Genomic DNA, 228825 nt, shown 5'->3' on the forward strand with positions numbered 1-228825 from the left:
AAAGAATAAGCTTTCCTTGAAGATACAAAAATTTGCAGATATTTCAAAAAATTGGTATACGTAAAAAAGTTCTTAAATTGCCACATATGCGAAACTGAAAATGTTATATATGAAATAGTTCAGAAATATAAATATTTTCACTATTTTTTAACTATAATTCACTGTATTTGTTATATATAATCACAGTTTAAGGTAGCAGTGCTTTTCTCACTGTGATTTCTCATGTACTTTGATTCATAAATCCACGTACATAAATCCACGTATTTTGATTTCTCTTTTGAGACCGAATAAAAAATTAATTAAACATTCTCATTGACATTGAGAGTTGAATAAAAGCTCACCTCAAAATAAAATGAATTAATAAATTTATGGAAAATTTTACATTGCATATATTGAGCAGAAAAAGTAAACTGAATATACTTAATGGAGTTAATAATTGGTAAAGTTGATAGCAGATTAAAATGCCTTAATTGCATGGTAAACAGTAGATCTTTTGAAGTTTTTCTATGTTGCGTAAAATGCAGATTTAAATTTTTGATATTGATTGTCATATAAATGGCAATTACTATTTTATTTTGCTCTGAAATGAATGTAATAAAATTCTGGATGAGACAACCTTTAACATGCGCTAGAATTTACAAAGTTTAATTTGGTGCTGATTTCAACGGGTAAATTTCATTTTACTGAATTTTGCATAAAATAATACTAATGAACCATTGCAAATTATTTTCAGAACTTTTTTTTTTAATCTAAAAGGGCTATTAGTTTTGAAATGTGACTTCATATCGTCAGTCGTAAACTTGTTTCGCTTTTCATTCAAGTCTTGCCATTTGGCAAAATTTAACATATTTATTTACCTTTAAAATCTAATATATTATTGACTAACAAGCCAAGCTAATTAAAAGCATTACACACAGTTCTTAACAATGCTTTTTTTAATTTTTAATCTGATTGATTTAAAATGCATTTAATTCATGATATATCTAATTGAAAACATTTTAATATTTCTACATAATTACATGATATATTTCTTCACTTTTCAAATATATAGAAGATATATAACTTTCTGGTGTCAGTATCTTATAAAATGTTTTGCTATTTCCACTGCCCCATCTGTATTGATAATCTATGCATTCATAAACTTTTAGCCTCTTTGAGTGACTGCTAAAATCTGAGGCCTTTCATATTTTTTTTTTTTTAATTGTGTGAGCAGAAAGATAGAATTTTAGAAGAGCTTCTTGAGTTACCTTTTGAATGATATAAAGAATTGTTAACATAATGTCAAATTTTTACAACTAAATATTAAATATATAAAAAAGCCTGCAGCATTCTCATGTTACGAAAACATATTTATTTATTCTGAGGCTAGGAATTGATTTAGTTTTAAAAATACAATTTATTCCTTTTAACAATTTCCCAACAGTGTCATCAAAACTATAAATTCCTTACATGTTTTAAAGAAAGATGATTCATTTATGTAAAGATTATTAAATGGGTAATTTTATTATTCAATTTTTAATACAAATTAACTGAAATTAGAAACTGATTTTGTAAAATAATTTAATTTGGGGGCTATTGGATGTTTAAAAATGATCAAAAGATTTCTAATATCTTAAAAATAAAAGCAAAATTTTCAGTTTTAATATTTTGTATTAATAATTCATTTTAATTTCCTTGCTCAGTTTTAATATATTCACAAATTCAGATTTAAAAACAAAATAAGTTGTATAAATATTTTCAACATTTCTGATTTTTCCATAGTAACCATAGGAGAACGATTTGAGACTATCTGTGTAAAAAAAAGTAGGTTTTAGATCATCACACCTTCACATACTACTTTCACTGGAATTTTCCTCTGTATATATACTGGGATGTGACACTAAACAGTTGAGAATATGTATTTAAGAGGTTAAAGGGATATTGTAACTAGTGTTTCAAATCCTGATAACATCCCGTACGCTGTCGGTGGGACGTAGATAGAATGTCCTAAGGATATACTGGGATGTGACATTAAGCGCTCAGGAGGATGAGTTTAGGAGGAAATTGGGATATTACGGGATGTCCTGAGGATGTAGTAAGTAGGACTTTAAATCCTAATAACATCCCATATGCTGTCGATGGGACATAGATAGGATGTTTTTAGGATATAATGGGATGTGCTTAGGAGGTTCGCGGGATATTGCGAGATGTCCTGAGGATGTAGTAAGTAGGAGTTCATATCCTAATAACATCCCGCACGCTGTCGATGGGACTTGGTTATTATGTCCTGAGGATATCCCGGGATGTGACATTAAGCACTCGGGAGGAGGTGTTTAGGAGGTTCGCGGGATATTCCGGGATGTGCGCATATCCCGCGAGCAACATCCTTGGGATATCCCAAGGATGTTTTTGTGCTATGTGGGGATGTTGCTGCTGACCATGTCATCAGTTTGGTTCCTGAACATGTAAGTTTTTTTTTTTTTTTTTTTTTTTTTTTTTTTTTATTTTGGGAAAATTACTTTAGGGTGGATCACCCTTTTAAGACTTTTTATGTGAGGGAATTTTTTTTAATGTAAAATATAAAATTAAATATTACTCATAGAGTTTTTCAGTATTTTGCTGGGAATACTAAATGTTTCATATGAATTACATAATGAATTTTTAGTATCGGTATATGTTTTGAGCGTTTGAATTTTTAGTGTCGGTGTATGTTTTGAGTGTCTATTAGGAAAGTTTAAACTAAACGTAATTTTAAAATGTTTCATACATTTTTGCATTTAAAATGTTTCAGGCATAAATTTGATAATTTTAAAGCTTGAGTGTATATGTGAGGGAAAAATTTTTAAATGTAAAGTACAAAATTAACTATTACTCATAAAGTTTTTCAGTATTTTGTTAGACATGTTTTAGGTATATTTCATATATAAAGTCGGTGTTTAACATTTGTTTAGTAAAGTTTGAGTGTTTGAATTTTTAGAATCTGTTAGGAAAGTTTAAACTTAGAACATCAATTCTTTATATTAAAGCGAGAATGTAAATTTTACTTAGGTAACGCTGAACTTAATAGGTTAAATTTATATTTTGAATATTATTGAATATGTGTTAAATGTCAAAGGATTAAACTGTGTAAAAGTAACTTATTTCGTTACTGATATTTAGTTACATTTGTATAGTTGTTATTTTTACATATAAAGTCATTGCGTTTCAAAAAAGGTAACGGTACGGTATCAGAAAATGTTAACGATAAAAATCGCGATAAGCCTTCTCCGTTTAACGTAGGAGAATTCACAGTTGACCTTTGATAGCTAGTTAAAAGCTATGAGGCTAGTTTTATAAGCATACAATAGCTTACCCCCCTCTTTGTTTCTTTCTCAGGTGTGTCCCACTAGTGGTAAAGGGTTTACGGTAAAACGGAGCTTGATTCGTCAACTTAAAACTCACTCAGGGGAAAAATCCTTTCTTTGTGATATGTGTGAAAGTCATTCACTCGCGGCAGTGATTTAGATCGGCATAAGAAAACCCATGAAATTGCTTCTTTGAATTGTGCAACCTGTTCGATGAAATTTACGCGAGCTGATAATTTGAGACGTCACGAATTGTCTCATTTGAGATCTTTTGCATGTGCAGAGTGCTCTCAAATATTTAAAAGACATAGCGATCTGTTACACCACATTCGTGTAGAACACAGTGTTACACGAACCTATGAAAAACGCCGTAATACGGATCCTTCTGCCAGCGCTTCGAAACGGGTCAAAACGACCCGTGTTCGAGATATTTTCTTGACAGAAACCATATTCTCCAACGCAGAACACAGTCAAGATGTAGATGTATTTTTCGGACATTTGAGACCTCTGTTAAATGAAACATTGCAACAAAATTTAAGTGCCCATCGCAGCTTAAAATGGTACGGGGTCATCAATTTTTTGATGAGTCGTGATAATGGGGATGGTGAGAAAGAATATGCTAGCCCCTATTTCCGAAGTAAATGTGCCCGCCTCTTAAATACACACGATGTCGAGCCTCAAGTCGAAGAGGCCTTTGAAAAAATAAAAAATAACTTTGAAAAACGGATCAGGGTGGGTCTTGGAGAAAATTAACAAATTTGAATTAAATGTGGCTCGTTATGAGGTCTTTCCGGGTAGCAGTTACATCCCTCTGCCTAAGAAACTGGCCGATAAAAAGGCCATCTTAAATATCCAAAATTATGAGGATGACAAATGTTTTGTGTGGTGTTTAATCGCCCACAAAATGAATATTTCACGAGAAAATACTACTCACCGCCTTTCTCACTACAAGCCTCACGAATCGTGTGTTCCTCTGCATAAAATTGTGTATTTAGAAAAGCTAAATAATTTATGTATTAACGTCTTCGGCTATGAAGACGAAGTGTTCCCCCTGTACGTATCTAAACATACGAATGAGGACTGTATTAATTTGCTCCTGATCAGCGAAGAAGATAAGCAGCATTACTGCCTGATTCGGAACATCTCGCGTCTTCTAGGAGACGTCAGTAAACATAATGGTTCTTATCATATCTGCTACCGTTGCCTCTACCGCTTTCATAAGGAAGAGACGTTAAAGGAGCTTTTAAAATATTGCGCCGAGCATTCTGTTCAACACGTGAAAATGTCGGAAGAAGGAGAAAATATACTTTCCTTCACAAACATTCAGTTTCAACATCGCGTCCCCTTTATTGTGTATGCGGACTTTGAATCTATAATTGTGCCGATGGACAGTGCGCAGCAGTGTGAAAGTGTTTCCTTTACCAACAAAATTGCACAACACCAGCCGTGCGGCTATGCTTATGTACTGATTGGCCCTGACAGCACCGTTTTGAAACCAGCGAATGTATACCGAGGTGAAAATGCCGCGGAACATTTTGTGCAATCCCTCATTCAAGTGAAAAAAGAACTGGTCGGGCAGCTGACGCATGTCGCTTCCATGATTTTCAATGAAAAAGACAAACAAAACTTTCTCTCAACGACTCATTGTTACATTTGCAAAAACGCGTTGGGGAAAGATAGAGTGAGAGATCACTGCCATATTACTGGGCAATATTACTGGCAAGCTAACTGCACTCCAACTGCAATTTACAATACCAATTGAAAAAGTGCATCCCTGTGATTTTTCATAATTTGAAGAATTACGATGCCCATCATATCCTTCAAGGGCTAAAAAACGTGAAAGATCACAAAGTAAAAGTAATCGCAACAAGTATGGAAAAATATATTTCCTTCTCGTTAGCCAATAGTGAGGATAAAGTAAGTCTACAGTTTGTAGATAGTTTCCAATTTTTAAATACCTCCTTGCAAAAGCTGGTGAACAACATGAAGGACGAAAATTTTCATATTTTAACAAAACATTTTGAAAAGGAAGAATGTGAACTGCTACGCCGCAAGGGCGTGTATCCTTATGAGTATATGTCATCCTTCAAAAAATTTGAAGAAACATGTTTACCACCGAAAGAGGAATTTTACAGTGTTCTCGGGGAGGAACACATTTCTGATGAAGATTACTCCCATGCATTAAATGTATGGGAGACTTTTAAACTCCGTACTTTAGGAGACTATCACAATTTGTATGTTAAATCGGATGTTCTTCTTTTAGCAGATGTGTTTGAAAACTTTCGAAATTTATGTATGAAAAATTATGAGGTGGACTGTGCTCACGTTATGACGTCACCGGGGCTGGCGTGGCAGGCGTGTTTAAAAATGACTAGAATTCAATTAGAGCTGACAGATCTGGACATGCACCTGTTCATCGAAAGAGGTATTCGTGGAGGTATTTCCATGATATCTCACCGATGAGCAGAAGCTAACAATAAATATTTACCCCATTGTGATCCAGGCAAACCATCCAGTTACATTATATATCTGGATGCAAATAATTTATATGGATGGGCTATGTCTCAACCCCTGCCTTATGGAGGATTTCAATGGATCTCACCCTCTGCCATTGATATAGAAGCCATTTTATCATCCCCTGAAGATGGAGCTGTCGGCTATGTTTTAGAAGTGGATATGGCATACCCTCAGGAACTGCATGACTTACACAATGATTATCCTTTAGCTCCGGAGAAGTGCTGTATAACCACTGAAGAGTTATCCCCCTATTCAGTCTCTTTATTGCAGAAGGATGGTCGAAAAAACCCAGGAAAAATACAGAAATTAGTGACTAATTTGAAAAAGAAGCAAAATTATGTGCTTCATTATAGAAATTTGAAATATTATTTGGAAAAAGTTTAAAATTAACCAAAGTGCATAAAATCTTAAAATTTTTACAGAAGCCTTGGTTATCGCAATATATTGAATTTAATACCGAAGAAAGAAAAAAGTGAATATCACATTTGAAAAAATTTTTTCAAATTGATGAATAATTCAGTGTATGGCAAAACAATGGAAAACGAACGAAATAAGGTGGATATCCAAATTGTTAATAATGTAAGAAAGGCACAAAGACTCGTCGCGGCTCCATCTTTCAAGGAATTTAGAATCTTTGATGATGACTTAGTAGGCGTTCAACGTATGAAAAATGGCATTACATTGAATCGGCCTATTTATGTGGGTTTTGCTATTTTGGAACTGAGCAAGCTGCACATGTATAAGTGTCATTACGAACACATGAAGCAAAACTACGGATCGAAAGCTCAACTCCTTTTCACTGGCACAGATTCATTGACTTATTATGTGCAAACAGAGGACATTTATAAGGATATGAGTCGACATTTAAATTTGTATGATACGTCCGAGTATCCGAAGGAGCACTCCCTCTACAGCGAGAAGAATAAAAAGAGAATTGGCTGCTTTCAAGACGAATTGAATGGAGCACCTGTTTACGAGTTCGTCGGACTAAAAGCTAAAATGTATTCTTTGCTGACTCCCTGTGGAGAGAAGAAAACGACGAAAGGGGTGAGCAGAACGGTGTTAAGAAAGCATATTAAGCATATAAACTACAAAGAATGTCTGTTCAATGAGACACGATCGCGAGATATGCAGAATCTAATTGGTAGTGAGAGTCATAGACTATTCACTATGGAAGTCAACAAAGTGACTTTGACGCCCTATGACGATAAGCGCTATCTATTAGATAGTGTGAACAGATATGCTTATGGGCATTATGCTATTTAATTTTTTTATGTATTTAATCTATTACATTTAATTTTCTTCTTCGTAATTTGAGATTATTTAGCTAGTTCATGTAAAGTTTAATGATATTTGGCATAGTTAACTTGTATATATTAAATTTAAGGTAATTTAATGATTTTTAATTTTTACTTTTGTATGTATCTAATTATCTTTCATATTTAATGCAATTTATATATTCAGTTTTAACGTATTTATTCATTTAGTTTTCATAATTTTTTACATTTCATGGAGTTCTGTGCATATAATCTTTTTTAATTTAATGCTTAATGATATTAAGTACATTTAGTTTATAAATATTTTTTTTCTTTAATTTTAAGTTTTCATAACACTATAAATATTTTAGCATAGTGTTACATTTCGGCCTCTTGAAAAACTTATGGAAAGCTTGCATAAAGTTATGCATAAGTTTTTCTGTTCTAAATTTTTGGGATTGTCGAGGTGCAATTAACTGCACCGGGTGGGGGGGCAATCCTAAAAAAATATAATTTATTTTTAATCTTTTTCTTGCCAATAAGCGACTAGAGATCATGGGGTAGTGCTCTAAAGCAATCAATCATAGTACTACCCTGCGAACTCCTTTTGTTACAGGTTCGAATCCCGGTTTTATCCCCTAAATCAAGAATCCCGAAACGTTCCTACTTATCTGCTGCTCCTCCGCTTGCACCGCCTCTGAATTTGCACCGCGCACCGCCTCCTGTCGCTGAACTCTCCGTTTCCCACTACTTAGTTAGGTCTAAGTTTCGGTTTAGGTTTCAAATTAGTTACATCATCAGCGTTGCTAAGTCGTATGGATGGATTGATCTAGAAATGATACAGTCGAGAGAAATTTTGATGCATTGCAGATAGTAGGAGGGGGACGTATAAAAATTTAAAGAAAACATTTAAAGAGCTATTGGTAATTAAGTTAGCAATTTATTAGATATTTATTTTCTTATTTTATATTTTACGTAGGCACAAGTAGTGTGCCAAGTTGATTGTAGCCACAACATATTTACTGAAATAAAAATTAAGATTTAATCTGCCACGGCTGATAGTTTCCTCTTCGATATAGATCAACATTTTAACATTCTAACGCCATAAATAATACTCTTGCAAGACGTTTTCATTACAGTGTTGTTCTGCATAATTACGTCTAAGAGATTGCTTTCGATGCATTAAAAAAGAAGATTTTATTCATTGGATCTTATAGAATTCGTCATCTAGAAAACACTGGCGAGACTTGAATATCAGTACGTAGCCAATTCGTTACATTATTTGCGTGAATTAAAAATGAAAATACTTCTAGTTTAAGGAATTTTTTCTGTAGTTAATAGTTTCTGAGTCTAAAGTAGTAATGCTTTATGACAGTACGAATAACATACTTTTCAAGCATTTGAAAACTTTGCATTTAAAAACTTGAAATGGCATTTGAAAACTTGAAAATTATTTGTTTGAAAATTTTTTCGGTATATCAGACTAACAAAATTATAAATAAAGACACTGGTTAATCGCAAAAGAATATCATTGAATGGCCTTTAAAGGAAAGGGTATTGAATGAATCTCGAATTATTCCAATTTATTTATATCACTATATATTATAAACAATCACCAAAGTTTTGAAATTAAATATCTCGGTCAATTTTTAATTTTTAATCTTTATAATGAGCATAAAGTTTTCTTAAACCTAGATGTAGAGACTAGGAACCAAGCAAAAATGTTAAGATTTTATATTTTTTTTTTTAATTAAAAATGCAAAAACATGAATATTTACTTCCTTTAAAAGATTTTTGTAGTTGGGAGTGTATGTTTACGACCAACGGCTAGATAAAAAGTAAAAGCTAGATAATACGTATGCAGACTTAATATATACAAAGATAAATAATGTAGATTATTTACATAACAGATACTGATAATATAAATTAATATTTCAGAATAAATGACGATAAGAATATAATGCAAGACTGATTTCAATAGAATGCATGCATGTGGTAAACATGCAGCGATGTGGTAAAAACGTTGTATACTAAACGCGCCTAATGGTGAAATTGTCTACAAAAACTATGGGTTAAATAGATATGTAGTTAAACCTCAACTATAACGAGCCCAGGTTATAATTACAAATAATACTATATCCGGAGTTATAATATATTATTATATTTTACCCATGTATAAAACGAACGAACCTTTTGATCCCGTCGAGTTTTCTACACACTTAATATTATTTTCCTCTGCTATAGCGAACCTCCTACAATGTGAAAATCGGATATAACGGATTGTATATAAATCTTTGATCGAAACTGTTTCGTACATTTCATATCCGTCGCTGATGTTTAGTGGACTATATTCTGTTGACTTGCTGTTGTACACCTTCAGTAGAACTTTAAAAAATCACAGATTCGTAATCTTGACTGAAACTCGTTTATTTCCTTCTTAAAACGTTACCTTTGCTGAAGAACGGCGACTCGCCAAACACGGCGAAACCTCGAATTTTACTTTACTATCTGAAAGCACACCTCAAAGGAACATCTACTTCGTTTTGGAACTCCAGTAACTACTTCTGAAGCTTAAAACGCTTAAAAACCCTAATTTGCATTTGTACTGCTCCCAGCTCAGTGACTAAAAATAAGATTTGCATAAGATCAAAATATTTCTTCCAAAATTTTTGCAAGTTTTAACGAAAAAATTACTAACTGTTATAAGAAATGAGGATTCACAGTCCATCTATGTACCACGTTCCATCCATAAAGGAAAACACCTTTATGCTGGTTTTTATCTTCACCTCCATTTTTCTCTATGTTTTTAAATCAAGGGTTTCCAACGGGGTCAGAGTGAAATTTTTCATCGACCGTGAGGGTTGATGACATTTAAAGGGATCAGTTATGATCAAGGGTTCAATAGTCAAATATACGCCACTAACTGATAGCCATAAACAAGATCCGATTGATTACAAAAATATTAATTAAATTGATGACTCGAAAAGAATCCAGTATTTTTATAACTTAATGCGTTTGACCGTTATCGAAAAGGGCTATATTTCCTCAGAAGATATACTCTTATATTGTTTGCCATTTGCAAAATTTAGAAGATTTTAATGTTCGCGTTCCAAGACATTGAATATTTGAATGTGCCACTATGGCTCACAAAACGGCTGAACTGCGATATACGTTACCTTGATATTATGATGCAAGAAGAATTGATTGCACTGAGGGAGAATGCTCAACAAGTCTTAATCGAAACACAAGAATGCGCTAAGTTTTGGAATTTAAAATTCATTCGGGAGAAATTTCCCAAAATGAAAGATGTTCCCGAACCAACATTATTAACTTTTCCCTATTTTTACTTTTGTGTAAGCTATTTATGAACAAATTATTTGTATTATCATTATGCTGTATGTTGTAAGGAAAAATGTAACGGAGTCATGAAGAAAACAATTCTTTTAAAAGGGTTTAATATAAGAAAAAGGGTTGGGAATCTTTTCTAATCAAAAAAATATGTGCGAAACAGATCTGACATCCAACGTTAGGAGAACGAGGATACAGTAAGCATATGTTAGATTACCATATTGTTACGAATTTCGGAAATAGATAGATGAAAATATGTGAAATTATTATATTTTTCTGTCTAATGCAGGATAAGAAAAATATAAAAGGGACAAGCTATGCCGGAAAAGTAAGAATACAGGAACAAGTGCGTTTAACATTGAGTAAAACGGGTATCTCGGTAATTTGGCGAGATATCATCAAGCTGACAACGCCAAATTTGGTGAGAAAAAGCCAAAAGTCGCTAAACCTGACAAACATTTGGCGGCATTTTGGTCCGGTCCCTGTATCACCGCAATCCCCCTCCCCCGCTCCTGGGAAGTACTCATGGAGGTAGGAAGTAAGATGGAGTCGCCCTAAACAAGTTTCTCCCGTACCCTGCTCTGAAGCACCGGCGATCCCTACGTGGTGACCAAAACATTGGGTCATTTACCATTGAGTTCTATGGGATTTGACGCGTTCGGATGTAAATATTTTGTAATTACGTCGTAAATATACATATAAATGTATATATTTTCTTTTTCTACAACACTTCAGAGTCCTAAGTATGTGAAAACAACATATTTTTAAACAACATTTCATTCTGAACGGAATTAAATGCTATACTTTTCACAGGGCAGTTTTCTCAGAATGGTTTAATTTGAATGAAATATTTTCACAAGTTTTCGTTAATTACATTAGGAAAAAAATTAAGGTAATTCGATTTTACTCGGTTAAGGTACAAAAATTAAGATCAAAGTTTATTGTATTATTAATATTAAAATTATGCATTATTTCTTTTCTATTTATAGAGCTTCTTCCTAAAATACTTTCTTAAATATGACATGATTTTTTGGCTTCTTTTAAATCGAAAAATGTAAGTCAATTTATAATTAATGCTCTATTCGGTTCATTTTAAATTAGAGAATTATTAGGAATTAGCGAAATACTTTAAATAAGTATTTCGCTAATTCCTAATAATTAAATAGGTATTAAATAGTACTTGACTTTCTCTGAACATTTCTGAAAGGGATTAAAATAAGTTTTTTTTTTTCTTAAGTATTATTTAAAACTTGTAACTGAGTTATTATAAAATGTAAGGGGAATAATTCTTTTAATTATACTTATCAGATTTTTTTTTTTTTTTTTACCCTTCATTTCAACAATTCATATTCCAAAACTCTTTATTACGTTCTTAAGTGCGCATCTCATAGCATTTGCTTTACAATACCTTTTAACAGATTGCTGTCCAATACGAACAATTCTTGCTTAAATAGTTTTATAATGTATTTGTCAACAGGATTTCAATTTATGTTTACAATTCAATATTAAGGTTATTATATATTTAGATAACATTTATAATCATTATAAATTAGATACATTTAATAATTAGATTTCTTCACAGTTGTTTATAATTGAATAAATCCTTCATTTCAAATATATTTATAAATAATTTAATGAATATTTAAGTATTTTGTCAAAGGCAGATACATGCTTTTTGCAAGCACATGCATAAATACCCATACATATTTCCTGTTTTTCATTTCCGGCATGTGCAAATCTTTAATTTCTGTGCATTCACTATATTTTTCGTGTAAAGTAATTTACACTAATTTAGCATACACCCGAAAGTTTTACATAAAAAATATATATGAATATAATTTGAATGAAAATTATAAGTATTATTTTTAATACCCACTCAAAGGTCAGTTTTTCTTCAAAATTCCTCCACGATGGCATCCTTCTCTTTAGGCATATAGCCCTTGCATGCGTTACTCTATTTAATAAAAACTTAATCTGACCTATGTGCCTAATTACAAATATTTTAACATATATAATTTTATATTTATAAAACGTGTAAGCCCAAAGTGATTATTTTTCAGATATATAAAATTAAAACGATGGGTTTAAAATGAGCAGCAGTAAAGCATCTCCTCTAAAAAATTTTAAAAGGTACATGTTACAATAATATATGGATGTGAAAAAAATTTGTTTTATTTAAAACATTTTGACATTTGGAAAATAAAATAAAAGTAGCGAATACTCTATCAAGACGTATTACGTATACAATTTTAAATGTACCGTAAGGTATTTTTCATTCTTTAAGCATAACATTTTTCTTAAAATCTATATTTTTGTAGTGTAACAGCTTATAATTTTAAAAAACAAATTCATAATCAAAATCGCTGTTGTTAGTTATCGAAAAATAACCAAGATGTGATTTTTGCGTAAATGTCACTAAACTATACAAATTGCTATTATCCATCACACTATGAATGTTTCTTTCATGCGAAAGTGTCCGTTTTTCGATTTCTATGGAACTGTCGTGTGTCGAAATACTATCAGAATCTTGTCAAGCGAGCTTCTGAATGTAAACAAAGAACACCCCATCTGGTGACCCAAGCTTCAAAGCAGTGCTTCACTTTTAGCGCGGGTTGGCCCCTCCTCCCTTTCCTACATCCATGGAAGTACTGGTTAGAATCTGTATCTAGGCAGTGTCAATCACGGGGGTATATAATTTGTCTTCACAGGACTAAAGCCCAAGTATTGTACTCAGGTTGATTCAGGCTTGGCAGGGACCGTACTGGTACTGTCGTGTCTTCCTCTGGCTGTGGTGGAGCTATATCGTACGTAGATTTGACCTTTTCGACGGGGGTTTGGCCCTCAGAGTCCCAGTGACGGGGACTGACAGAGTAAGGCAAGGCACCGAGAACGAATCAACGAATCTATTCGATGCTGAGGAAGTGGTGCCCCAAGGCAAAGATGATTAACCCTTTCCGGCGCGCTACCTCTTAAAGTCGGAGTTTTGATTTAAAAAAAAAAAAAAAAAAAAAAGGTAGGCAGTCTAATTAGGCCTAGAGGAGTACACAAGTAAAATTTTGTGAAGATAGCATTATCTTTTTAATTCTGTGGGTGTGTCCAAAGTGGGCACACTGACTGAATAGAGCTTCGAAAAGAGTACTACTGAAACAAGCATTGTTGTCAATGAACTGACCGATGAGATGCGGAGAAACAAAGAATACAGACTCTCAGTTGTCCTAGATTATCGGTGAGCCCGGTCTGGGCACACTTAGGGTTTGCCGTTTGATTTTAGGCAAGATTTCAAGGGAAAAATTTAAAACTAATATAGAATAAGGAAATTAGCATACAGCCAAAAATATACATAGAAATTTCTTTTCAAACAATTCTTTTAATACCCTAAAAAAATCTGGACGATTTCTTTGAAAAATGAGGGTCTTAAGAAACTAAACACGGCTAAAATATATGGACTGGTTTGTGTTGAGCTGCCGTCTACTATAAATAAAGAAGGCTGAGAGTAACCTATAAATCCTTTTTCATTCAATTTTTTCTGTGCGTGCAGAAGGAAATTTTTAGGTGTGTCCAGGCCGGACACACTGTGCCGCAAAGGGTTAAGCGACCCCTTTTTTGTATTATGTTTCAACGCTTTCGTCCTTGCTGAGGCTATGTATAAAGCCGGGCAGGGGCTGTGGGATCTGCGCCGCCGTTGAGGGGTGTCTGGAGTTTGTATATCTCAACCCCGATAAGGCTAGTACCAGGACGAGAATCCTTCTCTAGCGTCTTGTATCACCGTAATAGGTATTGTAACTGAATAAATGTAGCTGACCACTGTGTTAACTGTAACCGTAATTTGACTCTCATATTGCTTTCAAAAATTTCGAGAAGCAGAAAGTACTAGAAATATCTCGGCGATTGGTTGAAACCTATATAAGGTCGGGGAGAGAGCACCTGTTCTCACTTCATACACAGAACTAGGACATTCAGCTTGAGATGAATTTGCATTTAGAAACCCCTGTTTCAATCTATTGGGCCTATGCTCGCGCTTTAGAATTGAATAAAGAACTCAAATGTTAGAGCTGTTCTTGCCGATAATCCTACTGAAAAACTTAATGAAAACTCACTTAATCGTGAACTTACAGAAGTAAAGCAAATTATTTTACAACCTGTTCAGGAAGCTTGCGCTCGACAAGTAGCAGAACTTGGAAAATGTTATGTTAAATCTTCAGTTGCGGATAAAGATGACTTACGGAAAGTAGGCCCGTGCAGTAAGAAATCATATAAAAGAGCCAATTCGTAGGATGATATCCCTCCCATTGAATCCAGCACCAAATTCCAAGAGCTAGACTCTGAAGGAAGCCTAGATGACCAAAATATGGAAGAACAGGCAACAACTTGCGGAAATGCGTCTTACGTTATGCCTAACCGTCTCCGGGAAGATCTCACTCATTGTTATTACCAAACCTGACATAAATTGGAAAATTCTTCGAAAAGAGATTAAGAAGTTCTCGAAGTACAGAAATTAGAAGAGGAAAACCTTAAAATTAAATTATTTAGCATGGAAGACTTTAGAAAGGTTCAAGCAAAACTTGAATCAATACCCTTTCCTACTTTTCTCATGAATTCAGAGAAATGCTTACGCAAGTCCTTACAGTTGATGTTACTCCTGCTGAATTCAAAGAAGAAACTGAAAAGTTTAAAGTACCTGTTTTGAAATACAGGCAATTACAAAGAATGAGGGTAGGAGTGGCGGTATTCTTACCCATCTAAATTATCTCGAAGTACCTAGAACAGAAGAAATATTTTTGATACTGATAATATTAAAGTATCTTGGGGTTACTATACACAGCAGATTAAAGTTTAAAGATCACATAACAGACAAACTTAACAGATTTAGCAGAGCATTTACGGCCTTATATAATCTTATCAGGAGGAAATCAAAACTCAGTTTTAATGTGAAAAGATATCTCACACTTATTCGACCAGTTCTTCTATGTTGCCCCGGCGTGGGCCACAGCCTTAAAAACAGAACGAAAGGAAACTGAAATTCTACAGAACAAGAATTCTACGTGCCATGGCAAATGCGCCTTAGTACGTTCGCAACACTATTATTCACGCAGACTTAAAAATTCGTCCAATTCCGGAGCAAATACTTATGGATTCACATAATTTTTTTGAAAAAATTAAAAATTTCTCATATCCTCACTTACGTGAAATAATTAATTACGATCCTACTGCTGAGAGTGTAGTGAAGCGACATAGGTCTGTTCACCATAATATTAATTGGTGATTGTATATATGTATTATAATTTCACTATTGTTTCATTCATTAATTATTTTAATCTACTTACTGAGAAAGATTATGAACTTTTTGGCTTGGTAGAGCCAAATATGGACTCTGCTAAATTTTTTTTTTAAACATGTGTTATATCATATAAACGTAACTTTGAGATATGAATACTTGCAAAGATATGGATTTTGTGCCTGATCGAGCAGGTTATGGATTCTGCTAATAATTTTTATATTATTCTTATCATGCTTATTATCATTATTATATTAAAAGTATTTTGTGTGTAACTGCCTGTAACAGTAGGAATTCTCTAAGTTAACCCACATGTGCTCAAAACTCGACCTGAAATTCTCTCAGTTACAAATTAAATCAGCATTTACAAGAATTTCGCCATAAACTTCAATTATTCAAGAATTTTCAAATTTCAATGGTTCATGACATTTACATTATTACTACTCAACGTACTATATTGCATTCCATGTGCAATTCATATTATTTATGAATTTCAACTAGTAAGATATTATGCACGCTCGTTCTCCTCATGCAATTTAATTGTTTTCACGAAACCTTGACTCCCCTTTTCATGGCTGCAGTATCTTCGCCTTCGGGTGGGTGCGTTCGCATCTCGATTTATTTACATACGCAATTTAATGACGCTGTTCAGTTTCTCTTAACATAGTGTTTGCTCTTCAATGTCATTAATAACTTGTAGGGTTTATATTTATTTTAACTAACATTTATTTTAAGTTTAAACTATCTTTCCTGTCAAGCCTTACTTTCCCCTGGAACTGCCAATGCCAGAATATGTAAATTTGAGTAGAACGCGCAAGCATTCAAATTATCAGCGGAAGTATTCTGATTTAAATAGAAGGAAACAAGTTCGGTATGAGAGATTCTTACTTAGCGAGCGCGGAGGTAGTTAGCGAGAATTGAAGAACCCCGCGTTGCGGCCTATGTGCTTGGCGGGAAGTAGTGGTAATTGTTCCAGTGAGCTTCAAGTCTGCTGAATTAGCAGCGGTATTGTAAAACGCGGTGAGTTAGTTATTTTAGAGAACCTCGTAGTTAGAATCTTGTCTTTACTTTCTTTTCAGGTTATTATTTTTATTTGACTGCCAAGTTGGCACCGTCTGTAAGCGTCAAGAGGACGCAATTGTAATGTATTACGTTGAATAAAAAGGGACTTAAACCCTTTACAAGACTCTATCTTTTATACAAGTTTTCACAGTCACCTCTTGGTTGCGTGCAAGTTGGAGGCGCGCAACGTTATAAACTTAATGTATTCATTTCTAACGATATTTATTCTTCCGTTATTTGCAATGTATTATTTTTGTTTTGAAGACTGAACTCAACTGGATGAGTTTATTCTCCATATTTAACTAATCGAAAAATACAGGTAAACTGGTCGTAGTGTTTTTGTGGTAATAATAATATGATTTATTTCTTTTTCCTGTAAAAATAACTTTCTAAAAGTGGCAACATCAGACTCTGTTATTGCTTGTAGTCTATCGAAGTATGAATGGCCTTTTATTAGCTCTTTCTGTTAATGCCTTTATCAATACTATCCATAATCTAGAGAAGAATCTCTGCGGATTATAAATAAATAGGTGTCTACTATAGTTCAGGCAGTACGTAAGTTTATGCCATCAGTCACAAGAATCTTTTTAATCACTCTCGGATTAAACGTGACTTTGAGATATCCGATGCTCATTAGATAGCATGTTTTCCAAGTTAGATTATTCCATGGAAAAAAAAATTAAACGGGGGGAGGGTAAAATAAGCCATTAGTGCTAAAATCATGAACCTGAAAACAGTTCTAATGTAAAGAAGAAAGATTGTCCTTGAGATATGGAATTCCACCAATTTCGTTTTCCTTTTAATGGTGTGGAATGAGGAAACGATCCTGAAATTGGTGAGAGTGACAGGAAAGTCTTTAAATATATTTATATAGATGACGTAACAATAGCATATGTAGAACTAATGCAGAAGAAACAATTGCAGTTGTGAATTAACATATCGGAGAACGATTTGTAAATTGACAGATAATTATTACCAAAAAAACACTGACGTCAGCAATGCATTTCTTTTTTTCCCTTCCTTGTTAAATTCTGAAAAACCTGTTGATCAAAATAATCTGTTAAATAGAATTTTTCCGCTGCTAAAGAAACTTAAGAAAGGAACTAAAGGAACTTAAGAAGCTTGAAATATTATTGCACATGGTCTGATTTAACGAACTTGTGCCCCCAGCCTGACCTTTCAAAGGAGCCCTTGAATACTTTTATAAATTCAAAATACAGCAAATTTTATGGAGTTTTGTGTAATTCTAGAATTTAAAACTATAAAATAGAAGTAAGATAGAAATTTTAAATTTCGTATTTTAGTTTTTTGTGTCCTTTGAGAGTTTTCTTTTTGGTGCAAAGATGGGGGGGGGGAGGAAGCAGAAAGAATTGAACAAGGAGTAGGATCGCTAGAATCAACTCAATCAAAACGCTCACTTTCTGGACTGATTTTTTCAACTATTCTTTTAAGATTCCGTAGGAAAAAAAAAAAAAAAAAAAAAAAAAAAAACTTTTCTACGTAGAACAACAATAAAATTCTGGAATAAAAAAGTGCTAAAATCTAATTTGACAAAATGATACCAAATATCGCTCAAGGTTCTTCTATTCGTTAGGGTGCATATTTTGTTCTGCAATCTTGAAAAAATACATTGGATGGAAACATTTATGCTTATAAATATATACTAATTCTAAAGAAAATTGAAGACAAATTCACAGCTCTTTATTACAAGACGTTAGTAAAATAAGTAAGTAAATAAAAACATAATTTATTATTTTACATAAATATTACAGTAATGTTGCATAAAAAGGTGGTACCTAATATGCATAGCTATACACAATACACAATATTCAAAGAATCGAAATGAAACTCAAAGGAACAGCTCCGAAGAAACAAAAAGAGCAAATAATCAAGACTCCGTGGGAGTCATATTTGCGGCTAGAACAAGAGCGATGAATGAGGGAATAATCACAAGTTCGAAGAACCCAGATCTGCGACTAGCACCGAGTAGCTGACAGCTGGGAATCTGGGGAACTAGTTCCTATAATCTATACACTTTAAACAGATCCTCGCACTGCCAGATGGGAAAGAAACTCCATACATTTGCAAACAGGGGTGGTCAGTTTTGCTGAGATGCGCCGGTTTATTTAATGTTTTGTTTTTTTAAATACTAGATGGAACACAAGTAAACCAAAAGCATACATATTTACATACATAGCACACATACACACATAAAAAATAGGTCAGAGACGTTTCCGGTAAGTAATAAATGAAAGAATGCTAGTTTTTACATTAAGAGGAATCCAATTTTTTTTCATGCTTCCCAACAACAGTTGTCGGTGAACTGTTAAAGAATTCCGTTCCGTTTTCGCCGGATCATTCGTCCAGTAAAGTGAATCGGTCTTGGAGCGGATCGTCCATAGGCGCGAAAAGCGCGGGGGGGGGGAAGAAAGAAACAAAAAGCGCTTTCCGCATGCATCAATTCGCATCACGGCAGAAACTTTCCCTTTAAGTTTTCATACGCGCCGAGTAAAATGGCTCTTCATATTGGAATCTCGAGGGAAATCGTGTATTTTTGTGCGGTATTTTAGCTTGCTATGGTTGTATTTTCTTTTATTAAAATGGATCAGATTTCTGCTATATCAAAACTTATTTTAAACTTTTTTCTTTACGTACAAAAAGAAGCAGAAGGGGATGAGTTATATTAACATGTCAGAGATAACTAACTACAGCAACGATATTCAAATAATTTTAATGCGAAGATGCGCTTGAAGAACACAGAAATTTTTTAAAATTATTTTCGCACGACGCCTCATCAACTGGAACACTAATTTTCAACAGAATATCTCAGAAAAGCATCCTTTGAAAGATAGAAAAAGGATATCCCCAAAAAGAATGGTTTTATATATATCTAATTTATTTTGCTGAATGATAAAATAAAAGAAATTCTTAATTGCATCTTCTGATTTCGGATAGTGAGTTTGGCATGGAAGAAATGGGTGTACACCTACTGCGCGAATGAAAATCCCCCCCCCCTCGTCCTGGTTATAGTCCAACTGCGCCAATCAAAATTTCTTACCCCCGTTGCCTACAGGATTATAATTTTACTTTTCGAAGCCAATAGTAGCCAAGAGGAAAATAAAAATAAAGAAATAGAATTACATATCACAATCACAATCACAAGAACAAGTAAAGAATATTTAACAAGCAGGCTAATTACTTGAATAACAGTAATAAATGCGAGAGCTAACAAAGAAAATAAAAGGAATAAAAGGTATTAGTAAACATACATATTAGCATTACAAACATCTTTCATTAATTACAATATTACAGCAAGGAATATTATAATAATATCATAAATTAAATAATTATAAAGCATACCAATTGTATTTTTTATAAATGACATCAATAATAGTCATGATGTCTGAACTAGATTGGGAAATTTAGTATAGCTCACTGGCGTTCAAAAGATTATCCTATATCAAAGTGTGCTAGAAATATTTTTTGTTATTTAAAGTCATGTAAATGTTTTCAGAAATTAATAGTTAAATTAAAAAAAAAAAAGCTTAGCATGAAATCTATTATAACAACATTAGTATGCGTTTAGAAGTCTGACGTATAAATTGTAAATCAATTTTAATTATTATGATAACATACATATGAAACTTGAATACAGTGCAACAATATGTGAAAAAGGAATGGATTGAAAGGGAACTGAAAATCCCAAGATATGAATATAAAGGAGTTCGTTCTTTTTTTTTTTCCTTTTTTTGTTAATTATGAAAATTCTGTAGACGTTCATAATTATCAATTTATTAATTAAATGTGCATTAGAAATTAAATGTATGCCAAAGCACTTCAGGTAGAGTAACTGGAAAACAGAATAAATATTTAAACGTTTCTAGTATTAAAACATGGAATTTGTAAGAAAGTTAAATAAACTTAAAATAGCCATAAATAATAAAACCATAAATAGTTAAATAACTTATCAATAACTAAAAATGAAAAGCTTAATACGCCAATATATTGCAATACTATTAGTGTTAATTTAGAACCACTTAAGAAATCCAATTTTTAGATTTAATAAAGATAATTGCTTACATTAAATTAGAACTATTTACCTAAAATGGTAAATTTGATAGTTAAAATCATTCTGCTGTCTAAGATGATTTGTTAATATTTATTTAGAGAAGAAACTTATTTAAGGTGCGCTACAAATCCGATATTTGATAGGTTGATTATGTGTCAGTTTTGTGTATATCATTAATCTTTCAATTTTATTATTCAAAACTGATATATATATCAGCGACTAAAATCTACAACTTGGAAAGTTTTTAATTCTTACAGAGAATAAAAAAGATCAGGCTCATCATTCTTTTAAGCTTCATAAAACTTTAAAATGAGTGTAAAAGAAATTCTTTTTTACTTTAGCACACGCCAGATTTTAAATTAGTATTTGTTTTGTATGCCCAATTTTTGCAATATTGATAAACGAAAATAGAGGTTTGCACTTTCAATAAAATGACAAGCGTCTAGGTACAGCATGCGCAATATGATCTGCGACCAATATGAGGGGTTGTAACAGTTTGGCGATGATTTTTGTTCATCACCACCGAAGTCACAAAGCGATGTGTTGGCGTGATTTTCGCGTATATCGTAGCAAACGAATAAACTTAACACATTTAACGTTAAAAGTAAATTGGAGTCAAAGCAAGACAATTCCTCAACAATATTAATTATTGCTTGTAAAGGGAACCTAAACAATTCAAAATAAAAATGATCATAGTCGTACAAACTCGAAAAATAAACATGCAAAAAAGGAAAATATATACAAGATAATAAAAATATAAAAATTAATCTCCCTTTATTAAAACTCCAATTCAGAACTCATCAGGGGAAAAATGAATTAAAGCTTCATGAAAGTTGATTAATATGCTTTGAAAACATGTTTCGTTTTCCCGATAAATTTGAGATCAAAAGCCGAAAAAAGAAACAAATTTAGTTTACATAAAAACTCATATAAAACCGAAAATCATGAATCTAAAAGTGTACCAGGATTTTCCCTACACACCTTCGAAACACTTGAAAAAAAATAATAAAACATACATTGTTTCAAATTGGCTACAAAAAAAAAAACGAAAACTTTACAATACCGTAAAAATAGTAACGGACAGATGTTCTTTGTCATAGCGCAGTCACAAAAGCGGTATATTCAAACTCGCAAAGTAGTGTGCAGCGTTTTAACATGGATACAAGTGAAAATAAATTCGTGTGTCAATTTATTCCCACAATAGAACATTACGTCAATATTTAAGGAAATGCCATCCAGCAGAATTTATGTCAGAGACGGCAAATAAAATATATAATTTCAAATGTGATGATTGTGGCAAAATTTTAGTAAATTGAAGCATTTCAATTATCACAAACGTCATCAACATGCCGAAATTGAACTGCTTCGCAAAATAACTGTAAAATGTCCATTATGTAATGATGAAGTGGAAAAAAAAGGACTTTTCATTGCACTGCCAATCTACGCATGCTGTAAACATCAGTTCTCAAAATTTAATATTTAAAACGCAGGAGGATTTCTACCGATGGAAGCATGATATTGAATTAAATACGAATTCAACATATGTTTTAGAAAGAGGCACACAAAAAGATAAATCAGGTATCCAGAAACGTTATTTCCATTGCCACCGTTCAGGAAATTTTAACAGCAAAAGTAAAGGGCTGAGACACCTGAAAATTCAAGGAAGTAATAAAATAAATGCATACTGTCCCTCTTCTATAACTGTTACAGAAACAGAAAATGGTTTGCATGAGGTTGATTTTTTACAAACGCATATTGGTCATTCTAATGACATTGAACATTTAAACCTTTCACAGAATGATCGAGACAAAATAGCTGCAAAAGTTAGATGAACTCAGAGATTCAGTATCAGAGTCAAATCTTCAAAGAATTCATCTTTTAACAAAAAATGATTTACATAATATTGAAAAGAGTTTTAATTAAAATGCTACTGCAGTTCGACATCAAAATGATGGGATTAGCGTGGAGGCATGGATTAATGAAATGCAGCCAAATGAAAATTCTTGTGTTTTGCTATATAAATCTCAAGCCACTATTTTAAAAGGTCAAAAGTTATTAAGAAAAGATGATTTTGTTTTAATCATCATGAATGAGGCACAGTGTGACATGCTTAAAAAGTTTGGATCAGACTGTATTTGTGTAGATAGCACTCACGGGTTAAATAGCTATTCATTTGAACTTACATCATTGGTTGTAATTGACGACATGAGGCAGGGTTTTCCCTGTGCATTTCTAATCTCAAATCGAACTGACCAGCATGTTATATCATTATTTTTCTCAACAATAAAAAGAAAAACTGGAAAAATAACACCACGCATTTTTATGTCAGATATGGCAGAAGCATTTTATAATGCTTGGGTAGCAACTATGGGCTCACCCAAAATGCGTCTATTTTGCTCTTGGCATGTTGATCATGCATGGAGGAAAAATTTTAAAAAAATAAAGCCCCACCTCAAGCAAGGAGAGGTATATAAAAGTCTTCGAACTTTGCTCGAGGAGCGAGATGAGCAGGCTTTTTATAAAATGTTAGAAAATGTCATTATATATTTGGAAAATGATCCAGAAATTTCAGAATTTTCATCATACTATTTTAAAACGTACTATACAAAATATGTAACTGCCATAATATTGCCATAGAATGCACAGTGGCGTAAACACAAATATGCATATTGCACGCATGCATCGTACTATTAAATATATTTATTTACAAGAAAAGACTGTGAAAAGGCTTGATAAAGCTATTCATGCCATCATGCTTTTCGTACGGGATAAACTTTTTGACAGACTGCTAATTCTAAATAAAGGAAAGCTAACACGTAAATTAAAGGACATAAGAAAACGTCACAAAGAAAGTCTCTCTTTTAAATCACCAGTTGTGCAAAATGAAAATAGCTGGAGTGTGCAATCTTCAAGAGGTTTTGAGATTTATGAAATTAATGAAAACATTACTGAATGTAAATGCCAGTTAATATGCAGTTATTGCAATATTTGTATACACCGATTATCTTGCACATGTGCAAACATATTCTTTATATTTCTAATTAAATCAATCAAACAACAGGAAGTGATAACAGCAGTTATACTAATGAAGAAAGTATTTTAAGTATTGTTGAAACTGATGAGACAAATATGATATTAGAAAAATTACATCAAAATAGTTCTTTTAATAATGATATAGTTGATATTGAAAAAAATAAATTAAAAGAGAAAATTAATAATTTAGTTGACAGTGTCACTACTATGGAGAAAATAGAAAGCTTAAAAAATATTTGTCCCTGCAGAGCCAACATTAAAAGCTATCCGTGCTACATCAGCAATAAATGCCATTTCAAGTGATGTAGTAGTGCAGAATATACCAGCAAATGAAAATATTGAGCACCAAAGAAGATTATTTTGTACAAGAAAACTTAAAAGGTCAAAAACTTCCATCAGAAGACCTACTGTTGAAGAAGCAAAAGATATTAATCTAAACCTGATGTTAGGAGAAAAAACTACTCTCAGTAGGCAAACTATTGAACTGCTGATTAGAATGTCTACTGCAAACTATAATGTAGATCAGATTTCTCAACAGTTATGTATATTTATTTAAGTCTTGTAACCTTTTTGTACAGTTGAAGCCAGACAATTTCAACTATGTGTCAATTTTTTCGGATATTAATATAAATTTGTCTTTCTCCTAATTTGATTTCTTTAGATTTTATTTTTGAAAAAAAAAAAAATAAAAATATTGTGTTATTTTATAAGAAAAGTAGCACAAGAGTTGCTTTTCTCCTATGTTAATTAAAAAGATTTATTTTCAGCTGCTGCTTCATGTATAATTTCTTCTCTAATCCATTTTACTGCATATTTTTGTACTTTTAATTAATAGTATTCTTTACATTGCTTAATATTTATATATTGAGCTAACTTTAGATGTTATGTTCTGCAAGTATCATAAACCTCTTTACTCATGTGACTTAAGACGTGAAAGTTTCCTCAGTTTTGATGTGTATAAAAACAATTTAAAATGAAACAAATTCTTTTGAAAATAGTAAATAATATTAAAAGGTAGAACATTAGGAATGGTTTTGTATTTGAGGTAAAGCATGGATAACTGTAGTAGTATCTTTGTAAAATTAGAGCACATAAAATCAAAAGTTTTCTCAAGAGCTTTGCGATAATACACAGGAAGCTGTATCTGAATTGATCATTATGAATTACATACATGTGAGTTAAAAATAATGTATATTACAGTTATATATTTCTTAAAATGATTTTGAATTATTTACTGTTTCCTATATTTAAACATGTAAATCATAATTATAAATATAATATATAATCATATGTGCATCATTTATAAAAATGTAAAATCACACGAGGGAAAAAAATCCTTAAGTGTGCTAAAGCTACATTGGTAGGGGTTCAATATAAAAGCTGATTATGTACTACATGTATTCATTTTAAGTATATTCCTCACTTATTAATTATCTACACATCAATGATATGTAAAATATTAATAAGTATATTTTGTTGATCACATAGTTTTAGCTTTAAAAAAAAAAAAACTTTATTATTGTAATAGACATTTGTAAAGTTACCTTCCTTCACTCTAATTTCAAAAGATTTGTGTAACTCTAATAAAGTTGATTTGTTCCATTTCAATGTATCATTCCTATTTTTTAATTGCAACTTTTTTTATATGATTGTTTGCAGATTATGTGATAATTTTAAAAGTTATATTCATTTAGAAGTAGGACTGGATTATTTGAATTAGGCAAAGCACAAAAATGCTGTTCACCTAAATCAAGCCGATAAGAGATCCTCAAGTGACAGAAAAACCTCTTAGCTTACATAACTCAAAGAAAAGGGATTGAATTTCAAATATTTTCTTAAATTTATGTAAAACACTTATCTGGAAATTTCAGGTATTTTTAGAATGCAGAATATTGGACTTGATTGTGCACTTTGGTTAAAACATGTATATTTATGATATTTGTCGGTGTCTCTGCAGGATGACAGCAACTACAATTTGTTGATACAGAAGTTAATTTGAAAGCTTCTTTGCAGAAGAGGAATATAAGACTCTTATTCTGTTTCCTAGGCTATTTTCAGTAAACATTTGGATGTATATCCTCTAGGAGAATCTTGATCAAACTAGGAAGTATGCTTTACTTTAATTAAATAACCCAATTCATTCTAATTTCTGGCCATACAGATGTTTAGCTGTATGTTTGGATTTTTTTATTTGTATGGACAAAATCTGTTTTTCATAAAGCTTATTTTCTGTATACTGATTATTTTAAATAACATTTATTCTGTTGTTATAAAAAATGTTAAAAAGATTTTAAGATGTTAAAAATATAATCATGGAAGTAATGATTACATTCTTGTTTCCAGGTACAGATAATAAGGATCTCAGACTTAACCATTTTTATCATGACTGCTTTGGATAACAAAATTCTCTATCATGTGGAAAATTAGAAAGTTTTGTGAATATAATCATTGCATTTAGTACCTAATTTACTTTATAAAATATTCATTTTAAACATTTCTGAATAAAATCATTCAAAAGGTTTTCAGTAGCTACAAAGATCAAAACTTCTAAATACAACAATCCCCAGTAGCTGTAAAAATATAGTGCATATATTTAGCAAGGGCTGTTCAATGGCCAAATAGTCTAATGTGTCATTGCTGTACCATTATCGATGTTAGTAATAATTTCAATGTTCTTTGCCTTCAGGATTATAGTGGTGATATTTTAACAGGATGTTACATGAAGTGCCATTTTTATTAAGTTACTCAGATTATAATTTTGATTTTAAAAACTGATACTTCTAAAATGAATTTTTGTCATTGAATTATGGAAAAGTACACACTGATAAGGTTATCATTTCATCTCAGCTCCCTCCGCCCTGAAAATTGTTTGCATATGCTTATGTTTGGGACAGTTATGGTGTATGAAGGAATAAAAAAGAAGTATACAAAAAGAACAAAATATTAAAGACACTGAAAAGTGGATTGCATATGTTTAGCAACATGTCTGCTCTGAAGAGGATGCGGATGGCTGGGGTTCTTATTTCTGGACCTGCTTTTGCATATTTTCCATTAGGTAATAATATTGACAAAAACTTCTTTTTAATGTTCATAAAAGTCCTTAGATGAATATTCAGAATTCATTTTTCAAGTTTAAAAGTTTCTTTACTATTGACAGCTGTAATCAATGTCTTTCTGGACAATAATATTTATTGTTCATTATTGAAAAAAAAATCTTTCTATTGAAGCAGATGCATTTAATGGCAAAACTGATTAACTAGACAAGCAGACACTTTCATAAAAAATAGTGAACATTTTGCAGTCCTTAGACACAGTCCAAGTAGAATTACAAATTTTGAATCATTTTGGCTAATCCCCAATGTCTGGTAAACCTACATAGTGGCTATCTCCTTAAGAGAAATTGTACCACATTGATAGTATACATAGTGAAATCCACAAGAATTCCATTCAGCTGTTAAAGTTGGTTTATTTGATTATAGTAAAGCATTCGAGGGCTATTTGCTCGAGGAGTGCTTTTGCGGAGGACTTTTAAAGGGAAACTGGCTGATACACTTATTACACATGGGAAAAACAACACAAAAGTGCCCATGGAGGCAGCCTGCCATCTTAACATCATGGGCACTTCATTAACTAGATGGGTATTTCTCCTAAAAATTATCTTTTGTGACGAGATGTAGTTTGGATATGGAGATTTAGACCTTCAACTGTCTGCCATGTGTTTTGGTTTTTCAAAGGAAATTGATGCATGCATACAGGCTACTGTAAATACAAATTTTACTATAACATGTTGCATTCATAACAAAATTTTATGAATATTATGAATTATTCATTTATGCATTTAAAAAAAATATTGGTATTCTTCTGTTATCGGGACCAGATTAAAAAATGTATGCATGTGTTTCTCTATGTGCATATACATACAAACACAGACACATGTACATACAGAAATACATATATGCATGCATACCTGAACACATACATCCATACATTTCTGAATCCAGTTTCGATAACAGAAGAGTACCAAAATTTTATAAGCTGTATAGAAAGATAAACACTAACTGGAATTATGATTTCATTCAAAACTGAGAGGTACCGAGTTCTGGTGGGCTCTAATTTTAAATCTTATATAGTCCTATACACAGCACAGTTCTGTTAATGCAAATGAATACCATAATGTGAAAAATGATACTGCAATCTTCAGTAAGTTACATGGATATTATTGGATCACCCATAAGATGACAAACTGTAAATTACAGTTCATATCCTAACACCAGTTTAAACAGAATTTTTTGTTCTTATTCAGAAAATACAGTTAAATAAACTGTATGTGAAGATAAAATTATTGTGAGATTTATTGCTGAATGATTTTAAACAAATAAAGAAATTCAACAGTCAGCCCAATTTCACTGCAGTTTTCTATTGTTGTTGAAAGTTCCATTGCTATTATTAGCAATAACAACAGTTATGTCATATAGGTGGAATATGTTGTGACAAAAGTTTGCTTAACAAAAAATGACAATACATTAAACAGCTTTACAGCGGCTCTGAACATGAGTATTTCGTAATTTCTAAATCGGTAAATGTAAAAGTTTGAAGTGCCCATATGAGGTTATGATGGAATATGAGGTTTTCCCCAATTTATATTTTTTACACTAACTCCATAATCAGTTTCTATTTGTAACGAATATCCATGAAAATTAATAATGTTACATAATGAAATTGCATTAAGTATATTTTATTGTTATCATTCATATGAGTTCTATGAGTAGCACTACAATTATGAAGTTAAACGGGCATCCTATGTAGTCATTTTTAATATTAAACTGTTAACAGAAATAAACAGGTTATGCATTTTGATCATCGCCGACATTTTGATACCATGACGTAATTTTTTGGGGCAAAGACATTGACTGATTTATACAATCATTTGAAATAAAAATCCCTAGTTACAAACCCATGTTATAATTTATATAACACCAAGTTTTCCTTCAACACAAATTTTTAAGGCAAAGCATATTTATTTGCATTTTATCTGATTATATACAATATCCTATATATATAGATATCACATTATTATCTTAGTACATCTTTTTTTAATATTTATACTAATTCAATATCTTTCACTCATTATGCATGCAGAATGTACCAGATACAAAGGTGCATTTTGTCTTTCGAATGCTTTTCTTTTCTCAACAGCGATATTCGAAATATGATTTGGTTTAGAATAGGCAGATTTATGGACGACAAAGAGTCAGTCATCACCATTAAACACTGAACGTGCTAATTAAAAGTTTCACTTTCAGTCGGATGACCTCAAAACTAAACTTGATCAGCACAATGCCAAATTGGCGAAAAACGTTGCCAGTCTGGAGTAATTCCAGTAGCAGGGACAGACGGCGGTCATAGAAGCGGCGGATCATACTGCGCATGCTCGCCACATCGTGACCTGCTGGCCGTAGACGCTTGTAATAAAATGTCCTATTAATGGCGATAAATGACTTTTTGTAGCACTCAATATTCTTGGTAAAGAAAGAGGGGACAGAAAACGTCGCACAGTTCATGGATTAGATAAGGGGGCGATCTTCGATGAAATTTCGTGCATTTCGTACCCTACCAAAGAAACACTATAAAATTTGCTGCATGATTATTTAGTACTTTCCTTAATAAAATTGGTTTAATTAATGTAGTTAAAGATAATCTTTTGTTATAATGTATGTATGATTTATAGGGTTACTAAATATCATACTTGAAAAAAACAAAGCAGGTTCTTAAAAAAATGAAATAAATATAATAATAACATGAAGAAAAATTTAAAAAAAAAAAAAAAAAAAAAAAACTTCTTAAAACATATTCCGTATTGTAACCAAAGGGACTTCTCAAAAGGTTAAAGGCACTTTCTCCTCGAGATAAAAGGTCAGCAGGGTTTTCACTCCCACTGCAGTGAAACCAGCATTCAGGATCCGTGAGTGACTGAATCTCAGAAACTCTGTTTGATAGAAAAGGTTTCCTGTTTCTTGCACATCCCTTTATCCAATAGATAGTTATTTGGCTATCACTCTAAAGAAACTTTTGATGACACTTCGGGAAACAGCTTTGTCAAATACACAGACAACTCCAAACGAGGTAGAGTCATAATCTTGAGTGGAGCTACGCGACCCTTCGCTGCGATGAAACTGGTGCAAATGTTATTTTTTAAATCAAGGTATCTAAAGTATGCTACTGCGCCGTACGCTTTAGGGCTAGCGTCAGCAAATACATGAAGGCTAACATTAGATTTTTCATTACTACCAAAATATTTTCTCGGAAGAGAAAAATCCTCCAATACCTTTAATTCAGCTTGCCAGAGACCTCCAGTCCTTAGTTATTTCTAATGGAAGGGTATCATCCCAGTACACACCTAATGTCCAAATTTTTTGTAATAGAATTTTCATTTTCATCAGAAAGGGTTGAAACACACCAATTGGATCACAAACTTTGGCCACCATATGGAGAATAGTCCTTTTTGTGGCCTCAGCACTGTCATGGGATAAATTTTCCTAAAAATTCGCAATTCAACTTGATCTTATCTGCTTCAGAGTTCCAGATCATGCCCAAAAATTTTGACTCTTTAGCTGGTTCTATGTTATAACCTTTTCTAATCCACCAGGAATTAAGTTCCTTGGAATTTGACCTTAATTTTCTCAAATTCATCTCAGCGTCTTTGAAAATCTTAACCGCATCGGAGGATAATCGAAATGCATCTTCAATAGTACCTGCACCGTAGTATAAATCGTCTACATATAACGAGGAATCTAATTATGGATGAGGAATCTAAGTTTTTATGGAAAACTAAAGTAAGAAAAATTGTTAGAATTTTTTAAAATTATATGGTCCAATTACTATAAACCGGATTTGATACTTTCATTAGAATTCTATTAGTTCATTCTATGAAAATCACATAAGATTCTATATGTGAAACCTATAGAAATCAAGCAAATTTTTTATAGAATTTCTACAGAAAACTTTTAAAAAACTATATTTATTTTTAAAAGAATTCTATAGTAAATTCTTTACTTAGTTTATAAAAATTTAGGCAATAATTCTAAAGAATTCTTAAAAACTTAAACATCGGAATTGTTTTTTTTTACAGAATTTTATTACACATTTATATGAGGAATGTGATAGAACTATTTCAGGTATGAGTTGATTAGAATACTCGGGGCAAGAAAAACAAAGATTACAGTTACTTCTTATTCTAGAGGAAATCTTTATTCATATGCTTTTATAGAAAATTTGAACTTTTCTTTAATTGAAAAGTTAGATCTGTACATATGTTTTAACCTTCATGCCTACACGGAAAAGATTCTAGACGTTTACTGATTTTTTTTTTTTTTTTGAAAAACAAAAAAAAAACTTTACCTTTCCTTAATATTTCCTGACTAATTTTCCTTTCCTTTCTATGTGAATGCAACCCTGGCGTAAAACAAAAACATCGGATATTTTATGTATAATTATTACTTCCTTGTACGAAGTAAAAAGGAAGTATTGTAATCGCAAAAAGTTTCAGGCATCATATTTCAACATAAATATCCATTTTCACCGCTATCAAATGCAATTTAATGATGTTTTTGCATGACATCTGTATGTAAGGACAGGATAAAGGACTATTTTCTCCTCAAAAAATTATAAAACTAATTTAAAATGAATTCTGAAGAGAATTTTTCGTAGTATCTGTGCTTATGTACATATCTCACATAACTCAAAAATGAGTAACCTCAGAACGTTGCAATTTTGTATATAGGACTGCTATAACATGTAGATGTGCACCTCGTATTTTGGTTGCAATCGGCCACACCAAAAGTATATACACATATGTATATATATATCGACTCTGTTACTCAGCTCAGTGATCTCAGTTTCTTTATGCTGTTCTTATATTCCGGTTAAGGTTTTCATGCCTTTAGTAAATCTGTATGCAATATTTTTAGAATTATCAACAATTTAAAAGTTGTTTAAGTGCTGCTAAGCCTAATAATTTTTTCAATGGCACCATTGCTTGTTTATATTTGAAACAGCAGAACAGTAGATTTGTTGCCAATTTAGAGAATGTAACAAATAATGCAATAACAAAGATAACATCTTCTTTTATTATTGCAAATGAAATCATGCTTAATCCATTCTGGAATTTATTTGAGGAAATAAGTGTTTAAGATTTATTTCATAATTTTCAATAATACAGACATCTTGAGTTTTAATGTATTTTTGCCTGGTCGCATAGGAGAACTGAATTAATTGAATCAGAAATACCGAATCATCTGTGAAAAACTGTTTCTTTGTTGTTGTTCTTTGCTTAATTTCTTTTATACATCATTTTAGATTTATTATAGTATTTGAATAGAACATGTGGCAATGATTAGATAATTCTTAAGATGATATAAATTTTGTGCATTGTGAGTTAAAAAATGAACGAAATGTAACGCTGTTAATTGAACCTAGGTCCAGAGTGTCGCTATGGTAAACAAATATAGTGAATTTTAAAGAGTGCATTTATTCTATTGTGGTTTATGCGACATCGACAAAGTAGATTTAATTCAATCCAATAAGTTTAAATGAAATGCAAGAAAAAATGGGCATAATTTAATATTCCGTACAAGGAAGTCATATAGTGCACACATCAGATTTTTATTGGAAGTTACGCATCATATAAACTTGACGTACAAGTTAATCCCTGGGTGCCATATGAGCTGACTCATGGAGACAAGGACGTACTCGGGCCTGCACTAATCTGCTCGAATATCAATGCAAGGACAAAATTCAGGACCGGATCATCACTTGTGATGAAAAATGTATTGACTTCAACAACACAGACCAAAAAGGGGGGTGCCTGGTAAGGCCATCAGCAGCGTCGCAAAGCACAATTTCACTCACAGAAAGATCATGCTTTGTATCTGATAGGATTGCCGTGGTATTATCCACAAAGGGTATTTGGAAAAATGATAAAACCCTCAACAGTAAGGTGTAGAGCGAGATGATAGTTTGTGTTGATGCTGCTATCAAGGGAAAACGATGAATTGAGTTCTAGTGCAAAAAGTTCCACGAAGATAATGAATGACAACATGTGTCTGCATTCACCAGTTGGACTCTGTATCAACTCAAATGGGATCTTTTGCCACACTCACCACATAGCTCAACACTGCTCCTTTGAACATCTACCATTTATCATACTTGCAGCTACATCTTGTTGGAGCTTTCTTTCATTTTGTGAAGGATGTCCGAAATGTGGTTGATCTGTTTGGACTCACGAAGTTTCTGGGCCAAAGGCTTTGAAAAACTACCAAAATGTTGGCAGAAAACCGTAGATTTGGGTGGTTATTACTATCTGCACTAAAGGTACTGCTTTCATGTTTGTTTTTCTAATTTTTTTCAGAAATTTTTTTGTTGGAAAACTTTTATCACAACTTTATGCAACTGAACTTAATGCATTTTGCTAGAAATATTTATTAAAATTTAATTTACTTTCTACATTTTTAAAATGACAGCTCACATTTAAAGAATAAACTAATTTGACAGCTCAAAATAATTTGGATTTTAAAATATTTATTACCCAGTGTTTTGCTATGCCTTCAAATAAATAAGATTTGATAAAGAAAGAATAATTGTAAAACAATACTTGAATTTCTTTACCCAAAGGTTTACAGCGTTGTGAATAAAACCCGCCTTTTAGAAAAAAGTGTTTTTGTAAATAAAAGTTGCAGTTAATTAAAGCAAAAGGGGAAAGGTGATGTTTTTCTTTCTTTATTTATTACTGCAATAATAAAGTTTTAAGTATTTCTTTAGAAAATATAAACTTCAGAAAGCATCATACCAAGTTTTCTTTAGAAAGTATCATACCAATATAATAAACATATATTAATATGCTAATAATAACACACATACATATGTAATGAAAGTAAAATGGAAGTCAAAATAAAAATAAATATAATACACCTGATTTTCATATACTCATAAAGCTATAGTATTATAAAATAGTTAATAAAGATTTAAACTTGCTTACTCAAGTTAAAAGGAAATATTTAATAATGCGAGTTTCCTAAATCAGAGGCAGCTAGTGTGCAGCAAATGTGTAAACACAAAACAGCAAAAATGCAAGACCCATAATAAAAGTAAAATACAACAAAGGGGGGGGGGAGTTTTTTAAAAAAATACCAGACAAATGGAATACAGTGAGAAAGAAAAAACGTGAATTAAAAAAAGTTGTCTTGCTTTAAATTTTACATTGCTGTCCTACTCTTTCAGCTGAAAACCTTGACTGCTGCAGCAAACATTGATAACACACAAAGAGCAAATTCACAAACATCCTTTACTTTAAAAGCATAGAAAATCTGTGAATCTTTGGGTATTTTACATTTAAAATTTTCCATTTTATCATGCATTTTACGTTTTTATTTTTGCATTAGACACAATTTTGTTATTTATTTACACTATACTTCTCTCCATATAATATATTTAAATTATTATAATAGGAGGAATGTAGATTTCTTACATTAAATTCAAATGAATACATTTTTAACAAGTTTTTATTTTTAAACAATAATATAATCACCCTCATTATCAACAGCCTTTTGCCATCTAGTGTGCAGATTCTCAATTCTGGACTGTTAAAAATCAATTGGTTTTTGAGCAAAATATCTCGAGATAACGTTTTGGACATCATCAAAATTTTATGCCACTAAGAAAATGTTGTAGGGATTGGAATAAATGGAAATCCAGAAATCCAAGGGTGCGATATCGGGCGAGTATGGTGGATAAGGCAGTACCTCCAACCCCAATTCATTACCGTATTTGATGGCATATAAGACGCACCCTTATTTAGACGGCCACACACAAGGAAAAAAAGTCAATAGCGTGGTTTCTTTTAGTTCTCACGTTTCGTAAAAGCCAAATAAACAATTATTAAATGCAATTACCTTCACATATCAGACTGTGTCCTTCACGTATAAGATGCAGGTAACTTTTTTGAGACCAAATTTAGGGAAAAAAGTGCGTCTTATATGCCGTCAAATACGGTAATTTTTTCCTGTATTCGTCTTGCACAGTGGGGTCTTGCATTGACGTATTGCAGAATGACGCGTTTTCCGTTGACAATTGCCGGATATTTTTCGATTAAAGATCGGTTCACTCGATCCAATTGTTCACAATAAAGGTCTGCATTAACAGTTTGTTCAGGTTTCAGCAATTCAAATGAACAATTCCATGAATAATCCACCAAACACACAAAGACGCCTTTTTGGGATGTAAACCCTATTAAAACTGCCTTTTGTGTTTTGGATTATCATATAGGACCCATTTTTCGTCTCCAGTAAACAAAGGATCAGAAAACAGTTCTGTATGATGCCATTGAAGCGATACGTTGCATATGATGGATCGGTTGGCTGTGTTCTGTTCGGACAGATTATGGGGAACCCAAACACCTGCTATACTTATTTTTTCAATCTGTTTTAAATGTTCTTGGATGGTCGACCAAGATTGGTTAAGAATGTTTGACAGTTCCTCTTTTGCTTGACATGGATTTGCATCCACTTCTGCCCTTAGCACATCGTTTTCTAATGTTGTTGGTCTTCCTGATTGATAAGAGTCAGAGAGATCAAAATTTTACCGGATTTGAATTGGAAAACCATCTTTGGCATTTACAAATGTCTAATGCACGTGGATAAACATCGCAAATGTTTTTGGTCACAACTGTTGCATTACTACCCTTGCAAAACTCAAAAAGCATACAATGCCAGATATGCTCTTCTGGTATTTGGTTCGCCATTTCACCCCAAACTGAAAGGAAAAAAAAAGGGGGGGGGAGAGAGTTTAATATTGAGTATTCAGAAGTGAGAAAGTCACAATAACCTTAAAATGACTTCGGCACGCTTTCGAGATACACACTGAGCTGACAAATGACAATCAAATATCGAAATGCGCAGAAACGACATTACTTTCCGGTCCCCCTGTTTATATATACACACGTATATTTTATAAAAAATTAAAAATTTATATTATATATTTAATTATTTATAAAATTATTATATATATATATATATACACATAATGCATACATGTGTGTGTGTATAAAAAATGTAAATGATGTAAAAAATGCAATGAAAGAAAAATGTATTATAGAATATTATTTGCTATCATTATTATCACAAAGTGAATTTGGAGGTAATAAATATTCAGTCCCCTCCCTTAACTGAACAGCTGTGCTTGTCTATGCCTTAGTGGACTGGCAGGTCTTACAGTGGTAGTGATGAGGGCAGTATATAAAATGTAATATGTGCAAAATGAAATTTTGAAATGCTCACAAAAGATAACATAATACAGAACTTATTCAATATTGCAACATTTTCTTTTATTGTTTTTAGATAAAGATAGCTATGGGTCTTTTAAAAGGTTGGTTCCATTTATCTAATTACAGAAACGCAAGTGAAGGCTATCTGCCTAAAGAAAGGGATGCCTTAGAGGAAGACTTCCTCAGGGAAACTTGCTCATAACCATGTTATACAACTCTGCAAAAATAAACCATGCATCTAGCTTGTTTGCCTGGAATCAAAGCCAGGTCAAATTACCAGTGTTCCAACAACTTGCTTGTGGACTATAGTCCTTTAAAAGGATATTTATGGCATTTATAAATGCTATTAAATATACCTGAAGACAACAGACTTTTTACAGCATCTAAATATACATTTAACTTAAAAAGAACGTTAAACTATATTGATTTTAAGTTCTAAGAATAGAAAATGTAAATTTCTAAGTATGAGGTAGTACAAGAATAATTCCTAAATACAACAATCGGGTAATGCAATATCCTATAGCAACACCCACAAAAATGGCAGCCCTTCTATCCCTTGTCACGTGTTAGGTGAAATGCTAAATACATTTGTGAAATTTGAAGAAAAAAATAAAAAGTATAATATAGAAGAGATAATTATGTTATAAATTTTTTTAAAAAGCAGAGCCTATGAAGCAGATGTATATTGAAATTTTATTTGAAAGAACTCCTAATATTGGCAATAATAATGATTTCAAAGCAAAAATCAATTAAAATATGTTTGACTTATTTATGAAGAATTACTGTATGTAATTTTTTCATTTCATAATACATTCAATAATATAAAAAATATTTTATGGCCATTGGAACTATTTCAGTGTGATAATTCAGCATCACTACAGTCCTTAATGTGCAGGATCATCAGACTTGCTGTGTGTGTTAAGTGTAATGCAGGAATATACTTCTTATATTCAGACTGTTTTATATTACTTCTATTTTCAAATACTTTATAGTCAAATTTGACCATAATTCTAATTTAAAAGAACCTATATTGCAAAATCATATTTTTAATTTTAATAAATATGTCTAAATACACATAACTTGCATAATAAGGTCACTTTACATATAAAAATATATAATTTTCACTTGAATAAAATTTGAAAGACAATGCATTTCTTGATTGTATAATAAAAAGATTAACTATTAGTTGTCACAACTCTTGTGATGGCTCGCAAAACATACGGCAAAGATGTGGAATCTCTATGCAACCTGCAAATAAAAATGATACTCATATATACAAAAATATAACCAGTAAGTTCATTCAGCTGTTCCATCATAATTATGATGACTTACCTTCCATACTCCAACTGTTTAGGTGGACTCAGCACGATAGCAGCAACACTAAAATACGGGAAAGAATATTCTGTATTAGAGATTAAATTATAAAAGGCATTTTTTTCTAATCAGAGTAGCTTTAATGCTATTACATTTGTGATATAATAATAATTTAATAATAATAATCATAATAATTTATAATAACCAATACAAGTAGGGCTCCCATTAACATTCAATTTTTAATTGCCTTGACCATCTCTGATTTTCCGTAACCAAATAAAAGTCATCCAGGCAAACTTAATGAACTAGAGTGAACTTTTGAATCACAAATGCCTCTCATTATAAACAAATTATGTGAGCAAAAACATCATGGGTGAAAATAGTGTTTTGTGTTATAACTGTGTCAAATCAATTAACAAATGGTTTTTCAAAAGTGCTTCGAGATGTAGATCTAATATTCAAGGATCTCTTCAAATGCCATTTTAGTATTTCCCATTCTTAACTTTCATTACAAAAACCTAGCGACTTACAGGATTATAAGTTCTTAACTGCATTCTTTATTATTGAAAGGCAATTATACTTCCAAACAGGAATAAAATAGAACAGTTTAATTTGTAAAAAAAGCAACTCATTAACAAATGTAGAAGAGAGTTGTGGGTTATTAAAATTACATTAAAATATGAGGTGGGTGGTTAAATTACTTTCTGCACAAGAAATGAAGATTACAGTAACTCTTCATTTGCTTTCTTTTTATTCGAGAGGACTGATCTGAATTTTTAACTTCCATTACTTAAAAAAAAAAAAAAAAAAAAAAAAAAAGAGGAGGTACAATCTTTTCTGACCCTTTTATTAAAATTCCACTTTGGTTTCCCATGAGTGAACCTCGAACCAGCTGTCAAACTTGAAGTATGGAAAAACATGAATTTCTGAACTTTAAACCAGCATCATTTTAAAAGAGCACAAAACTCACTTAAATTTGCTTTATAATGCCCAATTCAGTTAATAACTCTATGTAAAATATGAATATTTAATGGGATAGTTTAAACCTTCTATACTTAATTTAATGATTAATTTTCTCATACTTTTATGTTGAAAATCCTGTGTAAGAAAAAAAAATTTTAATTTACAAAGCACTTTTAAATAGTACAATGAAAATAAAATACATAATTAATGTACATGCTACTGTGGCCATAAACTCAGATATTATAAACTATCACATATTGATGCAAAATAAACTTAAACACAGTAAAAATTTCTATGAATATCTGAAGTATGTTAAAACAATTGAAATAAAATAAAATAAGAAAAATTATGTTAAAAAGCATTAAAAGTGGAAATAGAATTTGCAGATTTTAAGTTCCACTGATTCAATAAATGTACTTTCTTGCTAAGAAACATTTTCCTTAGTAAAGCCTAAAAATGGGAGGGGGGGAAAGAGGATGTGGTAAAATAATGGAAGTCTCCTTGTTAAACCCAGGTACTTGATAGCTATGAAATGTAATGAAACAAATTTAAAAAGAATAAATGAACTCTTTTATGCATTTATTACAAAATACAATGAAATGATTAGGAACATCATAAAAATTTCATTTATCTTATTTATCATAGTGGTGGAAATGATAGAAATATATAAGGAAACATGAATTTGAACCATTCAAATGAAAAAATAAGTAGAAATTTAAAAAGCCACATTGAGTTCTGTGTAAAAAACCTTTCATTTGCAAAAGAAGTTTATAAAACACTACACCGTTTATAATAAACATTATTCACATGTTGCCTCAAAATAAAACTGAAGAGCAAAGACTTACACTGGTAAGAAAGGATGTGTTTAACTAACATACTATCTATTACAATGACATATGTTGAATGTTTTGTAACAGTTCATACAATGTCTCAGCAAGATGACTTAGCTGAATCGGCAGATTGAAGGGCCATCAGTTGTTTAGAGACAAGACAAATGCTATCCATTGTAGTAGAAGTGTTAGGTGTTTCTCAAAGTATCATTTTTAGACTACAGAACTGGTTTAGGGAAACTCGAAAATGTTTGACAATGACTTAGACCAGGTCATATGCCTGCAACAATACAAAATGAGGCTCAGTATTTAGCACTAACAACCAGAAGAAATCACATTATGACCACCACTTTCTTGCAAAAGCACTTTCAGAGGGCTCTGGTACCAGAGGGTTTCGACTCAAATTGTTTGAAACGACTCCACCATATGGGTTTGTAAGCTTGTAGACCTATGGTTTGTGTTTCATTGACACAAGACCATCATGTTACCCACAGAAGGTGGTCACAATAGCATCTCAGATAAGAATGAGATAAGTGGAGCTATGTGCTCTTCATGGACAAACACACTTTAGCATATGGCCTAAGAATAGACGAATTCTCATCTAGAGAGAACCTGCTATACGGAATATCCATGCATTTTAGCATGAAATTGTCTGATCTAACAGACGTACAGTGATGGTCTGGGCCAGTATTTATATCAATAGCCACACTGATCTTCACATTACCACGAATGGAACACTAATGGCTCAGTGATATATGGATGAAATCCTCACACCTATTGTGGTCCTTTTTGCTTCATTAATCGGGGTTGAATTCATTCTCATAGATGATAATGTCAGGCCACATTGTCCTCAGCTAGTGGACAATTTCCTTTTCGATGAAGGAATCCTAATGGATTGGTCATCATATTCCGCAGATACGAACCCAACAGAATATGTTTAGGACATTCTAGGGAGAAAAGTTGCTAGTCACTTATTATCCCCAAAAACAATTCAGCATTTTAAAAACTCTCTTCTACAGGAGTGCGAAAGCATACCCCAGTCGCTCTTGTTTCCATGCCTCATAGGCATGCTACATTGCTTCTGGTCAGGGAAAATCATATGCCTTATTAAAGCTCATTTGTATCTGAGAAATTACATCTTTAGCTTGTTTGTATAATATGCACAAATTGTGCATTTTTTATTTACTAACAAAAACCCTTAATAAAATTTAATTTTTTCTTCTTTGTTGCTTCTTGTACTTTTCTCATAATTTACAATACCTGTACATCACATATCAGCCACCAAAACATTTCCTTATCCATACTTTATATCCAAAATCAAATTATCTCCTAATTATTTGGAGCAGTGTATATTTTGACTGACTTTTCCTAATGTTCCAGGATTTCCCAGGTACGGGAAAACTTTGAATAATAATAACTTTGAAATGAAACTTTGAATAAGCAATGATTTCCTAGCCTGACCACAGATGCTATCCTGATGCAATGAAAATTCAGTACAGATTCCATGTACAGAAGATCTACTCAAAATGAAACAATCTGGTTTTCAATTATTCATGGTTGCCAACTTCAAAATATGAAAAACAAGGAATTTTGAGTTTTCATGCTACACAATGACGCTATTTTTGAAAGAATGTTAAATTGATTTAAATTCACTTTATTATGCATAATTCAGGTCATTGAACTACAGTCAAAAGTCGTTAATCCGGACTCGTCGGGACTTTGGCGATTCCGGATTATCGATTTTTCCAGATTATAGATCATCAGTTTAAATCTGGTAAGATGGCATGCAGAAGTTATAAAATTAAAAATATGAAACCGTAATTTATGAAATAAAGAACAATTATGATCTAAAGGGTATCAAAATTTACAAAAAAAAAGCTTAATATTTATTTATTTACTTTATTAAACATTTCTTTCAATGTAAGTTGTTTAAGTTGCTTCGTTTTTTATGTGATAATACATTCTTTTTAATTCTATAAACAGACATAATTTCTTCTTCAGTTACGAAGTTCCGCTGTTCAAGTCTTATAATTGCTGTGTCGAGAATACCAACTAATTTGTCAATCGGAGTTTTTTCGTTTTCAATAACCTCTGTCACTTTCTTCGCTATCGGAAGCGAATTAAAATGACGAGGAATTTGATTTAAATCATATCAAAGACGGAGTACATCGGGATGAAATACTACAGTTAGTAAGGAATTATAAGCCAAATAAAATAAAAACATCTGCCCTGGAGATAAGGATAGTGCTGACAGATCAACTTCCAATTTATTGCGCGCCGCCGCAGCGTTAAAGATAAACAAACATTAAAGTTTAGATAAACAAAGGATATGCCTTTATCCATTTTTTCAGCAATTCCACTTTGTTTAATGGACTTCTAAACATACTTTCGCTTTGTAGATCCTTTACATATTAGTAAATATATATCAGAAATTCTATTTGACATAATCGAAAGTTCAAGCTTACTTTTATAAAATTGCTCTAACAGTCTTCAAAAAATAATAAGCCGGATCCAATTCAAAGATTAAGGAACACCACAATCTGCAACATTAACTGAAATAGATAATTAGATAATTTTAGCTTAGCCTATACCGTCCATTATACATTAAACGTGCACTTGTAAACGTATTTTGCGCACGTGCACACACATATTCGCAGCCGTAAAGGTCTTACAATGCGACGCATGCGCAGAAAGTTTGTAGCTTTGAGGTCCGGATTATAGGTGTCCGAATTAACGACTTTTGACTGTATTTATAATTTTCATCTAATGTAAAAGTGTTTAATTAGATATTAAAAACTGGATGATGTTAGGCTAATTCAATTTTATAATATTCTTACATTTTTTAAGTGAGAAAATATCAAGTGAGGAAGATAAGCTTTTATTTATTACCTGTAATTATAGTAAAATTAATAATTAATGAACATACAGAGGAGAAAAATTCCGATAAAAGATTAAAAAAAGAAAATGTTTTGAATAAAAATTTCTAACAGCAGATCATTTGAAATGAGAAATATTGTCAGCTACCTTTAAATTTATTCTTCTTTCAAAATGTCACATGTAAAATTTATAAGTGCAAAATAAGCAACATTATTAACTGGAAACGAAGTTATTTTCATCAATCATCATTTCTATGTGGAAAGAAGGCTCCAAACAAATACCCAGAAAAGATACGTACTGTTTAATTTAAATCATGGTAACAAGAGAAAATTCTCCAATGCAGAAATCAATTTCAGAGTCTTTAAATACATCTGTAGCAACAATAAATAAAATAATGAACCGAGATTTAGAACTTAAGATAAAAACATAATGCTTACCAGCTTTTATTGAGGCATGTTGCTCATTGCAGAATAATTTGTAGAACCCTGTATGAAAACTGTTAGTATGAAATGAACAGAAATACATTATGCCTTTGATGAAGCATGCGTTAGCTAAATGACTGCAACAAAAAAGTCTATTTATTATTGGAAAAAAAAAAGAGGAAAAAAAGTACAAACCTGGTTCCGTTGATGCAAAGACAGTTTCAGCAAGGGGTTTATAACTTTCAGAGGTTTCTCTTGCAATAGTAAATTAAAAATAAAAAGAATGGGATAAGATGTTAAAATCAACTCAACGTACTATCAAGAAAAAGTTTTACGTCCAATATTTGTAGAATAAATTCTATTTCTTTACCCCAATGACTTTCATGGAGTGAAACTTCATCAAGATAAAACAAGTCATACTTCAAAAAGTACCACTACATCCTTGGAAAAATTAAGACTGGTACAGGTATTGCGAACATACTTTTCCCATGTATTCCACAAAGTCCTCTGATGTTTCTTCTTTGAACTATTGTGCCTCTAGTCTATCGAAAAGAGTTCTTTCTATGCGCAAACCCACCATGAATGATGGACTCTAGAAAGTAGCAGAAGGGGAATGGAAATCAATACACCTGGAAATTTTATGAAAAGTCCTTCTTTCATGGAATAATGAAGCAGACTTATAGTCCAGAAAAAAAGTCTATTAGATCGAACATTTAAAAAATACTCTTTACTTTTTAAACATTCATGAAATGGCCCCAAAATTGCTCTAAAAATGTGTAAACACCCTCTGTACTACTGTGTGACTAAATCTAGTAATCTACCATTTATTGATGTAACATATAAATGTCAACCGATTAAAATTTGGTTGAATCTCAATAAGTCTTACAAAAGTCTAGAATAAATTAAGACAATTCAGATCAAATAAAATCTAATAAGAAAATAAGCTGAAAATCACTAGAGATAAGGGAATAGAATTTGCACAATTTAAGTTTCAACACTGCAATAAATTTCATCTACTGCTGGGGAACATTATCTTTAAAAGAAGTTAGAATTTAAAAAGTGGAGCATTCAGTGGTTTTTTAGGAGATGCAATGGAAAACTAGTAGTCTTCAAGTAAAACCAGTAGAATTCAGCTATGTATTATTTTGTGTGGAAGCTGTGTTGCATTGATAGAATTTTAAAAACTCACTTTGGTGAATTTAAGATAGACAGTAGTTCTAAGACACGTTCCATGACAATCTTCCAGTTCTTTTTATAATCATTTCCAAATGATGAAAGCTGTTGATGAGCTTTACTCAGGCACAATACAGCTCGTGGAACCTGATCTTGGTTTCTAGCAGCCAACTTAAAATAAAAGAAATTTGGGTATTCAGATTTTATTTACATATACAAAATGAAGAGAAAAAAATTAGTAATATATATTAAAAGCTACTTCACTAGCATATTAAAAGTATAGTTATTTTTTACTAAACTTGTGACATATATGATACGTTTGAGTGGGGGGCTGGATAAATTATGAGATTGAAATATAGGGGGGGGAATCTATAAGACACCGTTAAATTATAAGATGCTTATCAGCATCATAACTACTTGAAGAGACCTCAGTCCATAGATTCACTAACAGAAATAAGGAAGACAGCTTTGATGAAAGGATTACATTAATTCATTCATGAACATTCTTAAAACCACATCATTATACACCCCATAGTTTTCGTATATAGCAATTTACATCTTGACAATGAACGAAGCAGAGCACTATAAAGCACATTTGCTAGCAACAAGCGAAGTACAGAAAAAAAGGAAAGCACAGTTAGGAGCAGTGGTACTTATAATGAAAATTTATTTAACCTGATTGGCTGAGATTTCATTGCATTTCAGGCATGATTACATAAATCAGAATAATTTTCAGATGATGAACTTTAGATTCAAAGACAGGAAGGAGATGAAATCAAATTAAAAATAAGAACTGAAAGGACTATTGCTAAAGTTAGTAGTTTTATTACTAATTACTAATTTTCTTTCATATTTTCTTATGGTGAATTTAAGATAAGTAATAATTCTAGGATATGTTCCATAACAATCTTCCAGTTCTTAAAAAAAAATAGAAAATTAAAATTTTATTTACATACATTAAATGAAGGAAAATATCTAGTATTATACAGTCAAAAGTTGTTAATTCGGACACCTATAATCCGGACCTCAAAGCTACAAACTTTCTGCGCATGCGTCGCATTGTAAGACCTTTACGGCTGCGAATATGTGTGTGCACGTGTGCAAAATACGTTTACGAATGTGCGTTTAATGTATAATGGACAGTATAAGCTAAGCTAAAATTATCTAATTATCTATTTCAGTTAATGTTGCAGATTGTGTTGTTCCTTAATCTTTGAATTGGATCCGGCTTATTATTTTTTGCAGACTGTTAGAGCAATTTTATAAAAGTAAGTTTGAACTTTCGATTATGTCAAATAGAATTTCTGATATATATTTACTAATATGTAAAGGATCTACAAAGCGAAAGTATGTTTAACAGTCCATTAAATTAAGTCCATTAAACAAAGTGGAATTGCTGCAAAAAATGGATAAAGGCATATCCCTTGTTTATCTAAACTTTAATGTTTGTTTATCTTTAACGCTGCGGCGCGCAATAAATTGGAAGTTGATCTGTCAGCACTATCCTTATCTCCAGGGCAGATGTTTTTATTTTATTTGGCTTATAATTCCTTACTAAATGTAGTATTTCATCTCGATGTACTCCGTCTTTGATATGATTTAAATCAAATTCCTCATCATTATAATTTGCTTCCGATAGCGAAGAAAACGACAGAGGTTATTGAAAATTAAAAAATTTCGTTTGACAAATTAGTCGGTATTCTCGACACAGCAATTATAGGACTTGAACAGCGGAACTTTGTAACTGAACAAGAAATTATGTCTGTTTATAGAATTAAAGAGAATGTATTATCACATAAAAAAACGAAACAACTTACATTGAAAGAAATGTTTAATAAAGTAAACAAATAAATATTAAGCTTTTTTTTTTTTTTTTTTTTTTTTTTTTTGTAAATTTTGATACCCTTTAGATCATTGTTCTTTATTTCATAAATTACGGTTTCATATTTTTAATTTTATAATTTCTGCATGCCATCTTACCAGATTTAAACTGATGATCTATAATCCGGAAAAATCGATAATCCGTAATCGCCGAAGTCCCGACGAGTCCGGATTAACGACTTTTGACTGTATATTAAATACAATAATAAGCAACTTCACAAGTATATTAGAATAATACTTATTTTTAATAAACTTCTGACATATATGATACTTTTGAGTGGAAGACTGTATAAATTACGGGATTGCAATGTCGAAATCTACAAGATAGCCATTAAATGATGAGATGCTTATCAGCATCATAACTACTTGAAGAGACCCCCCAGTGCATAGATTCACTAAACAAAATAAGGGAGACAGCTTTGATGATAGGAATATATAAATTTATTTGTGAATATTCTTGTAATTCACATCATTCTTGGGCACGTAATGCATTCCACAATTTTTGTATACAGCAATTTACATCTTGACAATGAACAAAGCAGAGCACTGCGAAGCACATGTTTGCTAGCAACAAGCAATGCAAAGAAGAAAAAAGGGAAAGCATAGTTAGTAGAAGTGGTATTTATAATATGATAAAAAATAATTTAATCTTATTGGCTGAGATTTTATTGCATATCAGTCATGATTACACAGACAGATTAATTTTCAGATGATGAACTTTAGATTCAAAGAAAGGAAGGAGATGAAACCAAATTAAAAATAGGAATTAAAAGGACTACTGCTAAAGTTATTTGTTTTGTTAATACTTTTCTTGCATATATTCTTACATATATTCTATGTTAATCTACAATTAACCAAAAATTTTAACATTATTTAACATAATTTCAAACTACTTATCTATCATCTCTCTCTCTATATTTGTTTTGTTAATACTTTTCTTGCATATATTCTTACATATATTCTATGTTAATCTACAATTAACCAAAAATTTTAACATTATTTAACATAATTTCAAACTACTTATCTATCATCTCTCTCTCTATATATATAGAGAGAGAGAGACGAGGGTTACTTTGAAATTTTTCAGATATGCATACGTTTTTTAAACTTATATTAACAAAATTTAAGAAATGTTTGAAGTAGTCTCCATCAGCATCAATGCACTTCTGTAAACGAATTTTCCAAAGATTAAATACCCTAAGCCATTCATTGCTTGGAATTGATAAAAAAATGCATTTATAGCTTCATCAATGTCATCTTGGAAATGAAAATGACGTCCATGTAAGTTCTTTTTTAGATTAAACTATTGCCAAAAGTCATATATAGCTAAACTGAGTGAATAAGGTGGATGTTCTATCACTTTCAAAGCTTTTGTTCAAGAAACTCATTCTTGGGCACACGAGTCCTCTAACATTCACTTATTGAAGAATTTCTGGAAGACAATGATGTAGGAGTTGGTTGTGACTGTCTTCTGTCCTTCCAACTTGATGGCTTTGACCAGTCCTGTACTTCTGAAGAAAACAGCATGCATTACTTTTTTCATGGTGTGTTGTCTTTTCACCACTGTGGACATGGGATCATCTTCAGAGACCCATACTTTACTTTCTTGATGTGATGAATGTCAAAAAATGTTACGTATTTTTCATCACTAGTTACTATTTTAGAAATAATGTGATGGCCATCATCTACAAGTAATTTAACGCTTCCTTTACTGATTCTGACATGCTCTTTTTGGAGCTTAGTTAATTATGAAGAGCCTAACCACTAACTAGTTTTTTCATATACAATTCTTCATGAATAATTATAAATATGGCAGCAGATCCAAAGTTAACTTTTTTTTTCCACTTCTGAATAATTTGGTAGGTGAAGTGATTATCATCGATTAACATTTTATACAGACACATTATCTGGGATTACTGCTGACAACGGCCTTCCAGTGTGTTCTTTATCCTGAAGAGAGTTGCAACCTCTGTGAAATTCTGTAAATCTTCTGAATACTGTAGCACGAGATCAACTTTCATTTCCAAATGCTAATTGCATACATTGAGCACATTTTTATTGATTTAATCCCAATTTAAAATCATAGTAAATCATAGTGCGATAATGTTCTCGCATCAACTCCATTTTTCCTTCTGCCTAAAATTTAATCTACACTAAACTACTTGCAACTGGCCAACAAAAAAATCATCTACTAGGCTAAAACAGTTTATATTTTGAAATCGAACCGTTAACTTTTTTTTTCCACTTATTGTCTAATATCTCAAAAATTTCAGAATGGCTTGTGTATATACACACACACACACCTTTTACTTTTAATTATCTTACTCATAATCGTTTATCATAATTATTCAGTTTCTTACTAATACTTTTTATTCAATACCACTATTCAAATATCAAACATTTAATATTTGCTACATTAATACTCAAAAACAAAATTTTACATTGATTTTTCTGTATCAATTTTTCACAATTACCTCATTTATTTTTTAGATTTAGCTCATTCTTAAAATAATTATTAAATTCTTACAAGTCGAATTTTTTAATAATAATCTCATTTTTTATATAATTCCTAAATTAAAAAAAATTCTTAATTTTTAAGCAATAATTTAAAAGTACTGATACAGTAAATTTTAATAACCTTCCTCAAATAAAACAATTATAAATCTTTTAAATTTATTAATTAATTTTACCAAACATAATTATGAAAAATTATGTTTTCATAAACCCAAAAGTTTAATGATTTTCATCATATAGTTCCAGCTGCCCTAATTAAAACCTTACTTTATTTATAAAACAATTGATATAAAATTTTAAAATCCATAGCACAAAACCCAAAAATCAAAAGTAGATGAACAAATCACATAAAAATCAATTGCATTTTTCAACTAAGATTAGAAGAGGAAATAAATTTTGAATTTCCTTTTAATGAAGAACATGACTTACACATAATTTATACAACAGAATAGCCACAATAATAATTCACACAAAGATTAATGACCATCAAAAACACTGGACTGCATAGTTGAAATCATTCAGAACATTTGTAGATTCATTAAATCACTTTCACAATGCTGGATTAATTTTTGAAGCATTGATTTCTTTTTACTTTATAAAACACCATAAACCAATTTGATAGTTCACTTCTTCTTATACTTGCCTTGAATTTATCACATGAGCGATGATTTGAAAAGCTGGAAAATATGCAAGATAAAAAATCTGTAACTATAAATTATACTTTAAACTAGCAATAGCCCCTTAATTCCTCTTTTAATGTAGGATTCTGCTTGCACATGCATGGACACATGCGAGTGGAAAGATCATCTGGTAGACAGTCAGTGTGTTTAGGTGGTGTTTGCTGTATAGTCAAAAGTCTTTAATCCGGACGTCCATAATCCGGGCCTCAAAGCTACAAACTTTCTGTGCATGCACATGTGCATTTACGCATGTGCATAATACGTTTACGAATGCGCGTTTAATGTATAACGGACGGTATAAGCTAAGCTAAAATTATCTAATTATCTATTTCAGTTAATGTTGCAGATTGCGTTGTTCCTTAATCTTCTAATTGGATCCAGCTTATTATTTTTTTCAGACTATTAGAGCAATTTTATAAAAGTAAGCTTGAACTTTCGATTATGTCTAAAAGAATTTCAATTCTGGAGCTGCCAAAGGATGGGGGGAAGAGACCTCGTGGTGCGCAATGAACTGGAAGTTGATCTCTCAGCACTATCCTTATCTTCAGAGCAGATGTTTTTATTTTAATTGGCTTATAATTCCTTACTAAATGTAGTATTTCATCTCGATGTACTCCGTCTTTGATATGATTTAAATCAAATTTCTCGTCATTATAAATATCACAAATACAAATCAAATAGTTTTCTGGTTGCAATTTTCTAATTTCGGCTATGCGTAAGGTATGCTTTACGCATGCGCACGTTGAAGGAAATGTTTAATAAAGTAAACAAATAAATATAAAGCCCCCCCTTTTTTTGTAAATTTTGATACCCTTTATATCATAATTGCTCTTTATTTCATAAATTACGGTTTCATATTTTTAATTTTATAATTTCTGCATGCCATCTTACCACATTTAAATTGATGATCTATAATCCTGAATCGCCAAAGTCCTGACGAGTCCGGATTAAAGACTTCTGACTGTATTTTATTTCTCCAAGTGGCAAGTCTAGTAGAGAATCATGTGTAGACTAATAATAGTAGTTGAGCATAGACTAAAAAGAAAATATATGTATGTGTAAAATTTTCTGTTTGTTTTAATTGTTTTATAATATCCTCACATTTTCCTTAGTAATCCAACACATTAAAATACTAACAACTCTTTAAACTAAAAGAGAGAGAGTCTACCATCAGTTTTTATTTTGGGGTACTTCCCCTTTTTATTTTAAATATAGTAATACCTTTTTCTAAAGTGTCTTTCAAAATTAATTTGTTTATGTAATCACTGCAGCTATCAGCCAACCAGATCAAAGAATTGGCCTAAGCAAATCAGACTAAAGAAAATGTTTACTATTAATACCATTGTTACTAACTGTACACCACCTTTTTCCTGCTTCACCTTGCTTCTGCTAGCTATATATGGTTTTCCCTGCCCTGCTATCACTCTTTGTCTGAAAAAGATGCAATCTTTCAAAATTGTTCAGCGCATGTAGCACCCACAATGGTGATATTTGAACCTGTTTCAATTACAAAAATAAAACTGTATATGAATCAATGCCACTTCAGCTAAGGTTTTTCTTTTTCTGCTCCTTTATCAAGAAATGCATGAAGTGTTCTTGATGACTGCGATTATCTTTATGCATCAACATCTAAATCAGCACACATACATATATATACATACAGAAGGGAGCAGAGTGTAGAGAATTGGCCTAAGCAAATCAGACTAAAGAAAATGTTTACTATTAATACCATTGTTACTAACTGTACACCACCTTTTTCCTGCTTCACCTTGCTTCTGCTAGCTACATATGGTTTTCCCTGCCCTGCTATCACTCTTTGTCTGAAAAAGATGCAAGCTTTCAAAATTGTTCAGCGCATGTAGCACCCACAATGGTGATATTTGAACCTGTTTCAATTACAAAAATAAAACTGTATATGAATCAATGCCACTTCAGCTACGGTTTTTCTTTTTCTGCTCCTTTATCAAGAAATGCATGAAGTGTTCTTGATGACTGCGATTATCTTTATGCATCAACATCTAAATCAGCACACATACATATATGTGGGAGTCATCAACGTCCAATGCTGAATTAGAATACCAGGATTATGACGTCATCAGTATAGCATCACCCAGCGCAGTAAGAATCATCCCAGACAGCGCTGAGACCTGGTCGAGAGCGGAGGGCAGAAGTGAGCAGACGGCTCACACGTCTTTAAGAGTTTATGAACTTAGATTGTGCTTTTGATGTTATGCCATTAGGTGTAAAAGGACTTCATCTTAAGTTAATCCTGCATACCGTTAACTTCATCTTTATATACTTTTCTTAATTACTTTTATTTCTTTCTATTAAATAAACCATTTAAATATTACTTCGTGCTCTCATGCTGTGAATTAAGTCAAATTCTACAAAAAAATATGGCGCCCAACGTGGCGCCTCGAATTCCAAAATGTGCGAGTAGTAGAACTGTCCTTTGAACTACTGAGTGAAAGTTATTCGATTTATTGGATTACTCGTATAAAGTGTGGATTACCCAATTGACGACGATCATCTGTCGGGTGAGTACAAAACTTTCTTCCCAATATGAAGTAAGTAGAAATTCCAGAATTGGAAGCAGCTTTAAAGAACAGTAAAAGTTTTGAAATCAAAAGTTTGCATAAGCTTATTTTTAATACTGATGGAGACCGAAATAACCGGAAAAGATTACGTGAATTTTCTGGATTTACATTTAAACCAGATTCTGAAGAATTTAATAAGAAAATAGATACAGTGCAGAATAGTTTTACTTTGAATGAGTTAATTAAAGTTTGCAATGTATTATGCATAAATTCAGAAGGTTTGAAATCGGAAGTAGTAACCCGAATTGTCTCTTTCCTATGTGATTTATCTGTATTATTTGAAAATATTTTGCATGAAGAAAATAGTGATATTGAAGATGAAACTATTAATAAAATTTCTGAAGTAATGCTTGATGATAATCAAAGAGACAATCCTGGTTTTAATGAGTCTCAAGTAAACAACAGTATGCAGCTTCCAATTCAAGATAATTTTAAACCTCATCTTAGTTTTTCTGATATTGAAAGTATTGTTAATCCTTTTTCTGGTAATGCATATGAAAATGTTGATAAATGGATTGATGAATTTGAAGACGTTATAAATTCTTTGAAATTAAGTGATTTGCATAAATTAGTTTTTGCTAAAAGATCATTAAAAGGTAAAGCGAAACTATTTATTCAGAGTGAACCTAAAGTTAATGATTGGTGTAAGTTAAAAAATCTTTTGAAATCTGAATATGGTAAAGCTTTTAATTCTGCTGAGTTGCATGAAATGTTATGTAAACGTAAATTAATGCCTAATGAATCTTTAGATGAGTATTTTTTGAAAATGAAAGAAATGTGTTCGCGAGGTAACATTGAAGATGCTTCATTAATTAAATATGTTATTGATGGTATTCCCAATTCTGTGGTTAGGAAAACTATACTATATGGTTGCGAAACAATATCTGAATTTAAACAAAGGCTTAAAATTTATGATAAAATGAGATCAGACAATGATAAGTTTAAAAATCCGAAACCGAAAGTAGACACTCAAGTTAAAGATAGAAGTAAGCTTTCGTCATCAAACTGAAATCAATCTAACATTAATAAGGTCAAATGTTTTAATTGCCAGGAATTTGGGCATTATTCAAAACATTGTGTAAACAAATCAAAGGGTGTAAAATGTATAAAATGTAAAAACTATGGGCATTATTCAACTGACTGTCCAGAGCAGACCCCCGAGAAACAAGCAGCTTTAATTCAACGAATTTGTGACAAGGATAGAATTATGAAGACTGTAGAAATAACTAATCATTTAGTTGATAGTTTAGTTCACACTGGTTCAGATGTAACGATATGCAGCATAGAGTTACACAAGCAGATTGGTTCTCCTAATTTAAATTGTAGCGATATCACATTAAACGGAATTGAATCAAAGCAAACGTACCCTATCGGCTTTTTCATTTCTGATATTTTAATTGATAGTTTTTCACTGCGTACTAAAATTTATGTTGTTAAGTCATTATGTAATCAAATTGTATTAGGTTTGGATGTATTGAATCAGTTTAACTTCTCTTTTACCGAGAATGGCCTTCAAATAATTTCTCATCCGAGTAAAAGTAATGTAAACTTGATAACTGCTGAGTCATCTCGAAATTCTAACATTCGTTGCATTATGGGAAATTTGAATATTGCCATGTCATTGAAGAATGTTTATGATCCTTCGCAATCGTCTGGCGTCTCTGTTAATGTAAACAAAAGTCCCGAAAGCGGAAGTAGCGCAACGTTTAATTACCTTTCACATCTGGTGAATGCTATTTCTGTCAACGAGATTGATTTATCGCATATTTCGAATGCAGAACATAAAGAAAGACTGTGTAATTTAATTAATTCGTACCAGCCTCGGAAAAACAGACAATCTGACTTCAAGATGCAAATAAATTTATGTGATGATATCCTGTCTGTCAAAATAGAAGATACATGTCTTTCGCGGAACAAAAAGTTGTTGACGATCAAATTAAGGAATGGTTAAAAGAGGGCATAATAAAGCCTAGCAATTTTAATTATTCGGCGCCTATTGTTTTGTGTAACAAGCGTGATAATTCGAAACGTTTATGCGTTGACTATCGGAAATTAAATAAGAAGATTATTAAAGACAAATTTCCACTGCCTTTAATTCTGGAAGTACTTGATCGCTTAGAACAGTCAAAAGTCTTCACGACACTAGATTTGAAAAATGGCTTTTTCCATGTAGACATAGACGAAAATTGCACCAAATATACCGCTTTTGTAACACATAATGGTATTTACGAATTTCTTAAAGCTCCTTTTGGTTTATGTATTAGTCCAAATGTTTTTCAGAGGTATATTTATTCAGTATTTCGTGATTTGTTAAATGAAGGTGTACTAATTATTTATATGGATGATATAGTCATACTGGCTAATGATGAAGTTGAATGTTTAGACAAATTAGAAAGAGTATTCAAAACTGCTTCGGAATACGGATTACAAATAAATTTCAAAAAGTGCCAATTCTTAAAACGTAAAATTGAATTTTTGGAACATGTAATTGAAAACGGAACTATTCGACCATCACCTTCCAAAACTGTTGCTGCTCGAAACTTTCCACAACCGCGTAACTGTAAACAACTACAAAGCTTTTTAGGACTAACGGGATATTTTCGTAAATTCATTCCTCAGTATGCTAAAATAGCTAAACCTCTTAGTGAGTTGCTTAGAAAAGGTATTGGTTTTAAGTTCGATTCCGAACAACAGGAAGCTTTTTGCAGATTAAAAGAAATTCTCTCTCAGGCACCTGTTCTACACATATTTAGGCAAGGATATCCATTAGAACTTCATACTGATGCTAATAGTCAAGGCTTTGGTGCGGTATTACTCCAATTGTCTGATGATGGTAATTATCACCCAATCCAGTATATGAATAAGAAGACTTCACCGCAGCAAGAGAAACTCTGTAGTTACGAATTAGAAGCCCTTGCAGTAATAGAAGCTCTGAAGAAATTTCGAAACTATTTGTTAGGGACTAAATTCAAAATTGTAACTGATTGTAGTGCTTTTCAGAAAACTTTAGATAAAAAAGATTTAACTCCTAAAATTACAAGATGGGCAATGTTTATTGAAGAATTTGATTATGAAATTGTACATCGTTCAGGAAGCCAAATGAAACATGTTGATGCTTTAAGTAGAAATGCTCTAATTTTAACATCATACACATCCGATGTAACTGAAAAGATTTGGTTAGTACAACAACAGAATGAAGATGAACAAGTGAAATTGATAAAGAATTTAGTTGAGAAGGGAGAAGAAAATGGATTCTTCATGAGAAATGATATTTTGTACAAATTTGAAAATGGTAAAGATCTTCTAGTAGTGCCAGAATCCTTACAGAATGAAAGCATACAGAAGGTACATAAAAAAGGTCACTTTGCTGTAGATAAAACTGTTAATGCTGTAGAGCAAGAATTCTATATTCCCAGACTGAAATGTAAAGTTGAAAAAGTAATTGCTAACTGTATAGAATGTATACTGTACAACAAGAAGCAAGGAAAAGCAGAAGGATTTCTTCATCCTGTACCGAAAGAAAACGTTCCCTTGAGTACGTATCATATCGACTTTATTGGACCTCTTCCATCAACGAACAAGAGATACCAACACATTTTAACTGTTGTCGACGCTTTTACGAAATTTACTTGGTTCTATCCAGTGAAATCACCAACTACGCAAGAAGTTATTTCAAAATTGAAGCAACAACAGACTGTATTTGGAAATCCAGCCAGAATCATTTCAGATCGAGGTAGTGCCTTTACATCGAAAGAATTTTCAGCTTATTGTACTGAAGAAGGAATAGAACATGTCAAAATTACTACCGGTATTCCAAGAGGTAACGGACAAATTGAGCGAATTCATAGAATTTTGATTCCTGTTTTGTCAAAATTATCACATGAAGATTCAACGAAATGGTTTAAGTATGTTCCAGATGTTCAGAGAATCATCAACAGTACGACTACGAGAAGTGCAAAATATTCACCGTTTGAGCTTCTCATAGGCACGAAAATGAAGAACAAAGAAGATTTGAGAATTAGTGAGATATTGAATGAAGAATATCTAAAACAATTGATGCAAGAACGTGATGAAATGAGAGAAGATGCGAAAAACAACATTTTGAAGATACAAGAAGAGAACCGTAAACAATTCAACAAAAAACGTAAGAAACCTAAACTATACAAGATTGGCGACTTGGTAGCCATTCAGAGAACTCAATATGGGACTGGTTTGAAACTACGACCTAAGTTTCATGGACCGTATAAAATCATAGCTGTTCGACCAAATGACAGATATGAAGTCGAGAAAGTAGGATGCCATGAAGGACCGAATTTGACATCTACTGCGGCTGACCATATGAAGCCATGGTCAAATTGATTTAATGCTTGTCCTTAGTTCAGGTCCTTAGCTCAAAACCTAAGGACCTGATACTTTCTTTTTTCCTTTTTTTTTTTTTTTTTTTATTATCTTTGCAGGTACACGATAGTGATGTCCATTCAACAGACATCGAGGACGATGCCTCTTCAGGCTGGCCGAAGCTGTGGGAGTCATCAACGTCCAATGCTGAATTAGAATACCAGGATTATGACGTCATCAGTATAGCATCACCCAGCGCAGTAAGAATCATCCCAGACAGCGCTGAGACCTGGTCAAGAGCGGAGGGCAGAAGTGAGTAGACGGCTCACACGTCTTCAAGAGTTTATGAACTTAGATTGTGCTTTTGATGTTATGCCTTTAGGTGTAAAAGGACTTCATCTTAAGTTAATCCTGCATACCGTTAACTTCATCTTTATATACTTTTCTTAATTACTTTTATTTCTTTCTATTAAATAAACCATTTAAATATTACTTCGTGCTCTCATGCTGTGAATTAAGTCACATTCTACATATATATACATACAGAAGGGAGCAGAGTGTCTCTAAATGTTTTAAAAATTGAGAAAATATTTTCACAGAAATTCAAAAAACAATTTTCTTGAAAAAAATTAGAAATTGTTTCTGTCTGCAGCAACAGATACTGTCATTCTAAACTTCATATGATATTCTGCGGAAGAAAACGTGCTTAAATGCTGTACAGGTATTTCATTACACAGCTTTTCACACCATCTAATGCTCAATGTGTCTAAGATAGGAAATCACATCCTGCAAGACTGTGATCACATCATTCACAGATGAAAAAATTCCAATCAGAATTTTATGATAATGTTAGATTAAGCTCCAATGAAACTGCGATCAGTGATATTTTTCTTTATTTGTGCTAATTATTACACTGAATGCTTTAAATTTTTTACTACTGTTAATTATATTTACTTTGGATTTGTCACTTATTCCACTTTGTATTCTCAAATACAAATGGTGGTGTGTATGGTGTATTTAATTATGGCAAAGCACACTAGGGCTATCTGCCTAAGGGGAGGGATGCCTTTCGTGGAGGACTTTCTAAGGGCAACTGGCTCGTATACACGTTACACATGGGGAAAACCACGAAAACACCCATGCAGCCAGCCCGTTCGCGGGATTCGAACCTCGGACCGAACTACCAGTGTTCAGCGACTTTACCACTCGGCCGCTGGTGGGCTCTCAAATACAAAAGTGAAATACATGACTACATATTGTACAGAGAGCCACAGAATTTCTACATTCATAAAATTCATACTTTCACAAAAACAGTAATGATATTTAAGATAATTACACAACTAATTATGAAGAATGATAAAATCAAAGAAAGTAGCATGATCAATTCAATAATAATAAAGAAATAACCTTTTCTAATTTTATAAATAGAGAAAAAATGTAAATATACATTAATATGTAAATCATATTCTTTAGTCATGAAAACTTCGGTTAGTTACATATTAAATATTCTCCCCTGTTTGCACAGTGGTACGGGAACTGCCTATCATAGTCGTGGCCTGGGTTCAAATCCTAGAAAAGGCATGGATGTTAATGCCTTTATAGCATGATGGCAGTTAAAATACTGTCAAGCCAAAAGTTTCTCAAGAAGTTGTAGAATGGGGGGGGGGAGGAGTGGGAAACCCTCATATTTAACCCCCAGGGGTATGTCCAGTTTTTAAGAAGAACCCAAGGGGTTCATTATCGAAATTAAGATGCAGCTGGGCAGTGTCACTTATAAGGCACCTAGGCCAACAACAGGTACAATTTTGCCCTTGGCTACAATAAAATTGGTAAATTTGATCTGATGTTACTATCAGACAAGTGACATAAGTCACAACAGCAATATATTCAATGTATGGTACAATGCAGGAAATCTTACTAATTGTGGGAAGACATGATATGATACATTGAACAAAAGAATTTATTATATATAATGTATGCTATCTTAAAACTAAAAGTTTTTAATCCATCAGTGGCTGTTTAGGTATGTTCAGTCAAGAAGAAGAATATTATGTGTTGAATATATTGCTGAAAAATATAGTAAAAGCTATAAGATATTATTACAGTGAAGGTCTGATGACTATTCGTCCAATAGTAGTGTTATTGATGAGGTCACAAGAAAATTATTCTGATGTAATCTGTAGCATAAGCATCAACTCTGGGACAACATCATTATAGCTCAAAGCTATGGACCAAAATTCTGTTGAAGAGAGAAAAAATATTCAACTCAATCCAAAGTTCTCCTTCATACAATTCTCTAGTTACACTTTATAAAGACTAATTGTGGTGAAAGGATTAAGGAAGTCAAAGATGAACTATTTGTGGGACACTAGACTAGTATGAAAAGAAGTAATAAACAATAACTGTATAAGACTTTAAACTGAATTAACTCAGTAATCTTAATATTTTGGATTTACTATCACTTCTACTTTTGTCAATTATCACCAGAATGCAAATTAGATAAAGTATAAGCAAGTTTTTACTTTCCAGGTTTTTTTGGAAGAGAAGAGAGCTTGGCACCACAGACTGAGCATAGGCTATGTGTTCTGTCTCTTTCTGCTGTTGAAATTTAAATTGTTGGCTTAAGTGTCTGCTAGCCATGATTTGTTTTCATTCAGCAAGGGGAATCCAAAGTTCAATTAGCCATGTTAATTATGTATTCTACAATTCTACATTTGATTCACTTTGAACATGTATTTTGGTTACAAGCAAGCTAACAGAATTGAGCTTCTGCTACACTTTCATTTCAGATAAACCCAGGTTGAAGTTCTAATGAATACTTTTATTTTAAACTTTTACTTTAACTGCGATCTTTTGTAGTTAAAAGGCAAACAGGTGGCAAAGTCATCTGACAGCATCTCATGATTACTCAGAAATGAACTGGTATTTTAAAATAGTAGCATAACTGTAAAATAACAAAGTGTGCCTAGCTGAATCTAAACCGATTTTTCATACAATTCCTTAACAGCATTTTCTAAAAACAAAATCAGATCAATGAATTAAGAAAGGCAAAGATGAGTTATTTGTGGAAAATTAAACTACTATTAAAAGAAACACAGAATGAAAAGGAAGAAAGTTTAATTGATATTACTTGTTGAAAGGCTACTGAAGCATTAAATATATATGTAAAATTTGCATAGCATAACAACTGTAAAACAATACAGAAGTAATGAATCTTCATACTCTACTCAACAGTGTTTTGATGAAAAGATGGACATTGAAACTATGAAAAGTCATCATAGAACAGCTGTATGGTAGTTTCCAAAACATAAATTGATTAAGAATAATAAATAAATTATACACAGATTTCAGTTTATCTTTTAATATTCAATCATTAAGTTCATTTATGAGTTAATATTATGCACAGCTTCATTTAAAATACAGCGTTTTTACAGCAGTTTAAATTATGTTTACAAAATTGTTTTTACTGAATTATGTTCTAAGGTCCAATAATCCAACACATCTAACAATTAAGCATTATCAAACCTGGAACTTGCCATACTACCAAACTTTTACTGTAATTTTTAATAACTTTATACATCTAACTAATAATAAAAAAAATCTTTTAAGCAAGGACTTTTAACAGGATCACCTTTGAAAGAGTGGTTAAAGCAATGCTGAGAAGTTTCAGGAACATATCATCTGATGATTCTTGAAGATAAGACAATGCTTCATATGTGGTACTTTCTAAACTTTCAAAAAATATAGCAATGACTTCTGGTCTACACAGTTTGCTGTATGAGACAGATATATATTCTCCAATAATCCAAATCTGAGAGAGGGGGAAAAAAAAAGAATGTTTTCAAAACATTTAAAAAACAATTTTAAAAAAACAACAAACAAAAATGTGATTTAAGCAAAATTATCAACAAGTCCATTAAAAAATATTAGTACCACCCTGATTGGTGGTATGAAGGTTGATTGTCAGCAGTGGGCTCCAGTTTGAATCATGGAGAAGATATGGATGTTGTGATGTAAAGTGTCTCTTTGGCAAGAGATGCTTAAAATCCTGTTCAGCTGAAAACTCTCATCAAGCAACTGCTAAGTGAGAAGAGCAGGGGATTCGTAGAACCTGAGATATTCTACATAAAAACTGGGATAGAGCTTAATAAGTCAAATTATGACTTACAAGGTGCCCAAGGACCTTGGCCAATGACAGATGTTTTCTGCCTCTTTTCTTTCTACCTATAAATTCATGGATCAGCCCAAGATCCTTTCATATTAGAAGAATAACTAACAAAAGTAACGTTAGTGTATCAAAAAGCTTTCCATAGGAACAACAAAAGTTGGTAAATATAAAAAACTTCAGTGATGCACAATCCTTTTACAAATAAAGGGCTACATAAAATTTTTCTTTTACAGTAGAGAGCTGTAATTCAGTAATACTAAATTACTTCAAACTTAAGCCGTCCTTGAATGCAAATTGCAGTAGGATTTAAAACTGGGAAATTGAAAAAAATAATAAAAAGAAAATGATTTATTCCCAGGTATTGAAAAATAAGAAACTTTTTTATTTACTGAAGATCTTCAGACATACTATCACTTTCCACAACTTCACTATCGGAACTTGAATTATCTTCACCACTGCACCAGAGCATATCACCTTCAGTGCTATTTAAATTATTAATAATGCAACAATTTAATACAGATTTTTTGATAATTTTATCAATGATATCTTTTCAAACCTGCAAAAGACACTGAGCTATCAAGACCTAATCAATGAGGAGTGGGAGATTGGCAGAAAAAAGATGTTAAAATAATCACTATTGAATAGCTGCACTCTAATTTCACATCTTAAAAATCTGAATAAAAAGTATGGCTTAAATTTGAAGTAATTCATGAAATAATAACTTAAGAAATGAAATTTTTTAAATAATTTTTAAAGCTTTTATCTTTTGTGCTTAGCTATCAGAATATAAGCTATCAACAGTAAGTTAATATATAAAGGTGGCTATTTATATTTCTGGCCTTGGCAAAAGTATGTGTTGCTAGGTGACCATACAAGATTCCAATAAAAAATTTGTTATTTTTAACCATAACTTCTAGAGAACATTTTGCCATTTTAGTGTGATTTGTATTGTTTACAGTAAACTGAACAATTCTTATCTTCGGCAAAAAAATGGAATTGACTTGGGAACATTTTCGTGCGATTAATTTTCATAATTTTTGTCTTGGATTATCAAATCAAGAGTGTTTTGATGAACTTAATTCTTAGTACAGTGATAAAGTACCATCCTACAGCATTGTAAAAATCTGGTATAACGAATTTAATCGTGCTCGACGTTCGTTCCCATAAAGGCTATCCAAAATTGGTTGTTGTGCCAGGAAATATCGATGCTGCACATGAATTGATAAAGTGAGATAATCATGTGACATATCAAGAGATTGATGCATCTTTGGGTATTAGTATAACAAGAAAAAAGATTTGTTTGTGTTGGATCCTGCATAATTTGTAAACGCTCAAAAGAAGGCTTGTGTCGAATGGTGCAAGGAAATGTTAGAAAAATATGTTCCGAGGTGCATCAAAGACTATGTATAACATCTACATAGGTGTCGAATCATGGATCTATGCATATGAGCTTGAAATACAACAGCAATTGCCTGTATGGTTCTTTTAAGATAAGCCAAATCTATCAAAAGTTGTTTGCTAAAGAAGAACATCGACGCAGATCGTTGCCCATCTCTTCGGCACTACTGGTCATGTGGTAACAGAGATGTTAAAGCAATGCAGGGACAGTCAATTTCAAATGGTACATGACCATTTGTTTGCCAGAAGTTATTGAGGAAATTAAAAAAAAAAAAAAAAAGGGGGGGGGGCAGAAGAAGAGGCGAATCATTCTTCAACATGACAAAGCAAGCTCTCACACATCGGCTCAAACAAAGGAATTTTTTACAACCTAATTTGGCACCCAATGACTTTTTTATTCTTGCACATCAAAAACAAATTATGTGGTCAGCGATATGCAAAACCCGAAGAAGCGGTTGATGCATTCAAAACACATGTTTTGGAGTTACCTCAATCGGAGTGGAAAAAGTGATTCGAAAATCGGTTCAAAAGCATGCAAAAATTGCATTAATCTTCATGGAGAATATTTTGAATACCAATAAAACCAATTCCAATCATAAACATTTGTTTTTCATTATTACACCAGAAATAGATATAGCAACCCTTGTAGTAGATTATACTGCTATAAAATGCAACAATTAGAAACAATTAAAATCTAATAATAAGCAAAAGTAACTATTAAAAAAATTAAGAGTTTGTCAAACACAGTAGACTTGAAAATTAGTAATAAGGATAAAGTAGTGAGAATGCTGGGCTTGAATATCTCATACCAGTTGGCTGCACAAGAATTGTTTGTAAATATGGTGCAAATTTTATGAGATGGCACCATAATTCATTAACACCACAAATGATGTCATTTTTAACCGCTTCCCTAACAAATGTTTTTGAAAAAAAATTGCAAAAAATCATCACATTTTTTTATTAAATACAACAAAACGAAACAAATCAAAATATGTAGGTTTTAAGTTGAATTTTTAATTTTTGAAGGTGTAAAAGCATTTATTTTTAATATTAGTTTACTATCCCGAGTTATCTCGGGCAAATAGAAAAAAGTTAAATATTAATCTTTGTATGATAGTTTTTGAAACAAGGAACAACACAGAGTGATGCCCGACATTCTACACTGGTATCTGGTCTCTTTTCTTACTGGCTTACCACTGGAATCTCTTTCACGGAAGCACAGAGTACACTGTCTCGTTGGATTTGATTTTTTTTCCCACCTCTTCATAATTATTATCTGAAAAATCATCGCTTTCGCTATCTTGCATCATCGCCATCATTTTATTTTTTTTCAACGCATGCATCCTTCTTTATACATTACTAATCCACAAGCCAACGTATACAATACAATAGGGAAACACGTGACCAGTTCCTCCAAAAGAATCGCGCAACCAACAAAATTTGGCAAATTGCCAATCATTCCTTTCATTTTCTCCAGACCGAATAAAACCGTGATAAAAGAAATCGTACTAACAAATTCTGCTTTGCCCGAGTTTTCACAGGATAATAATTAACTGCAATATATACGAACCCGAGATAACTCGGGATAATCAGGCAAGCAGTTAAGCTAACTTAGGGCAACTTTCAACCAGCACTGTGTTAATGCTCACATCTTACAAACTTTTTCAATAAGAATTAAAGGAATTAAAACAATAATGGCAAAGAAATTACCTCAGAGCCTGATTTAAGCAAGGGCAAACAAGGCATTTGCCTCAGATCTTCACTGCCCACCAGCGGCCGAGCGGTAAAGTCGCTGAACACTGGTAGTTCGGTCCGAGGTTCGAATCCCGCGAACGGGCTGGCTGCATGGGTGTTTTCGTGGTTTTCCCCATGTGTAACGTGTATACGAGCCAGTTTCCCTTAGAAAGTTCTCCACGAAGGCATCCCTCCCCTTAGGCAGATAGCCCTAGTGTGCTTTGCCGTAATTAAATACACACCAGATCTTCACTTTTAGGTAGCCTTCCAAATTTTTCTATAATATTTAAACTATTTAAATGATTCTTTTTAGCTCTAGGTTTAAAAAATATAAACGTAAAATCTGCATTTGAGTTTTTTATGTCTTTTTTTAGCAATCAGACACTGGATCATTGTCTTGATCTCTTAATGGTGACTAATATCATTTAGAAAAGCTACGATTTCTAATCTTACACTCTAACTATTACTCTGTTGTCTAACCACATATGAAGCTTATAATGTAATGTGAATATGATATTTTTAATTATTGGTGATATGGTCATACATCTTATTATTAAATTAATACACATTATTTAAACATTGATAAAAGTTGCATTGTTTAGGATTTTATCTCTGTAATTTAATAAATCAAAGTTTGTAGTGAAATCAATAAGAATTTTTTTAGTTTCTTCCCTTTATACCAACTTTTTTCTACACAAAAAGATAAGACCTTGATTTAAAATGATTGTTCTACACGATTATACGATTATACATGATTAACCACTATACAACATGTAATAAACGGAAACCATAAAAACAAAACATACATAAATGGGAAATGACATTTTTTTATTTAAATAACTTTAACGGAAAAATAGTAAATTATACCACTATTTCACAAAATACATTATATAATTCACATCAGTGATATCTATTGTATTCGAAAAAGTTAGAAAAAAATGGGCTTCCAGTTTTATAACCCAGACCGAAATTCCACACAACTAAAAATTTCTTATTAAAAAAGCAGATGGTAACCCATATCAGAGTTGAAGTTACTGGGATTCTGCACTAATACTGATGATTATATCTGTATTAATAAGTTTAAATGTGCTTGAACATGCACTAAAATTAAATACATTCCAGGGGCCCAGCTGAAACCACCAAAATTAATGTCACTGAAAAGGATCATGATATTGTTGTAAAAGATGAGTAAACAAAAGCACACAAGACTACAGAGAGCATATGCCCCTCCTCAGTGTACAGCATTACACAAAATTCTATTTGCAAAGCACATTATATTCTCCCGAAAATATTACAGATAAAAAAGCTATGTGCATAATAGCAGTCCAAACACTAGGATTCAAGAGAACCCTGACAAAGAAAAGCCAATCTACCGAGTCATCTCATTAAGTAATGCTGTTTTTCAGACATGATTTGTTACAAAATGTTCTAAAGTGTTTAAATAAATGAATTTTTACAGATATATAAATATCACTCAGAAGAGACAACTTCATTCAGGTAACACTGCTACGAAGTTACTGCTTTAATAATTCCTCAAGCAAATGCCAGTCACACACACACCAGATCATTTAGAGCAGTGGTTCTTAACCGGGGCTGCGGGAATGCATTTTGGGGGGTGCGGGACAAGCCCCTACATAGCCATAAAAATTATTAAATAACATTTATTAAATTTCTTATAATAAAATATTTGAGATCTATAATAGTGTCCACAATATTGAAGCTCATAAAAATTGGTAGCACCTAGCTCACTTATCGGCAAAAGAACACAGGAAAGAGCCGATGCCGATGGGTATATACACTACGCTACGAAAAGGCATAAAACGCTACAAACGAATGCGAACAGGCAGCTAGGTGATGGGGAAAAGAAAAAAACTTTGTGAGAATACAAGCAGAGAACGTTATCCCAGCTTGCGCATGCGCTGAGTCCAATATGTGCTACTCCAATAGAATCTACGAATTCACAGATTTGTATCTGGATCTACTGCGGCTGTGTTAGGTTGAGTCAGTTGAGTCAACTATTGTGTCTGCGACATGTGTATTGTGTATTCTGACTTGTCCAGAAACCTCTTGAGACTAATACATTCTTAATTGCCCGTTCAAGCCGAATAGTATTCAGTGATATTACAAACGTAAAAGCATTATATATATTATATTACATTATTTCTAAATAATTAAATCGATTATAGTGAACCCCACTATGTCAAAAAACAACAATGGAACGATAAGTATGCCTGTTATGGATTTACTGCACAACCGAAAAAGATGTCACACAACGAACGCAATGCATCTTGTGTTTCAAAATATTTTCAAACAGTAATCTCAAACCATCAAAGTTATTACAACATTTCAACAATCTGCATGGTGGCGAAAAAGCGCATAGCATGAACAGTTTGGAATCAAAGAAGGCTGGGTTTGATACCAGTGGAACTATCCTAAAATTGCGCGGACCAGCAATTCAAAAACCTTTATTAGAAGCGTCATATCACGTGGCATATTTATGTGAAAAAAAAAAAAAAAAAGAAAGAAAGAAACCTCACACGATCGCTGAAGAGTTGATAAAACCTTCTGCTTTAATTATTGCTAAAACAGTTTTAGATTCGGAAGCACATAAAAAATTCCAACAAATTCCATTATCGAATTATATTATACGATCGCGAATACAAGATCTCAGTGAAGATATTTTAATGCAAGTAATTGAAGACATAAAAATCAGTCCACTAAAAATAAGCATGCAACTGGATGAGTCAACTGATGTTGATAATTGTAGCCAACTTTTGGTATTTGTCAGGTATGTGAAGGAAAAAGAGGTGATAGAAGAATATCTATTTTGTGAGCTATTGGAGGTGAATACGAGAGGAATTGATGCTTTCAATCGCATCAAAGATTGTTTTACTAAATATCAATTACCAATGAATGTGATTGGCTCAATATGTACTGATGGAGCCCCAGCAATGTTCGGCAAAAATTCAGGATTTTTTTCACACATGAAGAGAGAATTACCGGAAGTTATAATAACGCATTCCATGTTGCATTGTTATGCATTTGCGTCGAAAGCATTACCAGAAAGTTTAAAACAACATATAACTACAGCAGTAAATGTAGTAAAATACATCCAAGGGCGAGTGCTTAATCATCGCATTTTTCGTGCATTTGCGAAGAAATTGGTGCTGATCATACCGTGCTCCCATATCACACCGAAATACGATGGTTATCTAAGGGTCGCATGCTTAACAGAGTTTTTGAATTGTGTGAGGAAATTATTCAATTACTGAGTAGTCAAAACTGTTATTTAGTAAAAGATTTTGAGAGTAATAATGCTATGCTGAGGCTGGCCTACTTAGCAGACATATTTAGCCATTTAACTGAATTGAATCTATCAATGCAAGGATTTGGTATAAATATAATAATATCTAGTGAAAAATTATCTCCATTTATCGCAAAATTAGAAATTTGGATACGTCGAGTAGAAAAGGGAATTTTTGCAAACTTTCCCTTGCTTGATTCTGTTATTGCGAAAAATGAAAAGAATACAATTATACCCGACATTGTAATACATTTGAGACGATTGAGTGAATCATTCAATGGATATTTTTCTACTGGAAATATTACCAAAACTCAGAGATGGATACTGGATCCATTTCTATTTGACTTAAATTTGATGGATGATAGTGATCTGAAAAATGAGCAACTTATTGAAATGCGAGCAAGTGGACATGTTCAAATGGAATTCGAACAATTAGAATTGCAACAATTCTGGTGTTCACAGTTACAACGTTATCCAGAGTTGGCGAACAGAGCACTGCAGTTCCTCTTACCCTTTGCTACCACCTACTTGTGCGAAATGGGATTTTCATCGCTTTTGCATATAAAAACTAAAGCGAGAAATCGCTTAAATGCAAGTGATGACTTACGCGTATGTCTTTCAAAAAAAGGAACCTCGCTTCGCCAGTATTGAATAATGAACAAACAACAACAGACCCGGATTGAATAATGAACAAACAACAATAGACTAGTCATTAAGAAAAATAATATTGTTTTGTATTTATATAAAATGTACAATGTTTTTCAATAAACAATAAGTTTCGCAAAAAATGTATTTTTCTAGACTAAAAAAATTAAAACACATTTTTCAATGGGGTGTGGAGATATATTTTCAGATTCAATGGGGTGCGACTCGCTAGAAAGGTTAAGAAACACTGATTTAGAGGAAGTAAAAGTCGTACAAGTAAAAGTAAAAGGTTTCCGTAGGTGAACCTGCGGAAGGATCATTACCGATGGTCAGATTCGTCTGGCAAAAACATTGGTTAAACTCAGGGAGGAGGGTTCGCCTTCCTTCCCTGTGCTGCGCGCCACAAAGCGGCGTGGAAGCACAGAAAAAAAAAAAAAAAAAAAAAAGCACATTAAACCCATCATGCTTTACTAAGATATATATATAAAAAAAAGCTATAGTGCAGTAAACAGTAAATGCCATAAAAATGTCAAGGAAATGTATAATAGAGATGTTTTGAATATCATAAGATCCAAAGATGGTTCTCTAAATTTTGGCAAAATGACTGTGGCTTGGAAGATGCCATGTGCTGTGGGTACCATGTTAGCATCTTTACAAATCTTCTTGGAGTGCTTTCTGTCTTAATATTAGTAATCCACAGTATTCGTGAATAAGTGAGCCATGTATGAAACTTGTTTCGTACACACAATAATAATACATTTATTTGAGACGTGCAATTATTATTCCTGTCATTACAGGCCAGTAACTTCTTTGGCACTAATAAAAACACAACCAAACATTCTCAAAATATCTCATTATTTTTAAGATAGCACCATTTATCTTAAAAAATTCTGTACAAACCATGCCTTTTTACATAATGATGTGCTGAAATAGATCCATATGTATCTCTCCGAAAATTGACAGAAGAGATTAATTCTTTATCATCAACTGTCCACAATGCAATTTGAAAGAACTTGGAATTGTGTTCTAAGCCTAGCAATTGAGTTCTACATGTACTGACTGACACTAATTGAAGAGAACATGTGAACATCTTCACTGCTCTTGATTCGTGTAAAAAAATTTCTCCTTATTTGTACCGTTTTGCAGCTGGTGGTTTGCAGCTCACAAAAGTTCACTGATGCAGAAGACATTTCATAAGGTCTTGAAACATAGATCCAATAATTTTGCTTTTTTTAAGAAATTCTTATCAAAAAATCTGATGTGGACACCATATGATTTCCTTCTATGCTAGTTAAATGATACACATTTTTTGCTGCACTTCATTTAAACTCATTTCCTCAGATTAATGTAAGTTAATTAACCAATCTCTTGAGACAAGTTGAAAATGACATCAGAAATTGGAAATTTTGAAATTAAATATCCTAGTTTATTTTTGTCATATGGGAGTCAAATTTCTTGTATTTTTTTTTTTTTTTAACACAAATAAAAATACAAGAAATTTGACAAAATTTTCTCAAATATAAGTATAGGAACCATGGGACTGTATTTAAAGTTAGATTTAATTTATTTGTCCAAAATTATTATTATCATTTTGAAATTTGAAACTGCCAAAATATGAATATTTTCCTCATTTAAAACACTTTTGTAACTGAAAGTATATGTCTATAACCAACAATAGTAAAAATAAAGGCTGGGTAAGGACTTTTAAGCCAGGTAACGGGGTATAAATGTTTATGTATATATTTGCAAAAATAAAGGCCGGGTATGGACTTTTAAGCCAGGTAACAGGGTATAAATGTATATATTACTAGAAAACTTTTTCATATACCATCGCCAAGGAACATAAATTCAATTAAAATCATGAGTTATTATAAGAAAAAAAATTAGTCAGTACTTTAATTAGTATTTTCTAGACCTCTATGGCCATAAAAACCATAAAAATCTGAATCCCCAAAATCAAAAGTAAGAATTTTAAGTATTGAAAAAGTAGTTATTGCCACTGACTGCAGATTAATTAACTTGTCAAGGGGAACAAACCAATCGACTATCAATCAAGAACAACTAAATTAAGTGAGAGTATTTTTGCCTTTTTTCCAAGTAAGGACCAAATTATTATTCTGATAGAGCCAGATCATAAGTCATGAACAATACTTAATCAATATAAAGACATTAATCTATTTAAGGCAAAAGAACCTTTACAAAAAAAAATCATTACTAAGATAATCTTTTAAATTTAAATTGCTCATGAAGTACATAACTAAATGAGATCCTCACTTTAGAAGAACTATTCCATGACACTCACATTTTCAAACTCAAATTCAAAAGTAAAAACAGGCCCACCAGCGGCCGAGCGGTAAAGTAGCTGAACACTGGTAGTTCGGTCTGAGTTTCGAATCCCGCGAACGGGTTGGCTGCATGGGTGTTTTCGTGGTTTTCCCCATGTGTAATGTGTATATGAGGCAGTTTTCCTTAGAAAGTTCTCTACAAAGGCATCCCTCTCCTTAGGCAAATAGCCCTAGTGTGCTTTGCCATAATTAAATACACCACCAATAACACCACACCACACCAAAAGTAAAAACAAAAGTTATACATTTTTTTTAATATTAAAAAGTTAAATTCAAAATCAAAAGAAGATCAAAATTTACATAATCTTTTTTTAAATTAAAATTTAATAAAAGTAGTTAATTAGATATTTAATGATCAAACTCAGGAAGGAAATTAAAATTAACTTACTTGTCTGCAAAAATTTAAAACAAAATGGCTGGAAATGTAAATGTATTCAGTGATGGAATGTAAGAAAGAGGGTTCTCATAAAAAGTGCTGTTCTCTATTTTAGATAGTTTGGCCTTAACTTGGTGAGAAAACGTTAAAAGTTTGTAGGGTTTATATTTATTTTAACTAACATTTATTTTAAGCTATCTTTCCTGTCAAGCCTTTACTTTCCCCTAGAATTGCCAATGCAAGAGTATGTAAATCATAGTAGAACGCGCAGAGTATTCAAATTTTAGCAGAAGTAATTGACTTTAAATAGAAGGAAAGCGAGATTTTAAGTGTGCTTCTTGAATCACAAGTGTGAAGGTTGCTTGGTAGAAAGTTTAAGAAACATGCGTTTCGGCCTGTGTGCCTATTTCGACAGTTCGTTGAATCTTTCAAATTCTTAATCAGAAAGTTTACTGAATCTCGCTGTATCTTAGAACGCGGTTAGGTTAGTCAAGATTATAGAGCCTTGTAGGTAGTGACCTCGTTTTTTATTCATCCTGTCATTTATTTTTAGTTGTACTTTTCTATTTTTGTTACACCGCAGAGTCGGCATAGTTTGTGAGCGTCAACTGAATGCAACTGTGACTTCTAAAGTGAAATAAAAAGGGAGTTAAACCCTTCTTAAGAGTCTGTGTAATTTCCTGTTCATAGCAGTCACTACTACTGTTGCTGACAAGTTGGGGCCTCCCAACATCGCATTGGCGCCCAAACACTTTACGAACTGAAACGGCCGAAAACTGGATGGAAGCTCCTGTACAACTCCAACAACAAGAAATGGCGAACCAATTAGAAGGATTTGGATACTTGGTCCAGACGATGAGAGCATCAATCAAGCCAAACGTCAATTTCGAGGGAAAAAATTCGGTGGCGATATTCTTAGAAGGCCTTGAAAATCATTTCCAGCTATACCCTGTGCCTGAAAGACAAAAAGTTGCCATTGCCACGTCTGCACTAAGAGGACAGGCCTCACTATGGTGGAAGAATATAGGGAAATTTTTATTAGGGGAATTTGCAGGCCAAACATATACCTTTGAAAATTTCAAAATATCATTATTAAAGGCTTTTCCCATAATGAAAGACCGAGCAAAGCTAGAAGCTGAACTGTATAGTTTTTACCAACTTAATATAGAAGATTTGACGGACTTCATTCTGCGAAAAGTTAAGCCGATAAACATGCTGTATGGGAAGAAACCCGACGCAGAGATTATTGAAATAATCTTACCAAGATTACTACCTGCTGTCCAAGATTACTTAGAAATCCAAAACCCAAGCACCTTGCAGGAACTCTTCGAGTTGGCGGTCAAGTTCCAAAACCGCAGAATAGCGGACAAAGCTAGAGGGGCATCGTATTCTTGAGGTCACCGAAGGCAATCCTCAAATCAACAGACCGGAAATACAAATCGCTCTTATGGGGAAAAGAGCTATCAAGCCAACTCATCGAAGCTTAAAGGTCAAGGCCCAAAAAGGAAATTTGAAAACAACCGTCTGCGTACCCAGAAGACAGAAGTTGAAAGGAAAGCTTTAAACGAGTGGAGGGGCCTGTAAAAGCGAGGGTCCAGACCCCGGAAGTTTCAAAAAAAACCCTCAAGAAGATACCTAAATACGGTCGTGGTAAAGAACTCACAATTACCGATTATACAAGTCCTGGTTGGCGATGCACCAGTAGAAGCCCTCATTGATACAGGGGCAGAAGGTAATTTTATGAGTGATACATTTTTTAAGAAGAATTTTAATAGGTTACGATTATTTAAAAATAAAAACACAGAAATTATAGCGGCGCAGCAAAAAACCTGTCAATGCATTGGGAAATTATCATTACAAATACAGGTAAAAGATGAAAGCCTCAAAGTATTAATATTTGTGGTCAAAAATTTGCAGAGTCCAGTCATTTTAGGCATGGAGTTTTTAAAGGCCGTGAAGGCCAAACTGAATTTTCAGGAAAATTTGATTATGCTGGAAATGGATCGGAGGGTGGTGGAGCCAGTGAAACAACCGCAAGTGGACCTTAGCCATTTGAATGACCATGAAAGCCAAGCCATCCAGCAAGTGGTGAGTACTTTTTTGAACTTGTTTTCAGAACGGCCTGGTAATTGTCATATTGTTACGCATGATATACAATTAACTGCCGACAAACCCCGTGGGACTAAACCTTACCGGTATGATAAACAGAAAGAACAAATAACTGAAGAACACATTCAGGAAATGTTGAAGAACCAGATAATAACGCCCATAAATAGTGAGTACGCGAGTCCAGTCGTACTATGTAGGAAAAAGAATGATTTCCCTCCTTCGGATAAAAGGGCTTGGAGGTTTGCTATCGATTAGAGAAAGCTTAATAGTGTTACTAAGTTCCCAGTTTACCCTTTGCCGGTTATAGAGGAAATTATTAGAAAGATTAAGTCTACGAGATACATGACTACGTTGGACTTAATGTCTGACTATTATCAAATAGCTATGTGACCCGAAGACATACATAAAACCACGTTTATCACAAAATCGGGCACTTATGCATTTTTACGCATGCCCTTTGGGTTGTGTGGGGTCCCATCAACATTCCAGAGAGCAATGGACATTGTTCTAAAGTCTGTCCTAGGAAAATCGACTTTAATCTATCTAGATGATATAATTATAACGAGTAGTACGTTGGAACAACATATTAAAGATTTAGAAGAGGTTTTTAAATTATTAAAAGAGGCCGGTCTTACAATTAACGCATCAAAATGCAAGTTCGCGACTAAAGAACTTAAATATCTGAGTTATAAAATTTCACAAAAGGGTATAGAAACTCAGGATTCAAAAATAAAAGCCATCAAGAATTTCCCACCTCCCAACACCGCCAAGAAAGTTTCTTCTTTCCTTGGGTTATGTTCTTATTATCGATCGTTCATAAAAGATTTTGCGAACATTGTTGAACCATTGTTAGTAATTAAAAGAAAGAAAAGTAAGTTTACGTGGACAGCAGAGGCAAATACTGCATTTGAAAGGTTAAAAGAAGCACTCATCAATGCCCCTGTTACAGCTACAGAGAGAGAAACATTAGCCGTATTAATGGCTATACACAAATTTCGAGTTTATTTCGGCAAAGCGCCAGTAACAGTCTTTTCAGATCATGCGGCTGTTGGTAGACTTTACTCAGGGAAAAACCTAACGCCCAGGTTAATAAGATGGGCTTTAAAACTTCAAGAGTATAATCTAATAATTAAATATAAAACGGGTAAGGAAAACAATGTTGCTGATGCACTATCTCGTATAAAACTCGATGAGGAAGGCAATGAACTCAAATGAGCTGTGTTGACTTCAAAAATTTTAGATTCTAGAGAAACAATTATTGCTGAATTGAAAACTGATCCTGAATTTGGAAGTATCTATGCGTATTTGAAAGACCCCGAAAGCTTTGAACACACAGATATCGATGCAATAAGAAGTAGAGCAGAAAACTATGAAATAATAGATAATTTATTGTTTTATACAAAAGCAACAAACGAAAATTTCGAATATAAACCAGTCATCCCGGCCTCACTTCGATTAAGCATTTTGAAGGAATTACACGACACGAAAACAGCGGGTCATTTAGGGGTCAGAAAGACTTTAAAAAGGGTACATGAGGCAGTATATTTCCCGCAATTATACAAAATAGTAACTGCGTATGTCAGGTCCTGCAATCAATGTCAATTAATAAATGATATTAATTACAGCCCGGCCGGGTACTTAAATAGCATTCGCGCTACATTTCCGAATGAAATTTTAGGCATATATCTTCTTGGTCCTTTCCCCCAGAGTGAGTTAAATAAAAATCGTTTTCTTTTAGTAATTGTAGATCATTTTTCAAAATGGACAGAAATTGTTCCACTTAAACGCACGTCAGCCAAAACAATCGCAGATGCATTCTTACACAGATACATTTTCAAATACGGAGCACCGATAAAAGTCATTAGCGATATCGGTAAACAATTCGTTAGCCAAATTTTTGAAAACATTTGCACTGGACTTGGCGTACGCCATATCAAAATGGTTCTGTATAGACCACAGGCAAACATCGCAGAAAGAGTTAATAAAAATATTGTAAAAATAATTTGAAGTTATGTTAGCACACATCACAAGCGCTGGGATGGCTACATAAATGAGTTAGCTTATGCTTTAAGAACAGCAAATCATGATACTACGCAAAAAACTCCAGCAGAATTATTTTTTGGATGGAAGTTAATTACGCCACTAGATTAATTATTCTTTGTGCAACAAAGAGAGGAAGAATTCAAACAAAAAGATACACAGAAACTCATTGATCAGGCGGTTAAAAGTTCGGATATGGCAAGAAATAGACAGAAACTGTACTATGATCGAAAACGCTGTGAAGCAGATTTTAAAGTTGGAAATAAAGTGTTAAAGCGTAAATTTTCTTTATCAAGTGCCCCAGACAATTTCACTGCAAAATTTACTCCAAAATTTGAAGGCCCCTATGTAATTCAAGAAATCAAGGGAGTCGTATTGTACCTTAAGAACGAGAGAGGGGAAATCTGTAAAGCAAGTCCAGACCAGGTGAAAAAATATTATAATCAAAATGATTTTGAAATCCTTAAAAGTTTCTTGCAGGACTCAAGCGCAAAAGAAGTGGAAGGCCAGAAGTAACGTCACCCGCTCCACCACCCAAGAAGCAGAGAACAGAAGAGGAACTTGCCCTTCTACAAGTCATTCTAGGGTCCCGAAAAGAAGGAAGGAAAATGGTCAGACTCCAGCATTCAAGAAGTGCAGGAAATCAACGCCGCTGCGTAAAGAATCCTTGGTAAATAGGAAATGACCAGTTACAATGTCCCGCAGTAGAAAATCTGAGTCAAGGAAACCACTTCCAAGGCCAGATAGTCAGGAGCAAACAAGGCCGCCATTCACGAGAAAAAAAAAGACAGAAGGAGGAACGAAAAGATTGCCACCAACAGAAGAAATTCAAGCAAGATTCCAGACCGGAGGCCGCCAAGACCAGCCATCCAGGGGCAAAACGGAAAAGACGGGAACCTGAAGACTACCACCCCAAGAGGCCGGCGTACAGAGGGCGAAAAAGAAAAGTCACCATGGAGGAAACTCGAAGAACCCTAAAGCAGAGATTGCCGTCCATGAATTCCATAACTTGGGATCAATTTTGCGAGAAGAGGATGTCGGAGTTCCCAGCATCGAAAAGTCAAAGATACGTTAAAATCTTCTACAAATTTTTTCTTTTGTTCCGAAATGTTATGCGTAAATACGAAGTTCTATGTTTTGACGGAAGTCAATTTGTCTCAGTTGAGACTTATTTTTGTTTTACTTTATTTAGCTAAGGCAAAAGTATTATTTTCTTTAAGTGTAAAATCTAGCAGCAAGCAGTTCCTGTTGGTCGAAAGACTGGTTCTGTTATGTTAAGCCAGAATTTGGCTGAAAGTAAAATAACTTCGTATTCTTGTATTAATGAAAAATTTAGTTTCAGTGCCACTAGCTTGGCGAAGAAAGCGTGAAGTAAAACTTTATTTTTATCTTATTCATTTTATGGTAAATTGTAAAAATCATATGTATTAGAATTTTGTAAATATAGGTAAATACTTGAAAGTTATGTAAAAGTAGAATTTAGTCTAGAAGCATAAAATTTTAGATGCTAAAAGTAAATACTCAAAAGAAACGAATTCAAATCTAAGTATTAAACAGTAGATAAAATCATGCTTTAGAGCAAAAGCCTGCATGTCTAAAGATGAATGAGGGGGAATTAGAATGAATGTGTTTTGTAGGGTTCTCCACCGACACTAGAATTTTTAAGAATATTAAACATAGCTCATGGAGTTTCAGTATGTCGATTAAGGTGTGTCTATTTGGTCGTTGAATTCTAACAAATCATTGTTGTTAGGAGAAGTGTTGTAATACAAAAAACACGAATATTCCCATTTGACACCACACATGGTGGAGAACCAGGGTAAAGTTAAATTCATGTTTGAATACTTGAATGAATGTGAATTAAGCAGTTAATTAAGGAAAATAAAGGATCGAAAACTTTATCCAGTGTTAAGAAAGTGTAAATCATAATGTATTTAGAAGATACTGATACTTATTCCTTCCAGATACTGGAAGGAAGAGAAAAGATTGATTGCTGAAGACCAGAAAGGATCCTGTAAGAAGAGATGGTAAATTGATGCATCTACAGAAATTATAGTAAATTTTGAGGAAACAGTTTATTTTATGTAAACGGAGCTCTTGAGTTTTAGATCAGAAAGTGGAAACATTTTCAACAGGTTGTTTCTAGGACCTGCTTCCAAGTTTACCAAATTCTGACAGCGGCAAATGTAGGGTTTATATTTATTTTAACTAACATTTATTTTAAGCTAACTTTCCTGTAGAATTGCCAATGCCAGAGTATGTAAATCGTAGTAGAATGCGCAGAGTAATCAAATTTTAGCAGAAGTAATTGACTTTAAATAGAAGGAAAGCGAGATTTTAAGTGTGCTTCTTGAATCACGAGTGTGAAGGTTGCTTGGTAGAAAGTTTAAAAAACGCACGTTTCGGCCTGTGTGCCTATTTCGACAGTTCGTTGAATCTTTCAAATTCTTAATCAGAAAATTTGCTGAATCTCAGCTGTATCTTAGAACGCGGTTAAGTTAATCAAGATTATAGAGCCTCGTAGGTAGTGACCTTGTTATTTATTCATCCTGTTATTTATTTTTAGTTGTACTTTTCTATTTTTGTTACACCGCAGAGTCGGCGTAGTTTGTGAGCGTCAAGTGAATGCAACTGTGAGTTCTAAAGTGAAATAAAAAGGGAGTTAAACCCTTCTTAAGAGTCTGTGTAATTTCCAGTTCATAACAGTCACTACTACTGTTGCTGACAAGTTGGGGCCTACCAACATCACAAGTTTCTTGGAGATAATATATTGAGAGTAGGCTGATACTAAAATAGCGCTTAAAGCTGCTATATATATATAATACACATGCATACAGTGATGCATTTATTAAGTTACTTAACACGTTACACATGGCGAAGGTCCCTGGGAACTGGCAGTGAGCTTTCCGTGTGGCCGGCGTCGGTCCCCTGGAATTTTCGTTCATCTGGCTTCGGTCCACAGGATTAAGAGTAGGCTGATACTAAAATAGCGCTTAAAGCTGCTATATATATATAATACACATGCATACAGTGATGCATTTATTAAGTTACTTAACACGTTGAGTATAGCGCCGGTCCCTGGGGACCGGCAATGAACTTTCAGTGTGGCCGGCGTCGGTCCTCTGGAATTTTTGTTTGGCTGGCGTCGGTCCACAGGACCGACAGTATTAAAGTTAAAAAATAAATATAGTCTCAATGAAATGTGATCAAATTTAGTTTTAATGAAATGTATTGAAACATTCTAAACAAAAATACGGCTTAGCTCGCTGCCGGCTGAACGGAAAGAAAAGCAAATTCGGCGCACTGCTCAATGTGTTAAAGCTACTTAAAGGCTTGAATCCTTTGTTTCAATCCTGCACAGTAACTCAGAAAGAGCTTTCGCATTGCAGAGAAATGAAAATGGCACAATATGTGCCCTTGAAGATGGGATGTACTTCATTAAAATTAATATTTTAAAAGGCCAATTGAGTTAGAAATTTGTTCTAATTAATCTGTTAAAAAATTTTCTTCATATTTTTGTAATGGATATTATATATATATATATATAGTACTCCCGATTGCAATAAGAAAGGGAGTTGCAAAACTAGATGTTATAACAGTCCCATATACAAAATTTCAATATTCTAACACCTAAGCATTTTTGAGTTATGCGAAATGCATACCTACAGACATCATAAAAATTTCCATTTTGAATCCATTTCACAATCCATTCTGGAATAAAGAGTTCTTTATTCTGTCTGTACACACAGACATCACATAAAAAAAATAGTCAAAATGAATATTTCTGTTAAATCTGAAACCTGAAATTTTTCACAACTGCAATACTTCCATTACTTCCTACAAAGAAGTAAAAATAAGCCTACTGATTTCTTCAGGAACAGTATTAAATAAGCAATGGAAGCAATGGAAAAGTGTTATTGATTGAGAAATAGAATATATAGCTCACTAAAGAAATATCATTCTTTTTTTTTTCTCTATTTCTTCAAAACCTTCTAGGAAAAACCATTACTTATGGGATGACCTCTAATACAGAATACAGTCAAAAGTCTTTAATCCGGACTTCGTTGGGACTTCAGCAATTCCGGATTATCGGTTTTTCTGGATTATAGATCATCAGTTTAAATCTGGTAAGATGGCTTGCAGAAATTATAAAATTAAAAATATAAAATGTAATTTATGAAATAAAGAGCAATTATGATCCTAAAGGGTATTAAAAAAACTTAATATTTATTTGTTTACTTTATTAAACATTTTTTTCAACGTGTGCACAGTTGAAATTAGAAAATTGCAACCAGAAAACCACTTGATGTGTATTCGTGATATTTATAATGATGAGGAATTTGATTTAAATCATATCAAAGACGGAGTACATCGAGAGGAAATACTACATTTAGGAAGGAATTATAAGCCGAATAAAATAAAAACATCTGCTCTGAAGATAAGGATAGTGCTGACAGATCAACTTCCACTTCATTGTGCCCCCCCCCCCTGTTGACGCAGAGCAGCGTGAAATTGATAAACAGATTTCAGAATGGTTAGAGAAACAAAGGATATGCCTTTATCCATTTTTTGCAGCAATTCCACTTTTTGTTTGATAGACATCAAAACATGCTTTCACTTTGTAGATCCTTTGGTAGCTCCAGAATCGAAAACTCTTTTTGACATAATTGAAAGTTCAAGCTTACTTTTAGAAAATTGCTTTCACAGTCTGCAAAAAATAATAAGCAGGATCCAATTAGAAGATTAAGGAACAACGCAGTCTGCAACATTAACTGAAATAGATAATAAATATTTTAGCTTAGCTTATACCATCCGTTATACATTAAACGCGCATGCGTAATTGCATATGCGCATGCATAAAGGTATTATGCACATGTGTTAACGCATTATGTGTTGACGCATGCACAGAAAGTTTGTAGCTTTGAGGTCCGAATTATAGATCATTCCGGATTATGGACGTCCGGATTAAAGACTTTTGACTGTATTTCTCCTTTTGTACGTATACAAAACACATTTAAAAAAACATGAGCTACAAAAACTTTAAACATTTACATACCATATTCATGAAATTCTGCCAAGCAATAAAATAATTTTTGAAGTAATTAATGTATGTCATAACAGTTTTCTGACAATGAAATATAGTTTCAGGATGGAGTTCAAATAACTGTACAACAGCACCTGAAAGAACACTACAAAAATAGAAATAATGAAAAATAAGATATAAAAAAATGCATGCAAAAATAATTCTCAAGCCGTACAAAACAATAAATACAAAAGCTACAATAATTTATTTGTAAAATAATCTAGAACAGGCTTTCCATTGAAATTCAACTTTTGGTTTTCCTAACATTTCCTGATTTTCCATGACTAAACAAATGATTCCCTGACAAACCAGTCATTAAATTAAGAACAGTAAGTGTACAAATTTATGCATTTACAATGAAACCTCAATTCATTCCTGAATAACACTCATCAACCAATGTTCATAAACCGAAACAATTTTCCCTGTATGATGAATGAAAAATGGATTAATTTATTCCTGGAACACAGATGACTGCTTATTTAGACGTTAAATCAGTACTTTCCTCTTAAACGCATAACAAAAAAATCAACAAAAATCAGTAAATATAAAAAAAAAAAAAGAAAATAACAATATTAAATAGATAAAAAAATGCAAAAATTAATTTTACTGTACTTGTATGAAGAAAAGTAGATAACATAAAAGGAAAAAGATAACAAAGAGCTTATTGTTTGAATACAAAGTTCCCTTCCATAAAAACATCATGCAGCAGTCTTTAGGACATCCATATTCTTTCACCTTTTCTTTGTCTCTCACTCATTGAGCCTCTGTTTCACTCAAAATTTGTCCAATGGGATTTGCTGTTGCTTATGTTTATAAACCGAGACAAAGTATTGCCACTGAAAATGCTTATGTTGTCGCTAGCTATTGCCTTGTCAGGGTGACATCGGTAAATGAAAATTTTGCATTTTAATCCATTTGGCACAAATTTCGTGGATCAGAGAACTAGGATAATTTTTTTCTTCCTCTCTTCAGAAGATATTTCTTTCACACTCACCTTTTTCTTGCTGCTTCTGAAGTTGTTATAGATCTTGCTTGTTGAATTCATTTTTATGGTCCATTAGTGACTTTTAATAGTGGCCAATGCCATTATACACAAGTACCCACCATTGTAAAAAAAAAAAAAAAAATATTCTTTAAGCGAAGTATGGAAAAAGGTCATAATAAGACTATTTTTTAAAAGGTGTTCATTTCTCAAAAATACAAATATTTCTTTGAAAAAATAATGAAAGACTATCATTAAAAAACTTTTATTTAAAATATCTAAAAAAAAATTAATGAGATGACCTAGGAACACCATAATAAATTTGTATTCTCTATCTGGCTGAGACTGGAAATAATTAAGATCTATCTGACAATGGGAATTAAATTCAGAAAAAATCATAGGTTTCACATGTTTGTAATAACTTTTGAGTTTTTCTGGCAGGGCTCACAAAGGTGGATGTATCATTCTGCATAATGTTTTTACATTTGGCTTGAAGTTCTTTCAACCTTCTGTCATGTCCTCCATGTCCAACAGCCAATGAGTTTCATGAAGTACATGAAATAGCTCAGTGTAATACTACATAGTACTGACACCTTCTTTAACAGGATAAATAAGTTTACTTTTGTTTTTGACAAACATTACATCATAGCGATTCAGCAATCAATAGTCTCATAGTTCTTTCTTAGTAATCATTTTGGCTTTGTACACCATTTATTAACTTCTGGTAAGTAATTTCAGTTACTTGAAATGAATTGGAAATGTATTTCATACTTTGGCAGTTTGTCATTTGGCATTCCACAGAATGCCCAACAACGTGTAAAATGTTTAATCATTTCACATATTCCCGGCCAGTTTTCAGCATTCTATAAAATGTCTAGGTATTCTATACAATGCTGGATTTCATACTTTGAGTACATACACAGAAAAATAAAATTTAGCATCAAAATTTAAATATTTTTTATTTCCTATATCATGAAAAAGAACACTTAACAAATACAGCATAACATTTATTATGTGAAGAATATAAGTATTACACTACAACCAAAACTCCAGAATAGGAAAATAAGGATAAACATAACAATATATCATCAACTGTAGAAAGCTAAATTAGAGTTTAAATTAATGTTCTTATACTTCAAAAGAGAAGAATAAAAAATAGCTCATTAATAAGTGAAGAGGAAAGTTATGTGTTGACAAAATTGCATCAGACATAAACTGAGTAAATTATTTCATGCAGGACAAATAACATTTTTATTTGAAAGAACTGATCTTTCTTTTCTTTTTCTTTTTTTTTTAAATTTCCCTGACTTTTTGGAAAAAGATGTAGATTTGCCTTTTTGGAAAAATTTCATATTTTTGTTGACTTTTCAAATTCATTTTAGTAGAAATCCTATACAATAGTATTTCGAATAAATAAAACAATACTAACTTGTGAATGTTTTCTGCATATTTTGGCACAGGAAACAATATTGATAACCTTTCTAAAATTGCTGGAATGAGAAGTGCAGTTACAGAAGTGTCAGCATATTGCAAGAATACCTTAAAATATTTCCTAAAAGGTATACAGAAAAATCTTCAATATAACATGTATCATTGAATAAGAAGAAAGAAAGATATTACTTTAAGCACAAGATTTTACTTAAGAAGAGGAATAACAGCTTCTGCACAACACATGACTCTACTATCTGATGCCAGACTATTTAAACTTTGATGTAGTAATGAAACACTAAAAAAAAAAAAAAAAAAAAAAAAAAAAAAGGCAAAGGCCATTTTAAATAAAGACATAACATATAAATATTACAGAATAATACACATAACACTTAGAAAATGGGAACACAAATACCATCATAATTTTTATGTATTTTTACTAACCTCTCAAAGGTATCTCCAATTCCACTATTTCTTCTTAACATAAATTGAATCATTGAAGCTACTTCAGGTTTTTTGGTGGCTTCTAACAATCCAGAATCTTTCACAGCTTTGGGATCTAGAATGCTGGCTTTATTATCTGTCAGTATCAGAATAGCTGTTAAGCATGGCAGATCCAACAGCATGTAGAACACCTTTAAGGAAAAAAAATTAAATAAAAATATGAAAATAATAATAGAAAAATGACTTTGAAAAATAAAAATAATATTTGTTAATATATGTAAATACAGTCAAAAGTCGTTAATTCGGACACCCATAATCCGGAATGATCTATAATCCGGACCTCAAAGCTACAAACTTTCTGCGCATGCGTTACGGCTGCGAATATGCGCGTGCGCAATATACGTTTACGAATGCGCGTTTAATGTATAACAGACGGTATAAGCTAAGCTAAAATTATCTAATTCAGTTAATGTTGCAGATTGCTTTGTTCCTTAATCTTCGAATTGGATTCGGCTTATTATTTTTTGCAGACCGTTAGAGCAATTTTATAAAAGTAAGCCTGAACTTTCGATTATGTCAAATAGAATTTCTGATATATATTTACTAATATGTAAAGGATCTACAAAGTGAAAGTATGTTTCGAATTCCATTAAACAAAAAGTGGAATTGCAGCAAAAAATGGATAAAGGCATATCCTTTGTTTATCTAAACTTTAACGTTTGTTTATCTTTAACGCCGTGGCGCGCAATGAATTGGAAGTTGATCTGTCAGCACTATCCTTATCTTCAAGGCAGATATTTTTATAAAAGTAAGCCTGAACTTTCGATTATGTCAAATAGAATTTCTGATATATATTTACTAATATGTAAAGGATCTACAAAGTGAAAGTATGTTTCGAATTCCATTAAACAAAAAGTGGAATTGCAGCAAAAAATGGATAAAGGCATATCCTTTGTTTATCTAAACTTTAACGTTTGTTTATCTTTAACGCCGTGGCGCGCAATGAATTGGAAGTTGATCTGTCAGCACTATCCTTATCTTCAAGGCAGATATTTTTATTTTATTTGGCTTATAATTCCTTACTAAATGTAGTATTTCATCTCGATGTACTCCGTCTTTGATATGATTTAAATCAAATTCCTCGTCATTATAATTCGCTTCCGATAGCGAAGACAGTAACAGATGTTATTGAAAACGAAAAAACTCCGATTGACAAATTAGTTGGTATTCTCGACACAGCAATTATAAGACTTGAACAGCGGAACTTCGTAACTGAAGAAGAAATTATGTCTGTTTATAGAATTAAAGAGAATGTATTATCACATAAAAAACGAAACAACTTACATTGAAAGAAATGTTTAATAAAGTAAACAAATAAATATTAAGCTTCTTTTGTAAATTTTGATACCCTTTAGATCATAATTGTTCTTTATTTCATAAATTACGGTTTCATATTTTTAATTTTAGAATTTCTGCATGCCATCTTACCAGATTTAAACTGATGATCTATAATCCGGAAAAATGGATAATCCGGAATCGCTGAAGTCCCAACAAGTCCGGATTAATGACTTTTGATTAATGACTTTGATTGTATTTGTGTTTATATGATAATATCATGGTGTTATGTTTTTTTTTAACTTATTGTTATGAAATGTACTGGCACGGTGAGATGGCTTCCCCGCAAAGCAGTTTTAGGGTTGCTATAAAATGGCAAGGAGGGCAGGGTTGCCACATTTGGCAACAAAATTGGTGATATACTATGGACGGTTGGAGAAATTTCTGGAACAAATTCTTACCAGTTTACACCAGAATGTTCCCAAACACAAGCTGAAAGCTATATAAACCCTGCTGGTCCACAGTCAGTAAGTGTATGTCTCTCATTGAGTGTGTGTCTCGTCTAGCGAGTCAATCCCTGAGGAGGCGATCGAGTTGACAGCCGGGCAGCGAGTGCCGAGTGCACTGAAAGAGTCTGTTAAGAGTATCGTGGTTAGTGCATCGCCGAGAGAGCGTGTTGAGCTCCGGAAACGACTGAAACGAGAGTCGGGAGCGTGCTCTGTATATCGTCGAGTGCATCGCAAGTAGTTGTAGGGTAGAGAGTCTCGAGAGTATGTGGAGTTCCGAGAACGACCAAGAAGAGTTGGGTGCTTTGCAGGAAGCTATCTCCACCGTTATTGCCTGACAGTGTGAAGGCTGTGTCGCTGATTGTTCCATCGTGTTTATAGTAGATCTTCGACGACTGTAAAAAGTGTTATTAGAGCTGTCCTGATTAACATTGGCCAAATAAAGTGTGTTTCGATACCTCATCAAGTGTCATCGTTATTCAATCCAAATCTACGAACCCCGTACGAACGTGAAGAAAGAAAATAACGCAACAGCTGGTGTCAGAAGAACCCGTGAAGAAAAAAAACGCAAAATTATTATATATCTAGTGCATTTTATGCAATAATTTTATTGTGTATTTTTGTCTAATGAAATTTGTGGCTACTTATTGTAATTGTAAGCACTCAACGGTACTATGGTGCGTGGGTTATGGCTCGGTAAATGTTCTTAGAAGACAAACTTCTACACAAATATTTGAACATCCTTACACTCGAGCTAAGGGCAATGGGGCAAGTTCGCTGGTCGCGCTGGCAGTTATTACAAAAACAACAAGATGTCATCTGGCAGCGTGTGCAGTCGAACATAAGACTGCCACAGAGTATTCCACCAATGACACAGTAACGACACAAAAGGGGTTCGTTGCAAAACTCCAGTTTAAGGTATACACATTCGAATAACAGTTATACTTTAAAATGTATGTACAAAAACAAGAAATACAAAACATATGAATAGTAATAAACTAGTAATAATACCCTTAAATTCTATTTGAAATATACAACAATACAATGTATATCTTAATTAAATAATGAAAAGTTAATATAATAAGAATTTTATGCAACTCTCAATATGTATGCAAAAGAAATTAATCAAGTATTTATATACTATAACTTTTGCAGCAAACCACAAAAGAAAAACTTCAATCATATTACAGGGATCAGTTTTTTTGGGAAAATGAACACAATGTCCACTGCAAGTAATTACTTGTTTTGGAGTAATTTTTGAGTTTTCACAGACTTTCTGATGTGGAATCTGAGGAATTACAGGTGAATCTATACATTCCAATAACATATATGCTGGTTTTATGTTATCGATTGAAACTGTAGTCCTTTTGTTATTTACCTCAATAATAAAATTTTTGTCCATTTGTTTAACAGCGGCATGAAGACCAGTGTAAGGTTTTACAGAATCGATCCATAGAAATACATGAGAACAGGTTTGAAGTGTAGGATGTATATAAATTGATGGTTGAACATGCTTAGAGGTTAGAATCGATTTAACTGAATGCATGACTGATCAAAGTTGTGACATGCAAGATTCAGAAGGAGGTATGAAATTAGTAGCATTCAGCATATCTGAGAGTGATCTGAGTGTGGTACCATACACAAGTTCGGCATAAATAGCATTTATATCTATCTTTCTTAATGGCAAATCTGATGCCCAACAGACCATAGGCAGAATTTCAGTCCATTTTAGATTGTTATGAGTATTGTACAAATCTAACACATATTCTAAGTAATGCTTTCGAGACATGAAAAATGCAAGCTGAATTTTGTCAATGGCTCAGCAGAACAGAGATATAAAACTATCCTTTCTCTCTTTTTTTTTGGGAGGGGTGGTGGAAGGGGGGCACAGTGTACATATGTATGTATGTAATAACTTTTTGCAATTGTAAATCATAATTATTTTACTTCTGCACAAAGGTGGTTTTACTATAACATACCTATTTATTTTCTGTATTACATTGTAGATTTTGTAATTCTCAATCAATGTTCCATTAGCTCAATTAAAACTAGAAATATGGGCAAAAATTACATTGTAGATCTTGTAGTTCTGAATCACTTGTAACTAGCTCAATTAGAATTAGAGATACTGGCAAAAATTACATCATAGATCTTGTAATTCTGAATCAATGTTCCATTGTATTTGAATCAATTAGAACTTGAGATATAGGCAAAAATTGTTCTACCGGGTAAAGAAATAATTTTTATCACCAAGTTACTACAATTTGGCAATTTCTCACAAACTTGGCAAGTAAACTATCTGTTACCTTGCTGGGTATAAAATGTTACTTACGTCAATTTCTTATGGCTCATCTGATTTTTTACAAAATCAAAATAAACAATAATATCATATACAACAATACTAGGACTGTAAAAAATCGCAAATATAACCCTGATTTTTGTTGTTTGACTTCTAAATTAATATTTGCTTGGCATGTTATTTTTACCTACACAATCCAATGTTTTTCTTAAACTGATTCAGAGAAAAACTATTGATCAATTATATGATTACAGCTGTTTATGAGCAGGAAAGTTGACTGATTGATTTTTAAAATCAATACATGAATACAGCTGTTTACGAGCAAGAAAGTTGATCCTTTGATTTTAAAAAGCTTGTAAAGTACAAAAATAAGCCAAATAAACCAGAGGTAGAGGAGATTTAGAATATTTTCAAATTTAAAATTTTCATGCAAGCAATTTTTCAATTAACTATTAGAAACAACTGAAAAAAAAAATTACTTCTACTGATGTATGTTGAGACATAAAAGCAGGAAGCAGTTCTAAAAAGTCATCTACAAATGTGTTTGGCCTCCAGGCTAAAACCTAAAAAATTAAGCATGATGCAGTTATAATTAATAATGTTGAATTTATAATATAACTTAAATATTGTTGTGTTAAAATGCTTGAAAAATTAATCGTCAGAAAAAACACTGGACCTGAAGTACATTATATTAGAAACAGTTTTAATTAATTACACTAAAGTTGAAAATAATTATAAACATTATTTATTGGATATAGTGCAAAGTACATGTACTTTAAAATACAGCAGCATTTCAGTAATCCATGACTACTTAATTCACACTTAGTTTTGGATTTAAAAAAGAAAACTTCGATTCCTCAAAAAATCAGAATGGCAAATTTAACAGCAAATTTTTTCACATACACATACAATGTAAAACACACTAAAAGTGTACTTTCAAAACTAGAATCCAGCGCTAACACAGCTGATATTGTTCTTTAAAATAATTAACTAAATTAAAATTTTAGAACAAAAATTTCTTTTGGAAATATAAAATAATCATGAGAAAATAGAGGGAATTCTTAATGACTATGGATAAAATTAGTGTAGGCGAGTAAACATATTAAAATTAAAATAAACAAATAATTTTGTTGCTAACTGAATGATTTTAGATTGGCTCTTCAGTGTGCGTAACCTAAAATTATTCCAACAGTCAAAAATCAAGGCATCCTAAAAAAAGCATTTCTTTCTCAATAATTTGAAAGTACTCTTTTTCTATTTTAATAATGAGTGTGCTTTCAAAAAATTAAGAATAACAACCCTGTGCCCTTTAAGAAATCTACTGTTGCAGTTAATAATTTATAACAAAAAGTTTCCTGAAAAACATAAAAGTGTTTATCTTACATTTTTGAATCTGCATTCATTGTTAAAATAGAAAAAAAAGAGTCCTTTTAAGTTATCAAGAAAGAAATGCTTGTTTTTTCAATTCTCTGTTGGAAAAATTTTAGATTACACCCCCTTGAAGTGCCAATCTAAAACCATTTTGCTCCTCAATTTAGGTATGGCCTCTGAATGTAATCTAAAAGTTTAAAATCAAATAACTTGATCAATTTTTGCTGTACGGGATTCACACCATTTTGTATTTAATTTTCAAAATGACAATAAAATTCTTCCTAAATATAAGTGTAATAATTCATAGAGCATATAAAAAGTTAGATTTCATAGCAATTATAAAACTGATATTTTGTTTTAATTTAAAAACGCTGAAATGTGAGCATTTAGATCATTTAAAACATTTCTGTAATTAGAAATATATGTAATGACTTTTGTGGATACAGTGCACATACAGTACAATTTCTGAAATCCGGATGTCCGATATCCAAAATGATCTAAAATTCGGATCTATAGATCACCAAAAAATGTTTTTTTTTTTTCAATGCTTCATGCTTTTACTTTTGGTATTTTTTAATAATTAAAGATGTGAGTCTCAATTCTTAATTTCACTTTTCAGCACCGCCAGCTTAGTGAATCATTATTTATTATTTTTTGCTTTCATTATTGCATGACTATTAACATACCTTAGCTTGAGAAATAACTTATGCAGCAATGTCTAAACATTTTTTTCTTTAGTAAATGAACACCAAAAAGTAAGGTAACCTTTTATGTTGACGCTGTGCTCAGCAATGATTACAGACTTCAGCTAACTCCGTTGTGAAGTATTTGACACGGAAAAATTTAATAGAAATTCCTTTCCATGTACAAAAAATAGATTTTGTAAATGATATTCATAGGTCAAAAGATTAAATTTACTGCTTTATGAATCAACAATAGCCTGTTTTGTAATTCAGTTAAGGCTAGGACTTCTGCACCTACAACAGGTGGCAAAATTTTTAGAATTTAGAGAAGCACCAAACAACAAAATTATAGAATGGCAAAATCTCTAAAATTTGCAGAATTTAAGGGTTATAAAACTTTTAGAATTAAAAGTGGCAATTGACAGTAGAATTTAGGACCTGCACAGACTGCACCGGGTTGCAAAATATCTAGCGATGGTTTTGAATAAGACTTGACTATATGTGGGAATTTACACTGCTCGACATTGAAAATGCAACACCAAAAAGGAGTGGTCAGAAATTTATGCAAATTTTAGAGTAGACGCACGTCACTGAGTTACGTGAATGATGTGAAATGCACAGCTCTCCGATGCACGTGAAGTAAGATGTAAGGGAAGGAACATGCAGAATGGGCAATATTCGTGTCGTTATTTCTGCCAGACGAAGTATCAAAGAAAGTTGGTTTTTGTCCCGGAGGATACGTGTAATAGGAGAGAATGCCAGGTGCCATCAACGAAGGCACTTCCAGCAGATAGACAATTTTATGAGGGGTATGGTGATCAGACTGAGAAGGGCGGGTTGGTACTTACATCAAATCGCAGCTGATACCCACATGAATACAAGCACGGTGCATCGGCTATGGCGAACATGGTTGGAACAAGGAAATGTGGGAAGAAGGAGGGGTGCAGGCACAGCACCCCTCCTATATAGATATAAAATATAATATAAGATATAAAATATAATGGAAATGTATTAAGAAATTAAATGTAATTGGGAAAATTTCAAATAGTCCTTTAGAGTCCAAATTTTAATACTAATAAAACCTACTTCAGTGCATCATTGACATCACTCTTTCCTACTATTTCTTTACAATACTGTAAACTTTTCCCCAATCGCTATTTAAACCTGAAATAAAGGAGACCAGATTATAAACAGCTCCAACTGCTTCAAAATGCTTCACTTTTTCACATGCTGCTGCCTGAAGAGGCCACCTTTCTCACTTCACTGTGTTTTACCTATATTGTTCAAAAATGTAAATGCATTTTTTATAAATTGTGGTAATGAACTTTAGAATGAAATGTTTTTCATTCTTGGCACACAGCAGGGGTGCAAAATCTTCAGTTGCCCCTGGATGCTGAAAACCCTAGCTACGGCTCTGTCTGTGTATGCACAGAACATTAATAACTGGTTGTAACTTCCACAAAAAATAATTAATAAAATTGTAAAAAATATAATAATTGTTCTTAATAACGTTAGGGGAAAATTGAAAGCAGTATCTTTAGTGCGGGTAGTAATCACTTCCCAAATCTATGATTTTCTGCCAACATTTTAGAAGTTTTCAAAGCCTTTGAAGCAGAAACTTGGTGGCCGTGAGTCCAAAAACAGATCAACCTCATTTTGGACGTCATGTGCAGAATGGAAGATAGCACCAGAAAGATGTAGTTGCAAGTGTGAAAAAACGTAGAAATCTAAAGTTGGGGCTATATGGTGGGTGTGGCAAAAGATCCCATTCAAGTCTATACAGAGTAAAGCTGGTGAATACAGACACATGTGGTCTTGCATTACCTTGATGGAACATTACCTTTTTGAGCCGGAACTCATTTCAATGTTTTTCCTTGAAAGCAGCGTCAACAAAGACTGGCCTCACTATACACCTTACTGTCGAGGGTTTTACTTTTTTCTAGATACTCTTTGTGTTTGTGGATAATACCACCATGGCAATTTCAACAGATACGAATTATGATCTTTTAGTGAGTCAAACTGCACTTTGCGATGCTGCCGACAGGCTCATCACAGAACAATGGCTTTTTCGACCTGTGTTGTTGAAGTAAATCCACTTTTCATCATTACTAGAGATGATCCGATCCCAGAATTTTGTCCTTGCATCAATATGAGCAGATTAGTGCAGCCCTGAACATGTGTGCCCTTATCACCTCGAGTCAGCACATACGGCACCCATGGATTGAACTTGCACGTCAAGTTTATGCGATGCACAGTGCGACCAATGGACATGGCACTAACATCTAACTTCTTAGCAAGCTATCAAGTGGTTGCATACTGATCTTCTTCTACAAGTTCTCGCAGGCAGGCCTCATCAACATCAGTAGGCCGGCCAAAGCGCTCTGCTCATTGGATATCATAGTCCTTGTTTTTGAACTTTCAGTACCAAACTTTCACAGTGTCATATGATACAATATTAGTACCTAAAGCTGTTAACATCATTTGGTGACACTCTGTAGCTGACGTTTTGAAACAGAACTGGAAGTGAATGATGGTAAGTAGCTTTATAGTTTCATTTAAGGCACCTTGTACTTACTGACAACAATATATATATTTTTTAAATTTCACAACACAATGTTTCTCTTTCTTTCAAATACCAAAAACTGTTTGACAAAATATGATTAAACAAGCACACGCGATCTGTTTATGAAGACGATACTTGCGATGGCGGGAAACTTTCGTTAAAACCCAATATTCGAATTAATACTGCAATTCAATTTAAGGAAAGCCTTGCTAATGAGGTTTTTGTAAACAGTGTATTAATTAACCCATTAGTTTCATTAGTTTTTTCTATCTTTTAAAAACTAATTATTTCCCCTTTATTTATTTTTATTTGCATTTATTTATACAAATATTTTGATGCATTTTTAAAAGAGATTTCTTCATCAGTTATTCCGTTCGCTCATTTTTCTTGCATTGACATTATTTTGTTAGACATATAAAAATAAATGTACTAACAATATTTTTATTTACTGAATATTGATTAAATAATTTTTAAGGACTGGCTCTTTTTTTAATAATTCTTTTCATAAAAAAAATACAAATTTAATTTAAAAACTATAAAGGTTTTCCACCTTTTTTATTTTTAAATTAAATTTTAAACTTAGACACAACCTTTGTATGGATTATCAAAATTCTACCACACTTACATACAAATACAGTCAAAAGTCGTTAATTCGGACACCCATAATCCAGAATGATCTATAATCCGGACCTCAAAGCTACAAACTTTCTGTGCATGCGTCACGACTCATGCGCGTAAGACCTTTACGGCTGCGAATATGCGTGTGCGCATAATACATTTACGCATGCGCGTTTCATGTATAACGGACGGTATAAGTTCAGCTAAAATTATCTAATTCAGTTAATGTTGCAGATTGCGTTGTTCCTTAATCTTCGAATTGGATCCGGCTTATTATTTTTTGCAGACTGCTAGAGCAATTTTATAAAAGTAAGCTTGAACTTTCGATTATTTCAAATAGAATTTCCGATATATATTTACTAATATGTAAAAGATCTACAAAGCGAAAGTATGTTTCGAAGTCCATTAAACAAAAAGTGGAATTGCTGCAAAAAATGGATAAAGGCAAAATCCTTTGTTTATCTAACCATTCCGAAATCTGTTTATCAATTTCACGCTGCTCTGCGGCAGGGAAGGGGGACGCAGCGGCGCAATGAATTGGAAGTTGATCTGTCAGCACTATCCTTCATTGCAGATGTTTTTATTTTATTTGGCTTATAATTCCTTACTAAATGTAATATTTCACCTTGATGTATTCCGTCTTTGATATGATTTAAATCAAATTCCTCGTCATTATAATTTGCTTCTGATAGTGAAGAAAGTGACACAGAGGTTATTGAAAACAAAAAAATTTCGATTGACAAATTAGTCAGTATTCTCGAAACAGCAATTATAGGATTTCAACAGTGGAACTTTGTAACTGAAGAAGAAATTATGTCTGTTTATAGAATTAAAGAGAATGTATTATCACATAAAACGAAGCAACTTAGTAAACAACTTACATTGAAAGAAATGTTTAATAAAGTTAACTAATAAATATTAAGCTTTTTTTTTTTTTTTTTTTGTAAATTTTGATACCCTTTAGATCATAATTGTTCTTTATTTCATAAATTACGGTTTCATATTTTTAATTGTATAATTTCTGCATGCCATCTTACCAGATTTAAACTGATGATCTATAATCCAGAAAAATCGATAATCCGAAATCGCAGAAGTCCCGACGAGTCCGGATTAACAACTTTTGACTGTATTGCGTTTTGAAATCAGAAAAAACTGTTTTCTAAAGCACAAACACAAGCAGATAGAAAAAGAGTATGCTTATTTCACAAAAATATGTGAACTTACTTTAAAAAATGTAGGAAAATATTTTTCTAAAATGCTACTGTGATAACAAAGTTGTGACAAATTTTCTTTCATGAGCAGAATAATTTCATATGCTATGTAATTGTCTTTGTAAGACAAGTTGAGCAAATCGCAAAACATATAGACGTACAGATTATCTGGTTTATGCATCACTGAACTACCTACAAAGAAACAATTAATATGCATCAGTATGAAGAAGAAATGATGAAATATTTTACAATTCAAATTAGAGATGGGATATAAAGCTATCAATTTCTTTTAACACTGTTAAAAATATTTGCATCCTCTCTCATGCAGTTGACGCCACACTAACATGCAGTTGATGAAAGTAGAAATCAAGATAATGGACGGACGGACCGACTGACATCCCCCCCACACACACATATAAAAAAAAAGCCCCCCCCCAAAAAAAAATCTGAAAGGTTTCAGATTTTAATTTACGTCCAAAGTTTTTTTTTTTTTTTTCTTTTTTTAAGCGTTTTGTGTGTTATCTTTATTTATTAAATATCATGTTCTTTCCACTTAAACCACAAATTTCAGTTCAGTAGCAATGTCGCAAAATAATTTTAAAATGCGCATATCTTTAGAATTTCCGATACACAGTTTTGCGCCCGCTGGAGATAAAAAGGTTCCCCCCCCCCGTACACGGTTGCCATTGCTCGCTTTTAAATCGTTGAGTTTGTTACTCAAAAATTCCTTAAAGTTTTACAAAATATGAAATCAATAATAAAACAAATTTGAAATTTCAATTTTCGGCTTCCACATGCCCATATTCGCAGTAGGATTACATCATTCAAAATTCGATGGCTTTATGTACCATTGTTTTATCACAATGTGAGAAATATACATACATTTCTGAAGATTTTTCATTATTTACTTTCTTCAAATATAATGCATTATACTAATTCTGAATTAGTATAATGCAGGACTCTTAACATTTGGTGGCAATAGTTTGAAAAGTTAAACGGACATTTATAGTGATTCAACGCAAAACAAAAACAACAGTCCTTCAAGGACAAAGCCCCTTTGGACTTAAAAAAAAAAAAAAAAGAGAGAGAGACTGGTTCAATAAATCATTTCATTATACTTACAGAACCAGTTCTCCATGACATTATCACCTTAACAGTAGTCCCCTTCAGCATTCACACACTTCTGCATTCAGTGTTGCTATTGCTGGTAACAGTTCTGAAATAAGGTTCTGGAAGGCCCTTCAGGAGATTTTCCGTTTTTGCATGAACCTCTTCAACTGAGATAAAATGGCTTCCCTTTAAGCAAAATTTAACTTTAGGAAATAAAAAAAAAAAAAGTTGCTTGGAGCCAAATATGGTGAATAAGGAGGATGCTCCAACACAGTAATGTTTTTGCTGGTCAGAAACTGCTTAACATATAGGATCGTATGAGCGGATGCATTGTCCTGGTGCAACAGCCATCAATCATGTAATATGTGGCCTTTTTTCCTTAATTTCATCATGAAGTCTTTTTAGTACTTCAATGTAGTAGTGTTGATTAACAGTCTGGCCACTGGGAACCCACTCAATCATTACAATCCCATTAATGTCGAAGAAGACAGTTACCATTGCTTTGAATTTTGATTTTGACATGCATTGTTTGTCCCTTCCTCCTGAAAAACCTCTTATACCATTCAAACACAAGCGCACAAGACAAAGTTTCATCTCCATAAGCCTCAGTTAACATTTGAAATGTTTCCGTGGATGATTTCTTAAGTTTCACAAGAAACTTGATGTTGATTCGATATTCGGTTTTTACATTAGAAATTTTTCCAGCAGAATGCAGTTGCACATGTTCATTTCACAACGCAGTGCTCCCAACTTCTGTGATAAGTTAAATCGAAACTGGCCCCATGGATAAAAGAGGTGTGTGGGATGACGTAACTAAAATAGTTGTTGCCAACTCCACACTTTTTCAAGTTACACAGTCTCGTCTTTTTTTTTTTTTTTTTTTTTTTTGTCACACCTCCTAAGTTTGAAAAAAAAAAACTTAACCTTGTTCCGCACACTTTTCCAATAAATGACGAAATTTGTGAATTCTTTTTAAAAAATTTCATTATATATATATTACATTATTTTACAAAGTAAATCATTAGAAAAAATAAGCATTTATGTAATTTTTGTACAACACTGAAAACATAAGAACATACATAATATGGATAAAAAAAACTCAGAGTTTTTTTTTAATGTTAAATAAGTAATTTCTTTTTTGTGAAATGGTTTAAAGCACATTTTGTTTTTTGGTACATGCATAGACCAACATTGCACGTTTCACAGACGTATCCTGTTCTATGCTGTTTCTCTCTTGTGCTACAGATCATACATACTGCCAAGATCCATATTTTACTGGCATATGTTCTGCATTCTTTAGTCTCTTTTCATTTGGTACATGAAGTTTTTTTTTTATGTTAATAGGGCTTGATCTTTTTTACTCAGTATGGATTATTTGTTTCTCATTTGTATCATGCTGCTGCTTATGCCCATTCTGAATGACTTGAGTATTTTTTAAATTTGGGTTACTTTCTGGAAGCATTTGATATATAATTCAGGCATTTATAATGGCGACACCAATAAAATTTAAAAAAAAAAAAAAAAAATTAAAAAAATTATGCTACAATTTTTTGCTTCTTCTGTCAATTTCGTATAAGCTTTTCAATTGGTCAAAGTAGTCCACAAAGTCCATATTTTTATCATAATGGCCTTTAAATATTGTATCTAAACTTTTTTCTGCCCAGGTTTTTTCTTTTCTTCCTTTGCTAGATGGAGTAATGGGATTGACTACATGAAATAAAATGGTGATACATCGTTTGTCTAGACAAGTTAATTTGTCATCACTTACTGCACAGACACAATCACCCAGTTTTAATTTCTTAACCTTCCTTCACCATTTTGAGAAGGTTTTTGCTTTTTCTTTTTATACCAGTTCCATAACAAAATACATTTTTCATTTCTAAACACTTGAAAAGTTCATAAGATGTAAAAAAATTGTCCATGAACAGTCTATGATTTTTACCATACAAGGGCTCATTTAGTATTTTTACCACATATTCACTGCAATTTTTGATTTCCTGGGTTTTACCAGTATAAATTTCAAATTTACAAGCATAGCCACTTTCATTGCAATGCATCCACACCTTATCATCAGTGTTTTATTGAATTTTTAGGCAAGTATTGTTTAAGTGAACTTCTGTCTTCTTTCAACTGGCAAATCACGAATTCGTAAATTGACTGATTTTTTCCTGGCCTAAACAGACTATCAAACTGTTCTGACAAACATGTCAATAGAGGATGACTTTTATAAAGTTTATCAAATACTTTGCCATTTCTTTTTGGCATTAAGCTGTATCATTCAAATGGAAATTGCCTAAATGCTAATTCGCCACATAAGATTCATTCAGTATTTCGTTAGTAGACCAGAAATCCTGATAGCTTGTTAGTTTTTTAATTCCTATTAGAATGCTTATTCCTAAAAGAAATCATATCCTGAAGAGTTATAGGTGAAAATGGCTTACCTTTTCAAGATGCATATAAATTAATTTCAAATATTAATTTCTCTAAGAATGCAGTAATTTTCGTAGTTAATAAACAGACATAAATATAGCAATGGGTTTTGGACTTTCCATAGAGGTAATTTCTTTAGTTGGGCCATAATCCTTAGAAAATTCGGGAAATGATTTAACTACATTCTGCTTTTTATTCTATATCTCCATGATACTGGAATGACCTGGTAAATTTATGTTATCATTTTCTGACTTATCATCTCGTTCATCTTCTAGATTTTCATCAGCAGAAGGGAAGGGGGTAAAAGAGCATTTCCCTCTCCATCATGTTCAAAGTTCTATCAAAAATCAATTCATATGAGATACACTCGTCCTCAAAACCAATAAACAGTGATTCATACATGACACACCCAGCTGTGATATAATATTTGTGACTGATGCATATGTGACATGCCCATCATGAAAGGGAACTGAAGGCACTGCTTGTTTTGAAAGGGCATTGCCAATCCTTAAAGGCATCTTTACCATTTTGTTTCCACACTACTTGAGAAATTTCAACTGATAATTTGATGTAAATGCGGTAATAAAACGTTAAGTGTTTTCAGTCAGCATCTGCAAGTAATATTCAAAAGACATCTAATACTATATCACTGTTGCAAAAACAGAAATGTGCTGAGAAAAACTGGAAAAAAAAGGGGGGATTGGAAAATTATGCCTTAATGTTTGGCATTTAATGGTATGCATCAAAAAATAACAAACAATTAATAATTTTAATGTCTCTCTTAAAGATTACCATTCATGGTATGTAATAATAACAAATGCATGTAATAATAACAACAAGCATTTAAATGCAAACCAAAACTGAGTTCATAACAAATGTGTTATAATAAACTGCAGATACTAGATTAGCATCTTATACTGAATGCCTTTTTTCTTGTGATGTCAACAAACGTAACATTCAAATCACTTAAAATATTCAACTCAATTCTGCTACAATTAAAAAAAAAAAAAAAAAAGAGAGAGAGAGAGAGAGAGATCAGAAGACAAATAGCTAAAGATGCAAAATACTGTTTGATAGAACTTTTAATTAGTATTTTTTTGTTATTTTCACTAGGTATAGCCTGTGTCTGTTATAGAGGAATTTATTAAGAGTGGAGAATGTTGACCTTCATTATGTTGTTGTATTTTTTATTTTTAGTATTTTATATCAAAATGAAAGCAGGAATTATGGAAATGAGTAATGTAAATAAAGAGAGCTGAATATTAACTGCATCAATTGAACACATATAGATATTCTCTGTGCTTCCAAATACTTTTGTTTCTGCCAATATTGGGGTAGATATGCTATGGTTTTATTCATTCCTCTTAGAGTCTGACAAAGAAGACGGATATTTTGTGTATCATTTAACGAACTATTTTTATACTTCTAATGGCAAAATGAAAATGGTATTTAACAGAAGAAGAATCTGCACAAATGATAAATGAGTCATTTTCTATGCTGATGATATTTCTAAAGAATTGGAGTTTTAATTTTGTAGAAGCATAAAATGTTAAAAATGTGTTTGATAAGAATAATCAAAATGCCTAATTTTAAAATTTATGCTGCTGAACACTTGCTAATGACAGACAACACTGTCATCCATAGAAATCACAAAATGAAAGGAAGTAGATTGTGAAAATTTAGAATCAGTGCAGGATACAGTAAGAAGAGGTGTGCTTATATAATTAAATATAAGATATAAACTTATAAAAGATATAAAGGATTTGATGTGTGCAGGCAATTGTTGTACGAATTGAAAGTTTTTGGGAAAGATTTTATTAAATTCATCTTGAAAGTTTCAAATATGCTTTTCTGACATCACTTAGATGATAATATGCATCAACAGAAAGATTAAAGAAAAGCAAAAAATAAGAGATTTTGTCAGGGAGTTCAACATCGCTTGTTTCACAACTATGAAAAGCATTTAACTCCTTGTTGCACACTGGTAAACCGCCCTGAAACCATGAATTTTTTAATCTCCCCCCCCCTCTTCGTTCCAAAATTTTTTCTTGAAAACAGATTGATTACTTATCGTTTACCTTTTAATAACATGAAAAGATTGCAGAACCATTAATGTTTTAGGTCTTAGCACTTCAAATCAGATTCCTGTTAAAATTAATTTTCAATGGGATATAATAACTTCCTACAAAAAAAGATCAGAAGTCAAATAGCTAAAGATGCAAAATATTGGTAGGTCCTCTAGTTTAATTTCTTGCAGTGGATGGGGTGGACTACAATAGGTTTTCCTCTTCTGTAACATAAATAAAAGCTGAATACTTTTTTTTTTTTTTTACATCTGCCATGAAGGCATCTTTACCCGCAGGTGAACAGCAGTCATACACTTTCTCATAATAAAAATAATACAAGCTCAATTTTACATAAAAGTAAGTTAAAAGTTTTTACTAACCATGATTTATAAAAAATCGCATAGCACTTGCCATCACTGCAATGTCTTGAACTTCAGGATCACTGTAGACATTGGAATACACATGATCATAAATTCTACGAATTATAGGGAAAATAGTATGGATGATTCCAGAATCCATTAAGCACAAGATGTTAAATAGATCAATGGATTCTATTAGACACTGAAATATATAAGAAGTACAGTTATTAGAAAAAAAATAAATAAAAATAAAAATCATAAAAACAAAATGTTCAATATCTATGGTACAAATAAAAAGTACAGTACTTTTCAGTTAACGGGACACCACTTACTACTAAACAAAAACGTTGGTGCAAAATCTAACTACAGATAGGAATGACAATCCTAAAGATATGCATAGCTTAAAAAAAAAAAAAAAAAAAAGATTGTTTTAAATGAATATTGGATGCAAAAAAATTTTACATAGCCAGCAAATGAACCCCCAAACCACACACCAATTTCATGCTTTAAGTAAGCTAGTTTTTTTATATATATACCATAACACAGAACATTGAAATTGCAGGCCTAAATTTTTTATGATTTGTGGCAATGCCACATCAGAACTCCAAATTGAGTTAAATTCCTTTATAATACATGGTTTAAGTTCTTGAACTATTTATAATTTAATTGATGTAAAATATATTGATATTTAATTACATATTCTAATTTTACACTTTGGCTAATTCCTTTTCATAATTTTCTTATACTTTTATACAGAAAAAACATTAAATTAGAGAGCTTTTATTTGTCAAAGTACTTTTAACACACTCCATTAAAAAAATTCTACACATGCATTATAGTAGTTTAAGACAATCCAGACCAAACAAAATTTAATAAGGAAAATTGTGAAGAAAATTACTAGGATGTATGGGAATGAAATCTACACAATTTATGTTTCATTCATTTAATAAATTTCATTTATTGCTGGGAAGCACTTCCCTTAGGCTAAAAATTAAAAACTGCAAGATTCAGCAATCTATTGGGATAATGGGAGATCTGATGAAGAATCAATGTCTCCTGGTAAAATCGACAGTGCTGATACATATATGCTACATTCGTAAATTGCATGTTTATTATTTAATTAAAAAAAATGTGATATGTGATTAAATAAAGAACAATATATTGTTACGAAATGTACAGGTGCGGTAAGATACCTTCCCTACAAAGCAGGTTTAGGGTTTCCATAAAAAAGCAAGGGAAGGCAGGGTTTGGCGAGAAATCGTCTATTTGGCGACAAAATTGGTGATATACCTTGGACGATTAGAAAACCTTCTGGAATGAATTCTTACCGGTTTAGACCAGAATGTTCTTGAACACAAGCCAAAAGCTATATAAACCCTGCTGGTCCGCAGTGAGAGAGTGTGCTTGTTAAGAGGGCGAGTCAGAGTGCCTCGTTTGGAGTGTGAGTTAGTTAGTATCGAGTTGGTGTCTTGTCAAGCGAGTCAATCCCTGTGGTGTCGATTGAGTTGACAGCCGGGCAGTGAGCGCCGAGTGGGTCCTCGAGTGCACCGAAAGAGTCTCGTAGTGTATCACGGTTAGTGCATCGTTGAGAGAGTGTGTTGAGCTCCGGGACAAACTGAACAGAAAAGTGGGGAGCTGTGCTCTGTGTATCATCAAGTGCATCGTGAGTTGTAGTGTGAAGGGTCTCGAGAGTACATGGAGTTCCGAGAATGACCGAGCAGAGTCGGGACCTGTACTCTAGTGCTTTGCCGTGAAGCTGTCTCCACCTTGATAATCTGATACCCTGGAGGCTGTGTCGCTGATCGTGTCAGTGTGTTTATAGTAGTTATCGACGATTGTAAAAACGTGTTTTAGAGCTGTCCTGACAATACTGGCCAATAGAGTGTGTTTCGATACTTCATCAAGTAGTATTGTCATTATTCACTCCAAATCCTCACGAACCCCATACGAACATGAAGGAAGTAAAAAAACGTAACAATTGGTGTCAGAAAAAAAAAATGCAACAATTGGTGTCAGAAGTGGAATTTGCGAGTGAATGCCAGTAAACCGCTTGCAGAGAAAAGCCATGGCGGAGGAAACGAAGACTAGGATGGACTTCTTAGCTGAGATGAGGGCTGAGATGAAAGCCAGGCAGGAGGAGATTAAGGCTGAAATCAAAGCCGGACTGAAAGAGATGAAAGCCAGACAAGAAGAAATAAATGTCAGCCATGAAAAGGTGCGAGATCAACTCCAGCAGATGAAAGTGGAGCTTACAGAAGAAAGTGCAGCCATAAAAAAAAGATATAAAAATGACAGTAGTGGCATCTGGAGAATCAAAGGATGAAGAAATGAAGGAAGTAGCTAACGAACTGCCTGAGAAAGATCCAGAAATGATCGATGAAATATCTAACAGAATTACAGAAAAAGAACGAAAACATGAAGAAACAAAAGACAGGAACGAAGATTTTGATTCTCACGTACCTGAAGTAGAGATAGAAGAAAGTGAAAATGTGACTCTCAAGTTCGTAGAAACTGATAATGTAGTTATGGAAACGCAGTCAGCAAGTGTTAAATCATCTTCTCGATGATGTACAGCTTAAGCAGTGTACTCCAGTATTGCAAGAAAATTCACTCACTTTGCAAACTATGTGTGCGTCTCATAGTGAAAATTATGCAGACAAAGACTTGATTCTAAACCAGGATACTTGCATTTGGAAAGTATCGGGCTCAGTTCATGGTTCTGATGCAAACATCGGAATTGGTTCCTAGGAAATGGATATAAATGGGCATGTACCAGCAGTTGAGAATACCAAGGTGAACTGTATACATGATGGGAATAAACTAGAGTGGTGTATGAGCTGATTTAGATTTTCCTGTGGATGAAAAGCCTGAAAGAACTGAATCTTCAGACTGTGATATGCATATCAGAAATACATCTGAGAACTGCAGTAGAAAAGTATTTGACTAACTTAATGAATGAATATAACTTAAAGAAAAGACTGAAATTCATTCTGAACTTTAATATAATTAAAAATTTTTATGTGTTTAATTTGTGTATAAAACTTGTACATATTCTAAATATTTGTTTCTTTAGTTATGTTACCTGTATGATTTAAAATGTTTCAATTGTATCGAATTTGGCTTCTGACTAAGGGTTGCACTGCCCGGGACGTGCAGTCCTTGGAAGGGGGCAGTGTTATGAAATGTACAGGTGTGGTAAGATAGCTTCCCCGCAAAGCAGGCTTAGGTTTCCATAAAATAGCAAGGGAAGGCAGGGTTGCCACATTTGACAAGAAATTGCCAATTTAGCGACAAAATTTGTGATATACCTTGGACGGTTGGAGAACCTTCTGGAACGAATTCTTACCAGTTTAGCCCAGAATGTTCTCAATCACAAGCCGAAAGCTATATAAACCCTGCTGGACTGCAGTGCGAGAGTGTGCCTCGTCGAGAAGGCGAGTAAGAGTGCCTCGTCTGGAGTGCGAGTTAGTTAGTATGAGTTGGTCATCTAGCGAGTTAGTCGTCTAGTGAGTCAATCCCTGCAGAGTCGGTCGAGTTGACAGCCGGGCAGCGCAAGTGGGTCGCCGAGTGCACCAAAAGAGTCTTGTAGTGTATCGTGATTAGTGCATCATCGAGAGAGCATGTTGAGCTCTGGGAACGACTGAACCGAAGATTCGGGAGCTGTGCTCTGTGTGTCGTCGAGTGCATCGCGAGTTGTAGCATGGAGAGTCTTGAGAGTATGTGGAGTTTCCAGAAAGACCAAGCAGACCAAGAGTTGGGTGCTGTACTCTAGTGCTTTGCCGTGAAGCTGTCTCCACTGCGATAGCTTAATAACCTTAAGGCTATGTCGCTGATCGTGTCAGCGTGTTTATAGTAGTTCACTGACGATTGTAAAAACGTGTTTTGGAGCTGTCCTGGCAATACTGGCCAATAAAGTGAGTTTTGATACTTCATCATTATTCACTCCAAATCCTCACGAACCTCGTACAAATGTGAAGGAAGAAAATAAAGTAACACTATTCTTTTAAATTTCTGCCAAAATGAATGCTGTAAGTTTGGTAGGATCTCCATCAACTTTCACGCCATAAGCCATGAAAATAGCTTATGACAAAATAGCCTAAATATAATTATAAACATCTTATTGCTAGTTTAGTTCTAAAAACGTTTTATGTGAATACTAAATTTTATATCATTTGACAAAATTCATATCCAGCTTTAATATCTAAAAATAAATAAAAATATTTTATACACATTTCATACATTTTTAAATAAAAACAAATACTGATATTCATATTTCAGGATCCTTATGGTACTTCGATATAGTTTTACTAAAAAATCATAAATTTTCCATAAATTATACAACAATCATAATTTAAAATACAGGCCATAGCATACGAAACTTTTGTAGGATATTATAACCTGCATATGACAATCATTACTACAAGACCCTACTTCACAAATGACTGCGAAACATTTTTTAATAATCCAGCATATGTAAATTTGCTGGCTTATGTGTATAACATCAGATTTGAACATAGATATTTTTCATATGGCATTTGCACGCAAATGTACAAGATCACACATAAAATGAATAAACAATTTCTCATAAATAAGAAAAAGATTTCTAACCTTCAAATAAAATTATCTCTTTCAGAATAATCGTCATCTAAGCAATTTTTTCAAAGCTGAAAGGTCATCAAAATGCTGCTTATATGCACTGGAACTAACCAACAGCAAAATATTCATTAAACATTTGATTTAATATTTGAGATGTTTTCAAATCTTTGTCCTTTCATGGCCATCTTAAGCTTCAGAAAAAGAAGGAAAAAAAAAAAAAAAAGTTGGTGAAAGTTGGGAGAATAATGTGGATGATTTATCTCTCCAACTGAATGCTTAGGAAGATATTGTTGCACAGACAATGCTGTACTCTGTGTGTACAGCATTGTCTTGCATCAGGTATAATAAACCATTACTCAGAATCAAAAAGTTAATTTCTAACTCATCTTATCCTCTTTCTTAATCAGAAAAACACCTCCATCTAAAAATACTGATTAATTGATTGATTTTCAGGAATTCATAGTCCAGTGAATTTTCTCTACAATTTTTTCATTTTGAAGTTGAAGTTGAAGGGTACCCTACCTTTAGTTCATCTTCAATGCTTTGAGCACACATTTAAAGCGGTTGTACCATTTATACTTTTGTGCTCAATAATGACGCATCACCATATACTGTTTGAATCATCTCTAACGTTTCAGTAGCAGATTTTTCAAGTTTGTAACAAAATTTAATGTTATAGCTCTATTTCGAAGCATTTTATTTCTTTTCTTTTCTTTCTTTCTTTCTTTCTTTCTTTTTTTTTTTTTTGTACAATATCTTCTCAGTAAATGAAAACGACTCCAGCAGTTTGAAATGCAGATGACAAAATAATCAGTTTTAATAAGAATTTAAATGCCACTCTTTCGAAACACACATCATTCACCTTTCTTATTTCATCATGTATTCTTTTAATTTGTCTGGTTACTCTATGGGTGCAGCTTATAACTGCTGATTTAGACACTTGTCATGGCACTCTTTTACAGCATCTGCATTTTAGATACTAAAAAATTTTAAACCTGTTCACAGGACATAATTCACAGGCCTTTGATTCATGCTGTTCTGTTATGAGCTATTTTGCCATGGGCTATTTTTTGTGGCTATTTGGACATGGTACCCTTTCATGCTCAATGGAATAATGCATAAGTATCAAAATTTATTTATTACTTTATCCTATAATAACTTCTACTAATTTTTTCAAATGATTCTTTGTTACTTTTAAACTGATTTTTTAGATTTAATTTTCTTGTAGCACAATTTGATTGCATTTACTCATTTGTTTCTAATTTTAACTTTGTTCCATTTTGTAACTTTTCAAGAATATTACTGAAAATTTTTTTTAAAGTCTGCCCTACTAATGTAAGACTGGACTACTGATATATGACATATCGAGGCCCACCTACAAGAACTTGCGGAAGATCAGTATGTAACCCTTCCAGAGCTTGCTAAGGAGTTAGACGTTAGTGTCATGTCTATCAGTCACTCTATGCATAGCATAAACGTGACATACAAGTTCAATCGCTGGATGACATACAAGTTCAATCGGTGGGTCCTTATCTGCTTGAGTCAGCTCATGACTCAAGCAGATAAGGACAGATGTGTTCAGGCCTGTATAAATCTGCTCAAATATCAATGCAAGGACAAAACTCTGGACCGCATTGTCACTTGTGATGAAAAGTAGATTTACTTCCAACAACACAGGCCGAAAAAGGGGTGGGTCTGTGCCAAGTGAGCCTGTCGGCAGCCTCACAAAGCACAATTTGAGTAACAAAAGGATCATGCTTTGTATTTGGCAGGATTGCTGTGATATCGTTCACAAAGAGTATCTAGGAAAAGGTAAAACCTTCGAAAGTAAGATGTACAGCATGATGCTAGTCCATGTTGATGCTGCTATCAAGAAAAAACATTGAGCTGAGTTCCAGCATAAAAAGGTAACATTCCATCAAGATAATACAAGGTCACATGTGTCTGCATCCACTGGTTGGGCTCTGTACAGACTCAAATGGGATCTTCTGCTACACCCATCCTATTAGCCCTGGCATCGCTCCTTTGGACTTCTACTGTTTATCACACCTCCAACTACATCTTGTTTGGTGCTATCTTCCATTCTGCACAGGATTTCCAAAATGCGGTTCGTCAGTTTTTGGACTTGCAGCCACCAAGTTTCTGGGCTGAAGGCATTGAAAAATTACCAAAACATTAACAGAAAATCATAGCTTTGGATGATTACTACCCGCACTAAAGGTACTGCTTTCATGTTTTTTTTTTTTTTTTTTTTTTTTTTACACCCCCTAACTTTATTAAGTATGTTTCTTGGTGGAAAACTTCCATTACAACCAAATATTTATACTTAGCACAACAGAATAAAATCAAAAAATTATATTCAAAGACCAGATTTCTGCATCTTTATTTGGTAAGAAGAATTTGCATATTATTCTCTAAACATTTTCTTTTTTATATTATAGAGAGTATAAAATACTCAGTATAGTATTTTATACAGTATAGTATAGCATATTTAAAAATAGCATACTTAAAAAAAATCAAGACCATAAAGAAATAAACAAAACATAAAGAAATATAAAAATCTGACATTCTTCCACGGGTATGCAAACTCTGTCATATCAAAATGTCAGAGCTAAAAATGAACATCAAGTTAGTTGATATGATATTGCACAACTCTAATTTCTTATAAATAAAACAGAGAAAAGGAGAGAATACATTTATATGTAAAATACAGACATAGATGACCACTTAATGCTCTGAAACATTAAGTTTTAACATTTAATAATTATTAAGCACATCAGAATTATCACAATATTTGAAGTGAACCCCTAATAAGTGTGCATCATATGATTTTAAAGTGTCTCAGCAACTTGCAGACTGTTTAATTTTGATACAACTTCTGGAACATGTGCAAATAATTTAGAATAAATTAAAATAAGTTTTTTGAAAACTATTATAAATATTTTTACTTCTTGTCATACATTTTTGCTTTCTTGTACAAAGTAAACGAAGTATTGTAATCATGAAAAATTTCGGGTATCATAGTTCAACAGAAATGTCCATTTTGACCATTCCCAAATCCATTTGGATAATTTTTTGAGTAACACCCATATCTACAGACAGATTAAAAGATTTTTTCCAAAATTAATTGTAAAATGGTTTTTTTCGTGACGTATGTACATATGTATCTCCCGCATAACTCAAAAAATATTAGTCATACAACTGCTGTAACATCTAGTTGTGCACCTCCCTTTTTTTATTGCAAATCAGCAATAGCAAAAGCATATATTTATACAGTCAAAAGTCGTTAATTCGGACACCCATAATCCAGAATGATCTATAATACGGACCTCAAAGCTAAAAACATTCTGCGCATGCGCCGCGATGACACATGCGCGTAAGACCTTTTACTTCTGCGCATATGTATGTGCGCAAGTGCAGAATACGTTTTTGCATGCACGTTTTATGTATAACGGACGGTATAAGCTAAAATTATCTAATTATCTATTTCAGTTAATGTTGATGATTGCGTTGTTCTTTAATTTTCGAATTTGATCCGGCTTATTATTTTTTGCAGACTGTAAGAGCAATACTATAAAAGTAAACTTGAACTTTCGATTATGTCAAAAAGAATTTCCGATTCTGGAGCTCCCAAAGGATCGTACAAAATGAAAGTATGTTTCGATGTCCATCAAACAAAAAGTGGAATTGCTGCAAAAAATGGATAAAGACATGAAGAATGTGACAGAGAGGTTAGTGAAAACGAAAAAATTTCTATTGACAAGTTAGTCGGTATTCTCGGCACAGCAATTAACAGGACTTGAACAGCGGAACTTCGTAACTGAACAAGAAATTATGTCTGTTTATAGAATTAAAGAGAAAGTATTATCACATAAAACGAAGCAACTTAAACAACTTACATTTAAAGAAATGTTTAATAAAGTAAACAAATAAATATTAAGCTTTTTTTTTTTTTTTTTTTTTTTGTAAATTTTGATACCCTTTAGATCATAATTGTTCTTTATTTCATAAATTACGGTTTCATATTTTTAATTTTAGAATTTCTGCATGCCATCTTACGAGATTTAAACTGATGATCTATAATCCGGAAAAATCGATAATCCGGAATCGCCGAAGTCCCGACGAGTCCGGATTAACGACTTTTGACTGTATACTCATACCCCTTACCTGGCATTAAAAATCCTTACCTGGCCTTTATTTACGCAACCGGCGGTGTTAGTCACGTACTTCCAAGAAGCATTTTAAATGACAAAAATATTCCTGTTCTGGCGATGTCAAATTAAAAATAATAATAATAATAAATTTTCAAAATTTGTGCTTTATTATGTCATTTTCAACTTATTACTTGAGAAATCAGTTAATTAAGTTAAAATAATTCGAAGAAATTAGTTTAAATGAAAGACAGCAAAAAAAGTGCTTAATTTAATAGATCATACAAGGAAGTCATAAGGTGTCCACATCAGATTTTTTATTTGGATGCACTAACCAGTTTGATTTAACCTTTTCTTAAGGGCTGAGATGTCCCATGCATTCATTACATTAAATAAGAAACAAAGGAATTTAGTTTATTATGGAGGCTTCACTTTGTTAATGAAATTTAGAACAGGAAATGGTAGACCCTGTCAATTGGTTTTTTTAGCTCCTTCTTGAATGAATAGTTGACTAAATGGATCCAATACATTAAAAACTAATCTCTATAGCCCATGTGAAAAGGTTAAAACAGCCTAAAATTTTTCATGAGTTATTATTTATATTTATTTAAAGTGATAAAAAATTATTTAATTCTTACAGCCTTCTGGAATTCCGCAGCACTCACAGACTGAACTCCTATCAAAACAGGGAAAAAAATATTAATTACTAACATGTTTGATTTATAGATTCCTGCAGTTATATTTTATCATTTTCATTATCATTTCTATGCATCAGAGAAAGTACCTTTTGCATGACAAAATGAGTTTATTTTCTTAAAATCTATTTCAGATATATGCAGGATATAATTCAAATTCAAAATTTCATTTGTTTTAACATATGCAGAAAGTTTTCATTGATGCAAAGTATGTTTTATTGCTATATAAACAGATTCTGCATCATTATTACCTTATTATCATTATTTGCTTACGTAAAATATACTTTTTTTGGTGTTAGAACATAAAAGATGAAAAAAATTATTATTACTGGTAAAGGATACAAAGTGTACAAAAAAGTAAATGCCATTTACTTTTAGATTTAATTTTTTATCACAATTTTTACATAAAATCTGTACATTGAAATAAATTGTTTTATTAATATTTTTGTGAATAAACGCAAATGGAATTCTTGAAGGAAAGAGATTTCGCTACATCATTTGCAAAAATTTCCCAATTTAACAATCCGCAAGGGTCTCCCAATTTAAATTTGGAATAGCAAATGCAAAGAGCCTATTTACAAATATTCATAATATATGAGGTACAGAATTATTTTAAAGAACCTTTTTAATCAAATCCCTTTTTTCTTAGAAATGAACATGCACGGTTTTCCATTTCTAGGGAAAAGTGCCAAATTTACTTCAACTGCAAGAACAGTCAGATGACTTACTGTCCCATTCTGTCTTCTACAGGTATCACAACTCAAGGTGAGGAAGAACTCAAGAACTAATTACTAACATGTCAATTTCACAGTTACAAAAAACTCAGAAGTATAATGTAATACAATTTCTGCTACTTGCGATAAATTTATAATGCAAGTTCAGATTAAATCGTACATGAAATACATATTAACATGCACCTAAAAATTTTTCTTGGCTGTACCCTAAGCATTTGTGGAGCAAATGAGGCTGGTAGAAACTAAAGCCAATAAATAAATTGAACCAACTGGGAAGTATAACAGATTAACAGTCACACAAGTTTGCAAAAGCTCTCTCTTTGAACTCAAATATGCACTTATTTATGCTTTAACTAATATGAATTCTGATGGAACTTATTGAAGTGAAAATTCTAGGTGAATTAACAGAAAAAACTTATTAAATAGGATATAGCATATGCCTGTTTCTTCAGACTTATGAAAATAGATTAAAAGTTTTGAATGCATAACAAGTGAACAGCTACCAAAATGATATAACAAACAAGTGAAGAAGTAATTATCTTTAATTCATTTAGAGGAAAGTGTTGAGCATTTTTAGTAAACAACCTTCTTCCTAATCCATGTAAAACCTAAAATAAAACTAACGTACAGAAAATCACAAAAGCTTTGTTAGTTTATTCAAAAGTGAACTGGTTGTCATATTAACTACATGGTGGAGCATTTAATGCTACTCATTTTCAAAGTACAGAGGGTGTTAACACAGTTTTAGAATAACTTCCACAAATATTAAAAAACAAAAAGTTTTGGAATAAAACTGCGTGGCAATAGTTTATTATTTAAAATGAGAAATATCATCTGTTCCTATTAAATTTATTCTTTCAAAATGTCAGATGTGAACAAGCTGTGGATTGAAGAATAAGTTTTCGCACTTCTGAAGAGAAATATTCCTATTCCATAATTCAAAGATGCGAAATGCATGGTATTAATATTTCTAAGAGCAAACGAAATAAGTAACATTATTAACAGGAAAGGAAAAACATCAGTCATTACTTCTACCTGGAAAGAACACACAAAACAAATACTCGAAAAAGATACATACTATTTCTAATACTTCTGAAATTAAATCATTGGTAAAAGAAAAAAATCTGCTGCTTTAGAAATCCTTTCCAAAGTCTTTTACATCTCTAGCAAAAATAAATAAAATAATAAACCATTGTTGTGTAGAAAATTTAACGTAATTAATTTAATCACAGTAATCAAAATTTTAATGTGTCGATACTCTAAATTTTAAGCTACACAACATGTTTTGATTTTATTAATTTATTGGTTTATTATTGGTATATTTTGATCAATTTAGTTTATCTCAATTTATACAAATTTTTTATCTAGTGTCATTCATTTTTGCTTGTATTCGTGATTTGCTCACACAATGGATCTTGGTAAATTTTCACATAATAAACTAGAATTTTCATGACTTAAGTTAAACCCTTAGAATTTAATATCAATAGATGCAGAAAAATTAGTACTTTAATTTGAGACTACTTTCATAATCCTAGCTTTAATCAATTTTAAGTTATAGCCTTTTAATTAACAAAACTTCCTAAGTTTTTCCTCTAACAAGAAAAGGGGGAAGAAGAGTTACAAAAGTTCACTTTCAACGAAAAAATGTACGTTCTTTGGACTTGAAAAGCCACTTCCTGTCAGGCTTGCCATTCTGGGTCTCTGCACCTGCTCAGACTGGCCTTGGTTTTGGCATGAACTTGCCGTGATAATTAAGTTCTGGTTTAGTTCAACTCTCGGAAAAAAGTTTTGCATTGCTTAAGATGGGAGTTTTCAACAACTGTTTTTTTTCACCTTTTCAGGTGTGGGTTTAGCCAAGGTGGCTGTTCCGTCATACCTAAAAGTTTTCGCAGGAGTAAGGCCTTCTTCTTGCCCCTGACTCATTGCGTCAGTTACGCTTTGGAAGAGCTGCTTTGCTTGACCTCTGTTTGCCGGAGGCTTACTATATGGATGCCAGCCGTTTGCTGAGTTTTCGTGGCTTAGGTCTGAAAACTTTATGGTGTTTTCCAATGGCAGTAATTTTCTCCAAATAAATGCTTCAGAGCTTTGTAAACTTAAGTATGCATCCACTCATCATCATCGGCCAATCTATAATCCACTATGTCTCCACAATTAATTCACTGAACCGGAAGGTTTTTGGGATCAATATGTTTTTTCAACCTTAAACTACTTTATCAGACATCGAGGCTCTTCTTCACCTAGCTATGTTATGTCGCTTCTAACATTTCACCCATCCATGATCTCCAAGAAAAGATACCAGCTGTTTTCGCAATCTGTTCTTACGAGGGCTTCATCATTCACCGAATTTTGGCTGCTCTTGTTATCCAGTGATCCAGAAGTGAATGTCTGGTATTCCAGTTATTTCTAAGCTGTGTCCTGAGAGATGTCTCCAGCCTTTGATTATTACTACTTAAAGAAAAAGAACTTTTACTGCTAATGACATTAGTTATTGACCTTCCGAAGACCGGTTAAACTGTTCATATATTTCAACTTAACTAGAATTCCCGTGCGCTATGGCTGATGAGGGAGCTCCTGCCAATGGACAAATCGTGGAAGATAAGTCTTTTTTCCCTTAAATTCAATTTTCAATTTAATTTGATTAGCTAAGTACTTGGTTGAGGAAAAAATAGTTATCTTTGCTTTAATTTTTTTTTTTTTTTTTTTTTTTTTTTTGTGTGTGTGTGTGTACAGGTGGAGTACTAACTTAGAACCTATTGGTAAATAAATGGGCATTCTTAAATATATTGTTAAAGTTAATTGATTTTTTTTGTAAATATAATTAAATTTTGTTAAGATTAATCGTTTAGTGTTTCTGATGACTTGATAAAACTTTACCTAATTCTGTTGGCAAGAATTTGTTAATGAAAATTCTAATTTTGTTTACTCCTAGAAATTTGTTAAAGTTGTTTTTACTTTTGGTTAAGTAATTTTATATGTGCAATATTGTTGAACTTACATTTGTTATACCATAACATTATCAAACAATCTTGTTAAAACAAAATTTTATGCAATTACGAATAGAGTATAATAGATATGAAAACGTATACTGAATAGAAATAGTGCAATATCAAAGTTTAAAAATTATCCTATGTTGGTTATTTTTTTATTTTTATTTTTATTTTATTTATTTATTTATTTTTTTTAAAACCGGGTAAATCTTATTATTATTTTTTTTTTATCTATATTTTTTATCACCTTGAAAATCTTCAGTTTACCTAATGCTTTTCTAAATAAAATGACAATTTTCTGGAAGATTTAATTGTATGATTTTATTTTATCTTTCTCCATGCATTCACCAGTCTACAAATTAGGGGTTAATCCGTTAAACATCAAACACAATGCAATGTTTTTATCTGAATAGGAGTAGGTTAGCCAGTTAGGAAAATTTAAATTTTGTGTTTCTGTGTCTTTCCTAAAAAGGAACATAACACCATGTATTACAACTTAAGGCTAAAAAAAAAAAAAAAAAAAAAAAAAAAAAAAAAAAAAAAAAAAAAAAAAATGTTCACCAGGTTTGCCAAGGCAAGTGGCTAAACGCAGACCAATTTGCAGAATCCTGTATGAACGAACACTATTTAGCAGGAGATGAATGGGAATACATTGTGACCCTTAATGAAGCATGTGTTAACCAAAATGACAGCACAAAAAAAAAAAAAAAAAAAAAAAAAAAAAAAAATAATAATAATAATAATAATAATAATAATAATAATAAATAAAATAAATAAATAAATAAAAAAAAACTCTATTTATTAGTGAAGAGAAAAAATTAAAATGAACACCACATGACTCCCTTGTATGGCCTATTAAATCATATACATTTTTTCTGCACTTCATTTAAATATATTTCCTCGATTTACTCTAACTTATTACCAACAAGTTGAAAATGACATTAAAAAGTGTAAATTTTGAAATTAAAAAAATTCAGTCAACTTTTGTCGTATGGGAATCAAACTTTTTACAATTTTATATTTTCATTACAAGTATAAAACTTTAATAAATATAAGTATACAAAAACCAGAAAAGTTAGCTAAAGTTAGCTTTTGCTATTTATTTAAATTTAATTTTCTTTAAAATTTGACATTGCCAAAATATGAATATTTTCATCATTTAAAACATTTCTGTAATTAGACTTATACAACTACAACAAACAATTGCAAAAAAACAAGAACAGAATAAAGACTTCTAAGCTGGGTAAAGGGTTGGTTTTCTCATTTATATATACTATATGTTGTTATGAATTTTGTACACAGATGATTTTAGCGTAATTATATGTGAAATTATTTTATTTTTCTGTTTAATGCAATATCAAAAATCTTTAGAGACTAGCTATGACGGAAAAATACAAGGGCAAGTCTATTTAACATTGAATAAATGGCTTCTCGCCAATTTGATGAGAAATCGCCAAACTTGGCAACCTTTTGATCTGGTCCCTGTATCATCATCACTATATCAGTTGTAACCATAATTCGACCCTCGTATTGCCTTCCAGGAATTACAAGAAGCAGAAAGTAGTAAAAATACCTCAGTGGCACAGTGGAAACTATATAAGAGCGGAGAGAGCATCTGCTTGTTCTCACTAGTTATTGTTAGCTGTTATCTCAGCATGGGTTCCGAGAACTATCCCCAGTTTAACTTTGCTCTTTAGCTGCACTTTGCACTGCATTTTGTTTATCAATCTTAGTAGTTGGAGGTGTAACTACTGATTGCAGTCTGTGACAATGTGAAGATTTATAGGAGAATTTTTGTGGAAAGTTCCAGAAATCTAAATTGTTTCTTTTGATAAAATAAATTTGCTACTCTTCTATTATTGGGGCCAGATTCAGAAATGTATGTTTATATACATGAATGGATGGATGGATAGATGTCTTTATGTATACATATGTATATTTGTGTATACATACATATACACATGCATACTGTTACAGATTTGTTATTTAAATAGCTTATGTTAGTTGAATAGTAAATTAAAAATTAAATGGTTTTATTTCCCGTGCAGTGCAGCGCGTGATGAATATTAAAAGAAAGCTAAGCCGGAAAATTGAAAATACAAGAGCACGTGCATGTAACATTTAATAAATATCTCTTTTTGATTTCGAGAAAGTACTAGAAAATTCTCGCACGCGATTTTAAAATCTTATAAAAGGGGGAAAACCTCTCAGTTCATAGAAGTTACTTAGTTTGTTGTTGTTTAGAACGCTGCTTTTGTTGACTGTAGCAAATTCACGGATTAGCTTTCTCTAGCTGTTTTGAATTAAGTTCTTTGGAACGTTTGAGTAGCTAGAAGATGACTACTGTGAGATATTGTAAAACTGAAAAAATATCTGAGGGAATTTAACCATTTTGTGATAATAATAAATTTTTTTGTTCATTTTTCATCGGACTTGTGCATTCATTTCGTAACGAACCCGTATGCACGCAACAATTTTTGGTGTCAGGAGTGGGGTTTGAATGACAATAAACAAGAGTGATGGAAGAGCAATTAAGGTAGTTGATATCAGCCTTTGCCTCGTTTAAAGAAGAAATGAAAGAAGAGATGAAATCTAATCAGGAAAAGATTGAAGCGAGACAGGAAGAGATGAAATTGGGCCAAGAATCCGTTAAGGAAGAAATGAAATTCGTTAAAGGCGAGATGCAAGCAATTCAAGAAAAGATTCAAGAAAGTCAATACGAAATGAAAAGAAAAATTGCCTGCATAATAGAAACCAAATTCGATGCTATGGAAGGCAGAATAGATGTGGTTGAAAATAAAGTTGGACAAATTGAAGAAAACGTTTCTTCCGTAAAAGTTCAAATTGAAGAAAGAGTTTCTTCGCTGAAAGAAGAAATAGAAGAAAGAGTTTCTTCTGTAAAAGAACATATAGAAGAGTGAGTTTCTGCCATCGAGCAACAAACTGATGACAGGTTTCGGCCGTTGCGAAAGAAGTCGATACTTTAAAGAAATCCGTAGCAACAGCAGGGAGCAATTCGGATGGTTTTAAATTTTTACCAATGCTTGCTCATCCCTCTCTGAAGCTATCGACATATGATGGGAAGACCTCCTGGCAGGTGTATAAGACACAATTTTCTATCGTGGCGGATGCGAACGGATGGGATTCCCAAACTAAGGCCTGTCATCTCGCTGCTTCTCTGAGAGCAGACGCAGCGGATATCTTGCATACGCTTCCCGAAAACCAAAGACTTGACTTTGAAGCTCTATCCGGCGCATTGCAGCTGCGCTTTGGCGAGAAATGTTTAAAAGACTACAGCAGGCTTCAATTAAAATCCCGGCAACAGAAGCCCACCCAATTACTCCAGGAACTCACCACGGATGTTGAAAGGCTGTCCCACCTCGCCTTTACGGAGTGCCCGAGAGAAACGATGGAAATCCTGTCGCTACAATATTTCATCGATGGCATCCGGGACCCTGAAATACAGAAAGCACTGCAAATGGCGGATGTTAAAGATTTGAAAAGCGCTTTAGTGTACGCCATGAAATTCGAGGCAGCCCAGCAAGCCACTCGTTGAGATCGCCGCCCAGCCAGAGCTGCTCAAGTCTAGGAACAAGGGAATCAAGTCACCGCTTGTCTAGATGATTTAACTACACAACTGAATGCCTTGAGATGGAATATTGGTGAGAAGAAACCGACCGTTAAGTGCTGGAACTGCAGTGCTGAAGGACACATACGACGAAACTGCAGAACACCCCAGAGCACAGAAAATAAGAGAGGCGTGTTAAACAGACAAATAAATGCCATGGGACGGAAAAGGATTGACAACAAACTAAAGTGCTGGAACTGTGGAGCTGAAGGCCACGTACGAAAGAATTGCAGAACACCCCAGAGTACGGAAATTAAGACTATTTCCCAGCAACGACGCAGGAAACAAATTAATGGCCATATCGAGGAACGGATGTTGCCAGAGAATAAAAACCTTGTTTTAAAGTGCTCAAGATTTCTACAGTGAGTGGCAACAGTAACGGACTGTTCATCAATGGGTACATCGATGGAGTTCCTTGCAGTATGATCATTGACACAGGAGCTAATGTTACCCTTATTAGGAAAGATTTAGCTGAACAGTTTAAAGATAAACTTATTTGGACGCCATCCTGTGTTACCCTTCAGACTGCGTCTGGTGACAAGATCGAGATAGCTGGGAAGTTAAACGTGAACATCATGTTTGGAAGTGCCGCCTACCATCACACGGCATATGTGGCGGATATTACAGATCCATGCATACTTGGATTGGACTTCTTAAGGAAATACAATTTTTCCTTAGACTTCAAAAACAATAAGCTGTTCTCAGCATCTGAAGACATGACGATCTATCTTCAAAAGGAATCATCGCCTGAAAACACCGACGTCTCATGTGAAAGACCCTATTCAGAAAGCTGCCGAAATCCTACTAGGGACGGAGAGAAACACCAGACTACTGGGTATTCACCATCACAGATGCTCTCTGGTCGAGACCTTCGTCTGCCTTGTGACCATCTGTTTGATTGCCATACGGATGCGCCTTCATCGCCTGAGGAACATATCCAAGATGTCCAAGCACGTTTTGAAGTGATGCACCGTTCCGCACGAAAGCGAGTGAACTTGGCGACGGAGAAAGTGAAGACCAGATACAACATGAGAGCTACTGGACATAGATTCAACAAAGGAGACAAGGTGCGGTTGTGGAATCCGACTCGACGGAAGGGACTCTGTCCGAAATTACAGTCACCTTGGGATGGTCTGTACACAATCCTGAACAGACTGAATGACGTCGTGGTTCGGATCCGTAAGTCTTCGAAATCTACACCTAAAGTCGTTCATTACGACAGGTTAGCTCATTACTATGGCCATAGTACGTAATGTAAATAATTGTAAATAGTGCAAGACCATACTCCTTTTTGTTTCTAAATGTGTATTTAGTATTTTATTTGTATTTTGTATTTGATTTGTATTTGATAGCATTTGATTTGTTTTATTTATTGCATTTATGCCACAGTTGTAAGTTTGGCTTCCCATCCAGGGATTGTACTGACCGGGACGTGCAGTCCTTAGGAAGGGGGCAGTGTTACGGATTTGGCATTTAAATAGCTTATGTTAGTTGAATTGTAAATTAAATGGTTTTGTTTCCCACGCAGTGCAGCGCATGACGAATATTAAAAGAAAGCTAAGCCGGAAAATTGAAAATACAAGAGCGTGTGCATTAACATTTAATAAATATATCTTTTTGATTTCGAGAAAGTACTAGAAAATTCTTCATCGGACTAGTGCATTCATTTCGTAACGAACCCGTACGCACGCAGCAATACATTTGTACATTTCCTGAATCTGGTCCCGATAACAGGAGCGTACCATAAATTTTATCAACCTATGATTGGGCCTGTATGCATTCAATCTATTACAAAACCGTATGCACATAGAGATTTTTTGTGTCAGAAGTAGAATTGAATGCCAGTGAGAAAAGAGCGAGAGGTGATACAAAGATAGCTTGTGGTTACCTTTCCTGCATACCAAATTGAGTAACAAATGAAAGACAGGGTTTTTGCTGCTGTCACCAAAGAAGTTGCCACCTTAAAGAAATGCATAGCGGCAGCAGGAAGCAATTCTGATGGTTTTAAAATTTTTTTCCACAGGGTTCATAGCCACATTTTAGTTAAAAAAATAAGCACCTATAAGCACTTTTCAAGCACATTTTAAGAAAAAAAATAAGCACCTGCCTAATTACATCATACATAACTGCATAACCTTAAAAATTAGACTTGTAATTTAAAATATGAGAAATGAAGTACTTATTAAGAGAGAATAAGGGACCTCAACCATGGAAAATAATTACTTTTTTTTTTTTTTGTTTTTAATTTTAAATAATAGTTCAATTTACAGAGCTAGTTTACAATGAGAGAAAAAAAAACTATGAAGAACTAAACTATATTACAAGATTTAATGATGAAATTTCAGTTCAAAATAGAGAAAATAAATAATAATAAGGCATATTTATTGTATTCGCTTGGAACCTAATAATAAATACAATTTATTTTTCTACTCATATTGATATTTAAATAATTTAAATCGAAATTCTGAACATTTTCTAAATTTTCATTGTGTAACAGTTTTCTCTTAACAGATATTGCAAGCAAAGTAATTTAAGTAAAAAAGAGGAACATTTCTGAAATCAGAAGACAGAAATTTGCTTCATGCAGTCATCTTTAACAGTAAAAGCTTAACTAACCCGCATACTTGGAAATTGGCGAATATTCGGACAGTCGAGCGTAACTTAAAGGAGCGGAGGAGGGGTAGACTGTGGCCGCTTTTTAGATTTTTCCGCTAAATAAATGCTTTTGACATTTCAATATGTGCATCATATAAAAATAAACCAACCGAACTAAAAAATATTTTGCTTAGCAAACACAGTAAAACTCTAAGTGCTCATAAACAAATCTCGGACTGAACATCAAAATGAATTATCTCTGCAAAATATCGCAAATGTTATTGCGCAATACGTGCACCGTAATTCTTCCCTACGTGATATTACACAATCGGAATCAACAACTGTTGGTATTGGGAGAAAAAAGAACTAAATAACTGGAGAGTTTTTCATTCTAATTTTCAACAGACGGCGTTAAATTTCCGGAATAGAATCATTCTTCGCTTGGGTTGGTAGACCGCAGAACTTTTAGTCCTATTCAATCCAGATTGGAAAGTGACCCCATCCCCAAAAAAAAGGTCCGTCACTTGTTTTGCAGCGAACTGTAACAGTTTCAATATTCAAGATTTTGCGGAGAAAGGAGAGACCTCCCAACCTTCGTACTGTATAATGTATTGGCCAAAAAAATGAAACTATTTTGACTATTCAATTACTTTCCCTTTATTTAAGCCATTCCAAATATTATTCCTTAGAAAGATAATCTGTGTTAAAACACAACCATTTTTGGAAGTTTACTGTACTTCAGCAGTTACTGCAACTATGTTATTATAAACATTCATACATATGCTCATAATATAAGCATAACGATCATAATAAACACGAATATGAACTGACCAAGCGGAACAAGAATGCAAATCTTTTTAAGATCTTGATAGAAATTCAAACGTGTGTAGTATTGGGGTGGGAGGAAAAGAATGCCGAATGTAGCAGAATTTTCAATTGCTTTCGCAATTCTTTGACCAATAGAACGATGGGCACCTGTCTGTACTCTTCGTGCACACCAAAGGTTATGTTAATGCAGAGAAAGGGAGAAAAGCTATTTCCGGGAGTATGACTCACTATCTGACATTCCATATTAGGAAGAAAAGTTGTTTATTTAGTTTTGGCTTTGGTACGGGGAAAAATAGCGCATTCATTAAAAACAAAAAGCACTAAAAGCAAAAAAATAAGCACTAAAAACAAAAAATAAGGGCTTTAAAGAAAAAGTAAGAATCTATAAGGGCCTTTATGTTTTATTTTCAAATATAAGGACTTATAAGCACTTATAAGGACCGCTACGAATCCTGTTCCATGCCTACTCATCCTTCTATGAAGCGAACTCTGGAAGAACTCTGTACAATCACAAACTCACAAACTTATCCAGGTTTGTATTAAAATCAATAAGATTTCTTAAGGCTTCCCCACTATTTTTTTAGCATTCTTTCAGAGAGGTTGAGGTGTAAAAAGATCCTACTTTAAAATATATAAGTTTTACACAACATATCCTTAAACTGAAACCATGAAAACTAAGAGTATGAAAAGAAATACACTCTTTTGTTTACCTAACTTTCAAAGAAAAATACTACATTGCAAGGTCATTTCACAAAATACTTTTATGAAATATAATTTGCATTAATGCAACTAATACATTAAACAAATAGACAGTAGGGCTCCATGACATGTTTTGGCTTCAAGCCTCCAGTTCTGTAAATCTGGCCCTAATTCATTTGCTGTACATAGTAAAAAAATATATTTAAACATAGTTAGGAAAGATATCTTAGATTCACAAAACAGTTCTGACTTTTTCAGTGCAGTCAATATCTACAGAATATTACAGCCAAAGCACTATCATCTTCTAGATATTTTTGTAACAATGCAACTTAGAATGTTCTGCATAATATTCATAATTCCCTAATGAATTGCATTTTTAAGGCTGTTTATATCAAGTAAAGTGCATGTGAAAACTTGAGTTTTCAAATATCTTAATTAAAAAAGTGTACTGTGGTAAAGTCCAGGGAATTGAATAAGAGCTACTGACTAACACCAAAGTGAGAAAGAAATATTATGGAGAATGGGTATATAATTTTTCAGAATACTAGCTGCTGCATTTCCTGAATGAGATCTTTCACAGTTTTGTGACATTTGGTAGCTTTCATTCAATGCCCTAAACCAGAGCTTCCCAATCCACATACCGCAGCACAATGGTGCACCACACAAGAATAGTAATTAAAACTGTAACATCCAATTATGGAATGATAGTACCAGCAGACTAAAATGAAAGGGATTAATTAATATTTTGATACAAAAAAAAATTTCATGCAAAAATTACATAAGTTTATGTACTGATGGTATGGCTCCAACAGCAGGAAGAGGCAGATGTTATGTGTCAGAAGTCTGGTCTGAAAATCCTGGTGCTCATACAGTATGCTCTTTATTTATAGAGAAGCTTTCATGTTGAATAATTTACCTCTAAAGTTTACATTTAATAATATCATTAGAAGAATGAATGTGGACAAAAGCAGACCACTTCAAACATGTCTTTCTTTCCCCCTTCCCCAATTTTATGAGACGAAAAGGGGTTACAGCATCAATCTTTATTGTAATCTTGTATCACATTGAAATATGATAGCTGCCAAGAGAGGTTGTTCATTCTAATGTTGAAAAAAAATTTGATTACGGCAAAATACTAGAGGGCTATTTGCCTAAGGAAAAGAATACCTGCAAGGAGGACTTTCTAAGGAAAACTAGTTTTATACACATTACAGAAGATGAAAACTCCCAGGCAGTGTTTGCTGGCATTTGAAGCCTGGATCGAACTACCAGTGTTCAGCGACTGTATCACTTGGCTGCTAGTGGGGCAGGTAATTAGAAGACAATTAATGGTTGCAAAAATCAACCTACTTAGCCGACATAATTGAGTACCTAAGTGAACTTAATCAGAAAATGCAAGAACTACTTGAGAATACACTAGCCTGTATGACAAAATTAATAGACTCCAAAACAAAATTCCACGTTGTGAAGATATGGTGAAAAAATGGTTCTCTTGAAATGTTAAATCAATGTCGTAGTTAAAAAAAAAAAAAAAAAAAAAAAAAAAAAAAAAAATCAACAGCTACTATTAATCTAAATTAGCGAAGACAAATAAATTCAACTGGGTTCAAAATTCATTTACATCTTCATTAGATAGCCTGACAATTGATTAATCAGTAAAAGAAAAGGAGGACCATACTCTTGAAACTGAGTTTAAAGATGCATCAGTCACTGAAGATGTATGTATTATTAGGTATTTTTATTTCATTTGTTTTGCTCATTTCATGCCAATGATTGCATACAAAGTCTTATTAAAATGAATGTCTACCTGGTATGTTTATGCATTATAATGCAAAATCTGAGAGAGAGATTTTATTAATTTAATAACTTGAATGAATTGCTTAGATATTAATCATGTTAACAGAAAAATATTCCCTCACAGTGCATTATTTATACTTGTGAGGTGTGCTGTCATATGAAAAAAGCTGGGAATCACTGTCCCAGACCTTACTGCTATTTTTAAAGAGGTATTTGAAAACGCAAGTTTTCACATACACCCAACTTACATTAACAGCCTTAAAAATGCAATTTAACAACAGATTGCTATGCACAGCATTTTATTTTGCATCATGATAAATATAAAAACAAATATTAAAGAAACAAATTACTCATGGTTAAATACTAATAAAAAATATTACTAACGCCTATCAACTTGATCAATTATTCTCATGCAGTATTCTCGGAGGGAATGACTCAAATCTTCCAAAGAACTGCAATCCATAAATGACAGGGTTTGTTTTGCTGTAGATGATAACAATTTTTTTTTTAAATTTTGCATTAAATATTATAACAATGATATAAGATAATTTCTTTGAGAGAAAAACAGGTTCAGCTTACATCCTTTGCCAACTTTTGCATTTGAATTAATCAGATAAGACTTCATCATGGAGAAAACTTGGATATTTCGAAACTGCATGGGGTTAAGAGTAGGAGCTGAAATAATTAGATGAAAATTTGAAACATCTAACTATTGTTAGAAAATTACAAAATATAGCTGTAAGTATTTAAATATTTCTAGAAATTCAGTAATAAATATCAATCAAAAATTTAACACAAATTGACAACATGAAATCAGTTTGCTCGTAAACAATGCATAATGATAATTATGTACTTTCTTGTCAACCATTTTCAATAAATAGAAACTGTCATTAGACAGTGTGATTTACTATTAAAAATTCAATAAGCATAACATCGCAATACACTCAAAAGAACTTTATTTTTATGCAAACCTGATCCCAACAAGTCAATTTAGTTTTTGTAAAGAAAAATATAAGTTAGCTGCTATTTCTTAGTTTCCTCTTGCATTATGAAGATGTGATTAAAATTTTGGATCTTCTACAGAATAAAAAATAGTGGAGTTAAGAAGTTAAATTTTAGGTGACTCACTGTACTGGTATACATACTTAAGAAACATTGAAAGACTTGAGAATTTGGCAAAATAATACAGTTTAAGAACTACAGAATTGTGCAACATCACTTAGATTCATGTTTAATAAATGTATGTGGCACCAAGTTCACAAAGTAGGCAACAATTTTGTTACTACTTAAATCAGTATTAGGGATTATGGCTGTCAAAATGATTTGCACTAATTTTCATGAATTTATTTGTAATATAATGTGTCCATATTTATTTCTTTTAAAAGCTACATTTATAATTTGCAACTGTAAACTATTTAATTAAATAAATAGAAGTTATCTAACCAAATAAACAACAATTTGTTCCTTCAAACTTCCACTCTTATGGTTATGTAAGTTTGCTGGGATCTGCCAACTTTCACGGTCACCAAGAAATACATTAGTATACTGCAATATCTTATGATGAAACACAAAGCTACATTCTCATAACTCAGCAAATTCATTTTCAGTTGCACTCTTAAACACACAAATAAGAGGTTTGATTAATGAAAATTATCTTTTCATCCGCTGGCATTATTGTCTTTTGCTGTATTTTTAATTTTGATCTTAATCTGTGAGAACTGCTAATTAATAAGATGACAACACGAATATGGAACAGTCCCAGATATTTATGACACAAAGGAAGGAAAATTGTTATCATTAGCTATGTCAGCAAAAAAATGATAACTTTGTAGAGTTAAAAAAAATACAAACGTAAATTTTAAGTATGAAAACAATTCATTGTAAAAGCTTTAAAAAAAATTCTTTACAGGTATTTTTCTAGCAAGTTTAATATCACAACAAAATATGACCTTCTCAAAAGTTTCAACAAATGCTTATAGCTTAAATAGATAGGGTTCTTACAGAAATTCAGCTTTTAAGTTCCTTGATTTTTCAAGATCAAAATGAGCCTTTAAGTAAATATGATGAATTAATAAATTTATAACAAATGAGGAGCCATTTTCTAACTAACAAAGTACATCTAGCAATTATTCATCCTAAAATGTTATCTTACTGTTATGAGGAGTTATCACCAATAGCTTCCCTGATTTTAAATTTTCCATTGCCATGATATGCATATAAAATTTATTTATTATCCTCTTTCTTATATGTAGAATATTCAGTTTTACTATGATAAATAACCATGCACTTACGCACTCAAAAATGTGATAGAAATACACATTCATTCAAAAATTTTATTTATAAAAAATATATGTACCATAATTCAGCACTGTAAAGAAATCTTGTGTATCGGTACCATCTATTTCTGTAATGGAGAGTGAACTAGAAGATCTTCTAAAACCTTGAGGTCTACTTGAAGGTATAGTGACAGGTATGATCAGCCACTGGGACAAGAGTGATGATATCTTACCCATATCTCCTAAAATGTTGAAAAACAATAAAGTTGAGATGTTGCATCAATAAATAATTTTTGACACATACATACATACATACACACAACATACATACATTTCTGAATCTGATCCCAATAACACAAGAGTGCCTAATTTTTATATGCTAAAATGACTAAAACTGTATATTAAAACTACTTTACTGAGGTAATATTAGAAACAATATCAAAATATCAACAATTAAATCAAAATCCCAGTTAACCTGAAGAGAAGAATTTAAAAAAGAAAGGAGGGGAAGAGAAATAATCCATATTATATATAATAGGAAAATAATATTAACAATTTTACATGATAATTTTATAAAGAATTGAAAGTAGTTTTTCAAGTTCCAGTATGTCAAGCAATTTGATTTAGAAAACACATTCATTTTTATAAGCACATAAATTGGCACAAGGCATGCAAATAAGGTATTCAAACTAAAAGAACACACTGTAAATAATGGAAGACTAAAAATTATTATAAATAAGCAAACTAAGTGACATTAGAGAATATATTAACAACAGAACTTGAAGAATATCACTGGGTTCAAACATGGCAAGAAAAGTCAATTAGAACTTACTGTTTTTTACTACACAAATTTTTAATATTCTGAATTATAAATAATTAAATTGGAAATGGCTGTATAATTAAACTACAAATGATTAGCGGATAAATATTATGACATTGTTTAGAATGATTAATTTTATCTTATGGATTCCTGTTTTTGTTTTTGCATATTTCAGAGTTCACCGATGATTTATGATACTACTTTTTCAATTGTACCTGAAAATTCAATTATTAGTATTAATTATAATAGTTTTGCTAAGTTTACTTAGCAAAGAAATCAAGTAAATTTAAATTCTCCAACAAAGCTTAATTTCTTTTAAAAAATTTAACCATTTTTTTTTAAGACAGGTTAATACACCAACACTGAATCAGAAGCTGACAAGAATACGGTTTAAAAAAAAAAAAAAAAAAAAAAAAAAAAACTGAACTATACAACAATATGGCTTAAAAAAAAATTGATACAAACCTTGACTTAAAGTCAACTTTGAAGAAGCAATAGCTTTAGACAAAAATGCCAACAGCTGAAAATGAAACTCTACAGGCCAAGTTTCATGATACAGACACCTTTAAATAAATATGTACGTAAATATAAAATATGAGAAAAAATATTTGATGAGAAAATTCTGTGTAACAAAATAAGAGTTTTATGTAGATAACTAGTAGTTTTGCTGCCAGTCTTCGTCTGGCTTTTAAATGTACCGGGAAAATGGCTGAAGGGAACACCAAACGTTAAATTTAAAAACTGCATAGAATTTTACTCTGCAGAACAACTTCATAAAAAAAAAGTTATTACATATAAAAAAATTACAATGAAATAAGCAATATCCCTTAATACAAATAGTAACTATCCTAATAAATGAATTAACCAACTTCCCTTTGCAAAATCTTAAGAACTTGAATGGTATAAAGGAGGTTAAGAACTTCGTTTCCTAAAAAAAATCACTCAAAACTTTTCAATACCTTAAAAACAGTGAAATAGCAATAAATAACATAAAAGAATACAAAAACCAAAAAATTCTGAAAAGCAAAGTATAATTAATGATATTTTATCTTATATTTTCAAGAGAACAAAATTACAATGAAATAAGCTATATCTCTTAATACAAATATTAATTATCCTAATAAAAAAATTAACCAACTTTCCATTGAAGGAAAAATCATACAAAACTTTTCAATATCTTACAAACACTGAAATAAGCAAAAAATAACATGAAAGCAACTCAAAACACATAAAATTCCACGCAGAATTTTACTCTACAGAACAACTTTATCAAAAAAAAAAAAAAAAAATCAATAAAAATGTATTATATATAAATGACAATGAAATATGCCAATCTCTTAAAAACAGTAACATAAGAAATATGATGAAAAATTGTTGCCAAATCCATATTTCTAAAAGAATGAAACTATTCAAAATGATGCGATTTCATCAAAAATCTATCAACAACAATAAAACAGGAAAATTGTTGCCAAAATCACATTTTTAAAGATGTGAGATGTGAAAAGTGTACTCGGTAGCTTCACTTAAAAAATTTTTTTAAAAATACAAAATATTATCATTTTTCCAAAATTCTTTTTGTAAAAGGAGTCGCAAGGATGAAAGTTTAACGTGTCCAAAAATCAAAGAAAAATAAACCGCACATTTTAAAAAATAAACTTTTTAAAAAATATCCTGTTGAAAAGGTGTTAAGCTTCCTTTGTTAAATAAATTCGTATTTAATCGATTTATTGAGACACGGAATTTATTTTAAGTTTGTAAAATAGCTAAGTGCCTACGTTTCAAGACGATGTGAAAATGGAGTGTGTAGTGTAAAATCTCGCTTTCCTATAGCCCATTATGTCTCAAAATGACGCGATTTCTTCACGAAACATAAAATTAAAAAAAAATTCGAATTCGAATTTCGAAAAAAAATCGCTTCGAGGTGCACTGGTTGTCTAGATGCACCTATGTACCAAATTTCGTAGCCGTGGGTCTATTAGCTTACGCGCAGCGCGAATGAAAGACACACACACAGAGACTCTTTCTTTTATTATAAGTAGAGATTTTCATTAAAAGTGAAGCAAAAAGCATGCATCTTTTATATTTACTGATATAACACACATTAGCAAGATAAATAAATTAATAAATAAAAACAGAGAAAAAAAGGTATATACTCAAAATTTGATAAAGCACACTAGAATTTATTCTCCATTAATTATCCTTAACTTGGATGTCTAATCAAGAATTTTAAATATAATTATACCAGTAGCCGAGCAGTTAGGATAGCTCTGCACTGGTAGTTTGATCCTGATTCAAATACTGGAAAATGGACTGTGTAGATGTTTTCTTAATTTTTTCTCTGTGTAATATAAATACGAGGGTTGGAACTTTAATAGTGGCAACTATTTATTTACAAGGAATACAAAAGTGATTTATGTCACCATGTTTTACAGTCCTTCAATATAGTCGCCAGCATTGTGTACAACCCGTTTCCAACGATGTGGAAGTCGCAGATTACCCGTAGCAGCGCCTGTTTTGTTGATAGTTTGAATGGACCTTTCTACTGCCGCAAGAACCTCAGGAACAGTTTGGAAGCGAGTGCCACGAAGTGGTTACTTCATCTTAAGAATTAAGTTATAGTCACAAGGGCTTAGATCTGGGGAGTATGGTGGATGGTAAAGCACTTCCCAGCCTCATCGCTTGAACAAATCAGTCACAGCTTGCGCTGCATGCGGCCGAGCATTGTCATGCAAAATGAGAGAAGCGTTCTGCAGAAAGTGTCGCCGTTTTTTCCTCAAAGCTGGTCGAAGATCGTGCTCCAAAAATGAGCAGTAATACTGCGCAGTGATGGTTTGCTGTGGGGAACAGTATGCGTTAGGATGACACCATCACAGTCGTACATGTGAATCACCATAACTTTCACATTGCTGGGGTTCTGAAGAAATTTTGAACGTCGTGGTGACCCGTGATGACGCCATTCATTTGATTGGCGTTTCAGTTCTGGCTGGTACGATCGGGCCCAAGTCTCATCCAGCGTAATGATACGGCGTAAAAAAGCATCTCCTTCGCGCTCATAGCACTCCAGGTGGGTTCAGGCAGCATCGTATCGTAGCCATTTCTGCATTTCCGTCAACTGATGTGGAATCCATCGTGAAGCAATTTTTCTCATGGAGAGGCATTCCTTCAGAATGTGCAGCACAGTCGTATGCACTAATCCTGTTTGTCCAGCGGCGATCACTGTCCATTAGTGCGGCAACAGCTTGCACGTCTGCATAGCTGACACTCGGACGACCTGGCTGCAGCATGTCTGCCACGTTTTGGCGTCCTTCATTGAATGCTTTCACCCATCTTGCTACAGTTCTGTAAGGCAATGCAGATTACCCGCAAGCCTCTTGAAGCCCTTGATGACACTGTCGTGCTGTACGACCTCTGGCACATTCAATTTTTATCCAACATCGTTGTTCTTGTTTTGAAAACATCCTAACAACACTTACTATAGACCGCGAGCTAATACAAGGATCCATTCTTCGCGTCACTCTGCATGCGCGCGATGTAGGTAGGACGAGTCTTTTTGCTGAGAGGTAAGGTAGGTATGCAGTTCACGTGTGGTATACGCGATATTCTTTGGTTTTGTTGCGTAGAGTTTTTTCAGCTGTGTTGCCACTATTAAAGTTTCAACCCTCATATAAGACAGTTTCCCTTAGAAAGTCCCTCTCACCTCACCCAAATACTTCTTATGTGCTTTGTCATATATAAATAATCAACCATACATAAAAATAAACTAAAGCTGAAGGAAACAATATGTGATCGTTGCTGTTCTGTTATCAAGACCGAATTCAGAAATGCATGAATGTATGCACATGTGCATATATGTGTACATGTACACACACATACATTCATGCTTACATATATACATGCATATATGAACCCATCCATCTATAGATACATACATACATTTTTTGATTCGGTACTCAAAACAGAACAATACCACATAATTTTCCCACTACATTACAATTTCCAGCTACTTCATTTGAAGTACACTAAAGGATCATTTATTTATACAGTGCTGCAAAGTGACTTTAGGCATTTAGTTGACAGGCTAAAACCATGTTTAAACATAAATACAGAGAGGAGCTTTCACACAGGAATTTTTAGACTAGAGCTGGCAAAGCAGATGTTATCTGTGAAATCACCTCTATTTTTATTTATGTTTAAATGTCAAACCTTGAGTATTTTATCTTATTAAGTAAGATATTTACATGAACATTAGACATTCCTCTATTGCTATATTTTTCTTTAAAATTTGGTAAGGTCTTAAACCAAGTATCTTGATAAATGAAATTGCAGAATGGGAGGAAGGAGTTTAATTTCATATTGTATAGAAAAATTACACTGTTTAATACTAAATAAACCACATAACTATAAGATGTTCTTTATCAGAATTACAGCAAGATAAAACAAATATTCACCTATGCTTTTATTTTTTTAATTAATCAAATTAAAAAGAGTAAGAAGGATCTTATATTTAAATAAATATGCTTATTGTTATGTTATAAATGCTTTCAGATATTTAATCAACAGTAATCAGTGATGATGTGAAGTACTTTAATGCATCAGGCATGTATTAACTTGTAATAATAATATTATTGTTACAAATATTTAATGGGGAAAAAATGCATTGGTCATAGCTAAGTATCAGTTGTCTCATATCATGGCTCCCAGTAAAATTAAATTTCCCTGATTAAATGCATTAAGCCAGCAATTAAATTGAGTATCAGTAATTAAATAGCATTTTAATGCCTTTACTACAAAATACATTGAAATAATTAGTAATATTATAGAAAACTTAATTTATCTTACCCATTATTGTGTGAAGTAAATAAAAATAGTATGGAAAGGAAATATATATTTGAACCATTAAAAAAAAAAGGAAAGTTTTTTCAAAAATATTTTTTAAGTTTTTTTTTTTCAAGTACTAAAGAGTGTTTGTATTTTTTTTTTTTTTTTAAGAATATAATAATCTTTTAGCACTTGAAAAAAAATTGAAGAGCTTAAAATTACACTGGATCGAAAAAGTGTTTAATAAATATAATTAATGATGCAGAGTTCACACAATGCCTTTATAGTCATAACTCAGATACAGTATAAAGTACGATATCCAGACACGTCAGGACTTCGGCGAATCCGGATTTTTCCGGATATTGGATCATCAGTTTAAATCTGGTAAGATGGCATGCAGAAATTATACACTTAAAAATATGAAATCGTAATTTATGAAATAAAGAGCAATTGTGATCTAAAGGGTATCAAAATTTATATATATATATATATATATATATAAACCTTAATATTTATTTGTTTACTTTATTAAACATTTCTTTCAATGTAAGTTGTTTATGTTGCTTCGTTTTTTTGTGCTAATACTTTCTCTTTAATTCTATAAACAGACATAATTTTTTGTTCAGTTACAAAGTTCCACTGTTCAAGTCCTGTAATTGCTGCGTTGAGAATACCGACTAACTTGTCAATCAAAATTTATTCGTTTTCAATAACCTCTCTGTCACTTTCTTCATTATCGATAGCGATATTTTCTGGGTCTAGAACCATAACTACAGATTCCACCCTCCATTATTTGATTGATGATTGGGGTATTGTTATCGCAATGAAAATCTCCTGTTATATCATCTTAATTTATTACCACTTCTTCACATTTCTTTACAAAATCCATTAACTGGAAAATTTCACCTTTAGTTTGCGATATTTGAAAACCTTCAAATTTGCGGCTATCATCTTCATCGTCCTCACCATAAAATATGGTTAGCTGGCCATAAATTATGCCCAGCATTATTTTAACGTATCTGGAGACACATCCTCCCACGATCTTGCGATGCTCCACACAGCAGATTTTATGCTAAAATATTTCAAAAATTATTGAATAATCTTGTCATTGTTCAAGAAATGTAACATGGATTTTAAAAATGCTACTTTATACTCGCATTTCAGCACGCGCACTATTCCGATATCCATAGGCTGAATGACGGCCGTACAATTTGGAGAGAAGAATAATATGAATACATTACCTTTCACTAAAAATTTAAGTGAAGTATGAGCCGAACAGTTGTCTACAATCAGTATTATATTTAAGTCATCAGGTAAACCAGCCGAATTCAAATGTTGCCGAGCCTCGGGTATATAATGATTTTCAAACCAATCATTCATTAATGCTTGTGCCATCCATGCTCTTTTATTTGCACGATATATAATGGGGAAAATCGTTACTCCTTTAAATGCTTGAGGTTGTGCATGTTTTCTGACTACGAAAAGTTTTCACTTGAGCGTTCCTGCAGCATTTGCGCATGCTAAAATTGTTAGTCTTGCTTTGGAATCTTTGGCACCAGTTCGAGCCTTTTCTATAGAGGACGCCGAGGTATTTCGCAGTACATATTGCCAGAAAAGGCCAGTTTCATCAGTATTGTAAATTTGTTTTGGAGATAATTATTCACTAGTAATGAGTTCAATGAATTCATCTGCAAATTGTTCAGCAGGTTCAGTATCAGCTGAAGTTTTTTCATCCTAAATTTTTAATTGTCTTAGACCATGGCGATTTTTAAACTTGGTTAACCAACCTGTCGAATATGTGCACTCAGTGTTTAAGTTGATTTCTTCATGAAATATTTTGGCTCGAGCCATTAGCAGTGCACTCAGTGTTTAAGTTTATTTCTTCATGAAATACTTTGGCTCGAGCCATTAGCAATGAACCCGTCAATGACAAGCCCTTGCAGCGATGCTGTCTGACTCATTCAATCATCACTTTGTCATGATCGTCACTTTTAGCACAACAAACACTTTTTCTGTTATTCATTGCAAGGGGGGTGTCGGAATCCATAAAAAATTCAAAAGTTCTTTTTCTGTTTTTCTTATGTCATATACAGTTGACCTTTTTAATGCCATACTCCTCGCATAATTTTGAGACAGATATGCCTTTATCCATTTTTTGCATCAATTCCACTTTTTGTTTGATGGACATCGAAACATGCTTTTGCCTTGTAGATCCTTTGGCAGCTTCAGAATTGGAAACTCTAATAAATAAAGACATAATTGAAAGTTAAAGCTTAATTTTTATAAAATTGCTGTAATAATAACAGTCTGCAAACAATAATAATAAGCTGGAACAAATTAGAAGATTATGGAGCAGCACAGTCTGCTACATTAACTGAAATGCATTTGAATCAGTGAAGATAATTTTAGCCTAGCTTAATAACATCCGCTATACATTACTGACTGTGTGTCACAAGTTTGGCGATGAAAGCCAAGTTCTCTCACTAAATTTTGTTTTGTTCCTATTGCATACTGAATCAAGCCTAAATTGTATTAATTATTTACTATTCCTACATTTATTTCTTGTACATGCTGAAAACTAATCCGAGTCCTGAATAAATAAACTTCCAACAGATACTTAAGGCTTTATCTAGGGCTGGTGCTAGATAACGCCTGGTGCAGTCTCTGCAGGTCCTAAATTCTCTCCTACAAAGCGCCTAAGTTCTAAATTTTTGCCGCGCCTAAACTTTGGATCCCAGTGCTTTCCCTAAATTATACAAAGCTTCTCATCCTTTAATTTTGCCACTTGGTGCTTTATCAAATTCCAAAAATTTTGTCTTCCCTAAATTCTGCCGTTCAGTGCCACTTCTGAGTTTATGGTAAATAACATATCAGTTACTCTTAATTAAAATAGCACTAAATGTAACATTTTGGCCTATGAGTTTCATTAACAAAATCTATTTTTAGCATATGAAAAGAAATTTTTGTTGAATTTTCCCTTGTCAACATTTCTTACAGCATTTAAAAATCTATAATCATCGTCAAGCATAATGTTAGCATAAAAGGTTGCCATACTCTTGTTATTCAATTACTAATATAAAAAAAAGTTTAGACATCAGTGCATGAGTTATTACTGATGCTGTCATGTATTGATAAACATGCGGCAAATAATGTCTCACCAGGTCGGCATCAGGGCCATAAAATAGGTGAATGTTTCGGTTTGAGATGTATGCCAAGCAGATACTCAGTTACGGGGCCAAATTATTATTCACACAAATTTATACTTACATGATTGTTTTTCCATAACGAGGTATTTTATTTAGTGCCCAAGTAAAATTAAGAATCAGAATTTTTAAGTGAAAATCTCCATATATTTTACCATGGAAGGAAAAATCAAATGCACATACGTAAAGCATACAAAAATAAAAAGTTTGTGGCTTTGAGGTCCGGATTTTAGATCATTCTGGATAATGGACATCCAGATTTCAGACTTTGTACTGTACTTTAACTTCATCAATTTTATGCCAAGATGGCATAAAAATCCACCAATCGCAGTGAAGCAAACACAAACTGACATCTGGTTGATGATTTCTTTGTCATGCACATTCATGCATGCATAAATTTACCTTCACTGATTGGCTATGGGTTAAACTCTATTCCAAAGGTGTAAACAAAACTAATGATTTTCATGTCTTATGAAAAAAAAACTCAGATAAATCAAATATACAGAAAAATTACAATGAACTTACGAAATCATATTCCTGATGACATCATCAATACCACAGTCCAAAAAATCCTAAAATTTTTTTAAAAAATGAATTAATTAATTTTATTGAAATGGTAACATACACTGCTAATATTTTGATTTTTTTTTTCTTTTTTTTTTAAACATAATTTCTTGTCTAAAAATGAAATGCAAGAACCTTTTAAAACTGAAATTCGTTTTGAGTTAAGCTTTGATTTAATTCAAGAATTAAGATTTAGTTCATGAATTGGCACTTGGAAATGTTATTTTCATCAGAAAGAGAAGTAAAATATTTGTATTACTTTTTAAATTTAGAATTTTGTTTCTCTTCCTCTCTCCCTCAAACTCCAATTTTGCTTTAAAGATTTAATGGCAACCAAAACTTCCTTTTTAAAATTTTTTTTTGATGTGTTAGCCTGATCTGAAGTTTTGAAACTGCAAATTAATTTTTACTTTTAATCCAAAAATCTAATCTGCAAAAATTCTATATGTTATGCAAAACATATTGTTGAATCAGTATTTCGCATAAAATATGTGGCACTATCAGTGACAGTTGGAAACTAACCTTACTTTAGTTTAGATAGCTCATCATATTCTAACAATCACGAATGGGATATTACAGAGATGGCATCATTGTGGAATATGATTTTACACCTTGAATGTCCTTATGCAACTGTTCAATTATTTCAAACTTTAAAATTCAATTATTTTTTATTTCTGCATTTTTTAACAATAAAAAATTTAAAAGAAGTATTAAAAAGTACTATTACAATAAACAAAACTACTTTTTAACTACATTTTTAATTTAAAAAACATTTCACTCAAGTAGCAATTAGGTCCACTTGCAGCAGAGTAGTAAAGCAAATGAACACTGGTAGTCCAGTCCACAGCTTGATTGGACAGGCTGCACGGGAATTTTTGTTGTTTTTCTTCATGTGTAATGTATATACAAACCAGTTACCTTTAGAAAATCTTCCACAAAGGCATCGCTCCCCTTAGCCCTTGAGTGCTTTGTCATAATCAAATAAGCTAAACTAAGAAACAATTTTAAAAGATCTGAAATAATTTATTTAAATAATTATTTTTAAATGGTTTTTGGTACTTTTCCTTTTCGGCGGCGCAAATCTTGCCAAGTAGACTTTATTGGCGAAAACATACAGTATACACATAAAAAGTGTTGACAAATGTTAGTTCCATGAATTCTTTATTTTGAAGGTATAAACATTTTAATGTCGTTTAAAATTTTGTAGAAAAGCCAATAAATAAAGACAATAAATTTGTAAAAAGACATTAATTTAAGAATTTACTATGCTTTCATCGTACAACATCCTGATTCGTTGGTTCGTATCACGTCACCCCAAGTGATTTCATCTCACGCAAACTACGCTACAAAAATCTAATTCTCTCAGTAATTATCCACATTAATTTCAAGTTTCTTAATTTGGAATACAAGTTTAAATGCAAACATTATTTCAATTCATACGAATAGCTTGCCCAGAAATTAAAACCGCAGTGCTTTACTTCGCTAGTGCATTCTCATTAAATGAATAAATTTAAACCTTGACTTTGCCTTTTCTATATTTTTGCAATCGGGTGAGCAGTGTGATTGCATCCTAATTGACTTGATTACCGCCCGCGAATGACCTTAGGGCATAAAATTGAACTATCTGGTAAAAATTCTATGTAATTGTTTTTACCAGATAGTTTGATCTATTGAAAGAAACAATCAATCTGATAAAAAATGGCTGCGACTTGTTTTGAAAATATAAAGTTAAAGTAAAAGGTTACACCAGCGAGGATATTTCGTTTGGCATCGGTTGTACCATTACTGATGACTTTATCGGTTGTGCCTGCGAAGCAGAAAAGTACCTGGTTTTTATTTGATTATAGTTTTATATGTGGTTCCTATTATGGTACAGATGACTGGAATTATGTATTAAGTACTGTATTTAACTGATCTCAGATGACTTTCTATGATTATTATTTACTTTTCCTGTGGTTCCAAAAAGTGTTATTCAGCTTAGAACAGCTATCAATAATAAAATAGATCCAATTAATTTTTTATTAATTTTTCTTTATGATTTCCTAGGTTTGGCTTACAGTGTTGATTTAAAAATAAATATGGTAAATTAAATTATGTTTAATTTACCATATTTATCTTACATTATTAAAAGTCAGATAAATATGACTTATCTGTCACATTAAATTTTAGATTTTTGAAACAATATGTGTTGTTTTGTAATCAAAATAAGCTAACCTTTAATGGTAAAAATATAACAGACTGAAGCATCAACATATTTCAAATGCTGAATATAAACTATTAGATGGTAAGAAGACACAATTATTGTTTCCTCCAGCTTTTAATTCAGATTTAAAGTTTGCCATATCTTGTAAAGATGAGAACATTCATAACATTTTACTTCATGTTTAACATAAATACTTCACATAAGTATGAAACACATTAAATTTTTTATTGGGAATGCTAAACTTAAATCTATTGCATATCAATCTGCTAACCATTTTCATTTACTCCATTCACCAACAAAAAGAAATACAGAAAAAAAAAAAAAAAAAAAAAAAAAAAAAAAGGTGAAATTAAAGAATTTGATAATTTGTCAAAGTTCTCTAGGGCTATCAGCTATTGGAATGGAAAGGAAAGGAATAATGAACTTAATTGCATGCATTGCATTTTGACGACATGAAACTGATTGAAGGAAGTTGAACAGTTACTGATTAAAAGAAGACAGTTATTTCCTGTTGTAGACAGATATTAACAAAGATTAAAGAAATTCCACAATGCAGATTAAAAGAGATAATTAACAGAGATTAAAAGATTATTTGATACAGAGATTAAAGAAATATAGCCATCATTAAATCTAGATGAATACGTATACGAGTCTTTGGTGCTTTCAGATTATCTGGCCCCCTCTTTGAAAAGTCACCAACTCGTTGACTAATTTTTCCCCAAACTAATATGCGAAAGGCTACAACCATTTTGAAAATTGCAGTGCACTAAGAACTATAGAAAAGAATAATGAATCCATAAAATAATAATAATAAAAAGAAACATCCAAATAAAACATTTACCTCTCTGAAAAAAATATTGTATTTTTTTTTTTATTTTATTTTTATTTTTTTTTTTAACTGTTGTTTGTGTTGAATAAAAAAAATATCAGTGAACTGCAGAAATCCCACACTGCACAGGTGTTATTCTCCCTAAATACACAGTGATTTGTTTTTTTTTTTTTTTTTCCCTTAAAAAACACTGAAGCATCAAATTTAGCATCAGCACACAAATTTTTATCCATAAAAATCAATTGTTTACAAAGTGCAACTTTATGGAACACAATTTTTTCCATTCTCTACTATTAGGCAAAATGTTATATTTCTATAGAAATGCAATGCTTTCTTTTTAATCAGCCGGCAAAGTCCACAGTCCCATTACAATTCCTTACAAGAAGAAAAATGCCTCAATGCAACTAAAACTAACACTAATGGTTGTTGAAGGTGAAAATCAATGCTCATCTGCTGTTCATGTGCACATGCCTTGATTGCCATACAAACAAATTTGGGTGACAAAATTGGTTGCTTGTTTGGAAGCACTTCCGCAAAGGATCCGTTAAATCTAAACATTGCCAAAAATGGCGATAAAAGTTCAAAGCTGGTAACCGGGCGAGTTGGTTTGTCGGAGGTAGCAACCTGGTTCTACAAGCGCTTGCCTTAGACAAGGAATGTTTTTCGTCTGTTCGGGACTCCATTTTGCCGCTGGTTAGTGGTGCGTCACTACCGGATGAGGTGGTGAAAATCGGCGGGGGTGAATGATAATTTATAATACGGCTGTGTTCTCACGTAATTTTTAAAAGACTTTAAACATGCAGAACCATAAGGCTCCTTAAATATTAAAATTAATGTGGGCCACAATAATATACATTTTAAATAATTAAGTTTTTATTTTTATTACTGTTATTTTTACCTAAAATTATTACAATTAAATCAGCTTTTGTGCTTTAAAATTTGATATATTTTTAATGCATTTTTAACAATTACTTTTCAGAGGATTCTAGGTGTTTATATACAATAGATGATTAGACTGAAATAAAAATTATTATTGGTTCCCTGAGACGACAAAATACTTTTATGTATTCCCAGACTCATTAAAGTTAGTAAACCACTGTTTTGAGTAATTGATCAAAGTTTGAATGAATCTTGAAAGATAACAAGATATATAATGTTTCTTCTAGTTTTATTTACAATGGTACTTTAAAGGATTTGAATATTATTGAAGATTCTTGGCATTGTCAAATTTATTATGAAAAAGGCAGTTGTTTCAAAATAAAATATTTTAAGCTTTCAGCAAGTAAATTCAAAAACCAACTTTGAATAATTGCTTGTGTAAAATGAATGTTTTAAATGTATTATTTAGTAATGAATCCATTAATTTATTATATGTACAGTAGTACTAATTATTAAGCATAATTTTGAGAATATTGACAAGCAAAGCAGTTAATGAAAAAGACACTTTTTACTAAAAATATTAGTATTCTGTATGAATGACAGAGAACATATGTAATGAAAACCATGGCCAAATATCTATATATATATATATATATATATATAAAAAAAAAAAGAAAAAAAAAGAAAGAAAAAGTATTCTCTACCTCGACACTTGAAAAAGTAATGTCTGATTACATGATATTGCAAGCATTTTCTTCAGATTTTTCCTATATTTTGTTAAGACCATTGAATACTGGTAGTTTGATCTGGTTTCATATCATGGTTAAAGGGCTGGCTGCATGGTTGATTTTTCTAGTTTTCCTCATATGTAATGCAAATACAAGCCAGTTTCCTTAGAAATTTGTTCAAAAAGGCATCCTTCTTCAGGTCGATAGCAGGTATTCTTTGCCATATTGGAATAACCTAAACTTTCCTTCAGATTCTACATTGACATGTTATATCTGTTCTAAGCAGGACAATGATCATTCAGCTTCTATCCGTGTGGCAGGAATATATTTAAAACATGTCAGAACAATGGGATTCGTAACAAAATCAATCATGTTTTAATCTTGAAAACTTTATAAATTTTCCCGATTTTTTTACATTATCAGTTTCACTAACAAGATATTCATACTTTTGTTCAAATTTACAAGCAGTTGAGCAATTAAATACTGGTAGTTTGACCCAAGTTTGAATCTTCAGTATTCAGTTTCTTGGGCCGTCACACTGTCATGCCCCCTAAAGTTATTACTGCTTGGCATAATAACAATCTCACTTGACCATGTTACCCACTTTGTCAAAACTAATATATCAGCTGCAGTCTCTCCAAAGACTCTTACTATAACAGAGATTTAAAAAGATCTTTCTTAGAATACAAATAGGTTTGTGAACGTCTGGCAACAATTCATGAACTTTTCACGCAAAGCATTTACAACTCATTTCAGATACAACATTTTGAGAAGTGTTTCATTTGCCTTTTCATACATATGGCTGCATCGTTCAGAAGAAAATGATGTTGTCATGATTAATTTCATCAGGCCTGATGCAGAATAAAATACTGGAACTGCTGGTTTTACTTACATCTGTTATAAGAAGAAATAATTTCAATGATATCCTGGAACTGGAATTATCCTAGGGTACGTATTAATTTGTCAACAGCATTGGTTATTTCATAAATGAAAATGAGAATATTGCTTTTTCCATTCTCCCTTTAGATATTCTAAATTGCACTAATGTATGCAACATTCAATTATGTCCATTTTAAGGTAAATTTGTGGAACATCATTTCTTATAAGTTTCCAAACATCTTTTCAGAAATGGACTTTCTTACAAGATTTAGACAATGAAGATATATTTAGTGATCATCAGTTTGAATCCGAAAAACAGTGTGACTCTTCAGAAGACATTCCTTGTGATCAAAGTGACTTTTGTAGGAAAAGATAAAACAACAAAATGGAAGAATGAACCCTTTCGAATTCAAAGATGCATGGCGTCACATAATATCATAAAAAAAAAATTGCTTGACACATATATTTAAAGCTGTAGCTTCACCCATCGATGCATGGAAGCTAATATTTGATGACACAATGATTGAAATGCTCTAATATTTATGTAAAAAATATTTCAGGAAATTTTAAAAGAGATGCAAAACCTATGGAGAAAGAAGTGTTTCTTGCTTTTCAAGACTCATATATAGCTGAATTGCACAAATCCTCCCATGTAAATGTTAGAGAATTACGGGCGACTGATGGAACAGGATTGAATATTTTTTGTAAAACAATGAATTATGAGCGTTTTCTTTTCATTCTTCGTGCCTTATGATTTGATGATGTCGGAACACGATGGCAGAAGAAAGAGTGATAAATTAGCTCCAATAACGGATTTGCTTGAAAATGTTGTCAAGAATTGTCAGAAATTATATCATGTAGGGGAATACATGACTTTTGTACGAAAAGCTAGAACCTTTTCAAGGACGATGCTCCTTTCTTAAGTATATGCCTAAGAAAAATGCAAGATATGGTATAAAGATATTTACTGTGGTTGATTTTACAACCTTCTATACTTTCAACATGGAAATTTACTCAGGTCAGCAGCCAGGTGGACCATACAAGAAAGTCAACAGTTCTTGTGAAAATGCAAAGTGCATTCTAGCTCCATTATACAATTCTGGAAGAAACGTTACCACACGCAGTTGGTATACCAGTTTATAAATTGGCCAATTTCTTACAGAAAAATAAACTTTCTATCGTTGGAACAATATGCAAGGATAAGAAGATTATTTGTCAACTATGCACAATGATGACCATATTGATGAATGCACGGGAGATTAGAAAAAATCTGAAATAATTACGTTTTATAACATGACAAAAGGAACAGTTGATCTAGTCGACGAAATGGGTGGCACTTATTCTGTGGCCAGAATATCAAACCAATGGCCTATCGGCTTATTTTTTTCGCTATTAAATATTGCCGGCATAAATTCAAAGATCTTGCATTTATCTACTAAAACTCCATCAGAGAATTTCAGGAATAGGAGGCACTTCTGATTTGGCCTTTGCACTTTTAGATTATCATTTGAAATCACGAAAGAAACAGAAGGAATACAACGAAGATTCGCAAACAAAGAAAAGAAAATTATGTTACCGGAGATGTTACATGTGCTCAAAGGAAAAAGACAAAAAATCAAAAACTATATGTGTGAAGTGTAAAAAAAATATGTGTCAAGAACACTGTGAAATAGAAGCTTCATTCAAACTACAAAATATCTAATTCTTACTGAGCCTAATTTATTTGAAAATTAATTATATAACTCATTGACCATGTAATAATTCTGCATAATTTGGATTATAATTGCATTCAAAAATAAAAAACACAAATTTCTCATAGAAATCAATGATTCCTAGTCATATGAAGAAAACGTAAGTATTTTTGATTTATTTGTTATTAATTTTAAAATTAACATTATTTTTAAGCAATTTTATATAATAAATGTAAATAATATAGAATGCATTATTTTACATTCTTACATTTGTACGTCATTTAATTGCGACGTACGTTCTCGTGTTATACAATTATTATACAGTTATAGAGCGCGCGTCCTCCCGAGTTAACTATATACCGCTAAATGTCGTGGTTAACCTATTAACCTATTTATTTTACTTCTATATGCTATATGTCTTATAACTTGACTGTATACCGCTAAAATCATCACTTCCATATGTTAAACATCTTACAACGTAACTATACACAGCTAAAATCATGGCCGATTAGCCGTTGGCGAGCTTGGCAAATAAATACGCACTGGCGCCAATGGATCCTTTGCAGAAGAAAACCCGCTTGTTTTGATGACATCATTACCTCATGAACACTTTTCAAGGAGGTGCAGATAATCAGAAAGTACCAAGTCTTTCATAGATGTTCTGATAATTAATTTCATATTCTTACAAAAAAAGTTATTTCAAATCAGTTTTGTCACTGGTCCATTTTTCCACTGATATTTAAAGAAGTTAAGAAGTCCAATGCAATTTAGTATTTCAGGTACTGCTGAATAATTTACTCATACAGATTTTATATAGAGTTCTATACAATCATTAAAGCATTATTTCATTCCATAATTTTCATTACATACTATAAAATATCATATTTCATTGCATACTAAAAGTACTAATAGATACAAAGAATTTTAGTCACATAAAAATTAATTTGTTATTGCTAAAAAGGCTCTACTCTTATATGCGCCCTAAGATCACCAAATGTGGCGATATGTGTTCTGTGCTGGTTTTTGGTGTGTTGTATGGCAACCCTTTTGACATTGAAAACTCTTTTCCTGGAGTGGTTTAATTGCTCGTTGGTTCATGCTTTGAAACGGCCTACGTTACAATGAGAGACATGGTTGCAAGAGGGTCTTGCAGATTATTTTTAGTGGCTGTGCATGATAGAAGTAAGGAAACACTGATGTAGTGTATTAAAGAGTAGACTGAGCATTATTTGTACAACTATTTTTTCGGACGGCTGGAAATCTTACAAGGATTTAGGAAAAGAAGGTTTTGAACATTTATTTGTGAACCATAGTATGAATTTTCTGGATAGTGTGTCTGGCTATCATATAAATACGATAATGATTACATGGCGGCATGTTAAAGGCGATATGAAATTGGTATTTCTGCTGTTCGAAAAAGCATTCATTCATGGTAAGTGCATTTTATTTTATTCTTGTTCTTATTTTGTAGAATGTTATGTTCATTGTTTTTTTAGTATGAATTTCTGTCGTTAATGTTGTTTTTTTGAATTGTTTGAAATTTATTTTAGTTATTTTAGTTTATTTTGTTGATTAGTGCATAGTGCCTAGATTGTGCAATTTGTAGATTTTTTTAAGTTTAAACAGGATGCTGTGTACATGGTATTCTTTGAAATTTATTCTTGTTATGTTAATTTATTAAAGCAAGGTGTGCGTAGGTCATAGATTCACTCGTTGCCTAGATTGTGCAATTCATAGACTTTTTTTTAAGTTAAAGCATATCGCTGAGTACATGGATTCTTGTCAAATATTTTTGGTTAGAAACTTTACGTTTTTGCTATCTAAATTTTTTGTTTCTGTTTCGGATTTTTAGCTTAAATTGTGTGTTCAAAACGTGGTTTTTGCGTGTGCGAAAACTACCTTTTTGGAGACATTTTAGGCTTAAAATTCGAAATGTAGACAAAAAATTTAGATAGTAATATGGCAGCGTGGAGTTTTTCACCAAAAGTGTTTGGCGAGAAATTTGTTGCCGCATTTGCTGACCTGAGGGCGCATATAAGAGTAGTACCGATAAAATATATTAAGCAATTTATCATAAATTCGATGCAAAAAATTTTCAAAGATATGCTGCAACTCAGTTTATTTTGCTGCAAGGGAATTTCATAAACTGAAAATCTTTTTAGATTTTATGAAATGTGGTTAAAGAAGTACCCACGTTAAAATTTTTTGGTTATAGTTTTATGTTTGTCATAGTATTTGGTGATAAACAAAGCCAAACTTGGCAATTAATATTTGTCAATGGTAAAATTGAAGATAAATATCAAGATAAATTTCTAATCAATTAAGCAATTAAAATTTTAAAATATATATCTCTGTATATAAATTTACCTGTGATAGCAAAACAGGAAGTGAATGTAATAACTGATTGCAGTCTTCAAAATTTATGACTTCTGACACACCTTTCAAAGGGGAAAGCTTCTGTAAAATCGCTATTGCAAAGTGACGAACTGATACAGGTGCACTTCCATCAATTACAATTAACAGCAATGAGCTAATAATATCTTCAAGATTAACATCTCTAAAAAAGAAAATTAAGAAATTATACATAAAATAATCAGTAGACGACAAGTGATGCATGGGATATATATACATACTTTGCATAAAAGCATTTTACATGATATCAATAACCACTAGAATTTATATTTATGAAATGTAATTCTGAGTGATTTTCAAAAGTGTTTATACATTATGCTTAATTCCCATTCCATCACTGCTTGTGAATTTAACATATTATTCTGTCAAACATGAAAGCTGACTACATTATAAGGTATTTCTCCGGCCTTCTCAGCGAGCCTTCGTGGTGTAGCGATCTGCCCGCTCAGAGGTCAGAGGTCCGTGGTTCGATTCCCGGCGAAGGCGTTGCTAATTTTTCATCTTGCCTCCTTCCAAAAAAATTATAATGTCTCTACAACATCAAATCATGAAAGTTGACAGAGTTGCTCCAATCGTTCCAGCAATCCTAGCTGCCACCCTTATAATAAACAATTTGTCAGTCTCTCAACGCAATCCACCAAATGGCCACTGCTATAGAAGTACTGAACCCACTTTGTCTTTTACTTTGTAAAAAGACTTTCATTGATTTCTGTGAGGCATTCCAATATTACTAGAAGCTCTGTTAAGAACACTATAAAAATATAATAAATAAATACCTATACCTAGGGTTATAATTTCCCCTAGGTGATTTTTCCAAGCTATTCCTGTTTTGTTAGCCATATCTGGCTGCTCTTTTCCTCATTCAATAGATGTTAATCACTTGATTATCTGTAAATGGAGAGTCATGAATGACAAATGTGATTCTACAGTCCTTGAATTTTTTTTCCCCCAAGATGCAAGGAAAAAATAGAATAACAACAGCTAACTTATATCCTTTTTCAGAAAAACAAAAGGTGACTTATTGAGAAAAACCAGAGTTACATCAATTAAAAGAGCAGATGAAATAAAAATGCAGGGCCGAATTAAGAATTTTGCAGACCCCCCCCCCCGAAAAAAAAACTCGCATATCTGAAACAGATAAGCCATATTTTGGATAAAAGTCTAGGTACTTTTCCGTTTTGCCGGCGCAAGCGATAAAGTCGCCAATAATGGTACAACCGATGCCAAACGGAATATTCTCGCTGGTAACCTTTTACGCCTCATTTTTCAAAACAAGTCGCAGCTTTTTCCTATCAGATTGATTGTTTCTTTCAATACTGGCACATAATTTTATAGAATTTTTATCAGATAGTTCAGTTTTATGTCTAAGGCCATTTTCGGTAATTAAATCAATTAGGATGCAATCCTAATTGATTTACTGAATCGCTTACCCGAAGCCGAAAATATAGAAAAGGTAAAGTCAAGGGTTAAATTCATCAATTCTAATGAGAATGCATTAGCGAAGTAAAGCACTGCAGTTTTACATAATTCCTGAGTAAGCTATTCGTACGAACTGAAATATTTCTTGCATTTAAACTTGTGTTCCAAATTAAGATTTAACTTGAAATTAATGTACATAGTTACTGAGAGCATTTGATTTTTGTAGAGTAGTTTAAGTGAGATGAGATCGCTTGGGGTCACGTGATAGAAACCGGCGAATCAGGATGTTGAACCATGAAAGCATAGTAAATTCTTCAATTAATGTCTTTTCACAAATTTATTGTATTTATTTATTGGCTTTTTATAAAAAAAGCGATATTAAAATGTTTATGCCTTCAAAAAAAGAATTCTTAGAACTAACATTTTTTAAATATTTTTTATGTGTATACTGTATGTTGTTGCCAATAAAGTCTTCTTGGCGAGATTTGCGCCGGCGAAACGGAAAGTATATTTACAGGTACCCCTTGTTGAAAACTGACGATACATGGATACCGAATTTGTGCAATTCTTTGACTAGGTATTGCGCACTCCCTTGACTTGATCTATGTATACATCAACCTATTTTCACTTTAAAAAGAAATCGCAGAATTGCACAAACTTGGCATTGTCCATGTACATATAGATATATTTTCACTTAAAAAGTCAAAGGAGCACCCAATTCTAGGTAAAAGTATATTTACGGAACATTCAACTACTCAGGTTACCTTAAACGAAACAACAACTTCGTGATAATATAAGGGGTACCCTTCAGTCTACTCTAACCATATTTTGTTCTAAAGGAAATGCGAGATTATTTGAAAAACAGTATTTAAAATCGAAGTCTACTCATTGAAATTCACAGAAAAATATTTTCCAGAAAATTAACACACTAAAATTAATATAAAAATTCATAAATTTAAATACATTAATACATTAACCCAAGCATTAAAAGAATTTACTACAGAAATATGACAATGTTGTGTGGAAATGTTGGTTATTGGCTTATTATATATAACACCCACAGGAATATAAAATATATTAATAAAAATTAACCAAGGAGAAAATTCTGAAATATTTCATTAAATGCAAAAACGCATGCAGTTTAAACAGTTTTAAGACTAAAATGAGCAAACGAATTTACCCATAAAGAAGAAATTTTCCACATCACTGTGCTAGTTCAAATTTTGTTACGTAACTTAGCAGCACAAAATCAAAAACACAAAAGTTCTTTGCAAGCAAGAATTTCCATAGAGGTTAACAGCGATATCACACATATATTAACGTCATTACTCTATAACAAAGAAGCGTATTAATATGAAACCGAAAGAATAATTTCCTTAATGTATACATGAAATAACACGCAATGTGTTACGAAAATGTTATGAGAAACTAAAATAGCGAAAAACTTACGGTTCTAGTTTGTGATGAAATAATGCTGTATAAAGAACCTGTAAATACTCCTTGTCTAGCGTTTTTGGAGCATTTTCAACAACTTCTCGGACTGATTTTGTTTTTCTATCACCATTCCACATTTCTCAGAGATTGAAATCTGCAGATTTACAAAACATCACTCAAACACCTATCGTACGATATACAAGTAATACAAAACATTAAAAGAACAAACGCCACCAATTAAAATAATAATAATAACAACTCATGTACACGAACGATATAAGGATTTTAAATGACCCATCTTACCACCCAAATATTTACTCCAGTTCTTGTTTTTTATTTTCAACTCCATTAGACAGACAGACAAAGTAGACAGATGTCTTGTTTTGCACCCGCTAAGTCTTTCTGCCCCGATGGGCGAAAAATCAAGCATAGGTGCGAAGGAAAGGTATATAGAAAGAGGGGCAATTTCGTATTTGAGGAGAGTAAAAAGGAACTTCGTACATCTTGTACGAGTTCAAAAGGCCGACAAAATAAAATTTAAAATAAATGGCCCAAAAATAATAGAGGAAAAAAAAAAAAAAAAAAGGGGGGGGCCTATAGAAAGAAAAGGAAAAGAAGTAGAAAATATCCTAAAATACGATTGTGTCCATGAGTGTAGTTAAAAGGAGAAGAAACTGTCTTCATTTACAATAAATAGTGTCTCACAGGTGTGTTTGTGTAGTGAGTGTGTTTGGTAATGGTGAATAGATGTGTTACTGGGGAAAAAACAAATATTGACGGTGTTAAAATGCTTCGTATCAAGGTATTTAGCATGGAATATAAAGTAATATGTACGCTTGCATCCTGAGATATCAACAAAGGTCATCAAACAAAAGTATATATTAATTTAACCAAAGTAACTTATGCTACTTTCATTCTCAACATTTTCATACATTTTTCAAAAAGCAGCAGCAGACTAACAACATAGAACCATATACAATACAAGACCACAACCGCATACACCAAAAAAAAAAAAATATAAATAAATAAATAAAATAAAATATATATATATATATTTATGTGTGTAAATAACTGAGTATATGTATTAAAAACACAAATTAAAGAGTATTTATTAATTTAACTATCATAATTTATTACAAGATTAATTATTTTACTATCATAATTTATTACTAGTTAAATAATGTTAATATAACACAATGAGGCACACTGTTATTTATATAAGCTCATAGTTCTAAAAATTCATTTAAGGCGGTGAAGAATAAACCATCCCTTACATATGGACATTTAACAGATAGCAAAGAACAGTATGAGAAAAAATCGGTGAGGTAGAATATTATTTAAAGACGAAACTATATTCAAGCGATCTAGAGAGAAAAGAGAATCCAGAAGATCCGAGAGGGAAATAGCGCGATGCCCAAATTATCCCTCTCATCCCCAAATTTTCCCTCTCTCGAGATTCCTTAAGGGCTTTGTAAGTGTTGACAGACGTGAACTGATAACGCTGGCGTCTGTTTCGAGTTGATACACAAAGGAAGCCACAAGCAATGGCAATTTCAAGTATTTTTTAATGCTTTAAACTGATGAAAAATTAAGATTTATTGATTTAAAGGCACTTATTTATAGAAATTTGATTTTGTTTAGATGAAAGAAAAGTACTTATCTTAAAATTCCAGTCTTTTGAAGTATATCCGTACATTGTCCGCTGTTTTATTCTCGTCAACATCGGAGCCGAAATTCATTGTAATGATATAGGTTTTGTAGACGAAAAATAAACATTTTTCAAAGAAATTTAATCGATAATCACCAAGAGGAAAGAAAAAATTTTCACTTTTTTACGGAGCGCAGCGATCGTGCTGCCGCTTGCCTCGGTGATCACACAGCCCTCTTTTCAACTCCATTCTACCAATCAAAACATTGCCAGAAATAAAATCACGTGTCTATGAAACTAGCAGACTATGAAACAAATAACAAATGGCAATAAATAAATATATACAGTCTGTTTTACCTAAATAAGGTAAGGTTATTTTTTTAATATTGGCAAATCACTTAAAATCAACCAAATATAAAATGCAAAGTTTTAGTTAGCAAAGATAGCAGTTTAAAAAGAATAACTAGAAAACAGTGAAATAAAACTTCCATAGCTCCCGTCTCAGGGAGGTTTGGGGTAATTAAAAAACCCACACATTCTGGATCGGCGAGAAGGAAGAGATTAATATCTGATTAATCTCCATTAGATGTCAATTTTGATACAGTACTGATAATTCTTATAATTTCTTCGATTGTTAAACGTACTTATGTAAGAAATCTGATTATATCAAAATTTTAATCATGAAGATGCATAACTGAGCAATGATAATAACAAAGTTTGATAAGTATGAATTTCATACGAATTTCATTAGTTTTATTATTGCTGTTGAAACTATCGCTAAGTCAAAACCAGTAAAGGATTTACGTATAAGCTGAACAAGAATCTACGTTTAAGCTTAGGGCCTCCAATTTCTTGGGCCCTCGAAAAATTGTAGCATATCCTACAATTTTTATCATATCTCTCAAGAGCCCCTTATCTCAAATAGCTTAGGATCTCGTCAAATCTAAATCTGGTCCTGATCAAAACTTGCAGTTTTGCGTTTGAGATTTTGGATTTTGTTTTGCTTTTGATAATTGTTAATATTTCCCCTTATTTAAATTACAATAATAATAACAGAGGAAAACAGCTTCGAAAGGTCAGAAAACAAAAGTGTTTTTGGTAATAAATTAGTCGGAATGACGTCCGAATATTTAATATATACAGTTGCTGCACTACGGCTATATTATAGTTTGTGATATAAAACGTTTATTTTTTGCCTTTAAAGAATTAGTTTTAGCTGTTCAAAAGCATTTTGAATGATATATAAATTAATTTGTTTTCAAGAGAAAAGTTTATAAGAAAAACTAGTTTTGTAAAGACTTGCTGCCATCGTTTGTTTAGAAATTTTGCCCCTCGTTCATTTAATATGTAGACCGGCTGTTGTTGTGCTGGTCATAAGAGCGTTAATGTTTCTTAAGGCGTATCCGTTAGATTTGTTAGAAAGGAAAGACATTTCAGTGATTAAGCATATATTTTTTAGGCTTGTATGCGTTATAAATGTAAATTTCTTTTTATCTGTTGGTTAGATTTTGAATGTTCGTGTATGCGCACAGTCATCTCATTTTAAGCCTAACGTAACCTATCTTTCAGCGTGCCAACGTGGTGTGAGTTGAACTTCACAGCAGTTGGTAAAGTTGGAAAAATAATTTTTCTACTTATTGAACTACTAGTAGGGATCAGGATCTGCGTGGACTTCAAGTGAAGGCTGTCACTTTTCCATCATTTTTGTTTTAATATTTTATTACTTTTACGCTGATAAGTTTTGCGTCATCTGTTTCATAATGTCGTCAACCGGGTACAACTTAGAAGAATCTAGTGCTGATAGGAATGTAGAAATATGGAAGATAAAAAAGTTAATCAAAAGCTTAGAAGCAGCCCGAGGGTAAGAATTGTTTGCTTGCTAATATGTTTGACTAATGTGAAGTAAAAGTACTTGTCCTTTAAAATGTTTAACTGTCGATCAGTTCTCTAAGTTCTTGTTTATGCTAAGAAATATATTAATGTACATAAATACAAACTCGTAATTCTGGAACGAAATAAATTTTATTTATATTTTCCTCCTAAGTCTTAACGTATGGTGTATTAATCCTGAAGTATACCGTTAGTATTGTTTATAATGTGAATTAATATTATATATTCTTTGTTTAATCTTGTTTGAGTGTTTTATGCTTCCACATTATTTCAGAAATTTCCCAGTTCATCTTTTAAAATCTAGTTACTGAACAAGCACATAAAGAATTTAGCTTTTGTATCCCAGCTGTTTGCTTGTCATTTGTTCATTTTATGGCTTTGTATAATTTTTTTTTTTTTTTTCCAGAAATGGTACTAGTATGATATCTCTAATTATACCACCAAAGGATCAAATTTCAAGAGTATCAAAAATGTTAGCTGATGAATTTGGAACAGCTTCCAATATTAAAAGTCGAGTAAATAGGCTATCTGTTTTAGGGGCAATTACATCTGTACAGCATAGATTAAAATTATACACTAAAGGTAAGCTTCCTAATTTTTGTTTTCTGTTATGTTAAACTTGAAACTTTTAAGTATGTGATTTCTGTACTAATAGTATTTAGTTACTGAAGACAAGTAATGATCATGAAAAATATCAAATTACTTCAAAATTATGCCAATTTTAACACATCTTATTGTTTTTAACAAAAGTATACAAGATATGATGTCGTTATGTACTATTATAGCATATCTTTTGAATAAATTTTAAAATTTTTTGCTATAATATTTCTAATAAACTCATTAATTATAAGCATATTTACTTTTAATAACACTTTTAGTGACAAAATATGAAACCAAAGCTATATATTTTTCATTTTAACTCCATGATTTGAAAAATCATTTAAAGATTTCAGTCTAATATATTGATCTCTTAAGGAATTGCTTTATAATAAATTCTTTTAAAAACTGTAAGAATTTCAAAATTTGAATCTGTAAAATAGTACAAGACGTTTTATTAAAAAAGAGTAGGAATAAATTAATCTAAGGTAAAGAAAGTCCTAGTATACGGTGCAGCCTTGGCGTGATTTTGAAAATTATTGCCAACACCAAAATGACCCGTTTACTACTCATTGTATATGTTGTGTTTACTGCTCAACATAAAGTAGCCAAATCCCGCTTGCAATGTATACTAGGATTAAACCGTTAATATAATTAAGTATATAATAAAAAAAAAAACAGTTATTTTCTGATTATTCACAATCTTAATTTCAATATAATGTAGAATGGTATTTTGGGATTATCCTGTTGACCTGTAAACACGCGTGAAAATGTGCAGATCCGTTGGTGCTATCATAATGAAAAGCAATTTCCAAAGTAAACATTCTACACACATTAAATTTATCAAATAATAATAACAAAAAATGTAAGCATAATAATACATAATAAAAGTGTAATAAAAAGAATCAAAACAAAGTAAGAACCTGTATTATTTTTATAATTACACATTGAGTTATTCTTGAATCTTACTATATATATTATTATAAATCATTTCAGTGGCCAAAAATCCTTGATAGCTTTTTAAGTGCAAACAAAGAAGTCATCCTTGCACGCTCTCCATCACATAAATTCATTTAAATATGAATCCAAGTGTTTTCGGGTAGTTCCTCTGTGTTTCTCGTTTTTCCATTTTGCCAAACCCCACAGTTGTTCTATATTTTGTATATGTGTGCCAGTTTCAGGATCCAATATTATATTGGTGATTCATTTTAAAGTGTTTGAATACCGAACTTCTCCACGAGTATGAGAAAATTGTAGTTCCTTCTCCAATATTGTTCAAAATTTAAGCCATTAGTGCATTTCAATTGGGAACCTTTACAATGAAACACTCATTGGTCTCTCTGCAGAGTCTCCCAAATATCCATTGTTCTGGAAGAATACGACTGATCATTGTTCTTGCACTTTGTAAAAAGGCTCTCATCTATCTACAATTTTTTTCGCATCTCGTGTTTGTTTCAAATAACATTGTAGAAATACGAGTACACACTTCCCTCATAATTGTTCCAGCCAACAATTGTCTTTTCTGTTAAATTCATCTGTTTTTCAATTGATAATAATTCTTGCGACCAGCAGTAAATAAAGAGGAGGGTAGTTATGAACAGGAATTTTTAGCCCTCCAACCATGTGCCTTTTCGAAAAGCCACTCTTTTATTGCGCTGCATTGCATTGCCATTATTTATCAGTTTTGATATACCATGCCATATCGTGGCCATTAATTCATATTTTCTTAGAAGAAATGACACCATGCTCTTGAAAATGTCACTGCACTCACTTCAGTGTTAGGCAAATCCCAAATTTGAATCATTTTCCAGTGGAGTAAAAAAAAGCAGTATATTTTAACACGCTAAAGAAAACTAACTCACGCAGTCAAGGATTACACAGTTATTGGTGCAGAAGCTACCTTTTGATGATAATATTGGGTTTGGCGAAAATGGTGAATGGGATAATCCCAAAGTGCTGGTAGAATTAGCATGTTTTGGTATATTATCATGTATACACATGATAGTATCCAGTCCCCTTGTATGCATATCCTACAGTGTTTGAGTACGTATGGCTATGCACACTTTATATTTAACTTTCATTTTGCTGATCAGTGTTTTTTGGTTATTTTCCATGATGGGGAAAGAAACGCATCTCCGTATATGCTACAATTTCATAGTTCGAGCAAAAATACTGTTTGTGGTTAGCTAATTTTGACTCTGGTAAAAGTTTTCTGAAGTGAGCTGTACATCTTTAATTTCAGTAAACATAAAATGGCAACTTTTTGTTAAGATGACTTTTTACTTTATTTGTTTTTAAATATTATAAAAACTTTTTATTATTATTATTATTTCAATACATGAACAAAACAAAGCATTTTTTGCTAATTAACTGGTGACTGTTTATATGGTGGGAATAATCAGAAAGTGCCAAAAATTATTTTTCAATTTTGTTTTTGTTATAGTACTAGAAAGTGATAATGATTGTAGTGTTTTCCATTGTTTGCGGCACCAAACATAATTGTAAGAGATTTTTGTGCAGGACATTTTTAGTATTTTGTAAATAAATTCAGCTAATTCACCAATATAGATCATAAAATTACTTTTATCAGCAAAAGCAAGGACAGGAAATTGATTATCATACATACTGCATTTCTAAATCCAGTCTTGCTGGCAGAACATTATGATTTTTTACTTATTTCATATTAATGACTTTTATTTTTGAGAAAGATGATAATATACAAACATTATAAATTCTGTGGCAGATGTCTAAAATGTCTTCTACAATGTCTTTTGTGCTGTTTTGATAAGCTTCAGTCTTTTCATGTTTTTGTGTGTGCATCAGTATAACTAGATAGAGTCACAACTTTGAAAATACCATATTACTTTCTATTCTGTTGAAGGCAGGTCCAAAATTTTAATTTTTTATCAAAATGCAATTGAAACACAGCGAAATAGCTCTCAATTTACAACTTAACAAAGCTTAAAAGCTTATTAGAGATCAGGATTAGATAAAACTGCAGTGAAGTCGGTATAATTACGAATCCATTACCCATGAAGACTGTTTAAAATCAGTTTTTTACTTTAGCGACCACTTGATGCAACATCCTTTCTCACGAAGGTGCAGATACTTATATTATTAGGGAAGTAAAAAAAGAAACATAGAAGAATAATATTTATTTCACAATGTTAAGGAAAAGAAAAAATAACAAGTTATGCATATTATCACAGAATATAAAATTCATATTTTAAATAATCCCCAATAAACAAGAATTTACTTTTTAAAAAGAAAGCAAATGAAAGTTTATTTTAAGAAGCTTTTATTTTTCTTGCAGTTCTTTTACCCACCTTATTTCGGATGGGTTAGTGGCACTTAACTTACAGCACATTTCACTGAAAATGTGACCTCTTAAAAAAAAATGGTTACAGTGTTTTTATAAGATTTGTTCACATTTATTTGTCAAAAGGCTGTTTCTACAACAAGAAGATTTATGGACAAGTACTACATTTTTGTTTTAGTTTAATGCTAAAGAGACTACACATTCTGAAAATTATAAAGAAAAGCAGCTGCACTTGGGCATAGATTTTCAATTCGGTTTCAAGAGCAGACAGGTCTGTTTCAGAATGGAGAAAGAAAATTACAGAAGTCAGAGAAGCAAGATGATTTTACATGGAAAAAAATGTGATATATGGAGCAAAGCAAAAACAAACAGCATGATCTGTTTAGGAAAAAACAGTGGCTCACATTTATTTTCAGACCCTTGTTTTTTTAAAATTCATTAATTCGTTTGCATAAATATTAAAATGCAGACTTCAAATTTTTCTAATATTTTTTTTTCCTATTTTAAACCATGTTTGTTATAAATTAAAAATCAAAGTATTCCTTGCAGTAAAATATTTTATTAAAGAAGTGTTAATCTGGAACTCTCTTATTAATTCACTTAAATTTTTTTTTTTAAATGTTTCAGTAGACAGTGTTTCGTGTTGCAATTTTGTTAATGAAAATGCATTGCAAAAATTTGAGCATAGGAAGATATAAAATTAACAGCCATTTCTGTTAGAAATTTAATAATTTATCTTTTTAACAATAGTAAAAATATTCAAGATATACATAAATATCTTTAATGTAAAGCATTCAACTATGTGTGATGTTATAAAATGGCACAAATTGCATGGAACCATTGAAAATGCCTTGAAGTCTGGACCCTTTTACAAGCTAACACTAAGGAATTGCAGGTTTATTCTAAGAAAATTAAACAAGAGTCAGAAATTAGTGTTGTAAAATGTTCAGCAGGTGTAGAAGAATAGTTTGTAATAACTCTGAAGCTTTTATACAGTGGGTGATAAGCAATAAGAAAATGTTTAGTCAACAAGAAAACTTGGGGTGGTTATTATCAGTTATATATCATGAGGTAATATTTGAATTTTTTACAGAATGAACTTTAAAAATTTAGTGTCCCTAATGTATCTTTATTTAAATCTGCATGTTTATTGTCTTGTTATAGTATAATTTCTTATCAAAGCAGAGTAAAATCTTTTTGTTCAGGATGTCTTGGCTGTATATCAATTAAGGGGGAAATTCTAAATGTATACAAGTTCTTAATATTTTCAAGAACTTTGTGTATGGTGTTCATGTATAGTTGGTATGACAATCTGTATTAGAAACTTGAAATTTGTGAAGTATTTAAAATTTTACTCCCCTTTCCCGAAACATATCCTTAACTTTGTTCGATAATGTTAGTGTCATTATTCTTTATAAAAATTATAATTATATCAATATTTTATTTTCTTTCCAAATATAATCAAGTGTTAGTTCTTTTTGTTAATATTATACATACATTTTTTTAAAGTGCCCCCAAATGGACTTGTAATTTACTGCGGAACTATAGTTACGGAGGAAGGAAAAGAGAAGAAGGTCAACATTGACTTTGAACCATTTAAACCTATTAATACATCTTTATACTTATGTGACAATAAATTTCATACAGAAGTAAGTATTTTTATGTTCATATCTATTTCATGGTTCATGTTGTATGTTTGAAAGCAGCCTTTTTACAGAACTGTATACTGAATGCACTGTTACTTTTACATACCTACAAAGTTTCCCTGTTTTTCATCACATCCCTTAGTAGTAAACAGAATTTCATGGTTTAATAATTTTTATCTTTCACCAAGGAAAATGTTTCTGAACATAAATGAAATTAAAAAAGCTCAAATTGGTAAATTTCCTTTCTATTACCCATAGTGACTTTCGGAATTTTTCTTATTGAATTCTAGATAATCATGTATTATGCAGTCTATCACTTTTAGTAAAGTTATTTTTTTTTTAGATGGCCTTGGAAATGCATAGTTAATACTACGGTTCTTCCCCTTCCCCTTCAGTAACAGGCTACGTTTTGTTTATACTTATGCCATATTTCCTGTTTCCAAGTATGAAATAAATTTCTGCGTTACATGATTTATGGCCATCGGTGTATAAGATCGTTAAGTAATGGGTTTGTGATTAAAACTTTGTCTGTGAGATTTTCAAGTTGCATTTTAATTGTTGCTTATTAATGCAGGAAATTGTTAGAAATATAAGAAAACAGGCCATTCATATTCCTTTGTTTCTTGCTGATGTGTGGTTGAGAAGTATTTCCTGAACTTCTAAAATATCTTACTGAATCCTTTAGTAACCATTAATTACAAATTATGGTTGTTTATTTTGTCACGTGAAACTAATATTAAAATTATGTGATCATGGGGGTAAAAAAAGAAGGAGGGGCCAAACCCGCAGTATGACTGAAGCACTGCTCTGAGGCTTCGGCCTCGAGATGGGATGTTTTTTTGTTTACATTCAGAAGTTCCTTTTACAGCGCTCTGATAGTGTTTTGACACATGACAGTTCCATGCAAATCGAAAAACAGGACACTTCCGCATAAAAGAAACATTCATTGTGTGATGGATAATAGCAATTTATATAGTTAAGTGGCATTTGCGCAAAAATCACATCTTGGTTATTTTTCGATAACTAACAACAGCGATTTTGATTGTAAATTTTTTTATAAAATTCTAAGCTGTTGAACTACAGAAATATAGATTTTTAGCAAAAATGTTATGCCTAATGAAAAATACCTTAGTGTACATTTAAAATTGTATATGTCTTTCGATACCCTTGCTAGAGTATTCGCTATTTTTATTTTCTGTTCCAAACGCATAATGAATGCAGAGGAATTAAAGATTTGCACATGTTGAAAATGAAAAATATAAAATGTACAGGTATTTATACATATGCTTGCAAAAAGCATGTATCTGCCTGTAACAAAATACGTAACGTAAATATTTATTAAATTATTTATAAATGTATCTGAAATGAAAGATGTATTCATTCATAAACTTCTCTGAAGAAACTTAATTATTAAATGTATCTAAATTTTAAATGATTATAAATACTATCTAAATATATAATGGCATTAACATTTTAAGCAAGAATCGTTTGTGCTAGAAAGTAATCTGTTAAAAGTTATTGTAAAGCAAATTCTACAAGATGCGTACTTAAGGAAGTAATAAAGAAGAGTTTTAGAATAGGTATTGTTGAAATTTAGGGTAAAAAAAACTAATAAATATAATTAAAAGAATTATTCTCTTACATTTTATAATAATTCAGTTACAAACTATATTAATTCAGTTAACTCAGTTAAAAAAAAATTCTTTTTTATTCCTTTTCAGAAATGTTTTGAAAAAGTTAAGTACATGGAAATGAAGACCAATATTTAACATATTTCATTATTAAAATAAAAGGTGCTCTAATTTGAAATGGACCAAAAAGAGCATTAATTATAAATTGACTTCGATTTTTTTGGATTTAAAAGATGCCTCAGAAGCTTAAAAATCATGTCATATTTGAGAAAGTATTTTAGGTAGAAGCTCAATAAATAGAAAAGAAATAATACTAATTTTAATATTAATGATACAATAACCTTTCGTCTTAATTTTTGTAATCCTTAACCGAATAAAATCAAATTACCTTAAAATTTTTTTCTAATGTAATAACCGAAAACTTTTGAAAGTATTTCATTCAAATTAAACTATTCTCTGAAAATTATAGCATTTAATTCCTTTCAGAATGAAATGTTTAAAAATATATTCTTTTCACATACTTTTAGGGCTCTGAAATATTGTAGAAAAGAAAATATTTGCACTTGTACGTATATTTACGACATAATTACAAAATATTTACATCCGATTGTGTCAAAGGTAAGACACTGAATGTTTTGGTCATCATGAAGAGATCGCCAGTGCTTCAAAGCAGTGTATAGGGAAAATGGGTTAAAGCCTTTCCTTCCTTACTTCCTACCGTCATGATGCTGATACTTTCAACATGGTCATTGTGACTAGCGTATTACATGTTTCTTCGCTGATAGAATAGTGATAAATGTTTTTTTTTTTTTTTTTTTTTTTTCACTTGGTGATTATGGCCTCAAAAAATCAAAAAAGTTCTTGTTATTAATCAGATTTGTGGATCGTCTAGCATCGTGGCTGTAAGCATTCTGAACAGATGTGATTGTAAAAGGAAGTGATATCGGTATTAATTCTGATGGTGCTAAAAGGGATGAAAGCAGTGGTGCAATGAATTCTGATAGTTATCTTATGAAAATCATATCGTTCAATGCAAAATTTACACAAAATATTCGGAAATAGTGGATAAATATTCATAGGTCATATAAGGTGCAGTGGACCTTTCAAGTTACACCATTGATCACAAAATGCACAAAATTACTTGTTTAAAGGTACAGCTGTAGAAACTCCAACAATGTGAAAAAAAAAGGATGAAAGACTATTTCAGTATTTAGAAAAACTATTTAGCACAGCTTATATTGCAAGGCACAGTAAGCCATTTTCTGATTTTAAAGATTAAGCTGCTTTAATAAATTAAAAGTAGGTATTAGTCTCAAGTGAATATCAGAATGACAAATAATGCAGAGAGTTTAATTTTCATAATGGTTACCATTATGGAGGTTATAGCCAAAATAAAATTAGAATGTTGTGTTAGCATTCTTTCGCATGCAACAACTGATAAATCTGCTGAGGAAAAACTGCTAATATATGTTATAAGAGATAAGGCTATAAAAAAAAGTTCCATTCAATTGTACCTATTAACTTTCCTTCAGCATTAGGTAACTGTGAAATTGTGAACTGCAGAAGTTAGTTTCTCGGGCAGAAACTGAATAGTGGGGCTTGGAAACAGATGACGTTTCAAACATTAGTTTAGAAAAAGGGGACTAAAAAGAATTTGTAACAACGCACTGTCTTGCACACAAATTAAATGTTGTTTATGATTCAATAAAAGACACAAAATATCTTGATGAACTAGATGATGTTTATGATGAACTGTCACTGTTTTGTTAGCTGTGTCTTGATATGTTTACTGTTATCTTCATGAACTGTATGTACAATTATGGTGCAGTGTTTGTCGATACAAATGGAAAACTTTTGATTAGTCTTAACTTAGCATTTCTTGGTAGATTTCCTTTCCACATTAAGGAACTTCCTGAGATTTTTCAAGCAGGGTAGAAGTTTTTATTAATAGGGCAGTCTGAAGAGTTTGAATAACTTAAAATCTAAACCAGACACGTATGAACAACAGTTGTCAGTTAAACAAGTATTAATGTGAGGCTTACAAATATTGATTGTCGTATTTTTGATTTGGACAAGCAGAAAATAAGTTCACATGGAAAAGTACTCTAAGAAAGTTTTTGACATTAGGATGTAGATCAAGGCAAATCCTGTCTTTGGTACTTTCATGTGGCCTTCTGACAATTTGGAAAGTTACAGAAGGGATGAAAATGTGACTTTTTGTGGTAACTTTGAAGGCTGTCTGTCGATTCAGCCTCATCTGTTCTAAACCTTACTATCCACTTTCATTCAGTTGAAAATCTTGAAATCTTTACGGTATGATTGGTACAAATTTAAAATTTTAAGACCATGCAGAAAAACATTAGTTACTTTCTAAAGCAAATTCATTTCCTCTTCACAGTTATTGTCAATATCCACAGATTCCTCAGCATTTTGCATGAGATTTTAGTCAAACGAGTCTCGTTAAAACTGATCTTAGAACATGCATAGACAACGTGACGCTGGATCTTGTAAGGATTAAACTTAGTGGATCTTTACCAATAGACAAAGTCACAAAAGCAATAGACTTTGTTTTTTGGAAGCAAAACATCAAGATGTATTAGTAATGCAACCAAAGAATGTCTGAAAGTATAGGTTAGATTAAAATGATGTAGATGAGAGACTGTGTAAAATGTTAACAGCGTTGCAATGATTTGTACTGGTAAGCATTTATTATTTTGGGGCAAAGGGGTGGCAACCGGAATACTTTCTTTTCTTCTGGATTTTTGAAATTATTCCAAGTCTTAGACATGTTTCTGTAATTGAAATATTACAATGTCTGAATTTGAATTTTCGTTTAAATGAATGTTTCTAGAAGTAGCTGTTAAAATTAATTCAGCAGGTATTTTGCTGTATTGTTTTTTTGTTCCTGTTGAAAATGTATGCGATTGTTTTGGTAAAGAGAAGAATGTTGCATGTTATAATATCCATATGAAACACAGTAAAATTCTGGTAATCGGTGTCTGTTGGCTTGGAACGTATACTAATCTGGCAAGCTTGTCTTCTCTGTTTCAAAAAAAAAAAAAAAGCATGGCAGTCATTTCTTTCTTTTTTTTTCTTTTTCCTTTTTTTTTTTTTTTTTTTAAGCTTTGTGTTCATAATATTGTTTTCCGTTTAGCCGGCGCAAATCTCACCAAGCAGACTTTATTGGCAACAACATACAGTATACACATAAAAAATGTTAGTTCAAGAATTTTTTATTTTAAAGGTATAAACATTTTAATATTGTTTAAAATTTTGTAAAAAGTTAATAATGAAGACAGTTTGTAAAAAGACATTAATTTAAGAATTTGCTATGCTCTTATGGTTTTAACATCCTGATTCGCTGGTTTATATCGCGTGACCCCAAGTGGTCTCATCTTGTGTAAACTACACTACAAAAATATAATTCTCTTAGTTATCTACATTAATTACAAGTTAAATCTTAATTTGGAATGCAAGAATTATTTCAATTCATACAAATAGCTTACTCAGAAATTATGTAAAATCGTAGTGCTTTACTTTGATAGTGCATTCTCATTAGAATCGATGAATTTAACCCTTGACTTTTCTATATTTTCGGGTGAGCGGTGTAATTGCATCCTAATTGACTTAATTACTCCAAATGGCCTTAGGGCATAAAACTGAACTATCTGGTAAAAATTCTATGTAATTGTATGCCAGTATTGAAAGAAATAATCAGTCTGATAAGAATTTTGAAAACGATGCATAAAAGGTTACCAGCGAGGATATTTCGTTAGGCATCAGTTGTACCATTATTCGCAACTTTATCACCTGTGCCGGCAAAACGGAAAAGTTCCTAATATTGCTTTATTTAATTTTGATAAGGAAATGAAATAGGAACATATGACTTTTAAAGTTAATTAGAAACTGGATATTATCCAGTTTTACCAGCTATTAAAATAATTTTGAAACACTTGACCTGCTTGGCAACTATAAGCTTTTGAACACTGGAATCGTATCAGGAGTGCTGCTGTATCATGAATTCAACAATGTCAAAAAATGGCTTTCCGGCATTGTAAAATTTTTGCCTGTTGGTCAGGCATCTCTGAAATCCCCAGTGGGCAGGCTTATCTGGCCTGCTATGTGGTAACTTTGAAAAAATTGTGTTGTTTACCATCTGAAATATGTTATTATTTTTGCAATAACTGTCAATTTAAGAATTTTGATTAACGTAATGTTATTGACATACATCTTTATTTGTATACTAATGTACTAAAAGCAGATATGTATGAAATAAGTATAAAAATACTATGACTTGTATCAATTTTACATAAATCAAATTTTTATCTTCGTTTGGAAATTATATGTAAAAGTGTTAAATTAGTGAAATTTAATAAACTTGATGATGATTAGTAGTTATTTCTAACAGGGTTCGTAGCGGCCCTTATAGGTGCTTACTTTTTCTTTAAAGCCCTTATTTTTTTGTTTTTAGTGCTTATTTTTTGCTTTTAGTGCTTTTTTTTTTAATGAACGCGCTATTTTTCGCTATTTTTCCCGGTGCCAAAGCCGAAATTAAATAAACAACTTTTCTTCCTAATATGGAATGTCAGATGGTGAATCATACTCCCGGAAATAACTTTTCCCCTTACTCTGCATTAACATAACCTTTGGTGTGCACGAAGAGTACAGAGAGGTGCCCGTTGTTCTATTGGTCAAAGAAATGCGAAAGCAGTAGAAAATTCCGGTATATTCGGCATTCTTTTTCTCCCACCCAAATACTACACACGTTCGAATTTTTATCAAGATTTTAATAATTTGCATTCTCGTTCCGCTTGGTCAGTTCACATTCGTGTTTATTATGATCATTATGCTTATATTATGAGCATATGTATGAATGTTTATAATAACATAGTTGCAGTAACTGCTGAAATATAGTAAACTTTCAAAAATGGTTGTGTTTTAACACAGATTAGCTTTCTAAGGAATAATATTCGGAATGGCTTAAATAAAGGAAAAGTAATCGAATAGTCAAAATAATTTTGTTTTTTTGGCCAATACATTATACAGTACAAAGATTGGGAGGTTCTCCCCTTTCTCCGCAAAATCTCGAATATTGAAACTGTTATAGTTCGCTGCAAAACAAGCAACAGACTTTTTTTTTTTTTTTTTTTTTTTTTGTCACTTTCCAATCTGGATTGAATAGGACTAAAAGTTCTGCCGTCTACCAACCCAAGCAAAGAATGATTCTATTCCGGAAATTTAACGCCGTCTGTTGAAAATTAGAATGAAAAACACCTCAGTTATTTAGTTCTTTATTCTCCCAATACCAGCAGTTGTTGATTCCGATTGCGTAATATCACGTAGGTAAGAATTACGATATTTTGCAGAGATAATTAAATGTGATTTTCTGTCCAAGATTTGTTTATGAACACTTAAAGGAGTTTTACTGTGCTTGCTAAGCAGAATATTTTTCAGTTCCATTGGTTTATTTTTATATGATGCGCATATCGAAATGTCAAAAGCATTTATTTAGTGGAAAAATTTTAACAAGCGGCTACAGTCTATCCCCCCCTCCACTCCTCTTTTTCAAGTTACGCTCGACTGTCCGAATATTCGCCAATTTCCAGGTATGCGGGTTAGTTAAGCTTTTACTGTTAAAGATGACTGCATGAAGCAAATTTCTGTCTTCTGATTTCAGAAATGTTCCTCTTTTTTACTTAAATTACTTTGCTTGCAATATCTGTTAAGAGAAAACTGATATACAATGAAAATTTAGAAAATGTTCAGAATTCAGATTTAAATTATTTAAATGTCAATATGAGTGGAAAAATAAATTTTATTTATTATTAGGTTCCAAGCGAATACAATAAATATGCCTTATTATTATTTATTATCTCTATTTTGAACTGAAATTTCATCATTAAATCTTGTAATATAGTTTGGTTATGCAGTTGCGTATAATGTAATTAGACAGGTGCTTATTATTATTATTTTTTTTTTTCTTAAAATGTGCTTGAAAAGTGCTTATAGGTGCTTATTTTTTTTTTTTTTTTTTAAATGTGGCTTTGAACCCTGTCTAATGTGTAGCTTAATCACTTATAATAATAAAACATTAATTTTTGTGATGTTTTTTCCCCTTTATTAGGCACTATCGGCATTATTAGCAGACGATAATAAATTTGGCTTCATTGTTATGGATGGAAATGGTGCCCTCTTTGGAACATTACAAGGGAATACACGAGAGGTTTTACATAAATTTACTGTTGATTTACCCAAGAAACATGGTAATTTTTTTAAATGGCATAGTATTTTGAAGAACTTAAATTCAATTATTTATCTGTCAATTTTTGTGAAAACTGTTCTAGTTTTATGAACTTTTGTGTGAAATTTATTCTTTTGTAAATGTGGCAAACATTAAATGCAGATTTGATATATATTAAACACAAATTATTTCATAAGAATAAATTGGATTTAATTAAATAAATTTAATTTAAATACAAATTTAATTAAATAATTCTTTGCGCCATTGCTGCAAAGAATGAAATTTAAATTTTAACAAACACGTATAAAAGTAAAAAAGCAAATTTAAAGCCAAAATAATTTTTTAAAAAATGTGCAAACATATAAAAGATTTAATTCTCGAACTAATCTACAATATCATTTAAATTCAGAAGCATAAGCAAATCAAGTGCAAAACCAATCCATGAAAAATTGGTGGGATTGCTTATGCTTCTGAATTTCGAGAATTAAATTCTTTTATATGTTTGCACATTTTTTAAATTTTTTAAAAAATTATTTTGGCTTTAAATTTGCTTTTTTTTTTTTTTTTTTTTTTTTTTTAAATTTTGGCTTTAAATTTGCTTTTTTACTTTTATACATGTTTGCTAAAATTTAAATTTAGACACAAATTAGATATATATGTATCTAATAGCAGATTAGCTACATAATCTAGACATATTAACCTTTTGACTAGCCCAGGATTTTTCTTTAGAAAGCACGAGAAATTATTTTCTTGATTTTAATATCAGAATGCTTTTCATACTTTATACATGGGTTTATGCACTTTTAATATATTGGCTTAATTTCTTGTTCATATTTTTAAGATGCATGTATACATACATACATTCTCACAGACATTACAAAGAATATTCTAGGCTATTCTGTATATATACAGTCTCGCCGGACAGAGGGTTAAATGCAGGTTTGGTGGTGTCTCCAAATCTGCATTTAAACTCATCCATAGGCAGATCTGTTTTGTGGCTATTTCAGTTAAAAACTTGGTATTTCCTTTTCGGAATATATATTCTTTTGTTGTATGTTGCAAAACTTTCATAAAAAAAAACAAATAAACACAAATTCTAATCATCTAATTGTGGTTCTCCTTTATTTTTGTACTATTTCATGGTGATTTAAATATACTTGTGCTGCTTTGTGGCTGTGCAGATACTTTCACAGATCATGTGAGCACGAATTGCAGTACAAATACACAAATTTTAAACACACTGCACCTGTACTCTATTAAGAGCACACTGAATATAAACAAGAGATAAAATACAACACAAATTACTTAATAAATATAACACTAATATAAATAGTACTGCAATTATTACAGTACACTGTACTCAATGAGATAGGTTGTACATAAGACAGTTTTTTTTTTTTTTTTTTTTTTTTTTCAAGTGGATAAATTAATTGGATTGGTCATTTATTTTGTGTCTTGTCAGTTTGAATAAGGTACAAATGTATGTGTCCATCATGACCAGTAAAAACTTCTTTGATAATACCAAGTGGCCACATAAATTTTGATTTAGTGTCCTTTTCAAGCAAAATACACCTCTTTTAAGATCCTTTCCTAGTGATGGATTTACTAACTTATGTGCATTTATTGGTTGTATTGAATAATTATCTTGCCATTTCATACAGAGTTGACTTAAAAGTTTAGTCTGATGCAATTTTTGATGTGTCAAATTTTCCTTTGTAGGAGGTTGATTGTTGCCGAAAATTTTGTCAAATTTTGTTTACATATGCTGTCCCAAAAGAAAAGAAAGAAAAGATAAATTACGTCTGAAGTTTAATTTGAGCAATGCATTGCATAAAGATGACTATAAATATATTTCTACAATTCAAAATATAAAAAAGAAAAATGGAAATTTTTTAGGTATAAACCTTGAAATGTGTGATCGTAGGCAAAAATACCTGTCCCTTTCAAGTTTCGTGTTATTCAACCTCTTTGTTTTGAAACCTGAGTTATTTTTTAAAGAAGTTTAATTATTTTAAATATGAACTATTATTGTGTTATATTCATGATAAAAAATAATTGCAGTTTTTTTTTTTTTTTTTCCTTTAACAAGTTGATAAAAAATAATTTGTCTTCCACTTCATGTCGAGTCCGTTACCTTGAGATTATTTTACCCAAAATTAGTTTGTAAATCTGTCTAAAAGGAGCAGTACATATTCAGAGTCATAGATAAACTAGTCAAACTAAGTTCGACTACTTTTAATATGTACTGCCGCCCTTTAGGCAGATTTACAAACTAATTGGGGTAAAATTCTAAAGGTAATGGATTTGACATTACCTTGAGAAGTGGAAGACAAATTATTTTTATCTAAAAATTTTCAATTGAGTTTTCATATTTTAAATTGTAGAAATATATTTATAGTCATTTTATGCTATGCAATGCTCAAATTAAACTTTATGTATTAATTTATCTTGAATTTTCTTTCTTTTCTTCTGGGACAGCTTATGTAAGCAAAATTTGGAAATGGTCCTTATGAAAGTCTATAGAACTCACTCCACCATGGGGCTTAAGAAGCTATAAACTGCCGTGTTATTTCATGTGTTAAAATAAAAATGTTGCCTGCATTCTTAAAATCTTGTCATTATCAAAAAAAGATTAATTTTCTTAAATTACTCCTTTTTGCTAAAAATGTCTTGAGAACAAAATAAAACATTTTCTAGACCAGTAATTCGAAATGAAGTGCTCTCATAACTCCACATGCAAACAATGCGATAAATGACTTTGTTGAGTGTTGTTTCCCGAACAAAGAAAAACTGAACCAGTGAAATCAACTCCAGATATAGTAAATGGAGGATTTTCCATTATTTGACCCTTTGGCAATTGAGCTTTTATTTGTTAAGCAGGTCTTACAGAGTATCTGCTGCAAGTAAGACCATTATAAAACCCCATTTACGATTTGTTTACCCTTTGTAATCTAGAATCTATTTTTAATTTTAACAAGACTCGCATTCACTTCGCCATGATAAAATTCGTTATGTTCTTCTCTTAATAACTTAAAGAATTTTCATTGTTTGGAAAAAATAATTGGGTTGATTTCATCAGTGGTAATAAATTCCTAAGGAATCGTCTCTTTATAAGCTAGCCACATTTGTACACGAGATGTTATAGAAGGTGTTAGTACATTTTATAATAATTTTGATTTTTTCCATGAAGTGTTAATTTTAAAATACAAATGTGACTGGAGTCAAATTTGAATAAGGTTTAATTATCGTCTGCAGCATTAAAAGTATTATTCTTTTCTTTAAAATGTTGCTGAAAAATAAGCAATAGATCAAAGGCTATATTTTTGCGCTGTCCGAAGAGAAATACTCTTACTCGGTTATAAAAAAAGATGTGAAAAGCATGGTTTTAATATTTCTACATGTAAAATAAGTGATATACTTATGAAAGGTAAGAAACATCAAAGCTTACATCTGACTGGGGAAAATGTAAAAAATGCATACCTAACAAAGGTAGCTTTGTAAGGCGAAAAAAATTATCGAAGAAAAACAAGGTAATTATTATAGTTCATGACATTACCCGAGATAACTAGGCATTCACTGAAGCAGTCCCTCCCCAAAAGAAAAACATACTAACAACAAACAAACTTGTATAACGGCCATATCATGTTCAGTTTCAGGTTAGGATGTTTTCTTTCATGTAACTCATCTTTATTCGAGAAATGGATTGTTCTGTTGTAAGGCTTCAAACCTATTTCGGCTCATGTAACTTAGAAAAAAAAAAGTGTCTCCAGTAAAGGATTTGTCCACCAATATTGGTGTAGTTCTGGCCTTTTCACAATCTTTTGTAAAACGGTCAAGCCCTCATTTCTTTACTGGTTACAGAATACCATGTCCCCCCTCTTATTTTATCCGCATACCTGTTTTTTTCCATCGCGATGTGGCTAACTGAATCTTGGTCAATGTACTGCTCAAAGAAATCCAACACCGTCCATAAATGGAAACGGTGCACCAGCGGCCGAGCGGTAAAGTCGCTGAACACTGGTAGTTCGGTCCGAGGTTCAAATCCCGCGAATGGGCGTTTCCGTGGTTTTCCTTATGTGTAACATGTATACGAGCCAGTTTCCCTTTGAAAGTCCTCCACGAAGGCATCCCTCCTCTTAGGCAGATAGCCCTAGTGTGCTAACAACAAACAAACTTGTATAACGGCCATATCATGTCCAGTTTCATGTTAGGATGTTTTCTTTCATGTAACTCATCTTTATTCGAGAAATGAATTGTTCTGTTGTAAGGCTTCAAACCTATTTCGGCTCATGTAACTTAGGAAAAAAAAAGTGTCACCAGTAAAGGATATGTCCACCAATATTGGTGTAGTTCTGGCTTTTTCACAATCTTTTGTAAAACAGTCAAGCCCTCATTTCTTTGCTGGTTACAGAATACCATGTCCTCCCTCTTATTTTATCCGCATACCTGTTTTTTTCCATCGCGGTGTGGCTAACTGAATCTTCGTCAATGTACTGCTCAAAGAAATCCAACACCGTCCATAAATGGAAACCAGCCATAAATGGAAACGGGCCGAGCAGTAAAGTCGCTGAACACTGGTAGTTCGGTCCGAGGTTCAAATCCCGCGAATGGGCGTTTCCGTGGTTTTCCCCATGTGTAACATGTATACGAGCCAGTTTCCCTTAGAAAGTCCTCCACGAAGGCATCCCTCCTCTTAGGCAGATAACCCTAGTGTGCTTTGCCGTAATTAAATAAGCCAAACGCCAAACCAAACCATAAATGAAAACGATGGTGGAGCTGGAGCATTGTCTGCAACTCATAGCAGTTACGTATAAGATGTACAATGGAACTTTGAGATACGAGTTTAATTCATTCCAGCATTCAGCTCGTATAACCAATTTCTCGTATCTAGAAACAAACTCCTTCATTAAAAATTATGGAAATCCAGTTAATCCATTCTGCACCCCCAAAAATATCAACAAAAAAAAATCAATTTCTCTAATAAATAACACTGGTAAATAATATAACCATAGTTTATGATAGCTTCTGACACTGACCTTTTACCTGCTTCTCGTTAATCCGAACCAACAACAGCTTTTGAATTGTGCTTGGCAATAACAGTAACTCCTTTGGCTACATTGAGTTTCTTAATTTCTTCGTGCTTCTTCAGAATAGTGCAAATCGTCATTGTCGGAAGGCCGTAATTGTTCACCAATTCCGTCACTCGTATACCATGCTTCTTTATCTATGATTTCTTTCTTAATTTCAATAGCTTCTTTATTTTTCTTTGCAGCACTATCTGAGGCAACAGTCTTCTTGGGAGGGATTGTGAAATAATTATTTTCATGTTAAATGTAATAAACAATTGACTCACAAACACGTAGATCAAAGAATACCGAGTGATCTCATGAGGGGATTCCCCGTGTCGAGCTAGATTGGGAAATGGTGCCTCGCCTGGCTCATTGCTCATTACTTGAGTTAATGCTTGTATTTAGAGACATGTTTTGCTCATACTCTCCTGATACCTCTATGTTCAACTGTATATCAATTGAGCTATTTGAGTTCGAGCTACTACTCTAAAGGTTTTTCCTAAGTCGTATCTTGAACCACTTCTGTCCAATGCATCTTCAATTTCCGGCTCATCTGACAGTCTATCGTAACATCATCCATTAAAATACAGTATTACTAGTAATATAAGGCGATGAAATTTAAAAAAAACTCTAGAGCCTCACAATAATATTTTTAGGGTAAGATTCAACAGTGTGATAATCTGGTAATCTGCATCGACTAATAAAACAAACTTAATTTACAGTTTATTTATAATGTGGCCACATCGTCGATGTGGCTCAGGGTCATGGAGGAACCAATTACAAAAGCATAGCTTTTGTTTTAGATTCAGATCTAAAATAAATTAAGAATCCTGCATTGCATATTTATTTTGTGTTGTTGTGGCAAATTCCTTTTTATAATTCTAAATCCTCAGTGAGATTTTCTTTTTTAATCTTATCAGGCCAAAACTCATCAGGTTGACTCAACCAAAGTGGTTTGTGCTGCCATAAAGAACTTTCAGCTTAAGTCCGAGGCCAATATACCCCTAGAAAAGCTGTCTGAAAAATTTTCCTTCCTAGGACAATAGCCCACTTGTTAAGGCCAGCCAAATTTTCAATTTCTCCTGCTCTGTTCTTCATAAAGGGTTTGCATTTAGGCCTTACCCTTTATCCAAAACAGATATAATTTGGAATCAGTCCGGAAGCAGCAATTTACATCAAATCTGAAGCACTTACTTCTTTAGAAAGTCTGGAAGGTAATAAACATCTTAACTATTCCAAATGTGGGAGTGTGATAAATTTGATTAGAAAACTCTTCTTGGAGCATATAAAATTAGAAATAACTATTGAGTTTCTCTCTATAATTAACTATTAATTCATATGCTGCCACAGATGCATCTGAAAAAGAATGAATATCAAATGAAACAAAATCACATAATTTGATTTCGAGAAAAAAGTATCAAAAACTGCAATGTTGTTCAAATGTTTTCTGTGTTATTATTTTTTGAAAACGTGTTCCTTCCTTGGTTTGAAGTCTTATTGTTTTGCTTGATTTCTAAAATTTTTTGAATGGTATCTTAATTATTTAAATCAGCATTTCTCAAACTTTTTGAGGGGGTCAACTTATATAAATCGGAATGTTCTTGTGGGCCATTTAATTCATTTTGCTTAACAAAGATATTTAATTATTCATTTTAATTCTTTGAAATATTTTAAGGTTTATATCGATTAAAGTATTGCATTTTATCTTGTGTAGGACGTGGAGGTCAGTCTGCTCTACGTTTTGCTCGTCTACGTATGGAGAAACGACATAATTATGTGAGGAAAGTTGCGGAAGTGGCTACTCAGCTCTTCATTACTAATGATAAGCCTAACATTGCTGGATTAATTTTAGCAGGTTCGGCTGATTTTAAAACTGAACTTAGCCAATCTGACATGTTTGATCCTGTAAGTCATTAAACTTTTGTTTTTAACTTTGCATGATTACTAAAGTGAATAATTTCTTTTCCCATGTTTTTGACTGTTTAAACAACCACTTTTGAAATTTTGTAAATGATGAGGAAATTAGTTCTTTTGCCAATTTTGTAATTTATTATCAGTTTATTTTGCAATTTATGCAACACTATTACAACAAGTAGTAAACACAAGTGCAACATGTAGTTCACTGTAGTATAAATGAACTGAATTTTAATAATTTTTAATAGTATTGAAGTATGATTAAATGCGTAATCGTAACTTTTTCACTGTTTGTTTAAGATGCTCGTGCGGGGGCGGAAGGGAATCTAAGGCAGTCATCACACAGGATACAAGTTTTGCATGGCTAAGCCTAGTTTTATTTTAAAAAATTTGACGGAATAAATTTCACTTCTACAGGGTCCGTAGCGGTTCTTACAAGTGTTTATAAGTCTTTATATTTGAAAATAAAATATAAAGGCCCTTATAGGTGCTTACTTTTTTTAAAGCACCTTTTTTAGTGCTTATTTTTTGGCTTCTAGTGCCTTTTTTTTTTTAATGAATGCACATTCACCCGCCCCTCCCGTACTAAATAAACAACTTTTCTTCTTTATATAGAACGTCAGATGGTGAAACTTTCCCCCTTTTTCCCAATGGAAATAACTTTTAGACTGCAGTCCCCCTTTTTCCTGCATTAACGTAACTTTTGATGAGCACAAGTATCGTTCTATCGGTCAAAGAATTGCGAAAGCGGTATAAAATTCCTGTATATTCCGTATTCTTTTCCTCCCACCCAATACTACACATGTTTGATTTTCTATCAAGATTTTAACAATTTACACTCTCATTCCATGTGGTCAGTTCATAGTCGTGCTTATTATGGTACTTATGCTTATATTATGAGCATATGCATGAACATTTATGTAATATATTTGCAGAAACTTCCTGAAGTATAGATAAACTTCAAAAGTGGGTAAGTGTATTTTAACACAGATTAGTTTTCTAAAGAATAATATTCGGAATGGCACAAATAAAGTGAAAGTAATCAAATAGTTCCAAAAAAAATTTTTTCTTCACCCATGCATTATACAGCACAAAAGTTGAAAGGGTTCTCGCCTTTCTCCTCAAAATCTCGAATATAGAAACTGTTACAGTTCGCAGCAAAGCAAGCAATGGACTTTTTTTTTTTTTTTTTTTTTTTTTTGTCACTTTCCAATCAAGATTAAGGACTTTCTGCAGTCTACTAACCCAAGTGAAGAATGATTCTGTTCCAGAAATTTAACGCAGTCTGTTCAAAAATAGAATGAAAAATATCCCGGATTGGTTTCTTTCTCAATCGATCAATCAATATGAGTATGGCAGCGTGACGGGTTCTGTTCAGTGATAAATATGCCACATGAGCACATTGTAACGTCAGAACGCCTGTATTGAGTAAAAGAAGATGGGTTGTCTTTAAAAATATTTATTATAAAAACTTAATATATATAAAAACTTAATATTTATGAAAACTTAATAAGAAATTCTTGAATAGTAATTAAAGTAATAAAATAATTTCAGCCATAAATCATACAAAGGCCACTGACGCAGAAACGACACTAGGATGCATCTGCTTTCACTCGTTTACAGCATCAAAAGCTTTTACACAGAGCCCTGTTTTCGTTTTTGTTACAACCTGAAAAAGAACTTAATTAGTTCCTTATGTCTGGAAACCGCACCAGGGGGGGGGGTTCTGCTGCACCTTTCTTCCAAAGGTTTGCTGTCCATTCTGTCTCTGACAACAGATATCTCTCATTAAACACCTGGAAGTCCGAGGGGTGCATATGTCTGAACGTCACAACTCCTACCCTCCCTGGAGGGGTCAGAACTCCAATTCCTTGTACCTTACGACAGCAAGTCTTAATAATAAAACTAACTAATAATTATTTGCACTAATATTTTTTTTTTCACAACTCTGGGCTAAGTACCAAGGATAAACATAAAAAGAACTATATTGAGGCCAGTAAAAAAACATATAAACAACATAATACTAAAAACTAAAGCTTAATTATACACATACCATAAAAGAACGTATACAGTCAAAAGTCGTTAATCCGGACTCGTCGGGACTTCGGCGATTCCGGATTATAGATCATCAGTTTAAATCTGGTAAGATGGCATGCAGAAATTATAAAATTAAAAATATGAAACCGTAATTTATGAAATAAAGAACAATTATGATCTAAAGGGTATCAAAATTTACAAAAGAAGCTTAATATTTATTTGTTTACTTTATTAAACATTTCTTTTAATGTAAGTTGTTTTGTTTTTTATGTGATAATACATTCTCTTTAATTCTATAAACAGGCATAATTTCTTGTTGAGTTACAAAGTTCTGCTGTTTAAGTCCTATCATTACTGTGTCGAGAATACTGACTAATTTGTCAATTGAAATTTTTTCGTTTTCAATAACCTCTGTCACTTTCTTCGCTATCGGAAGCGAATTATAATGACGAGGAATTTGATTTAAATCATATCAAAGACGGAGTACATCGAGATGAAATACTACATTTAGTAAGGAATTATAAGACAGATAAAATAAAAACATCTGCCCTGAAGATAAGGATAGTGCTGACAGATCAACTTCCAATTCATTGCGTGCTGCAGCGTTAAAGATAAACAAAGGATATGCCTTTATCCATTTTTTGCAGCAATTCCACTTTTTGTTTAATAGACTTCGAAACATACTTTCGCTTTGTAGATCCTTTACATATTAGTAAATATATATCAGAAATTCTATTTGACATAATCGAAAGTTCAAGCTTACTTTTATAAAATTGCTCTATCTGTCTGCAAAAAATAATAAACTGAATCCAATTCGAAGATTAAGGAACAACGCAATCTGCAACATTAACTGAATTAGATAATTTTAGCTTAGCTTATACCGTCCGTTATACATTAAACGCGCATTCGTAAACGTATTTTGCGCACGCTCATATTCGCAGCCGTGAAGGTCTTACGCGCGACGCATGCGCAGAAAGTTTGTAGCTTTGAGGTCCGGTTTATGGGTGTCCAAATTAACGACTTTTGACTGTATTTTATGAAATATGTAATGTACAGTATACATTCCAGCTTTAATATTAGTTATATTCTTAGGCTGAAAAGGAAAACCTTGCAGATTTTTAATTTTCCATTTGTGATAATTTCTTAATGGTAATCCAACACCTGGATGAGAACTACATTTGACCTCAAAATAAATATGTACATTTAATTTGGCTTTAACATAAAAAAAAAAACTACTTCATTACAAATTGGATTTACATTATTCAAGAAGTAGCTATATTTAATCCACTTTGACCCTTCAATATAGATAAATGATAAACTGTTGATTCTTCTACTTTCCTTCGTAAATTTAAACTTCTTGGTGTCTTGGGCAATTCTCCTACGGAATTTTTAGGGATTTGCAAACCTTCCGAGTCTGGTTGGTTTGAAACATCATTTGGCATATCTACAGTTTCTTGTTCGTGCTGAACCGAAAAGGAAATTCTTAACTTGTACACATTTTCCAAAGAGTTACTGTGATCGTTTAACGTGACCCAGTCACAAGAAGAGTTTACAACGTCACTTTTCGTTTGTATGTCCACTACAAAAGAATATTTTATTGTAGGCAGTGACAGTTTATTCACTTTCGTTTCAGGCAGAGAGAAATTGGTTTTCTCCATCCTTTTTGTTTGAGACAAGACTTCACCCCTTTCTATAATGTGTGTGTGATTATGGCAAAGCCTTGAGGCTATCTGCCTAAGGGGAGGAATGCCTTCGTGGAGGACTTTCTAAGGGAAACTGACTCGTATACACATGGGGAAAACCACGAAAATGCCCATACAGCCAGCCCATTCACGGGATTCATACCTCGGACCAAACTACCAGTGTTCAGCGACTTTACAATTTCTATAATGAGGGAAGATACTTCGCTTGCGGGTTCGAGTTCGGCGCGTTCAGACTCCAGTGGACAACTTTTCCCAATTTCATTCTTTGATCGACTCAGAGCTCGAGTACCTGTTTTTACTTGAAAAAAGTTTATCTTGTTGATATACTGCTAATTTTTCGGCGGTTCTGTTCCCTAACAGATAATGACCGAGATCCAATTCATTTCGAATGACCACTGCTTTTGTTGTTACTTGGCCGAAAGTTCCTTCTATTTTAATGTTTGCTAAGGGTAAAAAAAAAAATTTTCTTCAAACGGGTGTTTTATCCAAACAGTCTTGCCCGTCAGCATCGAAGAAGTGAGCTATTTCTTGCATATTACATCAATGCATGACCCGGTATCTCTCAAAACTGGAAGATCAAAACCGTTCTTCACTTTAGCCATCATTAGATACTGGGCTAAACAATCTTCTTCAATCTCCTGAACTCTATTTACAATAAGCGCATTTTTGAGATCCTCTTTTGACTTCCGGACATTGAGGCCTTAAGTGCGGTCGAACCACAAGAATAATACTTAAGTGGTCTTCTCATATCAAATTGACGCTCATTCTGATTCCGGAGATGTTCGTTTCTGTCAGAGGCATATCTATCTTCCCCTCCAGACTGGTGATACTTTTGCGGATCTTTTGAATTTACATGATTTTTATTTCCCCATTGTGACTCAGAACTATGAACAGGAGATAACTTTTTCCGGGTTTCGCTTACATTTTGATACTCTTCTAGCATTTCTGCTAATTTATCTGGGGTCTTTATCTTCGACCATTCGTTAATAAAATGTTGCTGCACTTCGACATTTACACTGCACTTCATTTGTCTGTTATCATGAGATCCTTTAAAGGTTCAAAATCGGTAACTTCCAAACCTGCAATCCATTCTTCAAAATAATTCCATAATTCAAAGGCAAAATCTCTCCAAGTGGTTCGAGTGTTTTTCTGGGATTCCGTAAGTTCGATACGAAATTTTTCTGGGCTAAGCTTAAACCTTTTAAGCAATATCCTCTTTACGTAATCTTAGTCATAAGCCTGCTACTCTGGTTCTCGCACAATCAGCTGAACTATGTCAGTTGGCAAAATTGTCGATAAAACCGAAACCCGTTCTGATTGGTGAAGATTCGCACACTGTGCTTGTCACTCAATCATGACTAGATACAAACTAATGTCGTTCTCTTCAGGATCAAATTTTGGAATCATTTTTTAAGATCATAACGACTTTTCTTAAGTCCATTTTCTTCATTCCCACCATTTACAGAGTCATTTCCATTAACGGCTAGTAATCTTAACTTCGATAATTCAAATTCCATTTTTTCCCTCCTAATTCTATCTTGCCTGTCTGCAATTCTTTCCTGCCGTTCTTCTTCTCTCCTAATTCTTTCCTGCTCCTTTTTTTCTTTCTCAAGCCTCGTTGAAGTGATATTTTCTAACAGGCCTTTCACTAGCTCCTCTTCATAGGATTCATTTCCCATAATCAGCTGTCTTAAATCCAGTATCCTAAGTTCAGGGCTAACGTTTTCCCCTAACTCTTCAGCCAAGGATTTAAGATCCTCTTTCCTAACTTTTGCTAAGAATGCCATGATATGAACAAAATTATGCTAACAATTTTAGCTCCCTCACACAGCATATATATAAAATGGATTTAAACAACTGTCATTTTCACAAAGAGAGAATAAAATTGAACCCTTAATTTTTTCCCAACATTTTTTTACAGATCTTAAACAAAACAAGACAGTACACTATAATATGTACATTATGTGTTCAAATAAAAATTTGTCTACTTGAGGACTTATGATACTGCAGATAATATTACCTCTTAAAAGCTTTAAATTCAGTGGTGTTAAACTCTATTGCTTATGATAATACAATATACTTTCATCCGAATTTGAGGTATATTAAAACATGCATTCAGAGGTTAATTAAAAAAACCATATATCTACATGCTCATAACTAAACATTAATATGACAACAGTTTAAATGAGATACTGGGGATTTTTAGCCTTCCCCTTTTTACTCGTTCAATAAAAATTTTTTCAGTTCTTGCACAAATAATGTTTGACACACCTTAACTGAAAATTCTAATATTTATAATATTCAAAACATCTTAGAAATGAATATTAGAATGCCACCTATCCTTAGAACCTCCAAATTGACAGTAATTCTCTCCTTTACACATTCAATTATACGAGGGCTATCCAGAAAGTAGATTACGTTTTGGAATAAAAAAATAAACAAAGTATAGGAAACAAATTTTATTATATACAGATGAAAGCCACACTCAAATACTACTTTTCTACATAGTCACCATACAAATTAAGGCATTTATCGTAGCGATGTACGAGCTTGGAAATTCCTTCGTCGAAAAATTCGGCCGCTTGCACCTTCAACCGCTTCGTTACCTCTTCTTGCCTTCCATCTTGCACAAAACTTGTGGTAACCAAGCTTTTCGCTGATGATTTCGTGCAACAAACTTCGCGAAATTTGTGGAAAACTCAAAGAAAGTTCCGTTATTGTGAAATTTCGATTTTCACGGACTTTAGCATCGACTTTTTCGAGAAGTTCGGCGGTCACTATGCTGGGTCTCCCACTTCGATCTTCGTAGTGAACATTGGTTCGGCCATTTTGAAATCTTATGACCCACTGATGCACTCCACCTTCAGTGATAATGTTGTCCCCATACACTTCACGAAGCTGCCGATAGATTTCTATCGGTTTACAGTTTTTTGCAGTCAGAAACCTTATTACTGAGCGCAGCTCGCGGGATTTTCAATTAACGCAGACATTTCAAACCGTCACAGTATCTGAACGGAGCACAGCACGAACCTCTCACTAGCACGGCTAGATGCAGACTGAGCTGCGCAACGCTCTGACCCCAAGATGGCCGCGCTAGCCCCGCCCCTAGCGGACACAGACGGAAACGTAATCTACTTCCTGGATGGCCCTCGTATAAGCTTAATTTGAGCACAACACATTAACTTTTCAGGTATTAAAAAAATTATTAACATAGATTTAAATTCTAAAATTTATACTTTCTGATTGTAACATAAAACCCAAACAGCACATTTCTTTAAGCTTTACAGAAACAAAGTTGACTTAAAACAGTTATGTGAACTTGTATACTAAATTACAGAAATAAATTACTTTACTGCCTCAATATAAAAATCTAAGGTACTTTACACCTTCACCATATAATCTGATGATCTTCGAGCAAGAACACCCTGCACTGAACACCATACACTGCACTAATTTTCTCAGGTACAAAGATGATCGCACAACTATCGCTTTTTTCCCCTCGCTACACTGCACCTTCACAATGATCTGATGATCTTCGGACAAGGTTTGTCCGCACACTTCTGTACTAATTTTTCTCGAACACAAGATGATCGCACAATTTATGCTGCTGAAGATGAGCTGTATTCAGGGTACTGTCGTTCCTTTTTGTCTGGACTGGTGTCCGTAAACTTCTTCGTGGATTTTATCTCGCTGCTTCTAAGAGCTGTAAATCACTTTTCCAAACTGATGTTCGTAACTTTTCGTGCTGCACTTGAGAACCTGACTTCTGTAATATCTGCAAAACACTAATGATGTTCGGACAATGGCTGTCTTACAAACTTGAGAGGAATTTCAGCACCTGATGGTCTGCAATCTCGTGTACAGAATTTCTTATTTCACCGCTTCGGAGAGCTGTAATCACTTTTTCAAACTGATGTTCGTAACTTTTCGTGCTGCACTTCAGAACCTGACGATCTGTAATTTCTGCATGGATTTTCTCATCTGAACCGCTGCCACCATTTTAATAAAGCTGTAACGTCAGAACCCCATGTTGGGTGAAAGGAAAGACGGGTTGTCTTTTAAAATATTTATTTTAAAAACTGAATAAGAAATTCTTGAATAGTAATTAAAATAATCAAATCATTTCAGCCATAAATCATATAAAGGCTGCTGACGTGGCGACGATGCTAGGATGCGCTGCTTTCACTCGTTTACAGGATTAAAAGCTTTTACAAAAAGCCCACTCTTCGTTTTTGTTACGACCTGGAAAAGAACTTAATTAGTCCCTTATGTCCGAAAACCACACCAGGGGGTTTCCACTGCACCTTTCTTCCAAAGGTCTGCTGTCCATTCTGTCTCTGACAGCAGATATCTCTCATTAAGCACCTAGAAGTCCGAGGGGTGCAGAATGCCTGAACGTCACAGCATGACGGTGAAAACCAAAGGAAGCAAAGGGGCATTTTCCTTTATTTGGCAAAGGGCCGAATACATGCAGCTGTTGATTCCAATTGCATAATATTACATGTCAAAGAATTAAGGCGCACATGTTGCATAATAGCATTTGCGATATTTTGCAGAGATAAGATTTTACTGTGCTTGCTAAGTGGATTGTTTTTCAGTTCCATTGGGCTATTTCTTTATGATGCACATATTGAAATGTCAAACGCATTATTTAGCTGAAACATCTAAAAAACGGCTGCAATCTACCTCCCTTCCTCTTTTTCCAGTTACGCTCGACTATCCGGAATTTTCGGATATTCAGCAAATTCCGAGTATGCCAGTTAGTTAAGCTTTTACTGTTACAGGATGACTGCATGAAGCAATTTCCAGTCTTCTGATTTCAGAAATGTTCCTTTTTTTACTTATTTTTACTTAAATTACTTTGCTTGTAATATCTGTTAAAAGAAAACTGTTATATGATGAAAATTGAGAAAACATTCAGAATTTTTATTTAAGTTAAATTATTTAAATATTAATATGATTGGAAAAATAAATTGTATTTATTTTTAGGTGTCAAGCGAATGTAATAAATATGGCTTATTATTATTTATTTTTCAAATTTGAACTGAAATTTCATCATTAAATCTTCTAACATAATTTAATTGTGCTTTTTTTTCCCCCCTCTCGTTGTAAACTAGTTATGTAAATTGAACTGTTAATTAAAAATTTTTAAAAAATTCAATCGTTTTCCATGGTTGAGTACTGCTCATTCTCTTAATAAATACTGAATTTCTCATATTTTAAATTACAATTCTAGTTTTTAAGGTTATGCAGTTTTGTGTAATGTAATTAGACAGGTGCTTATTTTTTTCTTAAAATGCGCTTGGAAAGTGTTTATAGATGCTTATTTTTTTAACTAAAATGTGGCTACAAATCATGTGCTTAACATTGTAATTTTTGGTATCATTTTAGATTATTACCTGAGCTCTTATATAAGTTAAAATTGGCATTTAATAAACTTATTTTCTTTATTTCACATGAAAATTTAAAAAATAACTTATATTGTAAAATAATTTTTGGAAGCGCTATACAAACTATTCCAAAGTTTTAATTGGTAAAATTCATCAATAAAGTTTAAAATAAAAAAACACAATAAAGCTTATTTACAGTAAGACATAACAAAATTTAAAATGAAGACTGAGTGTGGTAAATCTCGAAGTACGGAGAAGTATCACTTTCTAACTCTTTAAAAAATGAATCTTCGTTCTCATCTATGTGAGTAAGTAATTCATTAACCATGCGAGTGTATTCTTCCTTTGATAAATAGTACCTATGTGCCATAATAGACTGCAGGTGAGGCTTTTTAAAAAAAAGAGGGAAGTACCCGAAATATATCATAAGGCAATGCAAAATGTAACAAAGCTCCACATACTAACTCTAAAAAACGTACATAGTAGAGGAAAAAATAAAATAAATAAAAAGGAATTTATAAATCAGACACATGAATGTTCAAATGTTTATATTAGCACTTGGTGATTTAAAGAGCCCACCTCCATTTACGCTTTCCCCCAACCTTTGCAACAGTTGATGAGTAAAATACCAAAGTCAGGCAGAATATATACAAACTCAAGGTCAAGAACATAAAAATGTGTTCATTTTGAAAGTAATAAACATATGGTGCCATCCAGTAGTCTTCAAAATAGCATTCTAAGTTAAAATACGTATACACATCGCCCTTCCCTTGAATTCAGTCTCTACTGATGCGTGGATGGGATGCCTGTCCTAAAGGGTTAAAAATACCTAATAGTAGCAGATTTCATATTCAGAAAATCACAGTGCTACATATTGAATAATAGCAAAAGCAACTAATCAACTCAGTGCAATTAATTGTGTAACCAAATGCAAGAAAAAACAAGAAGGTTGCCATCAAAATCATGGAATACAGTAATGTAATTTACGATTATTTGCACATCATGATTTTCATTTACATGTTTGTGTGTATTTTGTTGGAAATCTGTGTGCAATGCTATCCATTAAACAATATTCAATGAAAATTTTAAAATTATATGAACTTGTTAATGCTGTTGGTCTGATAGAAGTTAACTGTTGTTTCTTTGTTTAGAGATTACAAGCTAAAGTTTTAAAATTGGTTGATGTATCCTATGGTGGAGAAAATGGTTTTAATCAAGCTATAGAATTATCTGCAGAAGTACTTTCTAATGTAAAATTCATTCAAGAAAAGAAATTAATTGGTAAATGCAAATAAGTTATACTTTTTTTTTTCAATCTTTGAAAAGTGCTTTTCATTTAATTTTAAAGTTATTACTTATAAAAATTTTGTGTGGACACTAGTGCATAAATATTATGAAGCTTTTAATAACATTTTTGCTGTAATTATCTCTGTTTTCAACTTTAAAAGAAAAAAAAAGCTTCATGCCATTGAAATGTGTTTGCTTATAATATAATTCCCCCCCTTTTTTTTTAACAGGAGCCACACACGGTAGCAAAAATGTTAATTTTATGCACATGGTCACTCTCCCATATTACGGTGAAGTCAGAGAAAATCATGGCCAGTTTTTATGTCCACTATTACCTCCTCAATGTCTAGCAAACAGGTTTGGGAAAGAGTCCGCAAAGCCTCTGGACTATAAAATGCTTATCCTTTCTCTGTTCTAGAAAAAGATGAAAAGGTGATAGGCACTAGAGAAGAAATAGTCGATGCTTTAAGTCGTACGTTTGCTGCTGTATCTGACAGTAGCAATTACTCGGAAGAGTTTCTGTCCACAAAGATGCACTTGGAAAGGATTCAAATCTACTTTTCCCATCCTAATGCAAATTCTTATAATAAAGATCTTACCATGTTTGAATTAAGAAGTGTAATTTCTCGCACTGATAGGACCTGCCCTGGTCCTGATGGCATAAGTTATTTGATGATAAAGCATCTGCCCTATGACTCTCTAGTGGTCCTTCTCGCTCTTTGTAATTAGATACGTAAGGAACAAATTTTTCATACTGCTTGGTGCAGGGCCTTTGTAATACCTATAGCAAAACCTGGCAAAGACCCTAAAAATCCTTCAAATTATTGCCCCATCGCGCACACTAGCTGCCTTTGCAAGATCATGGAAAAAATAGTATATCACCGTCTCCAACTACTGTCTGGAGAATAACCATTTCCTATCGCTTTACCAAAGTGGTTTTCGTAACGGAAGATCTTCACACGACAATGCCCTATTTTTAGAAACCACCGTAATCAATGCCTTTGTGAAAAGAAGTCATGTGGTTTCAATCTTCTTTGACATGAAAAAGGCATATGATAGAACTTGGTGGCATGGAACTTTTCATGACTTTTACAGCACTGAGCTGCGAGGTAATTTATTCAATTTCATTCAAAACTTTCTGAAAGATCACAGTTAAGATTGGTTCGTTGCTCTCTCAAGTATTTGTACAAGAAGGTGTACCCCAAGGTTCGGTGCTCAGTGTCACTCTTTTCAGCCTGAAAATTAATTCCATTTTAAGAGAATTTCCTCCCACAGTGCTTGGTTCTCTGTATGTTGATGATTTGATGATCTATTATCACGGTCAAGATATGAGATACATTGAGAGACAGCTGCAAATTGCTCTAAACAGAATCATAAAGTGGTTCAACAACAATGGCTTTAAATTTTCTAGCCAGAAGACCGTCTGCTTGCATTTCTGTCACAAAATAAATCTACATCCTGATCCAGAGCTGCATCTTGATGGCTCTTTGATCTGCGTTGAGCCAGAAGCAAAATTCCTAATAGTTATTTTTGACAGAAAGCTCACTTTCCTTTCGCATATCTTAAATTTAAAGAATAAATGCGCTAAAGCTCTCAACATACTGAAAGTCCTTGTCAATACTTCATGAGGAGCAGAACGTTGTTCTATGCCCTGCATTTATAGAACTTTAATCTGTTTCAAACTTGACTATGGCTGTGTTACCTATGGATCAGCAAAACCTTCTGTGCTACTAAAATTGGATTCAGTCCACCATCAAGTGCTACGTGTTTGCTGTGGGGCTTTCAGAACATCTCTGGAATTCAGACGCAAGCAATTAACCATCAATGTCTATTGAACTTTATTATAAAGTAATGTCACAGGCCAAACATCCTGTCTGACTCATGACATTTGATCAGTACTGCCGTATCTACGAAGCACGTCCTTCATGTATCCCACCTTTTGGTCTTCGCATTCACTCACTAATTGAAGAATTCAACCTAAAAGACCTGCATCCCAAAAGCTTTAACTTTTTCAGTATTGCTTCCTGGCAAGAAGTGAATATTCACCTACTTAACATTTTTGGAGAATTTAAGAAGAGCAGTACCAATGATGTCCAATATCAACAAATTTTCTTAGAGCATAGAAGCAGTCGTTCTAACTATAAAGCAATTTTTACATATAGCTCAAAGAATCATGATCATGTCGGGGCAGATTTTGCTTGTCATAAAGAAATCGAGAGTAGTAAACTTCATAAGGCTGCATCTGTCTTTACTGTAGAAACTTTTACCATTTTGAATTCCTTAATCTTTATCTCTAGCAAAATAGCAGAAAGTTCATCATCTACTCTGACTCTCTGAGTGCTCTTGAATCAATAAATACAAATACCAGCCACCCTTTAGTCTTAGAAATTTAAAGCACACCTTCGTTTAAGAAACACAGGTTATTATATTGCGTACTGCAGGGTGCCTGGACATGCTGGCATCAAAGGTAATGAACTCACCGTTATCGCAGCAAAATCTGCTGATATTACCTCAGAAAATGATGTCCCTTTTACAGACATACGGAATGACATCAGAACAAAGATCTTGTCCAGGTGGCAAGAACTCTGGGAATGCCAAACTCTGAACAAATTAAGGCAGGTAAAACCCAATTTGGAGTATTGGGAGTCAAGAGGGAATCAAAAGGAGGATGTACTACTAACTTGCCTACGAATTTGTCATTGTAGACTGACACATCAGGATCTCTTGAAAGGAGATGATGAGCCTATTTTTGGCACTTGCAACGTTCCCGTTTCAGTCAATCACATTTTAACCTGCTGTCCTGCCTTTAGTCAGAAACGGTAATTTTATTTTAACTCTACGAATGTTAACTTAACAGATCTCGGAAGAAACCCTCACATCAACCTCATAAGATTTTTTAAAAGACATCTCTTTTTACCATATGATTTGAACTACATTTTATCCTGCTCTACCTGTTGCTAGAGCATTTCTCCATGCCTTCATCTCATTGGAAGAAACCCCCACATCAACTTCATAAGATTTTTAAAAGACATCTCTTTTTACCATATGATTTGAAGTTATTTTCCTTTTATCCTGCTTTACCTGTTGCTAGAGCATTTCTCAAAGTCATTGCTCCATGCTTTCATCAGCATTTCAGGTTCATTTCATCAATTCACTTAATGCAGTGTGTTTGTACATCTTGAATTTTATTCACCATTTGTCTGGTGCATAATAACTCTCGAGGTTTTGTGCCATTAGAAAATCAACCAACCAACATCCGTTTGGGTGTAATATAAAATCTGAAAGCTTTCAGATTTCTTTCTTTCTTTTTTTTTTTTGTGAATGTCTTTTTCTGCATACTACATAAATACTGTTATTTTTATATAGTGATATGTGAGTGGCTATATCTGTGCTTGCAGTCAGTGCCAAATTTTTTGTATACATATCTGTTCAGATATGAATACTCAGTGTAAACCTGAATAATTTTAATGATTTTACCTGTTTTTATTTCTCACAACTGAAGTAAAATTATTCAGTTTTTAAGTGTAATTGAGATGAATAATTAGTTGTCTCCATTGGTTAAATAAGAAATTATAATTAAAGTAATCAGAGGTGTATTTATATGAAGAATAAGTATTGTTAATTATTGGAAAAAAAAAAAAAAAGAGGGTAATTTTTCCGTTTTGCCAGCACAAATCTCACCAAGCAGACTTTGTTGGCGACAGCATACACTATACACGTAAAAAATGTTAACAAATGTTAGCTCTAAGAATTTTTATTTTGATATGGTTTGATTTTAAGTATTTGTATTTTGAATTCCTTAATCTTTATTTCTTAGTGGAAAGTTCGTCATCTACTCTGACTGCTCTTGATTCTATAAATACAAATACTGGCCACCCTTTAGAAATTTTAAAGGCACACCTTCATTTGAGAATTCTGTTGCGTACTGCTGGGTGCCTGGATATGCTGGCATCGCAGCAAAATCTGCTGATGTTACCACTGAAAATGATGTCCCTTTTACAGACATATGGAATTACATCAGATCAAAGATCTTGTCCGGGTGGCAAGATCTCTGGGAATGCCTGACTCTGAACAAATTAAGGCAGGTAAAACCCAATTTGAAGTATTCGGAGCCGAGAGGGAATCGAAAGGAGGATGTGCTGATGACTCACCTACGAATTGGTAACTGCAGACTGACACATCAGTATCTCTTGAAAGGAGATAATGAGTCGATTTATGGCACTTGCAATGTTCCCATTTCAGTCAATCACATTTTAACCTGTTGTCCTACTTTTAGTCAAAAACATTATTATCATTTTAACTCAACAAATTTAACAGATATCACTGGAAGAAACCCCCACATCAACCTCATAAGATTTTTAAAAGACATCTCTTTTTACCATATGATTTGAAGTTATTTTCCTTTTACCCTGCTCTACCTGTTGCTAGAGCATTTCTCAAAGTCATTTCTCCATGCCTTCATCAGCATTTCAGGTTTATTTCATCAATCCATTTGATACAGTGTGTTTGTGCATCTTGAATTTTATTCACCTTTCGTCTGGCGCATAATAACCCTTGAGGTTTTGTGCCATTAAAAGTCAACCAACCAACCAAAATATAGACTACCCAAATTCATTTCCACTGAATTGGAAAGCTGTAGAAATAAAAAACGATTAAAGAAAACCAACTTTTTGCAAACAAGGTTGGAGAAGTAAGCACAGATCACTACTCTTCAAATACCAAATAGTTCAGGTTTTAAATAGGGCACAATTAAAAAAAAAAAATTATCCCTCAAAAAAAGAAAGCCTGAAAAGTTAAAATCTTTATTTTTCTTGTACAGTTCATATCTAATACTATTCTATTAATCTAGCTTTCTTCTCAACTGGCTAGTGAACTGCTTAGAACTGTAATTACTCTTTAAAAGTAAATAGTGTAATTGGAAATCACTGCACTATATAACTATTTACATTAACTAAACTTTTTTCAGTTCCATTTCTTTGTAATCTCCAAAATTGATTTTGAAATGCCAAAATTGTAATATTTAATGTGAATAACATGTTTTTCACCACACCTTTTCCAGATTTCAAAGATATTTTGTAGTGAAAAAATTATTTGCTTACTCATACTGAATTTGATTGCTGCTTTTCTACTTTTTTGCATTTGATCGTGGAAATTAAAAGGGTAAATTTTAGTAAGTGTGCATAAGTTTAAATAAGTACAGCGTAAATCAGCTTAAAAGTGTTGAATGAAGATTTAGTGTAACAGATATTTGCTTTATCTAATGTAGTCATATTAATTGTTATTTAAAAGCATACATCAAAATGAAGTTGCTATAATGAAAGATATTTGTAGGTGTTTGTATAGCTGCCCTCTTCTGGTTTTGCCCGACTCCCAGTCCCATCACGTCTAGATCACCATATCTCCTGGTTACCAGTTTTTTTGGTTTTACTGAGGGAAATATTTCCCAGCAATAAATGAAATTTAAATTGTGCAAATTCTATTCCCCTACCCCTAATGATTTTCAGCTTAATTTTTGTTGTTACAGTTTATGTGATTTGAATTGACGTTTGTTAGTTTTATGGAGATTTAATTATTATTTAATCTACAATTTGTCTTGAAATATTTTTCCCCTTAGTAAATGATATCGCACAAAGTTTATCCATACAGTTCTCTGTACATTAATTCTTAATTTTATTTTCATTGTATTTAAAATTAAATTAATAAATAAAACCCTTTGTTCTCTACTCAAAATTACAAGAGTATTACAAGTTTTAGAATATTTAACTGAATTATTGGTGTATTTTTCATCAGAGTCATAAGTAATTTAATAGCCTAAATCATGCGTACATTAATAAAGCAAATTTAAGACAGTTTGGACTTTGGTTAAAATTGCGTTATTATACTGCGGGAAAACTTCCCTCATTATTTACTTTTACATTATTATAAACTTTTGGTTTTCACCTTGGAACTTCATAATTGTTCATATTCCAGGTTTGGAAATGTTTATCCACCTCCTTAAGTTCATTTTTTCTCTTCTCCCCCTTTAATTTTTAATGTTATTGTTCCTAACAGTATAACTTGCAACTTAATTCATTTGTCACTGGAGGTCAAAACCATTTTAATATTTAGCCATTGCATTGCCAAGAAATATTGCCTGGGGGTGCCCTATAACGGGGCTAAAATTTCTTTCTTAATTTCGCTTCTGTTTACAAATCCAACCTCTTGAGCTGACTTAAGACTCAGCTGTATTTTAAGTGCTGTCATTGACACATTGTGCGCTTGCTAGTATCTGTGCCTTCTTTGGTATTTGAACCTGGACTCAAAGCTGTAGGAAACAGCTTGCCTGACAGTATATTAACATTGTATTTTTAATATTAAAATTAAGCATTAATTCAGAATGCAAGTTGATAGTTTTAAGGAAATGTGTTTTATTTCTTCTCCAATTCAATAATTTATATTCAATATGTTTTACATGCAGTAGCCTATTTCATTTCAACTTGACTACATTGTCAGTGCACTAGAACATTTAACATATATTGCTTATTCATATTTCAAAATGTGTATGCTGGTAACTTTCCTATATAATTTAATCATTTTGATGTCTGTAGTATAAAATTGAAATAAGTTTTTTATTATAATATTTTAGTTTTATCCTATTTATTTAAAAGTTATTTCTCTAATATTTTCCCTTGTGTATATATATATATATATATTTATATTTTTTATTATTGTAGGTCGTTATTTTGATGAAATATCTCAAGATACTGGCAAGTACTGTTTTGGTGTTGAAGACACTCTAAAAGCTTTAGAAATGGGTTCAGTAGAAATCTTAATTGCGTGGGAAAACTTGGACATAGTGCGATATGTTTTAAAAAATCATACGACAGATGGTGAGTGTTTTCAGAGAACTGTTAATTTTAATTTCTTAAAATTTACATCATCTCAATTTAGTTAAAATTCTATTGGCTTATGGGAACTTCATATTAAATACTGTATGTTAACTGGGTTGCAGCTTCAGCTAATCTACATGAAGTTATGGCACTGAGTCAGACAAAATGCAACTTGCTCTTAACGTGTGCCAATATCATATGTTCACGTCTTTTCTGATTAGCGGCTGTCTGTCTCTAAGCAAGCAACTGCCGTGACAACAGCTAAACTTCTGTTTTAGTCATGCTTGTTATTATTTTACTTCAGAGTTTAAGTTACGTCACTTGACAGAATTTGCATATACCTCTAGACTGAATGATGAAATGAGATAAAAGAAAGAATCAGTATAAAGCTAACTGTTAGTACTTTAAAATATAAATGTTTCAAGAAATTTTATAATTTAATTCCAATTACTTGAAAAAAATTTAATGTATTCTACAGATTCATTTTTTTTTTTTTTTTTTTCTTACAAATTACAGAAGTGAAGTTCAGGTGTAGATATTTGCTTTAGTTTATTCAGTTCCTACTTGCTTGATGGGTCCTTAATTTTTTTCATTGATGGTCCTTAAGAGTACTTAATTTCCATGTTCAGAAATGTCTACGAAACATGAAAAAAAGTTACTGAGTTGCACAATTGCTGAAGATGATGAACTCCAGATCTTCAGAGAATTTTGAAGGGACCTGCAGGGACAAAATCTGACTGGCCAAGGTTTGATGGATATGGGTAATGAGACAAAACAAATCAGCCATTCTCAGTTAAGTCTGTATCTGACATTCATCAAAATGGGTGGCCAAACTTTGTCGTCATAGAAGACACTTCTATGATGGGTCAGTTCTAGGTATTTTGTTTTTATTTCTGCTTTAAAGCTGCCATTTTGAAACAGTAGTTTCTGAATTTATTGTCTGAATTGGTGCCAGCAATTTATAACGTACAATTCCTTTTGGTCCCATACATGAAGCATTATTTTTTTGCGGATGCAGCCCACTATCTCAATATTACATTAGGAGGTTTTTTTTTTTTTTTTTTTTTTTTTTAAATCTTAGTTTATGATCTTAATATGATGAAGGTCAGCTTTAGGTTTCTGCATTCTCAGCACTGCATTGAAACAAAAAATTATACAACAGCACGTGATAGAAATAAGCTGCATGAGCAGAAAACACCATATTTAAACATCTGCTTTGATCAAGACCACTTGTTATCAGCAAAATAAGTAGAAAACTTGCTTTGATTTGGATAATGGCGGAAATTTTTCTAAATTACCAATATTTACCGTAATTTTCGGAAGAAACGCCGCAGCGTTTACGTTTTTAAAACTTAAATTTTCAGCGGGTGCGGCGTTTAGGTGCACTAAAAATAAAATATTTCCTATGATGGTCATTGTACATAGTTTGGATGGCCTTGTTATTGTGCATAGATTGGTGCTGTTCCCACACAAAAGACCACTCAGTTGCTTTTTGCGAACATTATTTTGTTTATGTTCTTTCACTTGAACGGACCTACATGCCTTATTCACCCTAAACGAGATCTCAGAAGAATAACATTCTTCCCCCTTTCAAATCAACATTCTCATCAGTTTGAATAGTCTCTCTCCTCTGCCATTCGATGAATCTTCCAGGACCCATCCTCTTTCCACCCCTGCCTTTTCTGCAATTTTTTTCAAAGGCGGACACGACTCCACCTGCCTCGCAATAACGAACTCTGACATATTTCCCCTTCAGCATGAATGGATTTTTCTTGGAATTCTGCCAAATACAGATCCCATCAGTTAGGGTACAAGCACAGCCAACTCTATACAGTCAGCTGTGGGGTACAAGTACTTGTTGGATAGTTTTTAATTAGGGTGCGGAAAATTTTTGAAAATGTCTCTAAACGGCACAGAAGCTATACATTTCTTACCTTTAATTTATTTTTGAGTTATGGTTTCATTTCATGCATTTTTCTTAACTGGTATGTCATATATCAGGACTTAGGTTGAGTTTTTGCATCTATACGGCCCGCGACGATGTCACGCGCAATTTAATTTATTGCGGCGTTTCTGTGTAATTTAAATTTTTTTCCCGCCATTTTTCTCGTGCGCCGTTTACGCTGATGCGGCCTTTCTTCCGGAAATTACGGTAATTTTGCCTTAAATTTATGAATGGTGTGTTATTATTTTTATTTGAAAATATTTCTTTCCAACTAAGATTTCCATCAATATAAAATTTTTAAAAAACTATAGATTTGAATGGAATTAGCCAGAGCCTAATATTTAGTAATTAATTAATTGTTTTAAATTTTAATCTATATATATAAAGAAGAAAATTTGTGTATTTGTTATCTAATAACTCGGTCGCTACTGTAACTATCGTCGGCAAACTTTCTACACTTTTTTATGGGTCCTGTAAAAGGTCAACGTCTACATTTTATCCAAAAGAAAGTAGCTAAAATCGGAGATATTAATTAAAAACTCGGAAAAACGATAATTTTCGCCCTCATTTTTTCAGTGGCATTGTTTCCCATTGTCTCGCAAGCTGCAGATGAAAATCTGCTTTATTTCGAAAGTTGTTGCCACTGCTCGCTTTCAAATTGTAGAGTTTGTTAATAAAACATTTCTAAGTTTTACAGTGATATAAAATAGCATTGCCAAACAATAAATGCATTATTCCCAATTCCAAAAATTTGTGGGAAGCCATTTCGACTATTCTCATCTTTGTACAACTTTTAATCAACTAAAATATTAATTAAAAATTCTGAAAGCACTAATTTTAACACTCATTTTTCCGACTGGCGACAGTCTCGCGCATTGCAGATAAAAATATTTTATTTCGAAAAATGTTGCTACTGCTCACTTTCAAATGGTAGAGTTTGTTAATCAAAAATTTGTAAGTTTCGCAAAATCTATGTATATAAGGAAGAATGTCTGTTTGTGTGTTTGTTCGCGTTATTGATTTCTGTTGAATTATGATCGACATTTAATCAGCTAAAATTGAATATAAGTGAAACATTGGATGAAATTTCAGCTTTCATTACTGTTTGATTAGAAAGACGGAAATTGTTAAAAACTGCACTCAATTTTTGCTGACATATTGAGAGAGAATTAGCTTTTCTATCGAAATTTTTTATGTGGGTTCCATATCGCATCAGACTGAAAAATGTATGACTATGAATCGTATTTTTTGCATCATTATTAGAGAAGGATTACGGCAGTATCGTTCTCTTTATTATTAGATGCATTACTCTCAATCTAACTTAACTTCCATCAGGTACTTCCGCTAGTTTAGTATATTTTACAGCTAAATCTTGTTTAATTATTTTAATAATCAAAATTGTGCTTTTCATTCTAAATCAGGCTTTACATGTTGGAGTTATAGTATTTTATAAATATGTATAATGTTTTTTATGTGAAGCAATTTTTATACATTGAAACTTGTTTTTCAGAGGAAAAAGTGCTTCATCTGACTCCTGAGCAAGAAAAAGACAAAACGCATTTCACAGACAGAGAGGTACATTTTATTGAAAAATAATTTGCTACATATGTGTTATTATGTTTTCTATAGTGTAATTGTTTCAAAATACTCAGATGTGTGATAGTTTCTTTGTAAAATTTACCAAAATACCCCCCAACCAAATAATCTCCTTTTTACGAAATTGGCAGATTTTAATCAACCTCTAGTATTATTATAAAAGTAACTTGATGATTTGTTTAATGTTGAATGCAGTGCCATTATTAGGGCATAAGGATGTGTTATGTTTTTCTTTTAAATGCAGAAAAGTTATTAGCATTATAAATGGGATTTGTTGCAGAGGGACATAAATTGTATATCCCTCAATATTGGTTTTTATTATTCAAATCCGATGTAATCTAAAGCTGTTCTTGCATTTAAACTTTACATTGACATATTTATCTTCCAGTTCGAATATTTGTATTATGCAAAAAAGGTTGTTTAAAATGTGTGTCATTTAGGCATTGATCAAAAATATTACTTTGAAAACAAAACATTCATTTTGATTTTGATTAGTGTAATGAAAGAAAAAGAAATATGTACATTCAAAAGTCTGTAATCCGCATCTCAAAGCTATAAACTTTCTGCGCATGTGTAAAAGCATAATACGTTTACGCATGCGCATGTGCATAATACATTTATGCATGCGCTTACGCATTCGCGTTTAATGTATAACGGATTGTATAAGCTAAGCTAAAATTATCTAATTATCCATTTCAGTTCATGTTGCAGATTGCATTGTTCCTTAATCTTCGAATTGGATCCGGCTTATTATTTTTTGCAGACTGTTAGAGCAATTTTATAAAAGTAAGCTTGAACTTTCGATTATGTCAAAAAGAATTTCCGATTCTGGATCTACAAAGCGAAAGCATGTTTCAATGTCCATCAAACAAAAGTGGAATTGCTGCAAAAAATGGATAAAGGCATATCCTTTGTTCCTCTGACCAATCCGAAATCTGTTTTATCAATTTCACACTGCTCTGCGGAGGGGGAGACGTTGCTGCGCGCAATGCACTGGAAGTTAATGTGTCAGCACTATCCTTATCTTCAGGGCAGATGTTTTTATTTTATTAGGCTTCATTACTAAATGTAGTATTTCATCTCAATATACTCTGTCTTTGATATGATTTAAACCAAATTCATTGTAAATATCACGAATACACATCAAATAGTTTTCTGGTTGCAATCTTCTAATTTCGGCTATGCGTAATGCATGCTTTACGCGTGTGTGCTTTCAAAGAAATGTTTAATAAAGTAAACAAATAAATATTAAGCTTTTTTTTTTTTTTTTTTTTTTTTTTTTGTAAATTTTGATACCCTTTAGATCATACTTGCTCTTTATTTCATAAATTACAGTTTCATATTTTTAATTTTATAATTTCTGCATGCCATCTTACCAGATTTAAATTGATGATCGATAATTGAAGTCCCGACGAGTCAGGATTAAAGACTTGACTGTAGTAATCTGTTGTTTTCCCAGTCTTCTGTCTCAAATACTTATGCTTCTGAATTTTTACTTTCCCTTACCTATATTAGATTTTGGGTAAAATTGGATGACCAAATGTAAACTTTGAATGAAGCCTATAAGATTTTTCAGCAATCAATACAACATAACATACTGTTTTATATATATATAAGCCAAAACATATTATTGCAGTTGAATAAGCATTGTTTACTTATACCTATATATCACAGGAGATATACATATTGTACAGGTCAAAATTAATTTATATGTATTGATATTGTAGAAATTGAGTAAAAAACTTACAAAATGAAGAAAAATTATTAGTAGTTCTTGGTAGAAATATATCGTATGATGGGAGATTTTCTCTCGCATTTATCCTGTAAGCGATGGAGGAACAAAGTGTCCATACCAGATGTACACTGCATAAAAAAAGGGGAGACAGTTCTGTATCTTCCATTTTACTTGATCAATTGGTGAAATTCAAATTGCCTTTTTCTTATCTTTAAATATATAGAGCATCATTCTGGCATAGGTATTTTGACACAAAATCAGACTTTTCTGAAATGACGTGCCAATTTTTCTCCATATTTCGGTTCTACGACTCAAATTATGCCCAAATATTAAATTTTGAAGTAAATCATAAAAATGTATGAATTATATTTGGATTAAGCCTAATTTTCAAATTCAGGAAGAAGGAATCAAGTTTAATTTTTTTAAAAAAAGAGAGAGATTTTCTAAATATAGAAAAATGTCCGAGATTTTGGCCATCCCTGGTTTGGGATTTTTTCGGATATGAGATCATCAGTTTAAATCTAATAAGATAGCATGTAGGAATTGTAAAACTAAAAACGTGAATCATGAGTTATGAAATAATGAAGCATTTATGATCTAAAGGGTATCAAAATTTACCAAACAAAACTTAATAATTCTAAAGATATGCTCAATCTAAAATTGTTTTGTAATATTAGTCTTGAACTGAATTTTATAGTTTAAGTGCGAAGAACATGATGTTTAATAAATAAAGGGGAAAAAAACACCCCTTTGGACATAATTTAAAATCTGAAACCTTTCAAATTTTTTTTAATATTTCTTTCAATGTAAGTTGTTTAGCTTTGTTTTTGTGCTAATACTTTCTCTTTAATTCTATAGACAGATACAACTTCTTTTTCAGTTGCAAAGTTCCATTGTTCAAGTCCTGTAATTTCAGGGTCAAGAATTCCAACTGACTTGTCAATGGAAATTTTTTTTTGTTTTTAGTAATCTCTCTGTGACTTTCTGCACGATAAGTAGTGGTATTTTCTGGATCTAGAACCATGCTACAGATTTTACCATTCATTACTTTATTGATGATTGGGGCATTGTCATCACTATGTAAAACTTCTATTAACTACCCTCTTTCGCTGAATTCTGCTGCCCGGTGTGGCCATTTGAGCTCTGGCACTGGCTTTGCCGTTATGTGAAAAACAAATCGATTATTCTTTCAAATAACACTAAATGTAATCTTTTGGTTTATGAGTATCATTAACAAGATCTATTTTTAGCTTAGGAAGAGAAAATTTTGTTTAAATTCTTTTCTCTTCAACATTTTGTAGTGTGTTTAACTTAAATCTGTAATCGGCGACAAGCGTAAGGCCAACAGAAAAGGTTATCATACTCTTTCGTTACTCAATTACTAATATAAAAAACAAAAAATTTAGGCATTGCTACATGAGTCATCACTCAAATTGTTATGTGTTGATAAACATGCGGTGATGAAAGGAAAATATAAGTAATTAATCTCCAGGTTGCCATCAAGAATATGTTTCTACATAGAATGTTTTGTTTTGACATGTATGCCAAGCAGAAACGCAGCTATGGAGTCAAATTATTGATCACATAAATTTATGCTAAAATCATAATTTCTTCAATTACGAGGTATGTTATTTAGTGCTGAAGTGAGATTAAGAATTGGGACTGTTCACATGTTTTATTGTGAGGAGGGAAATCAAATGTGTAAAGCAAAAATGGTTTGTGGTGACTGTGATGTCCAGATATTGGACTTTGTACTGTATGTACCAAATTCAATTAACATTGAGGAACTAAAGTTTTAACCCCTTCGAGCCGGGTAGCGAAAACGCACGCTTATCGCTGAGGCCGGCAGTGTCTTACGCGAGCGTCTCTCCAGGGCCGGGAGCTTTTTTGCTACTAAGCCTAAATCCATGAAATTTCCGAAGTATCAACGCATTGTTTATAATGCTCTATAGAGTATTTAAACGGCTTATGCTTTATAGATATTTTTATATATATACTTTAATTACCTTATTTCTTGTTTAAATGCATATTTTACACATTTTATTTTAATTACTCACCATTTTATGACTTTTAACATTATACATCTGAAAACTAAATATAGTACTTAAAATTATCTTTTCATATGAAAAACTTGAAAACAGGGATCTACACACAGTCCTACGTTACATTCCTTGCACTCGTAATAACTCATTTCTGTTTTGGAGGATTTTTCCGGGAATGTGAACAAACGAAGCATTGTCGTCTCATTTTCTTATCAGTCTCTTCTGAACAAAGTTTTGGAAAATGTCTTTCAGTTAATCTTTCAGAATCAATATCTGAAGTATTTTGCCTCATTTCTGCTATTTCATGCTCTGTTAAACATTTTCATGCTCTGTTAAACATTTCGACATTGCAACGGTAAAAACAGAAAGAATTCACGTCTAACAAGATCTAATTATTTTCTAAAAACTGAACTGCAAACCGAAATACTCAATGCTTTAGCGCATATAAAACTTCTACTTACAATAAACAACTACCACGTTCGAATAAAGTGCGATTTAAAGAGACGTTATAAATCACGCCATTCGGAAACATTTAGTTCCCCGTTTGTTTATATAATCAAAAACATGTGTATGCGAGTCATGCTTCTCTCATTTCGAGTAGAAGGTCTAATGTACATGTACCTGAAACCATATGGACATACAGTGCCATCTTGTGGCAGAAATTATAGTTTGAAAAACGTTCCAGGAGACTGGCACAAATACATGACAGTCGGTAGTAAACGAAAAAATGCACTGTCACACCTGCGTGTCGGCCGGGAGGTGAGTGTGTTCGTTGCTGGCACGTAGACGTGACATTCAGTGTGAAGGGGTTAAGAGCTAATTAAAAAAAAAAAACTGCTCGTGCAATTTTTACAAAACTAGCAGTTTTTTGGGGACCAGTTTAGCGTGATTTGAGTCGTAGAATCGAAATATTGAAAAAACTTTCATGTCATTTCAAAAAAGGTCCTATTTTGTGAAAAATACCTGTATTATAACAATGCTATATATAAATCTGATACATATCCTATGTTGTTCTTTCAAGACATGAAAAACACAAGTTCAGTTTCGTCGATTGGCCCAGTAGAACAGGAGATATAGAACTGTGCCCTTTTTTCGCAGTGTACCTTACTTCTCCATGAAACAGAGCATTCCTTCAGTGGCCTTTTGTCCTTCAATATGGGTCATCATTTTAGCTTTTCCGTTGTCTTTAATCTAATTGTTTTCTGATTCATCTTCATTTTTATCCTTATTGTCTTTCACCAGTGTAACTATTTCTGCATGACCTAAAATTTCACTGTTTTCATCTTTCCGTTCTTCAACATCATCACCACTAACTTCTTTGCAGCCTGGATTTTTTTTTAAGTAAGTCAACTATTTTACAATTTTCTTCTCTGCTTTTATGAAATTCGTTTTATGAACGGTCCAGCAACTTTCTTCAAGAACGAAGGAGGCTTATGTACTCGATTTCACTCCAAGAATGAATTAGCCATTCAACATATCTATTTTCTTGAGTTTCTTAATCATATCGCACCCTTCGTCCATGGCTAGGACAAGAGACGAAAGAAGTTGACATCTGTATGTTTTCTTCAGTGCCTTTAAAATGCCTTAGTCCATCAACTGACACACTGAAGTTACATTAAATGTTATATCTATAACATGGATGTTATATCTTCTTCCCCTACATGTTCTGCATCAGGATGGGATGAGGCATTGTCTAGAACAGAGTTTCATAAACTGTGGGTCGTGGCGCTAATTGGGGAATCTGCAATAGGTGGTCGCCAAAAATTTTAATATTTCTTTAACTTATTGGAATAATATTAAAATTACCAAATATTTTTACATAATGCATCCAAAAATAGATAAAGATACGAAAATACAGACAACGAAAACATTTGGATGCATTTTTTTATAATAAAAATATTCATTTTACTTTAAAAAATTAATGACCTAAAACTGCAGTAGTATATTACAGTATGTGAAAAAACTGATAGTTTCACTCTTGTATGTGTTGGATTTGCACAGTGCTTATGGGGTCCCACAAAATTTTCATAAATATTAAGGGGTCCCTACACCAAAAAGTTTAAGAAACCTTGGTCTAGAATGAGAATTGCATTCCTTGGAAGATTTTTTTTATTTTAAAAACTTTCCCACAGATGGAACGAACTGCTCATGATGCGGTACCAAGCAGGAAAATCATAGTATGTTTTGGTCCCATTGGTGTCCTTTTTTATGTTTTTAAACGGCCAGCGATTTTTGATTTCCCTGTGAGCGCTAGTTTGAGTTTATGGCTGCTTGTTGCATTGCTGCATGCCACTCTCCCTGCTTCTTTTGTAGCCAGGTGTCAATTTTTCTTCTGTGGATTCTAGCATTCGAAAATTCAGACCAGTCTCATAACATTTATAAATCAGATCTCCAGATATACCCTCATTTTAAATTAGTTTGTGGAAATTGTCCTTGAGTAGCAGTTTCAAAGTTAGCAGATAGCTTTTCCCCACAAATGTATAACTGCCTACTTTTTCCATCTGTTGAAGCAGCATTTGCAGTAAATCCATGCTTTCTCCCTTTTTGAAATTCATCATAAATTAGGATGACATCTTAAGGCCCTAAAATTTATTTTGAAATTTTAGGGCTTTCTCTTGTAAAATTAGTTCTGAAATAGGTGTTCGCCTTGCTGCCTGATCCACAAAAGAAGCTTCGCGCTGACTATTTTTGTATTTACAACCTTTCATAGTTTTCCTCTCCTTTAAATTATCCGTACATACTCTTTACACACACCAAGACTCGATTTTGAACCTCCCCTTTTTTTTTTTCTAGCCTGTCACAGTAGTCTCTCAATACCTAAATCCATGGTAATTTGTTTACCTTAACTCAGCCTCTTTAAGGCATCTAGTTTCATTTCCATTGTCGCATTAGTTTGTTTTCTTTTTAAAACAACATTTTCGCTTTACAGAATATCAAAAGTTTCCAAGAAAATGTTAAAATTATACTCCTGGATGTGAGCTGAGAAACGATACCCGTTGAACTGTTGTGAGTTTAGTTTGCAGTAAGACGCAGTCATCAAACTTCAGGCAAGTCTCCTAACGTTTCACAACAATGGAAAGAAATATGAGCCAGCTGCTACCTAAAGGGCCGTTCAGACTGCGATTTATCTGGAGTCAGTATCGTGTGTCGACTAGCTCCGTTATGCGTGTAATTCAGAATTTTTAACTCGCTGCACTATGGGGAAGAACTGGTTTTGGAGATGAGCCGGCTAAGTTACTTGTCTCCATTAGCTCAGCTAAACCCCACTCTGAACTGCTCTTGACTTTTTTCGTAACCTCGAAAGAAGCAAACAGCGGTGCTAAGTATTACAACATATCTTGAAATTTGTTAGGCAGTTCCAAGAATTAATGGTACAATGCGAAAACTGCAAAAATTACAGGAAAAAAGAACACTCAAATCTTTGAACAGAACAGGAAAGACATAAGTAATAATTATATGTACTGTATGTAATATTTGCTCAGTTTGGCTTAGAAATATCTTTAAAATGTTGTCGAGATATGGGGAACCGAGTTTGCAGGATTCCACTGTATTATAAACACTTAATTTTCTTGAAAAACAGTTGTATGTTATTCACCTACATAACAAAACACAATTGTTATTTGAAAAAAAAAGGGGGGGTCAAACATTTGATTGTTTGTATACATTTAGGAAAACCAGTTTTTGCACATGGCAGTTATACCTAACAAAATATAATGTAAAATTTCGAATTACAGAACTTTTTTATTTATTGGAATAACATCAGGTTTTGTTGTTTATCAACCGAAAGTGATATTATTTAAAGCTTATTCCTTATTACAACGAATTGGCAGGAGTTCATTTGCTGGCCACATTAGAAGGAAGTATTGTATTTAAATAGAAATAAATATCCATTTGGATGATTTTTTTTACATGACATTTGTACTTATGGACAGAATAAAGGATGATTTTTTCAAATATGCATTTAAAATATATTCAAAACATTTGTGTGTGTAACATGTGTGCGAATGTATATCTATATCGCATAACTCAAAAAAAGATTATCCATTACATTTTAAGTATGAGACTGTTATAATGTCTAGTTGTGCACATCCCCTTTTTATTGTATTCAATGGTACCTAAAGTGTCATATATTCAACCCTTACTCAGCTTAAAAGCCCTTACCCAGACGGATATTTTTGCAATCATTAATTGTAGACGTATACTTCCAGTTACTGAATTGTTTGAAGTACGTAAATTCATGTTTAATTTTGGAATGTTAACATGTCAATTTTGGAATACTTATTTTTCTATAAGTAGTGAAATCTTACTTTTAATGTAATCTTCCTGTTCCCATACTTATATTTAGGAACATTTTATTCTCATTGTGAAAAAATAAAATTATAAGAAGTTTGATACCTATGTGAAAAAAGTTGACCGGGATATTTAATTTCAAAATTTTAATTTTTTAATGTTAACTGTCCGTGACAGATTGGTTAATTAAGCTAAAATAATTTGTGGAAATAAGTTTAAAAGAAGGGCAGCCAAAAAATTATATAATTAAATAAGCAGAAAGATGTCCACATCAGATTTTTTATAAAGTATCGCATGTTAGCTTGCTGCAGAGAATTAGGAAGAACTTTAAATATTATGTTCTATTATATTTTCCATTAAGTGAAAATTGCTTTTAAAGTTGTGCACATTAATTTAAAATGGAATATGGCTGTATTCTTTACCAGTTTCCTTAGGTATAAAATTCTATGGTATGGTATTTAAATTTTTAAAATAATTCTGAAGTAAACGGTAAATTTCTATTTTTATTAGATAGCTCCTCAGTTTTATCTGTTTTCCCGGTAAATCATCAGGCCTTTAATTTTTAATATTTACTAAAAAAGGCATTTACAGCAATAAATTATTAAATTAATGAAGCTTAAGTTGTGCGCTAGTAATTTTTAGTACTTTTTTCTATTTGAATTGCTACAACCAATTGTAGATAGACATATATAGAACTTTTTGTGAAAATTCAACTGTTGTTTGATGAGGTTAAAATAATACGCCGAATAACAATTATTAGATAAGTTAAACAACAAGAATAAGCTCTTAAAAAGGTGTAAAGATTTTTCTAGCTGGGAAATATTTACTTCTCCAGTGATGTTTAAGGAGTTAATATTTTATTTCAACAAATGACAACAAATTTCAATTTGTAACTAAATTTATGTATTCAATTGTATGTACATTACTTGTTAATTTTATTTCCATTGTGTTTAAAAATACTCTGGTGAATAAAAGTTTTTCATTTATGCTCTTTATACAAATATAAAAAAACTGGAACATGAAATTATACAGAGAGCATATAATTTAGAATATATAACAATATATGACTAAATTTACCATCAAAATTGTATTATAATAGTGTTGCTGCATAGCATAAAAACCTCTTGAAAACTCCTGGTTATTCATGTTTAACCTTTTACGCCACAATATTCCATAAATGGAACATCGATTTTAAAGCTTTCTAAAAAATACAATTTTATTCATATTGCTTTGTAAAAATTACTATATAGAGAGAAAATATGGGTTGATTTTTTTTAACAGCAGTATAAAGTTGCTAAAACGAATAGTATCTTGATATAAAAAAAAAAAAAAAATTATCGTGTTACCTTTTTTCTTATTTCTCTCCAAGCAAAATGAAAAAATTCATATAAAATTAAAAATTAAACAAATGTTTTTGTTACTATGAGCTAAGAAATGTGGATTTTCCAGAAAGGGATCATTGACGTGTAGAGTTATTTTTTAACATGATAAATTTATTTTGATTACTGCGATAGAAGAAGGGGAAAGATTTTTCTGAATGTGAAAGTTCTCAGGAAATATTGAGAAAAGATATTTATAACTGTTGATCTGTTTTCAACTCCCGTATTCCTCCCTCCTCCTCTTCCGTCGCACATTCACATAAGGATTTGAAGTAGGTTACTCACAGTTGATAAAGAAAAGCATGTGGCCTTTCATCATGAACTATACCTCGACAACATTTTCTTTCTTGAGGTTGTTTATGACTCAGTTGTAAAGGCGTATTACAGTTGAGCCGCCCAGACGGTATATCGGTTAGGGAAGCCAGACTGTGATACTGAAGGACCTTGGTTCGAATCCGGAGAAGGTATGGATGTAAAATTGTCTGTCCCTTCATAGGAGGTAATGGTGGCTGCCTATTAGGTACAATAAAATGGCCACCACTTCTACCATTAGTAGTAGCCAGTGCCATTATAGGCAAGCGCCCGCCATTCAAAATATTGTTACAAAATGTACAGGTGGGGTAAGATGGCTTCCCCGCAAAGAAGTTTTAGGGTTGCCATAAAATAGCAAGGAGGGCAGGGTTGCCAAAATTGGCAATATGCCATGGACGGATGGAGAACTTTCTGGAACATATTCTTACCAGTTTAGCCCAGAATGTTCTCGAACACAAATCGAATGCTATATAAAACTTGCTGGTACGCAGAGAGTCAGTTACGAGTCGATGTCTAGTCTAGCGAGTCAGTCCGTGCAGAGTGATCGAGTTAACAGCCGGGCAGCAAGTGCCGAGTGGGTCCTCGAGTGCACCGAAAGGGTCTGGTTGTATCGTGGTTAGTGCATCATCGAGAGAGCATGTTGAGCTCCGATAACGACTGAACTGAAGAGTCGGGAGCTGTACTCTAGTGCTTTGCCGTGAAGTTATCTCCGCCGTGATAGCCTGATAAGCTGGAAGCTATGTCACTGATCGTGTCAGCATGCTTATTATAGTTCACCGACGACTGTAAAAACATGTTTTTGGAACTGTCCTGACAATACTGGCCAATAAAGTGTGTTTCGATACTTCATTAAGTCGTATGGTCAGTATTCACTCCAAATTTTCACGAACCTGAAGAAAGAAAATAATGTAACACTATATATACAGTACAAAGTCCATTATCCGGAATGATCTATAATCCAGATCTCAAAGCCACAAACTTACGTATGCGAGTAATACGTTTATGCATGCGCGTAAAGCCAGTAAAGCGTTCACCCATGCGCGCTTCCGATAGTGAAGAAAGTGACAGAGAGGTTATTGAAAACGAAAAAAATTTTGATTGACAAGTTAGTTGGTATTCTCGAGATGGCAATTACTGGACTTGAACAATGGAAAATTGTAACTGAACAAGAAATCATGTCTGTTTATAGAATTAAAGAGAAAGTATTAGCACAAAAAAAGAAGCAATTTAAACAACGTACATTGAAAGAAATGTTTAATAAAGTAAACAAATAAATATTAAGGTTTTTTTTTGTAACTTTTGATACCCTTTAGATCATAATTGCTCTTTATTTCATAAATTACGGTTTCATATTTTTAATTGTATAATTTCTGCATGCCATCTTACCAGATTTAAATTGAGGATCTATAATCCGGAATCGCTGAAGTCCCGGTTACGGACTTTGTACTGTAGTATATTACAGTTGGGATTGAAATCACATGATTAGAGATTTCCATTACTATCCCATAGTTTGCATTTTTCATCAGTTCGTGAACATACTGTATACTGATGTCTCATTTCAGACTGCTGAAGAGGCATTGGAATGTTTTTATACATTATTAGATGGATGAAGAATGTATTGATATAACTGCCTACAGAAGAAAGTGGATGTTTGACAGATGAGGAAGTTGTAAATGAAAATATCTTTTAGCCTATTTTGCCAGCGGATATATGTGGAAAAATCGAAATTTCTAGTGAAATATCTCGTGAAATCTCATTTGATCCTCAAGAACCTTCATCTTCAAAGGGAAGGCGGAATTTGAAGCGAAAACTAAAGGCCAATGAGAAAGACATTGAAAATATTTATGAAGTGTTTCACGAATTATAATCTGCAGTTGAGATTTTTTACAAGTTCATAACAACAAAAAATTTGCTGCATTTACAAGGTAACCAAAAAAGTTCGTGCTGTTTCTGATATGACATTGGAAGAGTTAACCTTAGCATAAATGAATAGGTTAGGATGGGAGTCTGGACATTGACCAAGAGTATAAAAGCGCGTTGCATTGGTGCTTCAAACATAACTCGCACATCGACTGATAGAAATAGATGCGTGTTTGCTGTATAATTTTAAAGTGGGCCTGTCTGCAGCAGAATCAAGTTGCCGAATTTGCCAGGCCTTTGGGAATGATGCTGTTAACGAACGAACTGCTAGGCAATGGTTCCAGATGTTCAGATCAGGGAATATGTCTCTTAATGATGCACCACGCAGCTCTAGTTGACAAGTGCTGGATGATGAGGCCTTAAGAGCAACCATAGAGAGTGACAGTAGCCAAACATGTGGTGAGCTTCCTGCACACTTCCAGGTATCTGATGAAACGATCAGACTCCATTTGCACCGCAAGGAAAGGCATACAAGCTGAGCAAGTGAGTCCCCCATTCACTGTACGATGCAAACAAGCAACAGTGTATTGCTGCCTGTTTGTCATTCCTTACTCGGCACCGCAGTGCATCCATATTTAATCGAGTACTCGCCATCGATGAAAGGTGGGTCCAGTATAACACTTCCAGACATTGGTTGTCACCACGGGACTCTGTGCCTCACAATGTTAAATCTTCTCTGCACCCACGCAGAATCATGCTTTGTATCTGGTGGACTAGTCGCCAGGTGGTGTGCTCTGAGCTCCTGCCAATGGGCTAAAGCATCACAGCAGGCCTGTACTCGCAGCAGTTTGGAACATGTGCATCAGGCACTGGTGCATAAAGAGCCAGCATTTGTCAGTCATTACGTGTGTACTCCTCCTCCATGACAGTATGATATAAACGAGGCAATGCAAGACAATATGAGGCTGCATGTGGCTCATGAGGTCAGGAACACAATCCAGCGACTGGGTTGTGAGACACTACCCCATCCACCATACTCCCTAACCTCGCACCAACAGACTACCACCTTTCCCATTCCCTGGACAACCATCTTCGTGGGAAATCCTTCAGCAACTGGCCAGACCAAAAAGGCTCTCACATACTTCTTTTCGTCCAAAACTCCAGAGTTTTACCTCGATGCCATCGTACAGCTAGCCTGGCAAAAGGCACTGGATGCTGATAATGATTACTTGGAGGATTAGTGGTGATTATTATTTGTTTTATGACTTTTTCCTTCTGACTGTCCTAAACGGCAAGAACGTTTTTGGTTACCTTGTAGCAAATATGACATGTTTTCATGTAAATCAGGAAGGAAAAGTTTTAGTGGTAGATGAAAACGATATAGGACAGGTGTTTGGATTATTATCTAGCGAGTATCGGCAAGTACCTGGAGAAGATTTATACCAGAGCACTCAAGAAGATCTATCTGTTCCAGTTGTTTCTTCTTTAATGCCCAGAATTATATTTAGAAAATTGGAGGGGGAATCCATATTATAGATAACCACATTGGCATTAGGAGATAAAGTGGGAAAAGTTTCACCCTTTCCACAAGAATTGAAAAACAGTTTTCAGCAGTTTGGCGTCATCCATTCTAAACTGAGTATAGATCAATCGATGGTCCCCTTTTTATGGTTATCATTCGACTAAAATGTTAACATAAATTGCTAACAATTATTGTAAAATTCTTTTATAAATTCCTTCTTATCGTCTATGTAACTTTGTTTTAATTTATTGTGAAAGCTTTTTTTCTGTGGAAGCTTCATCTCTTCTAAGGAACTTTGGTGGAGTAGCTTTGTGGTTCTAAGGGTGTAGCCTGCCTATTTTTATGCTTAATCTATGTAATTGCTGAATAACATTTAGAAATTCACTTACTAATACTGGAAGACTGTGGACAAAAATATCGTTCTTGTTTTATAAAACTTTCCCGCCAACGTTCCATTTATGGAACATGTTATATAAATCATTTTAAAAAAAATTTCCATCCATAATTCTTATATTTAAGTTTGTAGGATTTTTATATTTATTTGTAATGGCATTTATTATATATTGTGATCATTTTTATTTTGCCAAATTTGAAGATTTCTGTGAATATACTTAGATGAAGGGTTCAACCTTTTTTTTCCCCCTGAACAGACAGGTGTTGAATTAGAACTTGTTGATTCAGTGCCTCTTTTAGAATGGTTAGCGAACAACTATAAAAGTTTTGGTAAGTATTTTTATGATTGATGTTAGCAGGTTTCCTGCTAATTAATGGAGAATTTGTATGTAAAGAATGCTCTCTCATTATATGCTTTGCCAATTTCGACAGCCAATAGAATTTAGACAATTTTCGTAATAGACGACCAATTTTCGTAAAGTTGCTTGTTCTTTATAAAGTGCTTCTTTTGTTATTGTTTATGAACCAAATAATACCTATTAGTCATAAAGCTAGCTGAGAATTTTTTTGGAGAGGGAGGGCCTATTCACAAAATCACCGATGAGTCGAAAATTTTTTACAGTTGCACGGATAATCAAAAATGTTCTGAATATATCTTATTGTTATGCTCTTAGTTGTCATTTAAAAGTTTAAAAAGTAGTTTCATTTTATTAATATAAAGTAATTCCAGGTTTTTCAAAAGAATTATTTTACTACTTTAAGAAAAAAAAAAAGCATTTTTTATTTTATAATTAAATGTTGTTATTCAGTAGAAATACAGTGTACTTATATATTTATTTAACGTTTTTTCCCATTAAAATGTTAATATGCAACCTACGTAATCTACTAAGGCTTTCTGAAAGAGCAAATGTATAATGCTTTTGCTTCCTTTTCCATGCAGGAACTTTAATCATATTGAGTTCCAATTTAAATATTCCTCATAGCTGTTTAATTTATATTGGCCATGAGTTAAGGGTCAGCTGTTAAAAATGGCTGCAAAGATTTTTCTTGCTGAAAAATGTGAAGAACAGAAACTGAAAAACGTAAATTTTTATCTAATAAATACAGCATTTCATATTTAATCTTACTGCAAATTTGTGCAAAATGATGGCAGAATCTTTCTATTATTTCCCAGGAATCCAAATTTAGCATAGAAATTAAAGGGTAAAATACAAACACATCTCACAAAGACATGGCTTAGAATCCACAAAATCTCCTAATCTGCAGACATTCTGCAAAATTCCAAAGCGTTTGAATTCTCCGACTTGTAATGTTTTTCACAATAAACATCAGTGTGGAGTATGCCAGATTTGAATGTTATATACAGTGTAGAAGTTTTCATTTCAAATTTAAATTTAAAAACCTTTTTTAATATAAGTTAAACTGTATAAAATTCTAACACCAAAATGATTTATGTAATGTAGAAATTATATTAATGACCCACAGTTGTTTATTTTCATTAATGTGATTTTATATTTGTTTGGAAATAACAGGATTAATATGCAGTGTTCTTAAATATTGTTGCGTGCATACGTGTTCGTAATGGATTAAATGCATAAGTCGATAAAAAGTTAATAAATCCCAAGAAGTAAAACAAAATGCTGAAATTTCCTCAGAGATAATGATACAATATCACAATGTTGTATTTCAAACTACTAAATCATTAAATAGAACACACACACACACACACACACACAAAAAAAAAAAAAAAAAAAAAGAGTAGAGAAAGCTAATCTGATCGCACTGCAAATTTGCTACAGTAAACAACTGAAGAGATTTTTTTAATCAAGCATGAGAACATTCTGGTATTTCTCGATTTTTCTGGATAGCAAAAGAGTACAATTATGAGATATCTATTTATTAAATGTGCATGCTACTGTATTTTTACTTTTTCAGCATAGTTTTTTCTTAAAACTCATTCCATGCAGGATTGCACAGGAAAAGGAAATAATTTTAATTACAATTTTATTAAAAATAGCACTAAATACAAAAAATCGTAACAATATTTCAGTGTCTTGTTTAAACATTTACCAAGATATTTATGAGATTTTGTTTAGAAGCCGTGCACAAATTGAAAAGGAAAATGTATAGGAGCATTTGTACATAACTTAAAGAATCAATTCAGAAAAAAGTTTCTAATGTTGATAGTTCAAGTAATAAACATTATTTTGCAACTTAATAAATATTTGTATATGTGTGTATTGTTGTGTTCTACAGGCTTGTGGTTTGGAGTGATTGATGACAACGCTTGATAAAGAATTAAGACACTATTTAGCCAGTATTACTCATGTCATTTTGAAAAACACATTTACAGTCATAAAAACACTACGACAAACATGCTGAAACAATCAGCAACACATCCTTCAGTCTCTAACAGTGAAGACAGCTTCACAGCAAAGTGCAGCTCCCAACTTTGGCGATCGCTTTCTAAGCTCAGCACACTCAAGATAAACTCTACCGTGCACTAATTCGTGATACACTGCTGCTCTGCGTATAGGCAGGGTTTATATAACTTCTGGTCTGCCTTTCAGAACATTCTGGGCCAAACCGGTAATTTTTCTGGAATGTTCTGCATCCATCTATGTTTTTCGCCAAATGGATGGTTTCATGCCAAATCTAGAAACCTTGCCGTTTTCTGGCAACCCTAAACCTGTTTGTGAGGAAGTTATGTTATCAGGGCTGGGCATTTCATAACTATACGTATATATGGTCTGATATGTTTTGTGTGTGTACTACAGACACACAAAACATAGATGGTACTTTTCCATTTTGCCGACGCAGTCGATAAAGTTGTCAAAAAGGTACAACTGATGCCAAACTGAATATCCTCACTGGTAACCTTTTACGCCTCATTTTCAAAACAAGTCCCAGCCATTTTTTATCAGATTGGTTGTTTCTTTCAGTACTGGCATATAATTACATAGAATTTTTGCCAGATAGTTCAATTTTATGCCCTAAGGCCATTCACAGTAATTAAGTCTATTAGAATGCAATCGCACTGCTCACCCAAAGGCGAAAATATATAAAAGGCAAAATCAAGGGTTAAATTCATCAATTCTAATGAGAATGCATTGTCAAGGTAAAGCACTGCGGTTATTCGTACTAATTGAAATAATTTTTGCATTTAAATTTGTATTCCATATTAAGATTTAACTTGAAATTAATGTAGATAATTACTGAGAGAATTATGTTTTTGTAATGTAGTTTACGTGAGATGCAATCACTTGGGGCGACATGATATGAAGTGGCGAATCAGGATGTTTTACCATGAAAGCATGGTCAATTGTTAAATTAATGTATTTTTACAAATTTATTGTCTTTATTTATTGGCTTTTTACAAAATTTTAAACAATATTAAAATGTTTATGCATTTAAAGTAAAAAATTCTTAGAACTATTATTTGTTAACATTCTTTTATGTGTATACTTAGTGTTGTCACCAATAAAGTCTGCTTGGCGAGATTTGCGCCAGCAAATGGAAAAGTACCGCATAGATCTTATTTATCAAATTTTATAGAATATGTTCTAGAAAACAGTGGAAGGCTTCAGTTTTGGCACACAACCCAGTCATAACATTATTTGCATAAATCAAAAATATTTCTATTTTAATAAATTTTTTTGTATAGTTGTTAAATCATAATTCTAAAATAATAAAACTGCATAACTATTTTTACTACAAGTAAAACAAATAATTTATTATTAGCATTTGAAAACTTAACTTATTTTGGCAAATAAAGCAATAAAATTGTAAATTAAAGAATATTACACACTTGTAAATCAAAAGAATATCCTTGAACGAGTTTAAAGGGTTGAAGACATTTTGAAAAATTAGATTTTGTAATGTTTAACAAAATACTAACTTTAAAAATTCCAAAATTTGAATGTGTGCATCATTTAAAACATTTTTGTAACTAGAAATACAAGTGTAGAAGTAGAGATTTCAAAAATAAAGCTGTAAAGAGATTAATGTTTACGGTGACTACTTAGTGTCATTTTTTGTAATACGATCATTTTTACTTTCTAGGGGCTACTCTTGAAATTATAACTGATCGATCTCAGGAAGGCTCACAATTTGTAAAAGGTTTTGGTGGAATTGGAGGTAAGCATCATTTGTGCACTCTTGAATTAATTTGAACATTCTTCATTTTCAATGATTTGTCATGCGACTATTTTTCGTGTAATGAGAATCCCCAGATCTGATGCCTAGTCTGCTTTTTAGCTTATTTTATTAGGTTCTATTAGTTTTCATGAATGATATGTAATGCATAGTTGGTAACTGTCCCACATTTTCATTACCCCCTCCCCCAATTCTTCTGGCAGATCTTTCAGTTTTTAATATTGAGCTTTAAAATAAAGTCCTAGTATATTATAGACATTTGTAGAACTTTTTATGAAAATTTGCTTCATGTTTACTCAGTTAATATTTAATTCTGTTTTACATCATTAAAGGTATATTACTGAGTTTTACCACATAGTAGTGTATATGCATTAATTATTAATTTTATTTTTAATATTTTAAAATAATTGATAAATAAAAGTTTTTCTTCCCAACTCAGGATTTTGTGAGTATAAAAGTTTAAACAACTACAAAAAGAATTTAGCCAAAGAACTAAAATTTAGAATATTTAATTAAATATTAATATCTTTTTGCAAGTGAACATATTATAAATATCTGAAAAACCTGATATAAAATTTAGTCTGTTGAAGGAGTGCAGCCCAAAAACATATTGGAAAGTCCCAGTTATTTACATATTCGAAGCTTAGAAATAACAGTAGCGAATTTTTTTAGTTGAATAATTTTCAAAAATTGCTATGATCATAGATATGGTCCATAACCAAACTTTCCTGTTATTGTGAGTCAATTTTTATAAAAGTCCATTTTTTGCGTGTTAATAGATGTATTTTAAATTCTATCGACAGTATGAGGAATATTTTTCCTCGCTTTTTTAATGTCATCACAGTAGATGTGGATAAATGGGATCAAATTAAGTGATTGTAATAAAAATTCGAAAATATTGTATTTAGTCGTGTGAGCTGCAAAACTTATTTATAAAAGCAAACGTTAATTTATATGTATATTTAAAAATGCTTAATTTCTGGATGATTTTAGATGTAGGTACATCGAGAAAAAAATAGGACAGTTCTATATCTCCCATTCTACTGTGCAGATTGACGAAATTAAACTTGCATTTTTTATGCCTTGAAAGTGCAACTTAGGATATGTATTAGATTTATATATAGCATTGTTCTAATATAGGTATTTTAACATGAAGTCTGACTTTTCTGAAACGGCATGCCCCCCTCCCAATATTTCGATTCTACGAATTAAATTATACCAAACTGCTAAGTTTTGTGAAAATCGCAAGAGTAGTTTTTAAAAAATTAGCTCTCAAAATTTTAGCTCCTGAGTGTTAATTGAATTTGATATATATTTATTAATATCTCTTTTTAATTAAACTCATTTCATTTCATCCTTTCACATTTAGGTTCATTCCAAGTTAAATTCACTCATTTTTTATGATTCATTTTTAAAATTTGTATTTTTATATCATTTTTATAAATTTTTTGAAAGTTTTGAATTATAATCTATAAAATTTTTACCACCATCTTAAAGTATATGCATTTTTAAGCATACCTGTAAAAAGTTAAGACTTTATTGAAAATTTCCGTGAATTCGTATATTGGTGCATTTTGAAATTTCCCATATTTGTTGAAAGTGATAGTAACATCAAATGTTATTATTACTTTCACAGGCACTTCGTTAAAATTGTTTGAAAGTAGGAATGATGTGACTCTTTTCAGCTTATGCACAATGTAAGGGAAAGGAAAATAGGTTGCCATATATTAAGATGTACGCCAAGATAAATATTTGAATTTCTCCATAAATTTCACACAAAATTTAATATTTGGGCTTAATTTGTGTTGCAGAATCGGAATATGAAAAAAATTGGCATGTCATTTAAAAATATCCGATTTTGTGTCAAAATATCTGTGTTAGAGCAATGTTATGTATAAATCTAATATATATCCTAAGTCGCACATTCGAGACATGAAAAACGCAATTAAAATTTTGTCAATCGGCCCAGGAGAACGAGAGATGTAAAGCTGTCCCTCCCCCCTTTTTTTTTTTGCGTGCTGTGTAACTAGGTTATGTAGATAATTTATTTAGAATTGCTAATTAATTTGTAATTTTTTAAAACAGTATTTAGTTAAATGTATATCTATTTCATGAATAAACTTCATGTTTTGAAATTTTATCATATTTAATCATCTTTGTCTAATCTTTAACCTTGTTCTTTTTATTTACCATCTTAAGTATGGACTACATTCTGCAAGTTTTTCACATTTGACTTTAATGTCTGACATTATAAAATTATATCTATATACTGCAGTAAAATTAAGCCTTGATTTACATGCAAGTATATACAAAATTGTTTTCTTTTGAAAAATATTGACATTGATGTCATGTTTTTCTTATTATCACATGTCGTATTGACAAAGCAATGAAAATTTATTCATATTTATATTAGTGCTGTATTGTTGCTTCAGAATAAAATGTCAAAGCTTTTTCTTTTGACTTAAATTTTTTCTTTTTTTTTTAAAGGAATCCTGCGGTACCGGGTGGACTTCCAAAGCCTTGAAGTTACTGATGGCTTAGATGATTTTGACCTAGACGATTTATAAATTTTTTAAATTTTTGGTGCTAAGACTGTGCATCATTTATGCGGGATAAATACTCGTTTTCAATCCAACATTGTATGTGGATTGGTTGAATAGAACTCTGACCAATTTTTGTACAGAAACTCTAAAAAAATAATAATATAAAACATTCAGTTGGCTTTGGCATCGACACTTGCAAAAGCCACATTCATAGAATGTGGTTCTTGTGATTTTGGGGTTTGGGATATATAGAAATTTACATGAAATTAATTTAAATACTGCTAAAATGATACTGGCAATTAGCATTTTTGAAGAATGGTTTTGCATAGTTGATCATTGGTTGTAAGCCACAGTGGCTTTGTGCCTGATTTGCTTATCAGCGTTAAAAGCTGGTGGGAGACTGGCGTTGCAACAGCTGAGCTCAATTATGTTGAAAAAAATAAACGATGCAAGTTGGGCTTGCGTCAAGCTGATTTCTGCTCTGTTTATTTTATATTTAAGATTGTATTTCACAGAAGTGAAAAATTTTACTTTTCCATGATGTTTTGTAATAAAAACTTTTTCACACTTTATGATATGTACTTTACCATGTATATTCTACATTTATATTTTTGTTACTGAAAATATTCCACGCTTTGACCGTACATATTTTTCTTTGTTGGTTGAAGGTGTTTAATTTTTAAAATGTTTGTTAGAAAACAAAATAGTTTAAAGCTGATGTGGAGAATTTTTAAGCATGATTTTTAAATGTCATTTGAAGCAAGTTTAAAGCTTAAGTTCTTTTATGTGATGGCTCTTTTTTAACATTTCCTTTACACTCCTTAGAAGTCCCAAAAAAAACAATATGAGTTTTTGTTGATGGCTTTAAACATAGCTGCCTTTTTAGTTTCTCTTTAATATTGAAAATTATTATAATTTTAATAACTCTTAAATATTTTCTAAAAAATTTTGAAAGATTACAAAGCATTAATAATCTCTTTTTTCTCTCTCCCCCTTGAATTTTGAGTTTTTTCCCTGTAGGCATATATTAAATTACAGTCTTTCAATTTCAATTTAAGAGGTACTCAAAGGAAAATTACCTAGATATAATAAGTTCTTTTTAACTTCTACATATTATAAAACATAACATAATTGAGCATATTGCTAGCAATTGTTTTATTCATCATCTCAAAATTTAAGGCGGGCATATTTTGCATTATGAAATGATATCTGTATCTTTAAAACTTGTATAAATAATTTGATGAAAAAATATTTTCTGCCGTTGAATTATATCTATTTATTATGTTATCAAAATTTTCAAATATGAGTTTTATTTTTTAAATGGATATTAATTTATTATTTAGTTTAAATTTCCAAGGAGCTTACCATTAGAAATTGTTTGGCCCCCCAAAAAAAAGTTCCTTTCCTTTTACCAAAAAATTATGACTATTAAATTTGAAGGCTTATTCTTACTTATTCGTTTTTGTTTTGTTCATGTAATGGCAATAAAATATAAATATTTTTTAAAAAAAAGTGTTTTTAGTGTAGTCAGTTGTATATAGTCATTCGATTATCCACTGCAAACAGTAAAAAGGAAATTTCTGGGTGTAATATTGAAATCAAATAAATATGTGGTGAGTATTAAAAGTTAGAAGGAAGAAGGGGGAAGGAACACCTTTGAATTGGATTAGAAGGTGGGGATTTAGAGGTTTGTTAGATAGATGTCCCTCTTCTGCCTCAAAAATCTGAAGAGGCACCTATGTTTGGTTCCTCTGGTTAAATGAATAGTTTTATTTATTAGCTGGGGCAGACGAAGATTGCTCCCCCCCTTAATGCCTCATTTAAAATTTTGCATAAGTGTTTCTCTTGATTTAAATAGATTTTTTTTTTTTTTTTTTTTTTTTTTTTTTTTTTTGACAGCTTCTAATGTTTTTAGCTACATGTGAACAAAAAAGTGAATGATTTGGGGTAAAGTAGGCATACAGTAACGAAACCTGCAAAGAAAATAGAAATTATAATACTGTAAAGAAAATAGTATTATAATACAGTAGTTTTATTCATTGTAAATTCATTTTGAATGTATGTTTCTTAAATGTTAAAATTATCTTTCTTTGCCATACATTCGAACGCCTATAGTCTTGACTAAACGCTGAAGCGCACTTTGTGACAAAGTTTATTTTTATCAGTTTTATGGCAGGTTTCTCTTATGAAATGAATCACATCATGTAAAGTGTGTGGCTTTCTGGAGAAAGTTTATTAGTAACAACATTCCAAAGATGAAATCTCTAGGTCTTGATGGTTAATTAATTTACCTATGTTGTCCTGTCCTCTTGTTGGAAATTTTTGGTCAAGTAAGTCACATGTTACAACTTTATACTTCCTTTTCCCTTGCTACAACTAGGTCTGCAATTATATATATGAATCCAGAAATGTCGTTCTCCAATGGGCATTGAACTCCACTGTGGGTCATCTGGCATATATTAGTCAAATGAGCACAAAGCAAGCTCAAGGTTGTTTTTGAATGTTCTTTAGTTATTTCGTTCATCTTGTCCTGAGTTGTGTGAGTACACGTGCCTTCGGGAAATAGTTTTAGAAATTATCATCTTTTGTTATGTCTGCAAGAAAGGTGAAATACTCGTGTATGTTTCAAAAATCGTACACAGTTGACTTTCCTTATATTATTTCCTCAAGGAAATGTAATAAATTTGCGAGGTGTACCGTCTGTCGTTGCGATTTTTCGATTTCACTAGGTGGAAGGGCGGATGTTCTCAAACATGTGCATACACAAGGACAACATGAGTTGTTTTGAAAAAAATGAAAATTTTTTCTTTGGAAACAGAGGACCAAAAAGTTATTAATGCAGAATGTCTGTTCTCTGCCTTTTTACTGGAGGCTTGTGATTGTATATATGATGTGATTTATGGTGAAATAGAAAATCAGAAGAAAGATGAAGATTTGGTAATAGGAGCTGCAACTACAAAAGTAGTGAAAGAACTTTCAGAAGAAGACAAAAATAAGTTTTATCTTCATGTTAGAAGTTACTTCTGTCGAGCATGTGATTACATACTACATAAATTTCCAGTCAACGATGAAGTGATTTTGCATGCTAAAATTGCTGATGTTTCTGCTTTAGCAAATGCATCTTTTTCTGATATAAGGTACTTTTTGGACAGATTTCCTGTGTTACTTCATTTAGTCATGAAAGATGATGATATTGATGTTGCCACTGATAATTGCAGTTTACAATTAGAAAAGTTGGATGAAGTTATAAAATCAGCTAGGGTTGACACCCAGTGGAGTTTAATTGGAAAACTGAAAGGTGCTGATGGAATTTTAAAATATAGTGAACTGCCTAGAATTATGTTGGCCATCTTGACAGTTCCCCATAGTAATGCAGAGTGTGAGAGGATTTTCAGTGTTGGCAACAATGGGTTGGCAAGTATGCCCAAGTAATAAACAGAAAAAGATGTAACCTTTAATCTGAAAAGTAAGTTATATTTGGTTGTATAAATTAAATCAGTATTCAAAACCAGGTAAATAATGGCAGCATAAACATCATTAGACATGAAGAAAGTAACTATAAATGAGATTTAAAAAACAGTGCTTACAAGAGAACTTGAATAATTCCATTTTATTCAAGCTCTTGTTTATTTAAAAAAAAAAGTGAATTAGAATTCCTTTTCCTCAAACATTGCTGTTATCTCATACATATTTCTTTTCGTTTTTATATTTTCCATAGAAAATTTTGTTTATGCTGATAGGTTGTGGTGGTAGTGCTTCCATATTTAGATTTCATTTATTGGTTTAGGTCACTTGAATACAGCAAAACAAGAGAAACTGGCTCATCTTTATGTTGCATATGGGGAAAGCCAGCCCGTTTATACCAAAGTTGAGCATTCAATAGTCTTTCCACTCAGCCGCTGCTGGGGCTGTTTATATATTCAAAATAAAAGTACTGTTATTGAAAGAAACGTAAGTATTTTATTAAGTGAAATCTAACTGAAGGTTGGTGATACATTTATTAGGGAAACTAAAAATGTGTTTTCATGTAGTAATATGATGAACAAGAAATACTGTCAATATGCCTCAGTGTTCTAGACATCACATGGTACAGTGTGCAAAAATGGGGGGGGGGACAGTTCTGTAGCTCCTGTTCTACTGGGCCGATTGACGAAATTAAAATTTTGTTTTTCATGTCTCGAAAGAGTAACTTGGGATATATATTAGATTTATATATAGCATTATTCTAACATAGGTATTTTGACACAAAATCGGACCTTTTTCGAAATGACATGCAAGTGTTTTCAATATTTCGATTCTACGACTCAAATTATTCTAAACTGCCAAGTTTTGTAAAAATTGCACGAGCAGTTTTTTTAAAAAATTAGCTCTCAAAATTTTACCTCTTCAATGTTAATTGAATTTAGTGCATACAGTATTAAGTCCAAGAGACGGATGCTCAAAGTCACCACAAGCCATTTTGGGAAGGGGGATTCATTACACAATCTCACTTGCCGAGTACAGAAAGAAACTGATTACATGTGGAGCCATTTCCCAACATCTTTCACTCCATTCTCCAAAAGCTACTTCTGCTCACTTTCTTTCTTCTCTTTTTCCCAATGCCTCTCGCTCAGTTACAAAAGAATTCATCTTCTTGGTCCGAGTGATAATTTGTGATATTTTTTCGATACCACAAAAGCTAGAAAAGATTAATTTTCAAATAAAAATTAATTCAAAAATATTCTTTTGAAAACATGGGAAAATATATCCTCAGATCTAATCAAGAAATTAGTAGGATCATTGTCAAGAAGACTACAAGCTGCAGTCTTCTTAAAATTGATTCTTCTAACTGTTATAGATAACTGGACTTTTTGCGAAATATTAAGTTTTATTTTTAGTATTGGTTTCATTGAATTTTAAGTTATAATTATTTAGACAAAATACTCTTTCCCCCTTGAATATTTCATATCTTGACATTTGTATGTTATGGATGACAACAAACACTCAATTTTTTTCTTTATTACATAAATTATGTGAACCAGTTATTATATAAGAATTTAACTTACACCATTTGCAATACAAATATTTTATAAATTTGTATTGTTGAAATGCTTTTTTCCTCCACTGTATCTTTGTCTGTAGTTGTTATGCAAACTATTTACAGAAACTAATTCTTCACTGAAGTTTATTATTGAGCTCTTGAATAAACAGCAGATATTGGGCAATACAGTAATTTCTATGGAGAATCAATAGCCAACGAAGACTACTTCAAATTATTTTGTCTTGTTTTACAATTGACGTTTGACTGTGTTCTTGATGTCCTGAACTTTTCTAACTGCTCTTCTCACCGAAAAGCTGACAGATCGAAACAAATCCATTTTCTCTGGTCACATTTCTCAGGCTTCCAGAAGAAAAACATGATTTAATTAATTCACTATTTGTAAATCACATCTTTCGTAGGTGATAAATGAGCTATTCGTGAGTTACCGTTACATTATCCTTTTTCTGGGGGGGGGGGGACTTTACTAAATTGTGGTGTGGTGAAGTGCTTCGTTTTTACCTTTCCAGTTTTAGCTATTGTTCATACTGTACTCTTTTTGCACAGCTATTATGTCATTATGTAATAAATATAATGTTTTGTCATTTCAGTCTATCAGAAAATAATTCACACTCCATTCTGCTTTAAAAACATAATATTCAAAGTCCATTTTTCTTTTCTTATCTATTCTTGAGAGTGACATGGCAACGGTAGGTAATAAATAAAATAAAATGAAAAGAACAAGATATCACAGACGCGCTATCGTGCGCCAAGTAATACAAAACTGATGGAACTGGCGACGCTTGTTCTACAGCCGTGTTTCCCAACGTAGGGCCCACGCCCCACAAGGGAGCAATTCGAAAATGGACTCGTCCAGAGTTTAAGGGGACAAAGAATGTTCTAAATATGTTTCATGAAGTCAAAATTTTTCGAAATTTCATTTTTTATTCCGCAAAATAAAGAAAAATGTAAGTGATACGTAAAAAAGTTTTTAAATTGCGTTGCATTGTAAATATTTTATAAAGAATTCTCACTGTAGACATAAACATTTAAAGGCATTTAAATAACTGACACATTATGCTTTCCATACGTTTCTCGCACATTTCAGCCAACGAATTTATTTTATTTTTTACTGTAGGAATGGCAACTGGTATATTATTCTTTCGTTGAATGGCAACAGCAGCTGCTTTCAGCTTTGTTTATATTGATCTTATATTTATTTCTTTCAGCCCTTAGGGAAAGAAGGGTGCAAGCAAGAAAAAACGTTTATTGGTATTCGGAGGCATATTTAAAATTTGGTTTCATACCCGGTCCATAAACGGTCAACTTTTGTCATGCCAATAATGCCTGACCAACAAATCAATGAAACTAAATCGTCTTGAGGCACATTTGAAGGCGAAACATAATGCTGATATCAATTCAGATTCGAATTATTTTCATACTTTAAGGAAATTTTTTTGAAAATAAACTAATATTAAAGTGTCTATTTACTGCTCATAATGCAACTGTTAATCGTGCTCTTGAAGCTATTTATCAAATTTCATTACTCATCGCTTAATCTGGAAAAAGCCGTACTATAGGGAAGAATTTAATCAAACCATCAATATCAGCATTTAAATCTGTTCTAGAAAAGATGTTAAAGCTATGCCACTAAATAACAGTACTGTTTTCAGAAGAAAGATTAAATGAGTTAGGATATTGAAATACAACTTGTCGAAAAGCTAAAAACAGGAAAATTTTCGGTGCAAATGGATGAACTAACTTTGAAAAACAGTGGGGCCTTACTTGTAACTTATGTAAGATATATTCATAAAGGGGATTTTGCCGAAGAAATGTTCTGTAAATCATTAGAAAGCACCACTACCTCCAAAAATATTTATAGTAAGCTAAAAAATTACTTAGATATAAAAAATATAATACATCTTCTACTGCAGATGGTGCTCCTAATAAGATGGTTGAAAAAATAAAGCACGGAATAAGAAAAAGGGTTGCTTAAAATTGATAAAAGATGAGAATCCAGAAATGCTTCTTGTGCATTGTGTTATTCATAGAGTAAACCTGGTAGCTAAAAACAATTCGCCTGTTCTAAATGAAGTACTAAATTCAATTATAAAGTGTATCAATGCTATTAAAGCTAGGGCCAAATGTGAACGTCTTTTCAAGTTATTTTAAGAACAAAATGAAGAATATATGAGACTTGTACTTCACACTGAAGTAAGAAAGCTGTCGAAAGGGAACTGCTTGGAAAGATTTATGGAATTATTTGATACTCTTAGTTATTTTTTAAGCGACAAACGTGAAATGAAAAATCTGTTAACGGATGATAAGAAGGCAATTCTGAGTTATTTAGCCGATATCTTTGAAAAATTAAATATATTAAATAAACAACTTCAAGGAGCAAATAAAACTTATAATGCAAAAGGAAGATATTTGGTTTCATTATCTTTGTTGAATTATGTCAGGCATATATTAATCTATCACAAAAATTTTGAAAAGTCTCATTGGATCCAAAATGTGACGTGACTACCACTATACTTGTTATTGTCGATCATCTGAAAATTTTATCGGCTGATTTAAAAGATTTTGTAACTTGAAACAAATTGATTTTCCAACTTGGATGATGCAGCCAATGCTAGTGGATTTGGCTGATATTTCAAATATGCAGTAAAAAGAACTCGCAGAAATGCAAAATGATGAGTCAATTAAAACTTTATTTAATATCCAAATGCAACAAAATTTGCAAGAGAACTATTGTTACCGTTTCCATCTTCATATTTTGCTGAATGTTAGTGCCATAAATTATTTGCTGCTTTAAAAAAGAAAAAAAATCGGTTGGATATAATGAAACCGGGAGACTTGAGACTCAAGTTATCTAAATTGGAGCCTGACATAAAATTTCTTTGCAGCAAGTATCAAGTGCAAGGAACTCACTAAATTTAAATAATAAAAATTACTAATACTTAAAATAAAAACTTTTACTAAAATGAGTTTTTTCTTGAATTTCAGTTCTCCATGTTTTGAAAGTTCACTTAGTGTGTTTGCTGACAAAATTTCGTAGTCATTTCTTCCTAAAAGCTATCATTGAGTTTCTTTCGTGAATATTTGAATTTTTAAATATTAAAAATTATGTATATACTAGGGGAAGCTTAAAAATTTTAGAGAGGATTAGGTGGGGCATAGCACAAAAAAGGTTGGGAAACACTGTTCTACAGCAAATAGCAGACAATGAAATGCAAATATGTGAGCCGGTAGCGCAATATGTGGTCTTTATTCACAGCTCGTCAAGTCGAATATCGACAGTTGCATTAGAGCTCGTAATTTGAGTTACTTAATTTTTTTTTCAGATAAATAAAATATTAAGCCGCGATCCGGATTTAATCAAGCGGTGGGCCGAATTTGGCTTGCGATCTGTAGTATGCCGACCCCTGAAGTTAAATATCTTATACTTTACCGAATGGCAGCGGGCTAGCGTAAGGAAGGTAAAAATATTTTACTTCGGGGACTGGCAACTTATTTCTTTTAAATCTTTGTTTACTCGTACGTGGTCGTAGGACAAGGATTGGCCTCAGAAAGCCGGTACCTAGGCATACCCGTAACCCTGTGTAACTTGATAAATAAAGTTGAATCAGATGAGAATACAGCGTTTTGCTACGAATTTTGTACATAGATAGATGATTTTGCAATTATTTGTGAAATTGTTGCATTTTTCTATGTAATGCAATGCAAATAATCCAGAAACAAGTTATGCCGTAAAAGTAAGAATACAAGGACATCTATTTAACATTGAGTAAATGGGTATTTCGGTAATTTGACGAGAAATCTCCAAAAGGGGGGGGGGAATTGGCAATATTATCACCGTAATAGGTATTGTATTTGAATAAATGTAATTTGTCATTTTATTAGCTGTAACCGTAATTCGACCCTTATATTGCCTTCCAGTAATATCGAGAAGCAGAAACTCGGCGACCGGGTGAAAACTATATATGGCCAGACAGAGCATCTGCTGTTAATTCCACAGGCATGTTCGCAAGTGATGGAGTTCCCTTCCACACTTTTAAAATTAACTCAGATGGACTGCTAAAAGCAGCGATAAAAAAGTTGAACGATGAAAGTAGAAGCTATTGAAAACGAGCTGAAGGAGCTAAAAATACCCGTAGAAAAGTGAGGCTATAGGGAAGACCAGATATTGAAGCTACCGTTGTTTTTAGTTGAAACCAAGAGAAATGATAATAGAAAGAAGATCTGGAATTTGGAAAAACTTCAAGGACTTAATGTTGTTGTCAAACAGTACAAGAAGAAGCCTGGACCTGTGCAGTGTCACAGGTGCCAGCGTTACGGACACTCAAGAGAGCACTGCCATTACAGAGCCCGCTGCATGAAATGTGGAGGCTGCCATGAAACGTTTACGTGCAAAACTCCCAAGGAGAAACTACCAGCACGCTCTGTGATGGAAGTCACGTCTCGTCGTAGAAGGGATGTGAAAAGTATCCTAAATTCCGAAGAAATGAACCCTAACCTTCAGCGAAAGAGCAGGAAGCTATATTCAATTTGAATAAAGATGACTTTACCACATTGCCGGGGGGAAACACGAAAACGGCAAAACTTGGCCCAGTTGGGCGAAAGGCGGAAAACCTGAAGAGAACATATTTCACTGGTTTAAAAAGCAGCTTTGCAAAGTGAAAGAACTTTTCACGAAGTCAGCAAAATTCTTAAAGGGTAAAATTGAAGTCGGCATGGAAGCCATCGAATACATTTCAAATATTGAATATGAGTTCTAATAACCAAGCTCACGTGACAAATTTGATCGATGCGACGCATTCTTTCTTGAGGATATCCCTTTTCAATGCAAATAGTGTTTTTTACAAGAAACTTGAATTAATGGACTTTTCATCGGCACATGATATTGACATTATGTTAATAGGTGAAACTCATCTCAAGCTTTGTGATAAGTTCAAAATCTCAGGTTATAGCGTTATTAGAAGCGATAGGCTTAGAACTACCCGCGGAGATACTGCAGTTGTGATCAAGAATCACCTTAAATTCAACATAATCAAGCTCCCGAGGACGACGAAATTAGAATACACTGCAATTCTTGCTAGCAGTACGACCAATGAGAATTATCTTACAGTGGTAGCGTACAACCCCCTCCCCCGAATGACATAAACTTACAGGACTTTGACATTTTAATGTCGACGAATTTCCCTACTATACTTGCGGGTGATCTAAATGCAAAAGATCGCTCCTGGGGAGCCAGGATGGATAATAGAAATGGTAGACTACTCAAAAACAATATCTATGCAAATAACTTACAGCTAGTCACCCCAAATGAATATACTTTCTACTATCGAAGCGGCGGAGACATATTGGACATACTCAAAAATATTAGTCAGACGCCCAACTTAGAAGCCAAAAAAGAATTGCCGTCAGACCAGTATCTAGTAGTTTTTGATTTTCACGGCTTTTACCTTGACCCTCTAAAGAAACGCACTAAAGTGAATTGGACCAGCTTTACAGATAAACTACGGAACATGCCTTGTAACCCCCATCTAAGAGACTGTGGAGAAATTGAAGGTGAAATTTATTTGCTAACTTCCAAAATTCAAAACACGATTAAGAGTTCTTATGCATGCAAAGGTAAGTTAAGGTTTGCAAAGGTTTTATACGAAAAGGTTTTGAAAATCACCGCCTGAAAATGGTCATTAAATTTTAAAAACAAATATCAGATCTTGTTTAATTTTACCTTATTTATTTCAAAGCGTCACGTACTATTAATCTTATTTAATTTTACGTTATTTGTACGCAAAATTAAGTTCATAAATTTTGTGCTTAGAGTTTTTACCGTTTTACCAAAGTAAAGATGTTTGTACAAGAATTACGCGTGAAAAAAATGTACGAAATGCAGTAATGAGATATATTAAATCCTATTTGCAAAAACCTGTGGCTTTCATAATCTCATCGCTATACAACGTATCACATTTAATAATGAAAAAGAGTTATGTGATACAAACGAAAGGAAACATAGGTTTCAGTGTTAAAGTAAACCAGATCTACTCTTGCTTGCCGACATGTCGGTGACGCGCGCCCCGCCCACTGGGTTAGTCTATCTCTTATAAGGTCTATGGTTCCACATAAACATTGTCGCCGCCTGGTGTCAACTTTGGAGAATAAATATTAATACCGCGAAATGTAAAATTGTCGCTACAGAAGAAATGTCATTACGAACACTGATATCAAGATAAAGAATGATGTGATTCCAGTTTGCTCGTCCGCAAGTACTTGGGAGTTACCCTTGATGACCAAGGAGGTTAGAATAGAAGGAGGGAAGGTTCAACTTAAACGGTGAAGCTTGACGGCCATGTTACTGTTATCGCTGTGACTTGCGCAAGGAAGTCTGTAATTGTAACATTTTTTTTTCCTTTTTTCCTTTTCTTTTTGAAGCTTGTCAGCTTATATTGCATATGGATGCCCAAATAGATTTTCGAAAAATATTCCTGGGATTACTGTTCTCTCGTAAGTATTGATTTTCTTTTTTTTATGTAATTTATAAGTATGTTAAAAAATATCACAATGTCATGTTGTTTTTTTTCCAGATGTGACAAAAATGACTTAATAATAATCGAAACATGTTAAATACATTTTAATGTTTTTGCTTACAGCTGGTATCTTCGTTCCTTAACATACAATGATATATGCTAGGATTTAAACTGTATAATTTGAACGCTTAGATAATTCGTTTTATAATTTTCATGAAAAGTAAGAAATCAATTGTTACTATTTTTATGAATCGTGAAGGTGTTAAATAAAGCAACGCTTTTCTTTATGTATTAATTACTATTCATTCTTAAGTTTTGTGAACTGTTACGGATATAATTTGTGCATTTGATCAAGATAAACTGTTCTGTTGTTAAAATGTTTTTGCATAAGCTTACACATTTCTGGGCAGTATAGCGATAAATGTAAGTAAAATATTTACACAATTGAACATGTGAAAAGATATATCCAAAAATTTATATAGGTATATTTCTGTAATTCAGCTTAATTCAAGGTAATTTCTTTGAGATTCATAAATATGAAACGCGCATAAACTGAAATCATTGAATTCACATAAATCTGTTTTATTTTATTAATATTTATTTTCTTGTTGATATAAGTTCATTATTGGTTGTGAAAAGAATCGATTTAAAACTTTCATTTAAAAAAAAGCAACATGTTACCATTTTTTTAGATAATTATCTGTTATTAATTTCAGGTAAAAATGATTCTTTAATAAATTATAATAATATTGCGAATAAATCAGAAATATCACTTCTTAAAGAAACAATTGGAAAGTATAATACCCGAGAAGTTGCTAATAAAACCTAAGCAAATTCTTGAAATTATGCAGAATCATAATTTTTAAAGGCTTTAATGTTATGCACATGCATTTAGATTTCGAAATATTTCTTAATGATTTTCTGTACTTAGTAAATTACAGATATCATCTTTATAACTTTAAAACAAAAAACTAACAATAGCGAAGCATTTCATTATAAATTTAACATATTTTTACTGGAAAATGCATGCACAGAACAGCTTACAAATACTTACGTTTCACTGCCGTATTGCAATGTTTTGAAGTAACAAACATGGACGCTGCTTGTTCCGTGGAGTTTCATTCCCCGATAGTGGAGGAAACTGCGAACCCTCCCTCCTTCTATTCTAACCTCTTTGTTGATGACAGACTTACTTTCAAAGAGCATGTAATCAACCAAGTAAATAAAGCAAATGGAGTGTTCATGTCGCTTTATAATGTTATAGGAAGGAAATTGAAATTGAGTTTAAAAACAAAACGCATGATCTATTTTACAATGATTAGGACAGTTATGCTCTATACCGCCCCAGCTTGGGCAATTGCTAATAAAACGGATAGGGGAAAACTAGAAGTCCTTCAAAATAAAATATTGAGAGCCATCACTAACACGTCCTGGTTTGTTCGAAATAACATCATTCACGCAGGCTTGAAAATACACGCCATTCCTGAACAAATCCTCATGGAGGCGCACAACTTTGAAAACATGGAAAATTCTCCAGTGCACACGCTAAGAGAACTCGAAAATTATTTGTGTGTGAGTGTGTGTGTGAGTATGGCAAAGCCTCGAGGGCTATCTGCCTAAGATAATAATCTGATGAAATAAATCTTATCAAGCTATCATCAGAGCTGTGTGCATTTACTCTATTACGAACCCGTACGTACGCAGAAGTATGTTTTTGATGAAAACTCAGTCTAAGAGGTGAGAAGTCGCTTGAAAGCAGGGAATAGAAAAAATTGGTGAAGAGTTTTGGGATCAGCTATTGCTGGAAGAAAAGAGTACTGGAGTTTGCAGGGGTAAGGGTGAGAGAAAACTATATGGTTAAATATATCACAAAACACAGCACTAAGATTAAAAATGAACGAAACGTAGTATATACAATATTTACATAGCCACCGCGCATTATTTTGAATTGACCAAAGTCTCTTCACTACGCTATCCACCGTAGGGTCATAATTTTCGGGCCCACCAGCGGCCGAGCGGTAAAGTCGCTGAACACTGGTAGTTCGGTCCGAGGTTCGAATCCCGCGAACGGGTTGGCTGCATGGGCGTTTTCGTTGTTTTCCCCATGTGTAACGTGTATACGAGCCAGTTTCCCTTAGAAAGTCCTCCACGAAGGCATCCCTCCTCTTAGGCAGATAGCCCTCGAGGCTATCTTCTTAAAAAATATATACCATGTTATTCCGGCGTATCACTCGCAGTTTTAATACTACAAACGTAAGATCGAAATTTACAGTTGCGCGTTATACGCCTGTTATAAAATGATGGACTTATAAGGAAAAGATGAGCATACAAAAATTAGATTTCTGTGTACCTAAATGCTTTTTATTTAAAAGAAATGGCATACCTTATAAACTTAAAAATTTTCATTGTCGGATAATATGAAAAATTCGTGTTCCGTTATACCTTCAGGCATATTATACAGTTTCCTCTTCACTATCATTGTTACTCTGATCCATACATAAATAATCATCTTCTGTTTCGTCTAGATTGGGAGATATACTATATTTTTTAAATGACTTTAATTATGTTGGGTTTAATTTCGTTGCATGCTTTTATTATCCACTTAGACGCTATTTCTAGACTGGCATGACGCTTTCTGCCTTCTTTCGTATTTTTTTCCCCCTCCTTCTAACATTCACATATTCCTTTGTCGTTTAAAATTTCTTTGAATAGTTTATTCATACACACGTCTAAAGGCTGAACTAATGGCGTTAATCCGCCTGAAATAGCTGAGATGTTTTAATACACGCTTTCAATAAATTCTTCGTATCATCCATTAGATCAGCTGTTCTCAACATTTTGACTTACGCATACCATGTAAACAAAAACTGAAAACCTTTAGTACCACCACTACAAAATACTACTAGCACCACCACTCTTGAACAAAGATCAGATCGCATAAATTTACGAGTGTTAGAGAAAAAAACTCAATCATGATGTTGGGGTTTTAATTTTTTGAATTTAATACTTCAAAATACTTTGCTTCTTTGCTTACTACTTATTTTTCTCTTGCTTACCACCGGCTGACAACCCCTGCTTTAAATGCAATCTGAGTACGTCCCAAACTAAAACACTTTTTGGATTCTTTAAGGCAACATGACGCTTTTGCCAAACATTTCCTTATTCACAATTTTACACTGTTTTCTTCCAACCATCTTTCTCGTGAACATGGGAAAAAAAAAAAAAAAAAAAAAAATTGGGGGGGGGAGAAATTACATTTCGGTACCCTCTTCCTTTTAAAAATAACTATAAGTTTTAATTTTGTACCGTCCGCTAAGAAGGAAAGTACTATGGTGAGGTGAGAATTTTCGTGACATTTTTTTTTTCTAATGTGAACCGTTTTCCTTCCATTACTAGAGTTTCATCCATATTTCCAATATGTGACAATAAATACTTTTTTTTAAAAAATCTTCCTAGGCCAATAGCATACTTCTGGAATTTGTTATCCAAATCTTTCGGAAACCTTTACGAAACTTTCGTTTTTTCTCATAGAACTAAATTATTCCGTGCTATAAAATCGACTAGACCAACTCAGTGTTGCTTTAAAGTTTTTACTCTCATTTGCATTCTTTTTTTCAACTTTAAGGCAAATAAACGTACGCTGTTTCTTGTAACAATTAATCCATTCTGGCGGTTTTCTAGAACTCGTTCGTTGCGCTTTCTTCTAGGATAGGTAATTTCCTTACTCCTTATTCATCATACTACAAAGCTTATTTATTCTTTGGCATATTAATTATTGTGATTTCATTTTTCTTCCACTCACATATGGAGCTTTCTTCAGCAGCAAACATGCTTGCTGCAGCACGATTTCTATTTTCTTTCGCAAACTGAGAAACCAGCAGAGTGTTTGTTTCATTTGGCAAAAGACATATTTAAAAGGAACACTAGATTAACCATGTTTCAACTAAAGCAAATGCGGTTTACTAAAGCCTTCGATGTTCACTTCAAAATCAGGGTTTCAAATGGCTACAGAAAGAGAAAACATCTGATTACTAATTCCGCGAATTCATTCGGTGCCTTCTTACCCCAAATTATGCCCCCTTTTCTAGGAACTCTAGAATAACATTCTTGTGCACATCTGCATTACATACAGTCCACTTTCTTCGCAGGATTATTTACTTCCTCAAGCGTTTTCCCCACACCCATATTGTTCCACTTACCTCTTACCAGTTCAGTATACAATCGTTCGAAAGCCTGGGAAAAGTCTTCCAATGAATGACTTCAAAAGATAACATGGCTCATGTATCTTTCGGGTTCCTTCATAAAGCGAAGGGTGCGCGTTATACGGTGAATAAACCTAATTTCTTTTTAATGTAGTTTGGAATTATAGGTGCGCGTTATACACCGGTGAAAGTTATACACCGGTTTACTGAAATACACGGTAATTTGGAAGGAATAGGCCATAAAGGGAAAGGGATGTAAATTTATAAATGAATTAAAAATTTCTGATTAGATTTGAAACATAAATATTGATAATAAACTTTGACAAGTGGCAACATATTTCTTTCACATACTCGAGTTTATTAATCAAAATATCACCAAATTCTCCCAAAATGTAAAATAAATAAAAATGGAAAAAATTCGGGCTTCGGGGTGCACATGTTCGGGGGAAGACTATGCGTGTCCAAAATTTGGTAGCTTTATGTCCCGCCGTGTTCCCACATTGCAAGGAACATACTACATAGATACTACATGCACAGATTCTTCATTCTTTAGTGATGGAGACTGCGTACACCTGAGAACATGTCTCTCTTCAAACTGTATGAGGCTCCTGAATATGATCTCCAACTTTAATATCAAATATATCGGTCAATTTTTTTTCCGTAAGAAATTCACACACGTATTTAATTTTTTATAATGAATAGAAAATTTTCCTAAACATAAGGACCGGGAGAACGCATGAAAATTTAGATTGCGAAACTTTTACAAAAGTGATTTTTTTTAAATTTAAAAATACCAAAAGAATATATACTTGATTTAACTCATTTTTGTAACTGGAAGTATATCACTACGACCAGTGGTTGCGAAAATAAAAATCGGATAAATACTTCTGTGAGCACAAGGTATAAAATTATAATGTCTTGATCATCCTCATAATGAGAAAATTTTAGAATACATAGAGACATTTTTTAATTTAGCAGGAATGAAATCTACGGTTAATTAAAAAAATAAAAAATGAATAACCCATAGTCTAGTAAACAGGAAAATATTATTAATTATTTCCGTATACTTACAAAGAGTTTAATTTAGGTGTTGTGGTGTGGTGTATTTAATTACGGCAAAGCACACTAGGGCTATCTGCCTAAGGGGAGGAATGCCTTTCGTGGAGGACTTTCTAAGGGAAACTGGCTCGTATACGCGTTACACATGGGGAAAACCACGAAAACGCCCATGCAGCCAGCCCGTTCGCGGGATTCGAACCTCGGACCGAATTACCAGTGTTCAGCGTCTTTACCGCTCGGCCGCTGGTGGGCAGAGTTTAATTTAGAAAATGAATTCATTTTCTTTCGTAAATGAAATTAGTATTGGAAACAAAGAACATGTTTTAATAACGGAAAAATAACATGTAAGAAAATAAAGAATTTAAGTTATTAAACAGCATTGTAGAACAGTATGACCGAGTTCAAACACTCGAAAAAAATATGCTTAAATAAATTTTGTTTTTGGCGGGGTTCTTTTGGAAGATATTGTTGCTTTTAATTCCCATGCATTTTTATTTTCCAAAACAATTTTATTTTACAGTGTCGTTTGAGACCATATTTCAAGGTTTCTAAATAAACGTTTTTTCTAAATAAACTATAACTTTTTTTTTAATTTTTATTTTAACTAGTTTTTGAATTCTTAAATTACTTTGATTAGCACAACATCGCTAGCCAATGAGAGTGCGAGACAAAAACCCATTGTCTGGTTTTAAAAGAAAAAAGAAAATCATAAAAAAACTAAAATACGAAGTATGATATTTAGTATTTCATTCCTGCTTCTAATTTTTATATTCTTATAACTTTGAACTGGAAAAAGAAAAGATACTCTAAAATTGTTCATATTGTAAATACAGTCAAATTTCGCTATAATGAACTTTAAAGGGCTGAAATCCATTGTATCCAATCGGATAGAAAAAAATATTAACTCACAAAAAGGTATGAATTTTGACTAATGAATCACAAAAGAGCTGATTAACATTGTCATATCTAACAAAACTAAGTGAATAATAACACTTAAGTTTTAAAAAAATAAAGAACTACGTGCAATTATTTCATTTGCTTTTTGTTCTATATCAATTTCACCATAGAGCAATAATTTTACGCCAACAAAATAACTTAATATCAAAATCATGGTTCAGACCCTTATCTCGAAACATATATCTCTCTTCAAGATACACATTTATAATTATGAATAATCATTTCGTGACGCAATATGTTCTCCTAAGATGTGATTATTATGCGTCCTGGTTTTCAAAAGAATTTGGTGTCGCACCTTTCTCGGATAACCTTGGTTTAGAACACAAGTGTTAGGGTGAAGATAAAAAGAACAGTAACGTAAATATGTTTATAGCTATCCTAATGGCATAAACAAGGATGATTTTAAGAGTTAGTAATTTTCAGTTAAAAATTGTAGAAATTCTGCACAAATTTATGAAAAATACAAAAACTGTTTCAGTCGAAGACATCCATAATATGATAAATATCGTTATATTTAATTTTCACTTGTTTGAAGGTTCGCTATAATAGCTGTAACGAATATTTCGATTTCAATCGAGTTTAGCATTTAAGAACTGGCAACAGCTTATCATATTCACTTCTAATTATTTTTTCCTATCATGGAGCTCATGCTGTAGCATGCATAATAAGCATTATTTATTAATCATGTAGGAATTAGATACTATTTAAACATCTGTTTTAATAATAGCCGTATAAAATAATGTTAACTGAACAAGAAATTAGGCGAGATAAAAAATTTATTTCA

At 32.5% G+C, this 228825-nt stretch overlaps 2 protein-coding genes across 4 annotated transcripts; one reads left to right on the plus strand and one right to left on the minus strand.

Annotated features, from left to right (window-relative positions):
- Window positions 1-37229: 37229 nt before the first annotated feature.
- On the minus strand, window positions 37230-145670 carry LOC118200846 (AP-5 complex subunit zeta-1-like). Of its 3 annotated transcripts, none has more exons than XM_085817529.1 (20): window positions 145564-145670; window positions 145276-145414; window positions 142363-142552; window positions 132748-132794; window positions 124667-124764; window positions 123462-123623; window positions 121685-121780; window positions 121490-121588; window positions 107781-107818; window positions 98417-98597; window positions 92444-92622; window positions 86464-86547; window positions 81845-82035; window positions 81612-81698; window positions 81402-81524; window positions 78964-79096; window positions 59420-59599; window positions 43795-43949; window positions 37532-37579; window positions 37230-37447 (listed from the first exon to the last, which is right to left on the minus strand). In XM_085817529.1, the coding sequence occupies exons 2-20, from the start codon at window positions 145395-145397 to the stop codon at window positions 37375-37377; spliced, it is 2286 nt and encodes a 761-aa protein (XP_085673655.1). In that variant the 5' UTR covers window positions 145398-145414; window positions 145564-145670; the 3' UTR covers window positions 37230-37374. The 3 variants fall into 3 exon arrangements, with proteins under 3 accessions (XP_085673655.1, XP_085673659.1, XP_085673666.1); XM_085817533.1 differs by having other exon boundaries at window positions 145276-145444; window positions 145564-145610; XM_085817540.1 differs by lacking the exon at window positions 59420-59599.
- Window positions 145671-148255: 2585 nt separating this feature from the next.
- eRF1 (eukaryotic release factor 1) lies at window positions 148256-210746 on the plus strand. The gene is made up of 11 exons (XM_085817545.1): window positions 148256-148769; window positions 149205-149380; window positions 154224-154363; window positions 162116-162254; window positions 169016-169206; window positions 179497-179626; window positions 186346-186501; window positions 189957-190021; window positions 203833-203905; window positions 207638-207712; window positions 210218-210746. The coding sequence occupies exons 1-11, from the start codon at window positions 148669-148671 to the stop codon at window positions 210295-210297; spliced, it is 1326 nt and encodes a 441-aa protein (XP_085673671.1). The 5' UTR covers window positions 148256-148668; the 3' UTR covers window positions 210298-210746.
- The last annotated feature ends 18079 nt before the right edge of the window (window positions 210747-228825 follow it).

The sequence above is a fragment of the Stegodyphus dumicola genome, chromosome 1 (genome assembly GCF_044657685.1).
Source record: "Stegodyphus dumicola isolate Sdum_Otavi_A_Nest chromosome 1, ASM4465768v1".
Classification (NCBI taxonomy): Eukaryota; Metazoa; Arthropoda; class Arachnida; order Araneae; family Eresidae; genus Stegodyphus; species Stegodyphus dumicola.

Bases quoted from the DNA above. Each gene is read 5' to 3' on its own strand.
- eRF1 (XM_085817545.1), top strand. From the start codon at position 148,669: ATGTCGTCAACCGGGTACAACTTAGAAGAATCTAGTGCTGATAGGAAT. The intron at 149,381-154,223 runs GTAAGCTTCCTA...ATTTTTTTAAAG, and splicing joins ATTAAAATTATACACTAAAG to TGCCCCCAAATGGACTTGTA. The intron at 162,255-169,015 runs GTAATTTTTTTA...TATCTTGTGTAG, and splicing joins TGATTTACCCAAGAAACATG to GACGTGGAGGTCAGTCTGCT.
- LOC118200846 (XM_085817529.1), bottom strand. From the start codon at position 145,397: ATGTGGAATGGTGATAGAAAAACAAAATCAGTCCGAGAAGTTGTTGAA. The intron at 79,097-81,401 runs GTTAGTATTGTT...CTATTTTTGTAG, and splicing joins TATGCAGAAAACATTCACAA to TGTTCTTTCAGGTGCTGTTG. The intron at 59,600-78,963 runs GTATGTAAATGT...CCCCTCTCTCAG, and splicing joins GGCAGAATTTCATGAATATG to ATTTGGATTATTGGAGAATA.